Source organism: Oncorhynchus mykiss, chromosome 17 (assembly GCF_013265735.2).
Source record: "Oncorhynchus mykiss isolate Arlee chromosome 17, USDA_OmykA_1.1, whole genome shotgun sequence".
Lineage (NCBI taxonomy): Eukaryota > Metazoa > Chordata > Actinopteri > Salmoniformes > Salmonidae > Oncorhynchus > Oncorhynchus mykiss.
In genome coordinates this window covers 60,189,433-60,432,845 of record NC_048581.1, presented here as the reverse complement: position 1 = coordinate 60,432,845, position 243,413 = coordinate 60,189,433, and the positions used below count along the sequence as shown (strand labels likewise).

Below are 243,413 nucleotides of genomic sequence, written 5' to 3'. Positions count from 1 at the left end.
AAATGTGCTAACAGTCAAGAGGTCCAAATACTTTTAGAATGCACTGTATTTAATCTGTTACATGTGTCAAGTCTTGAAATCAGAGATAAACAAATGCACGTGGCATAATACGGTGGCAAGAACAAGTATGTGACACCCTTGGAATTACCTGGATTTCTACATAAATTGGTCAAAAAAATGTGATCTGATCTTCCTCTAAGTCACAACAATAGACAAACTCAGTCTACTTGAACCTTTCTTGTCTATATTGAATACTTCATTAAACATTCACAGTGTAGGTTGGAAAAAGTATGTGAACCCCTAGGCTAATTACTAATTGTTGACTTGCATAAAGCTGGAAAGGGTTACTGTCACGACTTCCGCCAAAGTCGGTTCCTCTCCTTGTTCGGGCGGCGTTTGGCGGTCGACGTCACCGACGTTCGGCGGTCGAGGTCACTGGCTTTCTAGCCATCGCCAATCCACCTTTCATTTTTCCATTTGTCTTGTCTTGTTTTCCTACACACCTGGTTTCAATTCCCTCAGTAGTTAGAATTGTATATAACCCTCTGTTCCCCCCCATGTCTGTGTGTGGAATTGTTTTGTGTATGTGCACACTAGACTGGTTTGCGCTGGGTTATGTCAACCCATATTGTGTTTAGTGTTCTTAGTGCCGTGTGTTTTGTTTCCCGAAATAAAAGGCTCCTTTGGCTCCCCAACTTCTGCTCTCCTGCACCTGACTCCCTTACAGCCAGTTACGCATACCTAACAGTTACAAAAGTATCTCTAAAAGCGTTGACGTCCATCAGTCCACGATAAGACAAATTGTCTATGAAATGGAGAAGGTTCAGCACTGTTGCTACTCTCCCTAGGTGTGGCTGTCCTGCAAAGATGACTGCAAGAGCACAGCGCAGAATGCTCAATGAGGTTAAGAAGAATCCTAGAGTGTCAGCTAAAGACTTACAGAAATCTCTGGAACATGCTAACATCTTTGTTGACGAGTCTACGATACGTGAAACACAAAACGAGAATGGTGTTCATGGGAGGACACCACGGAAGAAGCTACTGCTGTCCAAAAAAAGCAGTGCTGCAAAATATTCTTTGGACAGATGAAACTAACATGTAGTTGTTTGGAAGGAACACACAACACTATGTGTGGAGGAAACAAAGGCACAGCACGCCAACATCAAAATCTCATCCCAACTGTAAAGTATGGTGGAGGGAGCATCATGGTTTGGGGCTGCTTTGCTGCCTCGGGGCCTGGACGGTATGCTATCATCGACGGGAAAATAAATTCCCAAGTTTATCAGGATATTTTGCAGGAGAATGTTAGGCTATCTGTCCGCAAATTGAAGCTCAACAGAAGTTGGGTGATGCAACAGAACAACGACCCAAAACACAGAAGTAAATCAACAACAGAATGGTTTCAACAGAAGAAAATACACCTTCTGGAGTGGCCCAGTCAGAGTCCTGACCTCAACCCGATTGAGATGCTGTGGCATGACCTCGAGAGCAGTTCACACCAGACATCCCGAGCGTATTGCTGAACTGGAACAGTTTTGTAAAGAGGAATGGTACAAAATTCCTCCTGACCGTTGTGCAGGTCTGATATGCAACTACAGAAAACATTTGGTTGAGGTTATTGCAGTCAAAGGAGGGTCAACCAGTAATTAAATCCAAGGGTTCATATACTTTTCCCACCCTGCACTGTGAATGTTTACATGGTGTGTTCAATAAAGACATGGAAACATATAATTGTTTGTGTGTTATTAGTTTTAGCAGACTGTGTTTGTCTATTGTTGTGACTTAGATGAAGATCAGATTACATTTTATGACCAATTTATGCAGAACTCCAGGTAATTCCTAAGGGTTCACATACTTTTTGTTGCCGCTGTAATTACTCACGTCTCTGAAATTGCACAAACTCATATTGCAGTGCATGTCTGGATATCACTTCGCTCTGAAGCCTACAGCCTTGCTGGCTCGGTCGAAGTGGCTGTCTGAAGGTCTAATTAGCCCCTACACCCTCAATCATTTTCACTCCCACAGCTTGCGAGGGGAAGGAAAAGTGGGTGATTTGGGATTCAGCCCCTGATTTTACTTATGCAGGAAAATAAAAGTAAAGCGATATATCAGAAATTGTGTAATATAATTATTGTGAGCCTAAAATATTGTCATTTTAAATACAATTTATACAGGTTTTATACACATTTTCTGTATAAATAGCCTCTAAAATATGCTATTATGTTATACAATATCAGTACTTGTTGCATTTACAACTTGTCTAAATCCTATCATCAAATGATTTCAGCCAGTTGTGGCTGTGGATTCACTGCATTGTTTGAATGTGTAACAGTATAACTTTAGACGGTCCCCTCACCCATACCCGGGACCCTCTGCACACATCAACAACAGTCACCCACGAAGCATCGTTACCCATCGCTCCACAAAAGCCGCGGCCCTTGCAGAGCAAGGGGAACTACTACTTCAAGGTCTCAGAGCAACAAGTGACATCACCGATTGAAACGCTATTTAGCGCGCACCACCGCTAACTAAGCTAGCTGTTTCACATCCGTTACAAATGGAATGTTGGCATATTGGCAGTTATACAATGGGTGGGTCTAATCCTGAATGCTGATTGGTTAAAACCACATTCCAGCCAGTGTATATTCCACAAATGACCACCGGCTAAATCTATGATGTTAAAATGCCTATTTACTCTTCCATTTGACTGCATAATCCACTGTCTCATTAGCCCAGCCAGTCACTTTGTAAATTTGATCTCCACTATAAAAAGCATCTAGACATTATCTCACATTTCTTTTAGACTAATTTGAATATTGAAACAGCTGTGATTTGTATAAACCTTGCATTTTTTCAATATTCAAATTCGATGTCTAGATGTCCCATAGTAATGATCGTGTCGGGATGAGACAGACATGCAGGCAGCTTTTCTCAAACAGTCGAAATAATGCATTTTTATAGATTTATACAAAGAACTATCAATAGAAAACAGGTCAAGTGAAACGAAGTGCAACTAGTTTGCTGTCTTTCCACCTTCAGTTTGAATGGAAGTGGCTGTGTTGGCTAGCTCCTCTGAACAAGTGTCCTGACGAGAGAGCACATGTTCTACGCCAGGCGAAATAGCGCATCATTAACTCATTGTGTTGGATGTATCCAAATAAATGTCACAAGCAAACAGCTTAAACAAATGCAGCTACTTTGCTGTTATTCTGGATGCATTGTTTGATGTGACTGTAAATTAGCCTTGGTTGTCTAGCTAGCAAGCAAGGGATAAGAACATTGCCAGAATGTATGGCAATGGAACATATAGAACGAACAACTGGGTCGCGTCCGTAGATGCAGAACAAAAGACTGAATGACTGGGTCAACCAAACCAGTAGAACGATTGACCAGCCAGCTTGGGTAGGAACCTTAGATTTGTGTCGGGACTATATCTTGTGGAAGGATGAAATAGTATGAGTAAATTCCTCAAAATAACTTTTTTAATGAAAATATGTCAATCATTATTTGAAGATGTTGGTTACCGTTGTATAAAAGTGATAATGCTCTCGAACCCATGATTTGAAGGATATATTGGCACTGTAACAACATGCATGCCAATATATCCTCCAAACACTGGCTTCTCGGGCATTATCACTAAATTAATACATGTCTTTATAGGAATTATTCCTCTAAAACTGTCTGGCTAGCTAGCTAACAAACATACAGTGCAGATCAATTCTTCAAATTAATTGATTTACACAATATCTTATCACAGCACTTTCAAACCCTGGTTGACCAACTCCATGACCTAAATGGTTTACCTTTATCCCATCATAAGAAGGTTCATGTCCATTCTAGTATTCTAATTCCTAATTCTATTCTCTGTCCTGACATGTAGCCTCCCCATGGTTTATTGTGTGTTAGTCTACTAGCTTTAATTTTGGCACATGAATAGCTTTGTGCTGGAGAGAATGGTCTGATTATTAGGAGCTAGCATGTGGCAAGATCCCATTTGTAATTACAGGCCAATTACAGGCCATGGTATGATGATAATATCACATTTGCATGTATGGTCTTCAGACACCAGATGTGTGTTTACCCAGAACAAACACAAGCGAGAGCCAATGTCATTCCTACTCAATCCAAAAACTCTGTGCGCAATTAGAGTTTAATACAGTTTAATACACTTAAATAGAATAGTGGAGTAGATAACCTGCCTCAGTCCTAGTTCGTCATTAATACATTCAGTCATTCATCAGCACGTCATCCATTCATTCTTTAGATTCCAAAGCAGCTGCACTAGAATAATAACTGGCAATGGCTTTGGATTCATTTTGGGTGACAGTGTGCATTGTACGGCTGGGTATATCCCTGGGATTTTTTTGTTGTTGACTGTTTGCTGGTGAGAAGCGTAACATTTAGGTAACTCTTCATCTTTGAGAAGGGCGGTACCTCCATGCTCTCTCTACATGTGAATGCCAGTTTATTGAGTTCAATCCATTTCTTATGCACAAAGCATAATTGCATTAATTCTGTAAAGTCCCTCACAGTATCTCCACTATACAGCATGTGGAAGCTGCCAAAGCATTTAAGAATGCCCATAAACCACGATGAAGTTCACAATTCAAATCAAATGTTATTTGTCAGATGTGCCGAATACAACAGGTGTAGACCTTACAGTGAAATGCTTACTTACAAGCCCTTCACCAACAATGCAGTTTTAAGAAAATACAAAACAAATGCAAATAGTCTGGGGAGCCATTTGATTAGATGTTCAGGAGTCGTATGGCTTGGGGGTAGGAGCCTCTTGGACCTAGACTTGGCACTCCGGTACCGCTTGCCGTGCGGTAGCAGAGGGAACAGTTTATGACTAGGGTGGCTGGAGTCTTTGACAATTTTTAGGGCCTTCCTCTGACACCGCCTGGTATAGAGATCCTCAATGGCAGGAAGCTTGGTCCTGGTGATGTACTGGGCCGTACGCACTACCCTCTGTAGTGCCTTGCGGTCAGAGGCCGAGCAGATGGCCAAACCAGGCAGTGTTGCAACCCGTCAGAATGCTCTCGATGGTGCAGCTGTAAAACCTTTTGAGGATCTGAGGACCCATGTCAAATATTTTCAGTCTCCTGAGCGGGAATAGGTTTTGTTGTGCCCTCTTCATGACTGTCTTTGTGTGCTTGAACCATGTTAGTTTGTTTGTGGTGTGGACGCCAAGGAACTTGAAGCTCTCAACCTGCTCCACTACAGCCCCGTCGATGAGAATGGGGGCGTGCTCGGTCCTCCTTTTACTGTAATCCATAATCATCTCCTTTGTCTTGATCACGTTGAGGGAGAGGTTGTTGTCCTTGCACCACACGGTCAGGTCTCTGACCTCCACTCTATAGGCTGTCTTGTCGTTTTCGGTGATCAAGCCTAGTTTGTGTCATCCGAAAACTTAATGATGGAGTTGGAGTCGTGCCTGGCCATGCAGTCATGAGTTAACAGGGAGTACAGGAGGGGGCTGAGCACCCACCCTGAGGGGCCCCCGTGTTGAGGATCAGCGTGGAGGATATGTTGTTACCTACCCATACCACCGGTGGGCGGCCCGTCAGGAATTCCAGGATCCAGTTGCAGAGGGAGGTGTTTAGTCTCAGGCTCCTTAGCTTAGTGATGAGCTTTGAGGGCACTGTGGTGTTGAACGCTGAGCTGTAGTCAATGAATAGCATTTTCACATAGGTGTTCCTTTTGTCCAGGTGTGAGAGGGCAGTGTGGAGTGCAATAGAGATTGCATCATCTGTGAATCTGTTGGTGCGGTATGAAAATTAGAGTGGGTCTAGGGTTTCTGGGATAAGGCTGTTGATGTGAGCCATGACCTGCCTTTCAAAGCATTTCATGGCTATAGATGTGAGTGCTAGAAGTCGGTAGTCATTTAGGCAGGTTACCTTAATGTTCTTGGGCACAGGGACTATGGTGGTCTGCTTGAAACATGTTGATATTACATACTCAGACGGGGAGAGGTTGAACATTCTTGTGAATGTTGACCTTTTTGAAAGTCTTACTCACATCGGCTGCGGAGAGCGTGATCACACAGTCATCTGTAACGGCTGGTGCTCTCATGCATGTTTCAGTGTTACTTGCCTCAAAGCGAGCATAGAAGTAATTTAGCTCGTCTGGTAGACTCGTGTCACTGGGCAGCTCTCGGCTGTGCTTCCCTTTGTAGTCTGTAATATTTTGCAAGCCCTGCCACATCCGACAAGCATCAGAGCCAGTGTAATACAATTCGATCTTAGTCCTGTATTGACTCTTTCCTGTTTGATGGTTTGTCGGATGGCATAGTGGGATTTCTTATAAGCTCCCGGGTTAGTGTCCCACTCCTTGAAAGCGGCAGCTCTATCCTTTAGCTCAGTGCGGATGTTGCCTGTAATCCATGGCTTCTGGTTGGGGTATGTTCGTACAGCCACTGTGGGGACAACGTCCTCGATGCACTTATTGATAAAGCCAGTGACTGATGTGGTGTACTCCTCAATGCATTCGGAAGAATCTCTGAACATATTCCAGTCTGTGCTAGCAAAGGAGTCCTGTAGTTTAGCAGCTGCTTCATCTGACCACTTTTTTATAGACCGAGTCACTGGTGATGCCTTCTTTAATTTTTCTTGTAAGCAGGAATCAGGAGGATTTAATTATGGTCAAATTTGCCAAATGGAGAGCTTTGTACGCGTCTCTGTGTGTGGAGTAAAGGTGGTCAGTTGTTATTTTTTCCTCTGGTTGAACATTTGACATAGAAATTAGGTTTAACTGATTTAAGTTTCCCTACATTAAAGTCCCCATTCACTAGGAACGCCGCCTCTGGATGAGCATTTTCCTGTTTGCTTATGGCGGTATACAGCTCATTGAGTGTGGTTTTACTGCCAGCATCGGTCTGTGGTGGTATGTAGAAAGCTACGAAAAACACAGATGAAAACTCTCTAGGTAGTTAGTGTGGTCTACAGCTTATCATTAAATGCTCTACCTCAGGCGAGCAAAACCTCGAGACTTCCTTAGATATTGTGCACCCGTTGTTGTTCACATATATGCATAGGCCCCCACCCTGTGTCTTACCAGATACTGCTGTTCTGTCCTGCCAATGGAGTGTATAACCCGCCACCTGTATGTTCTTAATGTTGTCGTTCAGCCACGTCTCGGTGAAACATAAGATATTACAGTTTTAAATGTCCTTTTGGTAGGCTATATGTGCTTTCAGCTCATCCCATTTATTTCCCAGCGATTGAACATTAGCTAGCAGGACGTAAGGCAAGGGCAGATTTTCCACTCGTCACCTGATCTTCGCAAGGCACTCTGAACTTTTTCCACTAAATCTCAGTTTCCTTCTCCACGAATCACAGGAATCTGGGCCTGGTTGGGTGTCTGTAGTAGTATTTCCCTCCCATCCGACTCATTTAAGAAGAACTCTTCCTTCAGTTTGAGGTGAGCAATTTCTGTTTTGATGTCCAGAAGCTCTTTTCGGTCATAAGAGACGGTAGCAGCGTCACACCATCGTGAATTATGGAGTGTGTTTTCACAGTTTAAAAGTATTAATCATTCCATTTGTGTTCTTGTTTATTTGCTCGTCCTCATTAGCTTTGTGGTTTAACTTTTTCACTGAACATTTGCATGGCAGCAAACTGAATTGGGTTAATGTAGTTTTACAACAAATTCATTCATATTATTAATTTAATTAAATTTAACACCAACAATTAAAAAAAATATGTCACTATATCAACATATTTTTGCTTCTAGAGGGGAACTAAGATAAACATACAGTAAACACAAATAAACAAAATAATCTGGAAACAGATTGGAATTCAGTAAAATTGTCCCATATACAGTATGTCTCTGAGGTGCAATGATTTTGTAACCAAAACCCAAGAGTGTAGACCTCACATACATATGTCACTGATTAACAAAATCAGACCCAAACAATTCATCTCCCTTAATCCTAACCATGATTCCAGTCAAGAAATATAAGGATAGAAAATGGGTATTCCATACTAACACACTTACTCAAGGCTCCACCTTGACAGCACTGCTACTATCCAACAGGCCTATTTAAATTGATAAAGAGACCAGCAATCTTGGATGAAGTACAAATGGACATGGTCAAAGTAGCTTTACCAGCAACCCTGCCATTGAAATTAGATTCAGTACGGTGGCCGTGGTGTGTACAGTATCATTTTTTTCCACTTTCTAGAAGATTTGTAATGGATGAGAATGTTTTACAGTACCCTTTCCCACTGCCAGGGTGCTGCCTGAGTGAAATGCCTTCATCATGAAATAATAACTCAATTTTGTCATTCCCCCAGATGGCTACTACTAAATCATTGAGCTCTCTAAGACACAGGCAATTTGGAGAGGCCATGCAGGTCTAGACTGTGAGCACACATTTTCCCCAATAAACCTTCACTTCACTTCAATGCAATGTCCCACCAAGCAACCCTACTGTTCAGTGTGGAAAGGAATAACAGTTTATGTTGATATCACACTCCTCTCATTTTTCAGTAGAACAGTCATTGAATGACAGTCAAACTAGATGTACTAGAGGTACTGGAGGTACTCTGATAGTGCTGATTATAGCTATCACACTTGTTGTCAGCTTCACATCCCAGCAACACATTCTGATGAGACAGCTGAAGAAAGTCGACTTTCACTCCAAAGCAAGTCATACTGTGCCGGCCAAATGTGTTTTCACAGCTTAAAAGTATTCTGGCATCCTCACCAAACTCCTTCTCTCTTTCCTTGCAACCTGTGTGCAGAAAAGTACAGACTTGTACAGACTATATTTGGCCTCACGCGATATCTAGTTCATGACTCTAACTCTTTACAGCAGATCAGCAATCAACAATGATGAGGTTATGTCAACAGTTCTGGTCTTATTATACGCTTTGTATTTGACTGATAAGGAGGCTGTGAGTGATGTATTGTTAAAGCAAATGGCATTTGAACTGGATGTATTTAACATAGATAAATAGCTTACCTGCTGTTAATACAACTTGAGGGCAGTTACTGAGTGTTTGTATTATATCCTATTATATGAATATAATGGAGAAAGGACAAGCAGCTTCCATGTTCCAGATGTCTTGCCAGGTGACATTGTTTTTACAAACATGATCAACAGTCATGTTCAAAGGAGATTGTTGCCAGAAACGATATTTGAAATGTCATCCTTTTTTTCCTCAGATATTTGTACAGCAGATGACACCTCAAACTACTGTAGGAAAAATGTGAATTCTATTTTCCGTCTATAGATGAGCGATGTGCTGGTCTACAGGGTAGCCTAGTGGTTAGAGTGTTGGACTAGTAACCGGAAGGTTGCAAGTTCAAAGCCCCGAGCAGACAAGGTACAAATCTGTTGTTCTGCCCCTGTTCCTAGGCTGTCATTGAAAATAAGAATTTGTTCTTAACTGACTTGCCTGGTTGAATAAAGGTTCAAATAAATTAAAGTGCAGTAGCATAGTGATGGAGTGTTGAATTTCATCAGAACAGAAATGTCATTTTCTGAGGACTATCATTTTCCGAGGACAATTGATTCTGCATAGGCCACAGTCACAGATCCATTTTTACCACAACCACCTCTCTGGCTCATGGAAAAAGGATATGAATAACTATACAAAACAGTCCCAAAATGATATTATATGTGAACAAATGAATAACAACAACTGTATATATATGTCTGTTTATGTCTGACCATGACTAATTGCTGTGTTATTTCCAGTTTATTTATAATTCTGAATATACAAAAGCAGTAAAGTACAGTGATTAGATTTAGCCATTCCGTTTGCATGATGCAGCCCTCCTAGCCTTTGGCCAGACTCTATAAACAGAGATGGAGCTAAAAGCTGGCCAGCCTCTTAATGACGTTTCCCCAGATTGTCTCCAAATCTCCATTATTGATGTCAGTTTGGAAGCAGCACTCTGTCTTAAAGGAGCGCTTCAATCACACCAACAGCGTCATTGCATTTTGGTACACCAGAAGTACAGTACCAGTCAAAAGTTTGGACACACCTACTCATTCAAGGCTTTTTCTTTATTTTTTATTATTTTCTACATTGTAGAATAACAGTGAAGACATCAAAAAAAGTGTTAAACAAATCAATAAATATATGTTAGATTTTAGATTCTTCAAAGTAGCCACCCTTTGCCTTGATGACAACTTTTCACACTCTTGGCATTCTCTCAACCAGCTTCACCTGTAATGCTTTTCCAGCAGTTTTGAAGGAGATTGCACATATGCTGCTTTTCCTTCACTCTGTGATCCAACTCATCCCAAACCATCTCAATTGGGTTGAGGTCGGGGGATTGTGGAGGCCAGGTCATCTGATGCAGCACTCCATCAATCTCCTTATTGGTCAAATAGCCCTTACACAGCCTGGAGGTGTGTTTTGTCATTGTCCTGTTGAAAAACAAATGATAGTCCCGCTAAGTACAAACCCGATGGGATGGCGTATCGCTGCAGAATGCTGTGGTAGCCATGCTGGTTAAGTGTGCTTTGAATTCTAAATAAATCACCAACAGTGTCACCAGCAAAGCACCATCACACCTCCTCCTCCATGCTTCACGGTGGGAACCACACATGCGGAGATCATCCATTCACCTACTCTGTGTTTCACAAAGACACGGCAGTTGGAAACAAAAATCTCAAATTTGGACACATCAGACTAAAGGACAGATTTCCACTTGTCTAATGTTCATTGCTCGTGTTTCTTGGCCCAAGCAAGTCTCTTCCTGTCTATTGTGTATTTAGTAGTGGTTTCTTTGCAGCAATTTGACCATGAAGGCCTGATTCACACATTCTCCTCTGAAGAGTTGATGTTGAGAATAATTTATTTGGGCTGCAATTTCAGAGGCTGGTAACTCTAATGAACTTATCCTCTGCAGCAGAGATAGTTACCTCTGGGTCTTCCTTTCCTGTGACGGTCCTCAGGAGAGCCAGTTTCACCATAGCGCTTGATGATTTTTGTGATAACACTTTAAAAGTTATTTAAATTTTCTGGATTGACTGACCTTCGTGTCTGAAAGTAATGATGGACTATCGTTTCTATTTGCTTATTTGAGCTATTCTTGCCATAACAAGACTTGGTCTTTTACCAAATAGGGCGGCAGGTAGTCTAGTGGTTAGAGCATTGGGGGCGGTAACCGAAAGGTTGCTGGATCGAATCCCCAAGCTGACCAGGTAAAAATCTGCCCCTGAACGATGCAGTTCCCCGGTAGGCCATCATTGTAATTAAGAATGTGTTCTTAACTGACTTGCCTAGTTAAATAAAGGTTAAATAAATACATAATCTTCTGTATACCACCCCCCTAACTTGTCACAACACAACTGATTAGCTCAAACGCATTAAGAAGGAAAGACATTCCACAAATTAACTTTTAAGAAGGCACACCTGTTAATTGAAATGCATTCCAGGTGACTACCTCATGAAGCTGGTTGAGAGAATGTCAAGAGTGTGCAAAGCTGTCGTCAAGGCAAAGGGTGGCTAGTTTGAAGAATCTCAAATATAAAATATATTTTGGTTTGTTTAACACTTTTTTGGTTGCTTCATGATTCCATATGTGTTATTTCATAGTTTTGATGTCTTCACTATTATTCTACAATGTAGAAAATAGTAAAAATAAAGAAAAGCCCTGGAATACGTAGGTGTGTCTAAACTTTTGACTGGTACTGTACATTAATTTCCATTTGCCTTGCAGCATTGTTGCAGAGGCAGTTTCAGTGCGTTCTGTGTGGTGCATATGTTGGATTTATATGCTTAAAATTGCATGCAGAGACAGCTTGACAGAAATGGTAGCAGAAGGTAAATGTTTAACTTTTGTTGCACACATATCCAGATGATGCTGCGTAACATTTTGCACAATGTCCCTTTAGGTGTGATCGAGGTGGAAGGATGGGGTGCTCTTTCTTTTTCTTTCTTTGTCAATCATTAGGACAGCAGTTTGGTGTCCTAGACTGCATACAAGGACATATGGAGACAAGGACACCTTCCTAAACACACACTAGAGCAGAGGGGGTCAAACATGCTATGCCTACGTGATGATTCATCCTCAGAGGGATAGATAGATAGATGTTCCTGCCCTCAGCACAAACATGTTGCTCCCAAAGGATACAAGGGGGCCAGGGCTAATATCTTAATTGGCAGGGGGCCCTGACAATATACATTCATTTTCAATATAGATGATTAAAATTACATATCTCTTGCTTTTATTACCAGTCTCGGGCAGAAAAAATAGGAAGGTGGAAAACCACTGGGTTTCAAGGGAATCGAAAATGTCAAAGGCAATCAACCTTCTGCTGCAGAATTTAACTGGTTAGGTTTGTCTGATTAAATACCTGGAGCCAGAGACAACATATCATCTGGCTAAATTTACTTTGGTACATTGCCCTGATTGAAGGTTCTACATTAGAGGGCCTGTTATTCTTTCATTCCTTTGCATTGTTTGTTTTTAACATACAATTTCGGTCTTGGGTAATAGTGTTTCCATGAATGCTGTGCATGTCCCATGAGAATCCCACGATTGCCTGTCTCTGTGGTGCCCATCGATTCAAAACAAAGGCTAACATACAGTGGGGTCCGAATATATTGACACCCTTGAAAAAAGGAGCAAAAATGACTGTTTAAAATAAATAATTAAAATACTGAGCTATATTGTATGCTCAAATTATATTATTTTATACTAATACAATTGTTTAACAAGTAATACGTTGTAAGTAACAGACAACTTTATAGGACATAGACATGTCTTATATGGGCACGAAGCTGCAGTGTCCAATTTACAGTAACTATTACAGTGAAAAAATACCATGCTATTGTATGAGGAGAGTGCACAACAACAAAACACTTTTATCACTGCAACTGGTTTGATACATTCACCTCTGAAGGTAAATAATGTACTTACATTCAGTAATCTTCCTCTGATTTGTCATCCTAAGGGTCCCAAAGATAAAACGTAGCATAGTTGTTTTTGATAAAATCCATTTTTATATTCAAATGTAGGAACTGAGTTCTACAGTTTGAACCCTTGCTGTCTCAAAGATGATTGGACAAAAAAATAGAAAACAGTTTTTTTGTTTACATTATCTTTTACCAGATCTAATGTGTTATATTCTCCTACATTAATTTAACATTTCCACAAACTTCAAAGTGTTTCCTTTCAAATGGTATCAAGAATATGTATATCCTTGCTTCAGGTCCTGAGCTACAGGCAGTTAGATCTGGGTGAAAATTTTAGGCGGAAATTGGATAAAGAAGGTTAGATCCTTCAGAGGTTAATGTGGATGCTACCATGATTACGGAAAATCCTGAATGAATCGCAAATAATGTTGATTGGGAAAGTTACAGAGGTAACCCGAGATATGCTAACCTCCCCTGTTATTGGTAATGGTGAAAGGTTAGTATGTCTTAGGGACATGATCTTTGACCCACTGTAACTATCTCTCTCATCATTATTCACGATTCATTCAGGATTATCTGTTATCGTGGTAGCATCACATTCATGTAGAAGTGTTTAGAAACATATTATATTCTTCTTTACAATAAAAGTGACTCACAATACATTATTTACAGTTAATTTCTATGGGCACAAAATAATCTGAAAATGTGGAGTCACAAGCTTTATGTAGTCATTGCGTGCTACGGGACCTAATACTAAACTTTGACTACTTTATTTCTAGGAATCATTAGGGGGTCAAATATTTTGACCCTCACCTTGTGAGAAAAAATAAATACTAATGTTCTTAGTATTAGTATAAAATAATATAGCACTTTTTTTTGTGTACAATGGTCACGTTCTGACCTCTATTTCTGTTGTTTTGTATTTATTTAGTATGGTCAGGGCGTGAGTTGGGTGGGCAGTCTATGTTTGTTTTTCTGTGTTTTGGGGCATTTCTATGTTTTCGGCCTAGTATGGTTCTCAATCAGAGGCAGGTGTCATTAGTTGTCTCTGATTGAGAACCATACTTAGGTAGCCTGGGTTTCACTGTGTGTTTGTGGGTGATTGTTCCTGTCACTGTGTTTGGTGTCACAGGATAGGACTGTTTTGCGGTTTCACATTTCTTGTTTTTGTTAGTTTGTTCATGTGTAGCGATTTATTAAAACATGAATAACCACCACGCTGCGCTTTGGTCCGCTTCTCTTCCTCCTACAGACGAACGCCCTTACAGAATCACCCACCGCAACAGGACCAAGCGGCGTGGTAACGGGCAACAGCGGCACAAGGAGGAATGGACTTGGGATGATGTGTTGGACGGCAAGGGTTGCTACACATGGGAGGAGATCCTGGCGGGAAAGGATCGCCTTCCATGGGAACAGGTGGAGGCAGCGAGGAGAGCAGAGGCAGCCGGAGAGAGGAGCCGGCGATATGAGGGAACACGGTTGGCAAGGAAGCCCGGGAGTCAGCCCCAAAAATTGCCCCTCAAAAAAACCCCCAAAAAATCGCCCCTCTGTCCCGAACTGCTATCGCCCCTCTGTCCCGAACTGCTATCGCCCCTCTGTCCCGAACTGCTATCGCCCCTCTGTCCCGAGCTGCTATCGCCCCTCTGTCCCGAGCAGCTGTCCCTCTGTCCCGAGCAGCTGCTTCACCTCTGTCCCAAGCTGCCCCTCTGTCCCGAGCAGCCCCTCTGTCCAGTGGGGTCATTGAGAGGGGTGGTCATGGTGAGTAAGCCAGGGAGGCGGACAATAAGGCGGACTAAGACAATGGTGAAGTGGGGTCCGCGTCCCGCGCCAGAGCCGCCACCGCGGACAGACGCCCACCCAGACCCTCCCCTATAGGTCAAGGTTTTGCGGCCGGAGTCCGCACCTTTGGGGGGGGGGGTACTGTCACGTTCTGACCTCTATTTCTGTTTTGTATTTATTTAGTATGGTCAGGGCGTGAGTTGGGTGGGCAGTCTATGTTTGTTTTTCTGTGTTTTGGGGCATTTCTATGTTTTCGGCCTAGTATGGTTCTCAATCAGAGGCAGGTGTCATTAGTTGTCTCTGATTGAGAACCATACTTAGGTAGCCTGGGTTTCACTGTGTTTGTGGGTGATTGTTCCTGTCACTGTGTTTGGTGTCACAGGATAGGACTGTTTTGCGGTTTCACATTTCTTGTTTTTGTTAGTTTGTTCATGTGTAGCGATTTATTAAAACATGAATAACCGCCACGCTGCGCTTTGGTCCGCTTCTCTTCCTCCTACAGACGAACGCCCTTACAACAATATAGATTTTTTTGCATATTTTTTTTGTTGCATACTGTAGGCATGTGTGCAGAGGCCTGTAGGTTGAAGGAATGTGTCACGGATCCCTCCGGTACTGTTGCTCATTCAGAGGTCTACGTCACTGGCCTCTAGACACTGAACTGTCATTACGCACACCTGTGTCCAATTCCGAACTTATTGTATTTGTATAAATGTGCCCTTTGTTGCACCATTGGGCTGTTGACTATTGTTCCAATGTGCGGTGTTCCTGTGTGTACCTGTGCTGTGTTTTAGCTTTTGTGCCGTTTGGATGTGCATATATGATTACGGGTCTCGTCCCGTGGTGTATAATTGTGCACTTGTTAATTAAAACCCCTATTAGGCGCCTGTCTCCCAATCCTTCACACAACATGACAGAATAATCAACCGCCCAAGGGAGACAGCGGGAATGGCCCATCCGATGACTCTGCAACTGGTCCGTCCGGCGCCGCCGCAACTTCAGCATCTGTAACTGGCCCGTCTGACGCCGCCACAACTGGTCCGTCCGACGCCACCGCAACTTCAGCAGCTGCCACTGGCCTGTCCAACGCCATCACAACTGGCCCGTCCGACGCCACCGCAACTTCAGCATCTGTAACTGGCCCGTCTGACGCCGCCACAACTGGTCCGTCCGACGCCACCGCAACTTCAGCATCTGTAACTGGCCCGTCTGACACCGCCACAACTGGTCCGTCCGACGCCACCGCAACTTCAGCATCTGTAACTGGCCCGTCTGACGCCGCCACAACTGGTCCGTCCGACACCACCGCAACTTCAGCATCTGCCACTGGCCTGTCCGACGACGACACAACTTTGGCTGCTGCAACGGGTCCAGATCGACTCGCACTGCTTTCCTGTGATCATCTTCGAGGTGGGTGTCGTCCCGCTGCTGGTGCTGTCGATTATTGTTCCAATGTCCATTGTGCCTGTGCTGTGTTTTGGCCCCGTGTATTTATTCGAAGTACGCTGTTTTGTTTGGGTTCAACCCTGTGTTCTGTATACGTGTTTGTTTGGTCTTTGTCCCTGTGCCTTTACTTGACACGCTGTAATTTTGGTCATTAAAAACCCCTATTACGCATTCATTCCTGTGCCTGTCTCCCAATCCTTCACACAACTTGACAGCATAACCACTTAGAGCGGGCGAAATCCGATTAAACAAAAACACCCCTGACAGACATACCAGTGGTTGCAAAAAATGTCTTCAAAACAGTTTGTTATGGAATTGGGGCTCGTGTACGACGCACTTGAACTCGCTCTACAGTTCAAGTGCTTAGCTTAATACAGAAACGTACCACTTCTATTGCTTATGTAGACAAACTGATCCATTGCATGAACCTTATCATCACACCAATGTGATCTAGGATCCAAAATCACTGTGTCAACCCCTCTTGCGCAGTGTAACCCAGAATAATATATGACTGCTTGGTTATGGTGCTGTCCTTTCAACACCATGATTCGAAGAGCGCTCAAATCGCTTAAAATAACCTAAATCAAATTCTGTTGCCTACGCCTTATAGTCCTACTAATCACTTATTATTATTATTACAAATAGAAGATTATCACTTCTAACAATGGTGCTCATTTAGAAAAGTTAAATCATAGCTGAAACAATGTCTCACAAGATCACATGATTAATTAGTATTTTAGATAACAGAACCAAATATCATAGCATATACTGTAGCGTAGTAGGCCTATAATATTCTCTAACAAAAACACATCCTCAGTCATTTATTACTGGAAACTGAATAGTTACATTATTTTACTCATGCAGCCAAAACCCAACATTGCGTACCACTAATCAATATACAGTGGGGAGAACAATTATTTGATACACTGCCGATTTTGCAGGTTGTCCTACTTACAAAGCATGTAGAGGTCTGTAATTTATCATAGGTACACTTCAACTGTGAGAGACGGAATCTAAAACAAAAATCCAGAAAATAACATTGTATAATTTTTAAGTAATTCATTTGCATTTTATTGTAAGACATAAGTATGTGATAGATCAGAAAAGCAGAACTTAATATTTGGTATCGAAACCTTTGTTTGCAATTACAGAGATCATACTTTTCCTGTAGTTCTTGACCAGGTTTGCACACACTGCAGCAGGGATTTTGGCCCACTCCTCCATACAGACCTTCTCCAGATCCTTCAGGTTTCAGGGCTGTCGCTGGGCAATACGGACTTTCAGCTCCCTCCAAAGATTTTCTATTGGGTTCAGGTCTGGAGACTGGCTAGGTCACTCCAGGACCTTGAGATGCTTCTTACGGAGCCACTCCTTAGTTGCCCTGGCTGTGTGTTTCGGGTCGTTGTCATGCTGGAAGACCCAGCCACAACCCATCTTCAATGCTCTTACTGAGGGAAGGAGGTTGTTGGCCAAGATCTCGCGATACATGGCCCCATCCATCCTCCCCTCAATACGGTGCAGTCGTCCTGTCCCCTTTGCAGAAAAGCATCCCCAAAGAATGATGTTTCCACCTCCATGCTTCACGGTTGGGACGGTGTTCTTGGGGTTGTACTCATCCTTCTTTTTCCTCTAAACACGGCGAGTGGAGTTTAGACCAAAAAGCTTTATTTTTTGTCTCATCAGACCACATGACCTTCTCCCATTCCTCCTCTGGATCATCCAGATGGTCCTTGGCAAACTTCAGACGGGCCTGGACATGCGTCGGCTTGAGCAGGGGGACCTTGCGTGCGCTGCAGGATTTTAATCTATGACGGTGTAGTGTGTTACTAATGGTTTTCTTTGAGACTGTGGTCCCAGCTCTCTTCAGGTCATTGACCAGGTCCTGCCGTGTAGTTCTGGGCTGATCCCTCACCTTCCTCATGATCATTGATGCCCCACGAGGTGACATCTTGCATGGAGCCTCAGTCCGGTAATAATTGCGCCAACAGTTGTTTCCTTCTCACCAAGCTGCTTGCCTATTGTCCTGTAGCCCATCCCAGCCTTTTGCAGGTCTACAATTTTAGCCCTGATGTCCTTACACAACTCTCTGGTCGTGGCCATTGTGGAGAGGTTGGAGTCTGTTTGATTGAGTGTGTGGACAGGTGTCTTTTATACAGGTAACGAGTTCAAACAGGTGCAGCTAAAACAGGTAATGAGTGGAGAACAGGAGGGATTCTTAAAGAAAAACTAACAGGTCTGTGAGAGCCGGAATTCTTACTGGTTGGTAGGTGATCCAATACTTATGTCTTGCAATAAAATGCAAATTAATTACTTAAAAATCATACAATGTGATTTTCTGGATTTTTGTTTTAGATTCCGTCTCTCACAGTTGAAGTGTACCTATGATTACAGACCTCTATATGCTTTGTAAGTAGGAAACACTGCCGATGTTGCACGTTATCAAATACTTGTTCTCCCCACTGTATATGCTTTGAAACCAAATAGGCAAACCAAATAGGCATACAAGAAAGGCTAATAGTTTGTTAACACCATCTGCTTTAATTCACTCACTGTTAAAAATACTCCAGAATGTTATGAAGAGTGATCAGATGAATTGCAATTAATTGCAAAGTCCCTCTTTGCCATACAAATTAACTTTATCCCCCCCAAAAATGTCCACTGCATTTCAGTCCTGCCACAAAAGGGCCAGCTGACATGTCAGTGATTCTCTTGTTAACTCAGGTGTGAGTGTTGACGAGGACAAGGCTGGAGATCCCTCTGTCATGCTGATTGAGTTCAAATAACAGACTGGAAGCTTCAAAAGGAGGGTGGTGCTTGGAATCATTGTTCTTCCTTTGTCAACCATGGTTACCTGCAAGGAAACACGTGCCGTCATCATTTCTTTGCACAAAAAGGGCTTCACAGGCAAGGATATTGCTGCCAGTAAGATTGCACCTAAATCAACCATTTATCGGATCATCAAGAACTTCAAGGAGAGCGGTTCACTTGTTTTGAAGAAGGTTTTCGGGCACCCAAGAAATCCAGGAAGCTCCAGGACCGTCTCCTAAAGTTGATTCAGCTGCGGGATCGGGGCACGACCAGTACAGAGCTTGCTCAGGAATGGCAGCAGGCAGGTGTGAGTGCATCTGCATGCACAGTGAGGCAAAGACTTTTGGAGGATGGCCTGGTGTCAAGAAAGGCAGCAAAGAAGCTACTTCTCTCCAGGAAAAACATCAGGGACAGACTGATATTCTGCAAAAGGTACAGGGAGTGGACTGCTGAGGACTGGGGTAAAGTCATTTTCTCTGATGAATCCCCTTTCCGATTGTTTAGGGCATCCGGAAAAAGCTTGAAGACAAGGTGAGCCCTATCATCAGTCCTGTGTCATGCCAACAGCAAAGCATCCTGAGACTATTCATGTGTGGGATTGCTTCTCAGCCAAGGGAGTGGGTTCACTCACGATTTTGCCTAAGAACACAGCCGTGAATAAAGAATGGTACCAACACATCCTCCAAGAGCAACTTCTCCCAAACATCCAGGAGCAGTTTGGTGGCGAACAATGCCTTTTCCAGCATGATGGAGCACCTTTCCATAAGGCAAAAGTGATAACTAAGTGGCTTGGGGAACAAAACATTGGTCCATGTCCAGGAAACTCCCCAGACCTTAATTCCATTGAGAACTTGTGGTCAATCCTCAAGAGGCGGGTGGATAAACAAAAACCCACAAATTCTGACAAACTCCAAGCATTGATTATGCAAGAATGAGCTGCCATCAGTCAGGATGTGGCCCAGAAGTTAATTGACAGCATGCCAGGGCGGATTGCAGAGGCCTTGAAAAAGAAGGCTCTTTGCATCAACTTCATGTAATTGTCAATTAAAGCATTTGACACTCATGAAATGCTTGTAATTATACTTCAGTATTCCATAGTAACATCTGACAAAAATATCTAAAGACACTGAAGCAGCAAACTTTGTGGAAATTAATATTTGTGTTATTCTCACAACTGTATATATTTACTTATTTAAGCAGGCAAGTCAGTTAAGAACAAATTATTATTTACAATGACGGCCTACCCCGACCAAACCATAAAGGTGCTGTTGTGCACCGTCCTATAGGACTCCCAAACACGGCCGGTTGTCATAAAGCCTGGAATCGAACCAGGGTCTGTAGTGACACCTCTAGCACTGAGATGCAGTGCCTTAGAACGATGCACCACTCGGGAGCCCTTAAAATCTAGCCATCCCTTCTGGTTAGTTCTAGTCGGACAGCTTAGTCTCCCATTCAGAGGACCCCACTTTTGTTAGTGTCTTATCTGTCAAGGCTTTGATTCCCGGGACTTCAGTTTCAGTTAGTGTATGACCCCAGAATGCTGTCTGGTCAGAAACATGCTTTCCCCATCCTGATGAGCACTTCCACAGTTTACCCTCCTGCTAAACTTTTCCTCCTGTGGACTGAATCCCTGTATGTCTGATGTTTAATTGTGCAATTGATAGTGATGACGGCCTATTTTGAAATTAGGTATGCATAACTTGGTGTTTGAGGGTATTAAAAATATCAAATGTTTTTGAGACGGTATGTGTAGCAGTAGCACTTGCACACATTGAAGGTTCTGTGAAAAATACTTGCTCCCCTATGGAAATCAGGTGAACATATGGTTGTAAGAATATTGGTGCTGAAGTAAAAGTTTAGACATGGTTTGTATGAATGTTGAGGCTTGGGCATTAGGATAGACCAGTTTTATATGCGTATGCTCATAGACTTACCTGGTTTACAGTATGAGTAATATTAGGGATACACAAGACTCATACACGTAATGGGTCTGGATGGACGTCTATTGCCCTTTTACAGTAAATTCTTTCTGGCACAAGTTTGTGGTAGAAAAAAAGTGAATGGGGCTGGGGTACATGTTATATTACTGTACTATGAGTTTATCTATGAAATGATTAGCTTATAAAGGTCAGAGGTCACAGGACTAAGAAATGCAAATAACAATGTTGGGGTGTGCAGTGAATAGTTGGATATAGGTTACTGTTGTTTAAGGAAAGTGGGTAACAGGGGTGAGATGTATTGGCAAAGGAACTGGGGTCTATGAGTAACAAATAGGGCATTTAGGGCTAGGATATGGGTGTATCAGTACTTGATTGTATCAATATTATGGTATGGGTTAGGCATGGGGGTAACGGGTAGGGTGGGTGGGTAATTGGGTTTAGGGGCTGGGGAATAGTGGTAAATGTCTCTTAATTTTATTGTGACTTAGATTAAAACATATTTTTTTGACCCACTTACTTTGTTTTTTAAGAAATATGGATTACATGTTAGGGTTACTAATGGCATACGTTTTGCATTGTGGGATGTCTGGGAAAAATGTGGGAACAAATTGGTCAACTCCGTTCTGTGGATTATTCAGACTTTGGAATGTCATATTGAAAGTTATCAGGAGGAAGCCTCAGTCAACGTTGCTGTTGAGGAAAACATACACCTAGGAGGACTAGGTGATGTGTCACTGTTCCCAGCATGGGGAACAAGATGGTAAAATTATTTTGGGGCATTAGTAAAGGACACGGTGCCCATCCCCCAGTGTTGTGGGAAATATAATGGCCTAGAAGAAGAGTAGCATTGCATCTGTGTGCTTTTTTTTTTTTTTTTACCATCACACTCTCCCCGCCCCACAACTCACCTAGATGGAAGACAGCATTGTCACGACTCATTCTATGTCAAACTAATGAGCGTTTAGGCACTGGGATCTGGATTTTCACCCATCCTGAAGAACCCATTAGAGTTTTCCCTAACGTGTGCTATGTGAGTCGACCAACACATGCCTGGCCACTAGGAGAGCAGAGAAAGAAAACAATTAAAATTATGAAATGTGACACAAACGACTTTGGTTGGATGCCGTTTGACTTTGTTGTTTTCTTTTCTTTTGCATAACAATCTTTTCAATTAGCACAGGTAATTTATTTTCTGTTGTCATCCACACTTCAAATAGTGAAATAACTCATGCATACAGATTATATACAATGGTGGCTACCGCAGCCACTATTGCTAGAAATGTACCTTAAAGTTCAGAGGATTTCTGATTTGCAATGTAATAGTCCATAAAGATGTGGATGGATGTGCAGTGTATAAGGAGAGATGATGTCAGTGAGGTTGATATGTGTCTGTTTCTCTTCTGCGTCCAGCATAGTGGGCCACCTTGGGTATGAAAGTTAGAACATTTATCAAGAATCAAGTTCAGCGCATTGTTATTCCCATTTTGAGCTCATTGTCTGAGCGAGACACACTATGTTGTTAAGATGCGTTGTGTCTCCATAATGTGTCTTTAAAGTCTTAACAAAATGCATCTTGTCGAATGACCTTAAAAACAGTGATGGTTCATTCTGTTGGGCTCTTTTTCTCTACCGCACCTTAGCATGTCAAAAACACATGATCCATATGTTCTTATTGCCAGCAGAATACTGCCCTGAAGCACACTTAGGTGATTGCTTTTTTGTTTTCTCTATCAAGAGACACACATCATCACAATAAAGAATTTCAATCAAATAAGAGACCAGCTGGATAAAAACTGTCACCTCCTTTTCATCCCATCCACCTCACCCTCCTCCTGCTCCACCTTCCCCTTCCTCCTCCTCAGAGGACAGATTTACTTCTCACCCCCCCTCCCCTCTCCTCGTAGACTACATTCTATCCTTACTATAGGACACCACCAACTTCATTCAGATTGAATGCATGATACAAATGTGCTTTACGGTATCATTGCATACCTCAAATCTATATTCACCAAATAGTCAAGAGAGGCATGTTAATGTGGACCGAGCAAACAAATCAACATCTTCTCTTCAACCCACATGTAGGACAAGAACTAACAATCATGGGAAACTAATTTCTCAGTTCTGTCTAATATGCAACATAATGACAAATGATAGCCATGAAATCAGCCAATGTTATTTTCCCTCTCACTCTCGCTCATCACTATTACAGAGTTAAGCTCAGGAGACACACGGTACAAAATAAAACCGCATTCACATAAACCCTGTCTGAACCATTTTGGAGTTGATGCATATTGCACATGGCTGCACACAAACTCAGAGGATTCAAACAGGAAACAGAAAGCATTTACATTCACAAAATATGGAACATTCAGAAGACATCATGAACAATGACCTAACGCTAGTTTCAGGTAAACTGTATGGAATGCCAAAGTGGTTAAATACCACTGTAACCAACTGTATTATATATAAGAGAGGAGGATAGATAAAAACTAAATTAATTTTAAACCTGAGCTGTATTCACAGCCTGAACTGTCCTGGATTGAATTGTATTGAAATTGGTGTAAGCGTTGTGGAACAACAACATTACTACGTGGCAATTGGATTCAGGCTTATTCCTGCCCAAGTCTGAGAAATCTCAGCAGTGATCTAAGAACAGGGGTTTGGACTGGATGTTGTTATTGGGTTCTTGTTATGCTGTCTTTTCAAGTGGGAGTGTGTTGAGGGAGTGCTAGCTGAGGAGAGGCCTGTCAGATTCAAGATCTCTCTTTGAACAAGTTACATTTTTAGCATACTGTGGCACTGTCTGTCATTTGGTTCAAGGAGTTGGTATGCATTCTACGCACGCACGCGCACGCACACACACGCACACACACACACACTCCATCACTTCAATAGTGTATTTGTTGACATTTGTTTTTACAACATACAGTTGGTAATATCAGCACTAAGGGAAGCTTAGTCTTTTGACATTCTGCCTGTTTGTATGATGAAATGGCTGTGTATATGTCACCCTGTGATCTGTGATGGAGCTTATCAGCAGTCAGCCACAGTACAGGCTGAGAGAGAGCAGCTAGTGTTTCTATTATATCAGAGGAGCCACTCTGATTTGTCTCATCTCTGCCTCTTGTCTGTGTCTGATCTTAATGAGGCCCTCAGCAGGTGAGTCATCTCTGTCGGTCGGGTTGGTCGGTTGGTTGGTCTGTCTGTCTGCTCTCACTGCCAGGGATTTTCCGCTGATCTCTGCCTAGTCGCTGAGGCAAGGAGCAAACAGTCATATCATTAGAGGCAGTGTTTGGTCTGCTGTGAAACAAAAGGCTTAAACAGGAAAGATGCCCTTGTCAGTGTTCAGTTTTCAATGCAGAATAGAATGCTGTTTTAATCATTCTTAGAGACATTTGTACCTTACAGCAAGATGACTCATCTCCTTTCAGTTTGAAGAGGGGATTCAAATCCACATCATAAATAATGAACATTGGTAGACTGTGATTAAACAAATAAAATAATAATCCAATATAGATTTATATCAAATACCATACTGTAGGTTCTCTAAGGACAACAACACTGCACACCCAATGACAGAGTGGAAAGACTCTATGCACCTTTAATATGCAGCATTGCACAAGTGCACTGTATTATATGTGCTTAGGGTGCTAAACCTAGGTGGTAATAGGCTATGGTAGTCAGCATGAATAAAGTAGCTGTATTGGATTATACCTTCCGGTAACCTGCCTCATGTGATACGGAATCGCTATTATTTTTAATTTTTAGAACACATTCAAGAACCTCCAGAAGCTAACCAGCTAACTAGCTACAAGCTATTTAGTCATTGTTAGCCACTGCTAGCGGCTTTTACCTTCTGCACAGCCAGCCAGTTTTTTTAGCCTGGATAATACTCGCCAGTCTAGCTTCCCTGTCCCATCCACCGCTGCCCCCTGGACACTGTGATCACTTGGCTACATAGCTGATGCCTGCTGGACTGTCCATTAATCACGGTACTCCATTCTGTTTGTTTATGTTTTATCTGTCGGCCCCAGCCGCACTCAGGCTCTGTGTGTAGTTAATCTGACCCTCTCTGCCTAGTCAACGCCATTTTACCTGCTGTTGTTGTGCTAGCTGATTAGCTGTTGTTGTCTCACCTACTGTTTTAGCTAGCTCTCCCAATCAACACCTGTGATTACTGTATGCCTCGCTGTATGTCTCTCTCAAATGTCAATATGTCTTGTATACTGTTGTTCAGGTTAGTTATCATTGTTTTAGTTTACAATGGAGCCCCTAGTTCCACTCTTCATACCCCTGATACCTCCTTTGTCCCACCTCCCACACATCCGGTGACCTCACCCATTACAACCAGCATGTCCAGAGATACAACCTCTCTTATCACCCCACCATACCCCTGTCTGCGCACTATGCCCTGAATATATTCTACCACGCCCAGAAATCTGCTCCTTTTATTCTTTGTCCCCAACGCTCTAGGCGACCAGTTTTGATAGCCTTTAGCCGCACCCTCATACTACTCCTCCTCTGTTACTCCTCCTCTCCTCCGGGTGATGTGGAGGTAAACCCAGGCCCTGCATGTCCCCAGGCACCCTCATTTGTTGACTTCTGTGATTGAAAAAGCCTTGGTTTCATGCATGTCAACATCAGAAGCCTCCTCCCTAAGTTTGTTTTTCTCACTGCTTTAGGACACTCTGCTAACCCTGATGTCCTTGCCGTGTCTGAATCCTGGCTCAGGAAGGCCACCAAAAATTCTGAGATTTCCATACCCAACTATAACATTTTCCGTCAAGATAGAACTGCCAAAGGGGGAGGAGTTGCAGTCTACTGCAGAGATAGCCTGCAAAGTAATGTCATACTTTCCAGGTCCATACCAAAACAGTTCGAACTACTAATTTTAAAAATTACTCTATCCAGAAACAAGTCTCTCACTGTTGCTGCCTGCTACCGACCCCCCTCAGCTCCCAGCTGTGCCCTGGACACCATTTGTGAATTGATCGCCCCCCATCTAGCTTCAGAGTTTGTTCTGTTAGGTGACCTAAACTGGGATATGCTTAACACCCCGGCAGTCCTACAATCTAAGCTAGATGCCCTCAATCTCACACAAATCATCAAGGAACCCACCAGGTACAACCCTAAATCTGTAAACAAGGGCACCCTCATAGACGTCATCCTGACCAACTGGCCCTCCAAATACACCTCCGCTGTCTTCAACCAGGATCTCAGCGATCACTGCCTCATTGCCCACCGTACCTTCTCCGCTGTGCAATCTGGTTTCCGAGCCGGTCACGGGTGCACCTCAGGCACGCTCAAGGTACTAAACGATATCATAACCGCCATCGATAAAAGACAGTACTGTGCAGCCGTCTTCATCGACCTTGCCAAGGCTTTCGACTCTGTCACCATACTCTTATCGGCAGACTCAGTAGCCTCGGTTTTTCTGATGACGGCCTTGCCTGGTTCACCAACTACTTTGCAGACAGAGTTCAGTGTGTCAAATCGGACGGCATGCTGTCCGGTCCTCTGGCAGTCTCTATGGGGGTGCCACAGGGTTCAATTCTCGGGCTGACTCTTTTCTCTGTATATATCAATGATGTTGCTCTTGCTGCGGGCGATTCCCTGATCCACCTCTACGCAGACGACACCATTCTGTATACTTCCGGCCCGTCCTTGGACACTGTGCTATCTAACCTCCAAACGAGCTTCAATGCCATACAACACTCCTTCCGTGGCCTCCAACTGCTCTTAAACGCTAGTAAAACCAAATGCATGCTTTTCAACCGTTCGCTGCCTGCACCGGCACGCCCGACTAGCATCACCACCCTGGATGGTTCCGACCTAGAATATGTGGACATCTATAAGTACCTAGGTGTCTGGCTAGACTGTAAACTCTCCTTCCAGACTCATATCAAACATCTCCAATCTAAAATCAAATCTAGAGTCGGCTTTCTATTCCGCAACAAAGCCTCTTACACTCACGCCGCCAAACTTACCCTAGTAAAACTAGTCAATCAAATGTTTTTGGCATTGATCAAATGGGTGGGCAGGCAGGCAAGTTTCCATCGTTTATCAGTGCAATTGTTATGGTCAACTGTAAGCTAAAAAGGTTTGAGAGGGTTTATCTACTGTTCTCTCGTTTAGATTTTAGCTCATCTCACTTTTGTTAACTTTAGTTGTTGATCTTGTTGATGTGCATCGGAAACAGCGATATAGCCTACCTGTTCATGGTTGTTTGAGCAATAGGACTGTAAAGTTCCGAAATCTAATAGGACTCCAGTGGTATTTACATATTTGCAGAAATTCATTCAGTTGTATTTTGTGGCTTTTGGTGAATGCTTTCTAATGATCTAAAGTCGCTCTATTGCTACTGTATGTAAACGCACAGTCCAGTTCAAAGTGAATAATGGCAGGCCCTGTGTGGCAAATGGCTTATTTGCATATAGGCCTACTGTAGCTCCGAATGGATATATGTCTGTGTAGAGTCTGGTCCTGGACAAGACATGTTTTTATTAGGTTTTATTTACTGCAGTGTCTATTTGTCCAAACGCACGGCCACGTTCTCATTCTATATTGCTATGGAATTTTCGCAAAGGCCTTACTCTACGCCCTTCCCAAAAATTCTATGAATGTATGAAAACTTGAAATTCTCGAGTGCTCAATAGTTTTTTGTTTTTTTAAGGTGTGATATTCTTCCTGGGGGTGTATGTGAACATATTTTAATAAGATTTCATGTTGATACGTTTTGTAGCTTCAATGAGGCTAACGGAGGTGTATGGGTTGACTAAGAGCCTATGCAAAGTTGGGATAGTTACTACTTTCTTATTTATTAATAAAAAATAAAAAAATGAAGGCCATGTCTGAATATTTTATGTCTGTTACCACTGATAACCTGAATGACCCTAGAACATTTTGGAAGGCTATTAAGTCTGTCTGGTAACAGTAATGTTAATGAATTACCATAATGTGTATTGAAGGACTCTGTTGCTGTATATGACAAAACTGAAATGCTGAATTGTTTCAATGAGCACTTTGTATCATCTGGTAGGCTGTTTGATTCAGTATCCTCTGGCTCTGTACAACCCTGTGTGGATGAACCAGTGAGAGCTGGTCAAACGTTTAGCTTTTTGCCATTCTCAGTGCAGGGGGTACATAAAGCCCTGAAATCCTTAGATCAGAGAAAGCCTGCAGGTCCTGATCTTCTTGATCCCTGCTTTTTAAAACTGGCAGCTGATTTCATAGCTGAACCACTTACATCTCTGTTCAATCTAACCCTGGAATGTAATGAAATTCCAAAGATCTGGAAATCAGCATTTGTCCTACCACTTTTAAAAGGGGGAGATCCAACTCTTTGAAATAATTATAGGCCAATCTCAAAGCTGTCACCCCTGGCAAAAATACTTGAAACCCTTGTTAGTGAACAGCTAAAATATTTTTTATATACTAACTCTATTTTAGCAATGTACCAATTGGGGTTCAGGAAGAAGCATAGCACAATTACAGCAGCCATAAAGGTTTTAAATGATATCACTGAAGCCCTTGACAAAAAACAGCACTGTCTCACTTTTTTTTTCTTAAAAAAAAAAATCTCTCTAAGGCTTTTGATACAGTTGATCATGCCATACTGAGGCAGAGATTGTCGAGCATAGGTCTTTTGGAGCATGCAGTTGCATGGTTTGCTAACTATCTGTCTGATATAACTCAGTGCACTCAATTTGATGGGCTCATGTCTGTTAAATTGTCTGTCTGTAATGGTGTGCCCCAGGGCTCTGTACTTGGTCTCCTCTTATTGACTATTTATATAAATAACTTCTCTAGTCAATCGTAGACTCAGTCACTGGTATACTTTTATTTACAATGTCATTTTGGGTTTACTACCATTTTTATTTGAGCATTTTTATTGTTCAGAAATGTGGTGGGTACTCTCTTCTTTCGCAGGATTTAATCTAATCTAATCTGCTAATTGTTCCAAATGTTCCAAATGTATTTGGTAAAAGGGCTTTTATGTACTCTGCACCATTGGCTTGGAACGCCTAACAAAATATTTTTAAACTCAAAGAACTTGTCCCGATTGGGGTTTTTAAATCATTGATCAACATTTTTGAGGCTGATTCCCTGACCTGTCAATATTTTTAATTAGCTGTCTTATGATTTTGTTGTACTCTTGTAAATTCTATGATTTTATTTACTTGATTACCTGTAGTTTTTCATGTTGTCTGTCTGTAATTGTGTAATGACTTGGCACTGCCTATCTTGGCCAGGACGCTGTTGTCACGACTTCTACCGAAGGTAACTCCTCTCCCTGTTCGGGCGGCGCTCGGCGTCGCCGGTTTACTAGCCGCTACCGATCCCTTTTTCCTTTTCTGGTTGTTCTGTCTGTGTTCCTTTTCACACCTGGTTTCAATTGCTTTTATTTCTGTGTGTATATAGGGCACCTGTTGCCTGCCTTAATTCGTGCAGGATTAAGCTTGTGGGTATTTGCGTTCGATTATCTATGCTGTTTATTGTTTTCGCTATTACGTACGTGTATGTAGTGTCGGAACTGTGGTTGTTCCTCCGTGTATTAACACGAGTTTCTGTTCCTTCGAGAGCGTAGTTTTGGATTTTCATCTGTGCCAATTTTGTATTGGTGTACTATGTGTGTGTATATATATATATATATATGTACACATATATCTATATTAAACACGCTTCTCAAATCCCTGCTCTCCTGCGCCTGACTCCTACACCTCTCACCGAGACGCACCTTATCACAGCTGTTGAAAAAGAGTGTCATGTATTGTCATGTTGTGTCTTTCTGTCCTTTCCTTTCACCCTGTCTCCCTCTGCTGGTCGTATTTGGTTACCTTTTCTCCCCCGCTTTCCCCCAGCTGTTCCTTGTCTCCTCCTGACTACCTCGTCACCCCGTTTCCCACCTGTTCCCTTTTTCCCTCTGATTAGTCCCCTATATCTCTCTCTGTTTTTGTTCCTGTCCTTGTCGGATTCTTGTTTGTTGTGTTTCATGCCTGAGCCAGACTATCGTCATGTTTGCTATAACCTTGTCCTGTCCTGTCGGAATCTGCCGGTCTATCTGAGCCTACCTATGTTTGGTTATTAAAGAAGCTCTGTTTAAGTTAGTTCGCTTTTGGGTCCTCATTCACTCACCGTAACAGAAGAATCCGACCAAGAATGGACCCAGCGACTTCGGATCCTCTCCACTCAGCCGTCGAGATCCAGGGAGCGATGCTAGGCAGACACGAGCAGGAATTGTCTGCTGCTCGACATGCCGTTGAGACCCTGGCCACCCAAGTCTCCAACCTCACAGAACAGGTTCACCATCTCCGCCTCGATCCACCGGCCACTTCCAGGGCTTTCGAATCTCCGGAGCCCAGAATCAATAACCCGCCGTGTTACTCTGGGGAGCCCACTGAATGCCGCTCGTTCCTCACCCAGTGTGATATTGTGTTTTCTCTCCAGCCCAACACTTACGCCAGGAGCACTGCTCGTGTCGCCTACGTCATATCTCTCCTTACTGGACGGGCTCGTGAGTGAGGCACGGCAATCTGGGAGGCAAGGGCTGAGTGTACTAACCAGTATCAGGACTTTAAGGAGGAGATGATACGGGTTTTTGATCGATCTGTTTTTGGGGAGGAGGCTTCCAGGGCCCTGTCTTCCCTATGTCAAGGCAATCGATCCATAACAGACTACTCTATTGAGTTTCGCACTCTTGCTGCCTCCAGTGGCTGGAACGAGCCGGCTTTGCTCGCTCGTCTTCTGGAGGGTCTCCGCGCAGAGGTAAAGGATGAGATTCTCTCCCGGGTTGTTCCTTCCAGCGTGGATTCCTTGATTGAACTCGCTATTCGCATTGAGCGACGGGTTGATCTTCGTCACCGAGCTCGTGGAAAGGAGCTCGCGTTCTCCGTTGCCCCCCTCTCCGCATCACTACCATCTTCCTCTGCCGGCTCGGGAGCTGAGCCTATGCAGCTGGGAGGTATCCGCATCTCGACTAAGGAGAGGGAACGGAGAATCACCAACCGCCTCTGTCTCTATTGCGGTTCTGCTGGTCATTTTGTCACTTCATGTCCAGTAAAAGCCAGAGCTCATCAGTAAGCGGAGGGCTACTGGTGAGCGCTACTACTCCTGTCTCCCCTTCAAGATCCTGCACTACCTTGTCGGTCCGGTTCGTCAGCTTCCTGCAGTGCCTTAATAGACTCTGGGGCGGAGGGCTGTTTCATGGACGAGACCTGGGCTCGGGAACATGACATTCCTCTCAGACAGTTAAGGGAGTCCACGGCCTTGTTCGCCCTGGATGGTAGTCCTCTCCCCAGGATTCAGCGTGAGACGCTACCTTTAACCCTCACTGTTTCTGGTAATCATAGCGAAACCATTTCTTTTTTGATTTTTCGTTCACCTTTTACACCTGTTGTTTTGGGCCATCCCTGGCTAGTTTGTCATAATCCTTCCATTAATTGGTCTAGTAATTCTATCCTCTCCTGGAACGTCTCTTGTCATGTGAAATGTTTAATGTCTGCTATCCCTCCTGTTTCCTCTGTCTCTTCTTCACAGGAGGAGCCTGGTGATTTGACAGGGGTGCCGGAGGAATATCACGATCTGCGCACGGTGTTCAGTCGGTCCAGGGCCACCTCTCTTCCTCCACACCGGTCGTATGATTGTAGTATTGATCTCCTTCCGGGAACCACTCCCCCCCGGGGTAGACTATACTCTCTGTCGGCTCCCGAACGTAAGGCTCTCGAGGATTATTTGTCTGTAGCTCTTGACGCCGGTACCATAGTCCCCTCCTCCTCTCCCGCCGGAGCGGGGGTTTTTTTTGTCAAGAAGAAGGACGGGTCTCTGCGCCCCTGCATAGATTATCGAGGGCTGAATGACATAACAGTTAAGAATCGTTATCCGCTTCCTCTTATGTCTTCAGCCTTCGAGATCCTGCAGGGAGCCAGGTTTTTCACTAAGTTGGACCTTCGTAACGCTTACCATCTCGTGCGCATCAGGGAGGGGGACGAGTGGAAGACGGCGTTTAACACTCCGTTAGGGCACTTTGAATACCGGGTTCTTCCTTTCGGCCTCGCTAACGCTCCAGCTGTCTTTCAGGCATTAGTCAATGATGTCCTGAGAGACATGCTGAACATCTTTGTTTTCGTTTACCTTGACGATATCCTGATTTTTTCACCGTCACTCCAGATTCATCTTCAGCACGTTCGACGTGTCCTCCAGCGCCTTTTAGAGAATTGTCTTTTTGTGAAGGCTGAGAAGTGCACTTTTCATGCCTCCTCCGTCACATTTCTCGGTTCTGTTATTTCCGCTGAAGGCATTAAGATGGATCCCGCTAAGGTCCAAGCTGTCATTGATTGGCCCGCCCCTAAGTCACGCGTCGAGCTGCAGCGCTTTCTCGGCTTCGCGAACTTCTATCGTCGTTTCATCCGTAATTTCGGTCAGGTGGCAGCTCCTCTCACAGCCCTTACTTCTGTCAAGACGTGCTTTAAGTGGTCCGTTTCCGCCCAGGGAGCTTTTGATCTCCTCAAGAATCGTTTTACATCCGCTCCTATCCTTGTTACACCTGACGTCTCTAGACAGTTCGTTGTCGAGGTTGACGCGTCAGAGGTGGGCGTGGGAGCCATTCTTTCTCAGCGCTCCCTCTCTGACGACAAGGTCCACCCATGCGCGTATTTTTCTCATCGCCTGTCGCCGTCGGAACGTAACTATGATGTGGGAAACCGCGAACTGCTCGCCATCCGGTTAGCCCTAGGCGAATGGCGACAGTGGTTGGAGGGGGCGACCGTTCCTTTTGTCGTTTGGACTGACCATAGGAACCTTGAGTACATCCGTTCTGCCAAACGACTTAATGCGCGTCAGGCGCGTTGGGCGCTGTTTTTCGCTCGTTTCGAGTTCGTGATTTCTTATCGTCCGGGCTCTAAGAACACCAAGCCTGATGCTTTATCTCGTCTCTTCAGTTCTTCAGTAGCCTCCACTGACCCCGAGGGGATTCTCCCTGAGGGGCGTGTTGTCGGGTTGACTGTCTGGGGAATTGAGAGGCAGGTAAAGCAAGCGCTCACTCACACTCCGTCGCCGCGAGCTTGTCCTAGGAACCTTCTTTTCGTTCCCGTTCCTACTCGTCTGGCCGTTCTTCAGTGGGCTCACTCTGCCAAGTTAGCCGGCCACCCTGGCGTTCGGGGTACGCTTGCTTCCATTCGCCAGCGTTTTTGGTGGCCCACCCGGGAGCATGACACGCGTCGTTTCGTGGCTGCTTGTTCGGTCTGCGCGCAGACTAAGTCCGGTAACTCCCCTCCTGCCGGCCGTCTCAGGCCGCTTCCCATTCCCTCTCGACCGTGGTCTCACATCGCCTTAGATTTTGTCACCGGACTGCCTTCGTCAGCGGGGAAGACTGTTATTCTTACGGTTGTCGATAGGTTCTCTAAGGCGGCTCATTTCATTCCCCTTGCTAAGCTTCCTTCTGCTAAAGAGACGGCACAAATCATCATCGAGAATGTTTTCAGAATTCATGGCCTTCCGTCAGACGTCGTTTCGGACAGAGGTCCGCCCCCGCTCGTCTTCCCCCCCCCCCCCCATCCTTGTCGAGGGCGCACCCATCTACAGGGTCCGCAGGATTTTGGACATGCGTCCTCGGGGCCGTGGTCACCAGTACCTCGTTGATTGGGAGGGGTACGGTCCTGAGGAGAGGAGTTGGGTTCCCTCTCGGGACGTGCTGGACCGTGCGCTGATCGAGGATTTCCTCCGTTGCCGCCAGGTTTCCTCCTCGAGTGCGCCAGGAGGCGCTCGGTGAGTGGGGGGGTACTGTCATGTATTGTCATGTTGTGTCTTTCTGTCCTTTCCTTTCACCCTGTCTCCCTCTGCTGGTCGTATTTGGTTACCTTTTCTCCCCCGCTTTCCCCCAGCTGTTCCTTGTCTCCTCCTGACTACCTCGTCACCCCGTTTCCCACCTGTTCCCTTTTTCCCTCTGATTAGTCCCCTATATCTCTCTCTGTTTTTGTTCCTGTCCTTGTCGGATTCTTGTTTGTTGTGTTTCATGCCTGAGCCAGACTATCGTCATGTTTGCTATAACCTTGTCCTGTCCTGTCGGAATCTGCCGGTCTATCTGAGCCTACCTATGTTTGGTTATTAAAGAAGCTCTGTTTAAGTTAGTTCGCTTTTGGGTCCTCATTCACTCACCGTAACAAAGAGATGATAAATATTTTTATTTTTTAACTGGAAGAGATTTTGTTGTAGGCAGAACGCATCAGAGTAGGATTCTATTGCATTGACAAGCACGACTTATCCCGTACTCTACAGAGACTGGTGCGTCATAACCAATCAGAGCTGTAGTAGGCCTATATGCAAATAAACAATTGCCATATATGGATCTGTGCCATTCACCTTGAACTGGACTGTGTTTACAGCATTAGAGGTCAGCGTAAGAGCTGCATGTAGCCATGTGTGCACATTTGTTCATATCCTTTGCTAGTTAGTGAGTTAATAGCCCAGTTATATATAATTTCAAGTCAGCAATGGGGGAGTGATTGCTTCCTACAACAGCACAAATCATGTACCTTTTTACACATCTCTGGTAGGCCTACATTTGGATCAAATAGCCACAGTAGCCTACTTGAATTTTGCTCAGTGCCGGAATTTGTTTTAGGAAACATTGGTGTGGACCATGTTAAATCCTTAGTGATGTGGACACCGAGGAACTTGAGGCTCTCGACCCACTCCACTACATTCCCATCGATGTGGATAGAGGTGTGCTCTCCCCTCCGTGTCCTGTAGTCCATGATCAGCTCCTTTGTCTTGCTGACGTTGAGGGAGAGGTTGTCGTCCTGGCACCACACTGCCAGGTCTCTGACCTTCTCCCTATAGGCTGCCTCATTGTCGTCGGTGATCAGTCCTACCACCGTCGTTTGGTCAGCAAACTTGATGATGGTGCTGGAGTCGTGCGCAGCCATGCAGTTGTGGGTGAACAGGGAGTACAGAAGAGGACGAGGCACACACGCCTGAGGGGCACCCGTGTTGATGGCCATCGTGGCAGATGTGTTGTTGCCTACATCCTTAGAAAAAAGGGTTCCAAAAGGGTTCTTCAGCTGTCCTCATAGGATAACACTTTTTTGGTTATAGGTACAACTAATTTGCGATCCATGTAGAACAATCTGTGTAAAGGGTTCTACTTAGATAGCCTTTTCCCACCTGTGTTTTGTGGTTAGTTATTTTCTGTTTAGTGTTTTCTGCACCTCACAGGACTGTTTCGGTTTCATTTATTTGCGTTGTTTTGTGTTTTAGTGTTCAGTCAAATAAAAATCATGAACACGGACCACGCTGCATCTTGGTCCGACTACTCTTCCTCATCCGACGACGAAAGCCGTTACAGTAACCTATGCTGGGGATTAAGGCACGATCCGGAGTAAACTGCACGTCCAGAGCTGCTGACTTGTTGAAGTAGACATTTTCATCTAAATTGAGGTTAGTGATCACTGTTCTGATGTCCAGAACATTTTTATTGTCATAGGAAAAAAATTAAGATCAGTGTAAAAAAAACACTTTAAATAGTAGAATTGGTAAATAGTCCATAAGATGGGTGTTATCCCCTGCTGCGCCATCTTGCCAGTGCATTTCACTCTCAGTCAGTCTATTACCCACTGGCCCAGATTGATAGACTGATTGAGGAGGGTGTTATGAGGTGTAGGGTGTGGTCCAAAGTTGCCTGGCTAGCCTTGGAGCACGGTACCCTCCACAGAAACACTCTAGCAGTCATCGGCTGGCCATTTCCCCAGCCTGCAGAAGCTGCTGTCTGCTTGCTGAGATTGTATTTACAGCTTAAAAGGCATGCTATCTCCTAGACTCCAAAAATATTCCAGCACTTGCCCTCAAGTAAACAACTCAATGTTCCAGAGGAGTTGTCCCCTTGTGTTTCCAGGAATAATCAGAATAGGGAGCCAAAAGCTTTGTTATTATTTGCGTGCGAGCAGGGGGTATTACGTAAGCAAGGCTACGCTCTCTCTTCTTAGCAGGGAAGGTAATTTACTGTGGAATTAAACTGCAAGTACTTCAGTGGGGGAAAGGTTTATTTGTAGATTATTGCTCAGCGTGCTTTCATTTTCAAGCAATATTATCTTTACACTAAATTAACCCTGGACAAAACAACTGATATGGCTGTGTTAATATATGTTTGTTTTTCATGTCATAAACCCAATCCATTACTTGAATAAAAACAGAACATTTCTGCAATATTAGGTGGGTCCACTCAGGGAGAAAACTGTCTCATACGTAAGGAGATTATTATATTAGAAAAATGGGACCTCGTTTACCTGGACTGCTTCGTTACACCAACACTTGGATTATCTGCTATCTAGAAACTACTGCAGTAGCAATAAACATGAGGGAAAATACAGCAGTGTCGATATCAACAAATAATCCCCAGACTAAAGATAAAGTGAATTGAGTTTGTTTTCAACATAATTTCCTAGTAGGGACATTAAATAAGAAATCAAGCTTAAAGACATATAGAGGAAGGAGAAATGTTAGTATATCCGTAACTAGAGTAACACCTCTTAGGTCAAAACCTGTTTAACAGTTTTGATGAGAGAACCTCCTGAGTCTCCTGGTCCCTCTGGATGCCCTCTCACTAAAGATTGGCATCATTGCTACTCAACCACTCTACATCAAAGGTCCATCTTGTTAACCGCTAGGCCACATTTGTCTAAATGTTAATAACATCATTATAATAACCAGGCAGGAGATAATACACACATCTTTAATTTTTAATTTCAGGGGACTGTATCAGTTGTCTGTATTGATCTGGAGAGTGAGTGTGTGGAGGGCACTGCCCAGACAACCATCTGCCAGGCTGGATTAATGTGGGCTGATTACACATGCCGTATCTGCCACTGTCACAACACAGCACAGAACAACACACAACATGACACAGCACCACACAACAGAACAGAACAGCACGACACCACACAGCACACCACGGCAAAACACTGCTCAGCACAACAGAGAACAAATCAAATAACATTTATTTATAAAGCCTTTTTTAAATCAGCAGATGTCACAAAGTGCTATATGGAAACCTAGCCTAAAACCCCAAACAGCAACCAATGTAGCTGTAGAAGCACGATGGCCAGGAAATACACCCTAGAAAAGCAGGAGCCTAGGAAGAAACCTAGTGAGGAACCAGTCTCTGAGGGGTGGTCAGTCCTCTTCTGGCTGTGCCGGGTGGAGATTATATTAGTACATGGCCATTAAGGCCAGATTCTTCTTCAAGATGTTCAAACGTTCATAGATGACCAGCAGGGTCAAATAATAATCACAGTGGTTGGAGAGGGTGCAACCTCAGGAGTAAATGTCAGTTGGCTTTTCATAGCCGAGCATTCAGAGGTCGAGACAGCAGGTGCGGTAGAGAAAGAGAGTCGAATACATCAGGTCCGGGACAAGGCAGCACATCTGGTTAAGGTTCCATAGAACAGTTGAAACTGGAGCAGCAGCACGACCAGGTGGACTGGGGACAGCCAGGAGTCGTCAGTCCCGAGTCCTGAGGCATGGTCCTAGGGCATATGTCGTTCTGGAGGGGAGGGGAGGGGAGAGAGGGAGAGAGAGAGAGAATTAGTGAGCATACTTAAACTAACACAGGACACCAGATATAACAGACTGACCATACTGAAGGCTGAGATGGGGGGGGGGGGGGGGGGGGGGGGGGGCAACGACACTATGGCCCCGTCTGACGATGCCCCCCGACAGGGCCGACCAGGCATGATATAACCCCACCCACTTTGCCAGAGCACAGCCCCCTCACCCTGTGGGCTACACTGGGAGCAGTGACATCCAAGGGATAAAACCTCACAAATGTGTATAGTGATGCCCAACTCGCTGCAGAACAAATATCTCCTATAGTCAACCATTTAAACAACGGGCAAGACGCTGTCAGACCCCTGGTGGAGTGGGTGCATACACTGCTCGGTAAGCCTTGCTGCTATATGCCAGGGAGATAGCCTCCACAATCCAGTGGGAGAGATGCTGCTTAGAGAGCACCCTGTCGTGAGCTGGATTAGTAAAACAGACAAAAAGATGGTCACATAACTGCATATCCCGGGTCTGTTCAATATACATGTGTGAAGCTGGCAGAGGACACAGTAACCTCTTTTTCTCTTTAGAAGCAACAGGAGGAGGCGAAAAGGAAATAGCACCCAGTGCTGGAAAGTCCACATCAAAAATATTCCTAGGGGAATGACCAATATCTTAGAATCCATTATCCCAAGTAGGTACAGGAACTTGCTAGAAATTTCTGTGCTGGAATAGAGCTGGGACCCCGACCCCTTTCCAGGGATAGAAAAGCGAGATTTATGCCCAAGTCTAACTCAAGACCCAGTAATGGAATGCTGTGGAAATTCTTACACAGGACACTCAAAGTCCGTATTTAAAAAATCACTCTTTATTGTCAGCAAGCTGGAGATGTCACAGTCAAACTTAGGTGCATAAAACCCTGTTGTTTAACAATTCTGCAAAGACCTTCAAAAGTTTGGTGCTGGCTCATCAGCTCATTGTTCCACATCATAGAAAACAGATGAAGGGTTTAGATGACCGTACACTCAATTTGTTGAGAGAAAGTGACCTTCAATCATTACTCATCGTCCATATGTACAGGGGGAAATAGGAGCTCATCCAGATTTGGAAGCTCATTTGTTTCACCATATTCTGGAGGAGCAGAAAACATGATAACTGCTGAAATCTTACCAACCAGAGAGGCACAGATCGCCTCACAGCATGTTAATAACACAATTAAGCCAACTAAACAAAAAACACATGCTGCAGCTCATTGGGCAATTTGGGATCCCAAACTTCCAAACAGGGATTCCAACCAATTTGCAAATGTCCAATCTGGTTTTCAATAATTATTCTTAGCAACAATGGCAATGTATTAGGCAAGATCAGTCACATTAGAAGAGTGATCTGGGACAAAAGTACCACATTCATCACCCATGATTACACAAGTGCCCCCATGACCTGCCAAAAGATAGTCAAGGGCCTCTCTGTTTTGCAGAGCTAACACGCAATTCTTTCGTTTCCCTATACAATTGTTCCAGGGCATTTTGAGTAGCATTGCCAATTTTCTCTGTGTCTAGAGATGTCACGAATTTGGTCTAACGCACATGCCACTCCATACCCAAGAAAAAACACCCCAAGGAACCTGGAGGCAGGTGCCTGAGTGTGAGTGATGTCAGCCAGTGATATCTTATCTCTCCACATTCCAGAAGGTCTGTAGTCTTTAAACAAAGTATTCAGATCCCTCTTATTATTCGGAACGGTTCTCATAACTGTCACCACGAACCCTACAGTACATGTACCTCCCCAATTTGAGGGAATGCTACAGTAAGCCATTTTTCCACACAACCAATAGGTTCCATTCGGAGCTCCTCTGAAAAGGACAAAAACATTATAGACTGAGATATGCTGTTCTGTAAACCAATTTCTGTGTTCATGCAAGTGGTTGACTGAACAAATCCTCCTCTTAACAGTAGCCGCAATTTGGCAGTAAACCCAGATCTTGTTTTGAGAACTAACTAAAGATATCTCAGTTTTGAGGTCTCAGCTTAGAGAGAATCCTTGTGAGGTGTTGGTCTGTCACATGTTATGAAACAGTATTGGTCGGTCACATGAATAAAATGGTAATGATTAATGAATTATGCTAAATCATGCAAATAAAACTTAGCCGTATATAAGACAACTGCTGGGTCTTCCCAGAGAGAGCTCCTGATTGACATGTGTACTATGGTGCATTGAGTTGGTTGGAACCTCTCCAGCGTGCTGACAATAAACAAAGATTAATCTAAGATTGACTTTGAGTGTCCCTGTGTAAGAATTTTTCCACAACAATACCATAAGTAAAATTACCAGGTTCCCCAGTGTCGGCATTGTTAACAGTTAACCTACAGATATTTGACCCATTGTAATACATTGTACAATTACAATCTGATTACATATAGATATAGTTGAAGTCGGAAGTTTACATACACTTATGTTGGAGTCATTAAAACTAGTTCTTCAACCACTCCAAAAAGGTCTTGTTAACAAACTATAGTTTTGGCAAGTCGGTTAGGACCTCTACTTTGTCCATTACTCAGATCATTTTTCCAACAATTGTTTACAGACAGATCATTTCACTTATAATTCACTGTATCACAATTCCAGTGTGTCAGAAGTTTACATACACTAAGTTGACTGTGCCTTAAACAGCTTGGAAAATCCCTGGAAATGATGTCATGGCTTTAGAAGCTTCTGATAGGCTATTTGACATCATTTGATTCAATTGGAGGTGTACCTGTGGATGCATTTCAAGGCCTACCTTCAAACGCAGTTCCTCTTTGCTTGACATCATGGGAAAATAAAAGGAAATCAGCCAAGACCTCAGAAAAATATTGTAGACCCCCACAAGTCTGGTTCATCCTTGGGCGCAATTTCCAAATGCCTGAAGGTACCACGTTCATCTGTACAAACAATAGTACGCAAGTATGAACACCATGGGACCACGCAGCCGTCATACCGCTCAGGAAGGAAACGCGTTCTGTCTCCTAGAGATGAACGCACGTTGGTGCAAAAATTGCAATCCAATCGCAGAACAACAGCAAAGGACCTTGTGAAGATTCTGGAGGACACAGGTACAAAAGTATCTATATCCACAGTAAAATGAGTCCAATATCGACATAACCTGAAAGGCCACTCAACAAGGAAGAAGCCACTGCTCCAAAACCACCATAAAAAAGCCAGACTACGGTTTGCAACTGCACATGGGTACAAAGATCGTACTTTTTGGAGAAATGTCCACTGGTCTGATGAATCAAAAATAGAACTGTTTGGCCATAATGACCATCGTTATGTTTGGAGGAAAAAGGGGGAGGCTTGCAAGCCGAAGAACACCATCCCAACCGTGAAGCACGGGGGTGGCAGCATCATGTTGTGGGGTGCTTTGCTGCAGGAGGGACTGGTGCACTTCACAAAATAGATGGCATCATGAGGAAGGAAAATTATGTGGATATATTGAAGCAACAGCTCAAGACATCAGTCAGTAAGTTAAAGCTTGGTCGCAAATGGGTCTTCCAAATGGACAATGACCCCACTCATACTTCCGAAGTTGTGGCAAAATGGCTTAAGGACAACAAAGTCAAGGTATTGGAGTGGCCATCACAAAGCCCTGACCTCAATCCTGTAGAAAATGTGTGGGCAGATCTGAAAAAGCGTGTGCGAGCAAGGAGGCCTACAAACCTGAACCAGTCACACTAGCTCTTGTCAGGAGGAAGGGGCCAAAATTCACCCAACTTATTGTGGGAAGCTTGTGGAAGGCTCCCCGAAATGTTTGACCCAAGTTAGACAATTTAAAGGCAATGCTACCAAATACTAATTGAGTGTATGTAAACTTCTGACCCACTGGGTATGTGATGAAAGAAATAAAAGTTTAAATAAATCATTATCTCTACTATTATTCGGGCATTTTCACATTCTTAAAATAAAGTGGTGATCCTAACTGACCTAAGACAGGAAAAAAATTCTAGGATTAAATGTCAGGAATTGTGAAAAACTGAGTTTAAATGTATTTGGCTAAGGTGTATGTAAACTTCTGACTTCAACTGTATTCCAAAAACCATATCACCTTCATGCAAATTCTTGAAACTTTGTCTTTAACAAAGTTTGAAGAAAGTAGAAGTAAATATAAAGCAAACCTTGTTCAAAGAATGCAAAGAACACGCACAGTTCCTTTTAGGGGTATAAACACAAGACTTTGGAAAACAGAGATAAACCTACAGTAAATGTCCCTGAGAATGTGCTTTATTTGTATGCTTGTGTGGGACCACAAACAGTTTGATAGAAATGCAGTGTGACAGGAGAATGGGCTTTGCAGGATTTATCGACAGTGCCCTCTGTAAGCTGTTTCATTGTACGCTCTCTTTCTTATCTTCCCAATTATTCTGATTTATTTACTTGTACTCCTTGCCTTTCCTGCACAATTATATTAATGCGGGTGGGGTTGATGGTTATGTTTTCCTACATTATGTGGGATGTTATGTCTTTCTATTCTCTCCTGAATCCTCTGTCTATAGTCTCTACCCGCTACAGTAAGAGAGGGTATCAGGAACCATCTCAATATGATTTGTGACCTGAGTTTACTTGTCCCCTTTCCACCAATCTGGAAGTTTTGAACATCCTCTACCCTCTGGAGGCCTGTCGGGCCATTCTCTTCCCATATACAGTCGGGGTTCACACTGAATTTGGCTCTGCTGAGAAGCATTTGTGACTGCTGCATCTATGGGACTGTGTCTGATAACAAGCTACTTCCTCCTTGATCTCTCTTTCTTTCTCTCTCTCAACTAAGGAGGTAATTAGCACACAATATATCATGTTTTGATCTTACTTAATTGGGTTTTGTGAATGGATGTCAATCGCCCTACAGGAAGGATCAGGAAGGGAAGGTAAAGGTGCAATCTGCATTTGCTACATCCATTTTTGGACTGATAAATGAATGATATGTACCCATTGTGTCACGACTTCCGCCGAAGTCGGTCCCTCTCCTTGTTCGTGCGGCGTTCGGTGGTCGACCTAACCGGTTTTCTAGCCATCGCCGCTCCACCTTTCATTTTCCATTTGTTTTGTCTTGTTTTCCCACACACCTGGTTCACATTCCCTCATCAGACTAAATGTATATTACCCTCTGTTTCCCCCATGTCTGTGTGTGGAATTGTTCTTTGTGTAGGGTGTTACGCTACAGGCTGGCTTACGCTAGGTTAGTTTCAAACCTAGGTTTGTTTGTTTTGTTTAATCAGGTTCATGTTACCGTGGTTGTGCTTTGTGCTGCCTCGCCTGTGCCTTTGGGCCAGGGTGTATATTAAAGTTATCCTGTTTTCACCCATCTCTGCTCTCCTGCGCCTGACTTCCCGGCAACCAGTCACTCACATTGATTTATTAAGAATATAAATGTCTCACGAGATTAGTTCAACTATCGTACCCCATCAGAACCCAAATAAAGGCTTGTTTTACAAAAAAAATTATAAACAAAGTAAATGTAAACAAACACTATATAGCCTCTAAACCTGGTTAAAATTATAATTTTTATATCATGGATCAGTGGTACTCATTGCGTGGACTGACACACATCAGTTTGCTACTAGCTCATGTTTCAGTCTGGTCGACATATATCAATTTATTGTAAAGAATAAACGTAAATCTATTTAAAATGAGGGGGAAGAGCTGGAGAACAACGTGAAAGCTATGAACGAACAACCACCGGAGATCCAAGAAAATCAGGAAGATGGCGGCGGCGAAATGCAGCTTGCTAACGTAGCTAACGTAACTAACGTGGCTAAGAGAAGGATACGATTGATTCAAGAACACAGAAAGTTCCAAGAGAAATGGACAGACATGTATTTTTTTGTACTGCATGATGGGACTAGCTCACTTTGTCTTATTTGCCTGCAGGCAGTCAATTGTTTTAAACAAGCACATTTCCAGTCACACCATGCCCACATTGACGAAACATATCCGCCACAAAGCAACCCCAGAAACAACAAAATAGCGCAACTCAAAGGACAGCACAAAGGTCAACAAATGATGTACAGCACTGTTGCAGAGAAAACGACAGAGGCATCCTATGAGATTGATATGAGAAGGCCACAGACACGGAGATTGTCAAAAAAACTTTTTTTTAAATTGTCCTCAGCCTAAATATTGTATGCTGATTTCACAAACAAGGAAGCTATTTTTAAGCAAATTAAGGGACTCGACCATAACAAGACGCATAGAAGACATCAGTGAGGACATCGCTAAGCAACTGATTACTGACATATCCGTGGCGCCTGGTTTTAGTAATTTGCTAGACAAAAGCACTGATGTAAGTGACATTGCCCAATTATGTGTTTGGGTCCGCTTCCCTCAAAAAGTTGTTCAGAGAGGAATTTTTATGTTTACTGCCCCTTCAGGGATAAACACAAGGAGAGGATATTCTGAAAGTCCTTGTTACATTTTCTGCTGATAATAATATTAACTGGTCAAATCTGGCATCGGTGGGCGCTGACAGCTCCCCAAACATGCGAGGGAAGGAAAAGGGACTCATAGGCCAGATGAGAAAGAGAGAGGATATTCCCAAATATCTCACGTTTCATTGTGTCATTCATCAGGAAACTCAAAGACTGTGAATTACAGAATGTGATGCAGCAAGTCGTGCGTGTGGTGAACATTATTATTGCGACGGCACTGAATCACCGGCAATTCTGCGAGTTGCTGGAGGAATACCAGACAGAATACGCCATCTTGATATTTCACAATGAGGTGAGATGGCTGTCTCATGGCAGAGTTTTGGAAATATTTCTCTCTCTCCCTCAGGAGCCAGAGCTGGACGATCCACAGTGGATATTAAAGCTGGCTTTTTTAACTGAAATCCCCTGCCACCTGAACACGGTGAATCTCCAACTCCAAGGGAAAGCTAAAACTCCGGGCAAAATGCTGCGTGTGGTCACAGCATTTCAAAATAAAAACACCACACTGTTCATACCTGACAGAGAATTTGTTCATTTCCCAAAACTCAGAGCAGTCACCACATCCAACCCAGAAAAACTTCAACATTTTAGCTATGATGCATTTGTGCGTGTGTTGGAAGAGGTGAAGTTGGAGTTTGAGTCAAGATTCAAGGATATCACGGAGTACAAGGATTTATTCAACTTGATTGAGAACAACCCTTTCATGTGCCAGTGTCATCTCTGAACCCAGTCATCACAGCCCGGTGTCCTGACAGTGCTGGAATAGGGAGTGAGATAATGGAGCTGCAGGCAAATGACACATTGCAAGATGAACTAAGATCAGGTGTTACCCATTTTTAGAGCCTTGTGTCAGACACAGAGTATCCACTTCTGAAGCAGTGTGTGCAAAAGGTGACATTATTTTTTGTCAGCACTTATTCATGTGAAGCAACATTTTCAACAATGAACACTGGGAAACAAAAACAGAGAAAAAGACTGTAATGCACACCTGGATTGCCACACAAGGATAGCAACAACGGACTATATGTTTAGAATAAATTCAGTCAAGGAGCAGAAGGGACATTTTCGCTCGTCCAACTACAGAGGTAACTCTTAATATGGGTCTTATACATGAGATGTAGCCTATTTGATGGGTGTATGTATATATTTGTGATGTACATAAAATCAATTGCATGTGCTCTATTATTCTGAATTTGCTCTCCATTAATAATTGATAATATTGGAAGAAAAAGTAGAACAAATGAAAGATGTGTGCGGCCCTCTGAATGATTGTCTCAACCCAAAGTGGCCCCTGTACAAAAAATAGTGAGTAACACTGTCATGGATGGTCAGTCCTTGCATCCGTAGCTCTGTCTGTGCATTTTGAGAGTGGTTACATTAATCCAGCTCCAGCCCTCAGCTTTTTACCAAAACATGGGTGGGGTAAATTATGTGTTATTGTTTCAACTGCTGATTGCCACTTTAAGGGCTCTATTCATTCTGTATCGATGAAGCTTTACAGATTGCGTAATATAAATGTAAAGGTTATTTCTGATTGAGCCTACAAATGCAGTGTCTTCGCTAACACGGGAACATTGCCTTTACATTTCAATCACGCTATAATGCTGAACTTCCGTGATATGAATTGAATATAGCCCTTTTAAGTTGCAAGGGTTGAATTTTGATTTCAGGTTCCCCGGCATCCTCCTGATGCTACAATTGTCACAGTGAACACCAATATCTCTGGAGAGAGAAATTATTACTTTACTTTACTTACTAACCCAAGGCTTTGAACAATTCTTTACAGTAATCCACTCCTAGTTTGAACCTTATCAGCCACTTCCACTGGGTTTTCAACTCGCTCATCCCAACAAGCACTGGTACTTTTGCAGTATATTCACAGTCCAGTCCAGTCTTGTTCTTCTCTCTATGAGCCATCAAAACATAACAATGATCTCTATCAAAGTAGTTTGTATAATTACACTAAACAAAAATATAAATGCAACATAAAAGGTGTTGGTCCCATGTGTGGAAATAATAGATCCCTTAAATGTTCCATATGCACAAAAAGCTTATTTTTCTCAAATGTCGTGTTCAAATTTGTTTACATCCCTTGGCCAAGATAATCCATCCACCTGACAAGTGTGGCATATCAATGAGCTGAGTAAACAGCATGATCATTACACAGGTACAACTTGTGCTGGGGACAATAAAAGGCCACTCTAAAATGTTTTGTCACACAACACAATGCCACAGATGTCTCAAGTTTTGAGGGAGGGTGCAATTGGCATGCTGGCTGCAGGAATGTACACCACCGCTGTTGCCAGATAATTTAATGTTAATTTCTCTACTATAAGCCACCACCTGGTGGGGTTATGGTATGGGCGGGCGGACATAAGCTATGGACAACGAACACAATTGCATTTTATTGAATGCAATGTGAATGCCCAAAAATATCATGACGAGATCCTGAGGCCGATTGTGAGGCCCATATATGTTTTTTAAGGTATCTGTGATCAACAGATGCATACAGTATCTGTATTTCCAGCCATGTGAAATCCATAGATTAGGGCCTAATGAATTTATGTCAATTGAAGGATTTCCTCATATGAACTGAACTGTAAATTGTTGCATGTTGCGTTAATATTTTTGTTCAGTATATTAAAACATAATTTTTGCGTTTGTTGGTACCTTTTTTAATTAATTTAATAAAAATTCATTGGTTCCGATATTTGAAGACGAAAACCAGTTAGAGCTACATGGTCAGATGAATTAGGAATCTAGTCTGGCAGAACACGATGAATATAACAATAAAGACTAACAATGGCCATCCAACTGACTAATCTGATCAGAATTATAACTTTAAAAAACAGCTGCAACAACTCACTTCAAACTATTTATAATATGGTGATGAGTAGCAGGTTGTTATGAACTTAACTTCTAAAAGTCTGATCCATGGTACAATATATACATAAAGTATGTGGACACCCCTTCAAATTAGTGGATTCGGCAATCAGCCACACCTGTTGTGACATGTGTATAAAATTGAGCACATCGCCATGCAATCGCCATAGACAAACATTGGCAGTAGAATAGCCTGACAGAAGAGCTCAGTGACTTTCAATGTGGCACCGTCATAGAATGCCACTTTTCCAAGTCAAATTTCTGTGCTGTAAGTGCTGTTATTGTTAAGTGGAAAAGTATAGGAGCAACAACGGCTCAGCCACGATGTGGTAGGCCACACAAGCTGCCAGAACGGGAACGCTGAAGCCCATAGTGCTTAAAAATCATCTGTCCTTGGTTGCAACATTCACTACCGAGTTCTAAACTGCCTTTGGAAGCAACTTCAGCACAATAACTGTTCGTCGGGAAGCTTAATGAAATGGGTTTCCATGGCCGAGCAACCGCACGCAAGCCTAAGATCACCATGCGCAATACCAAGTGTCGGCTGGAGTGGTGTAAAGCTCACCACCATTGGACTTTGGAGCAGTGGAAACGCATTCTCTGGAGTGATGAATCACACTTCACCATCTGGCAGTCCGACAAACAAATCTGGGTTTGGCGGATGCAAGTCAGGCCTAATTGCCCAACATCGGTGCCCGACCTCACTTATGCTCTTGTGGCTGAATGGAAGTCCCCGCAGCAATGTTCCAACATCTAGTGAAAAGAGTGGAGAAGAGTGGAGGCTGTTATAGCAGCAAAGGAGGGGCCAACTCCATATTAACGCCCATGATTTTAGGAATGAGACGTTTGAAGAGCAGGTGTCAATATACCCCTGGTCATGTAGTGTATGACCATTTTAAGATGAATAATAATAAATAAAGTATTGCATTTGGCCTTTATAATTATAGCCTGTAGAAACACATTGAATAACATTCATAATGGCAAAAAAGACAGTCCAAAAGGAAATCATAAGGAATAAGGTTTTGAAGTGTGTGTCCTATACTGTATATATATATTCTTCTTTTACACATATTTAACCCATTTGGGGGGGATATGGTGTCGGTTACCTTCAGACGAGTCCCATGACAAGTGTGGGAGTCGTAGAGCAAAACCGAGAACACCACCATCTCCTCTTTACATATAGGATTAGGGTTAGAGTTATTTACTTTTTAGGCCAAACTGGTCGGACGCTACAGATGTTTTTGTGAGGAGACAGATTTTTGGGATGTCTCATAATCTGACAAACACAGATGTATCTCAAGACTTCTTCCACTGCAGTGCGGAAGAGCGACATCGGCAGAAGCGGTGGTTTGAGAAACAGCCCCATGCACAAATATATCTCCTGCTTAAATTGACAGACTTTGATGTGGATTTCTTTATTATGTTACTTAGATTGATGCACCGGTGTGTCAATAGACTCTAGGTTAACTCTAAAAAAAAGAAGCGTAAAAGCTGAAGTCAACAACACACCTTTAATGTGGGCAAAAATAGTGTTACTTCCTCAGTGCTCTAATATGTGAGCATAATTTAATGTGTGATAAGACTTGTTTATACCTCCTGCTAACATGCGTCCTTTGTCCTTGTCCACATTCTGATTGTGCCTCACTTTTTAAAAAATATGTCTATACATGGTATAAAAATGTGTCGATATCCATCCACTGTGTCTGCATTGTGACCAGATTTCCTGATCCCTCTCTGTATGCAAATTATTTGACAGATTTTAAGACACATATTGACGCCATGAGTAAATGGTTCCACCTGTCAATGATTTTTAATAGGATAATGATGGTTTCACCATCCATATGTGTCTACACAATATGTGCCTGACTACCTCCAAGAGGTGGTCAAGAAGATCACATCACAATCAGATCACAATGCATCTTTTAATCATATACACCTGTCTGAATATGTGGGCACAATCAGAATGTGGACAATATCAGGACAAAGCATGCATGTTTGAACCAGGTATAAACAGGGCTTTTGTCTTGTCTCTGATGATTAAAAGGCTCTGGGCTGGAACAAATTGAATTCTCCATTTTATGCGTGAATGGTTGGTTGTTGACTGATAAACCAGAGCTTGCCACTAACAGAATCCCAGGTTATTTCTACAGTCAAAAATAATTAGATTTTAGGCGTCACAATAATACACTAGAAATATTGCTGACCTAACTATATATTTATAAATGTATATTTATTTTAACACATAATAATCAACCTCAAAGGTCACATATTGTCAACTAATTGTACAGCTCATGTCTGCACTGCACTCTACCACACTCAGATCGCCTCTCCCTGAATTTCCGGCAAGTAGCACAGCAGTAGTTTTGTGCCGTAGTTTCTCCATCATGTGGCCTCAGACGGAACTGCAGTCTCAGTCATAAGAAGTTTGGGGCTTGATCTCCCTTTACAGAGGTGAGCTAGCTGGTCTATTTACACAGACACTGTAAGATAGCTGAGCATCGATATGGTACAATATCCAAACATTGCAGAATTGGTTAGGTATTACCCGTCTATTAGCATACCAATTCATAGAGATTCATGAACGTCTGCAGACACCAAGGGAATTGATCAACAAGGCTATTAGTCAAGGTATGGGCGTTTGTATTTGCTAGTATAGTTAATCAATTTGTTTGACCTGCTGGATAAAACAGTCAGAAAAGGTCAACATTAGAGGGAAACATTTGTTTTTATTTGGACATAAGGGTTCTCAACATCCATTACATCACAAGGGATTCAACCAATCAGACACTCATGAACAGACAGCATCACTAGACACATGTTAAAGAGAGAGAGAGAGAGAGAGAAAAAAGAGGGTAAACAGTATGACAACAACTCACACTAACCAATATAGGCACTCAGCCACTCAGCCGGTCTCTGAATGCCTCTTTGTAAGCATTGTTATCTTATCCAACATACAAAAGACATGACCTATTTTTAGCATACATTCCAGAAATCACATAGAGCTTAGAGAGGAAAGAGTGCACCAATTGTCTTATAAACCGTGCAAGTAGAGGAGCTAGGATATATTGACAGACCCACTGTTGCCTACAACAACGCAATGATGCTTGAGCTATGAAGGAGGATGATCAGTATAAGAGAGAACTGAAAAAAATATGAAATTATTGTTGAGTGTACAGTAGTCTTCTTCATAAATCTATTACCCTTCCATGAATCACCTAGAACATATTAGGTAATACATTCTACAAGTAAATACTACATTTCAGTCATTCTGTTAGTAGACATCTGAAGAGTAGCAATTCCTCTATAGCAAAGTGTACAGTACATATTTACATCATTCTTGTTTTCACATATTCCTCAGATGAAATGATGTGTGTGATGTAACACTGAAGGGAAAAATATGATAAAAGTTTATACCAAACATGACTGACAACATACCATATAGTTTAAAAAAAGTAATTGAACAAGTTCATTAAAAACTAATGATGTGCACAAAAGGCACTTTAAAAATACTCATTTAAGACAAAAGGTATAAATAAACAAAATACCCATTTTAAAAAAATCATTTAAATGTGAACACAGTCTAGTTGTACATAAAGATGTTAATCTTACCTTTGTAAATAAAGCAAACCACAGACTTTAAATGTTTATCTTTGAAAATATAGCTTATGTATGTTTGAGAAAAAAATGTACTTGAATGTACGCTTCAGTTTTACTGATGAGCATTGTGGTTAAGAAAAATGTTATGTTATTCCTGTAGGAAAAAAAACATGATTTAGTTGTTGGTGACAGCTCCTCTCGACAGAGAGCACCCTCTTAGTTTAATGTTCTTATTGATTTTCTTATTAAAACCGTATGACTTATTTATTTTTAATAAAATACACAGAATGAATTGAAATGCATTTGTTTTCATCATCTAATTCTTTGCCCATTATTCTCCTGTTGGAAAGGTCTGTCCATCTGAGTTCACACATACCAGACAATTATCCACAGGGTACGTGTACTTTAAGCAATACCATATATGACCAACAGATGGTGGAAGTGTATAACTTTGGTTGCTTTCCATGTCTCCGTGTGCCCAGCATGTAGGCTATAATCTAACCAGGGGACAGTGTAATGGACAGAGGAGGGCAGGGTTGACAAACTACAGACAGGGATGACACGTTTTTCAAATGAAAGTATGTATCTCATAGTAAACTGTGTATGAAATCAAGATCTGTGCACATTACAACAGTGACTGAATGATGCTGATATGATTGATAATGGAATAACAGCCTGAGATTCATGCTGCTAAATCAGATTTTTTTAATCTACCTTAGCTGACAATTCAATTCCATTGCCCACACAATACTGCTACGTTAGTGACAACAGGTATTCTCATATTCCAAAAAGGTTAGACTAATAGGATATAGTAGCCCACCCCCATGACTACGCTATACGTCAATGGTGTGTTTTACAGAGGAAAGACAACGCAAACAGCCATTGTTGAATTGTCATATTGTATGAGTCGAATGGTATAGCATAAAACATGCAGAGCAGGGCATGCCGTATACAAGGCAGTCCAACCACACAACTGTATGACTGAGCAGAGTGGCAGGAGCGGGCTTGGGCCAGCACAGGATATAATTCAACATGGCAGCTACAGTATAGGCCAGTATGTGCTTACATTTCCTTGCTGAAGGACTGAAAACAAGAAGTGGAATGAGACACCGGGACATGACAGTGAGGATGTTATACCCACGGGGAGAAGAAGTAAGGAAGGTAAGACCACTGTGCTGCTGTTATTATTTCACCACATTTACCGCTAACTGCTCAAGCATCACTGGAGTTGTCTAGGTAAGGTATCACATTTTAGATTAAAAGGAATATTGTAACAGTACTTTCCAGCATAATTTGCATGTTAAAAGCATGACATAAATCAGACTCGAACAGGCAAGAGGTTGCTTTAAAGATGGCAAAGTGTACAGTATGAAATCTGATTTGGGCGGCCGGTAGCCTAGCGCTTAAGAGAGTCGGGCCAGTAAACGAAAGGTCACTGGATCAAATTCCGAGCCGACTAGTTGAAAAATCTGTTGATGTGCCCTTGAGCAAGGTACTTAACCCTAATTGCTCTTGTAAGATGCTCTGGATAAGAAAATCTGCTAACATGTGAATGTAAAAATGTGTGTCTAAAGAGCTTTCTTGGGCACAAAGTTGTATGGGTATTTGGATCAGATGGGCAGAGTTCCTATTTTGTATGGGTATCTTCACCATCCATGCCACACAGGGCTCAAAGGGGAAGCCTGTTGGACTGTAGTGGATGGAGGCTGACAGATTTGGACCGAGTCTGTGAGCTCTCATCCAACTTAGAGAAGCGTTAGGCTCAGTCCAAACAGTGCTCAGGACTGGCCACTAGAACACCCAACATCAGCCCGGTAACCAAAATCAGTCAGTCTGGTTGTGGACTGACTTCACACAGGTTACCGTGTAGTTTTCTAGAGCTGTTGGAACAATGAGGGACTATGGGGTAAGGGGCCACGGTCAACAGTATTCTCACAGTATTACAAAATAAAAGTGGGTTCAAACCTTACTGTGGCAAAGAAAAATGGTATGATACACTCCTTTTACTGTCTTAAATATGAATAATAGAGAGAACGTCAGGATCCATGTGCGTGCAAATGGAATTTTAACTCATAAATACAATGTGTGGTATGATGTTGACATCCCCATGACCACATATTCTTAACACAACCATCAGTGCTGTGTTGAGTACGTGTGTTCAAGCAGAAAATGATGAAAACAACACAAAGGAAGAAGAAACCTTTGATGTGATGTCTTTGTTTGCAGGTTGACTCTTTTGTTTTTTGACAATGCCATTCACATCTCCTTGCTTGTTCTGTCTGGGCCTGTACAACATTTATACCATAAAAATAAAAAAAATACATAAACTATATACAAGTTCAACTACATGTTTACCACAGGTTAGGTTTCTTACATTGAATTGGTATATTGGTTCAGTTTCCGCATCTCATATACGCATACGTACAATGTTGCCATGGTGTTACTTTATTGAACATCCCTTTTACTACAGTACAAACAGAAAGGCATAACAACTTCAAGTAAGTCTTTATTTACAGCCAAAAGGCCGGTGACTATCTTGGTTGCAGTCTCTTAGACACAGGCTGGTAGACAGTGTCCAATCCAGAGAGAAAGGGATGAGACACCTTATTGGTGAGTGTCCAATCCACCAGCAAGGGAAGAGACATCATCTGGACAACCAGTGCAGGATGAAAACCAATGCGAAAATTCCACAAGTACTTCTTCACGTTTTGCAGTCAATTAATCACTAAAAAGCCAGACCTGGCCACATACTTCTAATTTTGAGGTAAAAAACGAAAAATAAAAAAATAAGTTTTACTTAGAGGTGATTTTATTCATTATTTTCACGTCTGGTTTTAAATCAAGCTTCACAGAGAGTTGTGTTGATAGGCAAAGCCCTACAGCTTCTCTACCTGCCATCACCATGGCAACTCAGGTTCTCTCCAGGAGCTTCCTGAATTCAAGAAATAAAGTCAAACCCAAAATGAGGAAGGAAAAATCCCAAACTGTTCTCAGAGAACACATCAACAACGCATCATCCCATTCCTATCGGCTTTCCTCTGTGTCAAACAGTTGCAACATGACAACCCTAATTCTCCCTCAGAGCTACATGGTGCCGGACTTGTCCCCGGCTGCATTAGCTGCATTGGCTGGAGAGCTAGCCGTGGCAGTGCTGTTGGGGAAGATCTTCTCGGTGGGCGTGACAGCAGGGCTTCCCACCCCAGAGGAACTGGAGCTGGAGGAGCGGTGCCCGGTGGGGGGCGGGCGGACGGGCCTCATGGGCGGGGGGCGCAGCTGGGCTCCGGCCAGACGGGCTGACAGGGTGGGCTTAAAGGTGCTCATCATCTCAGAGGTGGAACTGCTGCTGCGGCGCATGGCGGCGTCTGGGTCGCGGATCATGATGGTGTGGAGGGGGCTGCCAGGCTCTGAGTTCACAGGGTTCTTCATGGTGGTGTCCAGGGTGTCCAGCACCACGTCTGGAGCCTGTTTGGCCGTGTTCTGGCGCTCCAGTTCACGCAGCTCATGTAGGGCCGTGGTCATGGTCTTCTTTATGTCCTGACACACAAAACACACAGAAAATATTATATTTTTAATAAAGCATAGCCAGTTCAGAAGGGAAAGTCGAGTGTGGTGGCATCAGCTGATTGCATTAGCAGATTTTGCACTTAAGTCGACCAATTTTACACATGCTTCCTCAATACTAGATGTCACGCGCTCGCATGCGTTGGTGTGTCTTGCTGCATTGCTGCTGTAACTAGCTGTTACTCCCTATGCTTGCTGTTTTTGATATCCCACCACCACCCCAGCCTCTACCTGCATGGGCTGTGTGTTTCCGCCTTTGGGGTATTTGATATAGAATATCGTGCTCACTGCCTGTAGTTGTATTATCATCTTCATATGAAGCTTCGCTCTGACAGTGAGCTAACCTTAAGAAACAGAGCCCTAACGCCAAGACATGCATTGTTTTCTTTTCGAATAAATGGTCAAACGTACATGTGGTGTTTTCTTTCTGAATTCAGCTCCATTCCCGTGATGTACAGTACCAGACAAAAGTTTGGAAACACCTACTCATAATTTTTGCTATTTTATACATTGTAGAATAATAGTAAAGACATCAAAACTATGAAATAACACATATGGAATCATGTAGTAACCAAAAAAGTGTTTAAACCAATCAAAATATATTTTAGATTCTTCAAAGTAGCCATGCTATGCCTTGAGGACAGCTTTGCACAATCTTCGCATTCTCTCAACCAGCTTCACCTGGAGTGTTTTTCCAACGGTCTTGAAGGAGTTCCCACATATGCTGAGTACTTGTTGGATGCTTTTCCTTCACCCTGCAGTCCAACTCATCCCAAACCATCTCAATTGGGTTGGGGTCGGGTGATTGTGGAGGCCAGGTCATCTGATGCAGCACTCCATCACTCTCCTTCTTGGTCAAATAGCCCTTACACAGACTGGAGGTGTATTTTGGGTCATTGTATGGTTGAAAATAGCATTTATTTGGGTCTTCCTTTCCTGTGGCGGTCCTCATGAGAGCCAGTTTCATCATAACTCTTGATGGTTTATGCGAATGCACTTGAAGAAACTTTCAAAGATCTTGAAATTTTCCAATTTGACTGACCTTCATGTCTTAAAGTAATGATGGACTGTCGTTTCTCTTTGCTTATTTGAGCTGTTGGCAAGCCATAATATGGACTTGGTCTTTTACCAAACAGGGCTATCTTCTCTATTCCACCCCTACCTTGTCACAACAACTGATTGGCTCAAACGCATTAAGAAGGAAAAAAAATGATCCACAAATGATCTTTTAACAAGGCACGCCTGTTAATTGAAATGCATTCCAGTTGACTACCTCATGAAGCTGGTTGAGAGAATGCCAAGAGTGTACAAAGCTGTCATCAAGGCAAAGGGTGGCTACTTTGAAGAATCTGACATATAAAATATATTTTGATTTGTTTAACACTTTTTTGGTTACTACATGAGGTTATTTCATAGTTTTGCTGTCTTCACTATTATTCTACAATGTAGAAAACAGTAAAAATAAAGAAAAACCCTGGAATGAGTAGGTGTGTCCAAACTTTTGATTGGTACTGTAGGTCTTTCTTGGAGCTGCAGACTGTCTCTGACATTTACACTAAGTGGGGGCTGCTTCACCCAGACACACACACACAGACAGTACAGCAGGACATCACATCTCGCTCTGTTCTTCCAGACACCAGCGGCTCTCTAACTAGCCTCTCTAGTAGCCTCTCTCTGTTCCCTCTCCTCACACAGTACAGCCCAACAGCACCAAATGAAGAAAATAATATCCCCGCTTTAATGGCTGCACACTCATTACCACTGTCACAATCACACACAGACACATACACTCCCTCTCTAAATCCCACACACACTCCCTCTGTCTGAATAACAGATTAATTGATGAGTGGAGATTAAAGATCAAAGACTGGGTTTAGTCAGGCCCTGACAGTGCAGGGTCATCAACATGGGCTCAGTCTGAAATAGGGCTCTGATAGGAGACCACTATCATTAGCTGCACTGATCATAGCTCTGCCATTTCTAAAGCTGCCTCTGTGTCTCTATTCATTTTCCATGTATCCAGCGCTGGACTTGTGCTGCCGATATGAAGGATCATTAGTACTCTGTGTAATTTACTTCATTTCAGCATCACCATGAAAAGCATTTCGCTCTGGTCTCTAGGGAATGAATATTCTCTGATTGGCTCTGCTGTGTGATATTTCGGGAAGGTAAGACAAATAGCTATCGTTTTCGTAGGCCACACAAAGTATCACTTGCGCACCACTATTGATTCCATTCCATATTCCATATTGTCTGAGTTCTATGACTGATAAGGCTACAGGACATGGGGAAAAGAGGTTATGCAGTTATATTGGGCCGAGGTAACACTTTAGAACCTGGGGCTGATAGGAAATAAGGTCCATACCTCTGCCAGTGTCTCAGCCCCCAGTGACTTGTGGTCCCCCAGGCTACTGTGGCGTGTGGCCCCTGCTACAGGCCTCAGGGGGTGGCCCTCAGGATAGGCTTTCCTGTCAGCGTAGTTGATGCTGCCCGCGCTGCCAAATGTTCCTAGGCGCCTCTTCTCTGGGCTTTCCATGCGGCTCCTGCTAACTGCCACCTTGTGGGGGCTGCTGGGACAGGCTGCGGCCCGCGGGGGTGTGTCAGTGCCCCGAGGAGGGCTGTGGGTCTCTCCACTGTGGCGTCGAGGGGTGGCGGCCCCGTCAGAAGGTAGCCGCACCCTGAGGAGAGAGATGACATCACAGTCACACAGAGTAGGATTAGGTTGGCCCTTGACACTGATCTACGGTCAGTTTGAAACATTGACTATTTACTCCATAAATGGTTAAGATTAGCATTTGGAGAGGTTTTAAACTGATCTTATATTTCTGCATAAGTAACCCAGAGTGAGTTAAACATTGAGACTAGAACGAGAAGGGCTACATTTCAATATGTAGTCCTTGTCAGTCGTTACCCACCTCCCCATGACTCCTCCAAAGTTGGAGTCGGGGGAGTGTTCACACGGTGATGGGACGTCGTTTTTGAATGAGGCCTTGTCATCCAGCAGTGGTCCACTGCTCGCCTCGCTGTCCGCCTTCTGACTGAGATTATCCGAGAACGCATCATCCCTGCGAGGAGAGCGAGAGAATTAACATTATTCATACAGTTGGTAGAGATCTTATTTGGACTGCTGTTTATTCAAACTAATTGGTCCATTTTTACACAGGGCTCTGGTTTTCAATCTGCAGTCAGTTTATCTGTTCCAGACAGTTCTGGAGCCCCTCCTTTTGAACCTTGATCATTCCAATGTGTTCCTCCTAACACAAAAAGTAGCAATATGAGACTCTGGCCTTACTGCCCACTCAACATCCAAATGGATTCATTAAACAGACACCAGCAATGATGAGTAATTTCACATAGACATTTTAGTCATTTAGCAGATGCTCTTATCCAGAGCGACTTACAATTAGTGCATTCATCTTAAGATAGCTAGGTGAGACAACAACACATAAGAATCGTATAAAGGTAATTTTCCATCAGCAAAGTCAGTGCTAGTAGGAAATGACAAGTGCCTTTTCTTTGTATTATTATCAGCATTATAAGTATAAGGACGCCGCAAGAGTTATTTAACCAAGACAGAAAAGAGCTTTGACTTGGCTGAGCGGGAACTGACCTCCCGTAGGGGTGGAAGGGCCAAGAGACAAGAGGTGGCGGAACAGAGTGCTCGGGTTGGGATGTAGGATTTGAGAATAGCCTGAAGGTATGGAGGGGCAGTTCCTCTTGCTGCTCCGTAAGAAAGCACCAGGGTCTTGAAGACGATGTGAGCTTCAATTGGAAGCCAGTGCAGTGTGCGGAGGAGTGGGGTGACATGGGCTGCAGCATTCTGGATAAGTTGCAGAGTTTGATGGTACAAGAGGGGAGCCCAGCCGAACAGAGCGTTGTAGTAGTTTAAAACAGGGGTTCCCAAATGTTCTCTCAGGGCCCCCCTTCCAGCATTGGGGAACATCCCGCACCCCCCCTGCATGCACGCGCCACGTCTATTTCTATGGGCACAAGCACTGTTCATGACACAAACTGTTCACACCCCTCTTATTGATGGAGAGAATTCTGCAGGTATAAAGTGTATTTCCTGCAATTCTACACATTTTGTCATGGGGTGCAAAGAACATTTGGCAGTTTTAAAGCACATTTTCTTGCAATTCTATACATATTGCCATGTATAATGTGTATTCATGTGATATTTGAGTGACAAACAAATTACAACAATATCCATACTTTTTTTTATTTTAAATGGACATCGTGTGCGTGAGAATATTGCAAAATAAATGTACACATACATGTTATCCAATCATTGCACCCACACTGCTTACGCGCGTCTACATAGCAGGTGCTAAAATAAAACTTGGTTCAATTTGTGACGCATGACGAGCTACAAGTCCCGCCTCTCCCATCTCCTGATTGGTTTTTAGGAGCATGTGGGTGATGGAAAGATTGAAACTGAGTTGGTTGCCAACTGCCACATAAAGTCCGAAGAAGAAGCCTGAAGGAGGAGATTACTAGAAACGAACTTGGTTTACACTTTTATCTGTGGAATAATTGTTGGAGTGGAGGACCTTGTGCATTTCAGGTCAAATAACAACCTAATGTTAATATCCCAGGAGAAATTAGCTAGCAACAGCAAGTTAGCTAACTAAAGTGCCATAAATGTTTCATGCTTTTCCACCAGACCCTAAATTAATATAGTTGGTTCAGAGTTCGTTTTGATATTTCAACCTGCGTATCCTTATCGCGTCTGGTGTAGGTGGACAAAATCAACATGCGCGAGATTGCACGCTCGCTCTGGTCAGCATGTAAGGTATGCAATGACTAACATGACAAGAGGAACTGATGATGCACTACCAAATTTGGAAATTGCATCTTGTGCATTCTGCTATTACAACTTTCAAGAGTAAGTTTACAGCCGGACTGAGTTCAAAAATATATATATACTTTTAAAGACCCCACCCTTGCCGACCACCCCACAGTTTGGGAACTACTGGTCTAGATGGGAGATGACAAGTGCCTAGATTATGAGCCTGCAGCTGCGAGTCACTGCTTTGATGTTTGCAAAGAACGACAGGGTGTCCAGGGTCATGCCAAGGTCCTTTGCACTCTGGAAGGGGGACACCGTGGAGTTGTCAACTGTGATGGAGAGGTCTTGGAGTGGACAGGCCTTCCGAGAGAAAGACCAGTTCTGTTTTGTCGAGGCTGAACTTGAGGTGGTGGGCCGACATCCAAGCTGAGATGTTTGCCAGGCACGCAGAGATGCGTGTCACTACCTGGGTGTCAGAAGAGGGTAAGGAGAAGAGTAGTTGAGTGTCATCCACATAGCAATGATAGGAAGGCCATGTGAGGATATGACAGAGCAGAACTTGGTGTACAGAGAAAAGAGGAAAGGGCCTAGAACTGAGCCCTGGGGGTAGTGCTGAGCGATTAGTGCTTTTTCAGGTAATTTCAGTTAGATTATTACAAAATAATCACGGTTTTCAATATATATATATATATATATATATAAATATATATAAAACTCGTTACCTGTATAAAATACACCTATCCACACACTCAATCAAACAGACTCCAACCTCTCCACAATGGCCAAGACCAGAGAGCTGTGTAAGGACATCAGGGATAAAATTGTAGACCTGCACAAGGCTGGGATGGGCTACAGGACAATAGGCAAGCATCTTGGTGAGAAGGCAACAACTGTTGGCGCAATTATTAGAAAATGGAAGAAGTTCAAGATGACGGTCAATCACCCTCGGTCTGGGGCTCCATGCAAGATCTCACCTCGTGGGGCATCAATGATCATGAGGAAGGTGAGGGATCAGCCCAGAACTACACGGCAGGACCTAGTCAATGACCTGAAGAGAGCTGGGACCACAGTCTCAGAGAAAACCATTAGTAACACACTACGCCGTCATAGATTAAAATCCTGCAGCGCACGCAAGGTCCCCCTGCTCAAGCCGACGCATGTCCAGGCCCGTCTGAAGTTTGCCAAGGACCATCTGGATGATCCAGAGGAGGAATGGGAGAAGGTCATGTGGTCTGATGAGACAAAAATAGAGCTTTTTGGTCTAAACTCCACTCGCCGTGTTTAGAGGAAAAAGAAGGATGAGTACAACCCCAAGAACACCGTCCCAACCGTGAAGCATGGAGGTAGAAACATCATTCTTTGGGGATGCTTTTCTGCAAAGGGGACAGGACGACTGCACCGTATTGAGGGGAGGATGAATGGGGCCATGTATCGCGAGATCTTGGCCAACAACCTCTTCCCTCAGTAAGAGCATTGAAGATGGGTCGTGGCTGGGTCTTCCAGCATGACAACGACCCGAAATACACAGCCAGGGCAACTAAGGAGTGGCTCCGTAAGAAGCATCTCAAGGTCCTGGAGTGGCCAAGCCAGTCTCCAGACCTGAACCCAATAGAAAATCTTTAGAGGGAGCTGAAAGTCCGTATTGCCCAGCGACAGCCCCGAAACCTGAAGGATCTGGAGAAGGTCTGTATGGAGGAGTGGGCCAAAATCCCTGCTGCAGTGTGTGCAAACCTGGTCAAGAACTACAGGAAACGTATGATCTCTGTAATTGTAAACAAAGGTTTCTGTACCAAATATTAAGTTCTGCTTTTCTGATGTATCAAATACTTATGTCATGCACTAAAATGCTAATTAATTAATTAAAAATCATACAATGTGATTTTCTGGATTTTTTTAGATTCCGTCTCTCACAGTTGAAGTGTACCTATGATAAAAATTACAGACCTCTACATGCTTTGTAAGTAGGAAAACCTGCAAAATCGGCAGTGTATCAAATACTTGTTCTCCCCACTGTGTGTGTGTATATATTTTTATATACAGTACCAGTCAAAACTTAGGACACACCTACTAAGGGTTTTTCTTTATTTTTACTGTTTTCTACATTGTAGAATAATAGTGAAGACAGCAAAACTATGAAATAACAACGGATGGAGTGCTGCATCAGATGACCTGGCCTCCACAATCACCCGACCTCAACCCAATTGAGATGGTTTGGGATGAGTTGGACCGCAGAGTGAAGGAAAAGCTGCCAACATATGTGGGAACTCCGTCAAGACTATTGGAAAACAATTCCAGGTGACTACCTCATGACGCTGGTTAAGAGAATGCCAAGAATGTGCAAAGCTGTCATCAAGGAAAAGGGTGGCTACTTTGAAGAATCTCAAATATAAAATATATTTTGATTTGTTTATTACTTTTTTTGGTTACTACATGATTCCATATGTTATTTCATAGATTTGATGCCTTCACTATTATTCTACAATGTAGCAAATAGTAGCAATAAAGAAAAAACCCTTGAATTAGTAAGTGTCCAAACTTCTGACAGGTACGGCATCTTTTTTAAATGCATAATGAAAAGGAGATTCCAATGCCATAAAAAGTGAACATTAAATTGCCAAAACATTGAAAATATTCCACTGTCTCTGATCAGGCCCAAATCGGGTAGACGTCAAAAGACAAGTAGGAAACTACTATGAACTAATACAATATTTAAGTTGTGTATATTACTTTTGTTTATATTTTATGACTATTATTTTTAATTCCTTAAAGTCATAATCTTCTCTCTGCTCAGGCAGTAGCAGCTAGCCAGCCAACTTTATCTCATGCTCCCAATACTATACTGTCTTCAGTCATCCTATTTAGCTAGGCTAGCATGCTGCAGAGCTGTCTGACAAACCATTTTACTAGTTCTTCAAAGTAAATAAGGCATACTTTCACAAACTGTCTCTATCCCGCTCTCTCATATTGGTGTTCTGTACACTCCTCTCTCATGCGGTCTGCGGTTATCTAACCTAACGTAACAGGCTTAAAAGTGTATCCATCTCTGTCCGAGACGGAAAAAGGCACAAATGATTATGGTCATTGTAGTTAATTACCACGTTTCTGCGCTGAACTAGGTTGAATATTTGTTTAATGAAAACTCTCTTCAGCCCACCATCCCAGTTATTGACTTGATTTATCTAGTGAATTTTTTTTATTTCGAGAAACTAAATGCAATTAAAGTAATTGAACTGACGTTGGTCAACAACATTTTCTGTTAATTGCTCAGCACTACAGAGGGGACATCAGTAGTGAGAGCACGTGGTGCAGACACAGATCCTCTCCATGCCACCTGGTAAAAATGACCTGCCAGGTAGGAACGACCTGTCAAGTGAGATGGCTGAAAGGGTCTCAAGGGTTTGGATGAGGATCTGATGGTTTACAGTGTCCACCTTGAGGCCTGACTGATTAGGGTCAAGAAGATCATTCTGAGAGCGATATCGAGAGAGTTGGTCAGAGACAGCAGACTGTGTTTTAGAAAGCAAAGAAAGAAGAGATACTGGTCTGTGGTTTTTGACATCAGAGGGGTCAAGTTTCTTGAGGGGAGCAACTCTGACCATCTTGAAGTCAGAAGGGACGCAGCCATTTGTAAGGGATGAGTTGAGGAAGGAAGAGAGGAATGGGAGGTCTCCAGAGATTGTCTGGAAAAGGGAAAAGGGGATGAGGTCAAGTGGGCAGGTTGTTGGGCGGCCGGACATCACTAGTCGCAGGATTTCATCTGGAAAGAGAGGGGAGAAAGAGGTCAAGGCGTAGGGTAGTTCTGTGTGAGTGGGATCAGTGGACTCAGTAGGCTGAGTGAATGAGGAGTGGATATCATCAACCTTTTTTTCAAAGTGGTTGACAAAGTCGTCTGCAGAAAGGAAGGAGGGAGGGGTAGGAGGTGGAGGATTAAGGAGGGAGGAGAAAGTGGAGAACAGTTTCATAAGAAAGCTCCAACTGTATACTAAGTGGCTCATCTTTAAAATTATTGCGTACATTTATACCGGGAATTACTATCTGAGGGTGTTTTCAATTAATTCATTTGAGTTGTAAACTTAAAGCACGCTCTGGCCTTCTCTTTAGCATCTTTACTTCTGCCTCATTGACTGACATCAAATCCACATTTCATTAATATGTGTTACCACTAAAGGTACAATTGTCAGTGAAGTGTCTTTGAGCTAACATATCAGGCATGATTTGAATGATTTATCTGTGCCTTTGTGATATTCAGTCAAGGATCTTCCATGAGTGTTATTGGTGTGTGACTAATGACATCAAAACACAAGAGAAAGCTTTTGATACACCTGCCACTTGAAATTACTCCCCAGTTTATAAAACACCGGATTAACTGACTGACTATTTCCTGCCTGTCTGACAGAATAATTGACTGTCTTACAGATTTATTGTCAAACTGCTCTTTATCCATCGCTGATGATCATGTTTATGAATGGTTGTTACTCACAGGTCCTGCACCACTATGTACTGATGTGGGATCAGTCCGTCCACGCCATTGTGCCGGCCCTCCCACCAGTCCTCAGAGGCGCGGTGGTACAGCAGCAGCGACGCCCCCTTCTTAAAGGACAGCTCCCGGGGGGTGCGCCCCACATAGTCAAACTTAGCTATGGCCTCAATCTGCTCCACCTCTGTGGAAATAAAGAACAAAGGGAGAGAAACATCAGTCACAACCTGGACCAGCTTCATTTCCAGGTGTTATAACATATCTCACACCCTATTGAGATGTGTGGACAGAGTAGCCTGACCTGAGTTCATTAATTGGAATAAGGAGCCCCTTGCTCTAATTACTAAGACCTAAACCATGTGGCCAAACAATGAGAATATGTCTTCATGTTCTCAGACAATGGCCTCAGGCCTCGTGGTCTGTGATCAACTCCAGAGTACAGTAGAGAGTTGTGATTGCCTGGGGGCTCAATTTAATGGCTGAGTTTGTTCTTCAGACCTTCAAAAGACACAGAAGTCTTTGAGAGACAAAGAGCGAGAAGAGGAAATATCTGAGTTGAAGAGAAATAAAACGAGATGCAGCATTACAATATAAACAATTTTCTAACAGAGGGGATGGTTATACTGTTTGAGTGATACACTTAGATTCCAAGCATTGTTGTGAGTTGAGGATGACCTGTCATTGAGTTCCACCGAGCAAATTGGCCAGTGTTATCTAGTGTTGATTTTTCGGTGTAACATTTCTGGTGTTGATTCACTCTGGTATAAAATAACCCCAGTGTTGAGTGTGATTGTGTCAGTTTTATTCTGTGGAGAGTAAAAATTTCTCATCAAAACCACGCCCATCATTATCAGATTTTGCAAGCCAGCATAATGTGACTTGCAGTCCTGATGTGGCCTGTAAACCAGGAGGTTCCTAACACAGCAGGCCTTACGATATTTAATGTAGTGTCCTAAAGAGATTAATTTGAATGATAACATTCGCCTCCTGTAGGAACTCACTTGGCGAAGTCCACAGTACTGAAAATGAATGAATTCAACAACCATGTCTCTGTCACTAACAAATGTCCTTAATCCAACACGAGCGACCTTGTCAAGAGATACGGACGTCTTTGCGTAATGGTTAAAAATATTTAAGGGTTATTGCATAACCCTAAAAGTGTTAATTCCCTAACACTGACAGAGTGTAACAGCATCAGAACTAAGCAGTGTTAATTTAACACTGAAAAGTGTGGACCTGTATAGACACCTGCCCAGTGTTAAATGTAACACTGTCAGTGATTATTTAAAACTGGAGCATTTGCTGTGCAATCAACACCAGTGCCACCAATGAGGACATCACAACTCTGCTCAAGGGTAACACTGTATTCTGATCAGTGAACACTACTATCCTAACAGCTAATAGACTGGTTGACAATCAAATGACTTGGTCTTTTAATGGCATTATGGGTCCCAACACACCAAACTCCTCACACACTGAGCACACACCAATAGCCAGAAGAACCAACCTTCACACTGCTGCTAGCCTCTTGAGAGAACAGACGCACAAAGGCACAGGCTTTAGTTGTCCGTAAGCAAACATCAGTCACCATTCAACATTGGACCAGAGGAGATTAGCAGACTGGTCTCTGCTACAAGACCTCTATCCCACAGGGACGGTGCCAGGGGAGGGGGTATGACGGGTGAGGGGGAGGTATTGCCACGCACGCACGGACGCATGCCCACACCCTGCGTCCAAGCTGATATCAATCACACAAAGAGCCTGATGACTTGGGACACACACAACCTAGAGAAACACATTTTTGCTTGGGGACATGTCCCATAGAGATATGCACATGTAGTGAGTGTTCAAAATGCTAAAGGGATCTAAGCTAGTCCCCAGGCTGTCAGATGTCCCATCTAGATTTCCCTGACCGGGTGGAGGGGGTGTGTGTGTGCGTGGCAGGATGGCCTTGGCCACTGGTACTACAGCCACGCCTCATTGTGTCTCTATGGGCCAGACCAGATAGACAGAGCAGGAGTCAGCCGGGGTTAAGCACATGTATAAAATAAATAGTCCCCCAGCAGGAAATATCCAAGCCAACCAGAAAGCCCAATCAGTTCCATTAGGAGCTCCATCCAGGGGTGAAATTACCTACAGAAACAGGGAGAGCGAGGGAGGAAGAGGAGAAGGAGAGAGGAGGAAAGGGGAGGAGAGAGCGAGGTAGAAGGACAGAGACAGGGTAACATTGTCTCTCTTTGTCCCCCTCGTTCCAAGAGTAGATTCAGCCTGAGGCTTTTAGACCACTTAAGTAGAGCTCTCGCTCTCTTCCTCAGAAACACAATAACACATGTACAGGTAACTGCCAAAATAAAGGAAACACTTCAGTAAATGAGGAATACAAAGTAGATTGAAAGCAGGTGCTTCCACACAGATGTGGTTCCTGAGTTAATTAAGCAATTAACATCCCATCATACTTATTTTGGCTTTAAAAGAGGGGTCTCAAAGGGGTTTTAAAGGGTGAGTTTGTGCATCTCAGTCACCAGATCTCAACTCAATTGAACTGCCTGTGACAGCATTTTCCAACACCATCAACAAAACGCCAAATGATGGAATTTCTCGTGGAAGAAAGGTGTCACATCCCTCCAATAGAGTTCCAGACACTTATAGAATCTATGCCAAGGCGCATTAACGCTGTTTTGGTGGCTCGTGGTGGCTAAACGCTCTATTAAGACACTTTAAGTTTATTTTGGCAGTTCATCACATGTATGTCTGATCATCACAATATGACTATTTTGTTCTCCAATAAAGAACAAATACTCAGAATCAACAAACAAGCTGAAGGCCACAACAGTCAAACTCGGCCCACTTTGTGATTCTCTGATTTATATAGTATTCATGTAGTCCTTTAGTTCTAGCTTCAAGTAGAAAGTGTGGTTGTGTCTTGCTGGGCGGCCATTTCTCCAGACTCATTTTGAGGGCCGGGCTGTGGAGGGCAGTATCGCCTCAGGTCTGAGAAGAGCCAAGACAGGACCATGTGACTCTCATTCTCTCCAAGCACACTAATTAAACAGAGGGAGACCACGATCCAGCGCCAAGGGCCCTGCCCTGGCTGGCTGTGCCTCTGTACTCTCCTCCCAGTTCTCCCCATGCAGTGTGGGGCAGTCAGCCTTTGTTCTGCTGTTTGGTTCAGAGGGCTGGGGAGGGTGTCAGCACTCATTACTGACACACCCATCACTACAGATGGGGCTCCCCAATATTGTTACCCTAGCCTGGCATACAGCAGTATGATTGGGTCTGACCATTGAGAGCCAGCAGATACAGTAGTATCTCTGGTGTTGTGACTGACTAGTGTTATGGTTTCCCTGAGTGTGTTAAGCTTTAGCCCAATTATTCTGTCAGGGCTATGAGGACTACCAGGAAAATACAAAGGCACAAAGGAGGAAGTCCCATGGGACCTGTTTACTATTGCTGAAGAAAGATAGATGAGAGGGAAAGATAGATGAGAGGGAATGAGAGAGAGAGAGAGAGAGAGAGAGAGAGAGAGAGAGAGAGAGAGCTATAAGGGGAGAGATAGAGAGAGAGGGTGCTACAAGAGGAGAGAGAGAGAGAGGACGCTACAAGGGGAGAGATAGAGAGAGAGAGAGAGAGAGGGCGCTACAAGGGGAGAGAGAGAGAGAGAGAGAGAGAGAGAGAGAGAGGGCGCTACAAGGGGAGAGAGAGAGAGAGGACACTACAAGGGGAGAGATAGAGAGAGAGAGAGAGAGAGGGCGCTACAAGGGGAGAGAGAGAGAGAGAGAGAGAGAGGGCGCTACAAGGGGAGAGAGAGAGAGAGAGAGGGCGCTACAAGGGGAGAGAGAGAGAGGGCGCTACAAGGGGAGAGAGAGAGAGAGAGAAGACGCTACAAGGGGAGAGAGAGAGAGAGAGGGCGCTACAAGGGGAGAGAGAGAGGGCGCTACAAGGGGAGAGAGAGAGAGGGCGCTACAAGGTGAGAGAGAGAGAGAGGGCGCTACAAGGGGAGAGCGAGAGAGAGGACACTACAAGGGGAGAGAGAGAGGACGCTACAAGGGGAGAGAGAGAGAGAGGACGCTACAAGGGGAGAGAGAGAGAGAGGACGCTACAAGGGGAGAGAGAGAGAGAGGACGCTACAAGGGGAGAGAGAGAGAGAGGACGCTACAAGGGGAGAGAGAGAGAGGACGCTACAAGGGGAGAGAGAGAGAGAGGACGCTACAAGGGGAGAGAGAGAAAGCTACAAGCGGAGGTAGAGAGAGAGAGAGAGAGAGAGAGAGAGAGAGAGAGAGAGAGAGAGAGAGAGAGAGAGAGAGAGAGAGAGAGAAAAAGAGACAGAGAGATGAGAGAGGTGGGGGTTGCCCACAATGTACACACAACCTTGTCTCCGCCTTCAAGCATGATGTGCTCCTTTGCAGCCCTAAGCTGTCACAGTCTGAGCTGTGCCTAGTTCTCTCCTTCAGTCTAAAGAACACACAGAATAAGGTCAGTCAGAGCTCAGGGCAACTCCATCTACACAGCCTTCTTACACTCCAGATCAGATTCATACTGAGCCCATTCAACCATCACACGGAATACCTCTGGCTTCGAAACAACCACATACAACTTTAAAAAACAAACTTTTACAACCTTATATCAAGGGCTCATTAGCTCAAATGTATGATTCATCTGCTGTTGTAATTGATATTACAGATCAATCTGTCCGTCTCTATGGGAGACATCTAGAGGTACATAGATAAATCACTGCCCCTGTCCTGCCTCACCTCTTTAATACTGAACGGCTCATTGCATGAATGTATATATTAAGCTGAATGTTAACCCACGGCTACAGTACATTGGCTGTTTTTGCATCGTATCGCAATTAAAATGGGAGGTCCAGTCCAGACACAGACCTACAGTGCTGCAGTACACAGCAGAGTACCTGCCTGGGGAGGCAGGCAGACGCCGACAGCAGGACTACCAGACACAACCAACCCTCCATCTTTAACATAGACAGAACAGACTATGCTGTTATGTCATACTTTAGTAGTGTAAAGTATGACCACATGGCTAAACAGCAATTCAATTACAAAACCAAAAACAACATACAAACAACAGAAGCTTTTGGAGTTCTGCAACAGCAAACTGCTTGATAAAGATTAGCTGTGTAGCCAGCTAGCTGCTACACATTTATCTAAGTCAATCACCCAAACATCTCCTCTAGGGTACCAGGGTCTGAAGAAGTAAAGGAACTCCCTGTTACTGACCGTCTTCACTGGTGTGTGGCTCAGTCCCATTGTCAGCCTCATCGATGGTGCCTGGCTCACTGTGGGGGCTGTCACTGTGGACAGAGAGAGAGAGAGAGAGAGATGGACAGTCAATCAATGGTCAACTCAGACACACCCACACACACATGCGTAGGCTAACTAATCTAAACTAATGCCTCCTCCCGGAAAGATGAGTTACAGGTCATACTTGGATCTGTTCCAAAGTGAATTCTTATTTGAACTAAGGGGCGTTTATATCATCATATTTCTCCAGGAAGTACCAGCTACATGTTAGTTGGACCAGCTCCAGGTAAGGTATTCATTTAACTGTACATACTGGCTTGTATGCCATCCCTGTGAGTTTTGAGATGCAAAACATTCCCAAGCAGTAATATTGCAGTCTGTGCACTGGAAATATTCCGTTCTACATTTACTTTGGAGCATTTGTATCATGAACAATGGGATAAAAGGCAAGAAAGAGAAAAGACAATTTAAACAGTTACATAATGTATCTTTCCAGACAGATTGGCTCTTGAAGTAAATGTATACCATTCTACATTTCCAGCCCCTAAATAAAAGTAAGTATCTTAGGGTATTATATCTAAGCAGTGTCTGTAAAAGCAAGTGCTGAAGGAAATACCACCCAAAAATACCATCTCTACCTACACTCTAAATTCCCCTCTTCTCACCACATTCTCGAGCAGGCTCATAATGTAGCTGTTGTATGGCTGAGATCCTACCATGTGCTCGATCCACCAGCAGCAGTATTACTGTACTGCTGCTAAACCCAGGGTTACACCAGCTACAGTATTACTGATTTGGCCTTAGCCATACTGTATGTCTTCAGTGCTTGTCTTAAAGGTTTTGTCCTCCCAGGTCTAGCTGCTACCCACCAGTACTCCTCTCCTCCAGTCATGCACTTCTCATAGACCGGCCCGTCCAGCTCGCGGTGGCTGGGGAAGATGACCTCGTTGTGGATGATGATGGTCTTTATGACCTCATTGACGTGTGCCTGGATGGCTACAGGGTCCTGTCCGTCGGGGATGGGCATCAGGGTGGGGCCAAAGCAGATGGCCAGGTTATAGGGATCCATCATGTTCTCATCACTGTACTGGGACAGACTGGATGGAAGGGAAGAGGTTTGAGTGAGTGGGGTGAACAATTAGGTCATGTTTACATTAAGAGATGAAAATCTGGCTGACGGTTGATTCCATTTTAAACGTACTTATAGTTACTTGTTTGCCTGTAGAATATATACGTTTCCAAAATGCTTATACTGTGCTTAGAGTCTGGACTCTAGACAGATTTGAGATCTGCATCATCTCCTCTACTACCTGTTGGCTTGGAATCAGTCTTCAACCACAGCTTAGTAAGTACATCCTTAAACCCCATTACCTTAACCCTCAACATCCCAGTTTAGCTAGAACATTCCTCAGTCTCCCTGTTTAGTTGTCACCTAGATTCTCACACCTATCCAGCATTAACAAGCCTGCCCTTCTAACTTCACAGTTTAACAATTATATATACTTTACAGTTTAACAGTTATATATACTTTTTTAATTGAACCTTTATTTAACTAGGCAAGTCAGTGTCATGACGTTGGCCTGGGGGATAAGTTTATGACAGTCATAAATACCTCTCCCCCTTTTTCCTCTCTCTACCCTACTGATGTTACATTTGAAAACCCCTTGGTTAACATAGAGATTCTGGGAACATCAGAAGGTGGGGGGAAATTAACTATATTCTGGTAACCCGACCAATTGAACATATGCAGTGGTACTTAATGAATATGATGTCAGTTCGGTTGTCATCTGAGACATTCTCATCAATGATAAGATGACATAAACTCTACAGTGGAAAGTCTACACATCAGAGTTATCGGATTTACATGGAATTGTTGTTTAATTTAAATGTTTAAATATGAAATTATTTGTGATGGAATGAAATGTGATTTTAGCTTCTAAAATGTGAGAATTGTGTTTTCATAAGGTTAGGGCTCTGCTCAATCAGTGGCCCGCCCCTGTGAAGAGTCATGGGTTATAAAACTTTTCAGACACATCCTTCTCGCTCCACTATATAAAGCCTTGACGAAAATGTAACCTCCTGTTCCGAGGATGTGAGGACGACGGTCTGATGTCAGAATGGTTCAGATAATAACTACAGAATGAAGACAACATCAGCGTGAGCTTTGATGGCGAATGGTATGAACTTTGAACTCTTATTCACTACAGAAGTGATACCTCCTAGCTGTTGATTTAGCAACAGCAGCTGCAAACGAGTGTTAGGAAGGAACAGACAGAGTATCCCGTCTATCACACAATGACATTACTACAACATTCTTCAAAGGACAAAGGACTCGGTTTGGCAACACGGCCTTCCATCTACCACCAACCTACTGAAGAGTAAATATTTATTGCATTTTCCTTTTCCAAATGGGCGGTAATTTAGAATGCATAAGATACTGTATTTACGATAGCACAGCTTCTTATTTTGTTACTCAGTCTTCCCGCTCTTTCACTCAAACCCAGCCCTTTTCTTTTGTGTAACAAGCTGTCATATCTGTTTCGCCCGCTAGGGATGTTTTCCTTTATGACGTCATTTGTAATCAAGTTATGATAAATTATGTGTATGTGTAATTCTGTGTGATTAGTTAGGTATTTAGTAAATAAATAATTAAACCCAATTTTGTATTGCTGATACAACTTGTTAGCCAGGGTTCGTGAAGATAACCAAGAATTTACAACTTTCAGATGAGACTGAATTAAGGTGACAATTAATATTGACTGCTATTGATGTGAAATATTACTAGGTCTTTAAGAGTTTATTCGGGAATAACAGCTCTATAAATATTATTTTGTGGTGCCCTGACTCTGTAGTTAATTACATTTACATGATTAGCTCAATCAGGTAATATTAATCACGGAGAAAGGATTTTATAGAATAGCATGTCATATCACTTAATCCGGCATAGCCAAAGACACGACATCAGTTAAGAACAAATAATTATTTACAATGACGGCCTGCGGGGGAACAGCGGGTTAACTGCCTTGCTCAGGGGCAGGGCGGCAGATTTTTTACCTTGTCAGCTCGGGAATTCGATCCAGCAACCTTTCAGTTACTGGCCCAACGCTCTAACCACTAGGCTACCTACCACCCCAAATAGTAGCCAATATTAATAAGCCATCCTGGTTTGGGGGGCAGTGAGACCATCCTTCCTTCCAGCAGCATCCTAGTTAGGTAGCAGGCCTACAGTATCTTCACCCTCATCTACTTTAAGAGGGGCTCATGATCCAAGCAGAGTGGTGTGGCGCTGGAGAGAAGCAGTAAAGACCTACAGCTGGCCCAGAGCCAAACTCTGTCTGAGTGGGGGGGGATCAAACACGGAGGTAAAAGTCAGGATGTGGAATCAAACTCTTTGTTCTGCAGGGGAGCCAAGCAAAAGGAGTATAAAATAACAGCCCAATAAAACAGGGCAGGTATATTACTGGGTTGAGGGATGACTTTCCAAGCGGGCCCGTAAACATGTTCTAAAGATCTGCCGACAGACGCGGTGGTAAATAGGACGTGAACAGTAGGGCTGTTCAATTCTTTGGAAAGTAATGCCATTTCCTCTGGCTGCTGCAGCAGAGGTTCACAAGTCTTGCTGATGTAGTGCAATACAGTGATTTTTCTATTCCCCAAGACTCTCAAATGTGTATAAAAGTTATAATTTTATACTTTTACCCCATCCCGTTAAACTGTATGCCCTTAGTGTATAGGTAGTCTGGTACAGGTTAGTGTATAGGTACTCTGGTACAGGTTAGTGTATAGGTAGTCTGGTACAGGTTAGTGTATAGGTAGTCTGGTACAGGTTAGGGTATAGGTACTCTGGTACAGGTTAGTGTATAGGTAGTCTGGTACAGGTTAGGGTATAGGTAGTCTGGTACAGGTTAGGGTATAGGTAGTCTGGTACAGGTTAGTGTATAGGTAGTCTGGTACAGGTTAGGGTATAGGTAGTCTGGTACAGGTTAGTGTATAGGTAGTCTGGTACAGGTTAGTGTATAGGTAGTCTGGTACAGGTTAGGGTATAGGTAGTCTGGTACAGGTTAGTGTATAGGTAGTCTGGTACAGGTTAGTGTATAGGTAGTCTGGTACAGGTTAGGGTATAGGTAGTCTGGTACAGGTTAGTGTATAGGTCGTCTGGTACAGGTTAGTGTATAGGTAGTCTGGTACAGGTTAGGGTATAGGTAGTCTGGTACAGGTTAGTGTATAGGTAGTCTGGTACAGGTTAGTGTATAGGTAGTCTGGTACAGGTTAGGGTATAGGTAGTCTGGTACAGGTTAGTGTATAGGTAGTCTGGTACAGGTTAGGGTATAGGTAGTCTGGTACAGGTTAGGGTATAGGTAGTCTGGTACAAGTTAGGGTATAGGTAGTCTGGTACAGGTTAGTGTATATGTAGTCTAGTACAGGTTAGTGTATAGGTAGTCTGGTACAGGTTAGTGTATAGGTAGTCTGGTACAGGTTAGGGTATAGGTAGTCTGGTACAGGTTAGTGTATATGTAGTCTAGTACAGGTTAGTGTATAGGTAGTCTGTTACAGGGACTCTATTAAAAAACAGAGGACTGTAAAACGTGACTTATGTCAATACGGCCGACTTACTGATTGAGGAAAGCGAACAGGTATCTCATGACGATGATGACGGCGCGAGGAAGAGTCACAATAATCTGCTGGACGTGATGCGCTCTCTCAGCTCCAGACTCCAGCTCTGAAACAGAGGAGGATCAGAGAGTGTCATGACATGGGAGGAAAATAAAAACACTCCATATTAATACAGGGCAACATTATGCTCCACTACACCGCCATGATCTACTGAAAACACAGAATGAGTCGACCTTATCAAGGGCCTGGCAGTCATACTGCGGGTACAGTAATGACAACACGAACAGTCCTATCATTAATAGATATCCCCACCTCGTTTAAACCAGAGGATATGGTGATTTGAGTGACTGGGCTATCTGGGGCAGGGGGAAATACAGCAAGGCTGTGCTCAGTTAGTAGACTGTCGTGGCCCCATCGCTCCTCTCTTCCTATTGGGTTTCTATTAAATCACAGGCAGGCAGACAGCCGTGGTGTTGAGATTGTTTCCATGTGCTGCGCTGCGTGCCTCTCGTCCCTAACTTACCCCTCCCATAAAGCAGTGTGATTAGGGTGTTGTGGTGGGGATTGATGATGTATCTTTGGAGCCGGATGTTGGCTTCTCTCTCTTCTATTCTGACTCAATCTCTACTCAGTGACGGACGGGGAATAATCCAAAAGGCATGTACTGTAACCAAAGCCCCAATGGTGCTATTTCACCAGCCAGATGGGTAGGGTTTCAGTTACCCTGAACACATTTACTACATTGACCAAGAGTATAAGGTAGGGCTTTAGAGTCTACTCACTGATAGTAGACATGAGGTCCAGGAAGCGTTCCTTGGGGAACAGAGGGTTTTCCAGACCCCTGAAGTACAGCTTGAGGACCCCTGCCACTGAGTTGATGTCATGTTCATTCTGGTCATCAATCAATGGGTCTTCACCTAGCCAAACAATAGAGCAGAGTAGAGTTAATAGTTCTGACCACAGCAACAGAACTGAATCAGTGAAACAATGAAGACTTCATTACCGTAAATCTGAATAAAAAATGATTGCTTGCTACACGTAGATCTTATATAATAGAAAATAACAGGTATACTGTATGGCTGACATTCAATGGGTTTGTCATGTTATTGATCCTGAGTTGTAGGAGAGAAACAGAAATCTAATCTATTACCAATTACCCCCAATCTCACTGGGGACCTACCTCTCTCAAATGAGTTTTTAATATCATTGACCTCCACCTGGGATCCAGGCACGCGGAATATGCCCTGCTGCTGGAGCCCTGCAACAACACATAGAAACATAATACTGAGTCTGAACCCACCATTATCCCCACACCCAAACGGCCGCTATATGAAAGACCAATGGAAAACACACAACAGAGAGCAGGAAATGTAATTTAGTCGTGACGGGACGTGTGTTTTTTCTTCTTCAAGGAGAGGGCCCCTCGGTCGGTCTGCCGCATATGGTTTCTGTTAGAGAACCCCTAATCAGTTTGTGGGGGTTTCATTAGGTCTAGGGGGGTAGGGAAGGGAGGGGGAGGGGTGGGGGTTACAGGCCTGGAGGCTACACCACTTTGGCTGGAGTCAGATGTGGAGGTGGACAGAAGGATGAAGATATGAGGAGGAAGGAAGGGAAGATTGGACTGATTTAGTAAACAAAGACCAAGGGTCCTGTCAGAAGTCCCTATGCGTGATGTGCTGCCACGCTACTGTCACGTTTTCCAAGCTGAGAGCACATGGGGCTGAGGTTTTAAATCATAGCAGGTTTGTCTCAACACCTGGAGATGTTTTAGTAAATGGATTACCTCTACCCAGAGGTTCTGTCATCTGTTATGAGATATGAAGAGTTCACAGCGGAGTTCACAGCTTTCTACTGGTGTTTTGAATACTGTTAAATGGTAGAAGCCATCAGTAAGGTGTGATTCTACTAGACTTACCGTACAAATTGATGTGTCGAATACAGCTCTCCACCACAAGTGGAATAGGTTGACCGGAGTCCTGAAAGATAAATCATGGCAATAGTAAGAGCAAAGCATGGATGACTCACACTTATACAGTGACTAGAAAACCACACATTCTGTACTGGCCATATTGATAGATTCTGTTGCTTATGTGAAGCAGCACAGCATAATAAAAACATTTCAGCATACTGTACATAACAACCAATTAGGCCTTACTTCGCATTATACTAAAAGAAGAGGCAGAGCATTGATTATTCTAAGCCTGCGCTGCACCCTGCCACAAAGAAACAAATGCCTCTTCCCGATGCTTCATAAACAGCAGTGTCCACCAGCATTCATATGAGCAGGATTAAAATGACAGATAGAAATCATTACTATTCACAGCCTCCTGTTACAGCAAGCAAGCAGTCATGAAACAAGAGGAGCAGCAGTGACATGCTATTGGAGCTCATTAGTACGACTGCGTGTGGAGGAAAGCAGGAATAGGCATGTAGAGCTGTTTGTGGTAATAGTTTTCAGTAGGCCCACTCTACAGCACCGTGCCACGCGCCCTACCTCCCATCCTACCAACCCCCAATGATAGTACCTGGTTGCGGGTACGGGCATTCCGTCTTCCCCTGGGACAGAAAGCAGCACAGCAAGGAGGTGCAGAGGGAGGGAGGCAGAGAGGCAACACAGTTAGAGAAGCACAGATGACAGATAGACAGAAAGAGCCCCATTCGGAGGCCTGGAGGATAAGCACAGGTCAGGGGCCACTGGGAGGGCTTGAGTTGCAGTGAGATGTGGGTGCATCGAGGGAATCAACTAGCACAGGGACCTCTGTGTAGCCATTATGGGGACTATGATACGCAGTATCCTCACGTCGGAAGATAAGCAGAGGAGAATCTGTGCTATGGCTCCATCTGAAAAAATAGGGAGACACTAACCCACTGCCACCCTGCCTGTGTGCATCGTCAGAGCCAAGGGAACAGAGGAAGTGGAGGTGAGGTTAAGGACAGTGGTTACAGGATGAGGGAGAGCAGTGAGCAGGAGGAGCGAGAGAGAGGGAGAGAGAAGGAGAGCAGGCCTTCTCCTTTAGCCCCACAGGGTTGCTCATTCACACAACCCATTGTGTGTGTGTGTGTGGGGGGGGGGGGGGGGGTACCTTGATGAATGTCTCCATATTGCCGTTAAACAGCTTATGGTTATAGACTGAGCGCGGCCTAGGCTTCCGCATTTTCTGTGGTTTAGGGGGGAGAGTGGGGGGCCTGAGGAGATGGCGGGTGAGGAGGGAAACAAAAACACCATATGCTGTGAAACGAACACGCAAGGCTGAAATGCAGGTATGAAAACATCATCTCTCAATACACTTCCACCTTCCAAAATGTCCCCCTGTACTCTGTTTATCAAGAGGAAATGTGTGTAGGCAGGAGGAAGTGATCCACATCTAAATGTTGAAAATTCAACCAAAACGAGACGTTTTATTACTGATGTGTGTTATTTAAACCTGATGGCTCTGCCCTGTAATTAACCCCTAAGCAGTGCTTGTCTGCGCCAGGCCTTGCTGCTGGGAGGTCCCTGAGTGGCTCTATGGCCGGAGGCTTTGGGCCCCTTATAAAACCCACTATGACTGACGTATTGAAAACTTGACTCCTAATGTATAGCATAATGTAAACATTATTAACCAGAACTAATAAAATCAAGCACACCTGCTGATAGTTCAGGTTATCCCTCACAAATAAATTACAGTGTGGTTAGCAGACCAGTGGTACTTCAGCAAGTCCCGTCATGGCCAGGGCAAACCAAAGTAGCACTCCAAACACTTATTTAGGCCTTATTGAAACTTAGAATAACATGACAAAGATGTTAAAATACACCTTGGGATTTCCTTCATTAATATCTCTCTCTCACACACACACCGAGTTGGTAATTTGCCCTCAGAGGGAGGTAGAGCTGACAATGTTCAGGTTTCCTATTCAGGGTCTGCCCCCCAACCCCACCCACCCAAACACACACTAACAGTTACCCATCACTCCTGATCCATCTGCACTGCGGCCCTGAAGCCCTTCCCAGAGACGGACAGATCAGTGACACACAGCACTCTCCTCTCTGCCATCCAGCCGGAACTCTAAACACAGCCTCAACCATTCTGCTCATTGTGGCTCATCGTTGCAACACATGATGCTTAGATTTGTATTAACTCCTGGCAATAAGGTTAATGAAGTATTAAACAATGGATGTCTGTGAACAAGATGCTCCGAGAACTCCATACTGTATGATCTGCAGTAGTTTTTTTAAAATGTATTTTCTATTAGACACCCACTGAAATCAAATAACCGTATAATATATATTTTATTGTATGCACCATGAGAGTAGTTCGGTCAAAGGCAGGGTATTTGAAATGGTTTAGTTAATCTTAAGACACCTTACCTCGTAGTCCCACATTCAGCCCTTTCTCCTGCAAACACAGAACAAGAAAGAAATGTCATTAAGAATATGCACAGTGCGCAGGCTAACTCCAGCTCCTCTACCAGGGCTCAGTGAAGGATTTCATGGGACTAGTCAGAGCTATTGAGAGAGAGCTGAATGGTCTAGGGACAACAGCATCCTTGAGACAAATGCATTGAGCTGTCACCATAGAAACCTCATAGGGGACCCTGTAGGGTGCAGGCCAGCTCCCTCAAGGAAGAAAAGGGGCTCTGGGGACTGGGGGTGCATCTCTAACTGGTGACACTGAGCGATGTCTGCACTGGCTCACTGAGTCCTTTGTCCCGAAGCCCTGCGCACGTCTCAACACACACACAGTAGCACATGGGCACGCAAAAACATCAAACCCAACCCAAACACACACACTTTCACAAATAAATGTTCTCGCTCTGTCTTTCTCTCACACACACACGCACGCACACACACAGGCACACAGACGCACACACAACCAACACACCTTGCTAGTCGAGCCTCAGGTAAAGACAAGACATTGAGTATAGGTTAGGCAATGAAGAAGTCAGTCAGTCCTTATTACTGTTATTCGTATGTGTCAGAAAGGTCCTCCCACTAGCTTTAACAGCCAATAGTTAATAAATAGAGTTTATTAGCTGGCGTTGAGAAAGGCCCTTTGTCTTTTAAATATAATCCATTGAGCATTGACTGAATGTGCCTCATTGTGTACAACAAGCTCTAACAGCACACTATTCTAGCATTCTGTTGTTCCCTTTCTATCAGTTTTAGAATGAGAGACGAGAGTGATGACTGACCCATTTCTCTATGCATAATGTTGGCAGTAGATGAGACTAGCAGTGTGGTCTCTGGAGCGTTCATGTGGAGAAACAACAGTGCATTTCCTGCCAGTCATTCCATTGAGTGATAGTCTAGCCTAGCTCAGCTCAATGAACCCAGAAATTACACCCCCTTCCTCCAGCATGGGCAAAGCACAGGCTGGCTATACAAATTCAGTTTTAATTTCATATCCAAACATAAGGATTTAAGTGTCTCATTGTAACTGCAAGAACACAGTAGCATTTTACCCTTTGCTAAGCCCCGCCCCCTTTGGTTACTGTTGCAACCTTGGACAACCTTTTCGAAAGCCCAATTCCCCATTAAACCACTGGTGAAATCCCCTCACAATGATCTCAAACTGTGTTTTTAATACACAATGAAATGAAACACAGACTACCCCTTGTTAATCAGGAAACTATTGGATATGTTGTGGTGGACTATCATTACAATTGCTTTACGGGAACCTGGTAAAATTATGTTTGTGTAATTACCTGTCAGCATACAGTCAAAGCTATAATCACTTTTGGAGCAAACTACTGCCTTCAAATCGTATCCTGATGTTGACAGCAAATAGCAATGTTAGGAACATACATTTGAGAAAACAAGTTATATTAAGTGGCTAGTGAGACAGAGAGCTAGCTAACCAGCAGAGCCAGCAAACAATGAAGCTTAAAAAAAGTATAATTCTGGATTCAAAAAATACTTAATTAACAGGTTCTGCATTTCAGGAATTACAGTAGCAAGTACTCCTAGTGCACTATTGAATTATTTAGCCATTAAAAAATGTATTTAAAAAAAAAAAAAACTCAAAATGTTTGCCCTAGCCCTCACTGGCTTTCGTGGGATTTAAACGTGACCATGTCCAAGGTGTCATCTTGACAACAGCTGCTATTAATTCGATTGCGATAAATTGCCCCAAATTATGGGGCGGGGCTTATTAAAGGGTCAATTGTTGACTGAAGTACGTTTGCTAAATGAGCCGAATGCTTTATGTAAAAACTTCTAACTCAAGGTTTCAGTATTCTAAACCAACAAATCAACCTACAGCTACATAACCTGATAATAGGCAATTAATCATCACAATGGTGTGTTTTTTATAACTGTCTGTGAATTCTACCTGCGTTAACTGTAGATATTCATGGAGATCTGTGATTTCCAGCTAGAACCCAGGAGGGTATGCAGCTGTCCTAGCCATGTTGAGTAGTTTCAATGTAGACATAGTGTTCTAGTAATCTATACAGCTAGGTCTGATGTGTGCACCATGTGGTATTCTCCATGGTCACTAATAACGCACGCGCACGCACACACTTAATGAGCAGGCCTGATTGAACATACACATGCTTAATGAGCAGGGCTGACTGATCACCTCAATAATGAAACATGTTTGGTACCTGCAGACGCCGTATGTCACGCCCATACACACAGCAGCAGCACTGGACCAACAAGATGGCGCAGACAGACACGTTCGCGCTGTTTCTAGCTCCTAGCCACAATCACACAAACAAACCAGCTGTGGGCTATGTTCACATGAAAACATGCTCAAGCTATCAGTTCATAGAGATCTGAAGATGACAGAGGAACATTCGGGAGGCCTAAACGAAAGAGAAAAATCCATGTTGAACAAGAGTGTGCACGTATGTGTGTATGAGTTGAAATAGGGGGAGTGCGTGCGTGTATGTACAAGTGTAAGTGCAGTGTTTCCTCTATATTCATTTAAATTGTTGCCACCACTGCAAAAAATATGATGTTACTGTTTATGTATTTCTGCCGAAACACCCTTTTAAATGGATTGTCGTTTACTTAAATGACTGGAAGTCTATGGGAACAGCTAGCATGTCATTGCGCTAATAATAGTAGCAATGCACCCACCCTTGCCACCACTGCTGAAAAAAATCATAGGGGAAACACTGAGTGTGAGTGAGTGAGTGAGTGAGTGAGTGAGTGAGTGAGTATGGCTGTGCACACACACGGCCCCAGCTGGTTGCTCCTGCTGTCCCTCTCTATTAGGTGAACCCCTGGTACAGCAGCAGCTGTGGAGATAGGCCTGTGCGGCTGGGAGCTGGGACAGCCTGATTGATTGGGCGTAAACTGCTCACGGCTGAGGTGACAAGGGTCCCCCTGGGAGGGGTCTCTGTGAGAGGGGCGGGGGTCCCTATTATCCAGACTCCTCCAGGACCCTGAAAGAGGCTACAGCACAACATACAGAGAGGGGAGGTGATTGTGATGTTATAATGTTTCGTTATGATACCTTTGATGTACTTACAGTCCTCGCCTTTGAATATGAACTGAACTCCTCTTCCCTGTTTTACTGCCCATTGAGGGGACACAAGTCCCTATGGTGTCCTCGCTCTTCAGCCTGGTTCAGCTCTCCTCATTAGATAAGCGCACCACAACACTACTTGCCCTGAAGGCGGCCATTTTACAGACCCATCACCTTTCCCAGGGAACCCTGGCTCATTATAAGCTAGGGGTTGACAGACTAGGCCTGGCGCCTGTCATTAACGCCACTGTGACCAGAAGAAATAGGAACATTAAGAGAAGGGATGTCGAACTAACATTGATGTCTATAGACATGACGTCCTTGGTGGAGAGACTTAGGGCACTTACCTTCTCCCAATGTCTGCTTCAGGAGGTCATGCTTGGCCTGCAGTTTAATGATGAGATTGCTGCCGTTCAGGAACTCCTTGAACTTCTGCAAACCCAGACAGACCAGATGAAAGTGTCAGTGAGTGAACAGTGTTAATGGGATGTGACTGGAACAGGCAGAGCCGGCCGCTATCCACCACAAAGGCCAGAGAAGACATTCAGTCTCACTCTGAATGGCACAAATTCAATCTGTTCCAAGGATAATCTAATTTCCATGTGATTTCCAAAGCATGCGTGTTTTATGGAATGGTGTGATGGCTGATGGCTTTGATGTGCACTAAACTGACACTAAAGGTCCTTTTAGTCAGGGAAAAAGACTATGGTAGTACAGCTAGGTTTGTCACTTTAGTGTGAAACCGATATAACAGGCAGTTGCCCTGAGACATGGATGCATATCTTAGGGCAAAAGAGGCAGGTATGACAGCTATCCATAACAGGCAGGTATGACAACTATCCATAACAGGCAGGTATGACAGATATGTATAACAGGCAGGTATGACAGATATGTATAACAGGCAGGTATGACAGCTATGTATAACAGGCAGGTATGACAGCTATGTATAACAGGCTAGTATGACAGCTATCCATAACAGGCAGGAATGACAGCTATGTATAACAGGCAGGTATGACAGCTATGTATAACAAACAGGTGTGACAGCTATGTATAGCAGGGCAGGTATGACAGCTATCCATAACAGGCAGGTATGACAGATATGTATAACAGGCAGGTATGACAGCTATCCATAACAGGCAGGTAGGAATCTATGTATAACAGGCAGGTATGACAGCTATGTATAACAGGGCAGGTATGACAGCTATCCATAACAGGCAGGTATGACAGCTATGTATAACAGGCAGGTAGTAATCTATGTATAACAGGCAGGTATGACAGATATGTATAACAGGCAGGTATGACAGCTATCCATAACAGGCAGGTATGACAGCTATCCATAACAGGCAGGTAGGAATCTATGTATAACAGGCAGGTATGACAGCTATGTATAACAGGGCAGGTATGACAACTATCCATAACAGGCAGGTATGACAGTTATGTATAACAGGCAGGTATGACCGCTATGTATAACATGCAGGTATGACAGCTATGTATAACAGGCAGGTATGACAGCTATGTATAGCAGGGCAGGTATGACAGCTATGTATAACAGGCAGGTATGACAGCTATGTGTAACAGGCAGGTATGACAACTATGTATAACAGGCAGGTATGACAGCTATCCATAACAGGCAGGTATGACAGCTATGTAATAACAGGCAGGTATGACAGCTATGTGTAACAGGCAGGTATGACAACTATGTATAACAGGCAGGTATGACAGCTATCCATAACAGGCAGGTATGACAGCTATGTATAACAGGCAGGTATGACAACTATGTATAACAGGCAGGTATGACAGCTATCCATAACAGGCAGGTATGACAGATATGTATAACAGGCAGGTATGACAGCTATGTATAACAAGCAGGTATGACAGCTATGTATAGCAGGGCAGGTATGACAGATATGTATAGCAGGGCAGGTATGACAGCTATGTATAACAGGCAGGTATGACAGCTATGTATAGCAGGGCAGGTATGACAGCTATCCATAACAGGCAGGTATGACAGCTATGTATAACAGGAAGGTATGACAGCTATGTATAACAGGCAGGTATGACAGCTATGTATAACAGGGCAGGTATGACAGCTATGTATAACAGGCAGGTATGACAGCTATCCATAACAGGCAGGTATGACAGCTATGTATAACAGGCAGGTATGACAGCTATGTATAACAGGCAGGTATGACAGCTATGTATAACAGGGCAGGTATGACAGCAATGTATAACAGGCAGGTATGACAGCTATGTATAACAGGCAGGTATGACAGCTATGTATAACAGGCAGGTATGACAGCTATCCATAACAGGCAGGTATGACAGCTATGTATAACAGGCAGGTATGACAGCTATGTATAACAAACAGGTGTGACAGCTATGTATAGCAGGGCAGGTATGACAGCTATCCATAACAGGCAGGTATGACAGATATGTATAACAGGCAGGTATGACAGCTATCCATAACAGGCAGGTAGGAATCTATGTATAACAGGCAGGTATGACAGCTATGTATAACAGGCAGGTATGACAGCTATCCATAACAGGCAGGTAGGAATCTATGTATAACAGGCAGGTATGACAGCTATGTATAACAGGGCAGGTATGACAGCTATCCATAACAGGCAGGTATGACAGCTATGTATAACAGGCAAGTATGACAGCTATGTATAACAGGCAAGTATGACAGCTATGTATAACAGGCCGGTATGACAGCTATGTATAGCAGGGCAGGTATGACAGCTATGTATAGCAGGGCAGGTATGACAGCTATGTATAACAGGCAGGTATGACAGCTATGTGTAACAGGCAGGTATGACAACTATGTATAACAGGCAGGTATGACAGCTATCCATAACAGGCAGGTATGAAAGATATGTAATAACAGGCAGGTATGACAGCTATGTGTAACAGGCAGGTATGACAACTATGTATAACAGGCAGGTATGACAGCTATCCATAACAGGCAGGTATGACAGCTATGTATAACAGGCAGGTATGACAACTATGTATAACAGGCAGGTATGACAGCTATCCATAACAGGCAGGTATGACAGATATGTATAACAGGCAGGTATGACAGCTATGTATAACAAGCAGGTATGACAGCTATGTATAGCAGGGCAGGTATGACAGATATGTATAGCAGGGCAGGTATGACAGCTATGTATAACAGGCAGGTATGACAGCTATGTATAGCAGGGCAGGTATGACAGCTATCCATAACAGGCAGGTATGACAGCTATGTATAACAGGAAGGTATGACAGCTATGTATAACAGGCGGGTATGACGGCTATCCAGAACAGGCAGGTATGACAGCTATGTATAACAGGCAGGTATGACAGCTATGTATAACAGGCAGGTATGACAGCTATGTATAACAGGCAGGTATGACAGCTATGTATAACAGGCAGGTATGACAGCTATCCATAACAGGCAGGTATGACAGCTATGTATAACAGGCAGGTATGACAGCTATGTATAACAGGCAGGTATGACAGCTATGTATAACAGGCAGGTATGACAGCTATGTATAACAAACAGTTATGACAGCTATGTATAGCAGGCAGGTATGACAGCTATGTATAACAGGCAGGTATGACAGCTATCCATAACAGGCAGGTATGACAGCTATGTATAACAGGCAGGTATGACAGCTATGTATAACAGGCAGGTATGACAGTTATGTATAACAGGCAGGTATGACAGCTATGTATAACAAACAGTTATGACAGCTATGTATAACAGGCAGGTATGACAGCTATGTATAACAGGCAGGTATGACAGCTATCCATAACAGGCAGGTATGAAAGATATGTAATAACAGGCAGGTATGACAGCTATGTGTAACAGGCAGGTATGACAACTATGTATAACAGGCAGGTATGACAGCTATCCATAACAGGCAGGTATGACAGATATGTATAACAGGCAGGCATGACAGCTATGTATAACAAGCAGGTATGACAGCTATGTATAGCAGGGCAGGTATGACAGATATGTATAGCAGGGCAGGTATGACAGCTATGTATAACAGGCAGGTATGACAGCTATGCATAACAGGCAGGTACTCACAGTGAAGTAAAAGACCTCTGTCTCCTGCTGGTTGGCCCGTCTCTTGGCCACGTTCAGTTTGCTCATGTAGGTCTCGGAAGCCACCGATTTGATGGACTCAGTGGAGCGGCTATGCTGGAAGGCATCAGACACATCAAAGTCCTCCACAGTCAGCATGTCCTGGAGCATCTGCATGGTGGCGTCCAGAGTCTTCCTCACCTACAGCAAAGGCAAAGATTCAGCAACTCAAACCACAACAAAAAGAACCAGGATTTCCTCCTCAAGTCATCTGATTCCGGTCTTTTTGAACATAAAAGTAAAAGCATCCTATGCCACTTGCAAGGTCAAATGTGAGTGATCACTGGCATATCCCATTTCAAAGACAAATCGACCCCGAATAACAACGAATAACCTTTGATTGTAGCTGTTTGACACCAAACAGCCTTCACCTCCTAAGGCAGGTACACGGTTCATTCCTAGGCAGCGTACCAGACGACCTGCCAGTCAGCCATTCATCACAATAACAGCAGAATATGAAGAGCATCTGGCCCGGCTGTATGTAAAAGGTCTGCGGGCTCTTTCTATACAACACTGTGATTGATCAGGCTCATTCCCAGAGTGGCACGACTCGTCCATTACCCGGAAGTTATATGAAACGTTATGAGACATGATGAGAACCAGGGCGATATGAGACGGAGCCGAGGCGTAGCCATCAGGGCAGGTTGTAGCTAGCCAGCCAGGGTCATTAGCATCTCCATTAGCACCTGCATCCACTCAGAGGGAGAGAGAGCTGTGTGTGTGTGTGTGTGTGCTGCCTGCTGCTCCCACTGAGAAGGGCCACTCCTCACCACGCACAACACGCCATCATTAGGGATGTACTGTATCTACATGGAACATGCATCCATTACGGTTATCATACAAGCTCACAATCACAAGCTAAAGATACATTCTCAGCTCCCAGGAAGTGTGTGTGGGCCATTACATTGAAATTGCAATGAGAGTTGATTGTATCTATAGACCTGAGTTCTGGCATTTCAGAGACTTGGGAAACATTGGCGACAGGACGATCTCAGCGGGGTGATGCAGGAGACACACTGGGGGGGATGGACGCTACCGTGAGCCCTCACCTCTTCGTTCTCGATCTTGAGCGTGGCCAGACGGGACTGCAGCTGGTGGTAGCGCATCAGGAGCTCAGTCTGCACAGGCTGCTGGGCACTCACCTGGCACACCTGAGGGGGCACACGTAGACAGAGGTATGGGCTGAGCACTTGGATTTTCATTAAGTGTACCTTACAGAATTGGAAAAAGCATGCTTAGAAACGTTGTTTCTGCTGGCTTGAACGTGCTTTCCATGGTTGAATAAATCTACTGGCTGTAATTGCAACTCGGAATCAGTTTCAATAATGACAATCAATATCGTATGAATCTATAAATGTACCAAATCAGTAATTTGACCCCTCTCACCTCGTCCCCCATGTGGGGCAGGTACTCGAAGCACATGGGAGGGCAGAACACCTGGTTGTGCATGTCCATGATCTTGTGCTTGTCGCTGCGGGAGTCCAGGTTGTCCACGGCGTTCTCCATGATGTCCAGGCCCTCGTGGCGACTTGTCTCCAGGTTGTACTCAGCTGACAGGTAGGTCCTGAAGGTACGCGCAAGGCTGGCGTGGTAGCCCAGGTCACAGCACTGAGATACAGGAAAAACACTCATTATAGTATAGTATAATACAATAACTAATATAGGAGTAGAATATAATATAGGCCTTTTTCTTGACCACATGACCTGACTGTAAGTCTACACCAAGGGTCCAGAGTTTTGTGGCTCAGGTCATGTGACTAAGAACCTCCTGGACCTAATTATGGACAACCTGACATAGCAGTCGGAATCCATTATACACAAGTCAATGGGATAAACTCAGCCTTTAGCAATCACACGATTCAGTTACATGATTCAGTTACATGATTCCTCTCATTTCCTACAAGCGCGTTACTAACCTGACCTTCAACATGAACTCAATTCCAAATCAGACACTGCTATCGGTTAACAGGCCTAAATAGAATAATAGAATACACCGAATTAGAAGAGCAAGCACAGTAGGACACCTAGGATAATTAGCTCAACCATGGAGCTGCATAAACTAACCTAATTACTGCAGCCGAGCAGAGCAGAGCGGTGAGTGGGTTGCCTCGAGGCTGGAGGGGCCAGAGTCAGACTGCTCTGTGATTCTCTAAACGCTCTTTAATAGACGCACCGGAAGTTGCACTCGGCTCCAAGGATAAATCCCCATAGCAGCGGTTATTTTATAACAGGGTCAGTGTACAATCAGGAAGGATACGGCAGCACAGAGGTACAGAGTTTTCTCTGTCATTTTTCTATCATAAGTATACTGTAGCAGGAGTGCTGACAGGCAGAATAATGGTACTGTAAAACTGATGACATTGTTTATTTGCATGCAAAAGACATCTGCAATCTATTTCCATTGATTCTAATAGACAGGACTGACTTCTTGCGGTGTGGATGCATGTTTTGATGTCTTGCTGCTAGTGACTGTTTCTGTGTGGCATGACAAACAGGCCCTTATCCTCTGTCCAGCTTGTGGCGGCACGACCCAGCACAGCGAGTCATGCTCACAATCCCTTTCCCTGCAGGACGGCAGGATTTGCGATGACATGTCCCCGTTCACTTGCCAGACACAGGAAGCAGCTCCAACAAAGTGACCCAGCATAGAGACACAGCCACCAATCAGAGGTCTCTGTCTGGAGGAACCCTGTGTAACCTAGAGCTCCAGGCCAGCTCCTTCACACTTCACACAGTTGATGTTTAGAACTGTTTAAAGTCTAGCCAGCCTCAAGCCTCTAAGTACAATCACATCATATGCATTCTGTAAATATGCAGGATCTCTGTATCCAACTCTCCAACTCAGTTTTAGAGCTGGTCAGGCATGCCTAGGCCAATACCACAGTACCCTCCACACACACACACACACACACACACACACACACACACACACACACACACACACACACACACACACACACACACACACACACACACACACACACACACACACACACACACACAGTAGACAGGGAGGGAGAGGCTAGGGGGCACATCTGGCAGAGTCACCAAAACCACCAGGTAACCTGGGGCTGAATGATCCCTGCAAGAACCACCAGGTAACCTGGGGATGAATGATCCCTGCAAGAACCACCAGGTAACCTGGGGATGAATGATCCCTGCCAACCACACTGGCCACACTGCTGCCTGTATGCACCCAGACCCTGGCTAGGGTTTCATTCCTCTAGCCATTAGTGGTCTACAAAGCAAACTCGTTCACCAACTGTAATCACAGACTTCCCAGACAGGCTTGCTGCTGGGGTGTGTTGGCTTTGCATTTTGAATTATGATGGTGGTTCACCTAGGTATGGTCTTTTCTGTCATGTAACTCTATTTCTCTAATCCAATTGATACTTTGAAGGGGAAGTGGCATACTGTTAAACGGAACACATTATTTATTAGATACGGACCAACAGAAGAGGGTGGAAACCCTGGAGTTACTGCAGATTTGAGGTAAGAGAGGAAACTTTTGTTTTGTTTTAAATCGATTCTGATGAGATTCTCCCTTCTCAATCCTGTCAATCCAGTTTTCCTGTGGCTGTGGTTCCTCTCCACCTCTGCCCTGTAGAAGTAGGAAGCAGAGGAGTTTCTGTACGCGTGTGAGGGTGTGCATGTGTCTGTGTCACCAAGGGTCATGTTTCACCATCAGTGTGTTTTGCCTGGCTCCCTGGGAGAGTGGGGTGTGTGACAGTGACAGGCAGACACACACGCTCCGCATCTCCCAGCACAGCTCCCTTAAGGAGCCTCAGCCCTCACAGCACTCCCAGATAGATGAGGGCATGACAGAGGCAGGAGAGGAGAACAGGGGGAAGAGAAGACCAGCAGGAAGGCATTCTGACTGTCAACACTGATCCATTCCCATGACAGGATGTCATCATTTATATTCCAGAAGAATCCTAACAATGCCTGTTGGGTGGTAACATACAGTAGGACCGTAATGTACATCTGGCAAAGCCATTCAGTTAGACACTTAACAACAGTACTACCGACTGGCTCAGAATCAAACTGTTTTGTTCGAGATTAAGAGACACAAAATGGAGGTAAACACTTTCAGTCAAACCAACAGAGCAGCTTGTAGCAATACAGCAAATGGGCTGCGAACACTAAAACAGATGGTGAGAATATCTAGTGTAGCAACCAACGTTAGACCAACGTTAGACCAACGTTAGACCAACGTTAGACAATCCCAGCTGAGAGATACAATGAAACCTGAGTGCCTATCGCATACTTACATCAATCATATCAGAGACATCGTGAATGTAGTATTTCGCCACAACGGCATTCGTCGCTGCCAGGTTCAACAAATAGTCATTGCGGGCTTTAGTGCACTTCAGCTTGTTCTCTGAGTACTTGGCTTGTCTCTGGGGGACAGAGAGAAGAAAGAGAGAGAGAGATTGAAAGAGAAAGAGAGTGAGAGGGAAAGAGAGAAAACAGAAACAGAGGGGGGGGGGGGGGGAGTTAATGAAATTAAGCAACGTTGAGTTTGCTAAATGGTATTTGCACAATAACATCTGACAATTTCTGTGCAGCCTGATGGCCTGGCTTAGTGTCAGCAGGAAAAAGGTCAGAGGGATCCACTATAAGAGAGGCTCTTGACAAGCTTCCTGTAGATAATAACAGCATCATAACTGTTCCACCCAGGCTGGCCATTCACAGTCAGAGTCACAATTCAATTCAGCACAACAAAATGTACAGCCCAGATGTGAACAATGAAACAGCCATATAAAATACTGTTTTGGTGCAGTGTGCTTGCTAACCAAAACAGACTCAAACAAACATTCACTAGTTTGTGCTAGTGTGCTCTAATTGTACATCAAGGCAAAGGGTGGCTACTTTGAAGAATCTCAAATATAAAATTATATTTTGATTTGTTAAACACTTTTTTGTTTACTACATGATGCTATATGTGTTATTTCATAGTTTTGATGTATTCACTATTATTCTACGATGTAGAAAATAGTAAAAAAATAAAGAAAAACCCTGGAATCAGTAGATGTGTCCACACTTTTGACTGGTACTGTAGCTTTAAATGGTGCACAGTCTTTGTTGCTATGGTTAACTGGGCATGCTGCATCTGCTCGTGGCATCCAGCTGGGAAACAGGACATTTTTCATCAAAAAGAATATGTTGTCATCTGTTGTTCACATAGCATCGATAATGGACGTTACCAGACAATACATAATGGTATTGACAAAAACAATTGACTCAAATGGAACACAGTGACACAGAATCATTGAGACTTGGCTCACAAAGCAGGATTAAAGAGAGCCAATTAAACAACAACACATTGACGTGTGTCTGCGTGTCTGTGTTTGAAAGCGCTCCTTATAACCTCTTCCAGCAGCCTGGGGACTATTGGATAGCATGTCCTTCAAATACAAACACTTTGCACTTCAAATAGACATGGTCCACCAACACCAATGTCACATGTCCATTATCATGCAAATTAAAACAGTGCATCGGGGAAATGGGGATTGTGGCTTGATTGTCTCCTCTCCCTCTTCAACTCTGTTTGCAGGTAGCTAGGATTCTGAACGACAATGCTATTGTAGCCGGCAAAATCAGGTCACAACGCAGAGAGAAAGTACGTTCATAACTACAGCAAGTTATAAATAGTCCGTGGGGATGGTACAGTTCCCCTGCCAGCATCTCTGGAGACGGCAGCCTGAGGAGGGAGGAAAGCTGTCAGCCATTTGATTCCCTGAGCTGCACTGATAATGGACGCATTTTAATGAAGAAATTCCCCCTGAGAATCCAGATTGAAATATGAATGTTTGAAGTACAGTGTCTTAAGTACAGTGCAGTAGAGTGTGTGGTAATAAGCAGAATTAACATGAATTAGAGTCATGGGCATGGATGAGCTAGAGAGACTGTGCAGTTGGGTCACTGACCTGGAAGTCACCATTTGTCTGTGTGTGTAGACCCATGCTACGGCAATTTTCTCTCTCGCTCTCTCCCTCTCTCGTGGGCTTACACAATGGACCTGCACCCACTCTCACACAGCCTTACCATCCTCTTCATTCACACAATACTGAGAGGGTCCCTCTGGCCTTAGCCAGCTAAAATGATTCTACCTGCCGAACAAAATATCACTTTACAGAAGTGACTGACAATGTACAGTATTACCAGCAGTCCCAGCCAACAGCACTAGCTGTTGGAGACACTATGGTCATCAAGCCTGACCCCATTTAGTCGACTGGTCGATTGTTTAGTCGAGCAGTGGCAAATATATATAACAACAATTATGGCACACGAGACACCTGTCTGATTCACGCCTGTTTGAGTGGACTAATCCATTGCGGAGGCTGCAGGGACGGCACATCAGTATCACCAGAAGTACATTTACTGTTAATTCCCATCATTTCTAATCTACATTTGTTTGGTTACAGTAATTTAATTTAATGCATTCAATATACAGTATTAGTATTGCAGTCTTACTGTTGTCATTGTAGGAGTGGACACGTTATTTGCAGAGCGCATAATCTAGGCTACACTTGTGAGAAAAAGGTTTTGGTCAATTTTATTTCCATTTACGTCTTCCATTTACTTGTTTGGAGCACTCCTGTCAATCTAGAGTAAGAACACACACTTGATTACGCATAGAACTAGACCTAGGTTACTTGGCCTGCGCACAAATACCCGGGGCGGCAGGGTAGCCTAGTGGTTAGAACGTTGGACTAGTAACCGGAAGGTTGCAAGTTCAAACCCTCGAGCTGCCCCTCAACAGGCAGTTCAAGAACCTGAACAGGCAGGTTCACAACAATAAGAATTTGTTCTTAACTGACTTGCCTGGTTAAATATATATACCTATAAATGTGCCCATTTGGGAATCTGATACTATTTCTGATTGTCTTAACTCACCATCACTGTGGAGCTTCTCAAAGTAATTATTTCTTCGCCTCAAACTGTACATAAACTAAGTCTGTTGTTACATCCATTGAGAATGACAATATTTCCTGAATATTTCCTACTTGAAAAGTCTTTCCAGCTCTCTCCCTTTTGATAACCACTCAGCATGAAAGGGAGGGGAAAACATCCGGTCGGTGGAAACTTCATAAAATAGGCCTACCTGATTACTTCTTATCCCTTAGCCTACAGCTGTATCTGTCTGTCCGGAGCTCACTGACTCTGGAAGCTCTGAGGGCCCAGAATATTTTATAGAATGTTGCAAGTTTGCTAGCATGAGCTTTGGGCTGATCAAGTTAATAGTTGATGCAACGTTTTAAGTTCCTTGCAGACAGGCCATGCGCAGCCAATGTGATTTATAGGATATTTATTTTTAATCAGGATATTTTCTACCTGAGGGCTGTAATATTATTATTTGTTGGCTTTTATATAGGCTATTTGTACATATTGGCGATGGCAACAGAAGTTACTTTTAGATTTGTATCTTTTTCATTTAGATAAGAGGTTTGATTAACCACAACATTGATTTTGTGTGTATTGTTGTGAATTGTTAAGATACTTTGTACTGCACTGTTGGAGCTAGGAACACAAGTATTTCGCTACACCCGCAATAGCATCTGCTAAATATGTGTATGTGACCAATACAATTTGATTTGAGATATGAAGACCTTATTATAAATTAAATGAAACTCTTCCACGAAAATGTGCATATGAAAATCATAACTGGCACGCAGATCAGTAGAAATGTTAGGATAACTTGGCACTCCAAATGGAAAAGGTTTCCGACCGCTGGTTTAACCTATTACCGGCAACTTCAGGAGCTTTGCAGAATATGCAAATGCCAGCGGCAGCGGGCAGCAGGAGAAGGAGGGTCGAGAGCAGTTTTTTTTCTCTTCTGGTTAGGCTACAGTATATTGATCTCTGGCTCCCTTTGTGTGTCTTCATTTTTAATCGCAGTGCTTAAAGCATCAGACAAGCTCAGTAGCCTACATATAGTTGATTTTATACAAACATAGGGTGTGTCTATAAATAAAAATAAAAAAACGATCGATTGGTTGAAAGAACAGACAACTTTCTTTTTTGATGTTGTCGGGGACAGCTCTACAAGCCTTGGTGTCAGCCTCACCTTCTCTTTCATCTTCTCGATCTTCCTGACGGAGCTGCGTCTCTGGGGCCGGTCCTCGTGGCGCAGCAGGTTGACATTGAGGTCTCCAGACTTACTGAACTGCTTCTCCTCCTGCTTCTCAGCATCCTTCAGCTTGCTCTCAGCACTGATACTCTCCGTGTGGTACATGTGGTAGGTCTTCATCACCTGGAAGAGCAGGATCAGCACAGAGGAAGGATGAGGAAGTTGCAACAATAACTGGACATAGGCTTCATATAAGACTTCACAACAGCAGACAGAGCAAGCAAATGGGTGATCTGAGGTGACAGCTAGTTTGAAAAGTTTTATTACAATATGTGCCCTAACTAACAAAAACCATATTACGCCTTTTGAACCCTTTCCCTTTGAAATAATGACTTGCAGTGAGAATGGGTCTGTTTCATAAAATACTGCATGAGGGGCTTGTGTTTCATCCATGGTGGCAGGTGCTCACCCAGCGACAAAGACAGGGAACAGGATCACATCAGTATTCTTATCAGGACCACAGCTGGCCATGAATATGCATAACAGGGCCAGGCAAAGCACAGGACATCACAGCTCCTTTATCTCACATCCACAGACCAGTCTGCATCCAGAGATCCAACGACTTGATGAGAAACTGCATGATATACGCTCTTCAACTTTTACACATATGGAAACTGTTATTTGCTCCTTTGTTGGCCTAAGCTCAGTGAGCACGCGCACGCACACGCACATACACACACACACACACACACACACACACACAGAGTCAGTTGATGTTTTCAATGGTGGGCTGATTGAATCAGGGGGCCCAGGGCTGTGTGTGGTAATATAGCTCATCTCATCTGGGCCAGACTTGACACATCCACACCCCCTCTCCACCCCCCTTCTCCTCCTGGATCTGGGTTTGTAAATCAGGATAAACTGTTCATCACCTAATGGTTGTTCATTCTATGCCATTTGTGTGGCATAATGACACCATTGTGCTCTCTGCCTTTCCCCTCCCTACTGTGATCTCTCTGCAGTCAGACACTCAATATTCCCTCTGTCACAAATCAAAATAAATAACTGTAATGGATAGGATGTACAGTATAGCCCTTCCACCAAAAACACTGGCAATACAACTTGTCTAATTTAATACTTAGACGCATCTTAAGTCTGTTTGTTAAAAGGGCAGTGCACTTAAAAACATGATTTTACATGTTTCAGAATAATACAGGATGGATTAATTAATACTGTGAAATTGTGAAAATTATGATAATACAATTTTAGTGTAAGAGCTGTTAGAAAAGACTGCCTGAAGTTTTAGCTAGTTTAGCATAGGTGGAGTTTTGGCCAGCCTGGCGACATCACCACCATATTTGACTCTATGTAAACTGGAAACCACATATCCTGAGGCTGCATTAATTGTAGCTGGGAATTTTAACAAGGCTAATCTGAAAACAAGACTCCCTAAATTCTATCAGCATATCGATTGCGCAACCAGGGCTGGTAAAACCCTGGATCATTGTGACTCTAACTTCCGCGACACATATAAGGCCCCCCTTTCGGAAAAGCTGACCACGACTCCATTTTGTTGCTTCCAGCCTACAGACAGAAACTAAAACAAGAAGCTTCCGCGCTCAGGTCTGTTCAACGCTGGTCCGACCAATCTGATTCAACGCTTCAAGACTGCTTCGATCACGTGGATTGGGATATGTTCCGCATTGCGTCAAACAACAACATTGACGAATACGCTGATTCGGAGAGCGACTTCATTAGAAAGTGCATCGGCGATGTTATACACACAGCAACGATTAAAACATTCCCAAACCAGAAACCGTGGATTGACGGCAGCATTTGCGCGAAACTGAAAGCGGGAACCAATGCTTTTAACCAGGGCAACGTGACAGGAAACATGACCGAATACAAACAGTGTAGCTATTCCCTCCGCAAGGCAATCAAACAAGCTAAGCGTCAGTATAGAGACAAAGTAGAGTTACAATTCAACGGCTCAGACACAAGAGGTATGTGGCAGGGTCTACAGTCAATCACGGATTACAAAAAGAAAACCAGCCCCGTCGAGGACCAGGATGTCTTGCTCCCAGGCAGACTAAATAACTTCTTTGCTCGCTTTGAGGACAATACAGTGCCACTGACACGGCCCGCTACCATAACCTGCGGGCTCTCCTTCACTGCAACCGACGTGAGTAAAACATTTAAACGTGTTAACCCTCGCAATGCTGCAGGCCCACATGGCATCCCCAGCCGCGTCCTCAGCGCATGCGCAGACCAGCTGGCTGGTGTGTTTACGGACATATTCAATTAATCCTTATCCCAGTCTGCTGTTCCCACATGCTTCAAGAGGGCCACCATTGTTCCTGTTCCCAAGAAAGCTAAGGTAACTGAGCTAAACGACTATCGCCCCGTAGCACTCACTCCCGTCATCATGAAGTGCTTTGAGAGACTAGTCAAGGACCATATCACCTCCACCCGACCTGACACCCTAGACCCACTCCAATTTGCTTACCGCCCCAATAGGTCCACAGACGACGCAATCGCAACCACACTGCACACTGCCCTAACCCATCTGGACAAGAGGAATACTTATGTGAGAATGCTGTTCATCGACTACAGCTCAGCATTTAACACCATAGTACCCTCCAAACTCGTCATCAAGCTCGAGACCCTGGGTCTCGACCCCGCCCTGTGCAACTGGGTACTGGACTTCCTGACGGGCCGCCCCCAGGTGGTGAGGGTAGGTAACAACATCTCCACCCCGCTGATCCTCAACACTGGGGCCCCACAAGGGTGCGTTCTGAGCCCTCTCCTGTACTCCCTGTTCACCCACGGCTGTGTGGCCATGCACGCCTCCAACTCAATCATCAAGTTTGCGGACGACACTACAGTGGTAGGCTTGATTACCAACAACGACGAGACGGCCTACAGGGAGGAGGTGAGGGCCCTCGGAGTGTGGTGTCAGGAAAATAACCTCACACTCAACGTCAACAAAACAAAGGAGATGATTGTGTACTTCTGGAAACAGCAGAGGGAGCAGCCCCCTATCCACATCGACGGGACAGTAGGGGAGAGGGTAGTAAGTTTTAAGTTCCTCGGCGTACACATCACGGACAAACTGAATTTGTCCACCCACACAGACAGCGTTGTGAAGAAGGCGCAGCAGCTGTATCACCGCCTGGTACGGCAACTGCTCCGCCCACAACCGTAAGGCTCTCCAGAGGGTAGTGAGGTCTGCACAACGCATCACCGGGGGCAAACTTCCTGCCCTCCAGGACACCTACACCACCAGATGTCACAGGAAGGCCATAAAGATCATCAAGGACAACAACCACCCGAGCCACTGCCTGTTCACCCCGCTATCATCCAGAAGGCGAGGTCAGTACAGGTGCATCAAAGCAGGGACCGAGAGACTGAAAAACAGCAATCTATCTCAAGGCCATCAGACTCCAGCCACATACTCCAGCCACTTTAATAATGGAAATTGATCAAAATTGATGGAAAAAATGTATCATATCACTAGCCACTTTAAACAATGCCACTTAATATAATGTTTACATACCCTACATTACTCATCTTATATGTATATGTATATACTGTACTCTATATCATCTACTGCATCTTGCCATCTTTATGTAATACATGTATCACTAGCCACTTTAAACTATGCCACTTTTATGTTTACATACCCTTCATTGCTCATCTCATATGTATATACTGTACTCAATACCATCTACTGCATCTTGCCTATGTCGTTCTGTACCATCACTCATTCATATATATTTATGTACATATTCTTTATCCCTTTACACTTGTGTGTATAAGGTAGTTGTTGTGGAATTGTTAGGTTAGATTACTCGTTGGTTATTGCTGCATTGTCGGAACTAGAAGCACAAGCATTTCGCTACACTCGTATTAACATCTGCTAACCATGTGTATGTGACAAATAAAATTAGATTTGATTTGATCACCAGGCGGTATAAGTTAATTGACCAATAACAAAAAGAGTTTCAAACCTCTGCCAATAAGAGCTAGTTTTCAGGTTACATATCCCTCCCATTAGGCTAAACTAATAGGTCCCGCTCTCAGACCACTCCCAGACAGTCCTGTGTGGGTGTGTGTGGACCATGTTAATTTCTTAGTGATGGGGACACCGAGGAACTTGAAGCTCTTGACCTGTTGATGGTGGCGGATGTGTTGTTGCCTACCCTCACTGTCTGGAGGTGGCCCGTCAGCAAGTCCAGGATCCAATTTTAGAGGGAGGCGTTTGGTCCCAGGGTGATGAGCTTGAACTATGGTGTTGAAAGCTGAGCTGTAGTCAGTAAACAGCATTCTTATATAGGTATTCCTTTGTCCAGGTGGGTATCATCTGTGGATCTGTTGGGGCGGTATGCGAATCGGAGTGGGTCCAGGGTGTCTGGGATGATGGTGTTTATGTGAGTCATGACCAGCCTTTAAAAGCATTTCATGGCTACAGATGCGAGTGCTAGGGGGCAATAGTCATTTAGGCTGGTTACCTTGGCATTCTTGGGCACGGGGACTATGGTGGTCTGCTTGAAACATGTTGGTATTACAGACCGGTTCAGGGATAGGTTGAAAATGTCAGTGAAAACACTTGCCAGCTGGTCAGCACATGCTCTGAGTACACATCATGGTATTCCGTCTGGCCTCGCGGCCTTGTGAATGTTAACCTGTTTAAATGTATTTCTCACATTGGCTATGAAGAGCAAAATCACACAGTCGTCTGGAACAGCTGGTGTTCTCATGCATGGTTCAGTGTTGCTTGCCTCGAAGCGAGCACAGAAGTTATTTAGCTGGTCTGGTGGGCTCGCGTTCCTGGGCAGCTCGCGGCTGGGTTTAACTTTTTTAATCCATGATAGTTAGCAAGCCCTGCCACATCCGTCAAGTGTCAGAACCGACATAGTAGGATTCGATCTTTGTCCTTTATTGAAGCTTTGTCTGTTTGATTGCTAGTTGGAGTTCATAGAGGGATTTATTATAAGCTTTCGGATTATTGTCCCACTCCTTGAAATCAGAAGCTCTAGCCTTTAGATCACGGCAGATGTTGCCTGTAGTTTATGGCTTCTGGTTTGGGTATGTACGTACGGTCAATGTGGGGACAACATCATCGATGCAATTATTAATGAAGCTGGTGACTGATGTGGTACACTCCTCAATGTTATCATATGAATCCCGGAACATATTCCAGTCTGTGCTAGCTAAACAGTCCTGTAGCTTAGTATCCGCTATATCGAACCTCTTCCATATTGAGCGCAGTACTGGTACTTCCTGTTTGAGTTTTTGCTTGTAAGCAGAAAGCAGAAGGATAGAGTTATGGTCTGATTTGTCAAAAGGAGGGAAAGAAGGGGCCTTGTACATGTGATTTAAAGTTGTGTCGCCTCTAGTTGCACAGGTGACATGCTGGTAAAAATGAGGTAAAACAGATTTCAGGTTCCCTGCAATAAAGACACCGGCGACGAGAAACCATGCCTCTGGCTGTGCATTTTCTTGTTTGTTTATGGCCCTATACAACTAATTGAGTGCGGTCTAGATGCCTTCATCGAGTTATGATGGTAAATAGACAGCTACAAAAAATATAGATGAAAACTATTGGTAAATAGTATGGTATGCAGCTTATCATAAGGTAACTTGAGACTTCCTTAACATTAGAGGTCGCACACCAGCTTTTGTTAACAAAGAGATACACCCCTCCCCCCTTCATCTTACCCGAGTCTGCCATACAGTCTTGATTATACATAGAAAAACCAGCGAGATGTATATTATCTATGTTCTCGTTCAGCCACGACTCTGAGAAACATTGAATATTACAGTGTTCCAGGTCCCGTTAATAGGATAGTCTCGAACAGAGCTCATCCAGTTTGTTCTCCAGTGACTGCATGTTCGCCAATAGAACTGAGTGCAATGGTCGTCTATTTGCTCGTCGACATAATCTCGTCAGGATGATGACTCGCCTGCTTCTCTTTCTCCACCGCCTCCTTTTTCGAGTCCCGGGGATTAGGGCCTGGTCCGGAGTAAGTAGAACGTCCAGAGCTGCTGACTCGTTGAAGTAGATATTTTCATCCAAATCAAGGTTAGTAATGGCTGTTCTGATGTCCAGAAGCTGTTTCCAGTCAAAGGAAATTATAGCATAAAAAAATCACAACATAGCAGACTTGGTCAGGAGCCTGTAAGATGGCTACTATCCGCTGCAGCATCATCTATAAGGTGTCAAGCATGCAAAGCAGCCCTCTCACTGTTCTGTTCTGTTCTGTTCTGTTCTGTTCTGTTCTGTTCTGTTCTGTTCTGTTCTGTTCTGTTCTGTTCTGGTCTGGTCTGGTCTGGTCTGGTCTGGTCTGGTCTGGTCTGGTCTGGTCTGGTCTGGTCTGGTCTGGTCTGTCTGTCTGTCTGTCTGTCTGTCTGTCTGTCTGTGAGGGTTAGACCCACTCGGTCTGTCTGAGGGTTAGGCTCACTGTTATGTGGTCTGGCCTCAGGAGGTCTTAGCAGCTCATTCAGCAGCCTTGTAAAGTACAGCACAGATGTGTGCAGCGTCTTAAAATGCTTCCTGTGCGTGTAACTCGGCAGCGAGATCCAGTATTATAACTCGATGTTAGACAGACAGAGAGCCTAACATTAAAGCTAGCTTGTTCTCTTCCTGTAGTTAATGCTCACTTTGTATAGTATCATCTGACCGGATGGTATGACTCCCTTTAATCTGGAAAAAGAAGGTTATAAGAACATCACCGGGTTAATGGGTTGGGTTTATGTCAACTCACACACACACACAGAATCTCTACTATTTCCAGTTGACTGCTACTGTATGATAGTAAGGTTTCTTAGTCAGAAGAACAGCTTATTTTTATCATCCAGCCAGTCAACGCTTTCATCAACAGAGCTCTACTGCACAAGGCGCTACAAGTCTTAGGAGAGCAAAAAAAAAAACTCACAAAGATCTGAAAGGCAAACACTTCAAAGAAAAAAACGCAAAGCAAAAACAAACTCTTGTTTATTCTGGTATATGACAGAGTACACAGTAGAAAGAAGTCACTTCAGTGTTTGGGGAAACTAGGGCTAGCAGTGCGCATCTCCCAAGGCTGGCAACCCATTTCTCCAACAGCGTGAAAAGAAAACAGGGTTTCCAGGCAGCTTCGAGCAGCACAACTAAAAGACCAACAGCTAAAGACAGAATGTAATTTGCAGGAACATTGAGTTGAGGCAGGGTCTACCTTCTGGGAGGTGTGTGTATGTGGTTACTGTCTTCACTCAAACAATAGCCTGAGGCTGTTCTGTTTCTGCACTGATGAAAGCTACAATTAACATATTTAATTGTGGAAATACAGACAGACGTGACTTCCACTTAAAGTGAACCGTGGTTGCAGTATTGATCTCAGTGCAAGAGGCATCACTGCAGTCCCTGGTTCGAATCCAGGCTGCATCACATCCGGCCGTGATTGGGAGTCCCATAAGGCGGCGCACAATTGGCCCAGCGTCGTTCGGGTTTGGCCGGGGTAGGCCGTCATTGTAAATAAGAATTTGTTCTTAACGGACTTTCCTAGTTAAATGAAGGTTACATTTAATTATATGCCACTCTGATATTTGATTCTGTGTTCTATAAGCCTGTGTATTAAAACCAAATTGGTTTCCTATAGTTTGTCAATTGGAAAAATATGAACGTGTTTTCTCAAGAGACCTGTTACAATAAACATGGCCATTATGGCTAACACAATTACCATGACAGTCAGAGGAGCACCCCGGAATGAAACTGGAGAGAGATGGAAAAACCAGACCTGTTGTAAGTCACTGCACTGGGACGGTCTGTATCAGACTGTACTGCCCATCTCAGACCCAGGGTGGAAAGAGAGCAGAACATCTCCATCATTTTCATAATGTATTGTAACAAACTTACTACCAGGGCGGCGTGCTGCTGCATTCATTAAACAATCAGCCTCTAGTGTGGCAGAGTTTAATAACAAATGAACCAAGAAAACTGCAGCAGGACTTGTACTGTCTGGTTAATTCAAAAAAACGTTTACAAAAATATGTATGTTGTTTAAATGGATCAGAGCTGCCAGGTGAATAATTGACTATGTGATCCAATGAAGAAATTGCTGTTTTTTGCTCTCATTTCTCATTTCAGATTCACTACATATAATTCAAGCCACAGGCATCAAGGCTCATGCCCTCAAATCAATAGCTGTCTCAGTAGCACCAGCAGCAGATACTTAAAATAATGTTTGAACAATGGCTTCAGCCAAACCCTCTTAAATCTCTAGACCCTGTGTTAGTGAATGTGACATATTCAATCAATCCCTATCCCAGTCTGCTGTCTCCACATGCTTCAAGATGGCCACCATTGTTCCTTTTCCCAAGAAAGCTAAGGTATGACTATCGCCCCGTAGCACTCACTTCTTTCATCGTGAAGTGCTTTGAGAGACTAGTCAAGGATCAAATAACCTCCACCCAATTTGACACCCTAGACCCACTCCAATTTGCTTACCGCCCAAATAGGTCCACAGACGACGCAATCGCCATCACACTGTTCACTGCCCTTATCCCATCTGGACAAGAGGAATACTTATGTAAGAATGCTGTTCATTGACTACAGCTTAGTATTCAACACCATAGTACCCTCCAAACTCATCATTAAGCTTGAGACCCTTGGGCTCGACCCCGCACTGTGCAACTGGGTCCTGGACTTTTTGACGGGCCGCCCCCAGGTGGTGAAGGTAGGAAAAAACATCACCACTCCACTGATCCGCAACACTGGGGCCCCACAAGCGTATTCTCAGCCCCTTCCTGTACACCGTGTTCACCCACGACTGCGTGGTCATGCACGCCTCCATCTCAATCATCAAGTTTGCAGACAACAGTACAGTGGTAGGCTTGATTGCCAACAACGACGAGACGGCCTACAAGGAGGAGGTGAGGGCCCTCGGAGTGTGGTGTCAGGAAAATAACCTCTCACTCAATGTCAGCAAAACAAAAGAGATGATCATGGACTTCAGGAAACAGCAAAGGGAGCACCCCCCTATCCACATTGACGGGAGAGCAGTGGAGTTTTAAGTTCCTCGGCGTACACATCACTGACACACTGAAATGGTCCAGGCACACAGAAAGTGTGTTGATGAAGGCGCAACAGCGCCTCTTCACTTCAGGAGGCTGAAAAAATGTAGCTTTTCACTGAAAACCCTGACTAACTTTTACAGGTGCACAATTGAGAGCATCCTGTCGGGCTGTATCACCACCTGGTACAGAAACTGCGCCACCCACAACCGCAGGGCTCTCCAGAGGGTGGTGAGGTCAGCACAACGCATCACTGGGGGCAAACAACCTGCCCTCCAGGACACCTACAGCACCCGATGTCACAGGAAGGCAAAAAAGATCATCAAGGACAACAACCACCCGAGCCACTACCTGTTCACCCTGCTTCCATCCAGAAGGCGAGGTCAGTACAGGTGCATCAAAGTTGGGACAGAGAGATTGAAAAACAGCTTCTATCTCAAGGCCATCAGATTGTTAAACAGACTCTACTAGCACAGAGAGGCGACTGCCTACCTACAGACTTGATATCATTGGCCACTTTAATAAATGGAATACTAGTTACTTTAATAATGCCACTTTAAGAATTTACATATCTCGCATTACTAATTTCATATGTATAGACACTTCAGTATCCACCACTATCTATTCTTTACTATCTATTGCATCTTAGCCGCTCTGTCACTGCTCATCCATATATTTTATACTTATATATTCTTATCCCATTCCTTTACAAGATTATGAGTATTAGGTTTTGTTGTGGAATTGTTAGATATTACCTGTTAGATACTGCTGCAATGTCGGATCTAGACGCATAAGCATTTTGCTACACTCGCAATAACATCTGCTAACCATGTGTATGTGACCAATAACATTTGATATGATTTGATTTTAAAGGGATTCACAAGGGATTTCTGCAATTCTACCTCTGGCAAAATGCATTGCTGTTTGCAGTCCATAAGCTCTGTCATCTGATTACCAATGAGCTAAAAGCTTCGACTGTTCCCATGTTTTTTAACTGCCATTTTATACAATGAATAAATATAACGACAGCCAAAACCACAATCATCATTATCATCAGTATTTCGAGAAAATGTCACATCTGTGGGTTTCTGATTCTGATTAGTTTGATTTTTGAGATGGGGCAAAAATGAAATGGGGCCCCACAGGAGTCAAATGGGGCTTGAAGAAGAGAGGAACAATCATAAAACCTGATCATGGCCATTCAATCTGATAGCGGCCCACATGTTTAACCAAGCCATGGCTGGCCCTAGCTGTTGAAGAGCAGGGAGAGGAGCAGAGTAATGATCTGTTTTCTTGTCTGCATCCTGATGCATTTGGACTCCTCTGGCTGTGACCTTGAAATGCACACTGCTGCTGGAGCGAGCCCCCTGGGCCGTACACCGCACAGGGTAGGGTTTAGGACACCAGCCGCTTAAGAGGAAAAACAATCTCTGTCTCATTCATAAACCTGGTGGGGAAAGCCTGGCAGACTCGAGGGAAGATAGAGGTGCTGCTGATGGAGCCGTGAGCTCTAATATTCTTGCCTTTAATGTGTACAGGGGGGTTAGGAAATGTGCAGGGTGAGAGTGGGTCAGTTAGCATAGACTAGAGGCAGTGATTGAACGTGGAGATTTGATTCAGTGGAGAGAATACATGAGTTTGTCAAATGTAACATACCACATTTAGACAGATACTTAAGTGACTTGGTATAAAAAAACAGCATTTACTGTATCATTATTATGCAGTCCTATATTTTGGTTAAGGCTTCACTTGGTAAATGGTATAAAGAGGTCTGTCTTTGGTCCTTTGGCCCTGATCGTGGTTGATGATCTTTCTCTTCACCTTTAAAAGGAGTTATAACCTCTATTCTAACTCTCTATAACCCCTTTTTACTGTGTCACGGTGGACAGATGGTCCAATCAGAGAGAGATGGCATCTGTGCCAGCCCTGTCCTTTGGTAGCCTGTCACTCATGACATCAGATGAATAAGTCATCGAAGTCTGCTCTTCTTGGGGGAGCAAGAGGACAGCTGAACTTCTCCAGACATAGGCACAGTGTCTCCTTCAGTATGAGCTTCACAACGCGACAGGGGGGCAGAAGCACAGTGTCACAGTGTGCCCTTGATTTCTCCCTGGTCACAAAGGAAAGTTTACAGAAGAGTTAATAAAGGCATAGAGAGAAGCCCTGACGGACACATAGATACAGTAGACCCGTTGGTTGAGCGAGGGGTGTTTTGCCTTCCTGTTACTGTGGGCCCAGCCACTGGCACCAGAACAATATTGCAATGTGGAAGTGATTTGAGCTGCAGCCTGCAACTGGCCCACTTGGAAAGAAATGCAACGTTTCATTCCATCATCATAACAATCACCCACCTCCTCCTCCATATCATCCTCTACATCTGAGAATCACACTGCAGTTTGGAGAGAGAAAGAGAGAGAGGGGGAGATAAAAAAGAAGAGAGAAGGGAGAGAGAGAGCGAGAGAAAGAGGAACGCTAGACTCATCACATTGCCCTCAGTAGAGGCCTTGATACTGGCTGTGTCTGGATGTAGGGATGCAACAAGAGGAGAGAAGGAATCGATTCTGACAGGGGAAAAGAAGATGGGTTTTGTTGTACTCACAGTGTAGAGTTCGTTGGTCACTTTTACCAGCTCCTCGTGCATCTGAATCCCAATGTCCTTGCTCTGAAAATCAATGGGTTGGAAAGCAGTTAGGGCCAATGCACATCAATCAATCCAGGTGGATAAAGTGCATCAACAAATAGTCAAAATAGTGATGAATATCCTGTAACAACAAACTGACAGGCAATGTTTTTCAGTGTGTTTGGTGGTGATGAGACCCTGTCTGGATTGGTTTAAATCTTAACAGCAGTTTAAGAAAGTGTACATACAGTACAGCGACTAACACCTTAAACATACAGAGCCTTCTGAAAGTTTTCAGACCCCTTGATTTTTTCCAAATGTTGTTACATATAATCTAAATGGATTAAATAAAATAAAACTCATCAATCTTCACACAATACCCCTTAATGACGAAGCGAAAACAGGTTTTTAGAATTTGTAGCAAATTTATATATACAGTATATATATATATATATATATATATAAAGAAATACCTTATTTACATAAGTATTCAGACCCTTTGCTATGAGACTCGAAATTGAGCTCAGGTGCATCCTGTTTCCATTGATTATCCTTGAGATGTTTCTACAACTTGATTGGAGCCCACCAGTGGTAAATTCAATAGATTGGACATGATTTGGAAAGGTACACACTTGTCTATATAAGGTCCTACAGTTGACATGGCATGTCAAAGCAAAATCCAAGCCATGAGGTCGAAGGAATTGTCCGTAGAGCTCTGAGCCAGGCACAGATCTGGGAAAGGGTACCCAAAATATTTCTGCAGCATTGAAGGTCCCCAAGAACACAGTGATTTCCGTCATTCTTAAATGGATTAGTTTGGAAACACCAAGACTCTTCCTAGAGCTGGCCATCCCGGCTAAACTGAGCAATTGGCTGAGAAGGGCCTTAGTCAAGGAGGTAACCAAGAACCCGATGGTCACTCTGATAGAGCTCTAGAGTTCCTCTGTGGAGATGGGAAAACCTACCAGAAGGACAACCATCTCTGCAGTATTCCACCAATCAGGGCCTTTAAGGTAGAGTGGCCAGACGAAAACCACTCCTCAGTAAAAAGTACATGACAGCCCACTTGGTGTTTGCCAGAAGGCACCTAAAGACCCTCAGACCATGATAAACAGGGTTCTCTGGTCTGACGAAACCAAGATTGAACTCTTTGGCCTGAATGCCAAGCATTACGTTTGGAGGAAACCTGGTACCATCCCTACGGTGAAGCATGGTGGTGGCAGAATGCTCTGGGGATGTTTTTCAGCGGCAGGGGCGGGGAGACTAGTCAGGATCGAGGCAAAGATGAATGGAGCAAAGTACAGTAGAGATCCTTGATAAGAAAAACGGCTCCAGAGCGCTCAGGACCTCCGACTAGGGCGAAGGTTCACCTTCCAACAGGACAAGAACCCTAAGCACACAGCCAAGACAATGCAGGAGTGGCTTCGGGACAAGTCTCTCAATGTCCTTGAGTGACGCAGCCAGATCCCGGACTTGAACCCGATCAAACATCTCTGGAGAGACCTGAAAATAGCTGTGCAGCAACGCTCCCCATCCAACCTGACAGAGCTTGAGAGGATCTGCAGAGAAGAATGGGAGAAACTCTTTAAATACAGGTGTGCCAAGCTTGTAGCACTATACTCAAGAAGACTAGAGGCTGTAATGGCTGCCAAAGGTGCTTCAACATAGTACTGAGTAAAGTGTCTGACTACTTATGTTTAATGTAAAATTTCAATTTTTAGTTTTTAATAAATTAGCAAAAATCTCTAAAAACCTGTTTTTGATTTGTCATTATGGGGCATTGTGTGTAGAAAAAAATATTTAATACATTTCAGAATAAGGCTGTAACGTAACAAAATGTGGAAAAAGGCACTGTACATGTGATGGATGGACAGAGACATACATTACTCTAAAAGAGAGACTGCCAGCCAGACCAGCCAGTGGAACACAATCAACCCCTAGACTAGTGAATGAACTTCCCATCTGGCCTCTCTCCCTCTATGTCTGAAGAGGGCTGGAGTATGTGTGGTTTCATATTCCACCTCACGCTGCCGTTTCCTGTGATTATTACACATGGGCTATGTTTAGCTACAGATGATGTGCTGCTGACTGTTAAAGCTGCTGTTTAGTTGTGGTGCTTGGTGGGTAAATGTCACATCCCTCTCTTTCTGACCTGCCACCTGTGATCTGCACTGAAAGCATTGGGACAACACCCTCTAAAAACGGCTGAACCATCAACATCAGCATTTATAGTGTTACCACATTACTGGCGTATATGATGTGGTGAAACACACTCATGCAGTTAATGGATGTCTTTGTAAAATGGCAGAAGGGAAGAAGGCTGACCTTCTACATGTCCCCAACCGATTGTGTTTTTTTGTTCGTTTATTTGCATTGTTTGTGACAATTTTAAAACTTATTTTGTACATAATGTTGCCACTACCGTCTCTTACTCACCACGGACTGGCAGAATCCTTTTTTTCCTTTAACGAGTCTGATGAGCCCGACACGAATGATATACTGATTTCTCGGGAACAGGCCCAGATCCCCATGATTTCCGTGAAGAGGAGGCAGAGAAAAAGGGCCCAGAGGGCGGGCTGCCTTCGGAGAATTCATAGGCGATCAAATAAACCCCCTACTCCTTCCATTCTGCTAGCAAACGTGCAATCTTTGGAGAATTAAATAGATGACTTTCAAAACTGTAATATCTTATGCTTCACGGAGTCGTGGCTGAACGACGACACTATCAACATACAGCTGGCTGGTTATCCGCTGTGCCGGCAGGATAAAACAGCGGCGGACTATGTATTTTTGCAAATAACAGCTGGTGCACGATATCTAAGGAAGTCTCAAGCTATCGTTCACCTGATGTAGAGTATTTTTTATTTTTATTTTTACCCCTTTTTCTCCCCAATTTCATGGTATCCAATTGTTGTAGTAGCTACTATCTTGTCCCATCGCTACAACTCCCGTACGGGCTCGGGAGAGACGAAGGTTGAATGTCATGCGTCCTCCGATACACAACCCAACCAGCCGCACTGCTTCTTAACACAGCGCGCATCCAACCCGGAAGCCAGCCGCACCAATGTGTCGGAGGCTACACCGTGCACCCGGCAACCTTGGTTAGCGTGCACTGCGCCCGGCCCGCCACAGGAGTGCGCGATGAGACAAGGACATCCCTACCGACCAAACCCTCCCTAACCCGGACGACGCTAGGCCAATTGTGCGTCGCCCCACGGACGCGGCCGGTTACGACAGAGCCTGGGCGCGAACCCAGGGACTCTGATGGCACAGCTGGCGCTGCAGTACAGCGCCCTTAACCACTGCGCCACCCGGGAGGCCGATGTAGAGTATCTCATGATAAGCTGTAGACCACAAAATCTACCTAGAGATTTTTTTTCTGTATTTTTCGTAGCTGTTTACATACCACCTCAGTCAGAGGTCGGCACTAAGACAGCATTGAATGAGCTGTATTCCGCCATAAACAAACAAGAAAACGCTACCCAGAGGTGGCGCTCCTAGAAGCCAGGGACGTTAATGCAGGGAAACTTAAATCCGTTTTACCGAATTTCTATCAGCATGTTAAATGTGCTACAAGAGGGAAAAAAAACTCTCGGCCACCTTTACTCCACACACAGAGATGCACATAAAGCTCTCTCTTGCCCTCCATTTGGCAAATCTGACCATAATTCCATCCCGATTCCTGCTTACAAGCAAACATTAAAGAAGGAAGCACCAGTGACTAGATCAATAAAACATATCTAGATGAAGCAGATGCTAAGCTACAGGACTGTTTTGCTAGTACAGACTGCAATATGTTCCGGGATTCCGCCGATGGCATTGAGGAGTAACCCACATCACTCATTGGCTTCATCAATAAGCGCATTGATGACGTCGTCCCTACAGTGACCATATGTACATACCCCAACCAGAAGCCATGGATTATTAAAGCTAAATTCCCAATCTGGCCATCAAACCATCACGGTCACCTAATAATCCCCAGTTTACAATTGACTCCTTCATCCCCCTCCTCTCCCCTGTAACTATTCCCCAGGTCGTTGCTGCAAATGAGAACGTGTTCTCAGTCAACTTACCTGGTAAAATAACGGATAAATAAAAATTAAAAAATTAAAAATTACAGGCAACATCCACACTGAACTAAAGGCTAGGAGCTGCCGCTTTCAAGGAGTGGGACTCTAACCTGGAACCCGGAAGCCTCGCTTCGAGGCAAATAACATCGAAACATGCATGAGAGTACCAGCTCTTCCGCAGCCGATGTCAGTAAGACCTTTAAACAGGTCAACACTCTCAAGGCCGCAGGGCAAGATGGATTACCAGGATGTGTACTCCGAGCATTGGCAGACCAACGGGCAAGTGTCTTCACTGACATTTTCAACCTCTCCCTGTCTGAGTATGTAATACCAACATGTTTTAAGCAGACCACAATAGTGCCTGTGCCCAAGAACACTAAGGTAACCTGCCTAAATGACTACTGACCCGTAGCACTCACATCTGTAGCCACAAAGTGCTTTGAAAGGCTGGTCATGGCTCACATCAACACCATTATCCCAGAAACCCTAGATCCACTCCAATTTGCATACCGCCTCAACAGATCCACAGAAGATGCAATCTCTATTGCACCCCACACTGCCCTTTCCCACCTGGACAAAAGGAACACCTACGTGAGAATGCAAATCATTGACTACAGCTCAGTGTTCAACACCACAGTGCCCTCAAAGCTCATCAATAAGCTAAGGATCCTGGGACTAAACACCTCCCTCTGCAACTGAATCCTGGACTTTCTGACAGGCCGCATCCAGGTGGTAAGGGTAGGTAACAACACATCTGCTACGCTGATCCTCAACACAGGAGCCCTTCGGGTGCATGCTCAGTCCCCTCCTATACTCCCTGTTCACTCATGACTGCACGGCTAGGCACGACTCCAACACCATCATTAAGTTTGCCCGATGACACAACAGTGGTAGGCTTGATCACCGACAACAACGAGACATCCTATAGGGAGGTGGTCAGAGACTTGGCCGTGTGGTGCCAGGACAACAACCTCTCCCTCAATGTGACCAGGACAAAAGGAGATGATTGTGGACTACAGGAAAAAGAGGACCGAGCACGTCCCCATTCTCATCACCAACAAACTAACATGGTCCAAGCAAACCTATTCCCCCTCAGGAGACTGAAAATAATTGGCATGGGTCCTCAGATTCTCAAAAGGTTCTACAGCTGCACCATCAACAGCATCGTGACTGGTTGCATCACTGCCTGGTATGGTAACTGCTCGGCCTCCGACCGCAAGGCACTACAGAGGGTAGTGCGAACGGCCCAGTACATCACTGGGGCCAAGCTTCCTGCCATCCAGGACCTCTATACCAGGCGGTGTCAGAGGAAGGCCCTAAGACTCCAGCCACCCTAGTCATAGACTGTTCTCTCTGCTACCGCACGGCAAGCAGGACCGGAGCGCCAATTCTAGGCCCAAGAGGTTTCTAAACAGCTTCTTTCCCCAAGCCATAAGACTCCTGAACATCTATTCAAATGGCCACCCAGACTATTTGCATTTCCCCCGCCCCCTCCCCCCCCCCCTCCCCCTCTTTTAAACCGCTGCTACTCTTTGTTGTTATCATCTATGCATAGTCACTTTAATAACTCTACCTACATACTACCTCAACTAACCGGTGCCCCTGCACATTGACTCTGTACCGGTACCCCCCTGTATATAGTTTCGCTATTGTTATTTAACTGCAGCGCTTTAATTGCTTGTTACTTTTATTTCTTATTCTTATTCTTATTCTTATCCAACTGCATTGTTGGTTAGGGCCTCGTCAGTAAGCATTTTACTGTAACCTGTTGTATTCTCCGCATGTTACTAATACAATTTGATTTGATTTATTAAGTAGATAACATCAGTAATGACTCAAGCTGAGAAAAGGCACAATCAGCCGTTTCATCTTTTTCCTGTTGTCAACCAATATCCAGATTGTCATTTTGTCATGTCATGTACAGTGTTGTTTTTCAAAAGGAGCCTTGAGAAAGAAGCCGTAACTGATGGAAGCTTGACTTGTCAGTGACATTCAGTTTTCCTATCAGCCTTCAAGATGGAGGAGGACTATAAGTAATGTGTTTCACAGAGGACAGAAATACTGCAGCATTTACACCCATCCCACACAACCTATCTAGTGATGACGAGTGTGGGGAACACACCTGGCATTGTGGGAGCTCAGTGAGAGAACGTAATTGCTAGCACGGCGGTACATGCCACAGAAAACAAACTGTTCTTAGATTGAGGCTACAGGGGCATGTGAATCCACCCACATCACACATTACTGTGTTTTCGCAGAAAATCAAGTAGGCACAAAGGATATAACGCCTTTAATTACTTCACAGAAGTACGACTCTGACTAACCTTTTCAGAAAAGTTTTTTTCTAGAGCACATACCTTGAGTGTTTAATCTCAAACTCTATTTCATTGTTAAAGTGTATCTTTAATACTACCCACACACACATAAAGGACGTTTCACACTCCCACAGTGTGCCCAAAGCCTCCGCTGTCTAAGACGCCATAATGTTCCAGGCCCTAGCTCTAGGTATACTGAATCTGATATATGGTCCCTATACATCCATGTCTGCTAGGATTTATGGTTCTGCCTGCTATGGTGGCCCTCCCTGGACATAAATCATATGGAGGGTAAAACAGTGGGATCGATAGAGCCAGCAGCACTGCTACACTCTGACTCTACAGCACAGAGCCAAGTACCAGGGCTAATCTCTAAACATGCGCGCACACGAACACAGAGAAAGAGAGAGATACAGGTAGATGCAAGTAAGCTTGCCTGAAGGCAGACACACACCCATCTCATACTTGACCGCACATCTTATGCCAACCAGGTAGAAGTTCTAACCATCAAAACCAAGCCCTAACATACGCAGGCTGATGAGTCAAAATTGGAATGTGCAATCAATCATGTAGAGAGGGGCTCATAGCAACAGGAGGAGGGGCCAGCTGAGAGGGAATTCTATGAGCTTTCTTTGATTGGACAATGTTTGTGCGTCCCTCTGTGGTCCGCCCTTTATACTATACTGAGCAAAGATAGCGAGCCAGAGAGAAAGAGAGTCAAATTGTTATTTTATTTTACCTTCATCATCAAAACTCCCAAGGAGGACAGGAAATATGTCATGTTAAATCAGATATGAAAGTGCCTTGGCCTGAACATGATAAGTGGGAAGCTCTTTTTGTGAGAAATATGTGAAAGACTCCTGACAGCTGGTGAATGGCATTTGTATGCATGGGTGGCTCTGATGTCAGACATACTGCAGAGTGAGAATGTACTGCAGAGGCACTGAGGGAGCAGAGCAGAGAGTGGACAAGTAAGAATATGGATGTGTCAAGTCAGATAGCGCTTGCCTAAAACTGCTCTGGCTGTCGAGACAAAAATAATACATTCATGAAATTCTCTCTTATCTCTCTAAAAATAGAGGAAAAATGAACACAGTGGAGCCTGATTGAAATGGTTTGTTCTATTTTTCTTGACCAAATTTTGAACTGTGCACCCCACTGAGATCTTGCAGTTCTCGACTGAGCCATGGCTTGACAGGAGTACTTTAAACACTAATAACCACCTGAAAATTGTACCTAATTACCTGTACATGCGTCAATTACTTCTTTGTTAAACAGATTGTGAGACCTTGATAATGTTCCCACGGATGTGAGAAACCAGACATTACCATACCAGACAGGCACCCTAGACCAGTGGTTCCCAAATATTTTCTGTTACTGTACCACCAACTGTTACTGTACCACCAATTGCTCTGCCGGAGTACCCCTGAAGTACCCCCATTTTACAAGTAGGTCTATGGTCTCATATGTCTTCTTAAGAACCCCCTGTGGATAGGTCAAGTACCCCCAAGTGTCCTAGTACCCCTGGTTGGGAAGTACTGACCTAGAAAATCACAGTGTTTCCCCTAGCACTTTTTTTCAACAGTGGTGACAAGTGTAGCGGGGGGACATGCTAGATGTTCCCATAGACTTTCAATCATTGAGTCAACGACTATAAAAGTATGTCTCAGCAGAAATATATATATTTTTTCAATTACATCATATTTCTTGCAGCGGTGGCAACAATTTAGCAGCAGTTTGCCACTGTTTTGGGATATCCATATACAGTGGGGCAAAAAAGTATTTAGTCAGCCACCAATTGTGCAAGTTCTCCCACTTAAAAAGATGAGAGAGGCCTATAATTTTCATCATAGGTACACTTCAACTATGACAGACAAAATGAGAGAAAAAAATCCAGAAAATCACATTGTAGGAATTTTAATGAATTTATTTGCAAATTATGGTGGAAAATAAGTATTTGGTCACCTACAAACAAGCAAGATTTCTGGCTCTCACAGACCTGTAACTTCTTCTTTAAGAGGCTCCTCTGTCCTCCACTCGTTACCTGTATTAATGGCACCTGTTTGAACTTGTTATCAGTATAAAAGACACCTGTCCACAACCTCAAACAGTCACACTCCAAACTCGACTATGGCCAAGACCAAAGAGCTGTCAAAGGACACCAGAAACAAAATTGTAGACCTGAACCAGGCTGGGAAGACTGAATCTGCAATAGGTAAGCCGCTTGGTTTGAAGAAATCAACTGTGGGAGCAATTATTAGGAAATGGAAGACATACAAGACCACTGATAATCTCCCTCGATCTGGGGCTCCACGCAAGATCTCATGACCCCATGGGGTCAAAATGATCACAAGTGAGCAAAAATCCCTGAACCCCACGGGGGGACCTAGTGAATGACCTGCAGAGAGCTGGGACCAAAGTAACAAAGCCTACCATCAGTAACACACTACGCCGCCAGGGACTCAAATCCTGCAGTGCCAGACGTGTCCCCCTGCTTAAGCCAGTACATGTCCAGGCCCGTCTGAAGTTTGCTAGCGAGCATTTGGATGATCCAGAAGAAGATTGGGAGAATGTCATATCGTCAGATGAAACCAAAACAAAATAAAAACTCAACTCGTCGTGTTTGGAGGACAACGAATGCTGAGTTGCATCCAAAGAACACCATACCTACTGTGAAGCATGGGGGTGGAAACATCATGCTTTGGGGCTGTTTTTCTGCAAAGGGACCAGGACGACTGATCCGTGTAATGGAAAGAATGAATGGGGCCATGTATCGTGAGATTTTGAGTGAAAACCTCTTTCCATCAGCAACGGCATTGAAGATGAAACGTGGCTGGGTCTTTCAGCATGACAATGATCCCAAACACACCGCCCGGGCAACGAAGGAGTGGCTTCGTAAGAAGCATTTCAAGGTCCTGGAGTGGCCTAGCCAGTCTCCAGATCTCAAACCCATAGAAAATCTTTGGAGGGAGTTGAAAGTCCGTGTTGCCCAGCGTAGACCTGTGTATTTTTCCCAGAACAGATCCTGTCTAGAAAAGGCACAGAGTTTTTCCGTGGTCAGGTCAAAGGTTAGATGACATGGTCAGGAATAACTCATGCCCTATTTATGGAGTATTCATTTATGACTATCTGGATATCAGAAATCTTGGGCAACACCGGGTCTTTCTTTCATCATCGGGGCAGCGTGATCGACTTGTAGCCTATTCAGCTCTCTCCTCCATTCATTTACTTGACAGCTACAAAGCTAGGCAGCATATTTCTTTGACATGTTATCCATTGTCACCGCGAGGCCTGCCAGCAAGGACGTGTAGCTCCATTCATATTACCAGCCAGAGGAAAAGCTACTTGAGGGAACTGTACTGACTAACAGGAGGCTGTGTTGTTCTGTTTTCAGCCCTGACTGGTGCTCCCTAAAGCATGTGTTGCTTGTTTCCCCCATTCACATTCCTGCTGACACACACACACACACACACACACACACACACACACTCTCTCAGTAGTGTGTGAATGGAGGCTGGCAGCACGGGTTGGGTCTCACCTCTAGGAAAGCCTGCCAGGTGTAAACAGGGGTCTGGTGTTTGGGTTAGACCTCAGTCATCTCTGCTATGTGCTGACACAAGGCCAGATGCTGCTCACACCAGCAGGGGCCCATGGGTGGTTAGGGGGCCAGGGGGTACCCTGCCCTGCTCTATCTTAACCCTACTGCTGCACTACTACTCCACAGGCCACATGGAACTTATTTATGCCCGACAGAGGTATACCAATCCAATGTGCTGGAATACGGGTCAGCTGATAATGTAGCTCCTCAAAAAACATCACTGCTTACAGTCTCAACCATCAAATCGGTATACTAAAGATGGAATATGGAAAGGATAGAGGAAAATTGGTTTCTTTCACTCATTTCAAAGGCTCAGGTCAAAACTGTTTTGAATGTGGTCGTAACCTTAAGCAAAAGAGCAATGAGATCTGGTGTTATTTGTATATGATTAGGATCTTAGAGTAAGGATAATTGACATTATGCCCATTACTGTTCAGCAAACAAACGATAAAAGATAGTGCTCATTTGTATCTTCAACTCTGAACACATGAGCACAGGTGATAAGGAGAGGAGTAAACAGAGAGAGACAGGCATACGGACAGAAGGATGACAGACAGACAGACCTTCTTGAAGAGGCGGATGACGTCCTCGCTGATTTGGGCGAGGCGGACGATGACATTGTTGGTGTAGATGTCGTTGAGGGTGGCGTGGTCCCTGCTTTCCCTCCTGGTCTGGTTCAGTACCAGGTACCAGCAGTTCACACTGGACAGCAGGTGCTGGTCTTTCCTGAACACAACACAGAGAGGAGGTGACGTTAGAGTGATCAGCAAAGGGTTACTGTAACATACTGTACATACATGTGGTTGTCTCTGCTTTCATCATTTCAATATTTCTAAGGGCTACTATCTGATTAGCGTGTCTATTCAACAGGCTCAACACATAGGCGTATAAACAGACAAAGTTGATGGTCAGAACAAATATCTGTCTGTCCCACAGCAGAAGTCTTCGACTTCACCCTAATAATTTACTTTGTGCACCAGACGGACTGACAGGTTGATGACTTGCCATTAAGTTAAGCATAGCCCATCCCCGGTGAATATGAGTGAGCAGCCTATATTACCCAGGGTCGCGCTGGGTAGACAACACACAGGCAACACAACACACACACAGGCATTGTTGGAGTAAACAAATAGGGCTTCTGAGACCGATTCCTGTTCCAAGTAAACAATACAGCTGCTACATGATCCCATTGTTGGCTGACTGCAGAGACTTAACCACACTGACATCACACTACACTCTCGCTTTCTCTGCCTCTCTCTCTCACTTGTTCCCACTTTCTCTTTCTCTGTCTCTCTCCATCTAATTCCCTCCTTATATATCTCTGTTCCCTTTCCGCCATCTCTCCCTCCCTCCCTCTCCCGCTCTCTTTCCCTCCCTCTACGGCACATGTCAATCTCATTCCATGGAGGGCCGAACTTGACTGATGAATTAAGGTCACTAATTAGTAAAGAACTCCCCTCACCTGGTTGTCTAGGTCTTAATTGAAGGGAAAAAAACACAAATCTGCAGACACTCTACAGTGATGGCGCTAGCCTAGAATAGACACCATTAGTTTCTCCTCGCAGCGCTCCAGTTTGACACAGCATTGAATGCTTAAATCCTTAATGCTGGTTACCATAATGACCCTGAGAGGCATGGGCTCTGACTGAAGCCTAATCAGCTTTCACTACATCCCCCTCCAGTGTATGTTCACACACACGTGGACTCATACACAGTCACACACAAACACAATCCCCCCCCACACACACACTGATAGCAGAAGAGGGTTTCACTGAGCCGTGGTGAAAACTGCACATGTACTTACTGCAAAGAAAAATGATGAGCATTAACATCAAAGGCTCCCCTCTACAGAGAGCTTCCGCAATGCTAATCACCTCTAAGAAGCTGATATATGTCTGCTCTAGAGTGCTGTTACCATTATTCCCCAACTTACCCTCACAGCAAGACACCACAATGGACACAGCTAATATACTGTACAGCCATATGGTTCTACCACAACCATATATACATACTCTTTAAGACTCTGGCAAGATGCTATAGCAGGTCAACTCACCGTTTGAGGAAGGATGCTCGGTGCGAAAAAGAAGTTAGACAGAAAATGGATGTGTCTAATATTATACTATGAAAGCAGGTTTTCAGACTTCTGCATTTGCTGAGAGAGGTTTTAAAATGACTTTTACAGGTTTGGAATCAAAAGGAATGGGAAAGTAATTTGAATGAGATGAGATAATCTCCCAATTAAACCAAATTGGGGCCAGTTCAATAATCAAGAGGTCACTAGTGATAATAGAATGATTAAACTGAACTTTCTGTTGCTATGGCAAAGTGATTAATTGTCTCAGAGAGACTAGATAGAGGAAACAATAGACCGGGAGTGACTCTCTAACTACAATAAAAACTCAATGTGATGAATCATGTTTTCCTTGCCTTCTGGGATGGCCTATTTTCTGTCTCAGCACAGCCCTCATTCCGTAACAGTTCCGGTTGAGTGAACTATCTGGCTGTTAGAGTCGTAGCTCCTCGCTGTGTAATTGGTGTTTGTGGATGAGAGGCCTAGGGACCAGGCACCTCTATCCTCTCCTAATCCCTTAGAGTGGCCAGAGATGCTTAATCCCCTCCTTAAGCACAACCAGGCTCTCTCACATACACACACACAACTTAGTCATCCAAGCAACAGGACTCCATTCACAAGGCTCTCTGTCAATAGTACTGTACTCCTCCTCCAAATGTTTCGTCAAAAACGCTGAGCAGGCATCTCCAAACTTTAATCCCTGATAAAATTATAATCTGCTCGTAAAGTCACTTATTTTCCTTGAATATGAAAAAAAAGTCAGTTGTTTACCATGACAGGAGCTCAGGGCGACAGACAGACACAGACAGACAGACAGACAGAGACAGACAGACAGACGAGAGACAGACAGACGAGAGACAGACAGACGAGAGACAGACAGACGGAGAGACAGACGGAGAGACAGGCAGACAGACAGACGGAGAGAGATGGGGAGGGAGCTCCAATGCTCTGTGACAAAGCAGCCTATTCATTGTGACGTTCAATGCAGCACTGAAACTGCCAACACTGCAAAAACCCACCCACCCACACCATAACTATAAGCAGAGCCTCCGAAAAGAGACATCTGAGAATCTGGCCAGGCTGTTTCTCTGTGCTGTGGGTTAAACCCTTTTCCTGAGGGAAGAGACAAAAGGACACAGGCTCTCTTCTCCCCAGCTGCCTTCCTCATTTCACAGGAACTTGGAGCAAAAAGACAAGCAATTAGGCCTGTGTGGCTGCAGCAGGACACATCTCTGCACTGGGAGAGAGAGAGAGGAAGGGAGCTGATTATTTTCACTGAGTGATAAATGCAGCCCTGGTTTTATAGTAATGGAACAGTGGGTTGTAGACCCACAGGTCACAACTCTAGCATTACTATAACAGTGCCTCCTTATCAGACAGACAGTATGATCCTAAATCAGACCTCAGTAGGCTCAGGCGGTATACCATATATTCAGTATACTAGGGTATTTGGTTTTTCAATACCATCAATATTGTCTAAACTATTTCTTTGAAGTTTTACTATACATTTTAATATTTGTAACTACTTTTTAAGTAAATACCTGCAGTTAACTTGTGCAATATGTTAGAAGATTGCGTTCTTCAATCCACCTATAACATTATTTTACATTATGAAACTTACCGTGGTTCAGTCACGTGTTTGTTTGAAAATGGCACAACTGGATAGAACAGTTTGAGTCCAGCTGTGTATTGACAGGGGTCAACAGTGTGGGTTTTATTCAATTAAGTGATCAGGGACGTGCAACTATAGTTTTCCTTAACAGAAAATATATTCGTGTAACACATTCGGCAGAAAATAGCTTCATTTCCATCAGTTAACAACAGATGTGCAACGCTATTTTGCTGTCAGCCACACAAGTATGCTAAATGAGCAATCAATTTAAAAAACAAGGCATTTTTGCAAAAACTATGCATGGACATCATATTTCTGTTTATTGTAGAAAGGATGTAGCCAGATACATTTCCTAATGTTTTTCTTGAAGTTACTCTTGCATTTTACCGTAGAAAAGTAGGATGGCTACAACGAAAAGTAGCTACACATCAGTCAGAGCGTTGTCTGCTGATAAAATGTCCGTGCGTGAATTCTCATTTGAGTGGAAATTAGTCTGATGCCGAGCAGAAGTTACAATAAAAAGCATTTTAGATATGCGTTACAAAAGATATGTCTGCCGCATGGTATCTTTTTTTCCTATGCGCATTTTCATGGAACAGTTCCATTTCAATAATAACGTTTTAGTTTCGGAAAAGCATTGTCACGTGGTTAATCATAACATTCTGAATTAAAATGATAAAATTCTAAAAGTTAAAAGTCACTTCAAGATCAACAGCCTTTGTAATATGGCAACTAAAGAAATTAGCGCATGGAACTCATAGGCCAATAGGCCAATGCAGCAATAGGCCTATAACTTCCATTGCTCTTTCACATCGAGGATTGGTGATTATCAAGGGGGAGATTGTTGGAATGATTTTTCCAATAACTTTTTCCAATAGTGAGGAACTAATTAATTAATATATTATCATTCATTAGCAGTCAATGTTAAAAAAAAAAAAAAACACTTTCCCACATTTCCGTGCAGCAGGCGTGCGCTCTCCCTCAACATTATTAGGACAGTGGTTGCAGTCCAAACACTTAAAAGACACACCTTATCCCCTCAGCCCTCAAATTAAGTGAACACTTCTGGTGACGTCTGACGAGTATATGTAACGGTATAGACTTTACGTCCGTCCCCTCGCCCCGAACCAGGGAGGCTCTGCACACGTCAACAGTCACCCTTGAAGCATCGTTACCCATCGCTCCACAAAATCCGCGGCCCTTGCAGAGCAAGGGGAACCACTTCAAGGTCTCAGAGCAAGTGACATCACCAATTGAAACGCCACTTGCTCGCCCCACCGCTAACTAGCTAACCATTTCACATCAGTTACACCCCCCTTTTGACCTCCTCCCGCAGCAACCAGTGATCCGGGTCAACAGCATCAACAGCATCAATGTAACAGTATAGACTTTACGTCCATCCCCTCGCCCCAATCTGGGCGCGAACCAGGGACGCTCTGCACACCCTCAAAGCATCGTTACCCATCGCTCCACAACTTCAAGGTCTCAGAGCAAGTGCCTTCACCGACTGAAACGCCACTAGCGCGCACCACCGCTAACTAGCTAGCCATTTCACATCGGCTACATATACAATTTAATAAAATTGAATAAAATAAATATATAATACATTTTAAAAAATAAAAAAAGAGGCGAGGGAGGAAGGAATGATTTTTAAATGGACAACCCTTGGCCAGAAATTCGTCACTCGTTCATCCGGAGATGATTGTGTTTTCAGCCACCGGTAGCTTGTGGTTGCATTATATGCGCTACAGTCAATTATGAGTGCATGTCTACTTATATGAAATATATAATTATTAATAAACGCATACTGTATGATAGCTAGCAAATGAATTAGCTAACTAACGTTAGGCTGCCTAGCTGGAACTTCCGAAGAAGGAAAATGTTTTATTTATACAATTTCCAAAGGACAACCAAACAAAAACATTAACTTTTTAGAGACTTGTTTGTGCCGTCATGTGCATTAGTAGCTGACTTTTCTTAGAGGATTGCCGCGAATTGAATTATGGGGAGTTTCAGGCCCCGGAGTGAACATAACTGTACACTCCCAAAGCCGACTAAAAACGAGGGCTGAAGGGCTTATGTTGCAATCTTCCCTTGCTTGGCTAATCATTTGGACCACCAGCCAAGATGGAAACGGGGATTCCCCCAAGGGCATAAGGCGAGGGTAAGTGTATGAGGGTGTGTATTTTATGTGTTTGGACTGCTGCCAGATAAACCAGAAACATGCTCATTGCTCATGTGGTGCACTCCAAAGAAAAGACAATGATTTTTTTTTTTATTTAAACAAATCTCATAAATAGTTATGAAATAAACCAAAACGTGTTTCTCACAAGTGTAGCAGGTTGTGAACTCTGCAAACAATGTTTCCACTCTGAGAATGAGAATGGTATAAATGACTGTAATAAATTCATCTAACCAAATGATGGGAATTAACGGTACATTTACTACAGGTGACATATGTAATGGGGAATTGATTAAAACAAATAATCTAAGGGCAAATAACTCACACAATGAAACAATGAATGCGCAATAATTGGCGGGAGACAGCGGAGACTCGCCTATATCTTTGCCACATACCCCTGCCCTTCTTGCCTCAAAATTTTAAATTATTCTCAAGACACTATCTTCACACATTTTAGATGCTTTTCACTGACAGGTGCAAATAATCAGCTAGGCCTATTGCCATGCAAGCTGTCCAAATTCTGGGGTTCCCAAATAGGCATAGACCTACAAGCTTGTGTATAGACAGGAGTAATTCTATTTATTTGCATTTACTTCCCTATTGGACACAACACTGTGCCATTAATTTCCTGTTCCATTTGTTTTAATTATCAATTTTCTTTCCTTTTCCAGAAGCCAAAGGCAGAATCCGAGTCATATTCGCAACCTATCCTATCTGTTGCATCTTTAGATTCCCCCTCTTTCTACGTAAGTTCCTGAAATAGATTTTCATCTCTGTCACATATGGAACTGCTATCACGTGCGCTGTTTAGAATGGTGTTTTCCCACAAGTTATTTTGGCCATTATTTGAACATTGTTTTATTGTCTGCTTCATTACATGAGTTGCATGTTCTGATGCATTAACATAATCTACAGGTGAAGGTGGAAGTTTGCATACACCGTAGCCAACTACATTTAAACTCATGTTTTTCACAATTCCTGACATTAAATTCTAGCAAAATTCAGTTAGGATTCAGTTAGGATCACAACTTCATTTTAACAATGTGAAATGTCAGAATAATTGTGGAGAGGGATTTATTTCAGCTTTTATTTCTTTCATCACATTCCCAGTGGGTCAGAAGTTTACATACACTCATTTTGTTATTGGTAGCATTGTCTTTAAATTGTCTAATTTGGTCAAACGTTTCAGGTAGCCTTCCACAACAAGTTGGCTGAATTTTGGCCCATTCCTCCTGACAGAGCTGGTGTAACTGAGTCAGGTTTGTAGGCCTCCTTGCTCGCACACGCTTTTTCAGTTCTACCCACAAATTTTATATGGGATTGAGGTCAGGACTTTGTGATGGCCACTCCAATACCTTGACTTTGTTATCCTTAAGCCATTTTGCCACAACTTTGGAAGTATGCTTGGGGTCATTGTCCATTTGGAAGACCCATTTGCGACCAAGCTTTAACTTTCTGACTGATGTCTTGAGATGTTGCTTCAATATATCCACATAATTGTCCCTCTTCATGATACCATCTATTTTGTGAAGTGCACCAGTCCCTCTTGCAGCAAAGCACCCCCACAACATGATGCTGCCAAACCTGTGCTTCACGGTTGGGATGGTGTTCCCCCTTTTTCCTACAAACATAACAATGGTCATTATGGCCAAACAGTTCTGTTTTTGTTTCATTAGAACAGAGGACATTTCTCCAAAAATCTTTGTCCCCATGTGCAGTTGCAAACCGTAGTCTGGCTTTTTTATGGGGGTTTTGGAGCAGTGTCTTGTGCCTTGCTGAGCGGCATTTCAGGTTATGTCGATATAGGCCTTGTTTTACTGTGGATATAGATACTTTTGTACCTGTTTCCTCCAGCATCTTCACAAGGTCCTTTGCTGTTGTTCTGGGATTGATTTGCACTTTTCGCACCAAAGTACATTCAGCTCTAGGAGACAGAACGTATCTGCTTCATGAGCGGTATGACAGCTGCGTGGTCCTATGGTGTTTATACTTGCGTACTATTGTTTGTACAGATGAACGTTGTACCTTCGGGCATTTGGAAATTGCTGCCAAGGATGAACCAGTCTTGTGAAGGTCCAACATTTTTTTTCTGATGTCTTGGCTGATTTCTTTTGATTTTTACATGATGTCTTGCAAAGAGGCACTGAGTTTGAAGGTAGGCCTCGAAATACATCCACAGGTACACCTCCAATTGACTGAAATTATGTCAATTAGCCTATCAGAAGCTTCTAACATCATGACATTTTTTTAAATTTCCCAGCTGTTTAAAGGCACAGTCAACTTAGTGTATGTAAACTTCTGACCCACTGGAATTGTGATATAGTGAATTATAAGTGAAATAATCTGTCTGTAAACAATTGTTGGAAAAATGTCATGCACGAAGTAGATGTCCTAACTGACATGCCAAAACTATAGTTTGTTAACAAGAAATTTGTGGAGTGGTTGAAAAGTGAGTTTTAATGACTCCAACCTAAGTGTTTGTAAACTTCAGACTTAAACTGTACATTTGGGTGGATGTCCTAATGGGTTATGCACCTAATACATATGGGTCAGTTAAATTTCTAAAATGGCTGGTAAATTAAAATATTCCAGGTCACATTGTCCGGCTCCACATTTTCCTAATGGAAACCCTGGTGTGTGTGTGCGTCTCTGTGTGTGCGTGCATGTCAAGTGCGTGTGTTTGCGTGTGTGTTCGTGCATCTTCAGAATCTGAAGATGCCTCAGTAATCCTTTAATTTAAGAATGTATAGCTGATAAGATGTTTCCATAATCAGTCTATAACCTTAAAAAGTTTAACTGACGTGACTCTTTAGTCATGGATGTATAGAACACCTTCATCTGAATCACATCCCAGGACCTTTCAGAGGACTTCCACAAGGAATTGGGCAACATTAATCACACCGGGGTTACTTCCCAAATGGCATCCTGATTTGACCAGGGCCCTGGTAAAAAGTAGCACACTATATAGGGAATAGGATGTCATTTGGGATGCTCTGTGAAGGGTTTTTAATCCACTCCGCACTGCCTGCCTGTTTCCTGCTTATCTCTGGAAGAGCGAGGAAAGGACAGACACAATCAAACGCGATATCAAAAGACGGGGAAACGTGGACACGCGGCTCTAGCTTCGCAGTTCAAATGCATTTCCATTGCTTTCAAGCAGGGTTTCAATACGCGCCGATGCTGATTTGCAGATCTTTCAGAAGAACCTATTTTTTGGGGAAAGGAGGCAGGTGCCAACATTTGATAGTAGACAGCTGCAGCCTAGGCCAGAGCAGTGTGGTGGTGTCCACTCAGGAACCAACAGAATCCTGACTGAACAGCTTCTGCCTCCGAGCCATAAGACTAATAAATAGTTACCTGACTATCTGCAGTGACCCCCTATTTTGACTCATCACACGCTGCTACTACTGCTTATTATATATCCTGTTGCCTAGTAACTTTACCCTTACCTATACAGTGCCTTGCAAAAGTATTCATCTCCCTGGGCGTTTTTCCTATTTTGTTGCATTACAACCTGTAATTTAAATTGATTTTATTTGGATTTCATGTAATGGACATACACACAATAGTTCAAATTGGTGAAGTGAAATGAAAAAAATAACTTGTTTCAAAAAAATTCTTACAAATAAATGTGCACATATATTCACCCCCTTTGCTATGAAGCCCCTAAATAAGATCTGGTGCAAACAATTACCTTCAGAAGTCACATAATTGGTTAAATAAAGTCCACCTGTGTGCAATCTAAGTGTCACATGATCTGTCACATGGTCTTAGTATATACAGTTGAAGTCTGATGTTTACATACACCTTAGCCAATTACATTTAAACTCAGTTTTTCACAATTCCTGACATTTAATCCTAGTAAAAACTCCCTGTCTTAGGTCAGTTAGGATCACCACTTTATTTTAAGAATGTGAAATGTCAGAATAATAGTAGAGATAATGATTTATTTCAACTTTAACTTCTTTCATCACATTCCCAGTGGGTCAGAAGTTTACATACACTCAATTAGTATTTGGTAGCATTGCCTTTAAATGGTTTAACTTGGGTCAAACGTTTCGAGTAGCCTTCCACAAGCTTCCCACCAGAAGTAGCCTTCCACAAGCTTCCCACAAGTTCCTGACAGAGCTGGTGTAACTGAGTCAGGTTTGTAGACCTCCTTGTTCGCACGTGCTTTTTCAGATCTGCCCACAAATTATATATAGAATTGATGTCAGGGCTTTGTGATGGCCACTCCAATACCTTGACTTTGGTGTCCTTAAGCCATTTCGCCACAACTTTGGAAGTATACTTGGGGTCACTGTCCATTTGGAAGACCCATTTGCGACCAGGCTTTAACTTCCTGACTGACGACTTGATGTTGCTTCAATATATCCACATACTTTTCCTACTTCATGATGCCATCTATTTTGTGAAGTGCACCAGTCCCTCCTGCAGCAAAGCACCCCCACAATATGATGCTGCCACCCCTGTGCTTCACGGTTGGGATAGTGTTCTTCGGCTTGCAAGCCTCCATCTTTTTCCTACAAACAAAACGATGGTCATTATGACCAAACAGTTCTATTTTTGTTTCATCAGACCAGAGGTCATTTCTCCAAAAAGTACGATCTTTGTCCCCATGTGCAATTGCAAACCGTAGTCTGGCTTTTTTATGGCGGATTTGGAGCAGTGGCTTCTTCCTTGCTGAGCGGCCGTTCAGGTTATGTCGATATAGGACTTGTTTTACTGTGGATACAGATACTTTTATACCAGTTTCCTCCAGCATCTTCACGTCCTTTGCTGTTGTTCTGGGATTGATTTGCACTTTTTGCACCAAAGTACATTCATCTCTAGGAGACAGAACGCATCTCCTCCATGAGCGGTATGATGGCTGCGAGGTCCTATGGTGTTTATACTTGCGTACTATTATGACGGCTGTGTGGTCCCTTGGTGTTTATACTTGTACAGATGAACGTGGTACCTTCAGGCGTTTGGAAATTGCTCCCAAGGATGAGGTCTGAGGTCTTGGCTCATTTCTTTTGATTTTCACATGATGTCAAGCAAAGAGGCACTGGGTTTGAAGGTAGGCCTTGAAATACATCCACAGGTACACCTCCAATTGACTCAAATGATGTCAATTTGCCTATCAGAAGCTGCTAAAGCCATTATATCATTTTCCAAGCTGTTTAAAGGCACAGTCAACTTAGTGTATGTAAACGTCTGACCCACTGGAATTGTGATACAGTGAATTATAAGTGAAATAATCTGTCTGTAAACAATTGTTGGAAAAATGACTTGTGTCATGCACAAAGTAGATGTCCTAACCGACTTGCCAAAACTATAATTGGTTAACAAGAAATCTGTGGAGTGGTTGAAAAACGAGTTTAATGACTCAACCTAAGTGTTTGTAAACTTTCGACTTCAACTGTATATACACACCTGTTCTGAAAGGCCCCAGAGTCTGTAACATCACTAAGCAAGGGGCACCACCAAGCACGCGGCACCATGAAGACCAGGGAGCTCTCCAAACAGATCAGGGTTGGGTTATAAAAAAAGTATCCAAAACTTTGAACATCCCACAGAGCAGCATTAAAAAATTGAAAGAATATGGCACCACAACAAACCTGCCAAGAGAGGGCCGCCCACCAAAACTCATGGACCAGGCAAGCAGGGCATTAATCTGAGAGGCAACAAAGAGACCAAAGATTACCCTGAACGAGCTGCAAAGCTCCACAGCAGAGATTGGAGTATCTGTGCATAGGACCACTAAGCTGTACACTCCACAGAGCTGGGCTTTATGGAAGAGTGGCCAAAATAAAGCCATTGCTTAACGAAAAAAAAAGCAAACACATTTGGTGTTTTCCAAAAGGCATGTGGGAGATTCCCCAAACACATGGAAGAAGGACTCTCTTCAGATGAGAAAAAAATGTAGCTTTTTGGCCATCAAGGAAAACGCTATGTCTGGCGCAAACCCAACACCTCTCATTCCCCCGAGAACACCATCCCACAGTGAAGCATGGTGGTGGCAGCATCATGCTGTAGGGATGTTTTTCCATCGGCAGGGCCTGGGAAACTGGTCAGAATTGAAGGAATGATGGATGGCGCTAAATACAGGGAAATTCTTGAGGGAAACCTGTTTCAGTCTTCCAGAGATTTGAGACTGGGACGGAGGTTCACTTTCCAGCAGGACAGTGACCCTAAGCATACTGGTAAAGCACCACTTGAGTGGTTTTAAGGGGAAACATTTAAATGGCTTGGAATGGCCTAGTCAAAGCCCAGACCTCAATCCAATTGAGAATCTGTGGTATGACTTAAAGACTGCTGTACACCAGCGGAACCCATCCTTGATAAATGGGCAAAGATTTCAGTGGCTAGATGTGCCAAGCTTATAGAGACAAACCCCAAGAGAATTGCAGCTGTAATTGCTGCAAAAGGTGGCTCTACAAAGTATTGGCTTTGGGGGGATGAATAGTTATGCAGGCTCAAGTTTTCTGTTTTTTTTTGTCTAATTTCTTCTTACTAGTGGTAGACATGTTATGTAAATCAAAATGATACAACCCCCCCCCCCCCAAATATATTTTAATTCCAGGTTGTAAGGCAACAAAGTAGGAAAAATATGAAGGGGGGTGAATACTTTCGCAAGCCACAGTATGTCAACCTCAATTACCTCGTACCCCTGCACATCGACTTGGTACTGGTGCCCTGTGTATATAGCCAAGTTATTACTCATTGTGTATTTATTCCCGTGTCATTATCTTTCTATCATTTTTCTCTCTGCATTGTTTGGAATGACCCGTAAGTAAGCATGTCACTGTTAGTCTACACCGGTTGTTTACAAACAAACAGGTGTTTGTAAACAACAGGTGAAGACTAACAGTGACCTGCTTACTTACAGGCACACACACAAAAGAACCCTGCCTGCTTCTGCAGATAATGTCATCAAGCTGAGGTTGTAAACCAAAGGGATTTGGGACTACAAGCCTCTCACACTTTCCCTTGGAGATGAGTTTGATGTTTGCTGTTAACACACCCAGTCTCTCTTTCTGAACCTTTAACACTATAGTTTAACTTTAACGCTAGACCACCGGGGAAAGACTCAGTGATGTGGACTGTGCAGATGATTAGGGGCTGTACAGTCAGTGAGCTGGTTAGGACAGGTGGGCACACAGAACAGAGGCTGCTTGGTTCTCACTAATGTCCGTAAATTAGAAATGCAATGGTGCAAAGCAATCTGTATAGACAGAATATTATGTATAGTATGTACTGTAGTCTAGCCTAATAAATATTAATTCTAAGTATTTGGTGGAATGCAGATTGGCAGCCCTTGGTCTGCCTCTGCCCTACAGGCAAGTACACCAACCAAGCAACCCCATGCATAACGCTTAGCAGTCTGCTGGGAGTCACTGGGTAGTTGATGCTCTCTCTTATTCATAATATTATGAATAATTAGTGAAGGAATCACTGGCACATGGCCATGAATATTGTGCATCAATTATGAACCTTTCAGATGATGTAGGCTCAAGCTTAACAAGGCTTTCCTGCTGATTGAGTTATCTGAAATCCATTTATCAAATTTACATTTTAGTCATTTAGAACACACTCTTATCCAGAGCGACTTACAGTGCATTCATCTTAAGACAGTTAGGTGGGACAACCACATATCACAGTCATAGTTGTACATTTTCCTCAATAAAGTAGCTATCAGCAAGGTCAGGGGGGAAAAGGTCAAGTGCGAGTGTCAGTTCACGAAGGGATCGGTATTTGGACCGATTAATAAAATGCGATATTGAATTAAATGTCAAAGGCAATCAATAAAACTCAGAGTTATTGGCTGTAACTACATATTGCATTGCAGTATGGTCTGGTCAGGTTTTTAAAAAGAAACAGTACTGTTTTTATTCCAAATGAAAAACCATGAAATGTCAGTCTCAAGTTTTGCAGTAACGTGTACATGTGTTGTGTTTTGAAGCCAGACAGGGAGCTGGACAGAGATTTCAGGCAGCAACATCAAATGGAACTAGGTTTAAGAAAAATAAGGAGGCCACCAGTGTTTGTAGTCAAGCAGAATGAGCGTGGAGGAGACAATCTGGCTCAGCACGGTACCAGGACAATCATTAATGACCCCCTCCTACCCACACATGCACACACGCATATACACAGACACACACAACACAACCCTTGCACACAGGCAGGCACACAAACACATGAACACACAGGATTGGACATTAATGCAAGATTTATCTTATCTTTCTCAGACAGGTTATGTCTCCTTTCAATATAACATGAGCTGCTTTCTAATGGCTTGCTTGCTGTTGATAATGCCTGTTTTGACTGATAGACCATATTCAGACATTTTAGTTTAATAAGTGGTGATTAAAATCCCCATTTAATGATAAACCCCAAAATAGTTCCTCAACCAATTTATTTTGTCTGTCTCATAGACATTGAAGATAATTCTAGGAGCAATAGGAAGTTCCCGAAGCCCCACAGATGAAATGGATTAAAGTGATAGTTCACTCAACAATCAAAGTTTGTTTGATCTTCAAGTGGTCTAATGTGACGTGGACTTATCTTGACGTCTGTTATGTAGATCCAGCTATATGTAAAAAATGAAAAAGTGAGGGACCATTTAAAGGGCAGTGCAAGCCTTCCCTCACTCTCTGAGACCACTATTTGACGTAGTAGAAAATAGACTTCTGGTGATTGGTGTTTTGGTGGGGGTTGGGTGAGTTGACTGGGACCAGACTGACAGATTCCAAGCAGAGATCCAGGCAGGCTGGAACAGTAGGGGCTGAGCTGAGCTGCAGGTATCGCTTGCATACTGATGCCCTCAGCTTTTCCCTTCATGTGGCCAATCAGAGGCGGGTGTTGGTATACTTCACCCTCATCTTAATTAGTTGAGAGACACTAGAGCTGCCTGATATGTTAAGAAACTAGGGGGCACTATTTTCATTTTTGGAAAAATAACATTCCCAAAGTAAATGGGCTATTTTGTCAGGACAAGATGCTAGAATATGCATATAATTGACAGCTTGGGATAGAAAACACTCTAAAGTTTCCAAAACTGTAAAAAATATTGTCTGTGAGTATAACATAACTGATATTGCAGGTGAAAGCCTGAGAAAAATCCAATCAGGAAGGGACTCTTAGAAAGTTCTGCGTTCCTATGCGTCCCTATTGAGCAGTGAATGAGATATCAACCAGATTCCCTTTTCTATGGCTTCACTAATGTGTCTAGTGTCACAATACATCGTTTTAGGCTTTTATTTTGAAAAATGAGCCTGAACGACAACATTGCGTCAGTGGTCAGCTGGAGGCTCTCAGAGTGTTTTGTGCGTAAAAGACAAATGCGGCCATTGTTTCTCTCTTTCCTACTAAGAAGCAACCTGTCCCGGTTGATATATTATCAAATAGATATTTGAAAAACACCTTGAGGATTGATTATAAAAAACGTATGGCACGTTGTCGTGACCGCAGTTTCCGTTGGATTTCTCAACCAAATGTGAAGTACAAACGGAGGTGTTTTGGCTATACAAATAATCTTTATGGGACAAAATGAACATTTGCTGTCTAACTGGGAGTCTCGTGAGTGAAAACATCCGAAGCTCATCAAAGGTAAACGATTTAATTTGATTGCTTTTCTGATTTCCGTGACCAAGCTGCCTGCTGCTAGCTAGGCATAATGCTATGCTAGGCTATCGATAAACTTACACAAATGCTTGTCTTGCTTTGGCTGTAAAGCATAATTTCAAAATCTGAGATGACAGGGTGATTAACAAAGGGCTAAGCTGTGTCAATATATTTCACTTGTGATTTCATGAATATGAATATTTTCGAGTAATATTTTTTGTCCGTGGCGTTATGCTAATTAGTGTCAGTTGATGACAATTCTCCCGGATCCGGGAGAGGGAGTTCCAAGAGGTTAATTAATGTAGATGAGCCAAGAGGAGACTGAGCAAACAGACAGCATCATGGCAGTGCAGCTGTAAACTACAGTGGCATTGAGCATCACATCAGTGACTGCTGTCATAAACTCAGCTCATAAAGCCATATTTGTATGGTATGGGTTAAGCCAATAAGACCGGGGCAGTGACCTAGCAGCTCAATGTCGACCTCTGCCTGGCTGAACAGAGTCTAATTGTGCTGTTTTCATTTCCGATAGTGCTGTGCAGTGTATAGCAGAGGCAAGGGACTGCCATGCATGAGTTGCTAGGCACCGGAGAAGTCATGCTGCTCATGGCCTATCCTTCCACAGAGAGCTGGGCTGCTGTGGAAACTCAGAAATATCCACAGAGAGACAAAAGATCAGGGGAAAAACTGAGAGTTGGGGCTTATTTGTATCTAAACTAAAGAGATAGTGAGACCACGGTGAAAGACAGGACACGTGAGTGCATGCATATTTGAGAGGTAGCCAAGAGTATCCATATTACATATGTGTGGTGTGTGACATACAGTGCCAGTCAAACGTTTGGACACACCTACTCATTCAATGGCTTTTCTTTATTTTTACTATTTTCTACATTGTGGAATAATAGTGAAAACATAAAAACTATGAAATAACACATATGGAATCATGTAGTAACCAAAAAAGTGTTAAACAAATCAAAATATATTTTATGTTTTAGATTCTTCAAAGTAGCCAGTCTTTGCCTTGATGACAACTTTGCACACTCTGGCATTCTCTCAACCAGCTTCACTTGGAATGCTTTTCCAACAGTCTTGAAGGAGTTCCCATATGTGACCCGATTCAGGAAACTAGGCGTATGTCACAAGTCACAACTTCACAGGAGAGCCATTTGAACATAAAAAATATTTTTGGGGGGCAGAAATGCCTTCTCGAACATGTGAACTTTCATGTGCCTTAATAACACACTTGTATGCCATCTGTAAATACAAAGAAAATTGTTAAGTTACGAGTCTTGTTGGTTAAGCCACAGAAAAAGTGAGCAACCTTACCACTAGCCATGATTGGCTGAGATAATGAGTGGGTTGGACATGCCGAGAGAGTTGCTATATGTCTTAAGTTAAATTGTACTGTTCGCGAGCTAGCAAACATTAGCTGCCTGGCTCCCTAGTTTACAAGTTGATCAACTATCAAAGTGGAATTACTTTCCCATTGTTCCTCAATGCAGTGTATGATACACCATTTTGAGTCTCTACTTTATCCAATGTAAGAAACACCATTTCACATTTTGCTACATAAGACCTAATCCAGGTGGTGAGTCACATATGCTGAGCACTTGTTGGCTGAGGTCAGGTGATTGTGGAGGCCAGGTCCTCTGATGCAGCATTCCATCACTCTCCTTCTTGGTCAAATAGCCCTCACACAGCCTAGAGGTGTGTTGGGTCATTGTCCTGTTGAAAAACAAATGATAGTCCCACTAAGCGCAAACCACATGGGATGGCGTATCACTGGGAATGGTGTGTTGGCCATGCTGGTTAAGTATGCCTTGAATTCTAAATAAATCACTGACAGTGTCACCAGCAGAGCACCATCACACCTCCTCCACCATGCTTCACGGTGGGAACCACACATGCAGAGATTATCCGTTCACCTACTCTACATCTCACAAAGACACAGCGGTTGGAACCAAAAATCTCACATTTTTTTACTAATTTGGACAGATTTCCACCATTCTAATGTACATTGCTTGTGTTATTTGGCCCAAGCAAGTCCCTTCTTCTTATTGGCGTCCTTTAGTAGTGGGTTCTTTGCAGCAATTCGGCCTGATTTACACAGTCTACTCTGAACAGCTGATGTTGAGATGTGTCTCTGTGTTGCATTTATTTGGGCTGCAATTTCTGAGGCTGTTAACTCTAATTAACTTATCCTCTGCACCAGAGATAACTCGGCATCTTCCTTTCCTGTGGCGGTCCTCACGAGAGCCTGTTTCATCATAGCGCTTGATGGTTTTTGTGAGTGCAATTTTCCGGATTGACTGACCTTCATGTCTTAAAGTAATGATGGACTGTCGGTTCTCTTTGCTTATTTGAGCTGTTCTTGCCATGATATGGACTTGGTCTTTCACCAAATAGAGCTATCTTCTGTATAACACCCCTGTCACAACACAACTGATTGGCTCAAACGCATTAAGAAGGAATTAAATTCCACAAATTAACTTTTAACAAGGCACACCTGTTTGAAATGCATTCTAGGTGACTACCTCATGAAGCTGGTGGAGAGAATGCCAAGAGTGTGAAAAGCGGTCATCAAGGCAAAGGGTGGCTACTTTGAAGAATCTAAAATATACTTTTTTGGTTACTACGTTATTCCATATGTGTTATTTCATAGTTTTAATGGTTTCACTTTTATTCTACAACGTAAAACATAGTAAAAATAAAGAAAAACCCTGGAATGAGTAGGTGTCCAAACTTTTGACTGGTACTGTATATACAGTAGTTGTTGTGCCCAGGGTTTATTTACGAAGTGAGGGTCTTTAACAAGGACACTGTCAAAGCTAATTGGTTGAACATTTTTATGGTTGTGTTTGTTTGGGTTAATGGAGTCCAAAGGAAGCCATCGTGGCCCTCATAAAGAAGTGTGTGTAATCAAAATGTCACACTTCATTGTTGCCAACACACAGATCTTCTGTGTGTGTGTGTGTGTGTGTGTGTGTGTGTGTGTGTGTGTGTGTGTGTGTGTGTGTGGCCAGACAACTACACACAGCCAAAGACTCTGCGGCTACAGACTTCTAGACGGCTGCTTTACACTGCAGCCCTATGAGTGTGAGTACAGTGGTTCAGGCAGTCTTGGCAAAGGCATTGAGGTGGCAGAGGAAGATGAGATGCTGAGTCTGGTAAGAACTATGTGGCTGGTGCCTGCTCTTCAAGAACTGTTTGAACTGGTCTACTAGAAGCTCTACTATACAGTAACTGTCTTGGTTAAGCCATAGCATCTGCAGCAGCACAGGCCTGTCTACTGTCAGCATGGCCTTAGGGACCCTGGTGCAAGCTGCCTGCTCTAAAACAGCTGGCCTCAATTACTGAGTCAAATCCCCATCGAATTCACCAGGGCCTGAACTAACTGGATGACACAAAGCCCTCTGAAACACACCCTCTACTCTACTGCCTGCACTGACATTTTAAAGTACAGTAACAGTAACTACTGTTATGATCACTGTTATCATATTCAAATAGTTAACCTTTAGAATGTGTTAAAGATGTAGCTTTCAATTATATTCAAACGTTTGGAGTACAGTACATACTGTACAGGCAGAGGAAGAGGAGTACATTTTGCAGCATAAGACTGCACTTTACTCAAACGCTCCAATGTAAAGGCTGGGGCTAGCTAGCAAGCTGTAAATCTATCACTGGCCGCCCTAAATGGCAGAGAATAATCCATGTATTCATTGATGTGAGGGAAAACAAGGCACAGTCTTGTAGCATGCATGGCTTCAGCCGTGCCTCGACCCTATAGGATAATACCGGTAAGGCCTGGCTGGCTTTAAGTCCCTCCTCAGCCCAGAGCTACAGGAACAAGAGCTTTATATGGGGAGATTCTGCACTTTGCTGAACATCAGCTTTGCCAATTAAAATGGAGGTTTCATCCAGAATGAGATTACTTTTCTATCGCCTTTGGATGGTTTGAGATTTCTAAGGAGTAAAATCATTATCGCTTGCATATTATAAGAAGGACATTTATATCCAAAGGCTATTCATTTTAGTGAACCTAAAATGCAGCAGGAGTCGTTTTTGGACAGATTAAAGTGAGAAAAATAGGGTGGAGTAGTTTGAGATCTGTGGAGAAAAACTTGGCAAGAACGGATGTAACTCCATGTGTACTCAACAAGTTCACACGCTCTGAGACAATATAAAAAATTGAATCTGCACACCCAAGCAAACACACAAACAGAGTAGACATGCTCTGGCAAGGCAAGTAGACACACAAAGACACACTTGCATGAACACACACACACGCATACACAATCCCTCGCTGCCTCACATACAGTTTAAATGTTTGGCTCAGTTTGAAGCTAGGTGGTCTTTAACGGTGTGGTGGTCTCATCTCTTCATGGGAGGGAAACTCACTTGAACTGGTGGTGCTCTCTGGAGCTGCGGATCTTGTTGGAGAAGCGCTCGGCCAGTTTCTCCAGGCTGCGGGAGTACTCCAGCTGGATCTCAGCCTTGCGGCGGAAGAAGTCCTGCAGGTCCTGTAGCAGCTGGATACGAGACTCGGACTGCTGCTCCAGGCATTTGAACTGCTCCACCAGCTGGTTACGGATCTCTATGCATCAAAACACAAAACAGGACGAGTCAATAAGTCATAAGAGTCATCATCTCCAGAAAATCAGGGCATGGGGCTGGATTCAGTCAACCCTGCCGTGTTTGACATCTTTGTTCAAATGTTCTCCCCCAAAAAGTGTCTTAGTCTGAAAACATTTATTTGAGAAGAGTTTATGTATAATGAACAAAAATATAAATGCAACATGCAACAATTTCAACTATTTTACAGAGTTACAGTTCATATAAGGAAATCAGTCAATTGACATACATTCATTAGGCCCTAATCTGTGGATTTCACATGACTGGGCAGGGGGACCCAGTTGAGAGCCATGCCCAACCACTGGGGAGCCAGGCCCAGCTAATCTGAATGAGTTTTTCCCCACAAAAGGGCTTTATTACAGACAGAAATACTCAAGTTTCATCAGCTGTCCGGGTGACGGGTCTCAGATCAGATGATCCTGCACGTGAAAAAGCCGGATGTGGAGGTCCTGGGCTGTCACGGTTACACATGGTCTGTGGTTGTGAGGCCGGTTGGAAGTACTGTCAAATTCTCTAAAACTACGTTGGTGGTGGCTTATGATAGAGAAATTAACATTCAATTCTCTGGCAACAGCTCTGGTGGACATTCCTGCAGTCAGCATGCCAATTGCAGGCTCCCTAAAAATGTTGACATATTTGGCATTTTGTATGTGACAAAACTGCACATTTAAAAGTGGCATGTTATTGTCCCCAGCACAAGGTGCACCTATGTAAGGATCATACAATAATCACCTTCTTGATATGCCACACCTGTCAGGGGGATGGATTAACTTAGCAAAGAAAAAATGCTCACCAACAGGGATGTAAACAAATTTGTGCACAAAATTTAAGAGAATTAAGCTTCTTCTTTTTTTACATGTTGCTTTTATATTTTTGGTCAGTAGATTTGTTTTACAGCACCCTAAACCATTCTGTGGATTTATTCAAGATACATTTGTTTTAAAGTGTAAAAGAGACATTTAATACTTTATCTTATTATGGGTTTATCATAATTCTGTTATGATAGTTGCGCCAAGGATTATTTTCCAACCGTGAAATAGGTTACGGAGGGCACTGAAATCTCATCAACATTCACACATTTTCTACTTTTATAAACTGGGCTTGTTCTTTGCCTCGAATCACTGCAAGTTGGCTGGAAATAACGGTTTTCACCTTGCACACCTAACAACCATGAAATGTCCTGTCACATATTTCCAAGCAGCTCACTGTGTTAACAAAGTGTTTTTCTCTCTAACATCCCTCAGGCAAAGCTGTCAATCAGCACCACACATCATGTCTGAAAGAGTTGGAAGCTTAATGTTGGTCCCTGAGTTTGTATTGTAGCAGTCTTTTCTGTATTCAAACAGACTGTTTCCCCTGGTTCCACCCTGGGCTATTGAATATCTCTTTAGGAAGATGAGAAACGACTGCCTGCTAAATGTAATGTAGCGTAATGGCTCCAGAGCTGAGCTGAGCTAAGATGAGCTGTGTGAGAACGGGCTTCAGGAATTCGAAATGCTGTCAATGGTGCTTAAAACCCTACGAGGGGAACCTGACACTGGCAGTCTCACTGAAGATTCTCGACGCTGGTGGGTACCCAGGAGAGAAACCTGAGTTTTCATCGGCTTTGTATTGTTGTCACTGAGCTCCAACTTTGCCTCGACTGAAGAACAAAGAATGGCCTATTTAACTGGAGAAAAAAAAACAGCAAATCTGAGATGCTTCTTTCTGATCTTCATAAAACAGCTACTGTAAACAAATGGAATAAAGGGGAAATATTATTTGAAAGCAAAGTAATACTGACTAGCTATCGGATTGAAAGGTGGTATCACTAGTCAACAGAAAGGAAAGACCTCACGAGCATGCTGTATTCAGCATGCAGAATCAAAGCTTTTTCATGTGCCATACCATATGTATCGGCATCAAACAATACTGTGTTCTTTTGGTTTTCTCCACAGAGGTTCCTGGTCCAGTAAGCCTAAATAATGTAAATATGGGATGGCGGGGGCAGAGCAGTTTGATGTTAAATAGGACTGGCAGCGTCCCTTTGCCTGGTGCCCAGAAAGGTTTGTGTTCTGTAATACAAGGTGAAGCTCGTTCGCTGCTGCAGGCTTCAAAGTACTGATTGGAGACAGAATGTGAGCGGACAATTTCTTTGCTGAGGCTTAGAGAATAGTTTGAGTCTTGGATTTGTCTGAGGTCAACAGCATAGTGGCTTCAAGTACTCCAGGCAAGGTCAAAACTATAAGAGGTCCCTGTGAAGTAGCTTTGTCATAGGACATTAGACATAACACAGGCCATGGGGGTGACATTCTGTACGGCAGATGTACTGTTAACTGCACAGCACCACCACAGCAATGACAAAGACCATGTTTCCATGCTGCAGAGGGTGTAATTTGGTCAGCCAAGCCCTTCCCGTGGATATATACAGTCTGTGACTTAGCGAAGGGAAGTTGGCCATTTGTGTTTAGCAACTGGAGCAGTGATCTTGTGCAGGGGATGGTTTCTGTCCCTGTGATGTTGCGCCGCCTGGCCCCAGCCCCAAGCGGCATCCTACAATCTGTGGTTAACCACTGTCCCAGCCCTTCCTTTTACCCATGGGCCTCCCTCGCTCTCCATCAGCCTACATGGGCCTAGGTCTCATATAACCAGCACCAGCCCTGGAGATGCCTGGCTCCTACAACAAACACATTCCAACCCCTACTTCCAGGGACGCTGAGCTCTTCCCAGACTGAATGAAGGATTGTTTTCTTCCTTTCTTTCCATTACTTTCTCTCGTTTTCTCTCTCTACATGTAGGCTATCCAGTGGCAAAACAAGAGGAGCCAGGAGAAACGCCCCAGAAAAATCTGACACTGATCCGCATGAATGGCAGGGAGGACTTTTTAAAACACTCTTGTAAAAAATGGCCGACTGTGATCCGGCAGCTGCAATGGTGGATTTGACAGACGAGTTTGGAAAAATAGGTCACTCGCGCCAGAAGTGTGTCCTCACCTCTTAGAAACCATGAGCAATCGCAGAATTATTCCCCAGTATTCTTGATTCCTTGCATAGCGCCTTCATTGTGGTTTATTTGAAGTGTCTGAAGCCTTAGTGGTTCTTCTCAATCGGTGAAGAGGAGGAATGCTGTGAATTTAGGCCTGCAGTTACAGATGATGCTTTGCCCTTTTGAACAGAACCAAAACAAGTCCTGTAGCCAGCATGACATCAGTTCAAATAAACATTTTCAAAATGGACCTTTTAGAAAAAAGAATGTGAATGTTCTGGATTACGTATAAACATCAATGTTTCATGGAATGAAAAGGAATCCATGACATCAAACGTTTACTGTTTGAATATTGGCTACGGCCCAATTCTTTGAGAGCAATCAAGTTATTTAAAAAAGGAGCTCGTTCGAGGTTATGAGTCCCCTATTTGAAATAAAAATGTGCATTTCAAACAGCGTTTGTGGTTCACTTGTTCATGCGTTTGTATGGATAACAAGCACTGACTACTCCCAGTGTTGGGGGAGGGAAGATGGAGGTAATTCAAATCCTCAAAATTAACAGGAGCTCTACTAATTAGATCTAGGCCATAAGCACAACCTTTAATTGAAGGGTACAATTTACTTGGCTTTAACGCCATTGTTTGATTAGGCAATGCAGCAATTACATACGGCAGGCGCACAGCATGCCTTCTCTACACATGTTTCCATTTGTGGGTGGATGTGTCTGCTCATAGGGGTGGCAACCTCAGAGAAAAAGAGTACAGGATTGAGCGCGAGGGGGGGCAAGGGAATGAGGGGAAGAGGCAGTGGTAGTTAACCACAGGGTCCATCCTTCATCACTACTTACACGCCCATAAGGAACAACACCAAAGGGATACAAAACCCCTCTTTTGAGGGCTATACAAAGTCTTTAAATTAGGGGAAGAGGATGGGGAGATAGAAATATCCTGATGAGGAAATTCTACCACAATTACATATGGGGGAGAGAAGCTAGGAACTGAACAACATTGTTCCTACAACAGAGCTATCCTTTTGTCTATTTGTGCTACTTCATCTGAAAGTTAACCACCATTGACTGTCTCAGTTTGATACAAGAGCAAATATTCTAAATCAGCACAAATACCTAACAGTAAGATCATCAATGATGGATGCACCCCTACTCTAGTAAATGTATTTTGCAAACAAACGTATCAAGACTGCAGAAAATGTGCAATGATGGCGCAATCTATATTGAGCTAATGTTCAATTGTCATGATTCTCTGCAGTGTATATTGATATCAAAGGATTGCATGAATCCAATTCAGTTACTACTGAACATAGAATGCAACTTTTCTGGCAAGCCAAAGTGATGATGCGGTATTACTGGCTCTCCCTGAAAGCTATTGGAGTCACAGGCTTCATTCATTATGCAGTAGAACACGCAGACAGATAGGCCTATGTGTAGAGGCATCAATCCACAACCACTTGTTTATCCCTGAACAGTCTCCTCTGTATTAATGAAACTGTACGTAACTTGAATGTGTAACGTGAATAAGTCTGCGAAAGAGAATGCTCTCTGTCAGTACAGTATGACTGCTTCTCTGAATGTACGGGTAACTGCCAAAATAAAAGGAAACACTTGAGTAAATGAGGGATACAAAGTATCTTGAATGTAGGTGCTTCCACACAGGTGTGGTTCTTGAGTTAATAAAGTTATTAACATCACATCATGCTTAGGGTCATGTATAAAAATGCCCAGTTACCCATTATTTTGGCTACAATGGTTAGAGGAAGAGTTCTCAGTGACTTTTGAAGAGGGGTCTCAAAGGAGCATGGGAGTTTAAAGTTTGTGTGTGTACTTGTTTCCTTATCTTATCAGGACCCTAATGTCCTAACAATTCACCTGAATGTCCTGACAAGATAGGAAAAAAACGTTTTTGTAAAAGTCAGGACTTTTTTAACATCCTGAATTTATTCAAATGCTATTTTAAGCCTAATGGTTAGGTTTTGGGGTTAAGGTTAGGGCAGGGTTGGGGAAAATAGAGTTTTAATGGTCAAACATTTTCACTCCACAAAAATACATTTCTAGAAAATAAAGCACTGTGTGTGTTAGTCTCAGTCACCAGATGTCAACCCCACTTGAACACTTATGGGAGAACCATCAAAAAAACACCAGATTATGGACATCCTTGTGGCAGAATGGTGTCAAATCCCTCCAATAGAGTTCAAGACACTTGTAGAATCTATGCCAAAGTGAATTGAAGCTGTTTTGGTGGCTCGCAATGGCCCAACGCCTTATTAAGATACTATGTTGGTGTTTCCTATATTTTGTCAGTTAAGTATGAAAGCCTGTACTGGTGTGCAATGTGCATGCTGGTAAACTCTTTTTAATGTAAAACGTGTTTTTCAGCTTATAGATTACCTCTCACCATCGGAAGCAGATAAGCGCTCATGGACCTCAGCTTGGCTTGGCTCTCTTTATGCCTATATCTTACACCAAGTAAGTTCTCCAAGAATCATATCTTTAGTTTGGCAGGCATGTCTAAATCACAGTCAAATGCCCTGCTTAATTAATGCATCTACGTAAATCTTTGTGATGAAGTTGCCCGAGTCTGTTACTTTGCATCGTTTTTGTTCCACTCACACATGATATTAACTGCAGTAGTTTGTGTATGGCAAATGTTATCATGCAGGTGTGATCTGCAGTCAGGAGTGGTCCTAGCTCATTAACCAGCTCTGTGAGAGCAGATGGGACAGCAGAGATAAGAAGGGATCACTTCAACACTGACCTTGAGACAATACATTATCATAATCACTGCCTAGCCTAAACCCCCACCATCATCCCCACCACAAGGCACCTGCTCAATAAGATCACTACACGTCTGGGACAACGTCCCAGGACAGGACAAGAATTATAAAGCCAGCGACCTCTTAGAAAAACACTAGGATGTAGGAGATCCCTGAACTTTGAGAGGCCGTTTTATGGGATCCTGAACAATTCGGCAATTTTGTGTTTTTTTCCCACTGATTTGAACTTTTTTTGTACATAATGTTTCCGCCATCATTTCCTAAGAACAAAAAGAGCTTCTGGACATCAGAACATCAATAACTAACCGTGATTTGGATGAAGATTTCTACTTCAACGAGTCCGCAGGATGTCCTGCTCACCCCGGACCAGGGACTAATTCCTGAGACTTGTAAAATAGACTACGTCGGTGAGTACATAAACCACCTTTGTACATTCGCCAATAGAACGAAGGGTAATCACTGGAGAATAAAACTGGACGAGCTCTGTTCGAGACTACCCTATCAACGGGACCTGAAGAACAGTAATGTCCTGTTTCTCTGAGTCGTGGCTGAACATTGACATGGATAATACAGTACAAGTCAAAAGTTTGACACACATACTCATTCAAGGGTTCATATTTTTTATTTTTAGTATTTTCTACATTGTAGAATAATGGTAAAGACATCAAAACTATGAAATAACACATATGGAACCATGTAGTAACCAAAAAAGTGTTAAACAAATCAGAATATATTTTAGATTCTTCGAAGTAGCCACCCTTTGCCTTGATTACAGCTTTGCACACTCTTGGCATTCTCTCAACTAGCTTCATGATGTAGTCACCTGGAATGCATTTCAATTAACAGGTGTGCCTTGTTAAAAGTTATTTAGTGGAATTTCTTTCCTTCTTAATGTGTTTCAGCCAATCAGTTGTGTTGTGACAAGGTAGAGGTGGTATACAGAAGATAGCCCTATTTGGTAAAATATCAAGTTCATATTATGGCAAGAACAGCTCAAATAAGAGAAATGACAGTCCATCATTACATCATTACTTTTACTAGGCGGTGTCAGAGAAAGGCACAAAAAATAGTCTAAGACTCCAGTTACCCAAGTCATAGACTGTTTTCTCTGCTACTGCACGGCAAGCGGTACCGGAGTGCCAAGTCTAGGTCCAAAAGGCTCCTTAACAGATTCTACCCACAAGCCATAAGACTGCTGAACAATTAATCAAATGGCCACCCAGACTGTTTGCATTGTAACCCCCCCACACTTTTGTTTTTAACCTGCTGCTGCTCGCTGTTTATTATCTATGCATAGTCCATTTACCCCTACCTACATGCACAAATTACTGTATCTCCGCACGTTGACTCAGTACCGGTACCTCCTGTATATAGCCTCATTATTGTTATGTTATTGTGTTACTTTTATTTTAATTTTTTAACTCTATTATCTTAGAACTGCATTGTTGGTTAAGGGCTTGTAAGTAAGCAATTCACGGTAAGGCCTAAACCTGTTATATTCGGCGCATTGTGACACATAACATTTGATTTGATGTGAAGTGTTGGTCCCATGAGCTGAAATAAAAGTTCCCCAAAATGTTCCATATGCACAAAAAGCTTATTTCTCTCAATTGTTGGGTAAATATTTGTTTACACCCCTGTTAGTGAGCATTTCTCCATCCATCTGACAGATGTGGCATGTAAAGAATCTTGTGCTGGGGACAAAAAACGGCCACTCTAAAATGTGCAGTTTTGTCACACAACACAATTCCACAGATGTCTCTAGTTTTGAGGGAGCATGCAATTGGCATGCTGACTGCAGGGATGTCCACCAGAGCTGTTGCCACAGAGTTGAATGTTAATTTCTCTACCATAAGCCATCTCCAACGTTGTTTTAGAGAATTTAAGGCCTCACAACTGCAGACCACATGTAACCACGCCAGACTAGGACATCCACTTCAGTCTTCTTCACCTGCGGGATCATCTGAGACCAGCCACCCGGACAGCTGATGAAACTGAGGAGTATTTATATCTGTAATAAAGCCCTTTTGTGGGGGAAAAACTCATTCAGATTGGCTGGGCCTGGCTTCCCAGTGGGTGGGCCTATGCCCCTCAAGGCCCACCCATGGCTGTGCCCCTGCCAGTCATGGGAAAACGAAGTTAAACTAAAGGGGAGAGGTGTGTGTCTTTGCGCCATCTCTAATATTAAGGTAGTCTCGAGGTCCTGTTCGCCTGAGTTAGAACACTTCATGTTAGGCTGTAGACCATACTATTTACAAAGAGAGTTTTTATCTATATTTTTTGTAGCTGTCTATTTACCACCACACTCAACGAGCTGTATAGGGCCATTAGCAAACTAGAAAATGCTCATCCAGAGGCGCCACTTGATTTTGGACGACGGTGATTTTTATGCAGAGAAACTGAAATCTGTCTTACCTAATTTCTACCAGCATGTCACCTTTGCAACTAGAGGCTAAAAATAATCTCTACATCACCTTTACTCTACACACAGAAACTCATAAAAAGCTCTGACCATAACATTATCCTCCTGATTCCTGCTCACAAGCAAAAACTCAAACAGAAAGTACCAGTGAAGTGGTCTGATGAAGCAGATGCTAAGCTACAGGACTGTTTCACTAGCACAGACTGGAATATGTTCTGGGATTCATCCGATGGCATTGAGATGTTCACCACATCAGTCACCGGCTTCATTAACAAGTGCATCGACAATGTCATCCCCACATTGACCGTATGCACCTATCCCAACCAGAATCCATCGGTTAATGGCAAAATCCGCACTGAGCTAAATGCTAGAGCAGAACACTAATCCGGACGCATATAAGACAGTTTGCTTCGCCCTCAGATGAACCATCAAACAGGCAAAGCGTCAATACAGGACTAAGATCGAATTCTACTTCACCGGCTCTGCTGCTCGTCGGATGTGGCCGGGCTTGCAAACTATCACAGATTACAAAGGGACACCCAGCCAAAAGCTGCCCAGTGACGCGAGCTGCCCAGACAACCTAAATGTATTCTATGCTCGCTTCGAGGAAAGCCACACTGACCATGCATGGGAACACCAGCTGTTCCAAACGACTGTTTGATCACGCTCTCCGTAGCCAATGTGAGTTAGACCTTTAAACAGGTTTACATTCAGAATTCAGAGCAGCGGGCCAGGGGACACAGAATGAAAAGAAGTAGTTAGCCCAGACCAGGCCAGGCCCAGGTTAGAGAGAGGACCTACTTTACTCCATGTTTTAACTCCCCTCAAGTCATAAAATCACACTTATCCAATATGTTTTTATCTTCCTCTGTGGTTCCCTACAGAAAATCTGGAAAATGGCCCACAGCTGCAGTGTGGAAGCGCAGAACAAGGCACCATAGGCTTTAACGAGGGTAAATGCAATTAACATATTTTCGTTTCACAACAAAGAATCGTGGCTTCTGAAAGTCTCTAGTGTAAGTGTACAGAATATGTCTCTCTCAATACAATATATATATATACACCAGTAATAAAGACAAACATCAGAGGGTATGTAATTAAAAGTTGGAGACTTATCTCCCTCACCAACTTTAAACATCTGCTATCGGAGCAGCTAACCAATTGCTGCAGCTGAACATAGTCCATTGGTAAATAGCCCACACAATTTACCTACCTCATCCCCATACTGTTTTTATTCATTTACTTTTCTGCTCTTTTGCACACCAGTGTCTCTACCTGTACATGACCAGGTGATCATTTATCACTCCAGTGTTAATCTGCTAAATTGTAATTATTCGCCTACCTCCATGTGTAACTCTGTGTTGTTGTCTGTTCACACTGCTATGCTTTATCTTGGCCAGGTCGCAGTTGTAAATGAGAACTTGTTCTCAACTAGCCTACCTGGTTAAATAAAGGTGAAATAAAAAATAAAAATAAAATTACCCTACGCTCAACCTGTTCTTTCTAGAAGTCATTCCAGGACAATGCACCGATGCAGAAGTTTTGTGCAAGCTTACATAACAACGACTCCAGGCAATTAAGTTGAAACTGAATCGGGGAAAGCCCAAAAGGTATGCTTGTCATCGGCAAGGACTGGGGAGTTTTTCAGGATAAAAAGAAACAAAATAGAGCTAAGCACTGGCAAAATCCAGAGGAAAACTTGGTTCAGAATGCTTTCCAACAGACACAAAGACAAAAACACAAGGCCAAATATACACTGGAGTTGCTTACCAAGACAATGTTGTATGTTCAAGTGGCCTAGCTACAGTTTTGACTTAAATCCACTTAGAAATCTATGGCAAGACTTGAAAATGGCTGTCTAGCGATGATCAACAACCAACATGACAGAGCTTGGAGAATTTTAAAAAGAATAATGTGCAAATATTTTACAATGCAGGTGTGCAAACCTCTTAGAGACTTACCTAGAAACTCACAGCTGTAATCGCAGCTAAAGGTGATTTTCACGTGTATTGACTCAGGTGTGTGAATACTTATGCAAAATTGATATTTCTTTACATAATTTTAAATACATTTGCAAACATTTCTAAAAACATGTTTTGACTTTGCCATAATGGGGTTGTGTGTGTAGATGGGTGGGGAAAAGTCTAGTTAATCAATTTTGAATTCAGGGTGTTACACAGCAAAATATGGTATAAGTCAAGGGGTATGAATACTTTCTGAAGGCACTGTAAACCTGCTCAACCTTGTCTTCCAGCTCTCCACGGAACAGTGCACAAATGTGAGAAAATGTAAACTGGTGTGTCGTGTGTGTGTCCTGGAGTGTGTGTGTCCTGCATAGCATCCTCAGGGTGGCTTGGCTGGGGAGAGAGGCACAGTAAGCCAGCCTGTGCAACCAGAGTGCAGTGGAGCAGACTGCTTTAGCCTGATAGCCCTGGTAATTTCATCTCACAAAGGCCACTTACAGCCAGACAGAGACAGCAGCAGCCATTCCCCATCATCCCCATGCCACACACAAGATGCAGCATTAAACATGGTTCGTTTCACCTCAGGGCACTACAGCCCCCCATTATCACCTCAAACACTGAGGCCTGTTATGGTGAGTGGAGTACATCAACACATCCAATATGAATATGAATGAGTCAGAGCGTTGTGGGGTAAAGGGAAACACAAGAGGTTCATGGGTTTCTGTAACATCTGGGTTGTAACATCTGGGTTTGTGTAACATCTGGGTGTGCCTCATGAAAAATAAACATCCTCAGAAGGAATTAGCCTCCTTGGCAACAATATCACTGTTGGATTACACACACACACACACACACACACACAAGCGAGAGCACGCACACACAACATATACGCACGCGTACATGTATGCAGCAGACAAAAGTGTCTGCCTGAAAGCCAAATTCACTCACCTAATCCCTTACACAGCTTTTCTGGCCTCACTACTGCAGAGCTTACCGTCCCCTTACAGCTCTCTACATTAGGTGCCAAATACTCATGAAAATCAGCCTGGAGTAGACTCTCACACTGCACATGCCCAATGACAGTAGCCTAACCTCATCATCGCACTCAAATGGAAGACTGCCTTATCCTTTTCTAGGACGTTTTCCATTGCTGACTGTTTTTTTCAGACCTGGCTTTTGGATGGGTGTGGGAGGCATGGCATCCTTCTCTGTGCAACCCTCTCTCCATTCTCATCCAGGCTCAGTTTTCCACTCTTCTTCTGTTTATCATTTATCCCGGGTCATTACCATCTGGTTTATGGTCACTTCCTTTTCAGGAACACTTCCTTTTCAGGAACTTGAAATTAGATCAATACAGTTCAACCCAGGCAGGGATACATTTTCCCCCTGAATGGAATAAACGTTTGTCACATGCTGATAGATGAAGTAGCCATGAAGTAGCCGTGTTCTTGCATGATATGGAGTAGATCTGCCAATCGTGGTAAGTAGCCTAGCGGTTAGAAAGGCGAGCCAGCAGCCAGTTCGAATCCAGGGTTCAACAGAACAAATCTGGTGGGAAGTGGGCTGGCAACCTTGGGGTTGCTGGTATCAAATCCTAGTTGCCATTGCCTACCTACCGTAGTGACCTTGTGCCCTTGAGCAAGGCACTTAACCCCCCACAACAACATCACCCCGGGCACCCAGTGTGGCAGCCACCTGCACCTCTCCAAAACCTGTATACGGTATGTACTGTATGTACGGTACTGTGTATGTATGTCTGTATTTCGAGGGAGAATGGGTTAAAAGTCAAATTTCAGTTGGACCTTGATCAATCATAATACTATGTGAAGATTACTTTAGGGGTATTATTTGATTGGCAAAATATCTGATTCCCTTTCAATTGCCAATTATTTTTCAAATCTCGATTTCTTCAAACAGTCACCTGTCAAGTGGAGTGCTGTATACTAAAAGGAAGGAAATGTGACAGCTTCTCATCACAGGTCCGGAGGTTCAGACAGACAGACAGACCACTTCACAGTGAGAGATGAAAAACAGTCACCCACTCTCTCTCTCTTTCTCTTGCTCTCATCCTTCCTCACCATTGATTTTCTCTCCTTCCTGAGTATCATCATCACAGTGTCAGCATGCTACACAGAACTGAAGCTTCAAGGAAGCCAAGGCCCCAGCGCACCAGACATGCCCTTTCACAACACCAGCCGTCAATCACAGCCATATCCCGGCACCAGCTGCCATGGAGAACCATGAAAAATAGGCTGCATGGTGTCTCCATGACAACATGGGCGTGCACACATCCCTTGGGAGCAGCTGATTGGAGGAGAGCAGGGTGGGGGGATGCAGATAGGTGGGGAAGAGGGGTTAGAATGCATGTGTAGGTTCACTCCTTGTGACATGACATGAATGTTATTTTCTCTTTCTGTCTCTGGATGTGTAGCAAGCGGAGGCTTTGGATGGATCAAATAATGTAAACATAAATCATAATCTTGTTTAATTACTTTGTATTATTGCTGCTCTGAAACACATCCCTTAACAGAGTCAGTAAATAAAATGGCTTTATCTCCCAGCAGTAACCCAGGCTGAACATGCTTGGGAACGACACAGCGATACTCTATGCACAATATATGTCATATTCTGCAATCACATAATTGATCAAATACACTATACATGCCATTTAACAGGTCTAGCCATTATGATATTACTGCTGTATGGTAAAACATGTATTTGTAGCCAAAGTGTTCATCCTGCCATACTATTGCTCACCCATTAGCGGCAAGACACTTTCCACTGAGGCCAAGTTCACCTGGTGCCTCAGAACAGTAAACAGAAACCACAGGGAGAGCTTATGTATTCTGGGAGTAGACTGTACCACCACCACAGCTACATACAGCAGCTACAGCAGAAAGAGGAACTTCCTACAGAGCAGAAGACAAAGGGCCTGGAGAGAGAGAGAGACAGAGACAAAGAGAGACTCAGGGACAAGTAAGGAGATAGCCTTGTGCCTCCTGTCCAGTATCCTCCATGTCCGCTGCACTCTGGCCAACTCCAGCCCAGTCTCTGGAGAGCCGAAACCAACTGACCAAGCAAACATGCTCTCAAAAATAACTGCATTTATGGGATCGTACCTTTAAATGGCTGCCAGTGTACCATTGCCTCCAAACCAAGAGTATCTAGTAAAAAAGAGTAAGTAGTCTTGCTCAAGCTTAGGCTTGTGCGAGCCAGAACAGCTCATTGGAGCGGGAGCCTATCTCTTGTTTCTGTAGCAGGAGATCGCCTGAGGCATGCCATCACAATGCCTTAACCCCAATCTATCTCCTTAATGCTGAGTCTCAAGAAGAGACTCATAAGGTCCCATTTTTACAGTCTTTGGTATGACTCAGATGGGATCGAAATCACAACCTTCAAATCTTAGGTTGGACACTAACAACAAGGCCACTGAGTGTCTAGTAGTCTACTTTAAACACCAGTTATTTACTTTATATTTAAGGATGTAGATCTGAAAGCTCTTAATTAGACAACCTCAACAGATGAGTTTATCTTCTGTGTCTCTCATTCCCCTTTTGTTAAGGAAAATAATTGCCTCCTCCAGAGATAGTCAACAATTATTAACTGCAATCCTTCTCTGTGTTTGCTAGGAGTGACTTGGGGGTCCTGATCAGAGACAGTACAGTGGTGATGACAGACAAGACCAAGGCATAGAGCTGCTGTGCTGGGAGTCCCAGGCCAGTGTGAAAAGCTGACAGTGATGAATGTCAATATTTTGGATTGCACTATACTGAGGCCACTGAGACCAGTCAGTTGAAAAAGTGTGAGAGAGCAGAGCTTGACCCTGGAGACCCCATCCATAGAAAGACTGCATCATGACATCATGTCAGTGCTGGGATTTGTTCTGCAGTGGGGCTCACCTGTGGAGCAATTCACCAAACACAGCCTAGGTATACCTCCCTGGGCTCCACAGTCATAAGCCTGCCCCACACATTCCAAGGGGCCCAGACAATCCTCTCTACACATGGATTCATCATTGAGCCACGGTACAGTATAATGTATGTGTGATGTCAAGTGGATTGTATAAGCGGATGATTTAGCTCCAGAGTGCCCTATGATCTTCTACATCCATCTTGACTGCTAGATGTTTTGCCACCTGTGTTTATTCACTTGACAGTTGTGCTTCTCTAGGTCTTCAGTAATGTATAATGGGAGCCTGTGCTGCGATGCTACAGTACATCTCTATCTTCAGTGGAGGTTGCTGAAGGACTGCTGTGCTGCTAATAGCTGCCTCAGATCAATGGTATTTTCATTCATAATCAGTCTTATATATTGCTATATCATATTGCTAATCAGCCAGGTCAGTGTAATTAGGAGTTTATTAATGACTAAAATGGCTAACTTTTTATCCCCCCTTTCTATTTGGTATGGTAGGAAAGAGTCCATGCAGCTAAGTGTTGGCAGTGTGCTGTTGCTAATGTTACTGGTTGTCAGAGGCCACTGTTGTTTTAGCACTTCTCACCGCTGACTGTCTCAGTGACAGAGGTTAAATCATCTGAAAAGTAGAGTAGCCCGCTGTGTCGTCCATGGAAACTCCTTGACTGGGAACTAATGTGGCCTAAATACCATGCCATAATTTCCCCTGCCTGGCTGTGCTCCAACCAGGATTGCTACTCTCTGCTGCATACACAATATTTTTGATATTTTTTCTTTCCTTTCTGTATTGGTTTTTGGTGCGTTTTGTCTCATTTAGAATTATTTTGAGCATAAAAAAACTGACTGCATGCTTAGTTACGTGAGATCATGTATTGAAATGGCAGTAAATATTCAGGAGGCCCATGTGTAATTCACCAATGCCGAAGCAAACACAATGATTGAACCTGGGGACTAATCTGTTATTGTAACAGACAAATTAATAATCCGCAGATCACACATTAAATAGAAACTTTTGCTTTACTACTAAGGCCTTGAAAAATATTACGGACTACAAAGGGAAACCCAGCCGCAAGCTGCCCAGTGACGCGAGCCTACCAGAAGAGCTAAATGCCTTCAATAATCGAGGCAAGAAGAAGCAGAAATTCAAGATGTACCAGTGACTAGAACCATTCAACGCTGGTCTGACCAATCGGAATCCACACGTCAAGATTGTTTTGATCACACAGACTGGGATATGTTTCGGTCAGCCTCAGAGAACAACATCGATCTATATGCTGACTCAGTGAGTGAGTTTATAAAGAAGTGCTTTGGAGATGTTGTAACCACTGTGACTATTAAAACCTACCCTAACCAGAAACTGTGGATGGATGGCGGCATTCGCGCAAAATTGAAAGCACGAACCACCGCATTTAACCATGGAAAGAGGTCTGTAAATATGGCTGAATATAAACAGAGGAGTTAATCCCTCCGCAAGGCATTCAAACAAGCGAAAAGCCGGTACAGGGACAAAGTGAAATTGCTCAACGGCTCAGACACAAGACGTATGTGGCAGGGTCGACAGGAAATCCCAGACTACAAAAACAGTCGCAAGGCTGCTGGCCCAGACGGCATCCCTAGCCACGTCGTCAGAGCATGCGCAGACCAGCTGGCTGGTGTGTTTACGGACATATTCAATCTCTCCCTATCCCAGGCTGCTGTCCCCAGATGCTTCAAGATGGCAACCAATGTTACTGTACCCAAGAAGGCAAAGATGACTGAACTAAATGACTACCGCCCCATAGCACTACCACAGTACCCTCCAATACCATAGTACCCCCCCAAGCTCATCATCAAGCTGGAGGCCCTGGGTCTCAACCCCGCCCTGTGCAATTGAGTCCTGGACTTTGACGGGTCGCCCCCAGGTGGTGAAGGTAGGAAACAACATCTCACATGACACAACAGTAGTGGGCTTGATTACCAACAACGACGAGACAGCCTAGAGGGAGAAGGTACGGGCACACGGGAGTGTGGTGTCAGGAAAACAACCTCTCACTCAACGTCAACAAAACAAAGGAGAGGATCATGGACGTCAGGAAACAGCAGAGGTAGCAACCCCCATCCACATCGATGGGACAGCAGTGGAGAAGGTGGAAGTTAAGTTCCTCGGTGTACATATCACAGACAAACTGAAATGGTCCACCCACACAACCAGTGTTGTGAAGAAGGCATAACAGCGCCTCTTCAACCTCAGGAGGCTGAAGAAATTTGGCTCGTCACCAAAAACACTCACAAACTGTTACAGATGCACAACCGAGAGCATCCTGTCGGGTTGTATCACAGCCTGGTATGGCTACTGCACCGCCCTCAACTGCAAGGCTCTCCAGAGGGTGGTGCGGTCTGCACAATGCATCACTGGGGGCAAACTACCTGCCCTCCAGGACACCTACACCAACCAATGTCACAGGAAGGCCATAAAGATCATCAAGGACAACAACCACCCGAGCCACTGCCTGTTCACCCCGCTATCATCCAGAAGGCGAGGTCAGTACAGGTGCATCAAAGCTGGGACCGAGAGACTGAAAAACAGCTTCTATCTCAAGGCCATCAGACTGTTAAACAGCCACCACTAACATTGAGTGGCTGCAGCCAACACACTGACTCAACTCCAGCCACTTTAATAATGGGAATTGATGGGAAATTATGTAAAATATCACTAGCCACTTTAAACAATGCTACCTAATATAATGTTTACATACCCTACATTATTCATCTCATATGTATATGTATATACTGTACTCTATATCATCTACTGCATCTTTATGTAATACATGTATCACTAGCCACTTTAACTATGCCACTTTGTTTACATACTCATCTCATATGTATATACTGCACTCAATACCATCTACTGTATCTTGCCTATGCCGTTCTGTACCATCACTCATTCATATATCATTATGTACATATTCTTTATCCCCTTACACTTGTGTCTATAAGGTAGTAGTTTTGGAATTGTTAGCTAGATTACTTGTTGGTTATTACTGCATTGTCGGAACTAGAAGCACAAGCATTTCGCTACACTCGCATTAACATCTGCTAACCATGTGTATGTGACAAATAAAATTTGATTTGATTTGCTAGCTTTCCTGCCCCGGTCTGCTAACTGCTAGCCCCTGCTAACTGCTTGCTTGCTAACCCGGTCTGCTAACTGCTAGCTTGCCAGCCACGTTCTGCTAACTGCTAGCTTGTTTAGCCCCGGCCTACTAACTGTTAGCGTGTTAGCATCGGCCTGCTAACTGTCTAAATCGCCATGTTCCCAGTCAGCCCAACCACTCACTGGACCCATATGATCACTTAGCTACGCATGCCTCTCTCTAATAGCAATATGCCTCGTCCATTACTGTCCTGGTTTGTGATTACTGTCTTATTTCACTGTAGAGACTCTAGCAATGCTCAATATGCCTTAACCAACCATGTTGTTCCACCTCCTACATATGCGATGACATCACCTGGTTTAAACGTCTCTAGAGACTATATCTCTCTCATCATTACCCAATGCCTATGTTTACCTCTAATGTACTCACTTTTACTCACTCTAATGTACTCACTTTTACTCCTTTTACTCTCTGTTCCGAACGTGCTAGACGGCCAGTTCGTATAGCATTTAGCCGTACCCTTATCCTACTTCTCCTCCGTTCCTCTGGTAATGTAGAGGTTAATACAGGTCTTGCAGTGCCTAGCTCCACTCCCACTCCCCAGGTGCTCTCATTTGTTGACTTCTGTAACCGTGAAAGCCTTGGTTTCATGCATGTTTCATGCATGCCTACTCCCTAAGTTTGTTTTACTCACTGCTTTAGCACACTTGCCAACCAGGATGTCTTAGTCGTGTCTAAATCCTGGCTTAGGAAAACAACCAAAAACCTTAATCTCCATCGCTAACTATAACATTTTCCACCAAGATAGAACTGCCAAAGGGGGCTGTGTTGCAGAGTTGGCCTGCAGAGTTCTGTATTACTATCCAAGTCTATCCAAGTCTGTACCCAAACAATTCAAGCTTCTACTTCTAAAAATGCACCTTTCCAGAAATAAGTCTCTCACTGTTGCTGCTTGCTATAGACCTCCCTCTGCCCCCAGCTGTGCCCTTGATACCATATGTGAATTGATTTTCCCCCATCTATCTTCTGAGCTCGTGCTACTAGGTGACCTAAACTGGGACATGCTTAACACCCTGGCCATCCTACAATCCAAGCTTGATGCCCTCAATCTCACACAAATTATCAATGAACCTACCAGGTACAACTCCAAATCCGTAAACACGGGCATTCTCATAGATGTTATCCTAACTAACTCGCCCTCCAAATACACCTCTGCTGTTTTCAATCAAGATCTCAGCGATCACTGCCTACCCTGGTCAACTGCCCGGTACCCTCCACAGCAACCCGCCAAAGCCTCCACCATGTCTCCTTTACCCAAATCCAGATAGCTGATGTTTTGAAAGAGCTGCAAAATCTGGACCCCTACAAATCAGCCGGGCTAGACAATCTGGACCCTCTCTTTCTAAAATGATCTGCCGAAATTGTTGCAACCCCTATTACTAGCCTAATCTACCTCTCTTTCGTATCGTCTGAGATTCCCTCTCTTCAAAGGGGGTGACACTCTAGACCCTGGTCATGGGTGCACCCAAGAGCTGGTCATGGGTGCACCTCAGCCACGCTCAAGGTCCTAAATGACATCATAACTGCCATTGATAAGAGACATTACTGTGCAGCTGTATTCATCGACCTGGCCAAGGCTTTCAACTCTGTCAATCACCACATTCTTATTGGCAGACTCGACAGCCTTGGTTTCTCAAATGATTGCCTCGCCTGGAATACCAACTATTTCTCTGATAGAGTTCAGTGTGTCAAATGGGAGGGCCTGTTGTCTGGACCTCTGGCAGTCTCTATGGGGGTGCCACAGGGTTCAATCCCCGGGCCGACTCTTCTCTGTATACATCAATGATGTTGCTCTTGCTGCTGGTGATTCTCTTGTACACCTCTACACAGACCACACCATTCTGTATACTTCTGGCCCCTCTTTGGACACTGTGTTAACTAACCTCCAGACGAGCTTCAATGCCATACAACTCTCCTTCCATGGCCTCCAACTGCTCTTAAACGCAAGTAAAACTAAATGCATGCTATTCAACCGATCACTGCCCGCACCTGCTCGCCCGTCCAGCGTCACTAGTCTGGACGGCTCTGACTTAGAATATGTGGACAACTACAAATACCTAGGTGTCTGGTTAGACTATAGACTCTCCTTCCAGACTCACATTAAGCATCTCCAATACAAAATTTAATCTAGAATTGGCTTCCTATATCGCAACAAACATCCTTCACTCATGCTGCCAAACACCCTCGTAAAACTGACCATCCTACCGATCCTCGACTTTGGCGATGTCATCTATAAAATAGCCTCTAACACTCTACTCCTCAAACTGGATGCAGTCTATCACAGTGCCATCCGTTTTGTCACCAAAGCCCCATACACTACCCACCATTGCGACCTGTACGCTCTCGTTGGTTGACACTCGCTTCATACTCGTCGCCAAACCCACTGGCTACAGGTTATCTACAAGTCTCTGCTAGGTAAAGCCCCGCCTTATCTCAGCTCACTGGTCACCATAGCAGCACCCACTCGTAGCAAGCGCTCCAGCAGGTATATCTCAATGGTCACCCAAAAAGCCAATTCCTCCTTTGGTTGTCTTTCCTTCCAGTTCTCTGCTGCCAATGACTGGAACTAACTGCAAACATTTCTGAAGCTGGAGACTCACATCTCCCTCACTAGCTTTAAGCACCAGCTGTCAGAGCAGCTCACAGATCACTGCACCTGTACATAGCCCATATATCTACCTACCTCATCCCCATACAGTATTTATTTATCTTCCTTCTTCGCACCCCAGTATCTCTACTTGCACATTCATCTTCTGCACATCTACCATTCCAGTGTTTAATTGCTATATTGTAAGTACTTCACCACCATGACCTTTTTATTTCCTAAACTCCCTTATCTTACCTCATTTGCACTCACTGTATATAGACTTTTTGTTTTCTTTTGTTCTACTGTATATTGACTATGTTTTGTTTATTCAACTCTGTGTTGTTGTATGTGTCGAATTGCTATGCTTTGTCTTGGCCAGGTCGCAGTTGCAAATAAGAACTTGTTCTCAAATAGCCTACCTGGTTAACTAAAGGTGAAATAAAAAAATAAAAAAGATCTGGGGAAGGGTACCAAAACATTTCTACAGCATTGAAGGTCCCCAAGAACACAGTGGCCTCCATCATTCTTAAACTCTTCCCAGAGCTTGCTGCTCGGCCTAACTGAGAAATCGGGGGAGAAGGGCCTTGGTCAGGGAGGTGACCAAGACCCCACTGTTCACTCTAAGACAGCTCCAGAGTTCCTCTGTGGAGATGGGAGAACATTCCAGAAGGACAACATTATCTGCAACACTCCACCAATTAGGCCTTTATGGCAGAGTGGCCAGACGGAAGCCACTCCTCAGTAAAAGGCACATGACAGCTCGCTTGAAGTTTGCCAAAAGGCACCTAAAGGACTCTCAGACCATGAGAAAAAAAGATTCCCTGGTCTGATGAAATCAAGAATGAACTCTTTGGCCTGAATGCCAGGCATCACCTCTGGATGGAACCTGGCACCATTCCTTCCTACGGTGCAGCATGGTGGTGGCAGCATCATGCTGTGGGGATGTCTTTCAGTGGCAGGGACTGGGAGACTAGTCAGGATCAAGGGATGAATGGTGAATGGCGCAAAGTACAGAGAGATCCTTGATGAAAACCTGCTCCAGAGCCCTCAGGACCTCATACTGGGGCGAAGGTTCACCTTCCAACAGGACAACGACCCGAACCACACAGCTAAGACAACGCAGGAGTGGCTTCGGGACAATTCTCTGAATTTCCTTGAGTGGCCCAGCCAGGGTCCAGACTTGAACCCAATTTGAACATTTCTGGAAAGACCTGAAAATAGCTGGGCAGCGACGCTCCCCATCCAACCTGACAGAGCTTGAGAGGAATGAGAGAAATTCTCCAAATACAGGTGTGCCAAGCTTGTAGCGTCATACCCAACAAGACTCGAGGCTGTAATCGCTGCCAAAGGTGCTTCAACAATGTACTGAGTAAAGGGTCTGAAGACTTACAGTGGGGCAAAAAAGTATTTAGTCAACAATAAATTGTGCAAGTTCTCCCACTTAAAAAAATGAGAGAGGCCTGTAATTTTCATCATAGGTACACTTAAACTATGACAGACAAAATGAGAAAAAAAATCCAGAAAATCACATTGTAGGATTTTTTATGAATTTATTTGCAAATTATGGTGGAAAATAAGTATTTGGTCACCTACAAACAAGCAAGATTTCTGGCTCTCAGATCTGTGAGAGCTGTGAAACCACAGCCTTCTTTAAGAGGCTTCTCTGTCCTCCACTCGTTACCTGTATTAATGGCACCTGTTTGAACTTGTTATCAGTATAAAAGACACCTGTCCACAACCTCAAACAGTCACACTCCAAACTCCACTATGGCCAAGACCAAAGAGCTGTCAAAGGACACCAGAAACAAAATTGTAGACCTGCACCAGGCTGGGAAGAGTGAATCTGCAATAGGTAAGCAGCTTGGTTTGAATAAATCAACTGTGGGAGCAATTATTAGGAAATGGAAGACATACAAGACCACTGATAATCTCCCTCGATCTGGGGCTCCACGCAAGATCTCACCCCGTGGGGTCAAAATGATCACAAGAACGGTGAGCAAAAATCCAAGAACCACACGGGGGGGGCCTAGTGAATGACCTGCAGAGAGCTGGGACCAAAGTAACAAAGCCTACCATCAGTAACACACTACGCCGCCAGGGACTCAAATCCTGCAGTGCCAGACGTGTCCCCCTGCTTAAGCCAGTACATGTCCAGGTCCGTCTGAAGTTTGCTAGAGAGCATTTGGATGATCCAGAAGAAGATTGGGAGAATGTCATATGGTCAAATGAAACCAAAATATAACTTTTTGGTAAAAACTCAACTCGTCGTGTTTGGAGGACAAAGAATGCTGAGTTGCATCCAAAGAACACCATACCTACTGTGAAGCATGGGGGTGGAAACATCATGCTTTGGGGCTGTTTTTCTGCAAAGGGACCAGGACGACTGATCCATGTAAAGGAAAGAATGAAGGGGCCATGTATCGTGAGATTTTGAGTGAAAACCTCCTTCCATTAGCAAGGACATTGAAGATGAAACGTGGCTGGGTCTTTCAGCATGACAATGATCCCAAACACACCGCCCGGGCAACGAAGGAGTGGCTTCGTAAGAAGCATTTCAAGGTCCTGGAGTGGCCTAGCCAGTCTTCAGATCTCAACCCCATAGAAAATCTTTGGAGGGAGTTGAAAGTCTGTGTTGCCCAGCAACAGCCCCAAAACATCACTGCTCTAGAGGAGATCTGCATGGAGGAATGGGCCAAAATACCAGCAACAGTGTGTGAAAACCTTGTGAAGACTTACAGAAAACGTTTGACCTCTGTCATTGCCAACAAAGGATATATAACAAAGTATTGAGATAAACTTTTGTTATTGACCAAATACTTATTTTCCACCATAGTTTGCAAATAAATTCATTAAAAATCCTACAATGTGATTTTCTGGATTTTTTTCTTCTCATTTTGTCTGTCATAGTTGAAGTGTACCTATGATGAAAATTACAGGCCTCTCATCTTTTTAAGTGGGAGAACTTGCACAATTGGTGGCTGACTACATACTTTTTTGCCCCACTGTATGTAAATGTCATAAGTTTTTTTATTTTAAAATATATTTGCAAAATTTCTAAAAACCTGTTTTTGCTTTGTCATTATGGGGTATTGTGTGTAGATTGATGAGGGGAAAAAACAATTTAAGCAATTTTAGAATAAGGCTGTAACGTAACAAAATGTGAAGAAAGCTAAGGGGTCTGAATACTTTCCGAATGCACTGTACATTGGTTTTTGGTAACAGAATGTCAAGACACTAGGCAATATTTCTTAAACTTTCAGAAAGCAAGTAATTTCTGCAAAACAAAATACAAATATTGATATTAGTTGGCAGGGGTCTTTGCTTCAATATTACTGTGTTTTGATGCATTTCTAATACCCATTAAATACTGTTTCTGTTAGATGTTGTCTAAGACCCCTTTTCCATCTGTTTGACCAGAAATCAAAGCCTTTGTTTATTCCGAATTTTTAGGATGGGAAATGGTTGAAACATTTATATATGCCTTAATTTCTCAAAAATATAAAGACTCTTAGCTTTCATTTGACACCAAATGTGATGTGCTCCTATGAACTTCACATGTTAGTGCTCATGGGGCTTTTTACATGGAAATGCCCACATTCCTTCTTAACACTTTTCATGTGCCAGCAGTTCAGCCATCACAAATTCTGGATGAAGACAAAATATATTCTGGAACCAATTATTCTATGTCAAAGACTTCAAATGATTATATGATTTATTGCAATACAACAAACCTTTAGCTATAGTATACTAAGGCAAAACAGAAGACAGGAGGTACAATCAGGAAAATATATAGGCGTAGTATTTTTCTGATCCAAGCTAAGCTTACCAGAAGTTCTTAATAGGAAATGATTGTCAGATGTGCAAAATAGTATTTATTCTCAAACGATCCACATTTCACTAAAAGGCGGAAGACTAGTTGCATCTGTACAGTACAGTGCACATCTCTGATCTCAGTAATTGTATTAGTGTGATCACTGGGAGTAACAACACCTATAGTCTACACTATTGTCTATCCACCCAATGTGTGAACACTATCCCCTTGGCTCTCACTTGGCAAGAAGTTGGTTTCTTTGGAATGCTTTTCATATTGGCTGCTCTCTCTAGCCCTTCTAATAAAACATAACACTTTCTCCCATTTTGGGTGTGCTGGGATCATAACTGAAACTCATCAAAGCCCACTGCTCTACATGAAACAAACAGGGGTAGCCTGGGGAGAATCCTGAGGCATGAGAGTTAATATTATGGGAGGCCATCAGTACATGATATACACTATATGGTTCTCTCTAACCTTAGTAATACATAGTTGGACTGTGGCTATGGTTCTAGCAGAGGACATGTGCATTCTTTTGCATTCCGTATTGTAGAAATCGGAGGCTAGATTTGTTCTTATGCTAAAACAATACTTTTTTACTATCCCAGGGGTATTTAGCAGACCTCTGGGTAACATTGACATTATACAGACAGAATGATTTTGGACATACAGTACCAGTCCAGTTAGGTGTGTACCAGTTTGGACACACCTACTCATTCAAGGGTTTTTCTTTATTTTTACTATTTTCTACATTGTAGAATAATAGTGAATACATAAAAACTATAAAATAACACATATGGAATCATGTAGTAAGCAAAAAAGTGTGAAACAAATCTAAATATATTTTATATTTGAGGTTCTTCAAAGTAGCCACCCTTTCCTTGATGACAGCTTTGCACACTCTTGGCCTTCTCTCAACCAACTTCATGAGGTAGTCACCTGGAATGCATTTCAATTAGCAGGTGTGCCAGTCCATCATTACTTTAAGACATAAAGGTCAGTCAATGCGGAAAATGTCAAGAACTTTGAAAGTTTCTTCATGTGCAGTCGCAAAAACCATCAAGCTCTATGATGAAACTGATTCTCATGAGGACCGCCATAAAAAAAAAAAAAATTAAATAAATAAATAAAAAAAAATAAAAAAGGAAGACCCGGGCCTCCCGGGTGGCGCAGTGGTTAAGGGCGCTGTACTGCAGCGCCAGCTGTGCCATCAGAGTCCCTGGGTTCGCGCCCAGGCTCTGTCGTAACCGGCCGTGACCGGGAGGTCCGTGGGGCGATGCACAATTGGCCTAGCGTCGCCCGGGTTAGGGAGGGCTTGGTCCTTGTCTCATCGCGCACCAGCGACTCCTGTGGCGGGCTGGGCGCAGTGTACGCTAACCAAGGTGGCCAGGTGCACGGTGGCTTCCGGGTTGTGCGCTGTGTTAAAGAAGCAGCGGCTTGGTTGGTTGTGTATCGGAGGACGCATGACTTTCAACCTTTGTCTCTCCCGAGCCCGTACGGGAGTTGTAGCGATGAGACAAGATAGTAGCTACTACAACAATTGGATACTACGAAATTAGGGAGAAAAAGGGGTAAAATTCAAAAAATAAATAAAAAAATAAAAAAAGACCCAGAGTTCATTAGAGTTAACTGTACCTCAGAAACTGCAGCCTACAAAACATCACAGAGTTCAAGTAACAGACACATCTCAACATTAACAGAGGAGACTGCATGAATCAGGCCTTCATGGCCAAATTGCTGCTAAGAAACACCAATAAGAAGAAGAGAGTTGCTTGGGCCAAGAAACAAGAGCAATGGGCATTAGACCGGTGGAAATCTGTCCTTTGGTCTGATGAGTTCTAATTTGAGATTTCTGGTCTTTGTGAGAGAGACGCAGAGTAGGTGAATGGATGATCTCCGCATGTGTTGGTCCCACCGTGAATCATGGAGGTGTGGGGATGCTTTGCTGATGACACTGTCTGTGATTTATTTAGAATTCAAGGCACACTTAACCAGCATGGCTCACATTCTACAGTGATACGCCATCCCATCTGGTTTGCGCTTAGTGGGACTATCATTTGTTTTTCAACAGGACAATGACCCAACATTGGGTATTTGACCAGATGACCTGGCCTCCACAATCACCCGACCTCAACCCAATTGAGATGGTTTGGGATGAGTTGGACCACACAGTGAAAGAAAAGCAGCCAACAAGTGCTCAGCAAATGTGGGAACACCTTCAAAACTGTTGGAAAAGTATTCCAGGTGAAGCTGGTTGAAAGAATGCCAAGAGTGTGCAAAGATGTCATCAATGCAGAGGGTGGCTACTTTGAAGAATCTAAAATATTTTGATTTGTTTAACACTTTTTTGGTTAGTACATGATTCCATATGAGTTATTTCAAAGTTTACAATGTTGAAAATAGTAAAAAATAAAGAAAAACCCTTGAATGAGTAGGTATGTCCAAACGTTTAACTGGCACTGTACCTGCTATGTGAGATGTGAATCAAATCCCACTTACTTTATTGCCTCTGTAGAGCAGGTTGAGTTTGTTTGCTTTTAGTCTGGTTGAGGACAACCTGCAGAGAAGGGCTTATCACCAGCCCAGTAGCAGAAACCTGAGTCCAAAGGTGTGACAACTGAAAACTCCCTTGACCAGACCACAGAGTGCTGCCTGCCTGCAGCAACATGACCCTGTTTCCTCTGTCTATCTGCGTGTGTGTGCGCTATTAGTCAGGAAATTGCCGGCATGCTTGTACATGAGTATCACCAGGGTTAGACAGACAGAGGGTGTACCGGTCATTAGCGAGCTGTGACCTGAGAAAGAGGCCACAAGGGAATGCTATGCTGCAAGGTAAACTCTGTCTTTTCTATGGAAGGCAAATAATGAATATGTGTGTGTATTCACTGAGTCATGATATGAATGTTAGAGCCTGTAGTGTACATGGTGACATTACCCATCAAGAACTAACAAATGGAAGAGTATAATAGGGAACTACAGATCTGTAACTGCACACCTTCAATAATGTTCTCATAAGCACCATAAACAACCCTTTATAAAGACAGCATCACAGCTACAGAAAAACGCTAATGTGGAGAAAAGATGATGAGCCATCAACATAAACTAATATACAGAACATTTTGGAGCAGATTTGGGTGGGCATGTTATTCAAAGCTCCGGCATCCTGTTCATTAAGGGTTCACTGTTCTAAAAAACAACAAAAGGAGTCTGAGGAGATTGCTCTGTAGCACTTCTCCTGCAATGGGATCAGGTTCAGCATCAGAGCCAAAGCCAGGGAAGGCTGCCAAAAGGACAGGCAACATGCTGTCCTCCAGCCAGGGCCGGGTGTGTGTGTGTGGGGGGGGGGGGGGGGTGATAGGGAGAGAGAACAGTACAGACAAATAACAGACAAATCTAATAAAAAACGAACCACTCACAAGACAACCACGCCATAGGAGTTTCACCGCATGGCCCGGCTACACAACTGGGTGGTTTAGAAGGGATTATGAAAGGGGTGAAAACAAGCAGTGGAAATGCATCAGTATTAGGTTATCAAGCCAATCTAGCATAAGAAGGAAGTAGAGAAGCTTCCCTGTAAAATGTAACGGATGAACAAGAAACTGAGATTACAGAGACATACACACATGCTGTGTGTACTGTGTTGCACGTCTGTGTGCAATCCAGCTAGTGCATGTACAGTATGATCCCAAGACCTTTGATCCATGCGGTCTCTGAGCTTCTTGCGAGAGGCTTTTCTTTTAGAATCCTCTCCTCTCTGTCTCATACGTCTCCATTGCAGGGAATAACACTGCATTTGCAGTGATGCCAAAAGAAAAGTTGACTTATGAAATTCACATATCTTTTGAGCAAAATGTTTGTGGCGATGTGAAGTTGTTTTCTTGCTTGGTGAATCATTTAAAACGCATACATTTAAGAGGAAACAGAGACCAATCACAGTGATAACATTGCCCTTTCCTATTGACTCATACGTCTTCATCCTCAAGCTCAAATTACTATTAAAATGATTCACTGATGCCTTACTGAAATCAATCTATCAATAAATGCAAGCCAAGCAACCTTGCAGCAGCTAGCTGTGCTGTGCCACGGCCTATCAGAAAGGCAACACTGATCATCAATACCCTTTCTCTCTCTCGTATACATCATCCATACATAAAAACGCAATAACTCACCATGTCAGGTGCCATCTCTAAACTGAAGCTCATTATGGTAGCACAGTGGTTGGGCCTTACAGACAGAAAGAGACGCTGCCATTGTTGTTAACCAACTGATGAACAAAACCAACAGGCCGTGGATGTCGGAGCCCCCTTGTGTTGATTGCTGGAGATCCTCTGTGTGGTTAAGCAGCTGAGAATGAGTGAAGAGGCGGATTTCTCCATAAATTAGCATCAGTCTCTTCCTTGCTCTCTTTCAAGGCCTTGTCTTACACACAGCCAGGCTTTATAGAACAAGAGAATGGCTCCCATGGCAGCTTCAGATGTATGCTGAATAATAGATGGTTGAATGAACAAAAAGGCCTTCCAGTCGGCACAGTGCCATGGTAGAGAGAGAGAGGAGCCATACTGGAGAAGTCTGGCCAATGGCAAGCTGAAGACAAGATGTTATTTACTAGACATCATTTAAAGTCACACCACCATATAAGGCAACATTAGGTTTCACTACCATTATTACCAGCAGTAATAGACATACAACCCTTCGCCAGTAGAAGTAAGAGTGGTGCTGTAGAGCAACCCATAAACCTCCAGTAGCAGTTCACACTCCTCTCCTCCTAGCCTAGCTTCTGAGGGTTGACTCAGGGGATCATTAACCATAAACCCCTGCAGCACAGTAACTGAGACTGGGTGGGTGGGAGGAATTCTCCCTCTCTCACTCACTGACTCTGCCACTCAACCCACTTAGCAGCACTGATGCTTAAGATGGTTCTCCTCATTCTCTTGGTGCCTGTTCAGTCTCTTGTTCATCCTTATTGTTATACGCCACCCCCTCTGTCTTTATGGTTCATTTGGACGGCTTACATTATATACAGCATTTCTGAGGAGTTCAGGCTTCTCTAGCATGCTAAAATATTCCCTGTATTCCCATTCTTACAGTAGTAGAAGACAATTCACAGTATTATTCTCAATGATCCAGCTCAATCTCTTATTTGCCTCCTTTGTATTTCACCCCACGGCCACTACCCTGAGATGCATAGGAACACAGTGACAGCAGCACGGGCTGGATTATCTAGGATGGCACTGGGTGAAATTGCATCATTGATATAATTTTTAAAACATGTCTCGCCAAGCCCAGTGATAAACATGGTGAATAACAGATTAACACGCTTGACAATAATAAACTACAAATCCCCAGCTGCAACCCTGACAGAATTCCCTAAAAGCCTTTACCTCAGGCCTAAAATACCAATCGAATATCTCAGTCTGTGATCCATTATTAGATCCATAATCTCAGACTTTGAAATCAATGAAACAGAACTATGTACATATAGTGCCTTCGGAAAGTATTTAGACCCTGGACTTTTTCCACATTTTGTTACATTACAGCCTTATTCAAAAATAGATTACATTTTTAAAAATCCTCAGCAATCTACACACAATACCCAATAATGACAAAGTATAAACGTGTTTTTAGAAATGTTTGCAAATGTATTACAAATAAAAAACAGAAAAACCTTATTTACATAAGTATTCAGACCCTTCACTATGAGACTCGAAATTGAGCTCAGGTGCATCCTGTTTCCATTGATCATCCTTGAGATGTTTCTACAACTTGATTGGAGTCCACCTGTGGTAAATTAATTTGATTGGACATGATTTGGAAAGGCACACACATGTCTACATAAGGTCCCACAGTTGACAGTGCATGTCAGAGCAAATACCAAGCCAAGAGGTTGAAGGAACTGTCCGTAGAGGTCGAGACTGGATTGTGTCGAGGTACAGATCTGGGGAAGGGTAATAAAATGTCTGCAGCATTGAAGGTTGCCAAGAACACAGTGGCCTCCATCATTCTTAAATGGAAGAAGTTTGGAACCACCAAGACTCATCCTAGAGCTGGCCACCTGGCCAAACTGAGCAATCGGGGGAGAAGGGACTTGGTCAGGGAGGTGACCAAGAACCCAATGGTCACTGACAGAGCTGTAGAGTTCCTCTGTGGGGTCTGAATACTTATGTAAATGTCATATTTCCGTTTTTTTTTTTTTACTTTTTATAAATTAGCAAAAATTTCTAAAAAACATTTTTTCTTTGTCATTATCTGGTATTGTGTGTAGATTTGGGGGGGGGAATTAATCCATTTTAGAATAAAACTAATGTAACAACATTTGAAAAAAGTAAATGGGTGTGAATACTTTCCAAAGGCACCATAAAAAAGTGCAGTGAGGCAGGTCCAGGCAACAGAAGGCTAGAAGGCAGGCGAAAGTGTGATCATCCACACTATTAAAGGGTGTAAACAGTGAGAGTATACTGTATTCTTTCTAATTTATCACAGACAATAACTGTGTGGAAGGCTAATATGACCAGCTATTGTCACCAGGCCTTGACACTGTCTGGCCCAGGGTAAGACAATCAGTCAAATAAAATAAATCTGTTAGTGTCACCTGTCTGGACTCTGGGGAGATAGTGTTAGATGTCCTATGAGAGTAAAACCTCTTTCAGAGCAGAAGCCACGTAAGCCTGGATACAGACCCCACAGGACCTGCCATGTTGTTCAGTCGCAGCACAGACAGCACAGACCGTCCTCCCCTCCGCCTCACTCTCACGCGCACACACACACACACACTACCTTGACGCTCTGAGGGTGCACAGTCACTTCGTAAACATCAGCCAGGCAGAAAACACACATACTGTAGGGCAGGGATCCCCAACTGGCAGCCTGCGGGTAAGTTTTCTGTTAAAAAATAAATACAAATTGGGGGCGGACATAAGACTGTAAAAACACCAGCAAATCAGCTCCAAGTGATATTAATTTTGGAAATCTGTTTCAAAGTATTCCCATTCATAGAGATATTCACATTGTGTGTATAAAACATTACAAACACCTTCCTAATATGAAGTTGCACCACCTTTTTCCCTCAGAACAGCCTCAATTCATTGGGGCATGAACTCTACAAGCTGTTGACAGCGTTCCACAGGGATGCTGGTCCATGTTGACTGCAATGCTTTCCACAGTTGTGTCAAGTTGGCTGGATGTCCTTTGGGTGGTGGGCCATTCTGATACATATGGGAAACTGTTGAGTATGAAAAATCCAGCAGCGCTGCAGTTCTTGACACGCTCAAACCAGTGCCCCTGGCACCTACTACCATACCCTGTTCAAAAGGCACTTACATCTTTTGTCTTGCCCATTCACCCTCTGAATGGCACACATACACAATACTCAATTGTCTGAAGGCTTAAAAATCCTTATTTAACCTGTCTCCTCCCCTTCATCTACATTGATTGAAATGGATTTAACAGCTGACATCAATAAGGAATCATAGCTTTCACCTGGATTCACCTAGTCAATCTGTCATGGAAGAAGCAGGTGTTCCTAATGTTTTGTACACTCAGTGTATTTGATAATCTGCAAATGTAGGCAAGTTTTGAAATTATTATGTTTTAGTCAAATATTATATCTGTTTGGGCTTCTTGAGGTCAATTTGCAGTCTACAAATTATTTCTAATTATGTTCTGCCATCCGTTCAAAAAAACAAATTGGCCAGCGGCTGAATCTAGTTGATGATCCCTGTCCTACAGGATATTCTTCCTGACAGAGAGAGGAGACAGACAGAGAGAGAATGCCACCAGAGCCCCCCTGCTGTAGTGGTGTCATGCTATGTTTATTTTTTATTTTTTTATTTAACCTTTATTTAACTAGGCAAATTCTTAGCTACAGTGACAGCCTACCCCAGCCTAAACCCAGACAACACTGGGCCAATTGTGCAACGCCCTATGGGACTCCCAATCACGGCCAGATGTGATACAGCCTGGATTCGAACCAGGGACTGTAGTGATGTTGCACTTAGACAATGTATTCAAATATAATTGATAACCAATATAAATTGATGCTATTAGCTTCTCCAGTGACATTAATATAGAGGCAATGTGGTGTGGCTGAACTCAAAGGCTCAATAAATGTAAACAAAGGAGCGCAATTAACGGAGCCCCCCCCCCCCCCCCCCCCCCCCCCCCCCCAAGGGACCATGGCAGTACACAGATCGTTCTACCCAGCAACAAAGCGTGCAGCCTTTCAAACACACTGACCCTAAATCGAACCAGACTGAAAAGCCCATGACCGACTCAGTTTCTAAACCTTGTCTATTACCCTGGCGTCTTCTAGAGTGAATATAAAAATTGACCTCAGTAATATGATACCTGCTTTCGAACGTTCGTGGTCTCTCAAACACGTGTCCAGCAGCCTCATCAATGGGCCTACAGAAGTTAATTGACAGATAACCTGTCACCTGAAGGCTGGGTACAATATAATTATATGCAAAATAGCTACATAGATAGGGATGCTGATGAAAAGGTGACCAAACCACAGTGATGGACGCTAGGTCTAGTATTTGACGAGCCCTCAGCACTGGTAAGGGGACCAAGCAGGCACAAAAGCTAAACGTCGATTTACTCATGATTCGTTGAAATGTAATGATGAAACTCCAGCCTATGCTTCCCCAATTCTGTCTCGTGTCATTTAGCTTGCAGGGCTATTGATGCAGATCCACAAGGTCAAAACATTTCTGAATTTGCATATCCTTTATTACGCACCTTTGACTTGCGTTTCATATTCTCCTATGATCTCCTTGTCCTTCTTGACTCTGGTTTGAGATGACATTTTTCGTGGGGGCTTGCGCAAGAGGTCCTCTGTGATGATTCTCGACTCCAGCAGCGTTGTTCTCCGTCCTCTGCTCTTTGTGTCCGAATAGCTCAATGCAAAAAATGTAAACTCAAGTTAAGTAATGCTAATCACTTAATGAAGAAATGAAACGCGAAATTCTATAGTGAGCTCCCCAATGCTCACCTGCAGAGGGCTATGTCTATTTTATATTGAAGAGAAGTACTACGCTTTTCTTGATAAAGCATGCCATCCAATGCAAAAGCTGCAGCGGAGAAAAACAAAACCCTTCTACTCAAAGCAAGAAAATAATGGAAATAGAATGATCGTGGATGTAGGCTAGGCGTTCACCCATTTCGATGATATCTTTATTTCTAGAGTGCCCAAAAATGAATATTTGTGCGTTCGCAGTGGACCAGTCTTTGATTAGCTGTGCGCACTGAGAATTTGCGCCTCAGGGACAGATGAATTGAGTCGAACGTCACGCGAGTCTCCTCCCGTTGTAGAACTCTCTCTCTTACTCTCACTCACTCACACATTTTGTTGCAAGAAATGTGGTATCTGTTAGGCAGTTTTTTTTTCTTTAATTTGATATGATTTCTTGCATTTTTTTCAATATCGGCTAAATAGTGTCTGATTCTGCCAGTTAGGGTCTTATTCCGTCATAAATCATATCACATTTTATTTGTCACATGGCCGAATACAACAGGTGTAGGTAGACCTTACAGTGAAATGCTTACTTACAAGCCCTTAACCAACAATGCAGTTATAAGAAACATACCTTAAGAAAGAAAAGTAACAAATACTTAAATAGCAGCAGTATTGTGCAGGGGCACCGGTTAGTCGAGGTAATTGAGGTAATATGTAGGTAGAGTTATTAGATAATAAGCAGAGAGTATGCAGCAGGCAAAAAGGGGGGGGGGCAATGCAAATAGTCTGGGTAGCCCTTTGATTAATGTTCAAGAGTCTTGTGGCTTTGGAATAGAAGCTATTTAGAAGCCTCTTGGACTTAGACTTGGTGCTCCGGTATCGCTTGCTGTGCAATAGCAGAGAAAACAGTCTATGACTAGGGTGGCTGGAGTCTTTGACAATTTTTAGGGCCTTCCTCTGACACCGCATGGTATAGAGGTCCTGGATGGAAGGAAGATTTGCCCCAGTGATGTACTGGGCCATACACATTACCCTTTGTAGTGCCATAGTGTGGTCAGAGTCCGAGCAGTTGCCATACCAGGTAGTGATGTACCAGTCAGGATGCTCTCAATGGTGCAGCAATAGAACCTTTGAGGACCAATGCCAAATCTTTTCAGTCTCCTAAGGGAGAATAGGTGTTGTCGTACCCTCTGCACGATTGTCATGGTGTGCTTGGACCATGCTAGTGTGTTGGTGATGTGGACACCAAGGAACTTGGACCTCTCAACCTGCTCCACTGCAGCCCCGTCTATGAGAATGGGGGCGTGCTCGGTCTTCCTTTTCCTGTAATCCACAATCATCTCCTTTGTCTTGATCACATTGAGGGAGAGGTTGTTGTCCTGGCACAACACGGCCAAGTCTCTGACCTCCTCCCTATAGGCTGTCTCGTTGTTGTCTGTGAACAGGCCTACCATGTTGTGTCATTGACAAACTTAAGTTGTGCCTGGCCATGCAGTCATGAGTGAACAGGAGGGGACTGAGCACGCACCCCTGAGGGGCCACCGTGTTGAAGATCAGCATGGCTGATGTGTTGTTACCTACCCTTACCACCTGGGGGTGGCCCATCAGGAAGTCCAGGATCCAGTTTCAGAGGGAGGTGTTTAGTCCCAGGGTCCTTAGCTTAGTGATGAGGTTTGAGGGCACTATGGTGTTGAATGCTGAGCTGTAGTCAATGAATATCATTCTCACATAGGTGTTCCTTTTGTCCAGGTGGGAAAGGGCAGTGTGGAGTGCAATAGAGATTACCTCATCTGTGGATCTGTTGGGGCGGTATGCAAATTGGAGTGGGTCTAAGGTGGTGTTGATGTGAGCTATGACCAGCCTTTCAATGCACTTCATAGCTACAGACATGAGTGCTACGTGTCGGTAGTCATTTAGGCAGGTTACCTTAGTATTCTTTGGCATAGGGACTCTGGTGGTCTGCTTGAAACATGTTGGTATTACAGACTCAGACAGGGAGAGATTGAAAATGTCAGTGAAGACACTTGCCCGTTTGTCAGCGCATGCTCGGAGTACACGTCCTGGTAATCCGTCTTGCCTTGCGGCCTTGTGAATGTTGACCTGTTTAAAGGTCTTACTCACATCGGCTACGGAGAGCGTGATCACACAGTCTTCCGGAACAGCTGATGCTCTCATGCATGTTTCAGTGTTACTTGCCTCAAAGCGAGCATAGAAGTAATTTAGCTCGTCTGGTAGGGTCGTGTCACTGGGAAGCTCGTGGCTGTGCTTCCCTTTGTAGTCTGTGATAGTTTGCAAGCCCAGCCACATCTGATGAGTGTCGGAGCCGGTGTAGTACAATTCGATCTTAGTCCTGTATTGATGCTTTCCCTGTTTGATGGTTTGTCGGAGGGCATAGCGGGATTTCTTATAAGCTTCCAGGTTAGAGTCCCACTCCTTGAAAGCGTTAGCTCTACTCTTTAGCTCAGCGCGGATGTTGCCTGTAATCCATGGCTTCTGGTTGGGATATGAAGGTACAGTCACTGTGGGGACGACATCATCAATACACTTATTGATGAAGCCAGTGACTGATGTGGTTGTACTCCTCAATGCCATCAGAAGAATCCCGGATCATATTCGAGTCTGTGCTGGCAAAACAGTCCCGTAGCTTAGCATCTGTTTCATCTGACCACTTTTTTTATAGACCAAGTCACTGGTGCTTCCTGCTTTAGTTTTTACTTGTAAGTAGGAATCAGGAGGATAGAATTATGGTCATATTTGCCAAATGGAGGGCGAGGGAGAGCTTTGTACGTGTCTCTGTGTGTGGCGTAAAGGTGGTCTAGAGTTTTTTTCCCCCCTCTAGTTGCACATTTAACATGCTGGTAGAAATTTAGTAAACCAGATTTACCTTTCCCTGCATTAAAGTCCCCGTTCACTAGGAGCGCCACCTCTGGATGATCTTTTTACTGTTTTCTTATGGCCGTATACAGCTCATATTGTGCGCTCTTTGTGCCAGCATCGGTTTGTGGTGGTAAATAGACAGCAACAAAGAATATAGATGGTCTTATTCTCATCATGAGATACTCTACCTCAGACGAGACTTCCTAAGATATCGTGCACCAGCTGTTATTCACAAATATACATAGACCGCCACCCCTTGTCTTACCAGAGGCTGCTGTTCTATCCTGCCGATACAATGTGTAACCCACCAGCTGTAATCAGCCAGCTGTATGTTGTTCTGGAAAGTTCTCCATAACATGTGTGGCCATTATACATTTCAGGATGGTCCGCAAGACTAGTGCACTCTGCATTAGACATGCACCTGTCTGGGGAGTGGACATGACTGGTTATTTCTGTAACAAGTGGTATGGCCTAATATGTAATTTTGCTATGGTTACACCTCTTGGGACTTATCCAGAATGATGAGCTAGCAGGATGACATGTCTGGTTATTTTTGTAAAATGTATCTATAAACTGTTGCTATGGTCCTACATGCATGCACCTGTCTTAGTCGAGAACATGTCTGTATTTTTTAACTATTGCTATGACTCTAAAGTTTCCATGCCCTAATATGAAACCAAACTAAAATTAGTGCAAGGCAATAAGATAACGGTGGCTAAATACCAGAGGAGATGAGTCATTAAGAGGAGTTACTGTGTGTGACGTGAAGAGAAAACATTTAGAAGAAGTGTGTGCCAAGACTGGAAAGTTAGTTGTTTTCATGAACCAGCTCGACTTTTATTATGTCGTAATAAAAGTCTATTTGAACTCCGGCTCCGGTATTTGTGAAATATTATTGACTGAATATTTCCACAACGTTATTCATGTCATCGTTCAGCCACGACTCTGTGAAACATAAGATATTACAGTTTTTAATGTCCCATTGGTAGGATATACGTGCTTGTAGTTCGTCCACTTTATTATCCAGCCAATTGTACCGATGGCAAAGGCAGATTAGCCACTCATCGCCAGATCCTTACAAGGCACCCCAATCGCCTTCCGCAATATCGCCGTCTTTTTCTCCTGCGAATGACGGGGATGAGGGCCTGTTCGGGTGTCTGGAGTAAATCCCTCTCATCCGACTCAGTAAAGAAAAATTATTAGTTCAGGCCAAGGTAAGTAATTGCTGTTCTGATATCCAGAAACTCTTTTCGGTCATAAGAGACGGTAGCAGCAACATTATGTACAAAGTAAGTTACAAACAATGCGAAAAAACTAACAAAATAGCATGGTTTCTTAAGAGCCCATAAAATGACAGCCATCCCCTCCGGCGCCATTAAATGGTTCTGTTTAATTGTTTTGCAATCAACGACATGATTACACAGGTGACAGGATCTGCTATTAGAAGCTTTGTCAGTTCATTTTTCAATGTATCCATTTTTTACACTCCTGTTTTGCTTTGTAGTGTGTTAACCAATTAATTCAATTCACATTCATGTTTTTATTTAAGCTGCGTTGGCCAAAACATATTGATAATCATCTATTCAGAGAGAAACATAGCAAACCCAATGTAGTGCTCATTGCTATGGAAACCCCCCTCCAGCTGTGCTAACTTACATTACTTCCATGGCTGTGGCCCTTATAGAGGCATATGTAATACCAACAGCACTAAGTTCCTCCATTGTGGTGAGGGGAACCTCTGCTGTCATCGGACTCTCACTTTAATGTGTGCAGACATCACACACTGTTATCACACACACTTGATATTTATTTATTTTTATTTCACCTTTATTTAACCAGGTAGGCCAGTTGAGAACAAGTTCTCATTTACAACTCCGACCTGGCCAAGATAAAGCAAAGCAGTGCGACACAAACAACAACACAGAGTTACACATAAACAAAAGTACAGTCAATAACACAATAGAACAATCTATGTATAGTGTGTGCAAATGTAGAAGGTCAGGGAGGTAAGGCAATAAATAGACCATAGAGGCGAAGTTATTACAATTTAGCATTAACACTGGAGTGATAGATGTACAGATGATGATGTGCAAGTAGAGATACTGGGGTGCAAAAGAGCAGGAAGATAAATAACAATATGGGAATGAGGTAGTTGGGTGGGCTATTTACAGATTGGCTGTGTACAGGTACAGTGATCGGTAAGCTGCTCTGACAGCTGATGCTTAAAGTTAGAGAAGGAGATATGTCTCCAGCTTCAGTGATTTTTGAAAATATTTCCAGTCATTGGCAGCAGAGAACTGGAAGGAAAGGCGGCCAAAGTAAGTGTTGGCTTTGGGGATGACAAGTGAAATATACCTGCTGGAGCGCATGCTACGTGTGGGTGTTGCTATGGTGACCAGTGAGCTGAGATAAGGTGGGGCTTTACCTAGCAAAGACTTATAGATGACCTGGTCAAGGGCAGTCAAGTCTGGGGTGAACCAAGGGCAATATCTGTTGTTAGTTCTACATTTTTTTGAACGGGGCATGCTTATTTAAGATGGTGAGGAAAGCACTTTTAAAGAGCAACCAGGCATACTCTACTGACAGATGAGGTCTATATCCTTCCTGGATACCCGGGCCAGGTCGATTTAGAAAGGCCTGCTCGCTCAATTGCTTTAGGGAGCGTTTGACAGTGATGAGGAGTGGTCGTTTGGCTGCGGACCCATTACGGACGCAGGCAATGAGGCAGTGATCGCTGACATCCTGGTTGAAGATAGCAGAGGTGTCTTTAGAGGGAAAGTTGGTCAGGATGATATCTAAGAGGGTGCCCATGTTTACGGATTTAGGGTTGTACCTAGTAAATTCCTCGATAATTTGTGTGATTGAGGGCATCTATCTTAGATTGTGTTAAGGGGTGTTAAGGATATTCCAGTCACCTAACAGTATGAACTCTGAAGATAGATGGGGGGAAATCAATTCACATATGGTGTCCAGGGCACAGCTGGGGGCTGAGGGGGGTCTATAACAAGCGGCACCGGTGAGAGACTTGTTTCAGGTGGATTTTTAAAAGTAGAAGCTCAAACTGTTTGTGCACAGACCTGGATAGCCTGCAGAGTTCTGTCATACTATCTCTGCAGTAGATTGCAACTCCGCCCCCTTTGGCAGGTCTATCTTGTCGGAAAATGTAGTAGTTGGGGATGGAAATGTCAGGATTTTTGGTGGCCTTCCTAAGCCAGGATTCAGACATGGCTAGGACATCTGGGTTGGCAGAGTGTGCTAAAGCAGTGAATAAAACAAACTTAGGGATGAGGCTTCTGATGTTAACATGCATGAAACCAAGGCTTTTACGGTTACAGAAGAATGGGAGTGGTGCTTGGGACTGCAGGGCCTTGGTTAACCTTTACATCACCAGAGGAACATAGGAGGAGTAGGTTAAGGGTACGGCTAAAGGCTATAAGAACTGGTCGTCTAGTGCGTTCAGAACAGGGAGTTAAAGGAGCAGATTTTTGGGCGTGGAAGAATAGATTCAAGGCATAATGTACAGACAAGGATATGGTAGGATGTGAGTACAGTGTAGGTAAACCTAGGCATTGAGTGACGATGAGAGATGTTTTGTCTCTAGAGTCAGCAGTTAAGCCAGGTGACAAAACACACGTCCGACTACTACGCCATCTTGGATGCTAATAGGTCCTGTAGTGGGGTGGCAGGGCAACAGTCATGTATCGGTGGGGGGATGTGAGGGGAAAAGGTCTGGGGGTATGTAAGTCCTTGTGGGAACTGTACATGACTACATGTTGCTTTAATATGCAAGTAGAAAGCCAATGTGTGTGTGTAAGGGGTACATAGGTGTGCAAGGTCAGTGTAGTGTTGATAGTTAAAGGTAGGCTTGTGCTGTTTGTTCCAGGGTTAAGTGCCTTGCTCAAGGGCCCATCTACAGATTATTCACCTAGTCGGCTTGAAGATTCACACCAGAGACCATTTGGTTACTGGGGCAACACTCTTAATCACTAGGCTACCCTACATGAATCCTATTCCGTCACTGTGACTGGGATTATACATCAACACCTTCGGCACCTCTTTAATATCATTGAAACTCAATTCCAAGTCTCTGTTGGAAATCATTCTTTGTCTTCATGGCACTTCCTGCTTTAAATAAAGATTAATAATTGACTTATTTATGCCCATCGCCCCATGAACAACATACAGTAGGCCGTCAACGATGCTTCTCCAGAAAACTTAACTTTGGGCAGTCTTTTCCATCTCATTCCAGGAGTTGCCCATCTTTCTGTGCTCTGTTTAGATGTGCTCTGTTTAAAAAATTTAAAAAATTAAAAAAAGGTTAGATGAAAAACAATCCTCACATGAAGGATTGCACACAAACACTCACTCATTGTATGTTGGATCTGTAGGTTGTTTTGCTAAATGGAGGCGTCATAGATGCAAGTACTGCAATGTGTTACACATGCAGAAGATGATGATTATAGGCATGGCAGCAAAGATGTGAATGTTTTGCTGGCTGTGCCAATGTTATTAAAACTGAGTCCTAAACATTGTGTTGGCTCTGGATCTGAGTGTGAAAAATGGTCTAGCACACATTAGAAGCAATATACTGGAATATACTGTAGGATTGATGAAACTCAAAACTCTGATTGGAGACGGCTATAAAGATGAAGTACTATTACGTTATTATAAACAACACAATGAAAAATAGCAGTGCTCCATTCTGAATCATTCACACACATCTGATTCTCACTTTTAGTTCAAGTGTTCAGTCAATTAAACCTATACCACATATGCGCTTGATGTTTTACAGTAGTGTAAAAATTTGTCATCTTTGTTTGTAGGCTGGCTCCTCCTTCCTGTACATCTGTCTGCTATGTTAAATGGGGGGTGGCAGTCATGTATGCGCATAACTTGACTCGCTTGACTCGTTATTTTCAGCTCCTAGTGGAGCAAAGGGCCTCAGCAGTGCATCTCCAGCGAATTCTGTTCTGGGCGGTTTTCTTGACTTCATTCCAGGTGGTTCCTACATGCCTTTTTCATCCCAGTCTCCACAGTCCTGAGTTTATTATATATTTTTCTTCTTTTTGTGGATCCATTTGTAAATATCCAAGTATTCTGCTGAACACTGCACATTGCTCTATAAGAAATGCCTGACTTCACCTGAAAGACTTCCTGCCATCTCCCTTGGCCGTGAGACATCTTACTGTCTCACATCTTTATATACATCAGATTTTATGTACAAATTGTTCCAGATATGGACTCTGCAGACCAATGTAAGGTAGAGTAAAACAAACATTTTTTTAATGATTCAAGACCCTCCTCTCTTGACACTTTTAATTGGAAAATAATGTCCGTCAATCGCATTACCACCCTACAAGATGAGTCAGAGGTTGTCTTAGCAGATGCGCAAACTGTTTACGTATCACCCTCCATTAATTCTTGGAAGATAGGTAGATAATGGCTATTAAATTACCGCGATGGCACTCAAGTGTAAAGCTCATAATTGTGCCTGAGCCTTGTCAGTGGGAGTGGGTTGCGACATGAGCTTGGCACAGTGCTTCCTCCTATGAAGACATGCTAGTACATAAATTAGATGTGGAGATGAAACAGTCTGTCTGGAGAGTCTAATTGATCTGAGAGAGTGGCTCTCTAAGCCCCCAGAACGTAAATTCCCACTTATCTGGGCAAACTCTGAGCATGCCCCTCATGCCTCAGGAATAAAGATGCCAAAAATAGGATGTGGTTTCTCCCTCCACCCTGCTTACCGGCCCAGTGCTGTCTGAAGATATTTTCTGGCTGATAAACACCTGCCTAAGGAGAATACACAGCCCGGTAAGTAATAGTAGCTGTATGAGATGATGCATGAACATCATTGTGACCTTTGACTTTTCACCATAGTGTCTGAATGAAAAATACATGAATGAAAATACAGATATACTTACCTGGCAGGGCAGACACCTTAATCATGAAGGAGGTTCACCCAGGGAGAGGCTCAGCTGCTGCACTCCGGCTGTGCTGACCATTGCAAATTCTCCAAATGTGGCAATCTCCACTGCATCATTTGTGGTAGTCAGAGCATAAAAATAGATTTCAGGAGTGCGCTTAGCTACTCATTTTACTGCTAGTGTTGATAAGTTTGTATGAAGTGAGCTTGTTCTCTAAAAACAGCTTCTAAACTGAACTAGTCACTGGTCAGTGAGGAAAACAGGGAAAAGAGGAAGGGGAGACCCATTATTCACCTGTGATGCTGACCAGCTGTGTTGAAGCGCTAAGAGACTTGGAGAAGAAGACCCCTAGAAGACCAGAGTGACACCCCGATGGATTCTGATCCTTTGTTTACCACAAAAAAAGTCTGAGCCTCTCCCCCCTCCCTTCTCCCCCTCATTGCTAGGCATCTCAGGGGGGAGGAAGCCTGGGAAACTATGACTTCACTGTTTTTCAGGCACAAAGATCCATTGTGAAGCATGTTCAGTATTTCATTCTAAAGAGCCAGAGTGGGAGCCACTGCTAGTCTCCACACCAAACTGAGGCACAAGGGAAACAATGTCCACACCCAGGGATTCTGTCTGGGCCTTGTCAGAGAAACAGAATTAGAATCATACTGTAAGAGAGAGAAATAATGAATATAACATAACACTTTGGTATTTGAAACCCTACATTGAGGTTAATTTCTGTGGTGCTGTGGTGTTTCTCTGTAGATACTTTCTATAATATGCTACATAATTTGCTTTTCATACGAAAAACAACTATTACAACTAACTTTATACAAACTGGATACGAAAAAGGGGTGTATCTTTAAAAAATGCAGCATATTATCTCTGCTTGGGAATATTCCCCCCAAAAACTATAAGTGAAAATCCAAATAGTGTAAAATCCAGCAATATTACACCTTGGGATCAGTAGCTAAATTAATAATACATTTCGTACATATTATACCACTGGGAGAAAGGAGAGTGTAATCATCTGTTGAAGTAAAGAGGTAGGAGTGAGCGAGTGTGAATACCCGACTTGACCTTTGACTGCTGGAGGTCAGAAGTCAGGGCTCATCAGAGGTATGAGATTGCAGAGACGGGGATAAGCTTCCAGGAGAGATCCATAATTTTCCTCTCATCTCTTCTCCTCTCGCTCGCTCACTTAATCCATCCAGTGATGGCTTTGCATGGACATTATAGCCTTTCATATTACCAATAATCCCTGAGAAATGACTAAGGCGCTGTACACTCCCAGGCTCAGAGGAATCCCTAATGAGAGCTATATACAGTACTTTCTCCAGTGTAGGATTGGTTTCCTCACAGTCCATAAACATTGTTACTCACAATAGACATGTCATACCTGAATGGAAAATAAAATGAGTCATGTCACTTTCTGTCTATTGATTCGATGCGGTGGGTGCCAGCGTTGGGTTGCATTCGCTTCATATTGATTAAGTTTAGATTCTCTCTCAGTTCACCAAAATGACATTTTCTCGAAGGTCTGCCCTTTACAGTGACAAGAAATATGCATGAGATGACTGCTGACATAGCTGATATCTTTGGTGAAAAATGAAAAATCCATGCCAAATAATTACTATAAAATAACAATATTCACTGGAACAGAAGAAAAAAAATGATACCTGAAAGAGAGCGACCCTGCTCGCCGTATTTGCTGGTTTGTGACCCGCTAGCATCGCAGGAATAAGGCAACCTCAAAGTTACACACAGGTAGGGGAATTCCATAACAATACCTATTCGTTGGCATTGTTAGTGACCCATTCTATTCCACCTTATGAAAATACATAAAAGAAACATGTCTCGTTATGGTCCCATTAATTGTCATTACCCAAGACATACGTGCCCCTGTACACTCATTAGAAATCTTCAATATTTCCTGCATCATAAACTGGCCTCAAAGTTTTTATTTTATGATCCACATCTGGATCTCAGCTGCACTGGGATCTGTATTGTTCTTTGTCACTGTTAAGTGAATTCAATTTATGAGTCACTGAATTTAATTTGTTCAACTAAGTGAGAGAGGCTCGGGACTCTTTCTAGTTTACTCTAAGGCCTTGACGGAAATCCAAGGGGGAGGAGTGGCGGTCTAATACTAAGGTCAATCATTTTCAGGAGTTCCCTGATAATGTCCCTGATGCCAGGTTTCTGCAAATGCTTAGTTCAACATAACACAATTAGGGCTGTCAAAGTTAATCAGTTAACTTTTTGTAATTTTAGTGCACCATTTTTCATAATTCTTGTAATGCTTTATATAGAAATATTACTTGAACAAATATTGAATTTCGCCCATAGGGAGCGATGTCTGCATAGGGGTGCAGATTGTAAACATGCACAGAAGCTCTGGCGAGGACCATGGGGCCAATACGTACAGCTTAATAAAGAGCAGTGATATTAACAAGATCAGTGTGCGGGTTTCTTCTATTTTCTCTACTATAGCCCATATAAACGCATTGAATAACACATTCATGAATGGAAAAAAAGTCAGTTAAAAAGACAGTCCAATAGTAATAATAAGGTTTCGAAGTGCCTGTCCTATATTTAGGAGATCTAAAGAAAGCTCAGTAATATATTGTAGTTTTTTTGGACACACATTTAACCCCTCATTTTTGTTGGCACAAAACTACCTCCATACTTCCATTCGTTTATATGGGTTACCTTCAGATGAGTCCCGTGACACTTGTGGGGGTCATAGTTCAAAACGAAGAACACCATCGTGTTCTGTTTCCACAGAGTGGTCATTTTAATTCGCAGACCAAACCGTTCGGATGCTACAGACGTGAGAAGACCAATTAGTTTTATATATTTTTTAAAACATTTTCAGGATGTCTCACGGTTCGGCCACCAAGTTCGGCCACCTTCCACCGCAGATGCGAAAGGCCAACATAGGCAGATTCGGTGGACTGAGACGCAGAGATCTGTAGCTTAGATTGACAGATTTTGATGGGGATTGTTGTTATGTTACTTGGATCATAGACTCTTAATCATGGTTAATCACAGCAAATCCTGTAATTACCTCGGTTAAATGTTTTCTATCGTTTCACAGCCCTGAATAGAGTACATCTTTATTTTCCATGGTACAGTGAATAAAATAAATGTGTCTTCTGCTCTCATTACTTAACTTCCCCAGATGGCACACAACACACACAAAGTTGTGAGGAGCCCTGTGTATAAAAATGAAGAGCTAGTGCTTTTGTACATGAAGTACAAGTAAATATAGTAATATGACAAAACATCCAGTGGGACCCTTTGAATTACCTGATTCATATGAAACTAGAATCCTCAGTATTCCTCCTCTGTATGTATAACAAAGATGTATGCCTATTTAAACCATGCAGTGTTTGGTCAATGCTACAAACTAGAAACGAAGTGCATATGTGATCATATTGACTTCAAAGTAGGTATAGAATCTTATTAGCACAGCTCGTCTAGCAGTCACTTATCCCCTTATGAGTAATAGCACATTGAGAGAGACCCTGTGGAACACTCTCACCAAAGACCTTCTAAATCCCTAAGGATTTTTCCTTTATCATACGTGATTGCTTAGAGCTCCATTTCATGCTAGTGAATAAAGTCATGCTGGAGAGCCAGAGCCTGCATTCTCAGCTTCACTCAGTGGGAGATTATAGGCCCAACACTGAGAATAGAGGAGAAGTGTCAGAGGGTACCTCCCAAATGTTACCCTATTCCCTTTATAGTGCACTGCTTTTAACCAGGGTCCATAGGGAATAGGGTGCCATTTGGAACGTACATTGAGTGTGAGTATAGTTATCCAGACAGACACTCCGTGGCCATCTGACACTCAGCAGAAGTGGCAGGAGTGGAAGCTCTAATTGTGCTGATTGGATGGACCAGAGGGGAGGGGCAGACAAAAGGAGAGTGTCACTGTGGCCTCTTATGAGTGACCCCAGGGCTGTGGGATGCTGATAGAGGACTATAATAGGGATGGACAGGACTGTTTGGTACAAACACATAGAGGTACCTCATACTTAACCCTGAGATGAGTTACCAGATCTCACCATGTGTTCTATTGGGTTTTTATAAGCCTCTATCTATCCTCCTCTCATATCACTTATTTGGCTAATAACATTATTTCATATAATACTGATAGATTTGATCTAGAACTTACCTATATGTTTAAAGTTCCTGCAGTTTGAGATTGTTTTTGTATAGATTTCTCTGACCCTCTGTCTGCAGCACCATGTAGCCACCTGCTGTGTGGGAGTGTTCTTTCTCTGGCGTCAACAAACACCCACGGTCCTCTCAGACTCCACACAGACTAATCTATGTGTAACTTTTAACATGGAGGAGTACAAAACTCTATTAGCTTAATTAGCTAACTCAAATTATGTTTGATTGTTATGGCTTCACATGTACAGTATTAAGAATAGTGCAGGATGGTGTGCTTCTTGCAAACTTAGTTACAATTAGAGCCTTTTCCTGACCATGACCAGGGAAAACTCTGAGCCCTTATTATACCTGGCTAGTTGTAACATGTAGTTGCAATACCACTATCTGTTCACCACTTTTCACAAAGAAAAAAAGGCACGTTCTGTGGGATGTTCCCCAATATACAGTATAGCTGGTCTGGTGTTCGATGATAGATGAGAGTTAACTCAAGCACTGAACTAGACTTCCAGCCGATGACAAGCGCTGCTGCTCGTCTCGTCACGCTTTCACAAGGGACAATTCATCAAAGATGTAGATGTGACATACAGGAACAGTTATTCTACTCCCCGTTTACTGGATAAGTATGGATAAGTTCTAAGGATGGGTGGTGAAAGGAAAGTGAGGATTGATTTTCAAAACCCCAGATGTGTAGGACTGACCAGACTACAACTATGGTCTGAACAAACAAATAAAGGGGTGTATGCAATATATCCTAAGCATGAAAAAGACGAATGCATGATTCCTCAAGAGAGCAGAGGTGACACTGTTTAAACATTATAGGCTTTCATCCCTCCCTCTTGGATATGGCATGTCTTATACAGCATAATAATAAGCCATTTTATCAAACATAAATATTTCTAATGTCAGTTAGACCTACTTTTTCATTACTTTTCTGGAAAACAGTGGATAGACTGAGAGGAAATACAGTTCTCATGGCCAGCCTTCCATTGAGAGCTCTTTTTCCTGGGCAAGCTGTCAGGTTCCCCTAATTATAAACAGAACGTACGCTATGAAACGTACATTGGCCTGGGAGAAAGATGTCAAACAAATACAGCAGTTTTGATAAGCTACCCACTTTAAAAAATATATTTTTCTTATTTTTCTTTTGTTCTTGTTATTTCTCATTCTTTCTATATTTTACCCCCTTTCTTTTCTTGTTTGGGATTGTGTGTGTGTGTGTGTGTGTGTGTGTGTGTGTGTGTGTGTGTGTGTGTGTGTGTGTGTGTGTGTGTGTGTGTGTGTGTGTGTGTGTGTGTGTGTGTGTGTGTGTGTGTGTGTGTGTGGAATGGCTGACAAAGTGGAGTGTGTGAGGGTTAACAGAGGATTGTGTTTGGTGGATGGATCTTTCAGGTGGGCAGGCAGCTCCAGCCCCTCCAGCCCCCTTGCAGCAGGGAGCAACAAACAATCCCATCTGGACCACAGAAACCCAGTCCTGTCATACAGGCTGCCATGGTGTTGTTTCTATTCTTTCTCTCTCTTTTCTCTTTTTAGAATTTCAACTCATGCATTCATTTTCACCCACTCAGTGTTAAGTTAGGGTGATCAAATCAAATGTTACTTGTGACATGCGCCGAATACAACAGGTGTAGGTAGACCTTACCGTGAAATGCTTACTTACAAGCCCCTAACCAACAATGCAGTTCAAGAAATAGAGTTAAGAAAAACAAATGTATTTAGTAAATATTATCAATCAAAAAGTAACACAATAAATGTACATAACAATGAGGCTATATACAGGGGGTACCGGTACTGAGTCAATGTTGTGGGATACAGGTTAGTCAAGGTAATTTGTAAAGTAACTATGTGTCACGTTCTGACCATAGTTCTGTTAGTTTATTCTTTGTTTTAGTATGGTCAGGGCGTGAGTTGGGGTGGGCAGTCTATGTTTGTTTTTCTATGTTGGTTTTTGTGTTCGGCCTAGTATGGTTCTCAATCAGAGGCAGGTGTCGTTAGTTGTCTCTGACTGAGAATCATACTTAGGTAGCCTGGGTTTCACTTTTGGTTTGTGGGTGTTTGTTTCCGTGTGAGTGTTTGGGCCACACGGTACTGTTTCGGTTTTCATTTTATTCACATCGTTTATTGTTTTGTATTTCAGTGTTCGTTTCAATTAAATATCATCATGAACACTTACCACTTTGGTCTGATCCTTCTTCCACCGACGACAACCCTTACACTATGCATAGATAATAAACAGTGAATAGCAGCAGTGTAAAAACAAAGGGGGAGTGTCAATGTAAATAATCAGGGTGGCCATTTGATTAGTTATTCAGCAGTCTTATGGCTTGGGGGTAGAAGCTGTTAAGGAGCCTTTTGCTCCTAGACTTGGTGCTCCAGTACCACTTGCCTTGCGGTAGCAGAGGGAACAGTCTTTGACTTGGGTGACTGTAGTCTTTGACCATTTTTTGGGCCTTCCTCTGACAACGCCTAGTATATACAAACACCTTAGCCAAATACATTTAAACTCAGTTATTCACAATTCCTGACATTTAATCCATTTAAATAATCCCTGTTTTAGGTCAGTTAGGATCACCACTTTATTTTAAGAATGTGAAATGTCAGAATAATAGTAGAGAGAATTATTTATTTAAACTTGTATTTCTTTCATCACATTCCCAGTGGGTCAGAAGTTTACATACACACAATTAGTATTTGGTAACATTGCCTTTACATTAAATTGTTTAACTTGGGTCAAACGTTTTGGGTAGCCTTCCACAAGCTTCCCACAATAAGTTGGGTGAATTTTGGCCCATTCTTCCTGACAGAGCTGGTGTAACGGAGTCAGGTTTGTAGGTCTCCTTTGCTCGCACACGCTTTTTCAGTTCTGCCCACAAATTTTCTACAGGATTGAGGTCAGGCCTTTGTGATGGCCACTCCAATATCTTGACTTTGTTGTCCTTAAGCCATTTTGCCACAACTTGGAAGTATGCTTGGGGTCACTGTCCATTTGGAAGGCCCATTTGCGACCAAGCTTTAACTTCCTGACTGATGTCTTGAGATGTTGCTTCAATATATCCACATCATTTACCTCCTCATGATGCCGTCTATTTTGTGAAGCGCTCCAGTCCCTCCTGCAGCAAAGCACCCCCACAACATGATGCTGCCACCCCTGTGATTCACGGTTGGGATGGTGTTCTTCGGCTTGCAAGCCTCTCCCTTTTTCCTCCAAACAAAACGATGGTCATTATGGCCAAACAGTTCTATTGTTGTTTCATCTGACCAGAGGACATTTCTCCAAAAGGTACGATCTTTGTCCCCATGTGCAGTTGCAAACCGTAGATGGCTTTTTTTATGGCTGTTTTGGAGCAGTGGCTTCTTCCTTGCTGGGCGGCCTTTAAGATTGTCGATATAGGACTCATTTTACTGTGGATATAGATACTTTTGTACCTGTTTCCTCCAGCTTCTTCACAAGGTCCTTTGCTGTTGTTCTGGGATTGATTTGCACTTTTCACACTCATTTTACTGTGGATATAGATACTTTTGTACCAGTTTCCTCCAGCTTCTTCACAAGGTCATTTGCTGTTGTTCTGGGATTGACTTGCACTTTTCGCACCAAAGCTCCTTCCTGAGCGGCATGACGACTGCGTGGTCCCATGGTGTTTATACTTGCGTACTATTGTTTGTGCAGACGGACGTGGTTCCTTCAGGCATTTGGAAATTGCTCTCAAGAATGAACCATATTGTTGGTTTACAATTGTTTTTCTGAGGTCTTGGCTGATTTCTTATCTGTCTGTAAACAATTTTTGGAAAAATTACTTGTGTCATGCACAAAGTAATGTCCTAACCGACTTGCCAAAACTATAGTTTGTTATTAACAAGACATTTGTGGAGTGGTTGAAAAACTAATTTTAATTACTCCAACCTAAGTGTATGTAAACTTCAGACTTAAACTGTAGGCCCTGGATTTCAGGAAGCTTGGCCCCAGTATTGCACTGGGCCTTACACACTACCCTCTGTAGTGACTTACAGTCAGATGCCGAGCAGTTGCCATACCAGGCGGTGATGCAACCGGTCAGGATGCTATCGATGGTGCAAATGTATAACTTTTTGAGGATCTGGATACCCATGCCAAATCTTTTCAGTCTCCTGAGGGGGAAAGGGAGTTGTCGTGCCCTCTTCACAGCTGTTTTGGTGTGTTTGGACCATGATAGTCTGTTGGTGATGTGGACACCAAGGAACATGAAACTCTCGACCCGCTCCACTTCAGTCACGTCGATGTTAATGGGGGCCTGTTCAGCCCTCCTTTTCTAGGAAGGCTAGAAGATGTTTATAGTACAAAACTGCTTTTAATGAAGCATAGCAAAACAATTCCCTTAGATTGGGTTTAGCCAATAACGTTGGGCTTGGCAAGGGCCAGGTGTGGTATTCTTAATGTAACTTTAAGTTACATAAGTTATTGCTCACATCCAGATAGATTGCAAATAACTTTAGGCCTGTAAAGCTATTTGTGGTATAATCCGATTCTTGTCACTGTAACATGTGAAGTCCTTTGTTGGAGTTTTTTTTAAATCAGACAACCAACAAATCAATATTTTAATTCCCAGTCGACTGTTTATCTGCTTGCCAGTTTTGCATGCCTATATCTAGTCTATTCACCTGTGGTTCACTACCACCCTCTTCTGGTGATTTATTGTAAACTCATCGCATACCTCCTATAATCTTTGCCCAGGGTTGTGAAATCCTGGGAAATCTCCAATTGGGAAATATACCATGGGACTTTTTGCAGGGATTTTTTGCACACTGACTTACTCTTTTGTTCTCTTTGTCATCAAATAAGACTTACTCTTCCATACAAATAACAGGATTTACTTAGGTTTTGAACTTCAATTGAGTAGTGCTAGGTTCTGAACAGAGTAAAAACTCAAACGAACAACTAGGAAAAGCTCAAACCAAGTTTATTCACCCACTGGTTCATACAGCTGCAAAGACAACATACAAGTCACACAAGCACATCTTTATACCTTCCAACTAGGCAGAGTCATCTCCTTGCATGTCTAAGATAGGAAAGTAGTGTCTGTTGTTAGGCAGAAACATAGTAGATTCCTCTTACTGGTATTGTCATGGCCCTGCCTAAGTCTAGGACCCTCATGGGCTTGGAAATATGTGTGCGTGAGATAGGACTGTGTTCAGATGGCCTTCATGGTGGGCCTCTGTGGCCCACCTCCCAGCAGTGTATTTTGTCTTCAACTGTTGACCTTATCTCGAGTTGAGTTCCACATCCCTCGTGGTCCTGGTTCCGCAGAAACTGGCCTGCCTTATCAGGTACTAAAACTAGACTACTGTTGCCCTCTGCCTCCCTCCTTAGGAACATTAATATTCCACGATAACATATTTGAACAGAATATCAACTTTTTGCACTTCCCCTTTTCCCTCTCGGTAACTTTCCATATCACTCAGTAACTTTCCACACACAGAGTTCCTCTGTACCCTTCATTGACACATTCCTTATACATGTAAAGTAATCAATAAGTTCTGGTATGGTTCTGGTATGGTAACATGAATAAGTATACTTCAAGCTAGAATCCAACAGTAGCCTAACATTGTACATTGTAAAAATAAATGACCTGTCCACTTATTAAGCTCGTTGTTCATATTTTGTCCTTTTTTCATCCTTAGTTGTTCACTCAGACTCTGATTTAATGTCCATGTCCTCCTTTGTGTCACTCTGAAGCTGTGTGCTGGACCCTAGTTCTGTTCCTGGCTCAAAAAGGTTAAGGTTCGCCCTAATAGCCACCAATTTCTCCACTCTGTTGTTTGTTAAACTGTTGCCCACCTTTGTTTTGGTTTTCCCAAAGAATGCTCTGAGGCGCAAAGAAGCTGCTGATGTTGGTGGGATCTGAAGGATCACAGAGGCGATGGGTGACAGGGCCTCAGATGCACAGAGACCCTTCCACCAGGTGTAGGGAGAAATGTGCTGGCATGATTGCCATATCCCATCCCCATTCCAAAGGCCTTGCTTGGTAGAAAACTTTGCCAGACTTGCCAGAACTTTGCCCTCATCAAGATTGAGGTGGTGTGAGAGGGTAGAAATCACATAGTATGCGCTGTTGATCTGTTCTCCAGAAAGTATTTGTTTCCCAATATGCTTTGGATCCAGCATGTATGCTGCAGCGTGAATTGGCTTGATACAAAACTCTCCACACAGCTCCAGAAATCGAACAACTGCCGTCTCCTCTGTGTTGAGTAGCAAGGCTGAAGGGAGGGCTGTGCTGATTTTGTCTTTTAAATCAGCAAAAAGCCTGAGAACATCTGACAAGACAGCATCCTCTCCTTCAATCTGATCAATGGCAAATGCGATCGGTGAGAGTAGCATAAGATTGCGAACCACTCTCTCCCAAAACACATCATCAAGCAGTATTTTCCTGATGGAGATTTCAATTTCCACAGACTGTGATCTTGCCATTTCTTGCAGAGACTCCTTGTCTTTCAGAAGGCTGCTGTACATGGTGACAACCCCAGCCCATCTAATGTTGCAGGTCAGTTTCAGTGTGGAGTTATTTTTCTTTGTATTTTTATTGCTGTAGGTTGCTGACACTTCCTCTTTGCTCCTGACATCCTGTACAACTTGCTTGGCTGTCTTGTATAGTGTTTCCATTGTTTGCAAACTCATGATGTCCTTGATGAGTAGGTTAAGCCCATGAACCATGCACCCAATAGGTGTAATGTGAGGGTAGGCCTCCTCCACTTGTGCCCAGGCAGCCTTCATGTTTGCAGCACTATCAGTAACAACAGCAAACACCTTCTGTGGTCCAACGTCATTGATTACAGCCTTCAGCTCATCAGCAATGTGCGTGCTCGTGTGTGTGTTGTCCTTTTTGTCTGTCGTCTTGAAAACCAATGGTAGAGGAGTAGAGACTATGTAGTTTATGATGCCATCCCCTTGTACATTTGACCACCCTTCGGAGACAACAGCAACACTGTCTGCCTTCTCTATTGTTTCCTTCACCTTTCCTTGCACTCTGTTGAACTCAGCTTCCAGTAAATTAGTAGACAGAGCATCTCTGTTTGGAGGAGAGTATCCAGGGCAAATAACATTGAAACATCTCTTCCAGTACACATTCTCACTGAGCATGAGGGGTGAGCCGGTGGCATATACTGCTCGAGCCAGGCACTCATCGGCATTCTTCTGGCTGTGGTCTTCCATTGTATGGCAGAACAATGGTTCTTGTGCACTTTGATATAATGTTGCATTTTTGCATTTGGTTAAATGCACCTGCAACTTTGTGGCATTCTTTACATACTGCTTTGTACAGTAGTTGCACATGTACATAGTCTTCCCATCGTCATTAATGGCTGGGGTGAAATGCTTCCACACATCTGATACTAAACGTGGCATTCTTCCCCCTATAGAAATAAAGTGGGAATGTTTAAATTAGCCAACACATAGCATGAAACAACATAAAATGTTAAAGGCAGCCTACAGTATACACTGGGAAATTAATAAAACAATAAGTTGGAAGTATGATTAGCCTATTGGGCTTGAAATGTTTTTATATACATGTGTTTTAGCTTGTGTGGAAATAGATGTGTGTAGTTATTTAAAGAACAAGATGATCAATCAAAACCATAATCAACGTACCTTACTCACTAGGGAGGATATCGTTAACAATGGGATCCTGCCCTGATGTAGCAAATATAATATATGTATTGCTGAAGTATAAAGAATGGCTCCTTTCAAAAAGAGTACCGTGTTTCTCCACATAAAAAATATAGAAGTGCTTCTAAAATTCCCAACATTACAAACAGTCCGTTGAAAATTTTCATGGAAATTTACCGGAAATGTACCTTTTTGCCACCAGCTGCTATACAAGCTAGTAAATACAGCTATATAATGTTCGCTAAGCAACTTTATCCATGATAATATAATAATAACACGTCAACGAAAATACGTTTATCTACTGACCTATTTGTATTAATCCACAACAAGTGATAAATCAGAAAGGAATATGAAACGCGGAACTTTTTATTTTCGTTGCTGTAACCCGGAAGTACTTCTGTTACCCACATGGGTTTCCGTTTGCAGTTGTTTGAGGAACCATGAGAGTGCAGTGAACAAGCCATGAACTGAGCTTTTAAACAGCAAAACACGGGTAGGTTTCACCAAACAACCATTTGATTAAAAGGAATGCTGATAGCTGTTGCCAGATGTTTTGACTCGAGTAGCTTCGGCCAATTAGCTGGCTAGCCATAATAGCAGATATATCTGACATGTGCTTGCTGAGAAAATATTTCAGTCATGCCTACAGCAACCCCGTGGTGATTTGTACAATTTGTGTACAATGGTGTTTCTATATATCTTCTCCAGGTACATTACTGCTTCTTGTAGTCACTGGGAACATCAAAGTGCATTATTTATCCAGTGATTGGCAGCTTACAGTACCATGTCTTCACAAGACAGTAGTGAGGGGCAGCAGTGCCCCCTGGCGGTGGGTGTGGAGACAAGCAGCCAGTCTGCCAGTGATGGGGAGACAGACTGTGAGGTCATTACGGTCACCATTGGAGCAACAGTCCCCACAGGGTTTGAAAACACTGCTGCAGAGGAAGTCCAGGAGAAGATTGGGGCTGATGCAACAATAAGCAAGGACCGCGGTCGAATATACTTCCAAATAACCACAGATAAGCTCTCACAGGTAAGATGCCATTGGCTTTGCTGACAGGGTATGCCTTGTGTCAAAACAACAAAGTAATTTCTGAAGATGATGATTTATTTCACGTGATTAGTAAATATGTTTTAAGGTCAACCCTGTTACGTGAATTTAACTCTCGTTTTACTATGGTGAAACTTCCTTTTTTTTTAAAGAAACATGCAGGTGAGCTGGTTCTGCTCTTTTTGGCCATTTTGTGGAGGAAAACTGAGTGGGTTTTGCATAACACGTCAACCCCGTTACCCATAGATAGATAGGCTAGAAATGTAAAAAAAAAAAAAATAAAAAAAAAAATATATATATATATATATATATATATATATATATATATAAATATATATATAAATAATAAACATGAAGCTTGCATTCAATTGCCCCTCCCCGTTGCACACAGCAAGCTTCCATTTCTCCTGTCACAAGTGGAGTTATGATCATTTCAATCCTGTTACATCAAATCTGTTTGATGTAATTGGCACTAATTGTAATTTTTCTTAATTTAACCTCTTGAGATGGGAAAACATGTTTTTTATAAAGTTGAACATGTGTACTTTATGACAGAATGTTAAAATTAGGTGAAATAATTTGTTTTCTTTTACCAAATTACACTGCCCGAAAAGCACTCTATCGGTGGAACGACCCAACCTACATTTCCTATTACCGTAACTGCAGAATTAGTCAATATCCTTTCATCTTGATTTACGAGTATTGCAAAACCACCTTTTTTTGGCTACTTTAATATGACTATTACAAGAGTGTTGTGAATATGATGAAATACAGATGCTATTTAAGCCTAGTTTAAATGCTTGATAAAAAGCCTATTCTTTGTGTGGGCATCAAATCAAACTTTATTTTCCACATGCACCGAATACAACAAGTGTAGACTTTACCGTGAAATGCTTTACTTACAAGCCCTTAACCAACAGTGCAGTTCAAGAAGAAAACATTTCCTGTAGTCCACGATCAGCTCCTTTGTCTTGCTCACATTGAGGGAGAGGTTGTTGTCCTGGCACCACACTGCCAGTTCTCTGACCTCCTCCATATAGGCCATCTCATCGTTGTCGGTGATCAGGCCTACCACTGTTGTGTCGTCAGCAAACGTATTGATGGGGTTGGAGTCGTATTTGGCCACGCAGTCATGGGTGAACAGGGAATGCAGGAGGGGACTAAGTACACACCCATGAGGGGCCCCAGTGTTAAGGATCAGTGTGACAGACGTACAGTGCCTTGCGAAAGTATTCGGCCCCCTTGAACTTTGCGACCTTTTGCCACATTTCAGGCTTCAAACATAAAGATATTATAAAAATGTATTTTTTTGTGAAGAATCAACAACAAGTGGGACACAATCATGAAGTGGAACGACATTTATTGGATATTTCAAACTTTTTTAACAAATCAAAAACTGAAAAATTGGGCGTGCAAAATTATTCAGCCCCCTTAAGTTAATACTTTGTAGCGCCACCTTTTGCTGTGATTACAGCTGTAAGTCGCTTGGGGTATGTCTCTATCAGTTTTGCACATCGAGAGACTAAATTTTTTTCCCATTCCTCCTTGCAAAACAGCTCGAGCTCAGTGAGGTTGGATGGAGAGCATTTGTGAACAGCAGTTTTCAGTTCTTTCCACAGATTCTCGATTGGATTCAGGTCTGAACTTTGACTTGGCCATTCTAACACCTGGATATGTTTATTTTTGAACCATTCCATTGTAGATTTTGCTTTATGTTTTGGATCATTGTCTTGTTGGAAGACAAATCTCCGTCCCAGTCTCAGGTCTTTTGCAGACTCCATCAGGTTTTCTTCCAGAATGGTCCTCTATTTGGCTCCATCCATCTTCCCATCAATTTTAACCATCTTCCCTGTCCCTGCTGAAGAAAAGCAGGCCCAAACCATGATGCTGCCACCACCATGTTTGACAGTGGGGATGGTGTGTTCAACTGTGTTGCTTTTACGCCAAACATAACGTTTTGCATTGTTGCCAAAAAGTTCAATTTTGGTTTCATCTGACCAGAGCACCTTCTTCCACATGTTTGGTGTGTCTCCCAGGTGGCTTGTGGCAAACTTTAAACGACACTTTTTATGGATATCTTTAAGAAATGTCTTTCTTCTTGCCACTCTTCCATAAAGGCCAGATTTGTGCAATATACGACTGATTGCTGTCCTATGGACAGAGTCTCCCACCTCAGTTGTAGATCTCTGCAGTTCATCCAGAGTGATCATGGGCCTCTTGGCTCCATCTCTGATCAGTCTTCTCCTTGTATGAGCTGAAAGTTTAGAGGGACGGCCAGGTCTTGGTAGAGTTGCAGTGGTCTGATACTACTTCCATTTCAATATTATCGCTTGCACAGTGCTCCTTGGGATGTTTAAAGCTTGGGAAATCTTTTTGTATCCAAATCCAAAAAACTTCTTCACAACAGTATCTCGGACCTGCCCGGTGTGTTCCTTGTTCTTCATGATGCTCTCTGTGCTTTTAACGGACCTCTGAGACTATCACAGTGCAGGTGCATTTATACGGAGACTTGATTACACACAGGTGGATTGTATTTATCATCATTAGTCATTTATGTCAACATTGGATCATTCAGAGATCCTCACTGAACTTCTGGAGAGAGTTTGCTGCACTGAAAGTAAAATGAATAATAATTTTGCACGCCCAATTTTTCCATTTTTGATTTGTTAAAAAAGTTTGAAATATCCAATAAATGTCGTTCCACTTCATGATTGTGTCCCACTTGTTGTTGATTCTTCACAAAAAAAATACAGTTTTATATCTTAAAGTTTGAAGCCTGAAATGTGGCAAAAGGTCGCAAAGTTCAAGGGGGCCAAATACTTTCGCAAGGCACTGTATTGTTGCCTACTCTTACCACCTGGGGAGGCCCGTCAGGAAGTCCACGATCCAGTTTTGCAGAGGGAAGTGTTTAGTCCCAAAGTCCTTAGCTTAGTGATGAGCTTCGTGAGAACTATGGTGTTGAACGCTGACCTGTAGTCGATGAAAGCGGCAGCTCTAGCCTTTAGCTCGATGCGGATGTTGCCTGTAATCCATGGTTTCTGGTTGGGATATGTACGTACAGTCACTGTGGGGACGTCATCGATGCACTTATTGATGAAGCCGATGACTGATGTGGTGTATTTAAATAAATATTTATTATTTAACTAGGCAAGTCAGATAAGAACAAATTCTTATTTACAATGACGACCTAGGAACAGTGGGTTAACTGCCTTGTTCAGGGGCAGAACAACATATTCCTCGATGCCATTGGATGAATCCCGGAACATATTCCAGTCTGTGCTAGCTAAACAGTCCTGTAGTGTAGCATCCGCGTCATTTGACCACTTCCGAATTGAGTGAGTCACTGGTGCTTCCTGCTTAAGTTTTTGCTTGTAAGCAGGAATCAGGAGGATATAATTGTGGTCAGATTTGCCAAAATACAATGCATCAAACTTTTGATTAATTTTTACACATTCATAATGGTTTGTTCACCTGGCTGTTACAGTACCATTGAGTAAATTACAAATATAACCTATCTTTTTTACCTGTGCCTCCTCTTTCTAGGTCCATAATCTGAGGTCTGTGGACAACCTGTTTGTTGTGGTTGAAGAGTATGACAACTATCAGTTTAAAGACTCAAAGGTATGTCTCTTTTCATTACAGCACAGCCAACCTGAATTAATACAGCCCCTACACATTCACTTCAATTATAACATTCATGTTGGTAATAAAAGAGAAGTCCCCTACACTTTATACCATGCTTTTTCCCTGTTAGGGTATTTGATAGAAACACTACCAATTCTGTCCAACAGGAGGAGACATTGGAAGACTTGCAGAAGCTGGCCTCCAAGCTGCCATGGACCAACGCACTAAAGGTCTGGAAACTGAACACCTCTCTGAAGAAGAAGAGGGGACCCCATAGACGGCCCCAAGGTCCTAAGGGGAAGGGACGGAGAGGCAGAAATTTCAGAGATAGAGGCAAAGCCAATAAAGACGTTGTGGAGACGGACACCATGGAGACGGTCACCGTAGAGATAGAGAAGCTGCAGCTGGAGCCTCAGGCACCTACTACAGGCCAAGGGGGCGGGTCACCTGACCTGGAGAACAGCCCCTTGGGTGAGCAGCAGGAGGTGGAGGGACAGGAGCCTGGACCAAAGGTCCTGAAGTTTCGTGTGACGTGCAGCCGAGCAGGAGACAAGCACAGCTTTTCCTCCAACGAGGCCGCCAGGGACTTTGGTGGTGCCGTGCAAGACTTCTTCCAGTGGAAAGCAGACATGACCAAGTTTGATATTGAGGTAAAAATAACATAACATTGCATCCTGTTCCAACGGGACTGGCACCCACTGAATTCCTCTGCCCTAGCCAGGCTTGTCAAGATAAGCCTGCGAGAGACAACTTAATTGATTACATTACAAACAAAAGAAACTGGTTAGGAATAACTGTTCTGAGAGTAAATATTTGACCTTAAAATAAATAGGTGGGGTCACATAATGTGAAATGAAAGTGTGTTTTCATTATGATTTCACTGTGTGTTTGTGTGTGTGTTGGCAGGTCCTTCTGAACATACATAACGTTGAGGTGGTGATTGGCATTGCCCTGACAGAGGAGAGTCTCCACAGAAGAAACATCACCCACTTTGGACCCACCACGCTGCGCTCCACCCTGTGCTATGGCATGCTCAGGTCTCCTACTCTCCCTCCATTCACACTCAGTACAGTTAAGCTAAACGGAATGCTCTCTGTACCTCATGCCTGCACTTTGATAATACATGGGTGAAATACGGATTGTGATAAAATAACCCCGTTCTGTGATTTCTTGATGCAACCTATTTTGATATACACAACACATACAGCAATTGTAGTGCTTCATTAAAGTATGTTGATTCTAATTGATTCAAATTTGTGAAAATCAAATGACAACTGTGATATTTGTCTCTTTCATTGGACAGACTCTCTAAGCCTCAGGCATCTGATGTTATACTTGATCCCATGTGTGGAACTGGAGCAATACCTTTAGAGGTAAGAAGGAGAATCACAATACACTGTTATTAAAAAGAGAAAATATGACTACGGTAACTGACTGCCTTCCATGAAGTAGTAATCAGAGAGTATAGCTTATTGAGTAATTGATTGTCTCGATCAGGGAGCCATTGAATGGCAGCAGGCATTCTACCTGGCCGGAGACAACAATGACATGGCAGTGAGCCGCACAGTCAACAACATCTGTCACATCCAGAAGAAGAGACTAGACAAGTGCAGGTGAGACACAACAAACTATACACAAGTTACTTTATCTGAATTAGTCACCCCTCAAAGTCAGACTTTGAAGAAGAAATGCAAGACAAAGTGATGAGACCCATTTGATCGTTAGTTGTGTTAACTCCATTTACTCCCCAACCTTGCAGTACGCCAGGGTTGCCCATAGACACAGTGCAGTGGGACCTGTGCCATCTACCCATGAGAACCAACTCAGTGGACATCATCATCACTGACATGCCCTTTGGGAAGAGGTAGGAACCACAGAACTATTTCAATTAGAACCTACACTCAACATTGACTAAACCTCCTAGATATTGCTCATTTCTGCATGGAATGTATTGGTATTGTTTCCGTGGCTGAGGTGTACATTGTGTGGTTTTATTATAGAATGGGCTCCAGGAAGAAGAATTGGGACCTGTACCCACCCTGTCTGAGAGAGATGGCCCGGGTGTCCAGACCAGGCTCAGGGAAGGCCGTCATCCTGACCCAGGATAAGAAATGCTTTCAAAAGGTAATGTACCACACATACAGTAAGACTGTGTAATCTGTGGTAGATGGAGTGTCCTAACCTGTCTGTACCTGAAGGCTCAGTCATCAATAGGAAATTCCAGGATAACTAGAGAATGAGTAGTTGAGGAGGTTGTGGTGTCTTATTAAATTAAATTCGCCCACGCCAATATCTGTGTGAACAAACATCTATTGTTAGTGTTGTTAGTGTATGGTATGGACTGAGTCTACTCTGTTTCCATCGATAAAAGACAGTACTGTGCAGCCGTCTTCATCGACCTGGCCATGGCTTTCGACTCTGTCAATCACGTATTCTTATCGGCAGACTCAGCAGCCTTGGTTCCTCTAATGACTGTCTCGCCTGGTTCACCAACTACTTCTCTGATAGAGTTCAGTGTGTCAAATCGGAGGGCCTGTTCGGACCTCTGGCAGTCTCTATGGGGGTGCCGCAGGGTTCAATTCTCTGGCCGATTCTCTTCTCTATATATCAATGATGTTGCTCTTGCTGCTGGTGATTCTCTGATCCACCTCTACGCAAATGACACCATTCTGTATACATCTGGCCCTTCTTTGGACACGGTGTTAATAAACCTCCAAACGAGCTTCAATGCCCTACAACACTCCTTCCGTGGCCTCCAACTACTCTTAAATGCTTGTAAAACGAAATGCATGCTCTTCAACCGATCACTGCCTGCACCCGCCCGCCCGACTAGCTTCATTACTATGGACGGTTCTGACTTAGAATATGTTGACAACTATAAATACCTAGGTGACTGGCTAGACTGTAAACTCTCCTTCCAGACTCATATTAAGCATTTCCAATCTAAAAAATTAAATCTGGAATTGGCTTCCTATTTCGCAACAAAGCCTCCTTCACTCGTGCTGCCAAACATGCCCTCATAAAACTGACTATCCTGCCGATCCTCGACTTCGGCGATGTCATTTACAAATAGCCTCCAACACTCTACTCAGTAAATTGGATGCAGTCTATCACGGTGCCATCTGTTTTGTCACCAAAGTCCCATATACTACCCACCACTGCGACCTGTATGCTCCCATTGGCTGGTCCTTGCTACATATTCATCGCCAAACCCACTGGCTCAAGGTCATCTATAAGTCTTTGCTAGGTAAAGCTCCGCTTTATCTCAGCTCACTGGTCACGATAACAACACCCACCCGTAGCACGCGCTCCTGCAGGTATATTTCCCCTGGTCATCCCCAAAGCCAACATCTCCTTTGGCCAGCTTCCAGTTTTCTGCTGCTAATGACTGGAACGAATTGAAAAAGTTGGAGACTTATCTCCCTCACTAACTTTTTAAGCATCAGCTGTCAGAGCAGCTTACCGATCGCTGCAGCTGTACACAGCCCATCTGTAAATATCCCATCCAACTACCTACCTCATCCCAGTATTTGTTTTTGTTTTTCTGCTCTTTCCACACCAGTATTTATACTTGCACATCCTCATCTGCACATATCACTCCAGTGTCAATTGCTAAATTGTAATTACTTCGCCACTATGGCCTATTTATTGCCTTACCTCCTTACTTCATTTGCACACGCTGTATACAGATTGTTTTATTGTGTTATTGACTGTACGTTTGTTTATCCCATGTGTAACTGTTGCTGTTGTTTTTTGTCGCACTGCTTTGCTTTATCTTGGCCAGGTCGCAGTTGTAAATAAGAACTTGTTCTCAACTGGCCTACCTGGTTAAATAAAGGTGAAATAAATCTAAATAAATAGGTGGTCCCTTGGCCAGATGGTGTTTATTCAAGCAATACTGTGGTGTGTCAACTTTAATGACTTTGTGCCATGAGTGTCTTGTGACCGGGTGCATCTGTCTCCCTCAGGCAATATCGAGGATGGGAGGACTCTGGCGGAAGCACCACACTGTCTGGGTCAACGTAGGGGGCCTACACGCAGGGGTGTTCCTCCTCAAGCGCACAGCAGGGATCTTTGGCCAAACCCCAGAAGATGTCAGGGAACCCCTAGAAGAGCAACCAGGGAAGGAAAAAACAGCAGAGGAAAGGGAAAAGGAGGTTCAGTGACCGAGTTAAGCCCCACCTATACAGAATATACTTTAGAAATGGCATAGAAATGACCTTTTGCCATTATTGATTTGATTAATCTATTTTGCTGTTTTATTTGTTGAAGGTCCAAAAGTGAGTGTCTCAAAGGGAAACCTTTCCTAAGTTTTACTGTGTTGTTATAGACAGACAAGGTTTCGGTGAAGTGAAAAAAAGTTGACCGCCTGCTTACTACAACCAGTTTAATTTTTATGTTAAACCCCAGCTTTATAAAAAGTTGTCTTGCTACACCTGAGTGCCAGTTATATGAATGTAAGTCATTAATCATCCGTTGTTCTTTTAGCTACTGTAGGTAAGCAAGACTATTGATTTATATGCCTATTGTGTTGTTGAGGGAATCAGTTCAAATGACCACACCTCTCCACTCCATTGATGACTTGTTGGCAGGTTCTGTAACATGAGACTTTATGGTAAATAAAACTTGTTTCTAAACATGCGTTAAAGGGTGACTGCACTTCCTAATTTGGCCTTGTTTTATATTTGTTTTATTAAGAAATGTTAATTGCCATGACTGAAATCAAATGTCAGTTGTTTTCAGGTTGTGGTTTGCAAGTGGGAAGAGTTAGCCCAAAGAGATTCTTCATGAATCAATGGGGACATTTATTTAATTCAAAGTCCTCTTAAAATGGATGAAGCTACTGCAGATTGCCCCTTTAATGTTGATGCAATGGACTTTTTTCATGACACAAGTCTGCACTCACTCATGCATCACCCAGCTGCATAAACAATGACAACAATGTCTCAGTGGTGGGTACTCTTTCCTTACATCAGAGGGGTTAGTCAGCCAATTTGCCTAATATTCTGAAATAACTTTAGATTTTTTTTGAAAGATAAGCTTGAAATTGGCATGGTCTAATTGACTCAACAACACACAACTTTAGCTTTCTTGTTGAATCAGGAAATCAACAGTTATTTCCGGTTTATTGAAGTTAGCTGGCTAACTTATTGATCCTGCTTTGTATAGTCATGGCCAAAAGTTTTGAGAATGACACAAATATTAATTTTCAGTCTGCTGCCTCAGTTTGTATGATGGCGATTTGCATATACTCCAGCATGTTATGAATAGTGATCCGATGAATTACAAAGTCCTCTTTGCCATGCAAATAAACTGAATCCTAAAAAAAACATTTCCACTGCATTTCAGCCCTGCCACAAAAGGACCAGCTGACATTATGTCAGTGATTCTCTCGTCAACACAGGTGTGAGTATTGACGAGGACGAGGCTGGAGATCACTCTGTCATGCTGATTGAGTTTGAATAACAGACTGGAAGCTTCAAAAGGAGGGTGGTGCTTGGAATCATTGTTCTTCCACTGTCAATCATGGTTACCTGCAAGGAAACACGTGTCGTCATCATTGCTTTGCACAAAAAAAGGCTTCACAGGCAAGGATATTGCTGCCAGTAAGATTGCACCTAAATCAACCATTTATCGGATCATCAAGAACATCAAGGAGAGCGGTTCAATTGTTGTGAAGAAGGCTTCAGGGCGCCCAAGAAAGTCCAGCAAGCGCCAGGACCGTCTCCTAAAGTTGATTCCTAAAGCTTGCTCAGGAATGGCAGCAGGCAGGTGTGAGTGCATCTGCATGCACAGTGAGGCGAAGACTTTTGGAGATGGCCTGGTGTCAAGAAGGGCAGCAAAGAAGCCACTTCTCTTCAGGAAAAACATCAGGGACAGACTGATAGTCTGCAAAAGGTTCAGGGATTGGACTGCTGAGGACTGGGGTAAAGTCATTTTCTAGGATGAATCCCCTTTCCGATTGTTTGGGGCATCCGGAAAAAGCTTGTCCGGAGAAGACAAGGTGAGCGCTACCATCAGTCCTGTGTCATGCCAATAGTAAAGCATCCTGAGACCATTCATGGTTGCTTCTCAGCCAAGGGAGTGGGCTCACTCACGATTTTGCCTAAGAACACAGCCGTGAATAAAGAATGGTACCAACACATTCTCCAAGAGCAACTTCTCCCAAATATCCAGGAACAGTTTGGTGGCAAACAATGCCTTTTCCAGCATGATGGAGCACCTTGCCATAAGGCAAAAATGATAACTAAGTGGCTCGGGGAACAAAACATTGATCTTTTGGGTCCATGGCCAGGAAACTCCCCAGACCTTAATCCCATTGAGAACTTGTGGTCAATCCTCAAGAGGTGGGTGGACAAACAAAAACCCACAAATTCTGACAAACCAAGCATTGATTATGCAAGAAAATGGGCTGCCATGAGTCAGGATGTGGCCCAGAAGTTAATTGACAGCAAGCCAGGACGGATTGCAGAGGTCTTGAAAAATAAGGGTCAACACTGCAAATATTGACTCTTTGCGTCAACTTCAAGTAATTGTCAACAAAAGTCTTTGACACTTGTGAAATGCTTGTAATTATACTTCAGTACTCCATAGTAACATCTGACAAAAATATCTTAAGACACTGAAGCAGCAAACTTTGTGAAAAGTAATATTTGTGTCATTCTCAAAACTGTTGGCCATGACTGTAGTATACCCCTCTGATATGTCTGCTGCCTTTTCAAAACAGATGCAACATTGATAGTGTGACATCAGTCTACCTCATTTTAAGTTTGGGTGTTTCACACATCACCATGATCATATCACATCATGAACTGAAATAAAAGTGACTGTTCTCATGCAAGTTTGTATAAATATGACAGACTAGGAACATGTAATCCTTTTTAAAATGTTATTTCGCCAATTAGCTTCTGCCGGCTGGTGTGAGACCATGGCAAATTTGGTTTGACTTTGGATAGCCTATCTCTGAGGATAGTTAGGGACTGTCAATCAATTGCACAATGTAAATTGGAGAAAATATTTATCTCATTCAATGCTTTCAATATTTGTATATACATTTCTAAAATGTATAGTTGGATGTTTATAAGTCATTGAAATCTGGAACTATTGACCTTTTAACCTCTCTAGGGTCCCACCTGGCCAACATCCAGTGAGATTGCAGAGCGCCAAATTCAAATACAGAAATACTGTAATGATTTAAGTGACCATTGTGCTGTTATTGCTGTTAGAATTACTAAGGTTCCAAAGACAAACCCACGTTTTATTCGTAAGAGAAACTTGAAGTGTTTTAATGAGCAGGCTTTCTTTCATGATTTGTTTTATTTTGACTGGAGCAAGATTGAGTTTATCCCTGATGTGGAAACTGCCTGGAAATTCTTTCATGATGGTTTTTCCCAAATAGTAAACAAACATGCCCCATTCCGCAGGTTCAGGGTTAAAGGGCAGGACAATCCATGGTTTTCTTCTGAGCTGTCTTGTATTATTCACGACCGTAATCTAGCCTGGGCTAAAGCAAGGAAATCATGTTCTGATGCTGATTGGCTTATTTTTAGGCAGTTACGAAACAAGTGTTCTTTTCTTCTCAGGAAGGCCAAGTCTGAATATATTATGTCTGTTATGTCTGTCTGATAACCTGAATGACCCTAGAAAGTTTTGGAAGGCTATTAAGGCTATGTCTGGTAACAGTAATGTTAATGAATTACCGTTATGTGTTTTGAAGGACTCTCTGTATATGACAAAACTGAAATGCTGAATTGTTTCAATGAGCACTTTGTATCATCTGGTAGGCTGTTTGATTCAGTGTCCCCTGTCTCTGTACAACCCTGTGTGGATGAACCAGTGAGAGCTCGTCAAACTTTTAGCTTTTTGCCATTCTCAGTGCAGGTGGTACATAAAGCCCTGAAATCCTTAGATCAGAGAAAGCCTGTAGGTCCTGATCTTTTGGATCCCTGCTTTTTAAATCTGGCAGCTGATTTCATAGCTGAACCACTTACATCTCTGTTCAATCTAACCCTGGAATGTAATGAAATTCCAAAGATCTGGAAATCAGCATTTGTCCTACCACTTTTAAAAGGGGGAGATCCAACTCTTTGAAATAATTATAGGCCAATCTCAAAGCTGTCACCCCTGGTGAAAATACTTGAAACCCTTGTAAGTGAACAGCTAAAAGAGTTTTTATTTACTAACTCTATTTTATCAATGTACCAATCGGGCTTCAGGAAGAAGCATAGCACAATTACAGCAGCCATGAAGGTTTTAAATGATATCCCTGAAGCTATTGACAAAAAACAGCACTGTGTCTCACTTTTTATTGATCTTTCTAAGGCTTTTGATACAGTTGATTATACTATACTAAGGCAGAGATTGTCGAGTGTAGGTCTTTCGGAGCATGCAGTTACATAGTTTGCTAACTATCTGTCTGATAGAACTCAGTGCACTCAATTTGACGGGCTTATGTCTGTTAAATTGTCTGTCTTGAATGGCGTGCCCCAAGGCTCTGTACTTGGTCCTCTCTTATTCACTATTTATATAAATGATTTAGACAAAAATGTCCAAAATGCACAACTTCATTTTTATGCTGATGATACTGTTATGTACTCTTGTGCCTCGTCTCTTACAAAAGCTTTCCAGAACATGCAAACTGCTTTTTATACTGTTCAACATACCTTGTGTCAATTGGAGCTTATCCTCAATACTGACAAAACTAAACTAATGGTGTTTTCTATTGCAAGAAATAGACCTCTGAACCTTTCACCTATTACTACCTGGGCAAAGAGATTGAGGTTGTAACCTCATATAAATATTTTGGAATTTTAATTGATGACGGTCTCTCTTTTAAATTGCATATTCAACAATTTACAAAAAAATTGAAGCTGAAATTGGGATTTTATTTTAGGAATTAGGCTTTAATAAGGTTTTTCTTTTGAAGCCAAAAGGAGGCTAATATCAGCTACATTTATGCCTTTACTAGACTATGTGGATATTTATATATGAATGCTTCTGCTCACTGTTTGAGATCAATTGACACTCTTTACCATGGCACTTTGAGATTTATTTTAAACTGCAAAACCCTTACGCACCACTGCACTTTGTATACCAGGGTTGGCTGACCTTGTCTAGTCACAGTCACTGGTATACTTTTATTTACAAAGCCATTTTGGGTTTACTACCTTTTTATTTGTGCATTTTTATTGTTCAGAAATGTGGTGGGTACTCTCTTCGTTTGCTGGACTTTATCCTGCTAACTGTTCCAAATGTCCGAACTGAATTTGGTAAAAGAGATTTCATGTACTATGCGCCATTGTCTTGGAACACCTTACAAAATACTTTTAAACTGGAAGAACTTGTCCCGATTGGTGTTTTTAAATCACTGATGAAGGATTTTGAGGCTGATTCCCTGACCTGTCAATGTTTTTAATTTGCTGTTTTATACTCTTGTGAATTCAATGGTTTTTACTAGATTACTTGTAGTTTTTCATGTTGTCTTTCTGTAATTTTTTTGTAATGACTTGGTGCTGCCTATCTTGGCCAGGGCGCTCTTGAAAAAGAGATTTTAATCTCAATGAGCCCTTCCTGGTTAAATAAAGGTAAACATTTTTTTTTTAAATCCTATCTTCTGGGCCTGAGTAGAAGGCAGTTTAATTTGGGCATGCTTGTCATCCAAAATTCCAAATGCTGCCCCCTACCCTAGAGAAGTTAAAATATTGTCCCATGTACATTGTGTAATTGCTGCCAATGACTGGAACAAATTGCAAAAATCGCTGAAGTTGGCGACCTATATCTCCCTCACTAACTTTAAGCATTAGCTGTCTGAGCAGCTTACCGATCGCTGCAGCTGTACACAGCCCATCTGTAAATAGCCAATCAAACTACCTACCTCATCCCCATATTGTTTTTATTAACTTTTTTTGTTGCTCTTTTGCACACCAGTATTTATACTTGCACATCATCATCTGCAGATCTATCACTCGTGTTAATTTGCTAAATTGTAATTACTTTGCTACTATGGCCTATTTATTGCCTTACCTCCTTAGTCCATTTACACACATTATATATAGATTTTTCTATTGTGTTATTGACTGTACTTTTGTTTATCCCACAACAACTCTGTGTTGTTGTTTATTGTCATACTGCTTTGCTTTATCTTGGCCAAGCTGCAGTTGTAAATGAGAACTTGTTCAGCTGGCCTACCTGGTTAAATAAAGGTGAAATAAAAAATAAAATTAATAATTTACTGATGGTCCATAACTAGCCCCATAGGGATATCAAATGTCAAACCAAATTGACGGAGGGCATTACGATTGGGTTCTGTGCAGCTGTTCTCTGATTGTATGATTACTTGGGTGCTGGGGGCATGAGGGCAGGATTAAAATAAATCCTACACATAGAAAACTGTTATGGTACCCTTCATTCCATGATATAACATTGTTTCCTACCATCTCGCAAATCTCAGTTTCGGACGAGACTGAATGACTCAAATGATCCAATTTACACTTTGTAGTCAATTTTGACACTAGAATAAATGTGTCAGACACATATCAATGCCACATATGCCATTTTCAAAACCAGAAGTTGCTTTTTAGGGGCAGTATCTTTTTAAAGCGACAATCATTATTTGAAACAATAACAAAGCATCCTCTCCATCTCTGTTTCGGGACAAAGCTGAGGGGTAGTGCTGGAGACAGAGCTATAGATGCAAGGACTGACCATCCATGAAATACACATTATAGTTTTAACCATGTTTTTAGGCTATCGTGTTTGTTTACATTTACTAAAAGCTTATACTTTGGCTTCTGATGGGGTACGACAGTTGAACTAAGCTCTTGAGTCATAAGTAATATTCTTCAAGAATCAATGGGTACATTTATTTAATTCAGGAGTCCAAAAATGGATGAAGCGACTGCAGATTGCCCCTTTAATGTTGATGTAATGGACTTTTTTCATGACAGACTGCACACACTTATGTATCATCCAGATGCATAAACAATGACAAAGGTGTCTCATGTTTACATCAGAGGGGTATACAAAGCAAGATCAAGGAGTTAGTCAGCCAACTTGCCTAAATATTCTGAAATAACTTTAGATTTTGTTGAAAGATGTGCTTGAAATTGGCAAAAACTCATAGAACTTTAGCTGTCTTGTTGAATCAGAAAATCAACAGTTATTTCTGGTTGTTTACGAAGTTAGCTGGCTAACTCATTGATCCTGCTTTACAGTGAACCCCTCTGTTATGTCTGCTGCTGTTGCAAAACAGATACACCATTGATAGTGTGACAAGTATACCTTATTTTAAGTTTGGGAGTTTCACGCATCACCATTTTTTTATTTTATTTTTTATTTCACCTTTATTTAACCAGGTAGGCAAGTTGAGAACAAGTTCTCATTTACAATTGCGACCTGGCCAAGATAAAGCAAAGCAGTTCGACACATACAACGACACAGAGTTACACATGGAGTAAAACAAACATACAGTCAATAATACAGTATAAACAAGTCTATATACAATGTGAGCAAATGAGGTGAGATAAGGGAGGTAAAGGCAAAAAGGCCATGGTGGCAAAGTAAATACAATATAGCAAGTAAAACACTGGAATGGTAGATTTGCAATGGGAGAATGTGCAAAGTAGAAATAAAAATAATGGGGTGCAAAGGAGCAAAATAAATAAATAAATAAAATACAGTAGGGAAAGAGGTAGTTGTTTGGGCTAAATTATAGGTGGGCTATGTACAGGTGCAGTAATCTGTGAGCTGCTCTGACAGTTGGTGCTTAAAGCTAGTGAGGGAGATAAGTGTTTCCAGTTTCAGAGATTTTTGTAGTTCGTTCCAGTCATTGGCAGCAGAGAACTGGAAGGAGAGGCGGCCAAAGAAAGAATTGGTTTTGAAGGTGACTAGAGAGATATACCTGCTGGAGCGTGTGCTACAGGTGGGAGATGCAATGGTGACCAGCGAGCTGAGATAAGGGGGGACTTTACCTAGCAGGGTCTTGTAGATGACATGGAGCCAGTGGGTTTGGCGACGAGTATGAAGCGAGGGCCAGCCAACGAGAGCGTACAGGTCGCAATGGTGGGTAGTATATGGGGCTTTGGTGACAAAACGGATTGCACTGTGATAGACTGCATCCAATTTGTTGAGTAGGGTATTGGAGGCTATTTTGTAAATGACATCGCCAAAGTCGAGGATTGGTAGGATGGTCAGTTTTACAAGGGTATGTTTGGCAGCATGAGTGAAGGATGCTTTGTTGCGAAATAGGAAGCCAATTCTAGATTTAACTTTGGATTGGAGATGTTTGATATGGGTCTGGAAGGAGAGTTTACAGTCTAACCAGACACCTAAGTATTTGTAGTTGTCCACGTATTCTAAGTCAGAGCCGTCCAGAGTAGTAATGTTGGACAGGCGGGTAGGTACAGGTAGCGATCGGTTGAAGAGCATGCATTTAGTTTTACTTGTATTTAAGAGCAATTGGAGGCCACGGAAGGAGAGTTGTATGGCATTGAAGCTTGCCTGGAGGGTTGTTAACACAGTGTCCAAAGAAGGGCCAGAAGTATACAGAATGGTGTCGTCTGCGTAGAGGTGGATCAGAGACTCACCAGCAGCAAGAGCGACCTCATTGATGTATACAGAGAAGAGAGTTGGTCCAAGAATTGAACCCTGTGGCACCCCCATAGAGACTGCCAGAGGTCCGGACAGCAGACCCTCCGTTTTGACACACTGAACTCTATCAGAGAAGTAGTTGGTGAACCAGGCGAGGCAATCATTTGAGAAACCAAGGCTGTCGAGTCTGCCGATGAGGATGTGGTGTTCGAAGACCTTAGAAAGGCATGGTAGGATAGATATAGGTCTGTAGCAGTTTGGGTCAAGAGTGTCACCCCCTTTGAAGAGGGGGATGACCGCAGCTGCTTTCCAATCTTTGGGAATCTCAGACGACACGAAAGAGAGGTTGAACAGGCTAGTAATAGGGGTGGCAACAATTTTGGCAGATAATTTTAGAAAGAAAGGGTCCAGATTGTCTAGCCCGGCTGATTTGTAGGGGTCCAGATTTTGCAGCTCATTCAGAACATCAGCTGAGCAGATTTGGGAGAAGGAGAAATGGGGAAGGCTTGGGCAAGTTGTTGTGGGGGGTGCAGTGCTGTTGACCGGGGTAGGAGTAGCCAGGTGGAAAGCATGGCCAGCCGTAGAAAAATGCTTATTGAAATTCTCAATTATGGTGGATTTATCAGTGGTGACAGTGTTTCCTATCTTCAGTGCAGTGGGCAGCTGGGAGGAGGTGTTCTTATTCTCCATGGACTTTACAGTGTCCCATAACTTTTTTGAGTTAGTGTTGCAGGAAGCAAATTTCTGCTTGAAAAAGCTAGCCTTGGCTTTTCTAACTGCCTGTGTATAATGGTTTCTAGCTTCCCTGAACAGCTGCATATCACGGGGGCTGTTCGATGCTAATGCAGAACGCCATAGGATGTTTTTGTGTTGGTTAAGGGCAGTCAGTTCTGGGGAGAACCAAGGGCTATATCTGTTCCTGGTTCTAAATTTCTTGAATGGGGCATGTTTATTTAAGATGGTTAGGAAGGCATTTTTTAAAAATATCCAGGCATCCTCTACTGACGGGATGAGATCAATATCCTTCCAGGATACCCCGGCCAGGTCGATTAGAAAGGCCTGCTCGCTGAAGTGTTTCAGGGAGCGTTTTACAGTGATGAGTGGAGGTCGTTTGACCGCTGACCCATTACGGATGCAGGCAATGAGGCAGTGATCGCTGAGATCTTGGTTGAAAACAGCAGAGGTTTATTTAGAGGGCAAGTTGGTTAGGATGATATCTATGAGGGTGCCCGTGTTTAAGGCTTTGGGGAGGTACCTGGTAGGTTCATTGATAATTTGTGTGAGGTTGAGGGCATCAAGTTTAGATTGTAGGATGGCTGGGGTGTTAAGCATGTTCCAGTTTAGGTCGCCTAGCAGCACAAGCTCTGAAGATAGATGGGGGGCAATCAGTTCACATATGGTGTCCAGAGCACAGCTGGGGGCAGAGGGGGGTCTATAGCAGGCGGCAACGGTGAGAGACTTGTTTTTAGAGAGGTGGATTTTTAAAAGTAGAAGTTCAAATTGTTTGGGTACAGACCTGGATAGTAGGACAGAACTCTGCAGGCTATCTTTGCAGTAGATTGCAACAACGCCCCCTTTGGCAGTTCTATCTTGTCTGAAAATGTTGTAGTTTGGAATTAAAATGTCTGAATTTTTGGTGTTCTTCCTAAGCCAGGATTCAGACACAGCTAGAACATCCGGGTTGGCAGAGTGTGCTAAAGCAGTGAATAGAACAAACTTAGGGAGGAGGCTTCTAATGTTAACATGCATGAAACCAAGGCTATTACGGTTACAGAAGTCGTCAAAAGAGAGCGCCTGGGGAATAGGAGTGGAGCTAGGCACTGCAGGGCCTGGATTCACCTCTACATCGCCAGATGAACAGAGTAGGAGTAGAATAAGGGTGCGGCTAAAAGCAATAAGAATTGGTCGTTTAGAACGTCTGGAACAGAGAGTAAAAGGAGGTTTCTGGGGGCGATAAAATAGCATCAAGGTATAATGTACAGACAAAGGTAAGGTAGGATGTGAATACAGTGGAGGTAAACCTAGGTATTGAGTGATGAAGAGAGAGATATTGTCTCTAGAAACATCATTGAAACCAGGAGATGTCATTGCATGTGTGGGTGGTGGAACTAATAGGTTGGATAAGGTATAATGAGCAGGACTAGAGGCTCTACAGTGAAATAAGCCAATAAACACTAACCAGAACAGCAATGGACAAGGCATATTGACATTAAGGAGAGGCATGCTCAGTCGAGTGATCAAAAGGGTCCAGTGAGTGGAGAGGTTGGTTGGGGGTCACGGCGATTTAGACAGCTAAATCGGTAGCAAGCTAGCATAGGAGCAAGCTAGCATAGAATGGAGGTCTGTTATTAGCCAACTCTTGCGTTCCGTCAGTAGATTAGTGGGTTTCCGTGTGGTAGAGGGGATTAATCCAAATCACACAACAACAACAAAAATAAAAACAATAGATATAGTTATAGAGGCCCAAGAAGAAAAATAAATAAATAAATAAAAATAAAATAAAAATTGTCCGATTGTCTATTCAGATAGCAGCCGATAAGATAGCCAACGGCTAGCAGGCCGCAGATGGGCGCCCAGGCAACGTTGCGCCGGAGGAGCCAGCCGGACAATTCCCTCGGGTAGACAACGTCGGCAGTCCAACTGTGAAGGCCCGGTGGGGCTCCGCGTAGGCAGCAAAACGGTTCTGGATAGGCGACCGCAGCCCAGGAGTGATTGATGGAACTCCTCAGCTGGCCAGCTCCGGAACAATCGATGTTAGCTCCGGAATCGACGAAAGCCGATAGTCACACGGATAGCAGCTAGCTAGCTGCGAGATCCAGGTATGGACGTCCAGAGCCAGCGGCCGAAATCCGGTATGTTCCGTTCCGAGCCGCGCTGCGCTGCACCGCGCCGCACAAAACTGGCGACAGATTCTCGAGCCAAAGGACAGCCGATGACCACAAACCGTGGTCAGCTGAGCACCAACGACTAGCCAGTAAACAAGCCAACTAGCCTCTGAACCAGCTTCAGAGTAGCTTCTGGACCAGCTTCTGGCTAGCTCCCGGCTAGCTTCTGGCTAGCCTCTCGGAGGATTACAGATCTGAGGTAAATAATACTTTTTTATATAAATAGAAATTGGTGAAGCGGATTGCAGGAGAGTGTTCTGAAGATGAGTTTTTGGAAAATTAAAAATGTATGTGAAAAAAAAGTTGTAAATATATCTATATATTTATATACACGACAGGACGAAGACAAAAATACGTCTGAACTGCTATGCCATCTTGGGAAAAAAATAAAATAAATGATCATGATCGTATCACATCCGGAATTGAAATAAAAGTGACTATGTTTTCATGCATGCTTTATCTAAATATGACTGACTAGGAACATTAAATCTTACTTGATTGAAATATCAGTTTAATAATGTTGACTTGAATAACACGTTAGTAAACAGTGTAATTTATTGAGGCTGTCCATGATGACACTTCATCAGTGGAATGTAATTATTCTGTAACGATTTTATTAAACCTAATCTGATTACAATCAAACGTGGGTTTGTTGGTTGGTTTTGTTTAGGCATAGATGTATCTGAAAATAGATCTACTCATAGTCCTACTAGTGATGGGAAGTTCTGCTCTTTTTACTGACTCTGATCTTTGACTAATTTAATTCATTTGAGTCAGCAATGCCCAGAGCACGCAGGACCCCCCTACTGGCAAACGATGAACTGAAAACTCAAAAGAGTAAGATTCTACGAGCCTCTCATTCACATTTCGTTCACCATAGGGCAGGGTTCCCCAACTGGTGGCCCGCAGGCAAACGAGGGTGGTTTTATTTGGCCCTCCAAAGTTTTCTGAGCAAAAAAACAATAGTTCAAGCATAAATTGGGTATTTATATTTATTGTGCTTCGCTGAGCAGAGCTGTTGTGAAGGAAGTTGTCAAGGAAGTGAGTTTGTGTCAAACAATTATGTCAATGCGGAGCTATACAGAGTCCTCCCCAATGTACAGAGCTCAATTTGGCCTATGCATGCCTCCGGAGGCTCCGCAATTGCTTCACACCATCCATATGAAGCCTGGCTTTAAAATTAAGGAGTCGTGACTCTCAGTCAGTAAAAAGAGTAATTCAAAATGAACCAATCTTTTGTGAACTGCACACTAAAAGGCTCTGCATGGTCAATTGCCATCTTCTGTGGCCATACAGCATTTACTGCATGCGGCCTCCGCAGAAGTCAGAGCAAACATACTTTTTGCGATTTGCAGAGCTGTTGTCAAGGAAGTGAGTTTGTGTTTATACAGGACCTCCCGCCCACACCTACTGTCAACCAATAATCTCAATGTGGAGCTATACTGAGCCCTCCACATTGTTACATTTGAGAGGCGCGCAGCAAACGCTACAGAGCTTGATTTGGCCTCTGCATGCCTCCAGAAACTCTGCAATTGCGTCACCCCCTCCGTCCACAATTTCGGATCAAGCATAAATGGGCTTTTAAGGCGTCCTACGTGAGCTCTTGCGGATAGGAAGATGGATGAGGAAACATGCAGGGTGAGGTCGGGGAACACCCTGGAACGCCGTCATCGGATGACATAAAACGGCACTATTTCAGGTGGACCCTGTCGTCTTAAATTATTCATATGTTTTCACTGCGGCGCACCAACGTGCAGGTTGTGTTGGTAAAAGTACTGTACAGCCGAGCAAGTGGCACATCGTCAAGACTACGAGCTATGATTTGGACGATACTTTTGATTGTCCAGGGCATCCTTATCTTATTCATACTTGTTTCGAAACGCTCTAGGTGAGGACCCTTTTCTAAAATCACTGTTTTATTCGATTTAATTTCTACTTTTGCAATGCATACATTGAACATAGCATGCATGCTTTCTGTATAATACTGTATTGTAGCCTTTTCAAACTTGTTTTCACCTGTGGGCATATTTGCTTAGCCTACTTAGTAATATATGTATTGCCTACCCAGTATAAACTAACCCAGCATAAAGTAGTATTTACCATAAACCTCAAATAATCTAAATATATCTTGATAATATCATAGTTGTATTGAGCGATATATATAAATGAGCTGTCGGCACAATTTAGATAATTAAGTTAAACCTAAAACCAATGGATTTACTATAAGAAGTAAACAACATGACTTAATCTGTTAGTTTAGTGGCCTGTTATATAACAATTTATCCTCCCACTCAAGGCTGTGTTTGGAGTTTGGTTAAACAGCCAGACTTCGAAACTTCTGTCGAATTAAGGACTATTTCTGCTGGCCAGTTAAATGTAAACTTGCGTGTCTCAAAGATTTTGTATCAAAGGTTCATGAATCTGTTTTCATCCTTGTTGCTGTATCCTTGGTTGTGAGGAACTGATGGGCTTGTTCTATTCTAAATGTTAATGGGAGAGTTCTGGCTTTAAAACATCCTGGAAAAGCTGTATATATTTTACACACAGCTGTGTTACACAATGTACTGATAAGAGCCAGGCATGCAAATATTGATTCAATTGATGTATGGGTACAGTCACCATATTAAAATACAAAATATGTGCAATCAGTAATGTTGATATGAACAAATATAGGTGTGAATATTAGCTGTTCAAAATTAATTGTATTCTGTTCTTTTCTATACAGGTCAGAGAAAGAGCCACCTTTAGACAAAGGAGTTATTCCGTGGTTAGGCCATGCCCTTGAGTTTGGAAGAGATGCTTCCAAGTTCCTAACCCGTATGAAGGTGAAGCATGGTGATATCTTCACGGTAAGAGTGGCGATATCCTCCTGACACCCAGCAATTAATTTTTGTCCTCTAGTGGACATCAATTCTTGGTCCATATCTCTAAGGCCATATAAGCCACAGTATTAAGTCCTGTTGTCCCTTTGAGATGACATTCTGGGCTTTTCAATGATATCACATGTGTGAAGGTGTGACTTTGACAACGTTATCTTCCTGGTTCCTAAAAAAAATGGCTGCTGTCAAAATTAGCACATTTGATAGAAATTTGAAAAGAAGTGTGTAATTATTATTTTTGCGACTTTGATATTCAAATTGTTTTCTAGTAAGTGAATATCTCAGGAATAGTTAAGTGAGTTGTCAGGACTGTGTAATATTTTTTTCACATTAAATAAGATCTAAATAAGAGCTTATATCCTCTGTAGTGGACAACCGGATGCCACAAGTATGTTTTTCACCTACTGTACCCATTAACTGTAATGTTAAATGTTTTCATATTTACGTCCTAATGACCGTTACAGGGGACAATTTTGCACTTACAATAAAAGATCAATAACACTATTTGACAAAATCTCAATCTTAGTAACGTTTTCATTTCACCCCAAACACTTTTTTTGGGGTCTCAGGAGGACATAAAACACTAGCCTCAATATCATCTATGTAAATGTCCCTTAACCTGATCATCTGTTCTTTGCCTTAATTCTCAAATACATCTACAGTAGATTCAATTCTTCACCATTCAAGGTGAGTGTTTGTTTGTGTCACCCGTATTAATTGTGTGTCTGTGTCTCTGTGTGTGTGTGTCTGTGTCTGTGTGTGTAGGTGCGTGTGGCTGGACGTTATGTGACAGTGCTGCTGGACCCCAGCTCATATGATGCTGTGATAGAGGACTCTGTGTCTCTGGACTTCACACGCTATGCACAGGTTCTCATGGACAGGATCTTTAGCCTGCGGCTCCCCCATCACAACCCTGCTGTAGAGAAGGCCATGATGAAACAGTACGTCCCTATCCTTATCCCTAGCACATTGTCACTCGCTCTTTTATGTGGGCCAGCCCAAAAACAGCTCTACATGCCTATTGATATGGTCAGAGTTCAAAATGACATGTTTTAAATAAGACAATTGAGGACAGCCTTATCCAGCCAATAACTGAATCCTTACACAGGTATAATACACAACTCGGTGTGTGTAAAGTTGCTGCCTGGCTCCACCGTAGTCTAAATCAAAATGTTTCCCTCCCTGAGACAGAGGTGTCTGGGACCAGGGAATACTACATCAACCATCACAGATATCACTACCATTAGCGTAAGATGGTAAGCAAGATCACAACGACAGACATGGACTCTCTGTTCCTCGCTCCTTGTTGGTTATTACAGCACTGTTGGAGCTAGGAACATAAGCAGTTTGTTACACCCGCGATAACATCTGCAACATATGTGTACACCAGATGGAGGCTCCTCAGAGGAAGAAAGGAAGGACCATTCTCCTCAGTGAATTTCATAAAAATAAAATAGTGAAATATTTAAAAAGTTATCATTTTTTGATAAAACTGTACTAAACATATTCATGTCACCAAATAATTAATTAAAACACACTGTTTTGCAATGAAGGTCTACAGTAGCCTCAACAGCACTCTGTAGGGTAGCACAATGGTGTAGCCTGAGGACAGCTAGCGTTTGTCATTCTCTGGGTCCATTGACTTCAATACAAAACCTAGGAGGCATATAGTTCTCACCCCCTTCCTCACCCCCTTTAACAGTAATTATGACAACTTCCGGAGAATGTCCTCCAACCTACAGTATCAGAGCTCTTGCAGCATGAACTGACATGTTATCCACCCAATCAGAAGATCAGATAATTAATCTAGTACTGAAAGCATAAGCTACAGCTAACTAGCACTGCAGTGCATAAAACGTGGTGAGTAGTTGACTCAAAGAGAGAGAGAAAGAAACAGTTTTGGACAAATTAATTTATTTTGAGAGAGAGCGAGAGAGATTTGGCTAGCTATATTTGGCTGTATTTAAAAAAAAAAAAAAGGATGCTACGTTAGCTACGTTTTATTAATTTATTGCCACCGGGGCCCACCGGTGTAACTGCTTTCTGACTTTACACTGTAGTGCATGATTGTCGCGGGTTTACTAACACGTTAGTTCTAGTAGCTATGTTGACTATGACGTGACAACGATGTAGGCTGTGTGTAGCAATTAGCGGTCATGATATGAAGGTTTGGCTTGGAAAGGTTTTTTTGCCTGGTCAGACAGCTGATGTGTTGTGCACTGAAGTCCACAAGCGAAGAGGAGGAGAGCGCGTAGATAGATAGTTGTGAGAAGCAAACATATATTTATATAAATATATATATATATATATATATATATATATTTATATAAATATATGTTTGCTTCTCACAACTATCTATACAATGAGCAAAGTGATCATGCTGTTTTAATGTGGCTGCTATGAAAGTGAACTCTGTTTGCGTGTGATCAGGGGTGTATTCAATCAGCCAATTCTGTTGTAAAATGTTTCTTAAACGGAAGCAAACGGAACAAAACGGGGATAAACATACCTACATTTGTCTAATAGAAAATCACATTTGCAACTGTTGGATTAGTGATTACACCCTAGATCAGCTAGATGCAGGCAAGAGTGTGAAAGGCAGTATTGAATGTGTCTGTCACCTTGATTACAAAAAATTATTTTGACCTGTGCACCTACATTGTAAACTCGTTCATAGGCTAGGTTGAAGCAACCTTGTGATGGGTACAGGGAAAATGTGAGTACCTACAGTGGCTTGCAAAAGTATTCTCCCCCCTTGGCATTTTTCCTATTTTGTTGCCTTACAACCTGGAATTAAAATAGATTTTTTGGGGGGGTATCATTTGATTTACACAACATGCCTACCACTTTGAAGTTGCAAAATATTTTTTATTGTAAAAACAAACAAGAAATAAGACCAAAAAAACCTGACAACTTGAGTGTGCATAACTATTCACCCCCCCCCCCCCCCCCCCCCCCCAAAGTCAATACTTTGTAGAGCCACCTTTTGCAGCAAATACAGTTACAAGTCTCTTGGGATATGCCTCTATAAGCTTGGCACATCTAGCCACTGGAATTTTTGCCCATTCTTCAAGGCAAAACTGCTCCAGCTCCTTCAAGTCGGATGGGTTCCGCTAGTATACAACAACCTTTAAGTCATACCACAGATTCTCAATTGGATTGAGGTCTGGGCTTTGACTAGGCCATTCCAAGACATTTAAATGTTTCCCCTTAAACCACTCAATTGTTGCTTTAGCAGTATGCTTAGGGTCATTGTCCTGCCGGAAGGTGAACCTCCAGCCCAGTCTCAAATCTCTGGATGACTGAAACAGGTTTCCCTCAAGAATTTCCCTGTATTTAGCGCCATCCATCATTCCTACAATTCTGACCAGTTTCCCAGGCCCTGCTGATGAAAACATCCCCACAGCATGATGCTGCCACCACCATGATTCATTGTGGCTATGGTGTTCTCGTGGTGATGAGAGGTGTTGGGTTTGCGCCAGACATAGCATTTTCCTTGATGGCCAAAAAGCTCAATTTTAGTCTCATCTGACCAGAGTACCTCCTTCCATATGTTTGGGGAGTCTACCACATGTATTTTGGCGAACACCAAACATGTTTGCTTATTTTTTTCTTTAAGCAATGGCTTTTTTTCTGTCCACTCTTCTGTAAAGCTCAGCTCTGTGGAGTGTACGGCTAGTGTTCCTATGGACAGATACTCCATTCTCCGCTGTGGAGCTTTGCAGCTCCTTCAGGATTATCTTTGGTCTCTTTGTTGCCTCTCTGATTAATGCCCTCCTTACCTAGTCCGTGAGTTTTGGTGGGCGGCCCTCTCTTGGCAGGTTTGTTGTGGTGCCATATTCTTTCCATTTTTTAATAATGGATTTAATAATGCTCCGTGGGATGTTCAAAGTTTCTGATATTTTTTTATAACCCAACCCTGATCTGTACACCTCCACAACTGTCCCTGACCTGTTTAGAGAGCTCCTTGGTCTTCTTTGTACCGCTTGCTTTGTGGTGTTGCAGACTCCGGGGCTTTTCAGAACAGGTGTGTGTGTGTGTATATACTGAGATCATGTGACAGATCATGTGACACTTGGATTACACACAGGTGGACTTTATTTAACTAATTATGTGACTTCTGACGGTAATTGGTTATGCCAGATCTTATTTAGGGGCTTCATAGCAAAGGGGTGAGTAAATGTGCACAAACCACTTTTCCGTTTTTAATTATTTTACATTTTTGGAAAACATTTTTATTTATTATTTCACTTCACCAATTTGGACTATTTCGTGTATGTCCATTACATGAAATCCATATAAAAATCCATTTAAATTACAGGTTGTAATGCAACAAAATAGGAAAAATTGAAAGGGGGATTAATTATTTTGCAAGGCACTGTAAATGTATTGATGTTAGATTGAGCTGAGTGGAGTGAATGGAATATGAATGCCAGTCATCCAATATGCTGTAATATAAATAAGGCCATGCTCATAAAAAGGTTTGAGGAGGAGGCTTGAAGAGCTGGGCATCTTGCATTATCTGAACTAGGTCCACAGAATTATACATAGGAGGGAGGCTTCTATGGAGGAACTTTTAATGTCCTTTGAGCTAGCTACCTAACAAGCTTGTGTGTGCAGAGTGGCACCAAAATTCAAAACATGTGTTACCTTCCGTGAAGAACATGATAATTCGGCCTATAGTATTCTTAACTAGCATTGAAAAAGTTAACCCATTCTTCTCTAGCTACTTAAAAATATCTCTCCCTATCTTCTGAATTGAAGACGGGAGGGGCAGGTCACCTAAACACGCACAGGCTAAGATTTTCATCTTGTAGGCAGACACTGAAAAAAGTTTGAGGGACAGAGTGAGGACTTTGCATAGGCGCTTTGTTAACGTTATTAACCAGTTCCCATGCTTTTAAAATAATGGTTCTGTTCTGGAATAGTATGGATCACTTTCATTCCAGGTTCAGTTTCTGTTCCTTGAAAAATGTAATTATTTTCCAGTTTTCTGTTCTGTTCCCTGAACCAGTTCCAACCCCTGGTGCATACAACATATGTGCTCACCTCCCACCATGCTGTTGCTGGGCACTGTTGTGGAACTACCTCAGTCTATCTCAGCCATATCGTCATTGTGTTGGTTACAGTGCTATAGTGCTTACTTGGCTCTGTGTAGTGGATTTTGAAACCACAGTATCAGTGTTTTGTACCCTGCCACACATGTTTACTACACAGACATAGGATAGTGTTTCTTAATGCTAGGACCACAGGTGTTTTATGGTGTTTTTCCACATTCATATAATTTAGGTAGGAGGGAATTATGGGTTTGGTCTTGATGATGAACTTTCCTCTCTCTTGACCTTAGTTTCTTGACTTAAACCTTTGTGTCCTCAGGCACTTTGAGGGGGAGAGCCTGTCCTGCCTGAGCAGCACTATGCACTGCCATCTCCAGTCCCTGCTGCTGCAAGCCTGTCACAACCAGACTGACTGGAACACGGACGGGCTCTTCAGCTTCTGTTACAGTCTTCTCTTCAGGTATTTTTGGAGGAGTTCAAATTGTCATGGAAATTACCACTAAGGATTTAAAGTTAAATGATCAGGTCTTTAGTATCAATGCCGGAGAGGTTACAACCAACTTAATACTCTAGTACAAGTTTGTCAGAAGCTCTAAAGGGATGACCTCCCTTCAGCACTCTTTATACACATGCACAAACTCTGCTCTCAGGGTGCAATAAGCTGATCATGACCTTGCACACACAGTTTCTAGGCGTTGGGCAAAATAATCAGGACTCAAAACGCTACATGCATTTGCAGAGACACAGAGGACACTAAAAATGTCCACTACACTCCCTATTTTTTTAAAAATGAATTTTACCCTTTTTTCTCCCCAATTTTGTGGTATCCAAATGTTTTAGTAGCTACTATCTTGTCTTATCGCTACAACTCCCGTACGGCTCGGGAGAGACAAAGGTTGAAAGTCATGCGTCCTGTGATACACAACCCAACCAAGCCGCACTGCTTCTTAACCTGTTGCGACGAGCAAACCCGTAACCGGGAGCGTAATTATAGCCTCAAGCTCATTACCATAACGCGACGTTAACTATTCATGAAAATCGCAAATGAAATGAAATAAATATATTAGCTCACAAGCTTAGCCTTTTGTTAACAACACTGTCATCTCAGATTTTCAAAAAATGCTTTTCAACCATAGCTACACAAGCATTTGTGTAAGAGTATTGATAGCTAGCATAGCATTAAGCCTAACATTCAGCAGGCAACATTTTCACAAAAACAAGAAAAGCATTCAAATAAAATAATTTACCTTTGAAGAACTTCGGATGTTTTCAATGAGGAGACTCTCAGTTAGATAGCAAATGTTCAGTTTTTCCAAAAATATTATTTGTGTAGGAGAAATCGCTCTGTTTTGTTCATCACGTTTGGCTAAGAAAAAAAAACGTATCCGGGAACGTAATTATAGCCTCAAGCTCATTACCATAACGCAACGTTAACTATTCATGAAAATCGCAAATAAAATGAAATAAATATATTAGCTCACAAGCTTAGCCTTTTGTTAACAACACTGTCATCTCAGATTTAAAAAAAAATGCTTTTCAACCATAGCTACACAAACATTTGTGTAAGAGTATTGATAGCTAGCATAGCATTAAGCCTAGCATTCAGCAGGCAATATTTTCACAAAAACAAGAAAAGCATTCAAATAAAATAATTTACCTTTGAAGAACTTCAGATGTTTTCAATGAGGAGACTCTCAGTTAGATAGCAAACGTTCAGTTTTTCCAAAAATATTATTTGTGTAGGAGAAATCGCTCCGTTTTGTTCATCACGTTTGGCTAAGAAAAAAACCTGAAAATTCAGTCATTACAACGGCAAACTTTTTTCCAAATTAACTCCATAATATCGACAGAAACATGGCAAACGTTGTTTAGAATCAATCCTCAAGGTGTTTTCACATATCTATTCGATGATAAATCACTCGAGGCAGTTTGGTTTCTCCTCTGAACCAAATTGAAAAATGCACGCACCTGGAGATTACGCAATAGTTTCGACGGAGGACACCGAGCGGACACCTGGTAAATGTAGTCTCTTATGGTCAATTTTCCAATGATATGCCTACAAATACGTCACAATGCTGCAGACACCTTGGGGAAACGACAGAAAGTGTAGGCTCATTCCTTGCGCATTCACAGCCATATAAGCAGACATTGGAACACAGCGCCTCCAAAATCTGGGGCATTTCCTGTTTGAAATTTCATCTTGGTTTCGCCTGTAGCATCAGTTCTGTGGCACTCACAGATAATATCTTTGCAGTTTTGGAAACGTCAGAGTGTTTTCTTTCCAAAGCTGTCAATTATATGCATAGTCAAGCATCTTTTCGTGACAAAATATCTTGTTTAAAATGGGAACGTTTTTTCATCCAAAAATGAAATACCCCCAGAGGTTCAAGAGCGCAGCGCCACAGCGCCATCCAACCCGGAAGCCAACCGCACCAATGTGTTGGTTAGCGCGCCCTGCATCCGGCCCGCGATGAGACAAGCATTTCCCTACCGGCCAAACCCTCCCTAACCCGGACGACGCTAGGCCAATTGTGTGTCGCCCCACGGACCTCCCAGTTACGGCCGGTTACGACACCAGAGTTTCTGGTGGTGCAGCTGGCGCTGCAGTACAGCGGCCTTAACCACTGCGCCACCCGGGAGGCCCTACACTCCCTCCTTTTATCACCATACAGTGAGAGAAAAAGTATTTCATCCCCTGCTGATTTTGTACATTTGCCCACTGACAAAAAAATTATCAGTCTATAATTTTAATGGTAGGTTTATTTGAACAGTGAGAGACGGAATAACAACAACAAAATCCAGAAAAATGCATGTCAAAAATGTTATAAATTGGTTTGCATTTTAATGAGGGAAATAAGTATTTGACCCCTCTGCAAAACATGACTTAGTACTTGGTGGCAAAACCCTTGTTGGCAATCAGAGGTCAGACGTTTCTTGTAGTTGGCCACCAGCTTTGCACACATCTCAGGAGGGATTTTGTCCCACTCCTCTTTGCAGATCTTCTCCAAGTCACTAAGGTGTCGAGGCTGATGTTTGGCAATTCGAACCTTCAGCTCCCTCCACAGATTTTCTATGGGATTAAGGTCTGGAGACTGGCTAGGCCACTCCAGGACCTTTATGTTCTTCTTCTTGAGCCACTCCTTTGTTGCCTTGGCCGTATGTTTTGGGTCATCATCAGGAGTGCATTTAGTAAATACTGATTCTTACATACAATAGACAAAAAGTAATCTTCATATTTAATACTTTTCCCATTACCCTTTACCTTATAAGGTTTCTGTTGTTTAACAACCTAACTTAAAACCTTCAGGTATTTTATCAAACATGGATACTAACTAATTCTTGCATATTATCATCAATTATAGGGGGAAAGGGGAGTTCCTGGAGAGACAGCAAGTTATCAGTATCGCCTTCTTTAGTAGCATTGAACATGATAGTTGCTGAGACTCCAGTTGCCAGGGAAGTACAAAAGGCCTTACATCAAGAAAGCGATCAAACACTTCAAACAAAAGATTCCAGCTATCACCCACTTAGCTATCTGGGAGCCCCAAGCTCCAAAGAGGCCTTTCAGCCAACCAGTAAACACCCACTCTGATTTCCCAGATTGAGACTTTGTAACTGTGGCAATGTAGTCAGCAAGACCAGTCACATTTGATGACACATCTGGGACAAAAGTGCAGTATTCGTCGCCAATGAGTGCACAAGTACCCCCTTGACCAGCCAATAAGTAGTCAAGTGCCTCCCTGTTTTGCAGGGCCACCTTACTTTGCACCTTGCTTTTACTTCCCCATTCAGAACAACAAAGGCGTCTCCAGTAGCATTTTCCGTTTTCTTAACTTTAATAGCCAAATCTCAAATTTGATCTGAGGCACATGCAACTCCATATTGGGGAAGCAAAACACGAGCGAATCGGGAGAAGAAGGTCTGCACCTGAGTGACATCTGCAAGGGATTACTTATTAAAATTAGTGGTCGGCTGATGATAGTCTCTGAACAGAACCCTCAATTCTGTTTCAGTGTTTCCAAGGACTCTCTTGGCCGGCACCACAAACATGTCCCTCACCAATTAGGTGGTAAACTATAATAAGCAAATCTGCCACATAACCAATAGGTACCATTTGGGGCTCCTTTCAGTCTTATAGACTTATTTTAAACAATAATTGTATAACTCACATTTCCTGGTGCTCCTGTAACAGAATCATGTACAAGAGAGCAGTTATTGCTACCATTCACCAACATAGTACAGTTACAAACATTTTCACCCAAATGGTTACTCCCAATTCCTCTAATACACCAGAGGGCTACCAGGGATCCTACTATAGGTATGGGTGGGTCACTGTAATTGTTTGGTCTAGGATATACAAGGCTGACAGTAACATTGTATATCGCAAAACAAGTCATGGGGTTGGGATGACCTGGGGGGGGGGGGGGGGGGGAATTGGCCAATGACAATTTTGAGGAAAGTTGAATAGTTAAGTTTACCCCTGCAAGGAAACCCCTACATATGGGAGACCCTTACCTACTCCCACTGGACCCAACCCACATACCCAACAAGAAGTCTTATATGAGGTGACATTTGCCACCATTCCAGCTCGAGAGAGTAACAGATTCCCTCCTTCATCTTGACCTTTTACTTCAGTTTTCCTTTGGCTGACTTCTCCTCCTGGACCACTACTCTGAGTCTGTGGTGGTCCCTTTGGCTCGGGACTTTCATCTTCACCTGAACGGTCACTCACTGTTGGGCAATCAACGGTTCCAATCAGCACAATGGTTCCGATCCAGGGAGGCCACACAGCCTAAGGGATGTGACTCCCGCCATCCTCCTCAGGGGCAGGAACTTGTCTGCAGTGCGACACATTAATCCAGGTCTCCCTCTCAGCTACCTTTTTACTGCAGTTCGGGGTAGTCAGCAAAACCTGATATGGTCCTCTCCAACAAGGATCCTTCCAGCTCTTTCTTCTGTAGTCTTTTAACACAATGAAGTCTTCAGGGCACTGACAATGCTCAGTTCCTCTTGATAGGTTGGGCAGAGAAGCCTTCACCTGTGGGAAGAGTCTTAAGAACATTGTTAAGTGAGACTCAGTATGCTCCCAAGTCTTCTTCCATTCCCTGTAATGGCAACCTCTTTTGAGGAAATGGCGTGTTAGTCATTCTCATGGGTTGCCCTGTCAGCACCTCCTGGGGAGAGAGACCAGTCACTGGGATCTGCCTCTCATGCTCATCAGTGCCAATGGAAGCACCTTCACCCATGTCAGGCTTGTTTCACCAATCAGTTTAATCAATACATTTTTTAGGGTTTGGTTTTCCCGTTCTACCGCATCCCCAGATTGAGGATGATAGGCACAATGGTTTCTCAAATCAATCTAGAAAGTCTCTGACAGGGACTGAACAATCTCATCCACAAAATGTCAACCATTTACAAGAGCCACCATCCCTCCTTTTGACACATGGTCGTGACCATGTGACAATTTAACAAGGTATTAGAAAGTACAATGGGGCATGGTAGGTCTATTAGAATCATCAAGCCATAGGTGTCCTTGTGGCAGTGTTCAGCCCACCACCTTATCTCAGTCGCATCAGCTGCTGCCTGCAAAACAACAACATTATTAGGAGAGAAGGGGTTAATGGGAAAAGGAACAGGAACTGCTGCCATCTGTAGAAAGGGGAAACAGAAGAGGAAGCAGCCAGCTTGGCTGCACAATCAGCTTTAACGTACATGCTCTGGTTAAACCAAATAACTCTGCTGCATGAGCAGACAAGTGAGGGGGAAGTCTAGCACTTTCCACAGTTTGAACAGCGGTGACAAACGCATAGCCTACTAAAGGTTCACCCTTGTCGTTCCTGAATTAAAAAGAGGAACGTCTTTTTAAGGCCAAGCCTATGGCTACAGTCCATCTCAATGGTCAGTGGGTTAAGCACAGTACATATTTTCATGCTTAGAGTAGTAGTATCTCAACTCTGTGGTACTGTGTCAACACAGTAGACATAAACCCATGATTCTCAGAGACAAAAAGATGGAATGGTTTGGTGTGGTCAGGCAAACCCAAAACGGGGTCAACAGTAGAGCCTGCTTTAACTTAATCAAGGCTAATTCAGTCTCAGGGGTCCATTCCACCACTTCAGACATTTACATTTTTCTGCCATGAATGTCTTGGCATGTGACAAATAAAGTTTTATTCGAAATACAATCCTGAAGAGGCTGTACTGTCTCCTCATAGTCTTTCAACCATGGGCGGCAGTATCCAGCCACTCCCAACAGCGACATCATGTGCTGCTTAGTAACAGGTTTAGGCAGGGACTTTAAGCTTGAGGCAATCCGTCCTATTGGCCGACGTGCAATCACTGGAAAATAAACTGGATGATCTACAATTAAGACAATCCTACAAATGGGACATTAAAAACTGTAATTTCTTATGTTTCACAGAGTCGTGGCTGAACGACAACATGGATAATATAGAGCTGGCTGGGTTTTTCATGCATCGGCAGGACAGAGCAGCTACGTCTGGTCAGACGAGGGGCGGGAGTGAGTGTCTATTTGTCAATAACAGCTGGTGTGCGATGTCTAATTTTAAAGAAGCCTTGAGTTATTGCTCACCTGAGGTAGAGTACCCCATGATAAGCTGTGGACCACACTATCTACCAAGAGAGTTTTCATCTATATTATTCGTAGCCATCTATTTACCACCACAAACCGATGCTGGCATAAGGCCCTAAGAAAACAAGAAAATGCTCATCCAGAAGCGGCACTCCCAGTGCAGGGACTTTAATGGAGGCAAACTTAAATCTGTTTTTAAATCCTTTTTACCAGCATGTCACATGTGCAACCAGAGGGGAAAAAACTCAATTTGGCAAATCTAACCATATTATATCCTCCTGATTCCTGCTTACAAGCAAAAACTAAAGCAGGAAGTACCAGTGACTCGTTCAATACAGAAGTGGTCAAATGACACGGATGCTACGCTATAGGACTGTGGTGCTAGCACAGACTGGAATATGTTCCGGGATTCATCTAATGGCATTGAGGAGTATAACATTTCAGTCACCGGCTTCATTAATAAGTGCATTGACTACGTCGTCCCCACAGTGACCTTACGTGCATATCCCAACCAGAAGCCATGTACTACAGACAAGATCTGCACCTAGCTAAAAGCTCAGAGCATGCGCGGACCAATGCTCAAGTGTCTTCATTGACATTTTCAACCTCTCCCTGACTGAGTGTGTAATACCTACATGTTTCAAGCAGACCACCATAGTCCCTGTGCACAAGAAAGTGAAGGTAACCAGCCTAAATGCCAACCACCTCATAGCACTCACGTTGGTAGCCATGAAATGCTTTGAAAGGTTGGCCATGACTCACGTCAACACCATCATCCCAAAAACCTTAGACCCACTCGAATTCGCATACCGCCCGAACAGATTCACAGATGATGCAATCTCAATCGCACTCCACACTGCCCTTTCCCACCTGGACAAAAGGAACACCTATGTGAGAATGCTATTCATTGACTACAGCTCAGCGTTCAACACCATAGTGCCCACAAAGCTCATCACTAAGCTAAGGACCCTGGGACTAAACACCTCCATCTGCAACTGGATCGTGGACTTCCTGACAGGCCGCCCCAGGTGGTAAGGATAGGCAACAACCCATCTTCCCTGCTGATCCTCAACACGGGGGCCCCTCAGGGGTGCATGCTTAGTCCCCTCTTGTACTCCCTGTTCACTTACGACTGCGTTGCCAAGCACTACTCCATCACCATCAATAAGTTTGCTGATGACACAACAATAGTAGGCCTGATCACCGACAACGATGAGACAGCATTTAATGGAGGCAAACTTAAATCTGTTTTTACATCCTTTCTACCAGCATGTCACATGTGCAACCAGAGGTTGGAGGTCAGAGACCTGACAGTGTGGTGCCAGGACAACAACCTCTCCCTCAATGTGAGCAAGAAAAAGGAGCTGATCGTGGACTACAGGAAAGGGAGGGCTGAAGAGGCCCCCATTAACATCGACAGGGCTGTAGTGGAGCGGGTCGAGAGTTTCAAGTTCATTGGTGTCCACATCACCAACAAACTATCATCGTCTAAACACACCAAGACAGTTATGAAGAGGGCACGACAACACATTGTCCCCCTCAGGGGAGGCATGGGTCTTCAGATCCTCAAAAAGTCCTACAACTGCATCATCGAGAGCATCCAGACCGATTGCATTACCGCCTGGTATGGCAATTGCTCGGCATCCGAACATAAGGCGCTACAGAGGGTAGTGCGTACAGCCCAGTACATCACTGGGGCCAAGCTTCCTGCCATGCAGGACCTATATCCTAGGTGGTGTCAGAGGAAGGCCCAAACAATTGTCAGACTCCAGTCACCCAAGTCAGACTGTTCTCTCTGCTACTGCAAGGTAAGCGGTACCACCGTAGGCTCCTCAACAGCTTCTACCCATAATAAATATAAATTCCCCCAAGCCATAACACTGCTGAACAAATAATCAAATGTCCTCCCGGACTATTTACATCGACCCCCCTGCTCCCTTTGTTATTACACTGCTGCTATTCGCTGTTTATTATCTACGCATAGTCACTTTACCCCTACCTGTATGTACAAATTACCTTGACTAACCTGTACCCCTGCACATTGACTCGGTACTGGTACCCCCTGTATATAGCCTTGTTATTGTTATTTTGTGTTCCTTTTATTTAGTTCATATTTTCTTAACTCTATTTCTTGAACTGCATTGTTGGTTTAGGGCTTGTAAATAAGCATTTCACAGTTGTATAAAATTGTATTTTATTTGCTAAATGTCCTGGCTTGCCACAGTTGTAGCAGCTCCAGTCTCTTCCTCCAGAGGCGCCTTGCACTCCTCGCCCTCTTCCCATTCCTCTCTCAGCATCATCCTTGACCTCCACCTCCACGGTATCCTCTTCCTCCAGTGAAAAACATAAACTGTGCAGCGTGTAGTTTAGCTCCAGTCTTGGAGTTCTTTCACTTAGTCTGTCTTTCTGCATGGGTGATTTAAAGTTTGACATCAGCTAGGGTCTTTGTCTCCCATAAAATGCATGTAGGGGTCACAGCTGTCTTCAGGTCTTGTCGCAGGCTAGTAACCATGGCATGGCACAGCAGGCTGCCATATCATACTTGGTCAGGGTCAGATCATAGTGGTGGAGGAAGATATTCTCCTTTCGTTCCTGATATTCCTCAAAGCTCTCATCGGCCTTCATCATGGTGGAATGTATTTCTGCCAGTCTGTGTGCTTTTGGGTATGTTGTCTTTACATTACCAAACACAGCAATGAGTTGGTCAGCACGGTTGGCTCTGTTTGCATCACTGTTCCAACCTACCTTACACTTGTTCCACTTGAACTTCTAGCACCGACAGGGTATTTCCTCAATTTCACAGGTGGGGGGGTTATACATGGCAATGATTGCTCTCACCTCTTCAAACTTCACAGCATCTTTCGCAGGGTCAGTCCATGCTGTCCAATCTTCTGTCTGACACAGTAGCCCCTTACCAAATTTCTTTGCCATCACTTTACTGGGTCCCTTTGTTGCCCAATCTGGGTCTTTATATATACGTTTACTGTTCCATTTCCCCATTATTACTTTTAATTATACCTTATCAGTTTACGTTACTCTAACAATTTACTCATACCTCAATCATTCTGCGAACTAATTTCCCCTTTTCAGTAAATTAGTCAATCATACAAAAATCATTCCACTCAATCACTTACTATTTTCTAATTCTCTAAAATCCTAAAATGGAGTTCCCAGAACTTCCATGTAGATCCCAGAACTAAGTAAGTACTAAATAGGCTGATAATGACCTTGCACACACAGTTTCTGGGCATTGGGCCAAAGTAACAATGTGTTCCCTTCTTTGTGTTCTTCTATCAGTCCCTTCCCTGAGAGCAGTCACAGAACATCCTAACACAATAATCAGGACTCAATACGCTACATGTAGTCACGCATTTGCAGAGACACCGAGGACACAAAAAATGTCCAACACTATTCTTCTCTCTCTCTATCTCACTCACTCACTCACTCATTCACCGACATGTCAACCAGGGCCTACGTCAAACACCTGGGATAAACAGTTTACGCACAAGCCCGTTCCACGAGCCACTTTGTTTGTAAATACACCAAGAAGAATGTTGAGTGGCACGTAAGAGGCATCTAATGAAAGAGTAGTGCCACCCATGCTTATTTGAGCCTCCCTCTCACACAAATGCTATGCTTCTAGGCTGCCCTTCCTGTAGCACTCTCCATGCCTACACACTGTAGAAGGCTTTTTATTTATAGCAATGCCAGAGATGTTTGAGTTGGTCATTTAAACACTCAGCGTCCTAATGCGAAGCAGATAATGTAGCCATTACAACTTTTCGCGTGAGAGAAGTTTATACTAGTAATGGCCCACGCTGTGAACACTAATCATGTGGGTGAGCAGTGGAACACAGGAAGTGTACCTGTTGACCTTAAGTGGGAGGACATCGATAGGAAATGAATCTTAACCAACACTTAAGGCAACGTCAATCAATGTAATGACTACTCTTTGACATGGTTTCCTATGCGTAATTGCTACCTAAACTAGCAAGCTCGGTTTGTTTGGCATACCACCTAGTCTTGTACAGTGGGGCAAAAAAGTATTTAGTCAGCCACCAATTGTGCAAGTTCTCCCACTTAAAAAGATGAGAGAGGCCTGTAATTTTCACCATAGGTACACTTCAACTATGACAGACAAAATGAGAAAATAAAATCCAGAAAATCACATTGTAGGATTTTTAATAAATGTATTTGCAAATTATGCCGGAACATTGTTACATTGTGGGAGGCAACTTGTCTGACTAGAGAAACTACATACTACCCTACATCCACAAACTCACCTACCCACTCTCTCTCCCTCAGGGCAGGGTACCTCACACATTTCGAAGGGGAGCAGAAAAGTAACAGAACAGACCCCATTGCCGTTTACGCGGAGTACCGGAAGTTTGACAACCTCCTGACCAAAATGGCCAGGACCATGCTAAAACCAGGTGACTAAATGAAACATGGTCTCTGAAAGAAACATTATGAACCACAAGGTTTTAAATCTGTGTAAAAGTACAATGGCAGATGGATGTGAGTTGATACAAATAAAGAGTAATTGTGTCTGATCTTAGGACTCAATTAATTTTAATGTGGTATTATAGATGGAATGTTTTACCCTGATTTTGAATGTATTATAAAGATTGAATAGAGGGAGAATTCAATCTGTATTAATTATCACTTTATATGACTCAGCTTTTGTATCATTGAGTCGTCTGGCTATTTTTGATATGTCATTTGTCCATGGACTCACTGTGGTGACCTCATCAGTGAAAGGACTTTAGGTTTGTTTCTCGGTTGCCATGGTGCGATCACTGCAGTGAATTATTTTATCTGAGCGGGTCATATGTTTGAATCCTATTTCCGATTCACACTGGCATATTACTCATGGTTGCTATGTCGTCTCCTCTCACACCTGTTTCATACAGGCTCTATCTGTCACCGGTCCCTTTCATTCCCTTATCTACAATTTTACTCTTTTCTCAGGATACATTCTGTATATGTTTTTACCTCCAGACTTACTACCACATATCTCCTGTTTCTGATAGTATCTGCCCCACCCGTGTCTCTATTGTCACCTCTTTCCATTCATATGACATGTGGATATCATTGATGTTTCATGTCACATCGATGACTCACTCATTGCTTCATATTTATTTCATGCTCATTTACATTAGTAAAATACAGTGCATTCGGAAACTATTCAGACCACTTGAATTTTTCCCAAAAAATTTTAACGTTAGCCTTATTCTAAATTTGATTAAATCACTTTTTTCCCCCTCATCAATTTACACACACAACCCCATAATGACAAAGCAAAAACTTTTTAAAAAATTTAAAAAAATAGAAAATGTATTAAAAATAAATACTGAAATATAACATTTACATAAGTATTCAGAACCTTTACTCAGTACTTTGTTGAAGCACCTTTTAGCAGCGATTACAGCCTCAAGTCTTCTCGGATATGACGCTACAAGCTTGGCGCACCTGTGTTTGGGGAGTTTCTCCCATTTCTTCTCTGCAGATCCTCTCAAGCTCTGCGAGGTTGGATGGGGAGTGTCGCTCCACAGCTATTTTCAGGTCTCTCCAAAGATGTTCGATCAGGTTCAAGTCTGGGCTCTGCTTGGGCCACTCAAGGACATTCAGAGACTTGTCCCGAAGCCACTCCTGCATTGTCTTGGCTGTGTGCTTAGGGTTGTTGTCCTGTTGGAAGGTGAACCTTCGTCCCAGTCTGAGGCCCTGAGCACTCTGGAGCAGGTTTTCATCAAGGATCTATCTCTGTACTTTGCTCCGTTCATCTTTCCCTCGATTTTGACTAGTCTCCCAGTCCCTGCTGCTGAAAAACGTCCCCACAGCATGATGCTGCCACCACCATGCTTCACCGTCGGGATGGTGCCAGGTTTCCTCCTGCATAACTTTATTTATTAAATAAATGTAAAAAGTATCCAAATGTTGAGTTATTTGTTCACTCAGGTTCCCTTTATTTAATATTTGGTTTTGGTTGACGATCTGATAACATTCAGTAAAACTATGTAAAAATAGAGAAAATCAGTAAGGGGGCAAATACTTTTTCACGGCACTAATCATATTAACTCTGTTTAACCTTTGTGTGTGTGTGTGTGTGTGTTTTTTGTGTTTACTCTTGACTGTCTGTGCCTGTGTGTTTTTGTGTGGGTGTCTGTCTGTCTGTCAGAGGAGAAGAGGACTGCCCACAGTGTACGGGTGCGTCTGTGGGATCTGTTGGCCCCGGCGGGGCTGGGTAAGGGCTCGGGGTCCAGCACCTGGCTGAGATGCTACAGGCACCTTCTGCAGGAGGAGGGAGCTGACGAGGAGACACAGAGGAGAGCCCTGCTGCTGCAGCTCTGGGCCACACAGGTGAGTCAGATTCAATCCCTGAACTCACCTCCCTGTGAGTTCTGTCATTGTTACAAAGCAAGGGCTGCCCAGCTATTTATAGTTGTTCTGAACAGGTCTCATGAATGATTGGTGAAAATCCCTGTTGTTCCATTACACACATACAGTGGGGAGAACAAGTATTTGATACACTGCCGATTTTGCAGGTTTTCCTACTTACAAAGCATGTAGAGGTCTGTAATTGTTTTATCATAGGTACACTTCAACTGTGAGAGACGGAATCTAAAACAAAAATCCAGAAAATCACATTGTATGATTTTTAAGAAATTCATTTTCATTTTATTGCACGACATAAGTATTTGATACATCAGAAAAGCAGAACTTAATATTTGGTACAGAAACCTTTGTTTGGGAATTACAGATATCATACTTTTCCTGTAGTTCTAGACCAGGTTTGCACACACTGCAGCAGGGATTTTGGCCCACTCCTCCATACAGACCTTCTCCAGATCCTTCAGGTTTCGGAGCTGTCGCTGGGCAATACGGACTTTCAGCTCCCTCCAAAGATTTTCTATTGGGTTCAGGTCTGGAGACTGGCTAGGCCACTCCAGGACCTTGAAATTCTTCTTACGGAGCCACTCCTTAGTTGCCCTGGCTGTGTATTTCGGGTCGTTGTCACACTGGAAGACCCAGTCACGACCCATCTTCAATGCTCTTACTGAGGGAAGGAGGTTATTGGCCAAGATCTCGCGATACATGGCCCCATCCATCCTCCCCTCAATATGGTGCAGTCGTCCTGTCCCCTTTGCAGAAAAGCATCCCCAAAGAATGATGTTTCCACCTCCATGCTTCTCGGTTGGGATGGTGTTCTTGGGGTTGTACTCATCCTTCTTCTTCCTCCAAACACGGCGAGTGGAGTTTAGACCAAAAAGCTCTATTTTTGTCTCATCAGACCACATAACCTTCTCCCATTCCTCCTCTGGATCATCCAGATGGTCATTGGTAAACTTCAGACGGGCCTGGACATGCGCTGGCTTGAGCAGGGGGACCTTGCGTGCGCTGCAGGATTTTAATCCATGACGGCGTAGTGTGTTACTAATGGTTTTCTTTGAGACTGTGGTCCCAGCTCTCTTCAGGTCATTGACCAGGACCTGCCGTGTAGTTCTGGGCTGATCCCTCACCTTCGTCATGATCATTGATGCCCCACGAGGTGAGATCTTGCATGGAGCCCCAGACCGAGGGTGATTGACCGTCATCTTGAACTTCTTCCATTTTCTAATAATTGCGGCAACAGTTGTTGCCTTCTCACCAAGCTGCTTGCCTATTGTCCTGTAGCCCATCCCAGCCTTGTGCAGGTCTACAATTTTATCCCTGATGTCCTTACACAGCTCTCTGGTCTTGGCCATTGTGGAGAGGTTGGAGTCTGTTTGATTGAGTGTGTGGACAGGTGTCTTTTATACAGGTAACGAGTTCAAACAGATGCAGTTAAAACAGGTAATGAGTGGAGAACAGGAGGGCTTCTTAGAGAAAAACTAACAGGTCTGTGAGAGCCTGAATTCTTACTGGTTGGTAGGTGATCAAATACTTATGTCATGCAATAAAATGCTAATTAATTACTTAAAAATCATACAATGTGATTTTCTGGATTTTAGTCTCTCACAGTTGAAGTGTACCTTTGATAAAAATTACAGACCTCTACATGCTTTGTAAGTTGGAAAACCTGCAAAATCGTCAGTGTATCAAATACTTGTTCTCCCCACTGTAGATAGAAAAATTCCATTCTATTCAATAGCTTTTTGGAGGTGGGCCAACAATGACACCAAGTTATTCAGCAGCACACCCTTCTGGCTAGCAGCCATCTTAAACATGACAATGTTCCAATGCAAAGACGCTCACATGCCAATGTCAGATGCTAGTCTCGATTGGTTAGGGTTAGCCTTTGTAAAATTCAGCTTCCAACACAGTGTGCTTCTCAAATTCTGATTCTACTGTGCCTGTTTGTCTGCCACATTTTACGCCTTGTCCAACCATTGTAGAATAATTTTATAATAAGTGATTATTCTTGAAAGACTAGAATAATTACGAGCACGTGCAGTGCTTTAAGATGAATACTAATGCTGTATCCTCAACCACTGGAGTGTATGGAAAACCCCCAGAACAGTTAGACCTTATTTTAGTGTTGTTATCTAAGCGAGGGCAGATATACTATCTCTAAGTTAGACTACTGCGAGTCCCAGTGGTACTTGGCCTCAGTGGGATTGTCTCAAGCTGTATTTCTCTTCCGTGCTGGCATTGTTGTCACAGAGTGACACTGCAGTCTGCTCCTCCTGCTCTAATAAGTACTTCACAACAGAAATACAGACATGAGTTTAATACTCATCTTTACCACAGAGTGACACTGCAGTCTGCTCCTCCTGCTCTAATAAGTACTTCACAACAGAAAGACTGACATGAGTTTAATACTCATCTTTACCACAGAGTGACACTGCAGTCTGCTCCTCCTGCTCTAATAAGTACTTCACAACAGAAATACAGACATGGGTTTAATACTCATCTTTGCCACAGAGTGACACTGCAGTCTGCTCCTCCTGCTCTAATAAGTACTTCACAACAGAAAGACTGACATGAGTTTAATACTCATCTTTACCACAAGAGTGCACTGGTAGCCTCTTTATGTAGAGAAAGGTGTACGATGTCAGTTAAATGAACCCTTGGAATCCCAAGATGGAAAAAGTAGGCTGTAAACACAAAGATGTCTTCAAGTGCATCTGAACGCATTCTGAGACTAAGTACATTCTGAGTACACTCTTCTTAGCAGGGTTGGGGTCAATGTTATCTTTCTGAATTGAATTGGAATTGACCCCAACCCTGCTGCGTAGACACTACTTCACCCATTGAGAACTGATAACTGCCTCTAACATTTCTCGCAGACACATGATCTACCATCATCATGCAACTCTTGATTGCCATCTTTCAGTTCCCTTTTTTTCAGTATCACTAATAATTTAGTAAAGAACAAAAGGTGTTACCAACAATATCCTCACCAAACCCAGTCTCCTCCTTGTGGTATTATATTGTGTGCAGTTTGTTACATAGCAAACATTGTTTGGTCTGGAGGCAATGTAAATTCAGTGGTCTTTCCAGTCATGTACAAACACAGAGAGATGGCCATGGACAGGCCAGTGTGCCCTCAAACACTCCATATTGAGTCTCTGTTTGGTGTCTAATGTATTTCCTTTTGAAGTAAGCCATTACAGCACTTACTTCCTGACAGTAGCCAGAATGTGGTTTTCTATCATAGAGACACAGGAAAGGATTTAACTGTACAGACAAGTGTTGGTTGCCCTTTGTGTGAACTACACGACTATGAGAGAAAATAATAAGAGCTGTCATGTAGTGTGTAATGTTCTCTTCTCCGATTACATAATTGCTACCTGTACAATCTCTCTGTGAACTATCGGAGAGGGACTCACTGTCATTGCCTTCATGTCAATCTTCATTTGTGGCCAGGGTAACGTTGGACCTGCTGCATTCTGGCTCTTGGGTTTCCTGTTGACCAATCCTGAGGCCATGAGGGCGGTGAAGAAGGAGTTCAGCAAGATCTCAGGGCAGGACTCAGCACAGTGTCCCCTACTGGACAGGCTACAGCACACACCTGTGTTTGGTGAGGGTTTCTTGTTTCCTGGGTAATCTGCACAAAGACAAGGAAGTTCATCCCTATGGGCACATGTACCCTAATGAACAGGGTATTTCTGTTTAAAATCATGATAGAGAGAGGGGAGGGGGGGAAAGAGATGGAGAGGTGCTGAGAGGGGGAGAGGAACATTGAAAAGAGAGACACATACAACACACATACACACTGTTCCCATGAGCTCAATGACTAAAAGACCAGGGCAGATCCATCTTCTCCGACTATGAAAGATGCTCTCAATTAGCTAATGGCTCCCATGTCACCATCAACAGGTGGTCTAACCTCTAGTGTAAATAACGACACTAACCTGAATATAGTAACCTGACTAGCCCTTTTTAATGTGCAATTCCTCTGCAGGGAGTCATCAAATAAGAATGATCTTGGTGAATCTATTATGAGGACATAACCCTTACATATCCCAAGCATTTTGCTACACCCGCAATAACATCAGCTAAATATGTGTATGTGACCAATACAATTTGATTTGATATGCCTAATGAGTACATTAGTGTTCATCCTCTTCTTTTGTTTGCCCTCCCCATCCCAGACAGTGCCTTAGAAGAGACGCTGAGGCTCAGTGCTGCCCCCTTCATTACCAGAGAGGTAGTGCAGGCAAAGACCCTGCACATGGCCGATGGGCAGGAGTACAAACTCAGGAGTGGGGACAGAGTGTGTCTGTTCCCATTCATAAGCCCTCAGATGGACCCTGAGATCCACCAGGAACCACAAGTATGGATGTCACTTGTCCCTCCCACATTATCAAAGAATAGCTCCCTAATTGATGGCCAATAAAGATTAGTTTCAAGTCCATCTGCGGATTAGCCTGTATGGGAAGGGATTTAGTTACACGGCTCTGTCATTCTGTTGTCCTTCTCCACCCTACAGTACCATCCAATTAGTGGAATATGCAGGGAAATTGAAATAATAGGCTAATATTGCCATCTGATATGATATGGTTGCGTGTTGCAGGAAGCTCGGGGGAACAGTCATGTTTGATCATCATTTGTCAGTATGAGCTGAATTCACTGCTTTACCTCCCTGTGTTTCCTGTCATAGAGATTCAAGTATGACCGCTTCCTCAACCAGGAAGGTTCTGTGAAGAAGGACTTCTTTAAAGGAGGGAGACGGCTCAAGTACTACACCATGCCATGGGGCGCGGGCACCAATGGCTGTGTGGGCAAACGCTTTGCTATCAGCTCAATCAGACAGTGAGTGTCTGAGTGTTCCCTGTGGGTGTTAGGGGAGGGCAGAGGAAGTCGGAGGGGGTCAGAGGTCCCCACCTCACCAGTCAGGGACAAACTAAATTCTGGGACAGACAATTGATTTGGGGAGATGGAAGGCTTAGCAGCTGTTTGTGACTACGCAGACTCCTCCAGGTGTCTATGCAAGATTGGGTTCCAGTGAGATGAATTTCACTGCTATGCAAATAGCCCATTCCAAAGAAAAATACAAATGGGGTATGCAAAAGCTGGTATATGCAAATAGAAAATGTTACAATTTAGACACGTTTGTAATGTATTATGTCAACAACTTACCTATTGTGTCTCTCTCTGTGTGTTCAGGTTTGTGTACCTGGTGCTGTCTCATCTAGAACTGGAGCTGTGCGATCCAGAGGCTCAGATGCCAGAGGTGAACTCCAGTCGCTATGGGTTTGGAATGTTGCAGCCCGAAGGAGACCTGGCCATCAGATATAAACCTAGACGGTCACATTGAAGACAGAGACGGGTGCGGAGATCTCTCAAACCAGACATCGATGTATGCTCATTTCAAGGTGTTTGACATATGTCAATATAAAGCCTTGTATGTATTTTTATACCAACACAAATGTACAGTGTAATGTTATTGTGCTATTTATCTTGAATTATAATTTGTATATTTCACTTTAAAGTTTTTGTTTTTGTTCTTCACTATTTTGTTTATACAATATGCTGTATCAATGATTAGCTTGGCTTAATAATACCAGCCCCATGTGTTTAAAGTGCTTTCCATATAAGCCCCACCTAATTACAATTATATATATATTTTTTTAATGTTCACAACAAATTTGGAGCTTATCCCAGTGATTAATTGGTGTCATAAATCCCCTCCAGTCTCATGACAGTTGTGTCCATTGCATCAGAGAACTATTTGGTAGATGCTTTGAGAGTAATGGGGTGGCTGGCCACTCTTTAAACAGAGCTAACCACACATTCGTCACACTGACATTGCCCTGCTGGATGGAGGCAGAGTGAATGGAAAGTTTAGAATTATATGTCATTTGAAAATAATTGATAGCCCAGTTGACCAATAAGAGTTGGCCTACTTTTTCGTCACTCTTTACATTACTGAGTCCATATCCCCCTAACAGGTTTCTGGGGATCCCAGCAGCATAACATTGAGTGGTAAGCTTATGCATGTACAAAGAGGTTGCAATTGTAAAGCATGATGTATGTAAACCCTGGCTTGCTGAAGCAATGTATTGCCCATTGAGAGGCTTTGGAAACCACTGGTCGGCCATATTGGCACTCCCAAGTAGGAGCAGTCCTCCGTAGGAATTAATGGAATTCTACAGTATTTTAATTAAAAGGACAAAATCACATGTATTTAAGTATTTGTTTGTTGTAGTGGGGACAGTAACATTTGTACTCTCTAAAGAAAATACATTAAGGAAAATGTTTATACATTTTTTTTCTTTTTTTAAATGTTTAGTTCACGTAATATAATTTCAAAGAATGCATTAAGGCCTCTGTAATATAATAAAGGGGTCAAAAACGCATGTAGACATTAATACATGCATTTCTATTGCTTCCAAAATCTTTTTGTTACAATTGAGGAGGAGTACCAAGATAACTGTGTGGTTTCTTCAATAAAGAGCCCCCTGTCAGTCATCCAGGGTTTGTTCTGTACACATCGTTGGTTGTACCAAGTGCAATGAGGGTTCCTCAAATGACAAGCTTTGGAGACCCGCAAATGACCCTCATATCCAGATTGTATAACTTTGTTATAACAGCCTAATAGGGTATACAATACAATACAATACAATAGAAGGCATGTCATAGTAATGATGTAACATAGACACCTGCTCTCTCTTGCGCACAATAGTGCTTTTGAACCCCATGATTGCTGCTTGATTTGTTATTCTATGTTTTTGTGTCATCATGTACGTTGGCCATTGATCATGCCTACTGCTGTCCCCCATGACTCCCCTCCACCCCCCGTGGATGTCGAGGGAGGTCCCGCCTATGCCGCTAGATCCCTACTGGACTCCCGACATTGTGGGCGTCGGCTGCAGTACCTGGTGGACTGGGAGGGGTACAGTCCAGAGGAGCGGTGTTGGGTTCTGGTGGAGGACATTCTGGATCATAACATCATCCGTGATCTCCATCTTTGCCACCCAGACCGGCCCGCTCCTCGTCCTCGGAGCCGTCACTCTGGCCGGCGTTGTCCTGTGGCTGGAGCTGCACATCATGGGAGAGTTGCAAAGAAAAACCCATATCTCAGACTGATGGGCAAAAGAACACAGACACTGGACAGAGGAACTCTGTCTCGAAGGCCAGCATCCCAGAGTCACCTCTTCACTGTTGATGTTGAGACTGGTGTTTTGCAGGTAATATTTAATGATGCTGCCAGTTGAGAACTTGTGAGGTGTCTGTTTCTCAAACTAGACACTCTAATGTACTTGTCCTCTTTCTCAGTTGTGCACCGGGACCTCCCGCTCTTTCTATTCTGGTTAGGGCCAGTTTGCGCTGTCCTGTGAAGGGAGTAATACACGGCGTTGTACGACATCTTCAGTTTCTTGACAATTTCTTGCATGAAATAGTCTATTCTTGTTCTGAGAAATGAAGGCTAACGAGTTTCATCAGAAAGGTCTTTGTTTCTGGTCATTTTGAGCCTGTAATCGAACCCACAAATGCTGATGCTCCAGATACTGAAATTAGTCTAAAGAAGCCCAGTTTTATTGCTTCTTTAATCAGACAACAGTTTTCAGCTTTGCTAACATAATTGCAATAGAATTTTCTTGTAAGAAACAACGCTGCAGAAGAGAAGCAGGTACGGGGAGTTGACATTTAATTAGGAATGGACATGCAACAGGACAGAAACAGCGTCAGAACTGGGAAACACAAAGACAGATGACAATCAATGCAGCAGCGAGGAACAGAGCTGGGGAACTGACAAATATAGGGGAATTAATAAACAAGTGATTGAGTCCAGGTCAGTCCAATAAATTGCTGATGCGCATGACGAGGGAAGGCAGGTGTGTGTAATGATGGTGGCAGGAGTGTATAATGCAGGGCAGCTTGGCGCCCTCGGGCACCAGGGGGGAGGAGTGGGAGCAGGCGTGACAGTACCTCTTCCTCTGTGGCGCCCACCTGGGCGAGCCTGACGGGACAGCCAAGGCACGGGCAAAGGACATGCCGGCTAGGCGTAAAATCCCCCAAAAATGGCAGAGGCGTGGGAGCCTGGCGCGCCAGCTGAGACATAGGAGCCTGACGATCCGGCTGAGGCGTGAAAGCCTGTCAATCCCGCTGAGGCATGGGAGCCCGATGATTTGGCTGAGATGTAGCAGCCTGACGAGCCGGCTGGGTGTAAAAACCTGACGATCTAGCTGAGGCCTTACGTGGGATGGGCCCCTTCCGAGCCAACCGGGACAAGGAAACCTCTCGAGTCGGCTAGGGCATGGAAACACGATGATCCAGCTAAAGCACCCCCAGTTCCATCGGCGGTAGCCCCGGACCCAACGTCACCACCAACAGAATCGCCAGCACTCCCCGATGCTTCATTTGATGGCTGCTGCATTCTGTAAGGGCCGATGCTGGAGTTGAGAAGCAGGTACGGGGAGTCAAACATTTAATAAGGAACAAGACAGGAATAGCGTCAGCACACAGGTAACAAAATGACATGCAAACTATAATGCAGAAGTGGGGAACAGAGCTGGGGGACAAACAGATATAGGGGAAGTAATTAACAGTTGATTGAGTCCAGGTGAGTCCAATAAATCGCTGATGCACGTGATGAGGGAAGGCAGGTGTGCTTAATGATGGTGGCAGGAGTACGTAATGCAGGGCAGCCTGGCGCCCTCAGGCACCAGAGGGGAAGAGCGGGAGCAGGCGTGACAGATCAACTAGCCTTTTAAAATGATAAACTTGGATTAGCTAACACAACGTGCCATTGGAACACAGGAGGGATGGTTGCTGATAATGGGCCTCTGTACACCTATGTAGATATTCCATAAAAAATCTGCCGTTTCCAGCTACAGTAGTCATTTACAACATTAACAATGTCTACACTGTATTTCTGATCAATTTGATGTTATTTTAATGGACAAAAAACAAGGACATTTCTAAGTGACCCCAAACTTTTGAACGGTAGTGTGTATACATATATACATACAGAGTACAAGCCAAAAGTTTGGACACCTACTCATTCAAGGGTTTTTCTTTATTTTTACTATTTTCTACATTGTAGAATAAACTATGAAATAACACATATGGAACCATTTAGAAAACAGAAAATTGTTAAACAAATCAAAATTGTTTAACAAAGATTCTTCAAAGTAGCCACCCTTTGCCTTGATGACAGCTTTGCACACTCTTGGCATTCTCTCAACCAGCTTCACCTGGAATGCTTTTCCAACAGTATCGAAGGTGTTCCCACATATACTGAGCACTTGTTGACTGCTTGTCCTTCACTGTGTGGTCCAACTCATCCCAAACCATCTCAATTGGGTTGAGGCCGGGTGATTGTGGAGGCCAGATCATCTGATGCAACACTCCACTCTCCTTCTTGGTCAAATAGCCCTTACACAGCCTGGAGGTGTGTTGGGTCATTGTCCTGAAAAAACATTGTCCTGAAGAACAAATGATAGTCCCACTAAGCGCAAACCAAATGATAGTCCCACTAAGCGGTAGCCATGCTGGCTAAGTGTGCCTTGATTTCTAAATCAATCACAGACAGTGTCACCAGCAAAGCACCATCAAACCTTCATGGTGTGAACCACACATGCAGAGATCATTCGTTCACCTACTCTGCATCTCACAAAGACACTGTGGTTGGAACAGAAAATCCCAAATTTGGACTCATCAGACCAAAGGACAGATTTCCACCAGTCTAGTGTCCATTGCTTGTGTTTCTTGGCCCAAGCAAGTCTCTTCTTCGTATTGGTATCGTTTAGTAGTGGTTTCTTTGCAGCAATTCAACCACGAATTTATTTTTTTATTTGAACTGCAATCTAAGGTGCAGTTAACTCTAATGAACGTTTCCTCTGCAGCTTGAGTAACTCTGGGTCTTCCTTTCCTGTGGCAGTCCTCATGAAAGCCAGTTTCATCATAACGCTTGATTGTTTTGCGACTGCACTTGAAGAAACTTTAAAAGTTCTAGAAATGTTTCGTATTGAGTGACCTTCATGTCTTAAAATAATGATGGACTATCGTTTCTCTTTACTTATTTGAGTTGTTCTTGCCATAATATGGACTTGGTATTTTACCAAATAGGGCTATTTTCTCTATACCACCCCTATCTTGTCACAACACAACTGATTGGCTCAAACACATTAAGAAGGGAAGAAATTCCACAAATTAACTCTTAACAAGGCCCACCTGTTAATTGAAATGCATTCCAGGTGACTACCTCATGAAGCTGGTTGAGAGAATGTCAAGAGTGGTGCACAAAGAGAAAGCAACTGCATCATTTCTCGTCACCCTTTTATGAACCTTTGAGCTTTTTTTTACAACTACATGCACTTTGTGGAAGACTATTTCACCGAGTCTGGACCCTCTTACTTATCGGTGTTAGGCTAAAATCTCTTTAAGGTGATCAGTTCAAGAACACCTTCAAATGTCAGGCCGTGGCTGCCTCGCTCTTGTGAAACACCGCTCTTCTGTGTGGTGCTAAAGTTAAATGATTTCAGAGCTGAAGTATAGGGACTGCGCACAGCGGGGAAATTAGATGGTTTTCTATACTGACATATAGGCGTTTTCAGCACTGGACAGCGCTCGCGAGTGTTGTCGAGTTTATCATTGCGCATCCCCCACCATGCTCACTCATCAGCGAGGAAAGCGGCTGTGCGGATTAAATTATCCATTTGGTTCTCTGATGAGTGGATAAACCACCTGACATTGCGTTCTCTATCAGGCCCGTAGGTCATCGGGCTCGATGGCATTTTTATGTAGTTACCCCTGATGTTTCTCTTTTCCCCTTTTGTAGCCATTGGAATAGGGGAGAACAGACCCTAATGTAGGACCGTGTCTTCTGGACCTGTCTGGCCATATAGTTTCGGACATTATTCATTCTCAAGTGACTGAACGTCTTGAGTGAGGATGATTAAAGGGGGCTCTCGGTCGACCACCTCGCTTCCACCGGAGCCGGTGGAAATAATCCGGAGCAAGGCGCACTACCGTCGGGTTAGACTCAATGTTGGGGGTCTCCTCCACGAAGTTCTATGGAGAACGCTGGACAGGTTGCCGCGAACAAGGCTGGGCAAACTACGAGACTGTAACACCCACGAGTCTCTCATGGAGATATGCGACGACTACAGTTTGGATGATAATGAGTACTTTTTTGACAGACACCCCGGGGCTTTCACGTCCATTCTGAATTTCTACCGCACGGGAAAACTGCACATGATGGAGGAGATGTGTGCCCTGTCGTTTAGTCAGGAGCTGGACTTCTGGGGTATAGATGAGATCTACCTGGAGTCCTGCTGTCAGGCCAGGTACCATCAGAAGAAGGAACAAATGAACGAGGAGCTCAAAAGAGAGGCCGAAACAATGAGGGGCAGGGAAGGCGAGGATTTTGATACCACATGTTGTTCTGAGAAACAAAAGAAACTGTGGGATCTCCTGGAGAAGCCGAGTTCATCGTTAGCTGCTAAGGTAAACAAAGTCAGGTATACCTCTTCAAGTTTGTCTGAACTTTTCCCTGCATGGTCTTACTGCTCTGTCATGGGATTGCATGTCATCTTGCTGTAAGTGGATCGTCAGTTAATGTAACTTCACCTAGGTCCTCCTAGATAAACATTATTGGTGGCTTACCGTCACGTTGAAAAGTTCAATTTAGTAATTTGCATTATACTCAACAAATAATAAAAAGGTGCTACATTTTCTTTATGACATTTGTTTATGACATGTCATTTGCTGAAATTGTTCATATTTAAACAATAACATGGCCTGTCCTTGAAAGTGGGAGTTGTTCTAAAGAGGTAAGTCATAACTAAAGATAAGCATAACTTTAAGTTTCTAGACTTGTGAGTGCTATGACTCACAGTTTGAGTGTGTTTGTGAGGAAGCATGTCATTAGGTAGGTTGACTTCACTGAAGTTGACATGAACCATCATGTGGCCTCTGATGCCTGGCTGGCTCCCTTTATCTCGGATCCAGTGCTTTTAATCTGTCATGTTCAATGGCTCTGGAGAGCTCCTGGAAAGCACTATTCCACTTCTCCTGTACCAATGAATGAATGTAGCCTGTCACTGAGAGGTCGCCTGTCAATACCAATAGAGAGGTGAAGGTGTCAACAGAGCATTAGCTCCATCGTGACAGACTGATCTGATACTATGCAATGCAGCTGATTTTGCCCTCATATTGAATACTTAGAAACCTGAGTTTTGTCTGGAGACAAGTGGGCAATACTGGGAAGTGGGAAGGCACAGGTACAAAGACCAGTTCGGGATCAGTGTGTGATTGAACGCATGCATTTTGTAATTATCTTGTCCCTCTCTGTCATTTTCAAACTCCAACAGTCTCTTTGATTTGAAACCCAGTGTGATTCCTATAAAGGTCTCTTGAACACGCCATTCGTTCATATTTGTATAGGTAAATCGAGAGAGGAAGGAGAGAGAGAGCAATATCTCTTACTGGAGGTATGCATCTCAGGGCACTGGAGAAAATAGATGCAAGAATCAAAACCACTTCATACATGTAACTCTTCAACTATTTATAGTGAGTTTATCAAGTATTTAAACTGATTCTGGTCCCACCCTCTTGTCTTTGGATTTCATAATGAGTGTCTGTTGTTGGCAAATTATTCCTGATGACATTTTCAGTGTTTGGTTCCACCCACCCACTCCTCTCTCTCTCTCTCTCTCTCTCAATCTCTCTCTTTCACTCTGCCTCATTTCCAGCTTTGCATTTTCTCTCATAATTTCTCTCATTTATGAGCTCATTGATCACGCTGCTGCATTAAGGCCATTTCACTAGGCTGGATCAATGTCATATTCAGTCGCGTTAACAGCATTTTAAGTGAAGTGTTTGACTATGTCAATAATTAATTAGCATGATGAATAACAGGCCAATAACATGTTCTGAATACTACATCTGTAAATAGATTGAGTAATAATTGGGAGAGTGGGGGTCAATATTACACAGGTATCATGATATAGCTGGCTTGGTAAATGTGAGTGTTGTGTTGTTTTCTTGTTGTTGACCTTTTTCTGCTTACTTGTAACCAGGACAGCATTACGTTTTTATGAAGACGTTGTAGAGTTCATGGATCATGCCCACTCTCATTTCTACCTTCAGTATTTTTCACCTGCTCTGCCTACTATTATATAATACAGTGAAGTCCAACAGTATTTTGGCAGTGCTACATGTCGTGTTGTTTTGGCTCTGTACTCCATTACTTAATATTTGAAATGATACACTGACTATGATACACACAATGATACACAATGATACACTGTCCCCCCATTTTAGGTAACCAAAAGAATTTGGACAAAATGAGTTGTATGTGTGTTAAAGTAGTCAAACCTTTGGTATTTCCCATATTCCTAGCACACAATGACTTCATCAAGCTTGTGACTCTATTAACTTGTTGGCTGCATTTGCAGTTTGTTTCGGTTGTGTTTCAGATTATTTTGTGTCCAATAGAAATGAATAGTAAATAATCTATTGTGTCATTTTGAAGTAACTTTTATTGAAAATAAGAACCGAATATGTTTCTAAACATTGAATATTGTGGATGCTACCATGATTATGAATAACCCTGAATGAATCATGAATAATGATGAGCGAGAAAGTTACAGAGGCACCAAAGATCATACGCCCAAGACATGCTAACCTCTAACCATTACCAATAACAGGGGAGGTTAGCATTTTGGGGTGGTGTGATATTTATACATATGAAGGTAATAGTACAAAGTTACTGTGTTTTTCTTGTCTAGTCAACAGGATTCAGATTCATCTGTGCATTTGGCTCATGCTGCACAGTAGGATTAGTGCTGTCTGAGGACATGGATATCTCTAAGGGGCTCAGAAACTTCTGAATGGAGGGGTGGGGGCAGGAGGGGGATGCGGAGATGAGGCAGCGGGAGTAATTCGTTCACTTGACAAATAGGGCCCGTGTCCCATGTTTTCCCTCTGTAACGGGGGAGAGGGGGATAACAGTGTCATGCTGAGGTCTAATGGCAGGTGACGGATGCAGCCTTGTTTTCCCATGCTTAATTGAAGGGTGGCATCGTTAAAATCAGTTGTTCCTAAACACAGATTCCACGTAATTTATTTTTCAGTGCAGATACATTTTAAATTGCACGTGAATTACTCTTGACTTTGTGTCATGTGATGGGTTAAGGGAAGGTGCGATTCGCAGTATCTATAACTAAAGACGTCACCCTGGCTGTGCCTGGTCCTTTGGCATTATAACCTCCACAAAATACACATATGAACATGGGCTCTGAGACAAGACATTCCTCATAGTCAGACCTGCTGTACAATGAAGGACACTGTGTATGCACAAGCCTCCCCACTGGTCACAGACGTCAATTCAACATCTATTCCATGTTGGTTCAATGTAATTTAATTGAAATGACGTGGGAAAAACATTGATTCAACGACTGTATTTTTGATACGCTCTCATGTGGTTGTAGACTCTCAGAGGTCTCCATGTCGAATAATTCACCCCAAAAATATAGAATCTCTGGGAAACAAAACATTTGAGATCATTAATTCATCCATTATAGATGAGTCTCCTTTCATACGTACAGTATGTCTGCAAAGCGTGTACTGTGTGTATTTACTGAGAGAAAATGGAAAGCAGCTTGTGAATGGAAGACCTGGCTGATGCTGCACTAAAGCCTGTCTCAG

At 43.2% G+C, this 243,413-nt stretch overlaps 5 protein-coding genes and 1 non-coding gene across 10 annotated transcripts; 4 read left to right on the top strand and 2 right to left on the bottom strand.

Moving 5' to 3' along the window:
• Positions 1 to 49,434: 49,434 nt before the first annotated feature.
• srgap3 (SLIT-ROBO Rho GTPase activating protein 3) lies at positions 49,435 to 167,367 on the bottom strand. 3 transcript variants are annotated; one of them, XM_036950353.1, is made up of 23 exons: positions 167,081 to 167,367; positions 166,828 to 166,985; positions 134,214 to 134,409; positions 114,905 to 115,067; positions 104,338 to 104,400; positions 92,682 to 92,867; positions 88,882 to 89,010; positions 85,997 to 86,218; positions 85,660 to 85,761; positions 84,554 to 84,751; positions 80,826 to 80,910; positions 77,373 to 77,400; positions 76,108 to 76,210; positions 74,940 to 75,000; positions 74,205 to 74,282; positions 73,807 to 73,941; positions 73,025 to 73,130; positions 69,280 to 69,507; positions 68,387 to 68,460; positions 63,156 to 63,336; positions 56,802 to 56,951; positions 56,252 to 56,564; positions 49,435 to 53,859 (listed from the first exon to the last, which is right to left on the bottom strand). In XM_036950353.1, exons 1-23 carry the CDS (start codon positions 167,140 to 167,142, stop codon positions 53,410 to 53,412), a joined length of 3,471 nt encoding a protein of 1,156 aa, XP_036806248.1. In that variant the 5' UTR covers positions 167,143 to 167,367; the 3' UTR covers positions 49,435 to 53,409. The 3 variants fall into 3 exon arrangements, with proteins under 3 accessions (XP_036806248.1, XP_021424872.2, XP_036806249.1); XM_021569197.2 differs by lacking the exon at positions 76,108 to 76,210 and adding an exon at positions 75,550 to 75,580 and having other exon boundaries at positions 167,081 to 167,366; XM_036950354.1 differs by having other exon boundaries at positions 166,828 to 167,367.
• Positions 167,368 to 175,837: 8,470 nt separating this feature from the next.
• LOC118940555 lies at positions 175,838 to 175,998 on the top strand. Its single transcript, XR_005037150.1, has one exon. It is a non-coding gene; the product is annotated as a U1 spliceosomal RNA (small nuclear RNA).
• Positions 175,999 to 184,935: 8,937 nt separating this feature from the next.
• On the bottom strand, positions 184,936 to 188,061 carry LOC110494259. 2 transcript variants are annotated; one of them, XM_021569193.2, is made up of 2 exons: positions 187,961 to 188,061; positions 184,936 to 187,401 (listed from the first exon to the last, which is right to left on the bottom strand). In XM_021569193.2, the coding sequence occupies exon 2, from the start codon at positions 187,391 to 187,393 to the stop codon at positions 185,678 to 185,680; it is 1,716 nt and encodes a 571-aa protein (XP_021424868.2). In that variant the 5' UTR covers positions 187,394 to 187,401; positions 187,961 to 188,061; the 3' UTR covers positions 184,936 to 185,677. The 2 variants fall into 2 exon arrangements, with proteins under 2 accessions (XP_021424868.2, XP_021424867.2); XM_021569192.2 differs by lacking the exon at positions 187,961 to 188,061 and adding an exon at positions 187,637 to 187,929.
• On the top strand, positions 188,028 to 196,971 carry thumpd3 (THUMP domain containing 3). Of its 2 annotated transcripts, none has more exons than XM_021569194.2 (10): positions 188,028 to 188,147; positions 188,363 to 188,687; positions 192,249 to 192,326; positions 192,497 to 192,979; positions 193,236 to 193,366; positions 193,633 to 193,702; positions 193,827 to 193,942; positions 194,089 to 194,193; positions 194,330 to 194,453; positions 196,298 to 196,971. In XM_021569194.2, the coding sequence occupies exons 2-10, from the start codon at positions 188,439 to 188,441 to the stop codon at positions 196,493 to 196,495; spliced, it is 1,554 nt and encodes a 517-aa protein (XP_021424869.1). In that variant the 5' UTR covers positions 188,028 to 188,147; positions 188,363 to 188,438; the 3' UTR covers positions 196,496 to 196,971. The 2 variants fall into 2 exon arrangements, with proteins under 2 accessions (XP_021424869.1, XP_036806246.1); XM_036950351.1 differs by lacking the exon at positions 188,028 to 188,147 and adding an exon at positions 188,165 to 188,362 and having other exon boundaries at positions 188,452 to 188,687.
• A 12,310-nt stretch (positions 196,972 to 209,281) lies between these two features.
• LOC110494258 (prostacyclin synthase) lies at positions 209,282 to 235,226 on the top strand. The gene is made up of 10 exons (XM_021569191.2): positions 209,282 to 209,690; positions 210,528 to 210,651; positions 211,447 to 211,622; positions 216,058 to 216,198; positions 226,635 to 226,762; positions 228,508 to 228,689; positions 232,179 to 232,332; positions 232,907 to 233,088; positions 233,416 to 233,567; positions 233,922 to 235,226. Exons 1-10 carry the CDS (start codon positions 209,530 to 209,532, stop codon positions 234,070 to 234,072), a joined length of 1,551 nt encoding a protein of 516 aa, XP_021424866.2. The 5' UTR covers positions 209,282 to 209,529; the 3' UTR covers positions 234,073 to 235,226.
• Positions 235,227 to 239,398: 4,172 nt separating this feature from the next.
• On the top strand, positions 239,399 to 241,121 carry LOC118940153 (potassium voltage-gated channel subfamily B member 1-like). Its single transcript, XM_036948425.1, has 2 exons — positions 239,399 to 240,209; positions 241,113 to 241,121. The coding sequence occupies exons 1-2, from the start codon at positions 239,655 to 239,657 to the stop codon at positions 241,119 to 241,121; spliced, it is 564 nt and encodes a 187-aa protein (XP_036804320.1). The 5' UTR covers positions 239,399 to 239,654.
• Positions 241,122 to 243,413: the final 2,292 nt, after the last annotated feature.

Bases quoted from the DNA above. Each gene is read 5' to 3' on its own strand.
- srgap3 (XM_036950353.1), bottom strand. From the start codon at position 167,142: ATGCTTTATCAAGAAAAGCGTAGTACTTCTCTTCAATATAAAATAGAC. The intron at 85,762-85,996 runs GTGAGAGGGGTC...GTGCCCCCTCAG, and splicing joins TGCCCCACATGGGGGACGAG to GTGTGCCAGGTGAGTGCCCA. The intron at 74,283-74,939 runs GTAAGTCTAGTA...GTGTTGTTGCAG, and splicing joins TCGACACATCAATTTGTACG to GGCTCCAGCAGCAGGGCATA.
- LOC110494259 (XM_021569193.2), bottom strand. From the start codon at position 187,393: ATGCCACGTTTAGTATCAGATGTGTGGAAGCATTTCACCCCAGCCATT.
- LOC110494258 (XM_021569191.2), top strand. From the start codon at position 209,530: ATGTTTTCACTGCGGCGCACCAACGTGCAGGTTGTGTTGGTAAAAGTA. The intron at 226,763-228,507 runs GTGACTAAATGA...TCTGTCTGTCAG, and splicing joins CAGGACCATGCTAAAACCAG to AGGAGAAGAGGACTGCCCAC. The intron at 232,333-232,906 runs GTGAGGGTTTCT...TCCCCATCCCAG, and splicing joins ACAGCACACACCTGTGTTTG to ACAGTGCCTTAGAAGAGACG.
- LOC118940153 (XM_036948425.1), top strand. From the start codon at position 239,655: ATGATTAAAGGGGGCTCTCGGTCGACCACCTCGCTTCCACCGGAGCCG.
- thumpd3 (XM_036950351.1), top strand. From the start codon at position 188,266: ATGTGCTTGCTGAGAAAATATTTCAGTCATGCCTACAGCAACCCCGTG. The intron at 188,688-192,248 runs GTAAGATGCCAT...TCCTCTTTCTAG, and splicing joins CCACAGATAAGCTCTCACAG to GTCCATAATCTGAGGTCTGT. The intron at 193,703-193,826 runs GTAAGAAGGAGA...TGTCTCGATCAG, and splicing joins CTGGAGCAATACCTTTAGAG to GGAGCCATTGAATGGCAGCA.